The 288,358-nt window shown below is 40.3% G+C and overlaps 2 protein-coding genes and 1 pseudogene across 8 annotated transcripts; 2 read left to right on the top strand and 1 right to left on the bottom strand.

Annotated features, from left to right (window-relative positions):
• The first annotated feature begins 11,246 nt into the window (after positions 1-11,246).
• On the top strand, positions 11,247-14,187 carry LOC148773460 (uncharacterized protein CXorf66 homolog). Its single transcript, XM_088834133.1, has 3 exons — positions 11,247-11,361; positions 12,044-12,200; positions 13,335-14,187. Exons 1-3 carry the CDS (start codon positions 11,247-11,249, stop codon positions 14,185-14,187), a joined length of 1,125 nt encoding a protein of 374 aa, XP_088690259.1.
• Positions 14,188-104,348: 90,161 nt separating this feature from the next.
• On the top strand, positions 104,349-285,201 carry ATP11C (ATPase phospholipid transporting 11C (ATP11C blood group)). 7 transcript variants are annotated; one of them, XM_055438206.2, is made up of 30 exons: positions 104,350-105,230; positions 184,788-184,907; positions 191,309-191,398; positions 193,612-193,692; positions 195,487-195,594; positions 210,860-210,988; positions 212,803-212,906; positions 215,254-215,304; positions 216,280-216,344; positions 216,692-216,773; positions 217,672-217,822; positions 218,366-218,563; positions 226,248-226,409; positions 227,083-227,234; positions 228,228-228,299; positions 230,667-230,740; positions 232,555-232,658; positions 233,114-233,295; positions 234,660-234,923; positions 238,699-238,873; positions 243,342-243,444; positions 245,059-245,204; positions 249,601-249,660; positions 259,784-259,911; positions 265,205-265,340; positions 267,753-267,818; positions 270,340-270,443; positions 273,842-273,995; positions 280,543-280,647; positions 283,616-285,201. In XM_055438206.2, the coding sequence occupies exons 1-29, from the start codon at positions 105,204-105,206 to the stop codon at positions 280,642-280,644; spliced, it is 3,390 nt and encodes a 1,129-aa protein (XP_055294181.1). In that variant the 5' UTR covers positions 104,350-105,203; the 3' UTR covers positions 280,645-280,647; positions 283,616-285,201. The 7 variants fall into 7 exon arrangements, with proteins under 7 accessions (XP_055294187.1, XP_088689669.1, XP_055294181.1 ...); XM_055438211.2 differs by lacking the exon at positions 280,543-280,647 and adding an exon at positions 274,115-274,181 and having other exon boundaries at positions 227,080-227,234; XM_055438212.2 differs by lacking the exon at positions 195,487-195,594 and having other exon boundaries at positions 104,349-105,230; positions 227,080-227,234.
• LOC129535350 (U6atac minor spliceosomal RNA) lies at positions 149,361-149,472 on the bottom strand (annotated as a pseudogene).
• Positions 285,202-288,358: the final 3,157 nt, after the last annotated feature.

Below are 288,358 nucleotides of genomic sequence, written 5' to 3'. Positions count from 1 at the left end.
CTTTTGGTTCTTGTGAATGATGCTGCTACGAACAGATGTGTACATGTAGTTGTGTAATTTTCTAAAACTCTGAAAAACTATACTCACGGAATAGTCCCACTTATATTCATTATGTGGCTGTGTTTATCATATACTTGGTAGGCAGGTAATGTGTAGAAAAAGATTTGAGAGATACCCATGAAATGTTTGTGTCATCACCTCCAGAATGGGAAAAGAATGGGGTCATCAAGAAAAAGACTGTGACTTTTTTTTCAGGAGTTAGCATGTTACTTTGCACAGGACAAGTGCTCAATAAGCAGTTATTGGATCATGATAAGGAACTTTCCTTCTTTTGAGGTTTTCCAAGTCTCAAACCAAAGTACTATAAAGAGCCATAGCAGAACTATGGTGAAATATGTTAAAAGAACAAATATCTTGAAATCATTCTGATCTTAAAAGTGAATTTCATTTGATAGTTCTATCAACTGTTAAGTCTGAAATGAGCCATGTATTCGTAGGTCTAGACTTGAGCCAACACCAGCAAATGCAGTTTAAGGATAGCTTTCCAAAACGATAATGTTGTGAGGACATAGGGAAAGAAGTGAATCTAGGGTCTGGAGTGGAAGCCCTCTTAAGATATCAGATGCAGTAGCAGACATGGCCCTCAACAGAAATGTAAAAATGTACCTGACTGAAAATATACACTCTTCACTTTCTAGATATTTCGGTTTTCTAGACCACTGTCTGTTTAGAGAATCCTCAAGCAATTCCTACTTCTTAACAAAGTCTTCACAAGGAGTAGAAAGTCATCTATTCACGGCAAAAAGTTGCTGTTACCAAGGGAGTAGAGTGTCTGAAAGCGTGCAAATCTCATAATCTCGTAGAGAATGTATACCCCTCCAGAGGCTTTCATTTTCGGATGGAAAAACAAACCCGGTGTCACCTCCACATTGGGGCCACTCAGACCTCGCCAGCATTACAAAACCAAAGTGCCAAGGGTGCAGAATGTGAAGCCAGAAGCACTACCAGGCCAGGATCGAGCTCCAGGAGGAAAAAAAAGAGAGAGAGAGAGAGCATACAGCGCGAGGCCCTAGGCTGCCTCTGGCCTCACCACACACGCTAGCCCCTTTTGGTCAGAGTCCAGTCCCAGGGAGGTCTGGGGACGGGCCGGGCTTCCACCCGAGCCTGCGGATTCACGGCCTACTCTTCCAGGTGACTTCACTGCAATTCTGCCACCGGCTGACTGGGCCCCTTTGGTGCAGAGGCCCTTCCCCCACCGTCCAAGACTGTAGCTTTTTATTCTGTATAGTTCTTTAAGAATTTTTGATGTGGACTTTGTTAAAGTCTTTATTGAATTGATTACATACACACTGCTTCTGTTTTATGATGTGTGAGCTTCTGCTAGTTGCTAACCATGTCTTCCTGAGATTTGGAAGATTCACATGTACCAGGAGTGTCAAGCCTTAGATAGCTCCCCATAGGAGATACACAGGACACCTGCGACTGTGCCCTCATGGTGCACCCGGGATACCCAACAGCCAGGACCAGGTAAGTGCATAAGACACATGGGCTACTTGGGACAGTGCGCTCGCCAAGCACCCTGTTGGCTAAGTGGCTTGCACCTGGGAAGGGCATAAAACACACAGCTCATCTGAGTCTGTGCCCTTGCAGATTGCCTGAAATCCTGAGTGGCTTAGACCTGGGAATTGCATGAAAATAGGGCCCACTTGGGACAGTACCCTTGCAGACCACCCTGGAGCCTGAGGACTGTGCACACAGGAAGTACTTGCTCCCGTGGGCTGTGGCAAACCCAGTGTGATCCATTCACTGTGAGCACCCCCACACACATGCAAGTGGTATTTGTTTGCAGTGTCCCTCCCTTTCCACAGCACAACTGAATAAGTGAACCTACATAAGTGGCCACCTTCATCCCCTCGTTGTTCTGGTGGAAATAAGACACTGAAGAGTCTTGCAAACAGACTTGCCAAAATAAACAAAGGAGGGGGAAACACCCTGAAAGTCACAGGTGCAACCAATTAAAACCCTGCAGTTAATGCTGAAACCTTGCATTTGAGGGGGAACTATAGACCTTGAGAAAAAGTACAAGCCAGAAAAACGGACTACCTGACATTGAACTGACCCCACACTGCCCACAACAGCTCCAGAGAAATTCCTAGATATATTTTTACTATTATCACTTTTTAATTTTTAAAGAAACATACAGTTCTTTATTACTCCTTTAACTTTCATTTTTATAGCCTACTATTCCTGCAGTCCATGAGGTCACAATGAGTCAGACACGACTGAATGGCTGAACTGAATTGATTATTTTTTCCAAAAAAACCTATTTAAAAAATTCAATGAATATTTTTTAGAGTCTAACATCTGTTCTAGGTTTTTAATCTTTGCTTTTTGATATTTGTTATCAATTTTGTACCTTTAAGAATCTAACCTTCAGTATCCATTTTCATTTCAGGATTTGATTACTGGCTTCATTGCTCTATCCCCTTTTGACTCTCCTTTTTCTCCTCTGGGTCACCTCTATCTCCTTCTTCCCTCTTCTCTATTCTATATAACTCTATAAATCTCTTTGGGTGTTCTGGGCTGTGGAGAGCACTTAGGGATTGAATGAGTGGCTTGATTACTCTGAATAATGTTGAGCTGGCTTCAAACTCAACATTCAAAAAACTAAGATCATGACATCTGGTCCCATCACTTCATGGCAAATAGACGGAGAAACAATGGAGACAGTGACAGACTTTATCTTTTGTGCTCCAAAATCACTGCAGATGGTGATTTCAGCCATGAAATTAAAGGACACTTGCTTCTTGGAAGAAAAGCTCTGACCAATCTAGACAGCATATTAAAAAACAGAGACATTACTTGGCCAACAAAAGTTCATCTACTCAAAGCTATGGTTTTTCCAGTAGTCATGTATGGGTGAAAGAGTTGGACTATAAAGAAAGCTGAGTGCTGAAGAATCGATGCTTTTGAAAACCTTTGGATTTGGAGAAGACTCTTGAGAGTCCCTTGGACTGCAAGGAGACCCAACCAGTCAATCCTAAGGGAAATCAGCCCTGAATATTCATTGGAAGGACTGAAAACTCTAATACTTTGGCCACCTGAGGCGAAGCACTGACTCACTGGAAAAGGCCCTGCTGCAGGGAAAAATTGAAGGCAGGAGGAGAAGGGGACGACAGAGGATGAGATGTTTGGATCGCATCACCAACTTGATGGACATGAGATTGAGCAAGCTCCAGAAGTTGGTGATGGACAGGGGAGCCTGGTGTGCTGCAGTCCATGGCATCACAAGGAGTCAGACACGGATGAGTGACTGCACTGAACTGAACTGAACTTGATTGTTCTCTTTCCCTTTTGACTCTTCCTTTTCTTCTCTGGGTCACCTCTATCTGTTTCATCCCTGTTTTCTTCTTTATATAACTCTGAATCTCTTTGGGCGTTCCTGGATGTGGAGAGTTGTTTCTTCATTAACCTAGGGATTTTCTCTTCTGTGCAGTATAGATGGAGAAGTCTTGAGGCTACTGTAAGAGGAGGACCAAAACCCAGAGGCAGGAGGCTTAACTCCAGAATTTTAGAACATCAGAGTACTCCTGACTCCAGGGAACATTAATAGAGAAGAGCCCACCCAAAAGCTTCCATCAGTTCAGTTCAGTTCAGTTCAGTCACTTAGTCATGTCCGACTCTTTGCGACCCCATGAACCACAGCACGCCAGGCCTCCCTGTACATCACCAACTCCCGGAGTTCACTCAAACCCATGTCCATCGAGTTGGTGATGCCATCCAGCCATCTCATTCTCTGCCGCCCCCGTCTCCTCCTACCCCCAATCCCTCCCAAGCATCAGACTCTTTTCTAGTGAGTCAACTCGTCGCATGAGGTGGCCAAAGTATTGGAGTTTCAGCTTTAGCATAAGTCCTTCCAATGAACACCCAGGATTGATCTCTTTTAGAATGGACTGGTTGGATTTCCTTGCAGTCCAAGGGACTCTCAAGAGTCTTCTCCAGCACCACAGTTCAAAAGCATCAATTCTTCGGTGATCAGCTTTCTTCACAGTCCAACTCTCACATCCATACATGACCATGGGAAAAACCATAGCCTTGATTAGACAGACCTTGGTTGGCAAAGTAATGTCTCTGCTTTTTAATATGCTATCTAGGCTGGTCATAACTTTCCTTCCAAGGAGCAAGCGTCTTTTAATTTCATGGCTGCAATCAGCATCCGCAGTGATTTTGGAGCCCAAAAAAAATAAGGTCTGACACTGTTTCCACTGTTTCCCCATCTATTTCCCAAGAAGTGATGGGACCAGATGCCATGATCTTCGTTTTCTGAATGTTGAGCTTCAAGCCAACCTTTTCACTCTCCTCTTTCACTTTCATCAAAAGGCCTTTGAGTTCCTCTTCACTTTCTGCCATAAGGGTGGTGTCATCTGCATATCTGAGGTTATTGATATTTCTCCATACCTACTCTGAAATAATCTCCACCCGAGAGCCAACAAGTACCAGTGAAAGACACACCATGCTAATTCTCCAGCAAAACAGGAACACACCACTGAACATTAAAAGACAGGATGTCCAAAGCCATGCCAAACTCACAGACAACCCAAAATTCACTACTGGACACTTCAATGTACTCCAGAGGAAAGAGATCCAGCTCCATCCACTAGAACACAGACACAAAGCTCCCCCAACCAGGAAACCTTGACAAACCACTGGTCCAACCCTACCCACAGGAATCAGACTCCACAACTAAAAGGAATCATGAACTTCCAGTCTGCAGAGAGGGCACCCCAAATACAGCAAGCTAAACAAAATGAAAAGCCAGACAAACATTCAGCAGGGGAAGGAACATGATAAAAACCCATCAAGCCAAATAAAAGAGGAGAAGATATGAAGTCTACTTGTAAAAGAATTCAGAATGATGACAGTAAAGATGATCCAAAATCTTGAAAACAAAACTGAGTTACAGATAAATAGGCTAGAGACAAGGACTGAGAGATACAAGAAATGTTCAAAAAGGGCCTAGAAGAAATGAAGGATCAATCAGTAATGAACAATGCAATAACTGAGATTAAAAGCACTCTGGAGGGAAGCAACACTAGAATAACTAAGGTAGAAGAGAGGGTAAGTGAGGTGGAAGATAGAATGGTGGAAATAAATGAAGCAGAGAAGGAAAAAGAAAAGAAATGAGGACAAACTGAAAAACCTCTGGGACAACGTTAATTGCCCCAACATTTGAAGCATAGGTGTCCAAAAAGAAGAAGACAGAAAGAGAAGGCATGAGATATTAGTCAAAAACTTCCTTAAAATGGGGAAGGAAATAGTCACCCAAGTCCAAGAAACCCAGAGAGTCCCAAACAGGATAGTTCAGTTCGGTTGCTCAGTTGTGTCCAACTCTTTGCAACCCCATGAACTGCAGCACGCCAGGCCTCCCTGTCCATCACCAACTCCAGGAGTTCACCCAAACCCATGTCCATTGAGTCGGTGATGCCATCCAACCATCTCATCCTCTGTCATCCCCTTCTCCTGCCCTCAATCTTTCCCAGCATCGGGGTCTTTTCAAATGAGTCAGCTCTTCGCATGATGTGGCCAAAATATTGTCCTTTCAGTTTCAATATCAGTCCTTCCAATGAACACCCAGGACTGATATCCTTTAGAATAGACTAGTTGGATCTCCTAGCAATCCAAGGCACTCTCAAGAGTCTTCTCCAACACCACAGTTCAAAAGCATCAATTCTTCAGTACTCAGCTTTCTTTACAGTCCAACTCTCACATCCATACATGACCACTGGAAAAATCATAGCCTTGACTAGATGGACCTTTGTTGACAAAGTAAAGTCTCTGCTTTTTAATATGTTGTCTAGGTTGGTCATAACTTTCCTTCCAACAAGTAAGTGTCTTTTAATTTCATGGCTGCAGTCACCATCTGCAGTGATTTTGGAGCTCAGACAAATAAAACCAGCCATTGTTTCCACTGTTTCCCCTAATCTGCATATCTGAAGTTATTGATATTTCTCCGGGCAATCTTGATTCCAGCTTGTGCTTCCTCCAGCCCAGTATTTCTCATGATGTACTCTGCATATGCCCAGGGCAAAACACCACAAGACACATATCAGTCAAAGTAAAAAAAAAAAAAAAAGAAACACAAAGAGCAAATATTAAAAGCAGCAAGGGAAAAGCAACAAACAGCACACAAGGGGATCCCCATAATGATAACACCTGATCTTTCATTAGAAACTCTTCAGGCCAAAAGAGAATGGCAGGACATACTTAAAGTGATGAAAGAGAAAAATGTACAACTAATATTACTCTACCCAGCAAGGATCTCATTCAGATATGAAGGAGAAATCAAAAGCTTGACAGACCAGCAAAAACAGAGAATTCAGCACCACCAAACCAGCTCTTCAACAAGTGCTAAAAGATCTTCTTTAGACAGGAAACACAGAAAAGGTTTATAAAATCAAACCCCAAACAACAATGTAAATGGTAATGGGATCATATTTATCAATAATTACCTTAAATATAAATGGGTTAAATGCTCCAACCAAAAGATAAAGACTGGCCAAATGGATAAAAAAAAAACAAGACCCCTATATATGCTGTCTACAAGAGACCCACCTCAAACCTAGGGACACATACAGACTGAAAGTGAAGAGCTGGAAAATATATTTCATGCAAATGGACACCAAAAGAAAGCAGGAGTAGCAATACTCATATCAGATAAAATAGACTTTGAAATAAAGACTGTGATAAGAGACAAAGAAGGACACTACATAATGATCAAAGGATCAATCCAAGAAGATATTACAATTATAAATATATATACACTCAACATAGGAGTACCTTAATATGTAAGGCTAATGCTAACAAAACTGAAACTCCAATACTTTGGCCACCTCATGCGATGAGTTGACTCTCTGGAAAAGACTCTCATGCTGGGAGGGATTGGGGGCAGAAGGAGAAGGGGACGACAGAGAATGAGATGGCTGGATGGCATCACCAACTCGATGGACATGAGTTTGAGTGAACTCCGGGAGTTGGTGTTGGACAGGGAGGCCTAGCGTGCTGTGATTCATGGGGTCGCAAAGAGTTGGACACGACTGAGCAACTGAACTGAATGCTAACAACTATGAAAGGGGAAATTAACAGTAACACAATAATAGTGGGAGACTTTAATAACCCACACACCTATGGATGCATCAAGCAAACAGAAAATTACCAAGAAAACACAAGCTTTAAATGATACAATGGACCAGGTAGACAATCAATATCTACAGGGCATTTCACCCAAAAACAACGGATTTCACCTTTTTCTCAAGTGCACAGGATAGACCACAATACCAGGATAGATCACATCCTCAACCATAAATCTAGCCTTGGTAAATTTTTAAAAATTGAGCATCTTTTCCGATCACAATGTGGTAAGATTAGATGTCAGCTACGGGAGGGGGGGGGGAATCTATAAAAAAACACAAACATGGAGGCTAAATAACACACTACTGAATAAACAACAGATCACAAAAAAAAAATTTTAAATGCATAGAAACAAATGATAATGAAAACACAACAACCCACAACCTATGGGATTAGGTAAAAGAAGTGCTAAGAGGGAGGTTCATAGCCGTACAAGCCTACTTCAAGAAACAAGAGAAATATCAAATAAACAACCTAACTTTACACCTAGAGCAACTAGAAAAAGAAGAACAGAAGAACCCCAAAGTTAGTAAAAGGAAAGAAATCATAAAAATCAGAGCAGAAGTGAAAAAGAAACGAAGGAGACTATAACAAAGATGAACAAAACTAAAAGCTGGTTTTCTGAGAAAATAGATAAAATAGACAAACCATTAGCCAGACTTATCAAGAAAAAAAGGGAGAAGAACTGAGTCAATAAAACTTAGAAATGAAAATGGACAAATCACAGCAGACAACACAGAAATGCAAAAGATCACAAGAGACTGCTATGAGCAATTATATGCCAATAAAATGGACAACTTGGAAGAAATGGACGAATTCTTAAAGAAGTATAACCTTCCAAAACTGAACCAGGAAGAAATAGAAGATCTTAACAGATCCATCACAAGCGCGGAAATCAAAGCTGTAATCAAAAATCTTCCAACAAACAAAAGCCCGGGACCAGATGGCTTCACAGGTGAATTCCACCAAAAATTTAGAGAAGAGCTAACACCCATCCTACTCAAATTCTTCCCGAATATTGAAGAGAAAGGTAAACTCCCAAACTCATTCTATGAGGCCACCATCACCCTAATACCAAAACCTGACAAAGATGCCACAAAAAAAGAGAATGACAGGCCACTATCACTGATGAACATAGATGCAAAAATCCTCAACAATATGCTATCAAACACAATCCAACAATATATTAAAAAGATCATACATCATGACCAAGTGGGCTTTATCCCAGAGATGCAAGGATTCTTCAATATTCACAAATCAATCAATGTGATACACCATATCAACAAATCGAAAGATTAAAAACCATATGATTATCTCAATAGATGCAGAGAAAACCTTTGAGAAAATTCAACAATCATTTAGGATAAAAACTCTCCAGAAAGCAGGTACAGAAGGAACATAACTCAACATAATAAAAGCCATATATGGCAAACCCACAGCAAACATTATCCTCAATGGTGAAAAATTGAAATCATTTCCTCTAATATTAGGAACAAGCCAAGTTGTCCACTCCTGCATCTACTATTCAACATAGTTTTGGAAGTCCTAGCCACAGTCATCAGAGAAGAAAAAATAAATAAATAAAAGGAATCCAGATTGGAAAAGAAGAAGTAAAACACTCACTGTTTGCAGATGACATGATCCTCTACATAAAGAACCCTAAAGACACCAGCAGAAAATTTCTAGAACTAATCAATGATTAGCCGATTCATGTCGATGTGTGGCAAAAACCATCACAATATTGCAAAGTAAATGTCCTCCAAATAAAATAATTTTTTTAAAAAACAAATGAAAATAAACACTTGACACACACACACACACCAACTTCAGATCAAGGGTAATCTTCTCCAGGAGTCACCGCTTTGAAGAGACAGTCTTTTTCCATGTTCTTGTGGCACTGTATCCTGCAAAATCATAGCCTGCATATGACATTACACACCCTGCATACATGCATACTAAGTACTTCAGTCATGTCCGACTCTGTGCAACCTTACACAAAGAAAATAATAAAAGTACACACAAACACACACACACACACAAAACCCCATGTCAGATCAAGGGTAATCTCCTCCAGGAGTCCCCACTTTGAAGTTCAGTTCAGTTCAATCACACAGTTGTGTCCAACTCTTCGCGACCCTGTGGACTGCAGCACACCAGGCTTCCCTGTCCGTCACCAATTACCAGAGTTTACTCAAATTTATGTCCATTCAGTCAGTGATGCCATCCAACCATATCATCCTCTGTCGTCCCCTTCTCCTCCCACCTTCAATCTTTCCCAGCATCAGGGTCTTTTCCAATGAGTCAGTTCTTTGTATCAGGTGGCCTAAGTATTGGAGTTTCATGTTCAGCATCAGTCCTTCTAATGAATATTCAGGACTGATTTCCTTTAGGATGGACTGGTTGGATCTCCTTGCAGTCCAAGGGACTCTCAAGAGTCTTCTCCAACACCACAGTTCAAAAGCATCAATTCTTCAGCACTCAGCTTTCTTTATAGTCCAACTCTCACATCCATACATGATTGCCACTTTGAAGAGACAGTCCTTTTGCATGCTCTTGTGGCACTGTATCCTGCGACATCACAGTCTGCATATGACATTACACATCCAGGGTACATGCATGCTAAGTCACTTCAGTCGTGTCCAACTCTGTGTGACCTTATAGACTGTACCCTGCCAGGCTCATCTGTCCATGGGTTACTCCAGACAGGAATACTGGGGTGGGTTTCTGTGCCCCCCTCCAGGAGTCTTCCCAACCTAGGGATTGAACCCACATCTCTTACATTGGCAGGCGGGTTCTTTACCACTAGCAACACTTGGGAAGCCCATTATACACCTTTTGCTGTGCTGTGTTTTGTTAGCTGCTCAGTCATGTCTGACTCTTTACGACCCTATGGACTGCAGCCCGCCAGGTTCCTCTATCCATGAGGATTATCCAGGCAAGTATACTGGAGTGGGTTGCCATGTCCTCCTCCAGGGGATCTTCCCAACCCAAGGACTGAACCCATGTCTCCCACATTACAGGCACATTCTTTACCATCTGAGCCACCAGGGAAGTCCAAGAATACTGGAGTGGGTAGCCTATCCCTCCTCCAGGCAATCTTCCTGACCAGGGAATCAAACCTTGGTATCCTGCATTACAGGCAGATTCTTCACCAGCTGAGCTACCAGGGAAGCCCCATTACGTAACTTAATGATTGATTATTTATGTGACTGTCTCTCCCTTTAGATTCCCAAGTCTTAAAGGCAGGAGCTGTGATTGTTTGAATCCTCCTTCTTAACACATGTCTTCCTGTCTCATAGATATCCAACACGATTTTGTTGAAGCAATGAATCATCCTTGCTACCTCTCTCTCCTTCATGCCCCATGGCCTGCCCTTCCTCAAGTCATAACCACATCAAAACTCCTCAAAAGCATTGATTACTCTCCATGTTTACCACTCTGCTTCAAGCCACCATCCTCTATCAGCTGGACGTAACAGCCTTCTAATTGTCTAAATAACTTCAACCCCAGGATTCTGGTACCCATACAACAGCCAGCGAGGTTTTTCTAAAATGGAGATCTCATCACGTCACTCACTAATCAGAAAGTCTTTAGCTCAATAAAAAGAGCTAAAGTCTTTAGCTCTTTAGCTCTAAAGAGATAGAGTCTTTAGCTCAATAAAAGCCCAATAAAAAGCTTGAGGGATATTCAGAATCCTAATTTAAGTAAGAAAAAGTCCTACAACTTATACCCTAGAATGATTTAACCTCTATAACACACAAGAACTACTATAGGGCTGTAAGGTACCTCCTTAACATTTAATAAAAGCAGTTCTTCAGTATCTAGAGCTAACCCATTTTCTCTGCTTTCTGTGCATAATAATGTCTCAAACTTTTTGATAGAATATTTGATGTAATGGAGAAGTAAGTGATTAAAAGTCTTTTCATAATATTCGTACACAGGAGCTCATGCCTCTCCATGGTGAGATTATGCTGTCAGGATATGACATAGAATGACTATGAAGTCATAGCCCCCTAAAACAAGCTAAGCCATGTTAAATTCAGCAGTTTCCTTAGCAAATGAAACCTATCAACAAGGTCCTGGACATGAATCTCTTCATTTATGTCCTTCTTTTATCAATTTGGACAAATAGTTGTTTAGATAGAAACAAAAGTAATGGATCTGCTACTGCAGGTATGTCCCTAACCTTAAAAGCTAGAAATTATGATCTATTATTTTAAATACATTCAACTACTTAATTAGACAAACGAGCTGTGTTTTAAAAATCTGCTGTTTCTTCTAGGTTACTATGAGTAGGTCTTCGAGAATTTCTAAGACATCTGAAAGTTTTACTTTCGTGTAAAAATTCCAAGCAACATAGAAACATAAAGAGTACAGTCATATTGTCCCCTTTCATTCCCCTTCCCCACCTAATCCACCAATCCCTGCCCCGACTCCCACAAGCCAGACTAGAAAATTCTATGTGAATGAATCTAGCATGGTACCTAACACATACTACGTTTCAAGAACGTTTTTTTTTCTTGTACTATCTTCTTTCCCCACATACACATTCACACACACATCAACACTCAAGTGCATTCAAACACTCAAAAACCTAGGTCATGAGTTGAACAAGCCGCAATGCGGGGTAACCTAGGTAATTATACTGATTAGCCAGAGATAGCTCCAAAGCTTGGCTTCTAGACTGTGGCTGCCTGGGGACGTGACAGAGGGAGGAAAATGACAGTGGACATTTATCTTGCTTAAAGAAATAATTGATGAGATTTGACTTTGACCTGTAATAACAAAACTCCATCAAAATGGAAGCAAACTTGGTTACGTAGCACATGTTTTGATGATATGTTTTCTTTCACAGTATCTACACATGCTGAATCCAAACAAGGCAGAATACAGGGAATAAGGCGACATCTACTCATTGTCCTAACTGTTATCCTCATCATCGGCTTTATTATCAGATGCTATTTCTTTATTCAGTATATCTGTGTGGGCGAGGAATCCCATAGAGCAACAATGTAAGTCTTACACCTCTGAATTTAAAAGAAAAGGGGTGGGGCGAGGGGTGCATACTCAGTTATTCACTATAACTCCCAAAGCAGCAATGTAAGTCTTACACTTATGAATTAAAAATACAAGGGACAGGGATTGAGGGGGGTATGCGTGCATGAACGCCTGTGCCTGCACACATGCATGCGCATACACGTAGACTGGCTCAACGTTGTTATGGTTACTTAACATTAACTTTAGACTTCAAAAGAGCTACCAACGTCTTGTGGGTTGGATATGTTCACTTAAATGGAGCTCTTAAATGATCTCAAGTCCATTATCAACTTTAGCCAAAACTATCTCCTATTCATGGTTCAGTTGAATCCCAGACTGATAAATTCATTCTAAATTGAGTCTAGTAAAAGAGGGAATGACTATCTAAATAAGACAGAATTAAATTCTTCTCAGGAGAGAGAGAAGGAGTTGGGTCTCTGCATTCCAAAGATAGTAACGCATTTTCAATAATCTATCATTTTAAGATGTAATAACATGAAAAATTATTAATGGTGTTCAGTGACACTAGTCCCTGCCTTTCATGTAGGAGGATCAGGCTGGCTCTGACATACTGGGTCCCTAAAAATTTCCCAATCCAAAGACTGGTGACCAAATATACCACTGTTCTATTCCTTTGGTTTTAGAGTAATCTTGTGAGGATAAATATGCATGGTTACAAAATTTCATGGTGCAAATATGATAGGAAAACAATCAATTTGGTCTAAAGACTTTTTTATGTGACAAGTTGTGACATTTGTGCCTCAATTGCATATCAACTTGTGACTTTTGTATAAAAAGTTTAATTTCTGGAATAGATAAAATTCTCTCTCCCTCTCAACAGTAGATTTGAAACAAGTTTGTGTCATTCCATACATGACTAACTATTGTGGTTGAAACAGTAAAATTAAGAAAAAGAAAACGCATCCAACAAGAGTTCAAATCTGTAACCTGAGTCATGGTTTAACCACACTCCAGTTCTTACTGTGTTCAAATTTCCTGCTAGAGCAAAAACAGAAATCTAAACTGACACAATAGTACATGTTTTCCAGTGATAGCAGGAGTACTCTCCTAATTTAAATTGTCATACTCCAAATCTTTTGTATTTTCAGGGTCAAGAAAGAAGACATCACCAAGGCATCATCCACATCATCTAAAATATCATTCACTGACTCCAAGTCACTGACTGCTGATCTGGGCAATCCAGAAAAACAATCCTTGCTATCTAGCATAGATAAATCATCTGGGCCCTCAAGTCTACAAAAAGCCTCTGTACATTCAAGTGCAAAAAAGTTAGTCAGGCCCTCTAGTCAAAAAAACCCATCCAAGTCATCAACTCCCAAAAGAGAGTTAGAATCACTCCCCCAGAAAAAATTGCATAGAACATGCAGTCGAAAAAAAGGACATAGGCGGGCTCATGCCCATAAGCATATCAGGTCAAGTCAGGTCAATCCATCCTATACAAAGAAGGCCATCAGGCCAAATTGGCCATCAAGTCTACAATGTATGGTCAAGCCAACCAAAACTTCTCCACCCTATCCAAAGAGTCAAAGCGTCCCTGAGCAATCAAGTGTAGCAAAACTGACCAAACTTCAGAGACATCATAAACTAAAAAGCCCGGCTAGTGAAAGTAGTGTAGAAATATTATCTAGGCCTCAACCAGTGAATTTCTGTCAATGCTACATGGAAAAATGCCTTGTTTGCAGTGCTTCTTCTGAGCCATTCATCACTCATATTTCAGGAGGGAATATGAAGCATGTTCCAGTTCCAGATTTTTCATGTGAACTGAAGCACTTTTACAAGTCATTTCACAAGACAGAGCCCAAAGATAATGCACTATATGGCAACATGAATGATAGCCATTTCACAACATGTAACAGTGATGGTGAGAGTGACAAAGAGGCGACTATTATGTGCAATATAAAATGCAAGGAAGCCATATATAAAACCTCCCAAAATAATTAAGGCCTCAAGGGGAAAAAAAGGACCACCCATGTAGAAGAAGAAAACTTCTACCAACTATTATATTCTCACCATATTTAAGAAGCTGGTAGAGGAAAACTCCACTTGGAGTTTTCACTATTGAGATTAGACCTATATCCATCTCGAGGGAATTTACTTGAAAAATAGTAAATAAATGTGTGACATAACAACTGATTTTTTTGTAATTATTGCATTTTAGAGATATAAATCTCTTTTGGAGGTATCTTAGATCTGCTTGGGAAAACTCCAAGAGATGGTGAGGGACAGGGAAGCCTGGCGTGCTGCAGTCCATGTGGTCGCAAAGAGTTCGACACGAGTTGATGACTGAACAACAACAACAGCATAAATCTGGTCACTTGGATGGGCTTCCCAGCTGGTGCAGAGGTAAAGAATCCGCCTGCCAATGCAGGATACGTGGGTTCAATCCCTGGGTCGGGAAGATCCTTTGGAGGAGGAAATAGTAACTCACTCCAGTATTCTTGTCTGAGAAATTCCATGGACAGAGGAGCCTAAAGTGCTATAGTCCATGGGGTCAAAGAGTTGGACACAGGCACACAGTTGGATAGGAACCATAATCACATACACACAAATATAGAAAGGTATTGCAAGATGGGTACCCTGGGCTCCTCTTTCCCTTGGATTATCCCTCAGTTGAAGTCTCAATCCAACTATTTTTTTTTTTTTTTGACATAGTGTCCTCAGAATTTAAGACTGTCTTTCTGTGGTGCCCAGTGTGTGGCAGAAATGACTCTGTGTGCTTGGTTCTGGCTGGATCGTGGAAATTCCTGATAGTTATTTCCTTTTTTAAAAAATATTTATTTGACCATGCCAGTTCGTATTTACGGCATGCTAAACTGGATCATGGAGAAAGCAAGAGAGTTCCAGAAAAACATCTGTTTCTGCTTCATCAAATATGCCAAAGCCTTTGACTGTGTGGATCACAATAAACTGTGGAACATTCTGAAAGAGATGGGAATACCAGATCACCTGACCTGCCTCTTGAGAAACCTGTATGCAGGTCAGGAAGCAACAGTTAGAACTGGACATGGAACAACAGACTGGTTCCAAATAGGAAAAGGAGTACGTCAAGGTTGTATATTGTCACCCTGCTTTTTTAACTTATATGCAGAGTACATCATGAGGAATGCTGGGCTGGAAGAAGCACAAGCTGGAATTAAGATTGCCAGGAGAAATATCAATAACCTCAGATATGCAGATGACACCACCCTTATGGCAGAAAGTGAAGAGGAACTCAAAAGCCTCTTGATGAAAGTGAAAGAGGAGAGTGAAAAGGTTGGCTTGAAGCTCAACATTCAGAAAACAAAGATCATGGCATCTGGTCCCATCACTTCATGGGAAATAGATGGGGAAACAGTGGAAACAGTGTCAGACTTTATTTTTTTGGGCTCCAAAATCACTGCAGATGCTGATTGTAGCCAGGAAATTAAAAGACGCTACTCCTTGGAAGGAAAGTTATGACCAGCCTAGATAGTATATTAAAAAGCAGAGACATTACTTTGCCAACCAAAGTCCACCTAGTCAAGGCTATGGTTTTTCCCGTGGTCATGTATGAATGTGAGAGTTGGACTGTGAAGAAAGCTGATCGCTGAAGAATTGATGCTTTTGAACTGTGGTGCTGGAGAAGCCTCTTGAGAGTCCCTTGGACTGCACGGAGATCCAACCAGTCCATTCTAAAGGAGATCAGTCCTGGGTGTTCATTGGAAGGACTGATGCTAAAGCTGAAACTCCAATACTTTGGCCACCTCATGCGACGAGTTGACTCACTGGAAAAGACTCTGATGCTGGGAGGGATTGGGGGTGGGAGGAGACGGGGACGACAGAGAATGAGATGGCTGGATGGCATCACTGACTCGATGGACACGAGTTTGAGTGAACTCCGGGAGTTGGTGATGGACAGGGAGGCCTGGCGTGCTGTGATTCATGGGGTTGCGAAGAGTCAGACACGACTAAGCGACTGAACTGAACTGAACTGAAAGACCAGAAGCAGCTTTGTGAATATAGTTGGGGAACTTGCTTTGACTCAGGACAAGAGTGCAATCAAGGAGTTACTTGAAGATTGACAGATATCTAAAAATATTGTCTCAGCTAGAGACAGATGAGTAACCAGATATATGAAAACACTTGAGGGCAATGGCCTAGAACTGAACATGAAGCAGACCCCCAAAATGACAGGCAGTGTCTAGAGACACTGGCAAGGATACAGATCAAAGATTGTTGGAGAGACAGGTCAATAACAGTTATGCAAGTGAATGATGACTCCTCAAACCTGATTGTCATGGATGGGCCATGGTTAGTCAACATTCGTGCAGATGTAAACTGGGATTCAGAGAGATGGCAGGTTGACTAACTTGCAGCCTTCAAGACCATAGTTTGGCTAAGTGCTGATGATCTAACAAAAATAAATTCTTATACTTTCTTTTTGTTAATATCATTTATTCATATAGCTTTAAAGTAATCAGGATATTTATGGCTATTTTGTCTTCATAACAAATCTGAAAGAAGAGACAGGCATCATTTCCCACTGATAAAGGAAATTTGTATATTGGGACTCACAAAATGGAGGCAACCGGAGTGGCCCACAAGCAAATTGAAACCCATGTCAGCCCACACTCACAGGAAACACCTCACTGTCTAGGAAACCTAGCATACATTAATCACAATAATCCAACTCAACTTTTGCTAGCTTATCTTACCCTAGAAAATAGACCTACTAGCCTAATCAGGACGGAGAAGGCAATGGCAAGCCACTCCAGTACTCTTGCCTAGAAAATCCCATGGATGGAGGAGCCTGGTAGGCTGCAGTCCGTGGGGTCGCTAAGGGTCGGACACGACTGAACGACTTCACTTTCACTTTTTATTTTCACACATTGGAGAAGGAAATGGCAACCCACTCCAGTGTTCTTGCCTGGAGAATCCCAGGGACGGGGGAGCCTGGTGGGCTTCCGTCTATGGGGTCACACAGAGTCGGACACGACTGAAGTGACTTAGCACCAGCAGCAGCCTTATCAGGAAATCCTTGACCTCTTAGCCAATCCTGCCCTATTTCTACATTGCCTCTCCTAATGCTCTGTAATACCCATTCTTGCTAAAATCCCTCTGGCACTGTGCACCCCTAACTCATGGGCTGTTTTCCCTCAAATAAAGGACACTGCATTAATTACTAAATTGTACTGTTTTTGTCATTTGACAGATTAACAAACTAAGGTCACAAAATGCTGAAATGACCTACCCACGTTTACAGTTAAGCAGGAATTTGATGTGAGGGCCATCTGACTCCAGAGCCAAGATTTGAATGATGATCAGTGCCATTGCCAAAGCATTTTTTATGTTAATGTTTTAACATTTGAAAATGTAAATGTATTTGTATATTTTATTGTATTTTTTGCTTAAAACATTTTTTAAATTTTATATCTATTTTTTCTTGTGTTTTGTGGGGGGTTTTCATGGCCACACCGCACAACTTGTGGGATCTTAATTCCCCAATCAGGGAGCAAATCCTGTCCCATGGTAGTGAAAAACACTGGATTCTGGACTACCAGGGAATTCCCTATTTTTTTTTTTTTTTATTTTATAGCTTTGGGTCCTGGATGTATATCGGTCAGCATGAAGTCATTTTGTTTACAAAGGTAGATGAACAATTATTTGTTCTAGATTTGTGAAAAATGCCATTGGTACTTTGATAAGGATTGCATTGAATCTGTAGATTGCCCCAGGAAGTGTGGTCATTTTAATGTTAGTAATTCTTTAACTCTTTAACTCCATGAGCACAGTATATCATTCCATCTGTTTGTGTCATCGTCAGTTTCTTCAATCAATGTCCTATAGTTTTCCAAGTTCAGTTCAGTTCAGTCACCTAGTCATGTCCGACTCTTTACGACCCCATGGACTGTGGCACACCAGGCTTCCCTGACCATCACCAAGCCCTGTAGCTTGCTCAAACTCACGTCCATCAGTCAGTGATGCCATGCAGCATTTCATACTCTGTCATCCCCTTCTCCTCCTGCCTTCAGTCTTTCCCCACATCAGGGTCTTTTTCCAATGAGTCAGTTCTTTGCATCAGGTGGCCAAACTACTGGAGCTTCAGCTTCAGTATCAGCCCTTCTAATGAATATTCAGTGTTGATTTCATTTAGGATTGACTGGTTTGATCTCCTTGCAGTCCGAGGAATTCTCAAGAGTCTTCTCCAACACCCACAGATCAAAAGCATCTATTCTTCAGCACTCAGCTTTCTTTATGGTCCAACTCTTACATCCATACATGACTACTGGAGAAACCATAGCTTTGACCAGACGGACCTTTCTTGGCAAATTCTCTTTTAATATGATTTTTAATATGCGGTCTAGGTTAGTCATAGCTTTTCTTCCAAAGAGCGATAGTTTTGAATTTCATGACTGCATTCATGAAATGAATGCCGTGATTTTGGAATGCAAGAAAAAAAAATCTGTCACTGTTTCCATTGTTTCCCCCCTCTATTTGCCATGAAGTGATGGGACTGGAAAAGACCCTGATGCTGGCAAAGACTGAAGGCAGGAGAAGGGAATGACTGAGGATGAGATGGTTGAATGGCATCACTGACTCAATGGACATGAGTTTGAGTAAGCTACGGTAGTTGGTGATGGACAGGGAAGCCTGGCGCACTGCAGTCCATAGGGTTGTATAGAGTCCGATACAACTGAGTGACTGAAATGAACGAACTGATGGGACCAGATGCCATGAACTTCGTTTTTTGAATGTTGAATTTTAAGCCAACTTTTTCACTCTCCTCTTTCACTTTCATCAGGAGGCTGTTAGTTCCTCTTTGCTTCCTGCCATAAGGGTGGTGTCATCTGCATATCTGAGGTGACTGATATTTCTGCAGCAATCTTGATTCGGGCTTTTGCTTCATCCAGCCCAGCATTTCACATGATGTACTTACTCTGCATAGAAGTTAAATAAGCAGGGTGACAATATACAGCCTTGACATACTCCTTTCCCAATTTGGAACCAGTCCATTGTTCAAGGTCTGGTTCTAACTGTTGCATCTTGACCTGCATACAGATTTTTCAGGAGGCAAGTATGGTGGTCTGGTATTTCCATCTCTTGAAGAATTTTCCAGTTTATTGTTATCCACACAGTCGAAGGCTTTGGCATATTCAATGAAGCAGAAATAGATGTTTTTCTGGAATTCTCTTGCTTTTTCTATGATCCAACAGATGTTGACAATTTGAGCTCTGCTTCCTCTGCCTTTTTTAATCTAGCTTGAACATTTGGAAGTTCTTAGTTCATGTACTGTTGAAGCCTAACTTGTATAACTTTTGTTAGGGGAAGAACACTGACGGAAACCACCCACTCTGACCAGGCACCATAGTAATAATTTGCATGAGTTGTTTTATGTCAAGAGGTCCTCATAAGGAACACGGAACTGATAAGCCACATCCAATAGGAAGAGTGCAGGAAAGGTCAAAAGGTGACACCACGTGTCGGACTACCTCCCAGAATCCTCCTTGCTGGCATCCATCTTGGCTGAACTAGGGATGCACCACCAGGAAGGACTCTGAGTCAGAATGATTGGCTAAAGACAACCCGGAAGCTAATCCCATCACCAGAAAACCCTAAACTGTGATCCATATGGCAGAGTAATTTTCCTGGGTTCCCTTACCCTAGTGCTCTTTGCCCAGGCACCCTTTCCCAATAAAATCTCTTGCTTTGTCAGCGCATGTGTCTCCTCGGACAATTTCCGAGTATTAGACAAGAGCCCACTTTCGGACCCTGGAAGGGGTCCTCCTTCCTGCAACAAATGGTGACTCTGGCAGGGACTCTTCTTCACTGCGACTGACATCGTGACCACTGGGGGTATTCAGAGACCAGCTTGCCCGCCAATGGAATAGACCCAGCAGCCACAACTGAGGCCCTTTTGTCCTTGGTCTCCTCCTGACACAGACAACTGGCTAGAGTGCCCCAACCAGGTAAAGAACAAGTGCCTTTATTGACCTCACTCCTCTTCCTCTCTCTTTCCTTTCCTTAAGCCTTCGGCCACCTCATGTGACGAGTTGACTCACTGGAAAAGACTCTGATGCTGGGAGGGATTGTAGTGGGGAGAAGGGGGCGACAGAGAATGAGATGGCTGGATGGCATCACCGACTCAATGGACATGAGTTTGAGTGAACTCCGGGAGTTGGTGATGGACAGGGAGGCCTGGCGTGCTGTGATTCATGGGGTTGCAAAGAGTCAGACACGACTGAGCGACTGAACTGAACTGAACCTATCCTACCCTTCTTTCTAGTCCCTAGTCCTAGACACAGGGATTTGGTTGAAGGGCCCCAACCTGAGCTGAGGATTGGAATCTGATCACCTGCTCTTGGCAGAGAACCCAAATTCTGGTTCTGTTTTGGTCTGATTTCTGGTCGGGCCGAGTTCCAGTCCTCCCTTCTCTGGAGGCCCAGGATAAAGACCCGTAATGCCTGGGTGTCTACAGGTGGCAAGAGACATCTTTAGGTCCACCCCTTTTGCCCTCCTCTCTCGCCTCCTCACCCCTCTACTTTCAACCTGGCTTCCTTTCCTCCCTCTGAAATCTTTGATGATCTGAGATATTTTCATTTATTCTGTTAGTACTTGGATCTGAAGTTCTGTGTTTATAGGAGGTTTTCTGAGAGGTTTTTTGAGAGACAGTAATCTTATATTTAAGGGACTAGCTTATGAGGACTGTCAAGTCTATGTGTGTGTTTTATTTTCCTTGTTCTGTGTTGTGATTTATGATGGCCATTTTGCCTTGTGTGGCTACAATTTGGTTTAGACATGCCGCCATTTTGTTAGAACTTGACTTTCTTTCCCTGTGCCTTGAAACCAGGGCTCTCAGGAACATCTCTAACTCCTGAGACTGAGGAAAAATGGGAAGAAGCTTTTAAATTTTTTATTTATTCCAACTTTTGATTATAAACTAGTGAATCTTATATTGTAGTATCTAATTCATGACTAAGTTTAGAAAATGAAGCTAGAGCTTGCCTTGTGTCTGTCTGAATATGTGTATGTCTCGGTGTGTCTTTGTCTCTAGATAATATTTTTGAGATTAATTTGTAAGTGAGCTCTATTTAATTGGCTTAAAGAAAAGTGAAGTGAGATTTGTTCAGTTGTGTCCTACTCTTTTTGACTCCATGGACTATACAGTCCATGGAATTCTCCAGGCCTTTTTCATACCTTTTTCTGTTGAAAAATGTATGGGTGGGTAGGAGTGGATAGTTATTCCCTTTTCCAGGGAAAAGAAAAGTAAGCACTTACAAATCAAATAATTCTAAATTAAAAAATGAATTCCAGGTTCATGTGAACTTGGAAATATTCAGTATTAAATTAATACCTTGTAACATAGACATGTCTTTAGAACCATCAATAAGTACAATTATATACTTATTGTACACAGATTATATATATTCTATATACAGAAGTATAAAAGTAATTCTGTTGTATCTAGGTTTACTGGAGGTCAAATAAGACTGAATTCTGTTACAAATTTGTCAACAAAACATTTACCTTACCTCATTGTGGAAAATACTTTAGGGAAACTAAGATGTGTTCTCAGTAGATAAAGGTATGACAAAATCACTGAAAAGAGTTATGCATGATCAGGATTTTCTAAAATTGGATTACAGTTAGTTGGATAAATGGATTCGGCTAGGATTGACATAGCCATAGGAAAACTGGTTCAAGCCAACGAGGTCCAACATGGCAGAATTTCACTACACCTTCAGCCTTGGTATATACATATGCCCATTGTGACATATCAGCAAGCTAAATGATACACCCATCAGCATTGACTAAATCTGACTGAATGTTCTAAATTGTGTTCATTTGGTTGGTTAAATTACATGGGAAATATTATCAAATGACTAACAAATCCTCTCACATTATAAAGTATAGTAAATATTACTAATATAGATATCCTATAATATCTCCATAATATATAATAACTCCATAAATTATATGGAGTTCCTAACATTCTAGTATGTCCTGGTATTCTAATGGGAAATCTGATGACTTTACAAAAGTTAAAAAAAAAATGACTGAATGAACCAGCAAATATGCTTATAACTTTTATAGTTTCTATCTGAAAAATTACGGGTTTGAATTCTGGGAGTAGGGAAAACTTTCCTCTCAAACTTATCATGACAGTAATTTGGTGAAACTGTAAGTTATAAAGAAAACATTTATATTTTCTAGCTATCTGACTCCTCCAGAGATCAGAAACACTTAGCTTTCCAGTAACTTTATTAGATGAGTTAGGAAGGTTATCTCACTAACAGGTACAGAAATCTCAAGGAATATTTTAGACCTTGAAAAGGGAGAAATTCACTCTGTTAGGCAAAATCTGTAATAAGCCTCTGGCATGACTTTCCTAGCCCTGGAAGGTTTTATTTTAAAAGTTCAGTCTGAGACTCTGTAAAACTTTCAGCAAAGCAAAAAGTTCTATGATCAATTATTGTTAAATAAATCATCAGGCCAAGTTTTTTGAGACCAGACCTATATCACAAACAAGTCTTAATTTGGTTATATTTGGTAAAAATGACGGTGATTTTAGGGAAATGAAGATGTTTCAATGAATGTGACATCCCAGTTTGTTAATGGAGGTCCGAATCTAGGAAGACTCTTTTCCTGGATAGTTCTTTGCTGTTATGCGATATTAATGTAAAATTGAATTGAATTCTTAGAGAACACCCTAAGTTTGTTTCTGAAGCTTATCTCAGTCATCTATCTTTGTGTAAATATCAGATGCCTCATGAGCTGCAACTAGGACTGGAAAAAGACATAATTTAAGGGACTGTCTCCAACCTGGATTTACGGACCTTTTTATCGGGTACTCCTAACTGGCTCATGCACAGTGAAATTGAAGGGAAACTAACTCTTAGATTAATTCCCACTTCCAAAGGCCCGTACACTCGACTGATCTATAGAGAGGACAGGTGACCTCATCTCACCTTAAAATGATGCTCAAACAGGAAAGACTGCACTACCCCAAGATGAGAAGAAGATGTCATCAGATGATGTCAATAGTAGACAGCTTGCCCACGATGCTGCACCTGATTTCTATGAGCATGTATAATGCTTTCTTGACTTCTTAGACCTTTGCATATAAATCAAATGCTTTTCTATCATAGGCCTGATAACTAGCTTTAGAAATTAATCTAACTTTTGGGTTTGTGGCCAATTACCTGTGTCTAGTTCTGGGTTACCTTGGTGACTTTCTCTACTCCAATGCTCTAACTGGTTGGCTCTGAGAAATTTTACTTCAAAAAAAAAAATTATAGTCCTATGCAAGTCACTATTGATATTACTAGATGGGATCCCCTCACCTGGCCAATTAATAATGCCTGCTCTGACTCTGGCCATAAACTTGCGTTTTCTTCTATTAGTCAAGCTCAATCAGAGAAACAAGCAAAGTTTCAGAAAAGGAAAAAAGTCTCCCACAATTATGGAATGGATTTATATAGATAACACCAGGCTGTGATAATTTTGGTTCAAAGTCTCCTCTATGTTGGAACCAATTAAATCATACTAAGGATAATCCGTCTAACTACCTCACAATTGCGCTCATCTCACATGCTAGTAAAGTCATGCTCAAAATTCTCCAAGTCAGGCTTCAGTAATATGTGAACCGTGAACTTCCAGATGTTCAAGCTGGTTTTCCAAAAGGCAGAAGCACCAGAGATCAAGTTGCCAACATCCTCTGGATCATGGAAAAAGCAAGAGAGTTCCAGAAATACATCTATTTCTGCTTCATTGACTATGCCAAAGCCTTTGACTGTGTGGATCACAATAAACTGTGGAAAATTCTGAAAGAGATGGGAATACCAGACCACCTGACCTGCCTCTTGAGAAACCTGTATGCAGGTCAGGAAGCAACAGTTAGAACTGTACATGGAACAACAGATTGGTTCCAAATAGGAAAAGGAATACATCAAGGCTGTATATTGTCACCCTGCTTATTTAACTTCTATGCAGAGTACATCATGAGGAACGTTGGGCTGGAAGAAGCACAAGCTGGAATCAAGATTGCAGGGAGACATACCAATAACCTCAGATATGCAGATGACACCACCCTTATGGCAGAAAGTGAAGAGGACTGAAAAGCCCCTTGATGAAAGTGAAAGAGGAAAGTGAAAATGTTGGCTTGAAGCTCAACATTCAGAAAACAAAGATCATGGCATCTGATCCCAACACTTCACTGAAAATAAATGGAGAAACAGTGAAAACAGTGTCAGACTTTACTTTGGGGGGCTCCAAAATCACTGTGGATGCTGACTGCAGCCATGAAATTAAAAGACACTTACTCCTTGGAAGGAAAGTTATGACCAACCTAGACAGCATATTGAAAAGCAGAGACATTACTTTGCCAACCAAGGTCCGTCTAGTCAAGGCTATGGTTTTTCCCGTGGTCATGTATGGATGTGAGAGTTGGACTGTGAAGAAAGCTGATCGCCGAAGAATTGATGCTTTTGAACTGTGGTGCTGGAGAAGACTCTTGAGAGTCCCTTGGACTGCAAGGAGATCCAACCAGTCCATTCTAAAGGAGATCCATCGTAGGTGTTCATTGGAAGGACTGAATGTAAAGCTGAAACTCCAATACTTTGGCCACCTGATGAGAAGAGTTGACTCACTGGAAAAGACTCTGATGCTGGGAGGGATTGGGGGCAGGAGGAGAAGGGGATGACGGAGAATGAAGTGGCTGGATGGCATCACCGACTCGATGGATATGAGTTTGAGTGAACTCTTGGAGTTGGTGATTGACAGGGAGGCCTGGCGTCCTGCGATTCATGGGTTCGTAAAGAGTCAGACACGACTGAGCTACTGAACTGTACTGAACATGTAAGTGTAACCATACATTATTTAGTCTTTTGTGACTGGCTTCTTTCCTAGCATAATTATATTCAAGGTCCTTTTATGCTGTAGCATGTCTCAGAATTTAATTCCTTTATAAGGGTGAATAATATTTCACTGTATGCACATATTGCAGTTTGCTAATCTGTTCACCTGTTGATGGGCACGTGAGTTTTTTCCACCATTTGGCTCTTGTGAATGATGCTGCTATGAACAGGAGCGTACATGTAGTTGTGTAATTTTCTAAAACTCTGAAAAACTTTACTCACGGAATGACCCCACTTATGTTCATTATGTGGCTGTGTCTATCAGGTATTTGGTAGACATGTAACGTGTAGAAAATGATTTGAGGAATGTCCGTGAAACGTTTGTGTCATCACCTCTAGAATGGGAAAAGAACGGGGTCATCAAGGAAAAGACTGTGACTTTTTTTTTTCAGGAGCTAGCATGTTACTTTGCATGACAAGTGCTTAATAAGCAGTTATTGGATCATGATAAGGAACTTTCCTTCTTTTGAGGTTTTTCCAAGTCTCAAACCAAAGTACTATAAAGAGCCATAGCAGAACTAAGGTGAAATGTGTCAAAAGAACAAGTATCTTGGAATCATTCTGATAGTAAAAATGAATTTCATTTGATAGTTCTATCAACTGTTAAGTCTGCAATGAGCCATATATTCGTAGGTCTAGACTTGAGCCAACACCAGCAAATGCAGTTTAAGGATAGCTTTTCAAAATGATAGTGTTGTGAGGACATAGGGAAAGAAGTGAATCTAGGTTCTGGAGTGGAAGCCCTCTTAAGATATCAGATGCAGTAGCAGACATGGATCTCAACAGAAATGTAAAAATATACCTGGCTGAAAATATACACTATTCATTTTCTAGATATTTCGGTTTTCTAGACAACTGTCTGTTTAGAGAATCCTCAAGCAATTCCTGCTTCTTAACAAAGTCTTCACAAGGAGTAGAAAGTCATCCATTAACAGCAAAAAATTGCTGTTACCAAGGGAGTAGAGTTGCTGAAAGTGTGCAAATCTCATAATCTGGTAGAGAATGTATACTCCTCCAGAGGCTTTCATTTTCGGATGGAAAAACAAACCCGGTGTCACCTCCACATTGGGGCCACTCAGACCTCACCAGCATTACAAAACCAAAGTGCCAAGGGTGCAGAATGTGAAGCCAGAAGAACTACCAGGCCAGGATCGAGTTCTAGGAGGAAAAAAAGAAAGAGCATACAGCGCGAGGCCCTAGGCTGCCTCTGGCCTCATCACGCACGCTAGCCCGTTTCTGTCAGAGTCCAGTCCCAGGGAGGTCTGGGGACGGGCCGGGCTTCCACCTGAGCCTGCAGATTCACAGCCTACTCTTCCAGGTGCCTTCGCTGCGATTCTGCCACTGGCTGACTGGGCCCCTTTGGTACAGAGGCCCTTCCCCTACCGTCCAAGACTGTAGCTTTTTATTTTGTATAGTTCTTTAAGAATTTTTGATGTGGACCTTTATTAAAGTCTTTATTGAATTGATTACATACATACTGCTTCTGTTTTATGTTGTGGTTTTTGTTTTTTTGTTTTTTTTTGGCCGCACAGCTTGTAGGATCTTAGCTCCCCTGCAGAGATCCAACCCACACCCCTCCATTGGCAGGGGAAGTCTTAACCACCGGACCAGCAGAGAAGTTCCTATTCTGCATATGTCTATATTTTTGAATTTTCGTAATGAGAATAGATTCAAATATTCCTCACAGAATTTCTTAGCAGGCTATGGGTAACAAATATTTAAAGCAATTTTCAAGGGGTCCAAAGAACTGAAGGGATAAAGAAAAGCTGAAATACTTCTGTGTGATTTGAAACTTACAAGGTGCATATGCTATGTTTTTAATTAGAAAAAAAAAATCTAATGGGAAAAATGAACCGAAGGCCTGTGGTGGAACTGCAGTGGTAACTGAGGCCCAGAGGAGGGCAGTAGAAAGCCATGAGGTGGAAACTCAGGAAAGATTCTTCTTCCTCCCTCTCACCTGGAAAAGGATTCTTCTAATTCAGCCAAGAGGGAGCTAGGACAAGCTTGGGTACTATCCAGTGGGGACAGTGCTGGCCAGATTCTGGGAGCAAGACAACTGGAAAAAAGGGGGAAAATCAAAAAATTCTAGAGAGATCTATGGGAAGAGAAAGCAGGAAAAGGCATTCTTCACAGAGGATCGTCAAACACAAGCCGAGGAGCAGAGCCCTGGGGCAGAAGTCTAGAGACATGTCTAGAGCTCTTGGGTTCACAGGCTTGTTTAGAAGCAGTGGCTGAGTCCTGGAACCTGCCTCTCTGCTTTTTAAAGTGGACAAGATAAGGATGGCCCTGCAGACTTAAGAAACAAAGTTGGGATTGGCAGGGGCTAGCACAGGGTCAGATCCTGTCTTTATTTAAAATATTTCATATTTTGTACAACAAGGATTTTTTGTGCATTCATTTTGATTTTTAAAATATCACTTGAAAATATTTATCAGCCCACTCTCTTCCAAACGAGGTAGGACAAAATATAAAAGGGAAAACAGAGACAAAAGATATAGGAACAGAGTCCCATCCTGGAGGAGTCGTGAAGGAAGAGAACTTCCCACACAATAGGAAACCCTCTCACAGACGTATCTGCGGGGAGCTTTGGAAGCTTGCTGCTGCTGCTGCTAAGTCACTTCAGTCATGTCCGATTCTGTGTGACCCCATAGACAGAAGCCCACCAGGCTCCCCCATCCCTGGGATTCTCCAGGCAAGAACACTGGAGTGGAGACGCGAGAGACGCCCGGCTCCGGCGGCGCAGACGCGAGAGACGCCCGGCTCCGGCGGCGCAGACGCGAGAGACGCCCGGCTCCGGCGCAACCGACCACGTGCAGAATCGTGGCTGAGAGGAGCTGCCCCACGCCCAGGGTTAGGACGATGGCCGAGAGGAGCTGTACCACGTCCAGGAGGCGGTGGCTGCTTGGGCACCAGAGGGCCGAGAGGAGCTGGTCAACATTCAAAGCAGGAGGGGAGGCCTTGAGGAGATACCCCTCGTCCAAGGTAAGGTACAGCGGCTGCACCTTGCTGGAGCAGCTGGGAAGAGATACTCCACGACCAAGTGGAATATAAGAATCCAGTGTTCTGGGGAGGAAGGAATAAGATGGCGGAGGGATAAGACGGCGAGACCACTCTCTCCCCCACAAATTAATCAAAGGAACATTTGAACGCGGAGTAAAGTCCACAAAACAACTTCTGAATACTGGCAGAGGACATCAGGCTCCCAGAAAAGCAGCCCATTGTCTTCTAAAGGAGAGAGAAGAAATCCAGCTCCACCCACCAGAACACCGACACATGCTTCCCTAACCAGGGAACCCGGACAAGTCACCCGTCCAACCCCACACACAGCGAAGAAACTACATAATAAAGAGAACTCCACAAACTGCAAGAAGAGGGAAAGGCCACCCCAAGCAAAGCAATATAAGCAAGATGAAGAGGCGGAGAAATACCCAGCAAGTAAAGGAACAAGATAATTGCCCACCAACACAAACGAAAGAAGAAGATATAGGGAATTTACCTGATAAAGAATTTCAAATTTTGATGGTGAAAATGATTCAAAATCTTGAAAGCAAAATGGAGTTACAGATAAATAACCTGGAGAAAAGGATTGAGAAGATGGAAGAAAGATTTAATAAGGACTTAGAAAAAATAAAAAAGAGTCAATATACAATGAATAATGCAATAGATGAGATCAGAAACACTCTGGAGGGAACAAACAGTAGAATAACAGAGGCAGAAGACAGGATAAGCGAACTAGAAGATAGAATTGTAGAAATAAATGAAACAGAGAGGAAAAAAGAAAAACGAATTAAAAGAAATGAGGACAATATTAGAGACCTCTGGGACAATGTTAAACGCTCCAACATTCGAATCATAGGAGTCCCAGAAGAAGAAGACAAAAAGAAAGACCATGAGAGAATACTTGAGGAGATAATAGTTGAAAACTTCCCTAAAATAGGGAAAGAAATAATCACCCAAGTCCAAGAAACCCAGAGAGTCCCCAACAGGATAAACCCAAGGCGAAATACTCCAAGACACATATTAATCAAATTAACAAAGATCAAACACAAAGAACAAATATTAAAAGCAGCAAGGGAAAAGCAGCAAATAACACATAAGGGGATTCCCATAAGGATAACAGCTGATCTTTCAACAGAAACTCTTCAGGCCAGAAAGGAGTGGCAAGACATACTTAAAATGATGAAAGAAAATACCCTACAGCCCAGATTACTATACCCAGCAAGGATCTCATTCAAATATGAAGGAGAAATCAAAAGCTTTACAGACAAGCAAAAGCTGAGGGAATTCAGCATCACCAAACCAGCTCTCCAACAAATGCTAAAGGATCTTCTATAGACAGGAAACACAGAAAGAGTGTATAAACTTGATCCCAAAGCAATAAAGAAAATGGCTACGGGATCGTACTTATCAATAATTACCTTAAACGTAAATGGGTTGAAATTTTCAAAAAGGCTAGGAAACAATTCTCATAGCCATCAATAGTTCAGTGTTGAGTTCATGAATAGTTTTTAAAGTTTGGGACAAACTGTAGTATTTGCTATTTGAAGTACTATTTGTAATTGGCATATTACGATGTAACATTGGCCTTCATTTCCAACTTAAAACGCCTAAAAATGCCTAACAGATTTTTAGATTTGTGAATTTTAGTTGAAATGTATTTTACGATGTTACTAAACCTGCAGAAATATTTAAATATTTCAGAGAACTTATTCACTGTACATTTAATTTATGTTATTTATAAAAGTTATGAACCGTAGAAAGTTTTACTTGTTGGGTCAAATGCTTGTTGGGTCAAATGCTTGTTGAATTTGAAGTGCTAGTTACAAGAAAATCAAACACCTTCAATGTATAAATGCTATTAAGTTTTTAAAGGACTCTGGAGTATAAGAAAGTTTGTTTAAAGAAATTTAGTCTGTTCAACTTGAATCAGCTCTGTCAAACATTAATTAAAAGCCTCATTTAAAAAAATAAATAAATAAATAAAATAAACCAATAAAAGACTGAAATAAAAAAAATAAAATAAAAAAAAAGAACACTGGAGTGGGTTGCCATTTCCTTCTCCAATGTGTGAAAGTGAAAAGTGACAATGAAGTCGCTCAGTAGTGTCCGACCCTTAGCGACCCCACGGACTGCAGCCTACCAGGCTCCTCCATCCATGGGATTTTCTTGGCAAGAGTACTGGAGTGGCTTGCCATTGTAGAGGGCAACAAACCAGGGGGAAAAAACCCATAGAACAGGTGCCTAACTGCAACTACCAGTGGCGAAGTGGCACAGATGCTTGCATCCTTGACCAGTGAGTGTGGGTTGAGCAGAAAGGCACGGGGTGCTTCATCAGTTGGTCCTTAGGGTAAGAACCAGGCTTGAATGCCCTGAGAACAATCTGATGGAACTAATGTGACAGAGCAACCCGAACCCTAGGATCGCCAGAGAGACCAAAAAGGAAGAAAAGGGCCTTTCCCCTCATAAACTAACATTGCATGGTGACCCCTGGTGCAATCACAGAACAATGGATTGTGCCCTAGCAAATACCAAAGGAGAGCAAGCCGGCTGCCAGTTAGGGTCCTTCCTCCTGGGAAGCAGAGAAGCAGGTGTGAAATAGCCAGAGTCAGAAGGAAAGGGATTGCTGCAATCTCGGCTACAGAAACTGCATCATCCATCAAACTGTGAGCAAGCTGCCAGTTGCAAACCACACCTCCCTGAGACCCTGCAAGGTTCACACCTACCAGGAGTGTCACACCCTATAATCAGCTCCCCAGAGGAGACACACAGCACACCTGGGATATGGCATCATGGCACACCCGGGAAACCGAGCAGCCAGGACTGAGGAGGTGCATAAGTTTCATGGCCCACCTGGGACAGTGAGGTTGCCAAGCACATGGTCAGTTGAGCGGCTTGCAACTTGGAAGGGCACAAAACACACAGTCCATCTGAGTCTGTGCCCTTGCAGAGTACCCGAAAACCTGAGTGACTTAGACCTGGGAATTGGACAAAACACAAGGCCCACTTGGGACAGTACACTTACAGAGACCATGAAGCCTGAGCAGTGTAGACCCGGGAAGTACACACCACCTTAGGCTGTGGCAAACCCAGTGTGATCCATCCACTGCGAGAATTGATGCTTTTGAACTGTGGTGTTGGAAAAGACTCTTGAGAGTCCCTTGGACAGCAAGGAGATCCAACCAATCCACCCTAAAGGAAATCAGTCCTGAATAGTCATTGGAAGGACTAATGCTGAAGCTGAATCTCCAATACTTTCACCACTGATGCAAAGAACTGACTCATTTGAAAAGACCCTGATGCTGGGAAAGATTGAAGGTGGGAGGAGAAGGGGACAACAGAGGATGAGTTGGTTGGATGGCATCACCGACTCAATGGACATGAGTTTGAGTAAACTCTGGGAGTTGGTGATGGACAAGGAGGGCTGGCGTGCTGCAGTCCATAGTGTCACAAAGAATCGGACACAACTGAGTGACTGAACTGAACTGAAGTCTCAACCCAACTATTTTTTTAATTTTGACATAGTGTCCTCAGTTTAAGACTGTCTTTCTGTGGTGCCCAGTACATGGTGGAAACGGCTCTGTGTGCTTGGTTTTGGCTGCATCGTGGAAATTCCTTATAGTCATTTCCATTTTTCAAAAATATTTATTTGACCATACCAGTTCTTAGTTGTGGCATGCAAACTCTTAGTTACAGCATGTGGGATCTAGTTCCCTGACCAGGGATAGAACCCAGACCCCTGCATTGGGAGCATGGAGTTTTAGCCGCTGGACCACCAGGGAAGTCCCAATACTCATTTCTAATACCACTGCCTTTGATGACTGCTACCAAAGTAAGGCTTCATCCCCCATTCTCAAGGTTTTTTATTCTTTTTGTTATCCTTCAAAATGATAAAAAGAGTTTGTCCTGTTGTGCATTCTCAGAATGCCCCAGTTAGAGGTCGGATATCTACTCATTTTCTTCAAATGGTACCTTCCCACTTGGAATCAGCAGGGCTGGGAGGCCAGGGGAAAACCTTGGAGTTAGGTTTTCTAACTTCCCCACTGATGAGAGGTGATCCCTGCCCACTTCCAAGAGCATGGTTCAGAAAAACAGACGAAATCCTGGAGTCCCAGCCTATACTCTAGTACAGTGAGGTTAATCCTCTGTCACATCCAGCAGGATCAGTTAAATTCCATAGCTAGCATATATTGAATGTGTTCTACTTGCCAGACATTGTACTAGTCCCTTTATGTCCGGGGTATCTGAAGGCCACCCTCTGCTCAATTTTACTGATTTAGCAAAAGGACTCACAGACTCAAAAGCAGATTATAGTCATGGGTGAGGTTTATTAGAGCAAAAATATACAAACCAAGAGCAACAGGAAAAAGATGTCATTCAGGTGAATCAGAGAGGTTGGACATGCGCTTTTGAGTACTTGCCCCTCTGGGGTCACCTAGGACATGCTCTCTTCTCTAGCAATAAACTAGAGGCATCTGTGCAACATGGCTTTGCCCAGGGAAGCCTCAGCATCCGAGGCTTTTTGAGAATGGGTCATGCTCCATGACCAGCCATGGCAAATGAAACTCAGGATTCCAACAATGACACCAGATGCACATCGTTGTTGATGTTTGTGCAAAGCAATCAGTTGAACAAAACATGATCACGAACCAGTTAACATTAGAACATTCCCCCAGGGTTGGTCAGTAGTCAAATCACGGTTTCCAGTTTCCTTGACATACAAGGACCAAACAACCAGACCTGCTGTGTTAACAATTTCCTCACATTTCACATATTTTATTTAATATCCAACAGTCCCCTATTATATGGAGTATTATATGAGTTAACTGATGCTCTGCAACATATAATAAGATAATATCTAGTAATTGATTGAATCAAGAAATGAATCTATGATGGCTTTAGTTCAATGGCTCAGTCGTGTCCAACTCTTTGCAACACCATGGATTGCAGCACACCAGGCTTCCACGTCCATCACCAACTCCCGGACCTTACTCAAACTCATATCCATTGAGTTGGTTATGCCACCCAAAATCTCATCCTTTGTTGTCCACTTCTTCTCCTGCCTTCCATCTTTCCGAGCATCAGGCTCTTTTCAAATGAGTCAGTTCTTCGCATCAGGTGGCCTAAGTATCGGAGTTTCACTTCAGCATCAGCCCTTCCAATGAATATTCAGGTCTGATTTCCTTTAAGATAGACTGGATGGATATCCTTGCAGTCCAAGGGACTCTCAAGAGTCTTCTCCAACACCACAGTTCAAAAGCATCAATTATTTGGTACTCAGCTTTCTTTAGAGTCCAACTCTGACATCCATACATGACTACTGGAAAAACAATATTTTTGACTAGATGGACCTTTGTTGGCAAAGTAATGTCTCTGCTTTTTAATATGTTCTCTAGATTGATCATAGGTTTTCTTCCAAGGAGCAAGTGTCTTTTAATTTCTTGGCTGGTCACCGTCTGCAGTGATTTTGAAGCCCAAGAAAATAAAGTTTGTCACTGTTTCCATTGGTTCCCCATCTATTTGCCATGAAGTGATGGGACCCGATGCCATGATCTTAGTTTTCTGAATGTTGAGTTTTAAGCCATTTTTTTTACTCTCCTCTTTCACTTTCATCAGGAGGCTCTTCAGTTGTTCTTCACTTTCTGTCATCAGGGTGGTGTTATCTGCATATCTGAGGTTATGGATATTTCTTGCAGCAATCTTGATCCCAGCTTGTGCTTCATCCACGCCAGCATTTTGCATGATGTACTCTGCATAGAAGTTAAATAAGCAGGGTGACAATATACAGCCTTGAATTAATTCTTTCCCAATTTGGAATCAGTCCATTGTTCCATGTCTGGTTCTAAATGTTGCTTTTTGACCTGCATACAGATTTCTCAGGAGGCAGGTAAGGTGGTCTGGTATTCCCAGCTCTTGAAGGATTTTCCACAGTTTGTTATGATCCACACAGTCAAAGGCTTTGGCATAGTCAATAAAGCAGAAATAGGTGTTTTTCTGGAACACTCTTGCTTTTTCAGTGATCCAACAGATGTTAGCAATTTGATCTCTGGTTCCTCTGCCTTTTCTAAATCCAGCATCAACTTCTGGAAGTTCACAGTTCACAAACTGTTGAAGCCTGGCTTGGAGAATTTTGAGCATGACTTTACAAGCGTGTGAGATGAGTTCAATTGTGCGGTAGTTTGAATATTCTTTGGCATTGCCCTTCTGTAGGATTGGAATGAAAACTGACCTTTTCCAGTCCTGTGGCCACTGCTTAGTTTTCCAAACTTGCTGGCATGTTGAGTAAATCACTTTAACAGCATCATCTCATACGATTTGAAATAGCTCAATTGGAATCTGTCACGTCCACTAGCTTTGTTCGTAGTGATACTTCCTAAGGCCCACTTGATTTCACATTCCAGGATGGCTGGCTCTGGACAAGTGATCACACCACACACTATCTGGATTATGAAGATCTTTTTTGTATAGTTCTTCTGTGTATTCCTGCCACATCTTCTTAATATGCTCTGCTTCTTTTAGGTGTATACCATTTCTGTCCTTTCTTCTGCCCAGTATTCTTTCCTCGAGAACCCCACGAATAGTATGGAAAGGCAAAAAGATATGACACTGAAAGATTAATTCCCCAGGTCAGTAGGTGTCCAATATGCTACTGGAGAGCAGTGGAGAAATAACTCCAGAAAGCATGAAGAGTCAGACCCAAAGCAAAAACAACACCCAGTTTTGGATGTGACTGGTGATGGAAGTAAAGTCCGATGCTGTAAAGAATATCGCACAGGTCCATGAATCAAGGTAAATTGCAAGTGGTCAGACACGAGATGGCAGAGTGAACATCGACATTTTAGGAATCAGTGAACTTAAATGGACTGGAATAGGCAAATTTAATTCAGATGACCATTATGTCTACTACTGTGGGCAAGAATCCCATAAAGAAATGGAGTAGGGGCAGTCCTAAGATGGCGGAGGAATAGGACAGGGAGACCACTTTCTCCCCCACAAATTCATCGAAAGAACATTTGAACGCCAAGCAAATTCCACAAAACAACTTCTGAATGCTGGCAGAGGACATCAGGCAACCAGAAAGGCAGCCCATTGTTTCAAAGGGAGGTAGGACAAAATATAAAAGATATAAAGAGAGACAAAAGAAGTAGGGATGGAGATCCGTCCCACAAAAGGAGTCGTAAAAAAGAGAGAAGTTTCCAAACAACAGGAAACACTCTCTCCAGCGGGTCTGTGGTGAGCCTTGGAATCTCAGAGGGCAAAATAACCAGGAGTAAAAACAAATAAATAATTAAAACCCACAGAATACGTGCCTAACAGAAACTCCCAGTGGAGTAGCAGCCCAGACACTCGCATCCCCCACTAGCAAGCGGTGACTGGACAGGGAGGCCCAGGCCTGAATGCCCCAAGGGCAATCTGAGGGAACCAGCTTGAGATAGCAACCCAGACTGTGGGATAGCTATCCCGCAAAAAGCCCTAACCCGACCAAGATAATCACGATGGTGTGATCACTCACCTAGAGGCAGACATCTTGGAATGTGAAGTCAAGTGGGCCTTAGAGAGCATCACTACGAACAAAGTTAGTGGAGGTTATGGAATTCCAGTTGAGCTATTTCAAATCCTGAAAGATGATGCTGTGAAAATGCTGCACTCAATATGCCAGCAAATTTGGAAAACTCAGCAGTGGCCACAGGACTGGAAAAGGTCGGTTTTCATTCCAATCCCAAAGAAAGGCAGTGCCAAAGAATATTCAAACTACCGCACAGTTGCGCTCATCTCACACACTAGTAAAGTCATGCTCAAACGTCTCCAAGCCAGGTTTCAGCAATACATGAACCGTGAACTTCCAGATGTTCAAGCAGGTTTTAGAAAAGGCAGAGGCACCAGAGATCAAATTGCCAACATCCGGTGGATCATGGAAAAAACAAGAGAGTTCCAGAAAAATATCTATTTCTGCTTCGTTGACTATGCCAAAGCCTTTGACTGTGTGGATCACAATAAACTGTGGAAAATTCTGAAAGAGATGGGAAAACCAGACCACCTGACCTGCCTCTTGAGAAACCTGTATGCAGGTCAGGAAGCTACAGTCAGAACTGTACATGGAACAGCAGACTGGTTGCAAATAGGAAAAGGAGTACGTCAAGGCCGTATATTGTCACCCTGCTTATTTAACTTATATGCGGAGTACATCATGAGGAACGCTGGGCTGGAAGAAGCACAAGCTGGAATCAAGATTGCTGGGAGACATATCAATAACCTCAGATATGCAGATGACACTACACTTATGGCAGAAAGTGAAGAGGAACTAAAAAGCCCCTTGATGAAAGTGAAAGAAGAGAGTGAAAAAGTTGGCTTGAAGCTCAACATTCAGAAAACTAAGATCATGGCATCTGGTCCCAACACTTCACTGAAAATAGATGGAGAAACAGTGGAAACAGTGTCAGACTTTATTTTTGGGGGCTCCAAAATCACTGTAGATGCTGACTTCAGCCATGAAATTAAAAGACACTTATTCCTTGGGAGGAAAGTTATGACCAACCTAGATAGCATATTAAAAAGCAGAGACATTACTTTGCCAACTAAGGTCCGTCTAATCAAGGCTATGGTTTTTTCCGTGGTCATGTATGGATGTGAGAGTTGGACTGTGAAGAAAGCTGATCGCTGAAGAATTGATGCTTTTGAACTGTGGTGCTGTAGAAGACTCTTGAGAGTCCCTTGGACTGCAAGGAGATCCAACCAGTCCATTCTAAAGGAGATCAGTCCTGGGTGTTCATTGGAAGGACTGATGCTAAAGCTGAAACTCCAATACTTTGGCTACCTCATGGGAAGAGTTGACTCACTGGAAAAGACTCTGATGCTGGTAGGGATTGGGGGCAGGAAGAGAAGGGGACGACAGAGAATGAGATGGCTGGATGGCATCACCGACTCGATGAACATGAGTTTGAATTAACTCCTGGAGTTGGTGATGGACAAGGAGGCCTGGCGTGCTCTGATTCATGGGGTCGCAAAGAGTCAGACACGACTGAGTGACTGAACTGAACTGGACTGAAGTCACCGCCAGGCCTGCTCACAGAACAAAGGACTGAGCAGAGCTAACTGGCTGAGGACTGGCCCATCCCCCGCCGGAGACAGGCAGGCTAGGGCAGCCAGAGCTGGAAGGGGACAATCGAGGCCCCAGAGAGGCATCCTATACCAATTGCAAGCAGACTTCGTTACTAACCAAGACTTCTTGGGCATCTGGATGGTCGACATCCACCGGGAGGGTCAGAGTCAGAGATCAGCTCTCCAGAAGAGACACATGGCACACCTGAGAAGGCACACCTGTTGTACCCCCAGAAAACCGAGTGGCTTGGGTGGGGAGCAGGATAAGTTGCAGCCTTCAACTGGGGGCGACTGTGCTTGACAAGCACCTGGTCACCTGAGCTGATTGGACCTGGGACAGGCACAGAACACAGGCCCAACCAAGTCTGTGCCTTTGTGAAGTACCCGAGAACCTGAACTTGAGCGGCTTAGACCTGGGGAGTGCATAAAACCCAGGGCCAGCATCAGACAGTTCCCAGCAGAGCAACCTAGAGCCTGAGCAGTGTAGACTGGGAAAGCACACCACAGTGAGTGGGGGCAAACCCAGTGTGGCTGAATCACTGTGAGTACACGCCAGTGATGTTTGTTTGCAGTGTTCCTACTTCCCCACAGCACGACTGAACAAGTGAGCCTAAAAGAAGTGACCACCACCGCCCCGTTTGTGTCAGGGCAGAAATTAGACACTGAAGAGACCAGCAAACAGAAGAAGCTAAAATAAACAGAGGGAACCGCTTTGGAAGTGACAGGTGCAATAGATTAAAACCCTGTAGCTAGCACCAACTACATAGGAAGGGGCCTACAGGCCTAGAGAAGTACAAGCTGGACCAAGGAACTATCTGAAAATGAACTGACCCCACACTGTCTGCAACAACTCCAGAGAAAGTCCTTGACATATTTTTACTATCACCATTTTTTAAATTTAAAATTTTTGTTATTTTTAACTCCCCTATTACTCCTTTAATTTTCATTTTTATAACCTACTATTACCTTGCAAAAAAACACTATTTTTAAAGAAAACTTCATATATACAAATATTATCATTGTTGTGACTTTTTTTTAATATTGTATTTTTAAGAATCTAACCTCTACTCTAGATTTTTAATTTTTACTTTTTGTTATCAACTTTGTACCTTTAAGAACCCAATCTCCAGTACCCATTTTTACTTGGGAGCGAAATCACTGGCTTGATTGCTCTCTCCCCCTTTTGACACTCCTTTCTCTCCACCAGGTCGCCTCTATTTCCAACCCCTCCACCTTTTCTTCTCTACCCAACTCTGTGAATCTCTTTGTGTGTTCTGGGCTCTGGAGAACAGTTAGGGAACTGATTACTGGCTGGATCTGTCTCTCTCCTTTTGATTCCCCCTTTTATCCTCCTGGCCACCTCTGTCTCCTCCCTCCCTCTTCTCTGTGTAACACTGTGAACATCTCTGAGGGATCCAGAATGTAGAGAGCGCATAGGGAAGTGATTATTGGCTAGCTTTCTCTCTTCCCTTTTGATTCCCCCTTTCCTCCTCTTGGTCACTCTATCTCCCTCCTCCCTCTTCTCTTCTCCATGTAACTCTGTGTACCTCTCTGGGTGTCCTTCACTGTGGAGAAACTTTTCATCATTAACCTTGATGTTTTATCATCAGTGCTATATAGATGGAAAAGTCTGAGGCTACTTTAAGAATAAGACTGAAAACCAGAGGCAGGAGACTTAAGTCCAAATCCTGAGAACACCAGAGAAATCCTGAATCCAGGGAACATTAATCGATAGAATCTCAACAAACACCTCCATAGCTACACTGAAACCAAACACCACCCGAGGGCCAACAAGCTCCAGAGTAAAACATGCCACACAAATTCTCCAGCAACACAGGAACATAGCCCTGAGCTTCAATATACAGGCTGCCCAACGTCACACCAAACCCAGTGACATCTCAAAACTCATTACTAGACACTTCGTTGCACTCCAGAGAGAAGACATCCAGCCTCACACACCAAAACACCGGCACAAGCTTCCCTAATCAGGAAACCTTGACGAGCCACCCTTTCAATCCCACCCACAGCGAGGAACCTCCACAATAAAGAGGAACCACCAACTGCCAGAATACAGAAAGGCCACCCCAAACACTGCAATATAAGCAAGATGAAGAGGCAGAGAAATACCCAGCAGGTAAAGGAACAGGATAAATGCCCACCAAACCAAACAAAAGAGGAAGACATAGGGAACCTACCTGGTAAAGAATTCCAAATATTGAGTAAAAATTATCCAAAATCTTTAAAACAAATTGGAGTTACAGATAAATAGCCTGGAGAAAGGGTCAAGAAGATGCAAGAAAGGTTTAACAAGAATCTAGAAGAAATAAAAGAGTCAATATATAATGAATAAGGCAATAAATGAGATCAAAAACACTCTAGGGAACCAACAGTAGAATAATTGAGGCAGAAAGGATAAGTGAGGTAGACGATAGAATGGTAGAAATAAATGAAACAGAGAGGAAAAAAGAAAAACTAATTAAAAGAAATGAGGACAACCTCACAGACCTCTGGGACAACGTTAAACGCCCCAACATTCAAATCATAGGAGTCCCAGAAAAAGAAGACAAAAAGACAGGCCATGAGAAAATACTTGAGAAGATAATAGTTGAAAACTTCCCTAAAATGGGGAAGGAAATAATCACCCAAGTCCAAGAAAACCAGAGAATCCCAAACAGGATAAACCTAAGGCAAAACACCCCAAGACATATATTAATCAAATTAACAAAGATCAAACACAAAGAACAAATATTAAAAGCAGCAAGGGAAAAACAACAAATAAAACACAAGGGGATTCCAATAAGGATAACAGCTGATCTTTCAATAGAAACTCTTCAGGCCAGGAGGGAATGGCAGGACATACTTAAAGTGTTGCAAGAATATAACCTACAGCCCAGATTACTGTACCCAGCAAGGATCTCATCAAATATGAAGGAGAAGTCAAAAGCTTTACAGACAAGCAAAACCTGAGAGAATTCAGCACCACCAAACCAGCTCTCCAACAAATGCTAAAGGATTTCTCTAGACATGAAACAAAGAAAGGGTGTATAAACCCAAAGCAAAACAATAAAGTAAATGGCAACAGGATCATAGGTATCAATAATTACTTTAAATGTAAATGGGTTGAATGACCCAACCAAAAGACAAAGACTGGCTGAATGGATACAAAAAAAAGACCCCTATATATGTTGTCTACAAGAGACCCACCTCAAAACGAGGGACATATATAGACTGAAAGTGAAGGGCTGGAAAAAGATATTCTATGCAAATAGGGACCAAAAGAAAGCAGGAGTAGCAATACTCATATCAGATAAAATAGACTTTAAAACAAAGGCTGTGAAAACAGACAAAGAAGGACACTACATAATGATCAAAGGATCAATCCAAGAAGAAAATATTACAATTATAAATATATATTCACCCAACATAGAAGCACTGCAATATGTAAGACAAATGCTAACATCTATGAAAGGGGAAAGTAACAATAACACAATAATAGTTTGAGAATTTAATACCATACTCACACCTATGGATAGATCAACTAGACAGAAAATTAACAAGGAAACACAAACATTAAATGATACAATAGACCAGTTAGACCTAATTGATGTCTGTAGGACATTTCTCCCCAAAACAATGAATCTCACCTTTTTCTCAAGCACACACGGAACCTTCTCCTGGATAGATCACATCCTGGGCCATAAATCTAACCTTGGCAAATTAAAAAAAAATTGAAATCATTCAAGTATCTTTTCTGACCACAGTGCAGTAAGACTAGATCTCAATTACAGGAGAAAAATTATTAAAAATTCCAACATATGGAGGCTCAACAACACGCGTCTGAATAACCAACAAATCACAGAATAAATCAAAAAAGAAATAAAAATATGCATAGAAACGAATGAAAATGAAAACACAACAACCCAAAACCTATGGGACACTGTAAAAGCAGTACTAAGGGGAAGGTTCATAGCAATACAGGCTCACCTCAAGAAACAAGAAAAACGTCAACTAAAGGACCTAACTCTACACCTAAAGCAACTAGAAAAAGAAAAAATCAAGAAACCCAGGGTTAGTAGAAGGAAAGAAATCTTTAAAAATTAGAGCAGAAACAAATGCAAAAGAAACAAAAGAGACCATAGCAAAAATAAACAAAGCCAAAACCTGGTTCTTTGAGAAGATAAATAAAATTGACCAACCATTAGCCAGACTCATCAGGAAAACAAGGGAGAAAAATCAAATCAACAAAATTAGAAATGAAAATGGAGAGATCACAATAGACAACAGAAATATAATGGATCATAAGAGACTACTACCGGCAAGTATATGCCAATAAAATGGACAACTTGGAAGAAGTGGACAAATTCTTAGAAAAGTACAACTTTCCAAAACTGAACCAGGAAGAAATACAAAATCTTAACAGACCCATCACAAGCACAGACATTGAAACTGTAATCAGAAATCTTCCAGGAAACGAAAGGCCAGAATCAGATGGCTTCACAGCTGAATTCTACCAAAAATTTAGAGAAGAGCTAACACCTATCCTGCTCAAACTCTTCCAGAAGATTGCAGAGGAAGGTAAACTTCCTAACTCATCCTATGAGGCCACCATCACCCTAATACCTAAACCTGACAAAGATGCCACAGAAAAGAAAACTACAGGCCAATATCACTGATGAACATAGATGCAAAAATTCTTAACAAAATCCTAGCAAACAGAATCCAACAACATTTTAAAAAGATCATATATCATGACCAAGTGGGCTTTATCCCAGGGATGCAAAGATTCTTCAATATCTGGAAATCAATCAATGTAATTCACCACATTAACAAATTGAAAGATAAAAACCATATGATTATCTCAATTGATGTAGAGAAAGCCTTTGACAAAATTCAACATCCATTTATGATAAAAAACCCTCCAGAAAGCAGGCATAGAAGCAACACACCTCAACATAATAAAAGCTATGTATGACAAACCCACAGCAAACATTATCCTCAATGGTGAAAAATTGAAAGCAATTCCCCTAAAGTCAGGAACAAGACAAGGGTGCCCACTCTCACCACTAGTATTCAACATAGTTTTGGCAGTTTTGGCCACAGCAATCAGAGCAGAAAAAAACATAAAAGGAATCAAGATTGGAAAAGAAGTAAAACTCTCACTGTTTGCAGATGACATGATCCTCTAAACAGAAAACCCTAAAGACTCTACCAGAAAACTACTAGAGCTAATCAATGAATACAGTAAAGTTGCAGGATATAAAATCAACACACAGAAATCCCTTGCATTCCTATACACTAACAATGAGAAAATAGAAAGAGAAATTCAGGAAACAATTCCATTCACCATTGCAATGAAAAGAAAAAATACTTAGGATTATATCTACTTAAAGAAACAAAAGACTTATATATAGAAAACTATAAAACACTGGTTAAAACGTCAAAGAGGACACAAATAGATGGAGAAATATACCATGTTCATGGATCGGAAGAATCAATATAGTGAAAATGAGTATACTATCCAAAGCAATCTATAGATTCAACGCAATTCCTATCAAGTTACCAACGGTATTTTTCAGAGAACTAGAACAAATAATTTCATAATTTGTATGGAAATACAAAAAACCTAAAATAGCCAAAGCAATCTTGAGAAAGAAGAATGGAACTGGAGGGATCAACCTGCCAGACTTCAGGCTCTACTACAAAGCCACAGTTATCAAGACAGTATGGTACTGGCACAAAGACAGACATATAGATCAATGGAACAAAATAGAAAGCCCAGAGATAAATCCACACACCTATGGACAACTTATCTTTGACAAAGGAGGCAAGAATATACAATGGAGAAAAGACAATCTCTTTAACAAGTGATTCTGGGAAAACTGGTCAACCACTTGTAAAAGAATGAAATTAGATCATTTTCTAACATCATACACAAAAATAACCTCAAAATGGATTAAAGATCTAAATGTAAGACCAGAAACATAAAACCCCTAGAGAAAAACATAGGAAAAACACTCTCCGACATAAACCAAAGCAGTATCCTCTAAGACCCACCTCCCAGAATATTGGAAATAAAATCAAAAATAAGCAAATGAGACCTAATTAAAACTAAAAGCTTCTGCACAACAAAGGAAACTATCAGCAAGATAAAAGACAGTCTTCAGAATGGGAGAAAATAATAACAAATGAAGCAACTGACAAAGAATTAATCTCAAAAATATACAAGCAACTCCTGAAGCTCAATTCCAGAAAAATAAAAGACCCAATCAAAAAGTGGGCCAAAGAACTAAACAGACATTTCTCCAAAGAAGACATACAGATGGCTGCTGCTGCTGCTGCTGCTGCTAAGTCGCTTCAGTCATGTCCAACTCTGTGCGACCCCATGGACGGCAGCCCACCAGGCTCCCCCGTCCCTGGGATTCTCCAGACAAGAACACTGGAGTGGGTTGCCATTTCCTTCTCCAATGCAAGAAAGTGAAAAGTGAAAGTGAAGGCACTCAGTCATGTCCGATGGCTAACAAACATGTGAAAAGATGCTCAACATCACTCATAATCAGAGAAATGCAAATCAAAACCACAGTGAGGTACCATTTCACACCAGTCAGAATGGCTGCTATCCAAATGTCTACAAGCAATACATACTGGAGAGGGTGTGGAGAAAAGGGAACCCTCTTACACTGTTAGTGGGAATGCAAACTAGTACAGCCACTATGGAGAACAGTGTGGAGACTCCTTAAAAAACTGGAAATAGAACTGTCATATGACCCAACAATCCCACTGCTGGACATACACACTGAGGAAACCAGAATTGAAAGAGACATGCGTACCCCAATGTTCATTGCAGCACTGTTTATAATAGCCAGGACATGGAAGCAACCTAGATGTCCATAAGCAGACGAATGGATAAGAAACCTGTGGTACATATACACAATAGAATATTACTCAGCCATTAAAAAGAATGCATTTGAATCAGTTCTGATGAGGTGGATGAAACTGGAGCCTATTATACAGAGTGAAGTAAGCCAGAAAGAAAAACACCAATATAGTATACTAAAGCATATAAACAGAATTTAGAAAGATGGTAACAATAACCCTGTATGCGAGACAGCAAAAGAGACACAGATGTATTGAACAGTCTTTTGGATTCTGTGGGAGAGGGCAAGGGCAGGATGATATGGGAGAGTGGCATTGAAACAAGTAAATTATCACATGTGAAATGAATTGCCAGTCCAGGTTCGATGCATGAGACAGGGTGCTCAGGGCTGGTGCACTGGGATGACCCAGAGGGATGGGATGGGGAGGGAGGTAGGAGGGGGGTTCAGGATGGGGAACACAGGTACACTGATGGTGGATTAATGTCAATGTATTTCTAAATCAATACAATATTGTAAAGTAAAAAAATAAATAAAATAGAGGAAAAAAGAGAAGAAATGGAGTAGACATGATAGTCAACAGTCCAAAATGCAGTACTTGGGTGCAATCTCAAAAACGACAGAATGATCTCTGTTTGTTTCCAAGGCAAACCATTCAATATCACAGTAATCCAAGTCTATGCCCCAACCAGTAATGCTGAAGAAGTTTAATAAGAATGGTTCCATCAAGACCTACAAGACCTTCTAGAACTAACACCCAAAAAAGATGTTCTTTCATTATAGGGGACTGGAATGCAAAAGTAGGAAGTCAAGAGATACCTGGAGTAATAGGTAAGTTCGGTCTTGGAGTACAAAATGAAGGCGTGCAAAGTCTAATAGTGTTTTGCCAAGAGAATGCACTGGTCATAACAAACACCCTGTGCCACATCACAAGAGATGACTCTATATGTGGACATCACCAGATGGTCAATACCGAAATCAGATTGATCATATTCTTTGCAGTCAAAGATGGAGAAGCTCTATATAGTCAGCAAAAACAACACCAGGCGCTGACTGTGGCTCAGATCATGAAGTCCTTATTGCAAAATTGACACTTAAATTGTAGAAAGTAGAGAAAAACACCCAAAACAGTAGAGAAAACCACCGAAAAACAAACCCCCAAAAGATGTCCTTTTCATTATAGGGGACTGGAATGCAAAATCAGGAAGTCTAGAAATACCTGGAGTAACAGGCAAACTTGGCCTTGGAGTACAGAATTGAAGCAGGGCAAATGCTAATAGAGTTTTGCCAAGAGAATGCACTGGTCATAGCAAACACCCTCTTCCAACAACACAAGAGAAGACTCTACACATGGACATCACCAGACGGTCAATATCAAAATCAGACTGATTATATTCTTTGCAGCCAAAGATGGAGAAGCTCTATACAGTCAGCATAAAAAAAGACTGGAAGCTGACTGTGGCTCCGAACATGAATTGCTGGTGCTGCTAAGTCGCTTCAGTCGTGTCCTACTCTGTGCGACCCCATAGATGGCAGCCCACCAGGCTCCCCTGTCCCTGGGATTCTCCAGGCAAGAACACTGGAGTGGGTTGCCATTGCCTTCTCCAGATCATGAACTCCTTATTGCCAAATTCAGACTGAAACTGGAGAAAGTTCGGAAAACCACTAGACCTTTGAGATATGATTTAAATCAAATCCCTTACTATTAGACAGTGGAAGTGACAAACAGATTCGAGGGCTTAGATCTGATAGACAGAGTGTCTGAAAAACTATGGACGGAGGTTCATAACACTGTACAGGAGGCTGTGATCAAAACCATCCCCAAGGATAAGAAATGCAAAAAGGCAAGATGGTTGTCTGAGGAGGTCTTACAAATAGCTGAGAAAAGAAGAGAAGCCAAAGGCAAAGAAGAAAAGAAAAGATATACCCATTTGAATGCAGAGTTCCAAAGAATAGCAAGGAAATATAAGAAAGTCTCCCTCAGTCATCAGTGCAAAGAAATAGAGGAAAACAAAAGAATGGGAAAGACTAGAGATTTCTTCAAGAAAATCAGATATACCAAAGGAACATTTCATGCAAAGATAGGCACGATAAAGGACAGAAATGATTGGCTTACGTTCAAATTTTCATTATGCTGCACTGCCTTCTCACTCTCAGTTTCTAGGGTATCTGTTTATTCACAGATCACCCAGTACACTGGTGTCAGCACAATCCCTACTTGACTTTTAATCAATCTGGACATTCTCTTAACCTACCAAGAGCATATAAAGATGTCTTGTGTTCATTCAAATCTGACTTCCCCACAGCCTCTGTCTCTACTGGTAGTACCCTCGTGGGGTCTGTAAGGTTATCATGAAATTCACAGATGTCATGAAGTAGCTGCTGATGCATAAAAGTTTTAAGAGTGGAAAATGCAATTAAAAAGCATCGTAGGAACTACACACCTGATTTCCTACTGCTATTACACTTTTGAAAAGATACACTGTAATGAGTTAGAACTGTTCTGGGCCAGTCTGGTCTTTTTAAAATTCACAAAGAGAAGCAAAAGCTCTGATCAAATTTTTATGGTTTCATATGAAAAACAGTTCAAACAAAAAAGTAGAAGAAGGAGTATGGACGAATGCCCATATAAACATTGCTCAGATTCAACAGTTTTCACCACATGGCCAATTTTGCTTCATTTAAACTTCCGTCCATTCACCTCCCATTTATATCTCTAAAAGATAATAAATTTTTAAAATATATAAACACAATACTATTATCTCAGATAAAAATTAACAATTTCTTAACAAATTATTGAGTCAGTATGAGGTTGTTTTGTTCAGATGATGGTGACCAGCATTTGACAGCATCTCAGTCTAAACTTTTTAAAATCAAGTTTAAAATTTGATTGGGTAATCTGGCTTCATATTGCAAGATGATTTTGGAGTTTATCTGAGCTATCTGTAGCCTGGAAAATAGCAAACATCAAAATTGTATAGTTTTTCAGTTTAAATTCAACCAAAATCTTGGTAGGCAAAGCCAAACAATCTAAGCTCTCTTCTCTTTATCATTCTTAAGCTAAAGACTTGTAATACTTTAAATGCTGGGAATAATAATATCTAATAAAAATGACTAACTGCCAGTGACAACCAATAATAATGACACCTTAAGAACAAGTTATCAGCATGAGTATGTATGTTCCTTTTAAAATCACACTTAATTATAGAGTAGGAGTTACAGAATATTTGAAGCTCATTCAACGTGAAAAATTCTAGGTGCATTAGTATGGGGCTTCACATATAAAACCAATACAAAATATGTAAAAAATAATGTACCCTGAGTTAGAGAAGAATTTTTGCAAAAAAAAAAAAAAAAAGTTTATCAGTGAAAGCTTATACAAATTAATACCTAAAATAACTCCTATGATTTCAAAGAATAGTCTTTTGGTCTTCTTGGAAATGTCCTGGTTTAAGTAAGAGGGCTCTGAATCTCTATTTCCTAGCCTTCTTGCAGCATTGTTTTATCCGTCATGATACCTTTCTTCTGTCTGACTCCCTTTTAATTTCCCGGTTCAGCAAGTGTCAGGGCTCTATCTCAGCCAGTCCTTGGATTCCTTCGTTTCCGTCCAACAGGGGTCGCTGTGAAGCCAGTTTCAAACGTGATCCTTCCCTCTAAGACCTTCCGCGCTGTTTCCCTTTAATCCCTGAGAGTTGGACTGTGAAGAAAGCTGATCGCTGAAGAATTGATGCTTTTGAACTGTGGTGTTAGAGAAGACTCTTGAGAGTCCTTTGGACTGCAAGGAGATCCAACCAGTTCATTCTAAAGGAGATCAGTCCTGGGTGTTCATTGGAGGGACTGATGCTAAAGATGAAACTCCAATACTTTGGCCACCTCATGCGAAGAGTTGACTCACTGGAAAAGACTCTGATGCTGGGAAAGATTGGGGGCGGGAGGAGAAAGGGATGACAGAGAGTGAGATGGCTGGATGGCATCACCGACTCGATGGACTTGAGTTTGAATGAACTCCGGGAGTTGCTGTTGGACAGGGAGGCCTGGCGTGCTGTGATTCATGGGGTCGCAAAGAGTCAGACACGACTGAGAGACTGAACTGAACTGAACCTTCAACTCCAAAACTCATACCTTGTTCCTGGCTGTGGAACTAAAATTATTAATTGTTCAGTCGTGTCCAACTCTTTGTGACCCTGTTAACTGTAGCCTACCATGCTTCTCTATCCATGGAATTCTCCAGGCAAGAATACTGGAGTGGGTAGTCATTCCTTTCTCTAGGGGATCTTCTAGACCCAGGGATCCAACTCAGGTCTCCTGCATTGCAGGCAGATTCTTTACCATCTGAGCCACCACGGAAGCCCTGGGGTCACAGTCAGGCACAACTGAGTAACAACAATAACAATGGAACTGAAATTAATTATATTTTGCTCCTTTTATTCAGTAAAGTGCTTTCTAAAAATCTATCACTTAAACAAGGTGCTAAAAGATCAGATTTCAAACACTTCTCACATATATTTCTACATGAAATTCAATAAACATGGAAGTTAGCACATTGTAAATCAAATTTACTTCAATAAAATCTTTGAAAATTAAACAATTTTAAAATTTAAAAATATAAGAAAGTATATAAACAATGGAATATTACTCAGCTACAAAAGGAATACATTTCAGTCAGATCTAATGAGGTGGATGAACCTAGAGCTTGTTATACAGAGTGAAGTAAGTCAGAAAGAGAAAGACAAATACTGTATAGTAAGTGAAGAAGAACTAAAAAGCCTCTTGATGGAAGTGAAAGAGGAGAGTGAAAAAGTTGGCTTAAAGCACAACATTCAGAAAACTAAGATCATGGCATATGGTCCCATCACTTCATGGGAAATAGATGGGGAAACAGTGGAAACAGTGGCTGATTATATTTTGGGGGGCTCCAAATTCACTGCAGATGGTGACTGCAGTCATGAAATTAAAAGACTCTTACTCCTTGGAAGGAAAGTTATGACCAACTTAGATAGCATATTTAAAAGCAGAGACATTACTTTGCCAACAAAGGTCCATCTAGTCAAGGCTATGGTTTTTCCAGTAGTCATAGAGTTGAACGGTGAAGAAAGCTGAGCTCCGAAGAATTGATGCTTTTGAACTGTGGTGTTGGAGAAGACTCTTGAGAGTCCCTTGGACTGCAAGAAGATCCAACCAGTACATCCTAAAGGAGATCAGTCCTGGGTGTTCACTGGAAGAACTGATGTTGAAGCTGAAACTCCAATACTTTGGCCACCTCATGCGAAGAGTTGACTCACTGGAAAAGACCCTAATGCTGGGAAGGATTGGGTGCAGGAGGAGAAGGGGACGACAGAGGATGAGATGGCTGGATGGCATCACTGACTCAATGGGCATGGGCTTGGGTAGACTCCGGGAATTGGTGATGGACAGGGAGGCCTGGTGTGCTGCGATTCATGGGGTCGCAAGGAGTCGGACATGACTGAGCAACTGAACTGAACTGAACACATGTATGTGGAATCTAGAAAGGTGGTACCTATGTGCAAGGCAGCAAAGGAGATACAGATGCGAAGAAAAGACTTTTGGACTCAGTGGGAGAAGGAGATGGTGGGATAATTTGAGAGAACAGCATTGAAACATATACATTACCATATGTAAAATAGATAGCCAGTGTGAGTTTGAGGTATGAGGCAGGGCCAGGGCACCCAAAGCAGGTGCTCTGTGACAACCTGGAGGGATGGGGTGGGGTGTGAGCTGGGAAGGGGGCTCAGGAGAGAAGGGACACAAGTATACCTATGGCCAATTCATGTTGATGTATGACAAAAACCATCACAATATTGTAAAGTAATCATTCTCCAATTAAAATAAATACATAAATTAAAAAAAAAGAAATTATATAAACATGTACTTGAAAGGATACTTAGAAATCTTCTCTTCTACCTCCTGTGGGGAGAGGGGTCTGTGAAGAGCTGAAGGAAGGCTCATTCAGCTAGAAGACCACCTTTTACCAGGTTAACAGGGTTGAAGACACTAGCTCCTGGTGGCATGTGCCTGGTTGGCAGATCTTTAAGTGGCCACAAAGAAATGATACACCAGATGAAGGATATTTAAAAGTCTCCAGTTTTATCGACTCTCAAAATGCTCCAGTCCCTGCCACATCATGAAATTCCTAAGAATTAGAAGCAACAAAGGAAGGGAACTAGAAGTAGGAAGAAAGCTTTCTGAGAGGTTCAGTCAAATATCTCCTTAAAAGCAATCTATATACAACCCTCAATTATTCCTCGGCTGTTGCCACCTTATAAAACAAGGGTTAATCATGATTAATTAGTTTTGCAATTATTCATATAATGCATAATAAGGGCTGTCTTTGAAATAAGCAAGGGCTAATAATAGCTTATATCTAAGAAATTGAAGGTAGTGTTACTTGAGAATACTTCTACTTAGAATTACTCCCTGATGTGCCTGAATCAAAATAACACATTGAAAAAACAGATGAAGGAGATGAAGAAATAAATTGCCATAAATCTGTCACATATAAATATTTTACGTTAAAAAATAAGATATACGAACCATATAGTCACTTTTCTCCAGACAGTAGAAATTTGCTGATAATAAAAAGAATCTGTAGATATCCTCCATCATCAAACTATTCCTTTAGTCACCAATTTTCCTAGCAAAATAAACTACTTTTTAGTCCATATTAAAATTACCAAAAGGCTGGGAATGTAAGCTGGTACAGCCACTTTGGAAAACAGTGAGGAGGTTCTTCAGAAAACTAAAAATAGAATTACCATATGAACCAGCAGTCTCACGTTTGGGCATATATCTCTACAAAATTAAAATTCAAAAAGATACATATATTCCTATGTTCACAACAGCATTATTCACAATAGCCAAGACATGGAAATAAATCTAAATGTCCATCAACAGAGGAATGGATAAAGATTGAATAATGATGGAATACTGCTGCTACTGCTGCTAAGTCACTTCAGTCGTGTCCGACTATGTGTGACCCCTAGACGGAAGCCCACCAGGCTCCCCCCGTCCCTGGGATTCTCCAGGCAAGAACACTGGAGTGGGTTGCCATTTCCTTCTCCAATGTGTGAAAGTGAAAAGTGAAAGTGAAGTCGCTCAGTCGTGTCTGACCCTTAGCGACCCCACAGACTGCAGCCTACCAGGCTCCTCCATCCATGGGATTTTCTAGGCAAGAGTACTGGAGTGGCTTGCCATTGCCTTCTCCGATGGAATACTACTCAGTCATAAAAAGAATGAAACAATGTGATTTGCAGCAACATGGATGCAACTAGAGATTATCACACTAAGTGAAATAAGTTAGAAAGAGAAAGGCAAATAATATATGATATCACTTATATGTAGAATCTAAAATATGAAACAAATAAACCTATCTATGAAACAAACTGATGGACATGGAAAGCAGATTTGTGGTTGCCAAGGGAGAGGGGATTGAGGGGTGGGGTTAGCAGAGGCAAGCTTTCATATATAGAATGGATAAACAACAAGGTCTCACTGTATAGCACAGAAAACTATATCCAATTCAGTTTAGGTCAGTTGCTCAGTCATGTCTGACTATTTGCAACCCCATGAACCGCATCACGCCAGGTCTCCCTGTCCATCACCAACTTCTGGAGTCCACCAAAACTCATGTCCATTGAATCGGTGATGCCATCCAACCATCTCATCCCCTGTCGTCCCCTTCTCCTCCTTCCCTCAATCTTACCCAACATCAGGATCTTTTCAAATAAGTCAGCTCTTCGCATCAGGTGACCAAAGTATTGGAGTTTCAGCTTCAAAATCAGTCCTACCAATGAATGCCAAGGACTGATCTCCTTTAGGATATACTGGTTGGATGTCCTTGCAGTTCAAGGGACTCTCAAGAGTCTTCTTCAACACCACAGTTCAAAACCATCAATTCGTCGGCAATCAGCTTTCTGTAGTCCAACTCTCACATCCATACATGATCACTGGAAAAAACACAGCCTTAACTAGACGGGCATTTGCTGACAAAGCAATGTCTCTGCTTTTTAATATGCTGTCTAGGTTGGTCATAAATTTCCTTCCTAGGAGTAAGTGTCTTTTAATTTCTTGGCTGCAGTCACCATCTGCAATGATTTTGGAGCCCAGAAACATAAAGTCTCTGTTTCCACTGTTTCCCCATTTATTTGCCATGAAGTGATGGGACCAGATGCCATGATCTTAGTTTTCTGAATGTTGAGCTTTAAGCCAGCTTTTACACTCTCCTCTTTCACTTTCATCAAGAAGCTTTTTAGTTCCTCTTCACTTTCTGCCATAAGGGTAAAGTCACCTGCTTATCTGAGGTTATTGATATTTCTCCCGGCAATCTTGATTCCAGCTTGTGCTTCTTCCAGCCTAGTGTTCGTTTCTCATGGTGTACTCTGCATATAAGTTAAATAAGCAGGGTGACAATATACAGCCTTGACATATTCCTTTCCTATTTGGAACCAGTCTGTTGTTCCATGTCCAGTTCTAACTGTAGCTTCCTGACTTGCATGCAGGTTTGTCAAGAGGCAGATCAGTGGTCTGGTATTCCCATCTCATTCAGAATTTTCCACAGTTTGTTGTGATCCACACAGTCAAAGGCTTTGGCATAGTCAATGAAGCAGAAATAGATGTCTTTCTGGAACTCTCTTGCTTTTTCCATGATACAGCGGATGTTGGCAATTTGATCTCTGGTTCCTCTGCCTTTTGGAAAACCAGCTTGAACATCTGGAAGCTCACGGTTCAGGTATTGCTGAAGCCTGGCTTAGAGAATTTTGAGCATTCCTTTACTAGTATGTGAGATGAGTGCAATTGTGCGGTAGTCTGAGCATTCTTTGGCATTGCCTTTCTTTGGGATTGGAATGAAGACTGACCTTTTCCAGTCCTGTGGCCACTGCTGAGTTTTCCAAATTTGCTGGCATATTGAGAGCACCACTTTCACACCATCATCTTTCAGGATTTGAAATAGCTCAACTGTAATTCCATCACCTCCACTAGCTTTGTTCATAGTGATGCTTTCTAAGGCCTTCTTGACTTTACATTCCAGGATGTCTGGCTCTAGGTGAGTGATCGCACCATCGTGATTATCTAGGTAATGAAGATCTTTTGTACAGTTCTTCTGTGTATTCTTGCCACCTCTTCTTAATATCTTCTGCTTCTGTTAGGTCCATACCATTTCTGTCCTTTATTGAGCCCATCTTTGCATGAAATGTTCCCTTGGTATCTCTAATGTTCTTGAAGAGATCTCTAGTCTTTCCCATTCTATTGTTTTCCTCTATTTCTTTGCATTGATTGCTGAGGAAGGCTTTCTTATCTCTCCTTGCTATTCTTTGGAACTCTGCATTCAAATGGGTATATACTTCCAACCTATGGCAAACCACAAAGGAAAAGAATATATTAAAAAAGAATGCATATATATATATATATATATATATAACTGAATCACTTTCCTGTACAGCAGTAATTAACATATTGCAAATCAACTATACTACAATTTAAGTTATTTTTTGATTTACCAAAGACAGGTAGTCACAAAGAGGAAAAGAAGAAATAAAGGCTTATGCTAATGAATCGCTTGAATAATTAGGCCTGAAAATACTGAATGGACTGTATCTATCATACCTACACCTTCTCTGCCAGTTTGAAAAATAAGAAAATCAATGTCCCATTTGGGACTACCCTGGTAGTCCAGTGGCTAAGACTCTGCATTCACAATGCAGGGACCCTGGGTTTGATCCCTCATCGGGGAACTAGATCCCACACGTGGCAACTAAGAGTTCACATGCCGCAACTGAAAATCCTGCACATGCAACAAAGATCCCACGTGCCACAACTGAGACCAGGCACAGCCAAATAAAAGAGTAAAAATGTCCAATTGTGTGGCTGCGAATCAGGAAAATAGAACATGACTGAGGAAGATGGCAGAGGAATAGGATGGGGAGACCACTTTCTCCCCCACAAATTCATCAAAAGAACATTTGAACGCTGAATAAATGCCACAAAACAACTTCTGAATGCTGGCAGAGGACATCAGGCACCCAGAAAAGCAGCCCATTGTCTTTGAAAGGAGGTAGGAAATAATATCGGAGAAGGCAATGATAAGCCACTCCAGTACTCTTGTCTAGAAAATCCCATGGATGGAGGAGCCAGATGTCATGATCTTTGTTTTCTGAATGTTGATCTTATGTATTAATAGTTACCTCAAATGTAATTGAGTTGAATGCCTCAACCAAAAGACAAAGACTGGCTGAATAGATACAAAAACATGACCCCTATATATGTCGTCTACAAGACGCCCACCTCAAAACAAGGAACACATACAGACTGAAAATGAAGGGCTGGAAAAAGACATTCCACGCAAATAGAGACCAAAAGAAAGCAGGAGTAGCAATACTCATATCAGATAAAATAGATTTTAAAACAAAGGTTGTGAAAAGAGACAAAGAAGGAAACTATATAATGATCAAAGGCTCAATCCAAGAAGAAGATATAACAATTATAAATATTTATGTTCCCAACATAGGAGCACCACAATATGTAAGACAATTACTAACAAGTATGAAAGGGGAAATTAACAATAACACAATAATAGTGGGAGACTTTAAGACCCCACCTCACACCTATGGGTAGATCAACTAAACAGAAAATTAACAAGGAAACACAAACTTTAAATGATACAATAGACCAGTTAGACCTAAAAGATCTCTATAGGACATTTCACCCCAAAACAATGAATTTCACCTTTTTCTCAAGCACACACGGAACCTTTTCCAGGATAGATCACATCCTGGGCCATAAATCTAGCCTTGGTAAATTCAAAAAAATTGAAATCATTCCAAGAATCTTTTCTGACCACAATGCAGTAAGATTAGAGCTCAATTACAAGAGAAAAACTATTAAAAATGCCAACATATGGAGGCTGAACAACACGCTGCTGAATAATGAACAAATCATAGAAGAAATCAAAAGATGCATAGAAATGAATGAAAATGAAAACACAACAACCCAAAACCTCTGGGACACTGTAAAAGCAGTGCTAAGGGGGAAGTTCATAGCAATACAGGCACACCTCAAGAAACAAGAAAAAAGTCAACTAAATAACCGAACTCTACATCTAAAGAAACTAGAAAAGGGAGAAATGAAGAACCGCAGGGTTAGTAGAAGGAAAGAAATGGTAAAAATTAGGGCAGAAATAAATGCAAAGGAAACAAAAGAGACCACAGCAAAAATCAACAAAGCCAAAAGCTGGTTCTTTGAGAAGGTAAATAAAATGGACAAACCACTAGCCAGACTCATCAAGAAACAAAGAGAGAAGAACCAAATCAATAAATGAGAAATGAAAATGGAGAGATAACAACAAACAACATAGATATACAAAGGATTATTAGATAATACTATCAGCAATTATATGGCAATAAAATGAATAACTTGGAAGAAATGGACAAACTTTTAGAAAAGTACAACCATCCAAAACTGAACCAGGAAGAGATAGAAAATCTGAACAGACCCATCACAAGCATGGAATTAGAGGCTGTAATTAGAAATCTTCCAGCAAACAAAAGCCCAAGTCCAGACGGCTTCACAGCTGAATTCTACCAAAAATTTAGTGAAGAGCTAACACCTATTCTACTCAAACTCTTCCAGAAAATTGCTGAGAAAAGGAAACTTCCAAACTCATTCTATGAGGCCAACATCACCCTAATCCCAAAACCTGATAAAGACCCCACAGAAAAAGAAAACTACAGGCCAATATCACTGATGAACATAGATGCAAAAATCCTTAACAAAATTCTAGCAATCAGAATCCAACAACACATTAAGAAGATCATACATGATGACCAAGTGGGCTTTATCCCAGGAATGCAAGGATTCTTCAATATCCACAAATCAATCAACATAATACACCACATTAACAAACTGACAAATAAATATCATATGATTATTTCGATAGATGCAGAGAAAGTCTTTGACAAAATTCAACATCCATTTATGATAAAAACCCTCCAGAAAGTGGGAATAGAAGGGACATATCTCAACATAATAAAAGCTATATATGACAAACCCACAGCAAACATTATCCTCAATGGTGAAAAACTGAAAGCATTTCCCCTAAAGTCAGGAACAAGACAAGGGTGCCCACTCTCACCACTACTATTCAACATAGTTCTGGAAGTTTTGGCTACATCAATAAGAGCAGAAAACGACATAAAAGGAATACAAATTGGAAAAGAAGAAGTAAAACTTTCACTGTTCGCTGATGACATGATCCTCTACACAGAAAACCCTAAAGACTCTGCCAGAAAACTACTAGAGCTAATCAATGAATACAGTAAAGTTGCAGGATATAAAATCAACACACAGAAATCCCTTGCATTCCTATACACTAATAATGAGAAAATAGAAAGAGAAATTAAGGAAACTATTCCATTCACTGTTGCAACGAAAAGAATTAAATACTTAGGAATATATCTACCTAAGGAAACAAAAAACTTGTACATAGCAAACTATAAAACACTTGTGAAAGTAATCAAAGAGGACATTAATAGATGGAGAAATATACTGTGTATGTGGATTGGAAGAATAAATATTGTAAAAATGAGTATGCTACCCAAAGTAATTTATACATTCAATGCAATCCCTATCAAGCTACCAATGATATTTTTCACAGAACTAGAACAAATAATCTCACAATTTGTATGGAAATACAAAAAAAAACTCAAATAGCCAAAACAATCTTGAGGAAGAAGAATGGAACTGGGGGAATTAACCTGCCAGACTTCAGACTCTACTACAAAGCCACAGTCATCAAGAAAGTACGGTACTGGCGTAAATACAGAAACACAGATCAATGGAACAAAATAGAAAGCCCAGATATAAACCCACACACCTATGGACACCTTATTTTTTATAAAGGAGGCAAGAATATAAAATGGAGAAAAGACAGTCTCTTTAACAAGTGGTGGTGGGAAAACTGGTCAGCCACTTGTAAAAGAATGAAACTAGATCACTTCCTAACACACTACACAAAAATAAACTCAAAATGGATTAAAGATCTAAATGTAAGACCAGAAACTATAAAACTCCTAGAGGAGAACATAGTCAAAACACTCTCCGACATAAATCACAGCAGGATCCTCCATGACCCACCTCCCAGAATATTGGAAATAAAAGCAAAAATAAACAAATGGGACCTAATTGAAATCAAAAGCTTCTGCACAGCAAAGGAAACTATAAGCAAGGTGAAAAGGCAGCCTTCAGAACGGGAGAAATTAATAGCAAATGAAACAACTGACAAAGAATTAATCTCCAAAATATACAAGCCGCTCCTGCAGCTCAATTCCAAAAAAATAAACTACCCAATCAAAAAATGGGCCAAAGAACTGAACAGACATTTCTCCAAAGAAATGATGGAGAACAAAGATGGCTAACAAACACATGAAAAAATTCTCAACATCCCTCATAATCTGAGAAATGCAGATCAAAAACACAATGAGATACCATTTCACACCAGTCAGAATGGCTGCTATCCAAAAGTCTACATGCAATAAATGATGGAGAGGGTGTGGAGAAAAGGGAACCCTCTTACACTGTTGGTGGGAATGCAAACTAGTACAACCACTATGGAGAACAGTGTGGAGATTCCTCAAAAAACTGGAAATAGAACTGCCATATGATCCAGCAATCCCACTCCTGGGCGTACACACTGAGGAAACCAGAATTGAAAGAGACACATGTACTCCAATGTTCATTGCAGCACTGTTTATAATAGCCAGGACATGGAAGCAACCTAGATGTCCATCTTCAGATGAATGGATAAGAAAGCTTTGGTACATATACACAATAAAGTATTTTTCAGCCATCAAAAAGAATGCATTTGCATCAGCTCTAATGAGGTGGATGAAATTAGAGCCTATTATACAGAGTGAAGTAAGCCAGAAAGAAAAACATCAATACAATATGCTGCTGCTACTGCTGCTAAGTCACTTCAGTCGTGTCCAACTCTGTGTGACCCCATAGACGGAAGCTCACCAGGCTCCCCCATCCCTGGGATTCTCCAGGCAAGAACACTGGAGTGGGTTGCCATTTCCTTCTCCAATGTGTGAAAGTGAAAAGGGAAAGTGAAGTCGCTCAGTCGTGTCCGACCCTTAGCGACCCCACGGACTGCAGCCTACCAGGCTCCTCCATCCATGGGATTTTCTAGGCAAGAGTACTGGAGTGGCTTGCCATTGCCTTCTCCGTCAATACAGTATACTAACGCATATATATGGAATTTAGAAAAATGGTAACCTTAACCCTGTATATGAGACAGGAGAAGAGACATAGGTGTATATAACAGTCTTTGGGACTCTGTGGGAGAGGGTGAAGGTGGGATGATTTGGGGGAATGGCATTGTAGCATGTATATTATCATATGTGAAATGAATCACCAGTCCAGGTTCGACGCTTGATACAGGATGCTTGGGGCTGGTGCACGGGGATGACCTGGAGGGAGGATATGGGGAAGAGGGAGGTGGGAGGGGGGTTCAAGAAAGGGAAAACATGTACACCCGGGGCGGATTTGTGTCAATGTATGGCAAAACCAACCAATATATTAATGTAAGGTAATTTGCCTCCAATTAAAAAAAAAAAAAAGAAAGGAAGGAAAAGAGAGAAAGGACAAGAGATGAAGATCTTTCAAAATAGAAAGAAGATGAGGCAACTTGGGCACCAAGCTGCTCATGGTTGTAGAAAATTATTTTTAAAATGCTGATGCCTTCCTTCAGTGATGTAAAAGCTTTATTTTTGTTCTGTGACATAAATACCTCCTTCTTCCCCTATGAACTCTTCAATAAAATTTAAATTGCTCACAAACAAAAAAAAAAAAAGAAGAGAAGCGAAAAGCAAAGGAGAAAAGGAAAGATATAAGCATCTGAATGCAGAGTTCCAAAGAATAGCAAGGACAGATAAGAAAGCATTCCTCAGCAATCAATGCAAATAAATAGAGGAAAATGACAGAATAGAAAAGACAAGAGATCTCTTCAAGAACATTAGATATACCAAAGGAACATTTCATGCAAAGATGGGCTCGATAAAGGACAAAAATGGTATGGACCAAACAGAAGCAGAAGATATTAAGAGGTGGCAAGAATAACAGAAGAACTGTACAAAAAAGATCTTCATGACTAAGATAATCACGATGGTGTGATCACTCACCTAGAGCCAGACATCTTGGAATGTGAAGTGAAGTGGGCCTTAGAAAGCATCATTACGAAGAAAGCTAGTGGAGGTGATGGAATTCCAGTTGAGCTATTTCAAATCCTGAAAGATGATGCTGTGAAAGTGCTGCACTCAATAGGCCAACAAATTTGGAAAACTCAGCAGTGGCCACAGGACTGGAAAAGGTCAGTCTTCATTCCAATTCCAAAAAAGGCAATGCCAAAGAATACTCAAACTACCGAACAACTGCACTCATCTCACACGCTAGTAATACTAGCACTGCTCAAATTCTCCAAGCCAGGCTTCAGCAATACGTGAACCGTGAACTTCCAGATGTTCAAGCTGGTTTTAGAAAAGGCAGAGGAACAAGAGATCAAATTGCCAATATCCACTGGATCATGGAGAAAGAAAGAGAGTTCCAGAAAACATCTATTTCTGCTTTATTGACTATGCCAAAGACTTTGACTGTGTGGATCATAATAAACTGTGGAAAATTCTGAAAGAGATGGGAATACCAGACCACCTGACTTGTCCCTTGAGAAATCTGTATGCAGGGCAGGAAATAACAGTTAGAAATGGACATGGAACAACAACTGGTTTCAAATAGGGAAAGGATTAGTAAAGGCTGTATATTGTAACTTTGCTTATTTAAATTATATGCAGAGTACATCGTGAGGAACGCTGGGCTGGAAGAAGCACAAGCTGGAATCCAGATTGCCAGGAGAAATATCAACAACCTCACATATGCAGATGACACCACCCTTATGGCAGAAAGTGAAGAGGAACTCAAAAGCCTCTTGATGAAAGTGAAAGAGGAGAGTGAAAAGGTTGGCTTGAAGCTCAACATTCAGAAAACTAAGATCATGGCATCTTGTCCCATCACTTCATGGGAAATAGATGGGAAACCAGTGGAAACAGTGTCAGACTTTAATTTTGGGGGCTCCAAAATCACTGCAGAAGCTGATTGCAGCCCTGAAATTAAACGTCGCTTACTCCTTGAAAGGAAAGTTATGACCCACCTAGATAGCATATTAGAAAGCAGAGATATTACTTTGCCAAACAAGGTTCATCTAGTCAAGGCTATGGTTTTTCCAGTGGTCATGTATGGATGTGAGTATTGGACTGTGAAGAAAGCTGATCACCGAAGAATTGATGCTTTGAACTTTGGTGTTGCAGAAGACTCTTGAGAGTCCCTTGGATTGCAAGGAGATCCAACCATTCCATTCTAAATGAGATCAGTCCCGGGTGTTCATTGGAAGGACTGATGCTAAAGCTGAAACTCCAATACTTTGGCCACCTCATGTGAAGTGTCAACTCCCTGGAAAAGACTCTGAAGCTGGGAGGGATTGGGCGCAGGAGGATAAGGGGATGACAGAGAATGAGATGGCTGGATGGCATCACCAACTCGATGGACACAAGTTTGAGTGAACTCCAGGAGTTGGTGATGGACAGGGAGGTCTGGCATGCTGTGATTCATGGGGTCGCAAAGAGTCGGACACAACTGAGTGACTGAACTGAACTGAGAGCTAGCTGGCTATGGACGGCCCATCCCCCATCCCCTCCAGGAGACAGGCAGAGGAGGGCAGGAAGCGGACAATAACGGCCCCAGAGAGACATCGTCTACCAATCTGCAAGCAGACTTCGTTGCTAACCAAGACTTCTTGGGATTCTGGATGGTCGACATCTGCCTGAGAATGTGTGCTGGTTTCACACCCAGAAAACTGAGCAGCAGTGACCAGGGAGGTGATAAGTCGCAGCGACCGTGCTTGCCAAACACCTGGTCACCTGAGCTGCTCATATTGGGGAAGGGCACAAAACGCAGTCCCAACCGAGTCTGCACATTTGTGGAGTACCCGAGAACCTGAACCTGAGTGGCTTAGACCTGGGATGTGCATGCAACCCAGTGCTGGCCTCAGACAGTTCCCGTCAGAGCAACCTTGAGTCTGAGCAGTGTAGACAGGGAAAGCACACACGCTGTGAGCAAGGGCAAACCCTGTGTGGCCGAGACACTGCAAGTACACCCCCACAGATGCCAGTGAAGTTTGTTTGCAGCGTTCCTCCCTCCCCACAGCACGGCTGAACAAATGTGTCCACCACTGCCCCCTTGTGTCAGGGCAGAAATTAGACACTGAAGAGAGCAGCATACAGAAGAAGCTAAAACAGAAGGAGCCACCTTGGAAGTGACAGATGGAGAAGTCTTGAAGCTACTTCAAGAATAAGACTGAAAATCAGACGCAAATGCGTAAGTCCAAATCCTGAGAACACCAGAGAACTCCTGACTCCAGGGAACATCGATAGGAGCTCATCAAACGCCGCCATACCTACACTGAAACAAAGCACCACCCAAGGGTCAACAAGCTCCAGAGCAACACATGCCATGAAAATACTCCAGCAACACAAGAACATAGCCCTGAGCTTCAATATACAGGCTTCCCAAAGTCACTGCAAACCTATTAACATCTCATAACACATTACTGGATACTTCATTGCACTCCAGAGAGAAGAATCCATCTCCACCCACCAAAACATCGAACAAGTTTCCCTAACCAGGAAACCTTGACAAGCCACCCATTCAACCCCACCTACAGTGAAGAAACTCCACAATAAACTGAACTCCACAAACTGCCAGAAGACCGAAAGGCCACCCCAAACACAGCAATATAAACAAGATGAAGAGTCAGAGAAATACCCAGCAAGTAAAGGAACAGGATTAATGCCCATCAACCCAAACAAAAGAGGAAGAGATAGGGAATCTACCTGATAAAGAATTTCGAATAATGATACTGAAAATGATCCAAAATCTTGAAAACAAATTTGAGTTACCGATAAATAACCTGGAGACAAGCATCGAGAAGATGAAAGAGAGGTTTAACAAGGGCCTAGAAGAAATAAAAAAGAGTCAGCATACAATGAATAATGTGATGTGAAAGTGAAGTGAAAGTCACTCAGTCGTGTCCGACACTTCCGACCCCATTGACTGTAGCCCTTAAGGTTCCTCTGTCCATGGGATTCTCCAGGCAAGAATACTGGAGTGGGCTGCCATTTCCTTCTTCAGAATAATGCAATAGATGAGATCAAAAACACTCTGGAGGGAACAAACACTAGAATAACAGAGGCAGAAGATAGGATAACTGAGGTAGAAGAGAGAATGGTAGAAATAAATGAAACAGAGAGGAAAAAAGGAAAACGTATTAAAAGAAATGAGGACAATCTCAGAGACCTCTGGGACAATGTTAAACGCCCCAGCATTCGAATCATGGGAGACCCAGAAGAAGAAGACAAGAAAAAGACCATGAGAAAATACTTGAGGAGATAATAGTTGAAAACTTCCCTAAAATGGGGAAGGAAATAATCACCCAAGGCCAAGAAACCCAGAGAGTCCCAAACAGGATAAACCCAAGGCGAAACACCCCAAGACACATAGTAATCAAATTAACAAAGATCAAACACAAAGAACACATATTAAAAGAAGCCAGGGAAAAACAACAAATAACACACAAGGGGATTCCCGTAAGGATAACAGCTGATCGTTCAATAGAAACTCTTCAGGCCAGGACGGAATGGCAGGGCATACTTAAAGTGTTGCAAGATAGTAACCTACAGCCAAGATTAATGAACCAAGCAAGGATCTCATTCAAATATGAAGGAAAACTCAAAAGCTTCACAGACAAGTGAAACCTGAGAATTTGGCACCACCAAACCAGCACCCCAACAAGTGCTAAAGGACCTTCCCTAGACAGGAAACACAGAAAGAGTGTATAAACTTGACCCCAAAACAATAAAGTAAATGGGATGAATGCCCCAACCAAAAGACAAATCCTGGCTGAATGGATACAAAAACAAGACCTCTATATATGTTGTCTACAAGAGACTCACCTCGAAACAAGGGACACATATAGATTGAAACTGAAGGGTTGGAAAAATGTTATTCCACGCAAATAGAGACCAAAAGAAAGCAGGAGTAGCAATACTCATATCACATAAAAAAGACTTTAAAACAAAGGCTATGAAAAGAGACAAAGAAGGACACTACATAACGATCAAAGGATCGCTATAAAAGGAAGATACTACAATTATAAATATATATTCATCCAACACAGCAGCACCGCACTATGTAAGACAAATGCTAATGAGTATGAAAGGAGAAATTAACAACAACACAACAATAATGGGAGACTTTAATACCCCTCTCACACCTATGGATAGATCAACTAAACAGAAAATTAACAAGGAAACAGAAACGTTAAATGATACAATAGACCAGTTAGACCTAATTGATATCAATAGGACATTTCACCCCAAAACAATGAATTTCACCTTCCTGTCAAGCGCACACGGAACTTTCTCCATGATAGATCACATCCTGGGCCATAAATCAAGCCTTGGCAAATTCAAAAAATTAAAATCATTCAAGCATCTTTTCTGACCACAATGCAGTAAGACTAGATCTCAATTACAGGAGAAAAACTATTAAAAATTCCAACATATGGAGGATGAACAACATGCTGCTGAATAACCAACAAATCATGGAATAAATCAAAAAAGAAATAAAAATATGCATAGAAACGTATGAAAATGAAAACACAACAACCCAGAAACTGTGGGACACTGTAAAACCACTGCTAAGGGGAAGGTTCATAGCAATAAAGGCATACCTCAAGAAACAAGAAAAAAGTCAACTAAATAATCTAAATCTACACCTAAAGCAACTAGAAAAGGGAGAAATGAACAACCCCAGGGTTAGTAAAAGGAAAGAAATATTAATACTTAGGGCAGAAATAAATGGAAAAGAAACAAAAGAGACCATAGCAAAAATCAACAAAGCCAAAAGCTGGTTCTTTGAGAAAGTAAATAAAATTGACAAACTATTTGCCAGACTCATCAAGAAACAAAGGGAGAAAAACCAAATCAATAAAATTAGAAATGAAAATGGAGAGATCACAACAGACAACATGGAAATACAAAGGATCATAAGAGACTACTATCAGCAATTATATGCCAATAAAGTGGACAAATTGGAAGAAATGGAAAAATTCTTAGAAAAGTACAACTTTCCATAACTAAACCAGAAAGAAATAGAAAATCTTAATAGATGCATCACAAGCACAGACATTGAAACTGTAATCAGAAATCTTCCAGCAAACAAAAGCCCGGGTCCAGATGGCTTCACAGCTGAATTCTACCAAAAATTTAGAGAAGAGCTAATACCTATCCTACTCAAACTCTTCCAGAAAATTGCAGAGGAAGGTAATGCCAAACTCATTCTGTGAGGCCACCATCACCCTAATACCAAAACCTGACAAAGATCCCACAATAGAAGAAAACAACAGACCAATATCACTGATGAATATAGATGGAAAAATCTTTAACAAAATTCTAGCAATCAGAATCCAACAACACATTAAAAAGATCATACATCATGACCAAGTTGGCTTTATCCCAGGAATGCAAGGATTCTTCAATTTTTGCAAATCAGCTAATGTAATACACCACATTAACAAAATGAAAAATAAAACCATATATTCATATCTCAATAGAGGCAGAGAAAACCTTTGACAAAATTCAGCATCCATTTATCAAAAAAACCCTCCAGAAGGCGGAAATAAAAGGAACATACCTCAACATAATAATAGATATATATGACAAACCCACAGCAAACATTATCCTCAATGGTGAAAAATTGAAAGCATTTCCCCTAAAGTCAAGAAAAAGACAAGGGTGCCCACTCTCACCACTACTATTCAACATAGTTCTGGAAGTTTTGGCCACAGCAATCAGAGCAGAAAAAGGAAGAAAAGGAATCCAGATTGGAAAAGAAAAAATAAAACTCTCACTGTTTGCAGATGACATGATCCTCTACAAAGAAAACCCGAAAGACTCTACCAGAAAATTACTAGAGTTAGTCAATGAATATAGGAATGTTGCAAGATATAAAATCAACACACAGAAATCCCTTGCACTCCTATATACCAATAATGAGAAAATAGCAAGAGAAATTAAGGAAACAATTCTATTCACCATTGCAATGAGAAGAATAAAATATTTATGAAAATATCTACCTAAAGAAACAAAAGACCTATGTATGGAAAACTATAAAACACTGGTGAAAGAAATCAAAGAGGACACTAATAGATGGAGAAATATACCGTGTTCATGGATTGGAAGAATCAAAATTATGAAAATGAGTATACTACCTAAAGTAATCTATAGATTCAATGAAATACCTATCAAGCTACCAACGGTATTTTTCACAGAGCTAGAACAAATAATCTCACATTTTGTATGGAAATACAAAAAACCTTGAATAGCCAAAGCAATCTTGAGAAAGAAGAATGGAACTGAAGGAATCAACCTGTCGGACTTCAGGCTCTACTACAAAGCCACAGTCATCAAGAAAGTACGGTACTGGCATAAAGACAGAAACACAGATCAATGGAACAAAATAGATAGCCCAGAGATAAATCCATGCACCTATGGACACCTTATCTTTGACAAAGGAGGCAAGAATATTCAATGGAGAAAAGACAATCTCTTTAACAAACGGTGCTGGGGAAACTGGTCAACCACTTGTAAAAGAATGAAACTAGAACACTCCTTAACACCATACACAACAATAAACTCAAAATGGATTAAACATCTAAATATAAGACCAGAAATTATAAAACTCCTAGAGGAGAACATAGGCAAAACACTCTCCGACATAAATCACAGCAGGATCCTCCATGACCGACCTCCCAGAATATTGGAAATAAAAGCAAAAATAAACAAATGGGACCTAGGAAACTTTCAGCAAGGTGAAAAGACAGCCTGCAGAATGGGAGAAAATAATAGCAAATGAAACAACTGAAAAAGAATTAATCTCAAAAATATACAAGCAAACCCTGTAGCTCAATCACAGAAAAATAAAAGACCCAAACAAAAAATAGACCAAAGAACTAAACAGACATTTCTCCAAAGAAGACATATAGACGGCTAACAAACACATGAAAAGATGCTCAACATCACTCATTATCAGAGAAATGCAAATCAAAACCACAATGAGGTATCATTTCACGCCAGTAAGAATGGCTGCTATCCAAAAGTATCAGTTCAATTCAGTTAAGTCACTCAGTCATGTCCGACTCTTTGCGACCCCATGAATCACAGCACGCCAGGCCTCCCTGTCCATCATCAACTCCAAGAGTTCATTCAAACTCATGTCCATCGTGCCAGTCATGCCATTCAGCCATCTCATTCTCTGTCGTCCCTTCTCCTCCTGCCCACAATACCTCCCAAGCATCAGAGTCTTTTCTAGTGAGTCAACTCTTCGCATGAGGTGGCCAAAGTATTGGAGTTTCAGCTTTAGCATCAGTCCTTCCAATGAACACCCAGGATTGATCTCCTTTAGAATGGACTGGTTGGATCTCCTTGAACTCCAAGGGACTCTCAAGAGTCTTCTCTAACACCACAGTTCAAAAATATCAATTCTTCGGTGATCAGCCTTCTTCACAGTCCAACTCTCACATCCATACATGGCCACTGGAAAAACCATAGCCTTGACTAGATGGACCTTGGTTGGCTAAGTAATGTCTCAGGTTTTTAATATGCTATCTAGGTTGGTCATAACTTTCCTTCCAAGGAGTAAGCATCTTTTAATTACATGGCTGCAGTCAGCATCCACAGTGATTTTGGAGCCCCCAAAAGTAAAGTCTGACACTGTTTCCACTGTTTCCCCATCTATCTCCCATGAAGTGATGGGACCACATGCCATGATCTTAGTTTTCTGAATGTTCAGCTTCAAGTCACCTTTTTCACTCTCTTCTTTCAATTTCATCAAGAGGTTTTTTTAGTTCCTCTTCACTTTCTGCCATAAGGGTAGTGTCATTTGCATATCTGAGGTTATTGATATTTCTCCCGGCAATCTTGATTCTAGCTTGTGCTTCTTCCAGCCCAGCGTTCCTCATGATGTACTCTGCATATAAGTTAAATAAGCAGGGTGACAATATACAACCTTGACGTACTCCTTTTCCTATTTGGAACCAGTCTGCTGCTCCATGTTCAGTTCTAACTGTTGCTTCCTGACCTGCATACAGGTTTCTCAAGAGGCAGGTCAAGTGGTCTAGTATTCCCATCTCTTTCAGAATTTTCCTCAGTTTGTTGTGATACACACAGTCAAAGGCTTTGACATAGTCAATAAAGCAGAAATAGATGTCTTTCTGGAACTCTCTTGCTTTCTCCATGATCCAGAGGATGTTAGCAACTTGATCTCTGGTGCTTCTGCCTTTTGGAAAACCAGCTTGAACATCTGGAAGTTCACGGTTCACATATTGCTGAAGCCTGGCTTGGAGAGTTTTGAGCTTTACTTTACAAGCATGTGAGATGAGTGCAATTGTGTGGTAGTCTAAGCATTCTTTGGCATTGCCTTTCTTTGGGATTGGGATGAAGACTGACCTTTTCCAGTCCTGTGGCAACTGCTGAGTTTTCCAAATTTGCTGGCATATTGAGTGCACCATCCTTATGGCAGAGACTGAGGAGAAACTGAAGAGCCTCTTGATTAAAGTGAAAGAGGAGAGTGAAAAAGTTGGCTTAATGCTCAACATTCAGACAACGAAGATCATGGCATCTGGTCCCATCACTTCATGGGAAATAGATGGGGAAACAGTGGAAACAGTGTCAGACTTTATTTTGGGGGGGCTCCAAAATCACTGCAGATGCTGATTGCAGCCATGAAATTAAAAGACGCTTACTCCTTGGAAGGAAAGTTATGACCAACCTAGATAGCATATTGAAAAGCAGAGACATTACTTTGCCAACCAAGGCCCATCTAGTCAAGGCTATGGTTTTTCCAGTGGTCATGTATGGATGTGAGAGTTGGACTGTGAAGAAGGCTGATCACCGAAGAATTGATACTTTTGAACTGTGGTGTTAGAGAATACTCTTGAGAGTCCCTTGGACTTCAAGTAGATCCAACCAGTCCATTCTCAATGAGATCAGTCCTGGGTGTTCATTGGAAGGACTGATGCTAAAGTTGAAACTCCAATACTTTGGCCACCTCATGCGAAGAGTTGGCTCTCTGGAAAAGACTCTGATGCTGAGAGGGATTAGGGGCGGGAGGAGAAGGGGACGACAGAGATTGAGATAGCTAGATGGGATGACCCCCTCGTTGGACATGAGTTTGAGTGAACTCCTGGAGTTGGTGATGGACAGGGAGGCCTGGCGTGCTGTGATTCATGGGGTCGCAGAGAGTCGGACATGATTGAGCGACTGAACTGAACTAAGCTGAATATTTCTATTGAGTACTAAACTACTATTGATATTTCCAACACAAACGGGCTCCAGTACTGGCCTCGTGGTAAGAGTGGTGATTCAAGATCTGTTCTGTTGTTTCTCTACCACAAGTTTGCTGCTGATCTCTGCCAGCCTCTCATTCGTCTTGTCTAGTATATTTGCTGATGACTTTCTAAATTCTAGCTCTACTAGTGGAATGGCTTATATTTTTCCAACTCTCCTGTATTAGAATCTTCTTGAAATGTTTTCACCTTGGAGAGTTCGTATTTCAAGTCTTTAATTCTGAGTTCTATCTGACTTCTTATTGAAGTGTTATTCTTCTCTCATAACTACTTTAAGTTTTCTTTAGATGCTGCTTGTATTTTCATAGATAATATTTCCTGTCGAAGAATTTGATTTTTTGCATTCAGGTGCAGGCATTCTTAAGATTTCCAGCTCTGCTATAAGATCATCAATCTGATTGTGAGTTGACATAACTTCTTTCAGTCCTGTACCTCATCTTCTAAGGTAGCATGATAATGTGACGTGGCCTCCAGTGAAGCCTCCGATGTAGACTGCATTTTTAGGGTATCAGACAGTTCTTATTGAAATTGTCTCACAACTGCTATGGCGATCTGCATCATCAAATTTCTGCAGCTGACGCCACCAGAGGTTCCAGGCCACCCAGGCTCCCAGTCCTGACTTTCTCTGGGCAGTGCGAGCCCCAGCAGAAAAATAAAGTTTTCTATGCTGATCTCTTGAGGTTACTTACAGGAAAAATAAGAACATACTGCAAGTCACTTACAAAATTAAAATGGTGGGGGTAAGCTATTTCAGGAGCCGTATACCAATTGCTAGACTCATGGATTGTCAGAAAACCAGTATTGGCTGCTGCTGCTGCTGCTGCTAAGTCACTTCAGTCGTGTCCGACTCTGTGTGACCCCATAGACGGAAGGCCACCAGGCTCCCCCGTCCCTGGGATTCTCCAGGCAAGAACACCGGAGTGGGTTGCCATTTCCTTCTCCAATGTGTGAAAGTGGAAAGCGAAAAGTGAAAGTGAAGTCATTCAGTCGTGTCCGACCCTTAGCGACCCCACGGACTGCAGCTTACCAGGCTCCTCCATCCATGGGATTTTCTAGGCAATAGTACTTGAGTGGCTTGCCATTGCCTTCTCCCCAGCATTGGCTACTAAAGACTAATTCAAGCTACTTCTCTTTTTAATTACTGTTATATGTAAGAAATCATACAAGAATGATAAAGATTTATGGTGCTCGATAAAGGACAGAAATGGTATGGACCTAACAGAAGCAGAAGATATTAAGAAGAGGTGGCAAGAATACACAGAAGAACTGTACAAAAAAGATCTTCACGACCAAGATAGTCACGATAACGTGATCACTGACCTAGAGCCAGACATCTTGGAACGTGAAGTCAAGTGGGCCTTAGAAAGCATCACTACGAACAAAGCTAGTGGAGGTGATGGAATTCCAGTTGAGCTATTACAAGTCTTGAAAGATGATGCTGTGAAAGTGCTGCACTCAATATGTCAGCAGATTTGGAAAACTCAGCAGTGGCCACAGGACTGGAAGAGGTCAGTCTTCATTCCAATCCCAAAGAAAGGCAATGCCAAAGAATGCTCAAACTACCGGACAATTGCCCTCACCTCACACGCTAGCAAAGTCATGCTCAAAATTCTCCAAGCCAGGCTTCAACAATATGTAAACCGTGAACTCCCAGATGTTCAAGCAGGTTTTAGAAAAGGCAGAGGCACCAGAGATCAAATTGCCAACATCCGCTGGATCATGGAGAAAGCAAGAGAGTTTCAGAAAAACATCTATTTCTGCTTCATTGACTATGCCAAAGCCTTTGACTGTGTGGATCACAATAAACTGTGGAACATTCTGAAAGAGATGGGAATCCCAGACCACCTGACCTGCCTCTTGAGAAACCTGTATGCAGGTCAGGAAGCAACAGTTAGAACTGGACATGGAACAACAGACTGGTTCCAAATAGGAAAAGGAGTGCGTCAAGGTTGTATATTGTCACCTTGCTTATTTAACTTATATGCAGAGTACATCATGAGGAACGCTGGGCTGGAAGAAGCACAAGCTGGAATCAAGATTGCTGGGAGAAATATCAATAACCTCAGATATGCAGATGACACTACCCTTATGGCAGAAAGTGAAGAGGAACTCAAAAGCCTCTTGATGAAAGTGAAAGAGGAGAGTGAAAAGGTTGGTTTGAAGCTCAACATTCAGAAAACAAAGATCATGGCATCTGGTCCCATCACTTCATGGGAAATAGATGGAAAAACAGTGGAAACAGTGTCAGACTTTGTATTTTTGGGCTCCAAAATCACTGCAGATGCTGATTGCAGCCATGAAATTAAAAGACGCTTGCTCCTTGGAAGGAAAGTTATGACCAACCTTGATAGTATATTAAAAAGCAGAGACATTACTTTGCCAACCAAGGTCCGTCTAGTCAAGGCAATGGTTTTTCCCGTGGTCATGTATGGATGTGAGAGTTGGACTGTGAAGAAGGCTGATCGCCGAAGAATCGATGCTTTTGAACTGTGGTGTTGGAGAAGACTCTTGAGAGTCCCTTATACTGCAAGGAGATCCAACCAGTCCATTCTAAAGGAGATCAATCCTGGATGTTCATTGGAGGGACTGATGCTAAAGCTGAAACTGCAATACTTTGGCCACCTCATGCGACGAGTTGACTCACTGGAAAAGACTCTGATGCTGGGAAAGGTTGGGGGCGGGAGGAGAAGGGGACGACGGAGAATGAGATGGCTGGATGGCATCACCGACTCTGTGGACATGAGTTTGAGTGAACTCCGGGAGTTGGTGATGGACAGGGAGGCCTGGCGTGCTGTGATTCATGGGGTCGCGGAGAGTCGGACACGACTGAGCGACTGAACTGAACTGAGAGCTTTCAACCACTTTTATGCTGTAGGCAGCCTCCCAAAGAACCCCTCCCCGATTCATTAACTAGGTACTGGATTTTGTGGAGGAAAAAAAATTTTTTTCATGACCATAACATCCCATGGGTCCTCTATATATGCCAGATTGTGTGGTTTAGTTTCTTTCTCTAAAGCTCATATTTTGTTGTACACTTACGCTGTAGCTAATCGCCGAAGAATTGATGCTTTTGAACTGTGGTGTTGGAGAAGACTCTTGAGAGTCCCTTGGAGTTCAAGGAGATCCAACCAGTCCATTCTAAAGGAGATCAATCCTGGGTGTTCATTGGAAGGACTGATGCTAAAGCTGAAACTCCAATACTTTGGCCACCTCATGCAACGAGTTGACTCACTGGAAAAGACTCTGATGCTAGGAAAGGTTGGGGGCGGGAGGAGAAGGGGACGACAGAGAATGAGATGGCTGGATGGCATCACCGACTCTGTGGACATGAGTTTGAGTGAACTCCGGGAGTTGGTGATGGACAGGGAGGCCTGGCGTGCTGTGATTCATGGGGTCGTGGAGAGTCGGACACTACTGAGTGACTGAACTGAACTGAACTGAAATAATATTGATCAAGTTTTATTCAGGCATATAAGGCCTCAGAATGTCTGCCACACAAACATCCACACTGAAACACTTTTGTAAGAAGTACTCATAATTAGAAGAGAAACAAATTCTGGAGATGCTGTAAAGGATACATGGATTACAAGTAATGGAAATTTTTGGCATTAGGTGTTGAACTGTGCCCCTCCCCCAGATTCCTAAGCCCCAGAATGTGACACTCTGGAAACAGGGTCACTGCAGGTGTCAGATGAGGACCCATCGTACTAGAGTGGGAACCTGATCCAATCTTACTGGTGCTGTTATAAAAAGGGAAAAGTTGGACCCAGGCAAGAAAACAGAGAGAATGCCACGTTAAGATGAGAGCTGTGCTGCCCTGGGCTAGGGAACTACCAGAACTGAGGAGAGAAGGCTGGCAAGGATCCATCCCTGATGCCTTCAGAGGAGGGCATGGCCATACTGACACAGCCATCTCAGACATCTAGCCTCTGGAACTGTGAGAGAATAAATCTCTGATGTCTCAAGGATTTCCCTGATGGACTAGTGGTTCAGATGCAGGTTAGATCCCTGGCTGGGGACCTAAGGTCACACGTGATGCCACCAAAAATTAAAAAAAGAAAACAACTGATGTTTCAGCCAACCAACTTGCAGTACTTTATCATGACAGCCCTCAGAACTAATATACTTGGTGAAGTCTGCTGTCACCTTAAAAATAGCTAAGACCAAATAATGGAAAAATAATAGGGGAGTTTTAGGGAGGAAGTATCCTTTCACACTTCATCCCCACAGGAAAAAGAGTGACTAATCTGATTGTGCAGAGTTAAACTGCATCAGGCCACATATCATGAGTGCGTAAGATCACTATCTTGAAAGGTGATTGTGTTTGCTATTCTCTCTTTGTTTATACTATGCCAGCAAAGGTCTGTCTAGTCAAAGCTATGGTTTATCCAGTAGTCATGTATGGATGTGAGAGTTGGACCATAAAGAAAGCTGAGCGTCAAAGAACTGATGCTTTTGAACTGTGGTGTTGAAGAAGACTCTTAAGAGTCCCTAGGACTGCAAGAAGATCAAACCAGTCAATCCTAAAGGAAATCAACCATGAGTATTCACTGGAAGGGCTGATTCTGGAGCTGCAACTCCAATACTTTGGCCACCTAATGCGAAGAACTGACTCATTTGAAAAGACCCTGATGCTGGGAAAGATTGAAGGCAAGAGGAGAATGGGATGACAGAGGATGAGATGGTTGGATGGCCTCACTGACTCGATGGACATGAGTTTGAACAAGCTCCAAGAGATGGTGAAGGACAGGGAAGACAGGCGTGCTGCAGTCCAAGGGTTTGCAAAGAGTTGGACATGACTGAGCAATTGAACAAGAACAATGCTCTCTTTACCACCTTGGCATGTGATGCAGTCCTGGGGTTCACATCCATTTTCCTGATTGGGTAAGTGTACTGGATCTTGATTTAAAACTCTAGTCATCTCTCTCTCTTTCCCTCTCCTCTCTTGTCTTTCTCTCTGCACATGAATATGCAGGTTGTTCTCAGGATTACAATTTGAGTGGAAAGTCAGAAGCCCCCTTCTTAAGTCACAAGTCTAAGCTGCATCCACAATCTACCTCTTAACAGCACTGTATGTTGGGTTATTTGGTCTTGGCCAACAATTCATGAATAAATCTGTCCTTTGTAATTAGTACTTTGGTTTTTATTTGATTATTGAAGAGGAATGGGTAGTCTCCCAAGTCCTAAATAAATCCGACTCAAGAAAGTAGAGATGATAGTCTCTTCAACTTCTTTTGAAGAAACTCTTCCAGGAAAGGTATTTTTTTAATTTGAGGGCATTTGTGATATACTCACAGTGCTCCAAACATTTCACTGAGTGACATCAAATTACCATGAGTCAGACTCTGCCCCTCAACAGCTTCTATTCTTTGGAAGAGACAATCCACCCACTCCACCAAAAAATCTGTCTTAAATTCAATCTAGAAGGAAAAACCAAGTCTTCAAAAATAGAGTCAATAATAGTAAACCATGCAATATTCTAAATGTGGACTACTGCTATGGCCATACTGAATCTCTGCTAATCAAGAGTATATTTCAGTTTTGGGATTTTTACTCACCCTCTACGAAAAACACCTAATGATTTATTAGAAAACATTTCACTGCATCAGCCCAAGGGGTGAGTCCAAGAGAGGACTTAGGGACAAGGTTGATAAATTTAACAATTAAAACACAAGATGCCCATTTGCATTTGAATTTCTCATAAACAAGGAATAATTTGGGGGGCATACATATGTCAAGATGTCTAGCTCTAGATGAGTGATCACATCATCATGATTATCTTGGTCGTGAAGATCTTTTTTGTACAGTTCCTCTGTGTATTCTTGCCACATCAAGTGGGCCTTAGAAAGCATCACTACGAACAAAGCTAGTGGAGGTGATGGAATTACAGTTGAGCTATTTCAAATCCTGAAAGATGATGCTCTGAAAGTGCTGCACTCAATATGCCAGCAAATTTGGAAAACTCAGCAGTGGCCACAGGACTGGAAAAGGTCAGTCTTCATTTCAATCCCAAAGAAAGGCAATGCCAAAGAATGCTCAGACTACCGCACAATTGCACTCATCTTACACGCTAGTAAAGACATGCTCAAAATTCTCCAAGCCATGCTTCAGCAATACGTGAACCGAGAACTTCCAGATGTTCAAGCTGGTTTTACAAAAGGCAGAGGCACCAGAGATCAAATTGCCAACATCCGCTGGATCATGGAAAAAACAAGAGAGTTCCAGAAAAACATCTATTTCTGCTTCATTGACTATGCCAAAGTCTTTGACTGTGTGGATCACAACAAACTGGGGAAAATTCTGAAAGAGATGGGAATACTAGACCACCTGACCTGCCTCTTGAGAAACCTGTATGTAGGTCAGGAAGCAACAGTTAGAATTGGACATGGAACAACAGACTGGTTCCAAATAGGAAAAGGAGTACATCAAGGTTGTATTATTGTCACCCTGCTTGTTTAACTTATATGCAGAGTACATCATGAGGAACGTTGGGCTGGAAGAAGCACAAGCTGGAATCAAGATTGCTGGGAGAAACATCAATAACCTCAGATATGCAGATGACACCACCCTTATGGCAGAAAGTGAAGAGGAACTCAAAAGCCTCTTGATGAAAGTGAAAGAGGAGAGTGAAAAGGTTGGCTTGAAGCTCAACATTCAGAAAACAAAGATCATGGCATCTGGACTCATCACTTCATGGGAAATAGATGGGGAAACAGTGGAAACAGAGTCAGAATTTATTTTTGGGGGGCTCCAAAATCACTGTGGATACTGATTGCAGCCATGAAATTAAAAGACGCTTACTCCTTGGAAGGAAAGTTATGACCAACCTAGATAGCATATTAAAAAGCAGAGACATTACTTTGCCAACCAAGTTCCGTCTAGTCAAGGCTATGGGTTTCCCAGTGGTCATGTATGGATTTGAGTGTTGGACTGTGAAGAAGTCTGATCGCCAAAGAATTGATGCTTTTGAACTGTGGTGTTAGAGAAGACTCTTGTGAATTCCTTGGACTGTAAGGAGATCCAACCAGTCCATTCTAAAGGAGATCAATGCTGAGTGTTCATTGGAAGGACTTGTGCTAAAGCTGAAACTCCAATACTTTGGCCACCTCATGCAACAAGTTGACTCACTGGAAAAGACTCTGATGCTGGGAGGGATTGTGGGCAGGAGGAGAAGGTGATGACAGAGAATGAGATGGCTGGCTGGCATCACCGATTCGATGGAGGTGAGTTTGAGTGAACTCTGGGAGTTGGTGATGGACAGGGAGGCCTGGCGTGCTGTAACTGAGCGACTGAACTGAAGTGAACTGAACTGAACTGACATATGTCAAATAATATTCACAGTTGATCTGAAATTCAACTGTAATTGAGCCTCCTGTATTTTGCTTCCCCGATGACTCAGGGGGTAAAGAATCCACCTGCCAAGACAGGTTCAGTCTCTGGGTCAGGAAGATTCCCTGGATAAGGAAATCGCAACTCACTCCAGTATTTTTGCATGGAAAATCCCATGGACAGAGGAGCCTAGCCAGCTACAATCCATAAGGTGGTAAGAGTTGGACACGACTGAGCGACTGAATACACACCACTCCTGTATTTCATCTGGCAGCTGCACTCAAGGAAGACAAAAAGGAGAATACAGTAAACAGATTATTAGATAGTCAATTTGCCCACCAAGACCCAACTTTCACGTGGCATGTTCATAGCTCTGGGAGGGACAGTTCTTCACACAATGAGAGTCCTCTCTCTTAAACATGACTGAACCAAAAGTAGACAACTGACATCCTAGAAACACAAATTAATTGGCTATCAGAATTTGTCTTCTGAATATTTTTAGTAAAAGACACAGAGACTCTAGTGAGAGAACTATGTAGATGCTTGAATTAAATAACAGGAAGAAGGACTTTCCTGGTGGTCCAGTGGCTAAGACTTCACAATGGCAATGCAGGGGACTCAGGTTCGATCCCTGGTCAGGGAGCTAGATCCCACATGCTGCAACTAAGACCTGACACAGCGAAATAAATAAGTTTTTTCAAAAGTTTAAAGAATATAACAGGAAGAGTCAGACTGGGAAGGCAGTTAGGTTGAAAGTTGAAATGAGAGTCAAAAGAAAGAAAACAGAGAGAAGCATAGAAGAGAGACACTATGTGATCACTGAGAGAAAGAAAGGCAACCTCAGTTTCTTCTTGCCAATTCCAAATTCAATCACTGTATATCATAGACCAGATTGCTGGAATATTGGTTGTCATAGTCTTATAATAAATTTCCCCTTCTAGAGCTAGCATGAATGAGTTTCTACTCATTGACACCGCGGATCCTTGACTAAGAAACAATATGACCTCTCAAGGAGAGAAAAAGAAAGACAAATGGCTTTCATCTCAGGTGACCCATGTCATCTATTTACACAGCTGTGTACAGAGCTGGACTGCAAAAGGTTATGCAATTACTCCAAATTCAGTGACAAAGATGCCAAGATGGACTAGCACTGCCTGCTGTGAAAGTGGGAGTGGGTAGTGGCAATATATATGTCATATGTTTGCCATGCCAATAGTTGAGGAAGAAATTGAGATAAGCGTAGGTCTTCTTCTAAAAGATAGCAAAGATCATTGTGGAACTACATTATGGAAATATGAGGTAGACAAAATATATACAGTTTGATCACCTCTCATCACAGCAGTCTGCTAAACTTTTGGCTTTTCCTATTTCTTCTTTATATTTCAGTCAGTACAGTCACTCAGTCCTGCCCAACTCTTGGTGAACCCATGGACTGCAGCACACTAGGCCTCCCTGTCCATCATCAACTCCTGAAGTCTCTTCAAACTCAACCCATCGAGTCAGTGATGTCATTCAACCATCTCATCCTCAGTCGTCCCCTTCTCCTCCCACCTTCAATCTTTCCCAGCATCAGAGTCTTTTCCAATGAGTCAGTTCTTCACATCACATAGCCAAAGTATTGGAGCTTCAGTTTCAGCATCAGTCCTTCCACTGAATATTCAGGGTTGATTTCCTTTACGATAGACTGGTTTGATCTGCTTGCACTCCAATGGACTCTCAAGAGTCTTCTCCAACACCACAGTTCAAAAGCATTCATTCTCCATCGCTCAGCCTTCTTTATGGTCCAACTCTCACATCCATACATGATGATTGGAAAACCCGTAGCTTTGACTAGATGGACCTTTGTCGGCAAAGTAACGTCTCTGCTTTTTAATATGCTGTCTAGGTTGGTCATAGGTTTTCTTCCAATGAGCAAGCATCTTTTAACTTCATGGCTGAGTCACCATCTGCAGTGGTTTGGGAGTCCAAGAAAATAAAGTCTGTAACTGTTTCTACTGTTTCCCAACCTATTTGCCATGAAGTGCTAGGACCTGATTCCATGATCTTAGTTTTCTGAATGTTGAGTCTTAAGCTAGCTTTTACACTCTTCTCTTTCACTTTCGTCAAGAGGCTCTTTAGTTCTTTGCTTTCTGCCACAAGGGTGGTGTCATTTGCGTATCAGAGATTATTGGTATTTCTCCAAGCAATTTAAATTCCGGCTTGTGCTTCATCCAGCCCAGCATTTCACATGATGTACAATTCATAGCAGTTAAATAAGCATGGTGACAATATAGAGCCTTGACATACCAGTCTGTTATTCCATGTCTGGTTCTAACTGTTACTTCTTGACCTGCATACAGATTTTTCAGGAGGCAGGTAAGGTGATCTGGTATTCCCATCTCTTTCAGAATTTTACACAGTTTGTTGTGATCCACACAGTTAAGACTTTGGCATAGTCAATGAAGCAGAAGTAGATGTTTTTCAGGAACTCTCTTGCTTTTTCAATGATCCAATGGATGTTGGCAATTTGGTCTCTGGTTCCTCTGCCTTTTATAAATTCAGCTTGAACATCTGGAAGTTCTCAGTTCATGTACTGTTGACACCTCACTTGGAGAATTTTGATCATTACTTTGCTAGGATGTGATATGAGTGCAATTGTGTGGTAGTTTGAGCATTCTTTGGCATTGCCTTTCTTTAGGATTGGAATGAAGACTGACCTTTTCCAGTCCTGTGGCCACTGCTGAGTTTTCCAAATTTGCTGGCATATTGAGTGCAGCACTTTCACAGCATCATCTTTCAGGATTTGAAATAGCTCAACTGGAATTGCATCACCTCCACTAGCTTCATTCATAGTGATGCTTTCTAAGGCCCACTTGACTTCGTACTTCAGGATGTCTGGCTCTAGGTGAGTGATCACACCATCATGGTTATCTGGGTCGTGAAGATCTTTTTTCTATAGTTCTTCTGTATTCTTGTTCCCTCTTCTTAATGTCTTCTGCTTCTGTTAGGTCTCTAACATTTAAGTCCTTTATTGTGACTATCCTTGAATGAAAAGTTCCCTTGGTAGCTCTAATTTTCTTGAAGAGATCTCTAGTCTTTCCCATTCTATTGTTTTCCTCTCTTTCTTTGCATTGATCACTGAGGAAGGCTTTCTTATCTCTCCTTTCTATTCTTTGGACCTGTGCATTCAAATGGGTGTATCTTTCCTTTTCTCCTTTGCATTTCGCTTCTTTTCTTTTCACAGCTATTTCTAAGCCCTCCTCAGACAACCATTTTGTCTTTTTGCATTTCTTTTTCTTGGGGATGGTTTTGATCACAGCTTCCTGTACAATGTTATGAACCTCCATCCATAGTTCTTCAGGCACTCTGTCTATCAGATCTAATCCCTTGAATCTATTTCTCACTTCCACTGTATAATCAAAAGGGATTTGATTTAGGTCATACCTGAATGGTCTAGTGGTTTTCCCTACTTTCTTAAATATAAGTCTGAATTTGGCAATAAGGTGTTCATGATCTGAGCCACACTCAGCTCCCAGTCTTGTTTGTGCTGATTGTATAGAACTTCTCCATCTTTGGCTACAAAGAATATAATCAATCTGATTTCGGTATTGACCATCTGGGATGTCCATGCAAAGAGTCATCTCTTGTCATGTGGAAGAGTATATTTGCTATGACCAGTGCATTCTCTTGGCAAAACTCTATTAGCCTTTGCCCTGCTTCATTCTGTACTCCAAGGCCAAATTTGCCTGTTACTCCAGGTGTCTCTTGACTTCCTACTTTTTCATTCCAGTCCCCTATGATGAAAAGAATATCTTTTTTGGGTGTTAGTTCTAGAAGGTTTTGTAGGTTTTCATATAACTGTTCAACTTAAGCTTCTTTGGCATTACTGGTTGGGGCATAGACTTGGATTACTGTGATATTGAATGGTTTGCCTTGGAAACAATCAGAGATCATTTCTGTCATTTTTGAGATTGCACCCAAGTACTACATTTCAGACTCTTTTGTTGACTATGATGTCTACTCCATTTCTTCTAAGGGATTCTTGCCCACAGTAGTAGATATAATGATCATCTGAATTAAATGTGCCTATTCTGGCCCATTTTAGTTCACTGATTCCTAAAATGTTGATGTTCACTCTGCCATCTCCTGTTTGATCACTTCCAATTTACCTTGATTCATGGACCTAACATTCCAAGTTCCTATGCAATATTGTTCTTTACAGCATGGGACTTTACTTTCACCACCAGACACATCCACAACTGAGCATTGTTTCTCTTTTGGCCCCATGTCTTCATTTCTTCTGGAGCAATTTCTCTGCTTTTCTCCAGTAGCATATTGGACATCTACTGACCTGGGGAGTTCATTTTTCAGTGTCATATATTTTTGCCTTTTCATACTGTTCATGGGATTCTCAAGGCAACAATACTGAAGTGGTTTGCCATTCCCTTCTCCAGTAGACCACATTTTGTCAGAACTCTCCACCATGACCCATCTTTCTTGGGTGGCCCTACGTGGCATGTCTCATAGTTTCATTGAGTTAGAGAAGACTGTGCTCTATGTCATCAATTTAGTTAGTTTTCTGTGATTATAGTTTTCAGTCTGTCTTCCCTCTGATGGATAAAGATAAGAGGCTTGTGGAAGCTTCTTGATGGGAGGAACTGGCTGTGGGGAATCTGGGTCTTGGTCTGATGGGTGGGGCCATGCTCAGTTCAGTTCGGTTCAGTCGCTCAGTCGTGTCCGACTCTTTGCGACCCCATGAATCACAGCACGCCAGGCCTCCCTGTCCATCACCAACTCCCGGAGTTCACTCAAACTCACGTCCATCGAGTCGGTGATGCCATCCAGCCATCTCATTCTCTGTCTTCCCCATCTCCTCCCACCCCCAATCCCTCCCAACATCAGACTCTTTTCTAGTGAGTCAACTCATCGCATGAGGTGGCCAAAGTATTGGAGTTTCAGCTTTAGCATCAGTCCTTCCAATGAACACCCAGGATCGATCTCCTTTAGAATGGACTGGTTGGATCTCCTTGCAGTCCAAGGGACTCTCAAGAGTCTTCTCCAACACCACAGTTCAAAAGCATCAATTCTTTGGTGATCAGTCTTCTTCACAGTCCAACTCTCACATCCATACATGACCACGGGAAAAACCATAGCCTTGACTATATGGACCTTGGTTGGCAAAGTAATGTCTCTGCTTTTTAATATGCTATCTAGGTTGGTCATAACTTTCCTTCCAAGGAGTAGCGTCTTTTAATTTCATGGCTGCAATCAGCATCTGCAGTGATTTTGGAGCCCAAAAAAATAAAATCTGACACTGTTTCCACTGTTTTCCCATCTATTTCCCATGAAGTGATGGGACCAGATGCCATGATCTTAGTTTTCTGAATGTTGAGCTTCAAGCCAACCTTTTCACTCTCCTCTTTCACTTTCATCAAGAGGCTTTTGAGTTCCTCTTCACTTTCTGCCATAAGGGTAGTGTCATCTGCATATCTGAGGTTATTGATATTTCTCCCAGCAATCTTGATTCCAGCTTGTGCTTCTTCCAGCCCAGCGTTCCTCATGATGTATTCTGCATGTAAGTTAAATAAGCAGGGTGACAATATACAACCTTGACGTACTCCTTTTCCCATTTGGAACCAGTCTGTTGTTCCATGACCAGTTCTAACTGTTGCTTCCTGACCTACATACAGGTTTCTCAAGAGGCAGGTCAGGTGGTCTGGTATTCCCATCTCTTTCAGAATGTTCCACAGTCTACTGTGATCCACATAGTCAAAGGCTTTGGCATAGTCAATGAACTGGGCCATGCTCAGTAAATCTTTAACCCAATTTTCTGTTGATGGGTGGGGCTGTGTTCCTTCCCTGTGGTTTGGCCTGAGGCCAAACTATGGTAAGGGTAATGGCAGTAATGGCAACCTCCTTCAAAAGGACTTATGGCACATGGCTCCCAGGACTGTTTTATTCAGTTCCCCTGACCCCACAGCAGGCCCTGCTGGAGACTCCTAGACACTCACAGGCAAGTATGGCTCAGTCTCTTGTGGGGTCATTCCTACTTTCTCCTGGGTCCTGGTGAACACAAAGTTTTGCTTGTGCCCTCCAAGAGTGTTTCTCCAGTCCTACAGAAGTTCTGTAATCAAATCCCACTGGCCTTCAAAGTCAAATTCCTTGGGGTTCTCAGTCTCTTTGCCAGATCCCTAGGTTGGGAATCTGTTTTGTGGCCCTAGAACTTTTGCAACAGTGTGAGAACTTCTTCGATATAATTGTTCTCCCGTGTGTAGTTCGTCTGCTTGGTGCCTCTATGCTGGGGCTAATGGTGACCTCCTCCAAGAGGTTTTATGCCACACACCATGCCTCCCAGGTCTCCTGCAGCCAGAGGCCCTGTCCCCACAGCAGGCCACTGCTGACCCATGCCTCCACAGGAGATACTCAAACACTCAAAAGCAGGTCTGACTCAGTCTCTTGTGGGGTCTCTGGGTTCTGGTGCACACAAGGTATTGTTTGTTCCCTCTTTACACTTAAATGATCCTTAATTTCTTTCTATGGAAGGTCACCAATAGACATAAACATGAATCAGTTATTTTCCTGGCCAGGTACATTGGACTCTGTTGGTATTTAAACAGTTCATGGAAAAATATGTCAAGGCTATAAATAAGTTCTCTGTACACTTGAGATTGTGAATATTGTTTATGATCTGGGCCAAGAACAAAAACTGATTAGGAAAATTCCCATATATTCCTGAGGCAGCTGTGATTTAAACCAAAGAAGATACTGACTTTTCACATGAAATAATATTAACAACTAATATTATACCGACTGTCAAAAAGTGAAGTGGTCTCACATCCCTTTATTAAATACAAAATTGATGATATCAGGAACTTTATATGTATTACAAATATGTACACCATCCAGGAAGCACCGTTGCTAAAGTGAAGTGAATCCATGCAATGGTAGACCGTTCTGTGCTTCAGGGAATACCAGCTTTCTGGTAAACTTACACATAACTGGGGGAGGCAGCCCAAAGGAGATAAGGCAGGTAACAATCTTGTAAGTATTCAATAAGAAAAACTGTTCCCTGCTGAAGTGTACATAATTGGTTCATAAACTGTACCCTTTTGTGACGTTTCTATCTCTTTAACAGTTTCATTTGGGTGATAACAATGTTGGGATGGGGAGGAGAGTGTGTCTTCTGGAGACCCATAGTGATTAGATCTGGCTAAAAGTTCCTGTGGAAGCCTGAGGGTGGCTGGAAGCTTGTCTGCCCTGTGGTAACATAAAACAGCCATTAGTGATAGGAGATTGCCCAGCAGTCATGGAATGACAGAGAAATAGCCTGATTCTTAATTATGGCCTAGAACTGAGTAGGAGTTGAGACATCACCTCTGGTAGTATTAGTACTGGTCTGCAGGAGAGGAGCCAATTAATTTCTAGTAAGGTATGACAAGATGATTGTTTCTTTAAAGTTCCATTCTATCTGGTTGCCTGGGTGATTCTGGACAATCTGTACACACAGATAGCACAGAGAAGGAAGCAAGCTTCACTCTGAGTGCTAACAAAATAAGTAAGTACAGTATTTATGTGATGGGTTTGGTCTTTTCTTCACTGTTGGGTGTTCTCTGTTACCCAGGAATGATTAGGAAGAGTCTCATAAATCACAGGTGTGGTAAGAGTCTTAGGGAGGGTGGAGGAAGGAGGAGGTGTTGACTATTGAAAGGTAGGCTGATTAGGGCAGAAAGGAAACTTGGCCTTCCCCACAACTGTAAAAGAGAAGGTATGGGACTTCCCTGGTGACTGAGTGGTAAAGAATTCGCCTGCGAATGCAGGGGACATGGTTTTGATCCCTGGTCCAGGAAGGTCCCACGTGCTGTGGGGAAACTAAGCCCACAAGTTCCAACTATGGAGCCCATGCTCCGCAACAAGAGAAGCCATGGCAATGGGAAGGCCACGTACCACAACAAAGAAGTTGGTGGTCACAAGGTGTGATTTGAAGGGCAGGAGGTGAGTGAACCCTCCCTACACACCCAGGTAGTTTCCTTATTGACACTTCAATCCCACCATCAGAGACTCATTACTTTGGCTCAGCGTTGCTCATTCCTTGAGGTTCTTTGTGATTATCTCAACATTTGTTAAAGTCCTCAAATTCTCAAATTGAAGAGATTTATCAGATCTTATTCCTCTACTCATAAAGGGGGACTTCGGAAGAACACTGGGCTCTTGAAGCAGAGGCTAGGAAAAGGTAGTAAGGCAGTGCTGAAAAGAGGGAGGGGGAGGTCTAGTAGACACCTGGTGGGATGTCTGCTTTGCTCACTCAACTGATCTCCTGTTTTGCTGGAAGGTCTTTCGATAATCTCCTGGCTTGCTGATAGTTTCTAGTGGAGACTGAATGGCTTGCCTGGAGAAGGCAATGGCAACCCACTCCAGTACTCTTACCTGGAAAATCCCATGGATGGAGGAGCCTGGTGGGCTGCAGTACATGGGGTCTTGAAGAGTCGGACACGACTGAGTGACTTCACTTTCACTTTTCACTTTCATGCATTGGAGAAGGAACTGGCAACCCACTCCAGTGTTCTTGTCCGGAGAATCCCAGGGACAGGGGAGCCTGGTGGGCTGCCATCTATGGGGTCGCACAGAGTCGGACACGACTGAAGCAACTTAGCAGCAGCAGCAGAATGGCTGGCCAAGTGAGAATAAAGACACAGGCTGCCCATCACAAACACTGTTATCTCATCTCTCTGGCCATAAAGTCTGGGGTGCCCAGAAGTATTCCCTCATCTTGTGGAAGGTGTCCGTGTGGGATGGAGCCTGAGCAGGCTCCGAAGACATGCTGATTTCCTGAGCAGGTGGCCTAGACTCCCTTGTCACCTCTTCCTGCCACACTGTGGCCCCTCCTCAATCCATACTTGTGGCTTCATGGTAAGTTACCTATGACCAAATGATTTAAGATCAAAAAGAGATATATGAGCCTGGTTTACACAGAAGTTTGCATAGATAAGATGGTACCATCTGAAAGTGGAGGACTGCAATGCTACAACCCCACTATTGGATACACTGCAGAGACACTAGGGAAGGGAAATCTTCCCAGTGGACAAAACTTTGAGTAACACATCTGGTTGTCCACTGTGGCCTGAGGTACAGATCTACTCCAATTCACAGGCAGTGACCAATGGGTTGTCCAGAGACTTAGAACAAGTTCCTAACAACAATCTAAATATTGTTACTTGAAAAACCTGATATTTTATCTACTTAAAAACAACATATAAAACTCAGAAGTAATTCAATAGAACATCCAATCCTCTCATTTTCCCTGAGGAGAATAAGGTCCAGAGACTGTACACGATTGGTCCCAAAGGAACTCCAGATAACAGACAGAACTGACCCCTCCTGGATCTCAGTTTAGGGCTCTCTCCACAACAGCACATCCATAATCACTCATTCCTTTGTCAACATTCCTTTCACTTCAACAATGTTTTATGCTCTTCCCCAGAAAACAGGCATAGAGACAAATAAGGCATGGTCCCTGTCCTCAAGAAGCCCTTGTGTTTTCTGTGTTTTGTGCATGTTGGTGTATTATGTGTGGCAACAAGAAAGAAGTGAAACCATAAGGGCAAATACTTTTTCAAGTAGGGCAGACTAAATCCTGGTGGAAGAGGGTCAAATTGAGTTACAAATGCTAGAAAGTGAGCCAGTAATAACTATATGACTTAAAACAGACACCAACAGAGATACTAATTAATTCAAGGTTGGATTAAGTTTACCTCAGTATCACTGCTGGGAAGACAGCCATTTCTAATGGATTTTGATGGCATCATGCCTGAGCCCGAGTACCTGAATGTTGGTCTGGGTGAGATAAAATTTGAATTAGTTGATCAGGAAGACTGAAGGATGGCACAATCTGCTATTATTTTAAATAATAGAAAGTGATTGAAATAGGGCCAGTGAGGATCCAAAGAGTTTGCTAACTTTCAGATCTGAGTTTCAAATTCTAATATTTGAATCCTTAGGAAGCTCCATTCCCTCCCCCAGTTGACTTTTCTCACAATAACTAGACAAGATAGACTACACACTCCTCTCCATCCTCTTCATCTAAAACTGTTCGACTGGCTCTCTCCCCTCTCAGCCTTCTTCCCTGTCTTCGAAGAGACACCTGAGAGACCCCCGTTCTCCAGTCCATATTCTCTTACCCCATGTCATAACCAGCTTCCTCAATCATCTTTTCTTTCTGAAATCTTTAGCTCTTCTTTCTACAGACTCTTTCCCTTCTATGCTTCTATTTCTTTTATTAATTTAAATTTATTTTTTAAAATTTTTTTCTGTATCACTTTGCTATACACCTGAAACAAACACAACACTGTAAATGAAATATAGCACAAAATAAAATAAAAATAAGTAACAGACCTTTGGGGCTTTACACAGAGTTAGAGTTCCTATCAGAGGGATAGCAGCACCACAGCCGTACTGAATCCTCATGAAGGAGGCACACGAATGACTGGATTACAAGAGTTACAGGAATGAGAGCTGCTCACTTCCCAGAAAGTACAGCTCACAGAAAACCAACAAAGGCACGAGATACAGACCATTTACTTATGAATGTGTAAAACTCAAGAAAGTCCACATTATTCCTACAACATGTTGAAAGTGCTTCAGAATTCACACAGTACTAATTTTCTTTTGGTTCTGGTTAAATTATATATACCAGTTTATCACAAATGGTAAAATCTGTAACTCTGTTCAAAGTTTTAAAAGATTACTTAAGAATGGTTTCTTGTATTTCTATGCCACCTTTATAGTTCTGGTTTCTCATTTCTTAATTAGTAAATTCAGCATGCAGGTTCGATCCCAGGCTAATTTATACACTTCCAGAAGGAACGGCCTCTTGAATCCACAGAGGGTTGAGGTGGGGAGCCCCCAACCACGTCAGATTCGTTTCACATATGATAATATACATGTTTCAATGGCATTCTCCCAAATCATCCCACCCTCGCCCTCTCCCACAGAGTCCAAAATACTGCTCCACACATCAGTGTCTCTGCTGTTGTCTTGTATACAGGGTTATCGTTATCCTCTTGCTATATTCCATATATATGTGTTAATATACTGTATTGGTGTTTTTCTTTCTGGCTTACTTCACTCTGTATAATAGGCTCCAGTTTCATCCACCTCATTAGAACTAATTCAAATGTATTCTTTTTAACTGCTGAGTAGTACTCCATTGCGTAAATGTACCACAGCTTTCTTATCCATTCGTTTGCAGATGGACATCTAGGTTGCTTCCATGTCCTGGCTATAATAAACAGTGCTGCAATGAACATTGGAGTACATGTGTCTCTTTCAATTCTGGTTTCCTCGGTGTGTATGCCCAGGAGTGCGATTGCTGGGTCATATGGCAGTTCTATTTCCAGTTTTTTAAGGAATCACCACACTGTTCTCCATAGTGGTTGTACTAGTTTGCATTCCCACCAACAGTGTAAGAGGGTTCCCTTTTCTCCACACCCTCTCCATCATTTATTGCATGTAGACTTTTGGATAGCAGCCATTCTGACTGTCGTGAAATGGTACCTCATTGTAGTTTTGATTAGCATTTCTCTGATTATGAGTGATGCTGAGCAATTTTTCATGTGTTTATTTTCCACTGTGTGTCTTCTGTGGACAAATGTCTAGTTTTTTGGCCCATTTTTTGATTGGGTCGTTTATTTTTCTGGAATTGAGCTGCAGGAGGTGCTTGTATATTTTGGAGATTAATCCTTTATCAGTTGCTTCATTTGCTATTATTTTCTCCCATTCTGAAGGCTGTCTTTTCACCTTGCTTATAGTTTCCTTTGCTGTGCAGAAGCCTTTAATTTTAATAAGGTCCCATTCGTTTATTTTTGCTTTTATTTCCAATATTCTGGGAGGTGGGTCATGGAGGATGCTGCTGTGGTTTATGTTGGAGAGTGTTTTGCCTATGTTCTCCTCTAGGAGTTTTATAGTTTCTGGTCTTACATTTAGATCTTTAATCCATTTTGAGTTTATTTTTGTGTATGGTGTTAGGGAGTGTTCTAGTTTCATTCTTTTACAAGTGGTTGACCAGTTTTCCCAGCACCACTTGTTAAAGAGATTGTCTTTTCTCCATTGCATATTCTTGCCTCCTTTGTCAAAGATAAGGTGTCCATAGGTGTGTGGATTTATCTCTGGGCTTTCTATTTTGTTCCATTGATCTATATTTCTGTCTTTATGCCAGTACCATACTGTCTTGAAGACTGTGGCTTTGTAGTAGAGCCTGAAGTCTGGCAGGTTGATTCCCCCAGTTCCATTCTTCTTCTCAAGATTGCTTTGGCTATTCGAGGTTTTTTGTATTTCCATACAAAATGTGAAATTATTTGTTCTAGCTCTGTGAAAAACACTGTTGGTAGCTTGATAGAGATTGCATTGAACTTATAAATTACTTTGGGTAATATATTCATTTTCACAATATTTATGCTTCCAATCCATGAACACGGTATATTTCTCCATCAGTTAGTGTCCTCTCTGATTTCTTTCACCAATGTTTTATAGTTTTCTATATATATGTCTTTTGTTTCTTTAGGTAGATATATTCCTAAGTATTTTATTCTTTTCGTTGCAGTGGTGAATGGAATGGTTTCCTTAATTTCTCTTTCTATTTTCTCATTAGTAGTGTATAGGAATACAAGGGATTTCTGTGTGTTGATTTTATATCCTGCAACTTTACTATATTCATTGATTAGCTCTAGTAATTTTCTGGTAGAGTCTTTCGGGTTTTCTGTGTAGAGGATCATGTCATCTGCAAACAGTGAGAGTTTTATTTCTTCTTTTCCAATTTGGATTCCTTTTATGTCTTTTCCTGCTCTGATTGCTGTGGCCAATACTTCCAAAACTATGTTGAATAGTAGTGGTGAGAGTGGGCACCCTTGTCTAGTTCCTGACTTTAGGGGAAATGCTTTCAAGTTTTCACCATTGAGGATAATGTTTGCTGTGGGTTTGTCATATATAGCTTTTATTATGTTGAGGAATGTTCCTTCTATTCCCGCCTTCTGGAGGGTTTTGATTATAAATGTATGTTGGATTTTGTCAAAGGCTTTCTCTGCATCTATTGAGATAATCATATGGTCTTTATTTTTCAATTTGTTAACATGGCGTATTACTTTGATTGATTTGCGGATATTGAAGAATACTTGCATCCCTGGGATAAAGCCCACTTGGTCATGATGTATGATCTTTTTAATGTGTTGTTGTATTCTGTTTGCTAGACTTTTGTTAAGGATTTTTGCATCTATGTTCATCAGTGATATTGGCCTGAAGTTCTCTTTTATTGTGGGATCTTTGTCAGGTTTTGGTATAAGGGTGATGGTGGCCTCGTAGAATGAGTTAGGAAGTTTACCTTCCTCTGCAATTTTCTCGAAGAGTTTGAGTAGGATAGGTGTTAGCTCTTCTCTAAATTTTTGGTAGAATTCAGCTGTGAAGCCATCTGGACCTTGGCTTTTGTTTGCTGGAAGATTTCTGATTACAGTGTCAATTTCCATGCTTGTGATGGTCTGTTAAGATTTTCTATTTCTTCCTGGTTCAGTTTTGGAAAAGTGTACTTTTCTAAGAATTTGTCCATTTCTTCCAAGTTGTCCATTTTATTGCCATATAGTTGCTGATAGTAGTCCCTTATGATCCTTTGTATTTCTGTTTTGTCTGTTGTGATCTCTCCCTTTTCATTTCTAATTTTATTGATTTTGTTTTTCTCCCTTTGTTTCTTGATGAGTCTGGCTAGTGGTTTGTCAATTTTATTCACCCTCTCAAAGAAACAGCTTTTGCCTTTGTTGATTTTTGCTATGGTCTCTTTTGTTTCTTTTGCATTTATTTCTGCCCTAATTTTTACGATTTCTTTCCTTCTACTAACCCTAGGGTTCATCATTTCTTCCTTTTCTAGTTGCTTTAGGTGTAGAGTTAGGTTATTTAGTTGGCTTTTTTCTTGTTTCTTGAGGTATGCCTGTATTGCTATGAACCTTCCCCTTAGCATTGGTTTTACAGTGTCCCACAGGTTTTGGGTTGTTGTGTTTTCATTTTCATTCATTTCTATGCATATTTTGATTTCTTAAATGATTTTTTCGTTATTCAGCAGTGTGTTGTTCAGACTCCATGTTGGAGTTTTTAATAGCTTTTCTCCTGTAATTGAGACCTAGCCTTACTGCATTGTGGTCAGAAAAGATGCTTGGAATGATTTCAATTTTTTTGAATTTACCAAGGCTAGATTTATGGCCCAGGATGTGATCTATCCTGGAAAAGGTTCCATGTGCGCTTGAGAAGAAGGTGAAATTCATTGTTTTAGGGTGAAATGTCCTATGGATATCTATTAGGTCTAACTGGTCTATTGTCTATTTTGTGTTTCCTTTTAAATTTTCTGTTTAGTTGATCCCTTTCATACTTGTTAGCATTTGTCTTACATATTGTGGTGCTCCTATGTTGGGTGTATATATATTTATTTTTGTTATATCTTCTTCTTGAATTGAGCCTTTGATCATTATGTAGTGTCCTTCTTTGTCTCTTTTCATAGCCTTTGTCTTAAAGTCTATTTTATCTGATATGAGTATTGCTACTGCCGCTTTCTTTTGGTCTCTATTTGCGTGGAATATCTTTTTCCAGTCCTTCCCTTTTAATCTGTATGTGTCCCTCATTTTTAGGTGGGTCTCTTGTAGACAACATATAGACGGGTCTTATTTTTTTATCCATTCAGCCAGTCTTTGTCTTTTGGTTGGGCATTCAACTCATTTACATTTAAGCTAATTATTGATAGGTATGATCCCATTGCCATTTACTTTATTGTTTTGGGTTCGAGATTATACACTCATTCTTTGTTTCCTGTCTAGAGAAGGTCCTTTAACATTTTTTGGAGAGCTGGTTTGGTGATGCTGAATTCTCTCAGCTTTTGTTTGTCTGTAAAGCTTTTGAATTTTCCTTCATATTTGAATGAGATCCTTGCTGGGTACAGTAATCTGGGCTGTAGGTTATTTTCTTTCATCACTTTAAGTATGCCCTGCCATACCCTCCTGGCCTGAAGAGTTTCTATTGAAAGATCAGCTGTTATCCTTTTGGGGATCCCCTTGTGTGTTATTTGTTGCTTTTCCATCGCTGCTTTCAATATGTGTTCTTTGTGTTTGATCTTTGTTAATTTGATTACTATGTGTCTTGGGGTATTTCGCCTTGGGTTTATCCTGTTTGGGACTCTCTGGGATTCTTGGACTTGGGTGATTATTTCCTTCCATATTTTAGGGAAATTGTCAACTATTATCTCCTCAAGTATTTTCTCATGGTCTTTCTTCTTGTCTTCTTCTTCTTGGACTCCTATGATTCGGATATTAGGGCATTTAAAATTGTCCCAGAGGTCTCTGAGATTGTCCTCATTTCTTTTAATTAATTTTTCTTTTTTCCTCTCTGCTTCATTTATTTCTACCATTCTATATTCTAACTCACTTATTCTATCTTCTGCCTCTGTTATTCTACAATTGGTTCCCTCCAGAGTGTTTTTGATCTCATCTATTTCATTATTCATTGTATATTGACTCTTTTTTATTTCTTCTAGATCCTTGTTAAACCTTTCTTGCATCTTCTCAATCCTCGTCTCCAGATTATTTATCTGTAACTCCAATTTGCTTTCAAGATTTTGGAATTCTTTATCAGGTAGATTCCCTATCTCTTCCTCTTTTTTTTGGGTTGGTGGGCATTTATTTGCTGGGTATTTCTCTGCCTCTTCATCTTGCTTATATTGCTGTGTTTGGGGTGGCCTTTCCATCAGCTGGCAGTTTGTGGAGTTCTCTTTATTGTGGAGTTTCCTCGCTATGGGTGAGGTTGGATGGGTGGCTTGTCAAGGTTCCCTGGTTAGGGAAGCTTGTGTCGGTGTTCTGGTGGGTGGAGCTGGATTTCTTCTGTCTGGAGTGCAATGAAGTGACCAGTAATGAGTTATGAGATGTCAATGACTTTGGACAACCTGTGTATTGAAGCTCAGGGCTATGTTCTTGTGTTGCTGGAGAATTTGCATGGTATGTCTTGCTCTGGAACTTGTTGACCCTTGGGTGGGGCTTGGTTTCAGTGTGGGTATGGAGGCGTTTGATGAGGTCCTATTGATTAATGTTCCCTAAACTCCAATACTTTGGCCACCTCATGCGACGAGTTGACTCACTGGAAAAGACTCTGATGCTGGGAGGGATTGGGGGTGGGAGGAGACGGGGACGATAGAGAATGAGATGGCTGGATGGCATCACCAACTCGATGGACATGAGTTTGAGTGAACTCTGGGAGTTGGTGATGGACAGGGAGGCCTTGCGTGCTGTGATTCATGGGGTCACAAAGAGTCGGACACAACTCAGCGACTGAACTGAACTCAACTGAACTGATAGTCAGAAGTTCTCTGGTGTTCTCACAATTTGAACTTAATTCTCCTGCCTCTGGTTTTCAGCCTTATTCTTACCGTAGACTCTAGACTTCTCTATCTGTCATTTCCAAGGTGGTTCCCTCTGTTTTAGCTTCTGTTTGCTGGTCTCTTCAGTGTCTAATTTCCGCCCTGACACTAGGGAGTGGTGGTGGACACTTTTTAAGGCTCACTTGTTCAGTCCTGTTCTGGTAAGGGAGGAACACTGCAGACAAATATCTCTAGCATCTGTGGGGAGTGCTCGCAGTGTCCCGGCCACAATGGGTTTGCCCCCACTCATGGCATGTGTGCTGTCCCAGTCTACACTGCACAGGCTTTAGGTTGCTCTGCCAATAACTGTCTAAGGCTGGCTCTGGGTTGCATGCACATCCCAGGTCTAAACAACTCAGGTTCAGGTACTCGGGTACTCCACAAAGGCGCAGACTTGGTTGGGTCTGTGTTTTGTGCCTTCCCCGGACCAAGCAGCTCAAGTGACCAGGTGTTTGGCAAGTGCAGTCACTGCGACTTCTCGCCTCCCTGGTCCCTCCCACTCAGTTTTCTGGGTGTACAGCCAGTGCACCTTCTCAGTGGATGTTTACCAGCCAGAAACCCAAAAAGTCTTGGTTAACAATGAAGCCTGCCTGCAGTTTGGTATCAGATACCTCTCTGGGGCCGCGATTGCACCCTTCTGTCTCTGGCTGCCCTCCCCTGCCTGTCTTGGTGGGGGATGGGCCGTCCACAGCCGGCTAGCTCTGCTCCATCCTTTGTTCTGTGAGCGGGGCTGGCGGAGTCTTCGGTTGGAGCTTTTCGCCTTTTCGTGGGGTAGCTACCCCACAGTCTGCTCTGCTTTCTCCAGTCAGCTCCCCCAGACTGCGCTCCTAGATTTATTTTTAATCAGAGGATAATTGCTTTACTTGGATGCAATCTCAAAAATGACAGAATGATCTCTGTTCATTTCCAAGGCAAACCATTCAATATCACAGTAATCCAAGTTTATGCCCTGACAAGTAATGCTGAAGAAGCTGAAGTTGAATGGTTCTACGAAGATCTACAAGACCTTCTAGAACTTACACTCAAAAAAGATGTCCTTTTCATTATAGGGGACTGAATACAAAAGTAGGAAGTCAAGAAATACCTGGAGTAACAAGAAAATTTGGCAATGGAGTACAGAATGAAGCAGGGCAAAGGCTAAGAGCTTTGCCAAGAGAATGCACTGGTCATAGCAAACATACTCTTCCAATAACAGAAGAGAAGACTCTACACGTGGACATCACCAGATGATCAATACTGAAATCAGATTGATTATATTCTTTGCAGCCAAAGATGGAGAAGCTCTATACAGTCAGCAAAAACAAGACCAGGAGCTGACTGTGGCTCAGATCATGAACTCCTTATTGCCAAAATCAGACTTAAATTGAAGAAAGTAGGGAAACCATATACCATTCAGGTTTGACCTAAGTCAAATCCATTTTGATTATACTGTGGAAGTGAGAAATAGATTCAAGGGATTAGATCTGATAGACAGAGTGCCTGAAGAACTATGGACAGAGGTTCATGACATTTTACAGGAAACGGTGATCAAGACCATCCCCAAGAAAAAGAAATGCAAAAAGAGAAAATGTTTGTCTGAGGAGGCCTCAGAAATAGCTGCAAAAAGAAGAGAAGCAAATGGCAAAGGAGAAAAGGAAAGATATACCCATTTCAATGAAGAGTTCCAAAGAATAGCAAGGAGAGATAAGTAAGCCTTTCTCAGTGATCAATGCAAAGAAATAGAGGAAAACAATAGAATGGGAAAGACTAGGGATCTCTTCAAGAAAATTAGAAACACCAAGGTAACTTTTCATGCAAAGAGGAGCACAATAAAGGACAGAAATGGAATGGACCTAACAGAAGCAGAAGACATTAAGAAGAGCTGGCAAGAATACATAGAAGAACTATACAAAAAAGATCTTCATGACCCAGATAATCACGATGGTATGATTACTCACCTAGAGCCAGACATCCTGAAGTGTGAAGTCAAGTGGGCCTTCAGTTCATAATGATGCTCAGTCGCTGAGTCATGTCCGACTCTTTGCGACTCCATGAATCACAGTATGCCAGGCCTCCCTGTCCATCACCAACTCCCGGAGTTCACTCAAACTCATGTCCATCGAGTCGGTGATGCCATCCAGCCATCTCATTCTCTGTCGTCCCCTTCTCCTCCCGCCCCCATTCCTTCCCAGCATCAGAGTCTTTTCCAGTGAGTCATCTTGTCACATGAGGCTCTTAGGGAGCATCATTATGAACAAAGCTAGTGGAGGTGATGCAATTTCAGTTGAGCTTTTTCAAATCTTAAAAGTTGATGCTGTGAAAGTACTGCACTCAATATGGCAGCAAATTTGGAAAACTCAGCAGTGGCCACAGGACTGGAAAAGGTCAGTTTTCATTGCAATCCCAAAGAAAGGCAATGCCAAAGAACGTTGAAACTACCGCACAATTGCACTCATCTCACATGCTAGCAAAGTAATAATCAAAATTCTCCAAGCCAGGCCTCAATAGTACGTGACCTGAGACCTTGCAGATGTTCAAGCTGGTTTTAGTAAAAGCAGAGGAACCAGAGATCAAATTGCCAACATCCATTGGATCATTGAAAAAGCAAGAGAGTTCCAGAAAAAACATCTACTTCTGCTTTATTGACTATGCCAAACCTTTGCCTGTGTGGATCACAACAAACTGGAAAATTCTGAAAGAGGTGGAAATACCAGACCACCTGACTGCCTCCTGAGAAATCTGTATTCAGGTCAAGAAGCAAAAGTTAGAACTGGACATGGAATAACAACAGACTGGTTCCAAATTGGGAAAGGAGTATGTCAAGGCTGTATATTGTCACCCTGCTTATTTAACTTATATGAAGAGTACATTATGAGAAACCCTGGGCTGGATGAAGCACAAGCTGGAATCAAGATTCCTGTGAGAAATATTAGAAATAACCTCAGATATGCAGATGACACCACCCTTATGGCAGAGAGCAAACAAGAACTAAGGATCCTCTTGATAAAAGTGAAAGAGGAGAGTGAAAAAGTTGACTTAAAACTAAACATTCAGAAAACTAAGATCATGGCATCTGGTCCCATCACTTCATGGCAAATAGTTGGGGAAGCAATGGAAACACTGACAGACTTTATTTTGGGGGGCTCCAAAATCACTGCAGATAGTGACTGCAGCCATGAAATTAAAAGACACTTGCTCCTTGGAAGAAAAGCTATGACCAACTTAGAAAGTGAAAGTGAAAGTGAGGTCGCTCAGTCGTATCCGGCTCTTTGCGACCCTGTGGACTGTAGCCCACCAGGCTCCTTTGTCCTTGGGATTTTCCAGGCAAGAATACTAGAGTGGGTTGCCATTTCCTTCTCCAGGGGATCTTCCTGACCCAGGGATCGAATCCAGGTCTCCCGCATTGCAGACGGACACTTTAACCTCTGAGCAACCAGGGAAGACCATGACCAACTTAGCATATTAAAAAGCAGAGACATTACTTTGCCAACAAAGGTCCATCTAGTCAAAGCTATGGTTTTTCCAGTAATCATGTATGGATGTGAGAGTTGGACCATAAAGAAGGCTGAGCGCCAAAGAATTGATGCTTTTGAACTGTGGTGTTGGAGAAGACTCTTGAGAGTCCCTTGGACTGCAAGAAGATACAACCAGTCCATCCTAAGGGAAATCAGTCCTGAATATTCATTGGAAGGACTGATGCTGAAACTGAAACTCTAATACTTTGGCCATCTGATGCAAAGAGCTGACTCACTGGAAAAGACCCTGATGCTGGGAAAGATTGAAGGTGGAAGAGAAGGGAACAATAGAGGATGAGATGGTTGGATGGCATCACTGACTCAATGGACATGAGTTTGAGTGAACTCCGGGAGTTGGTGATGGACAGGGATGCCTGGCATGCTGTAGTCCATGGGGTCACAAAGAGTCGGACACAACTGAGCGACTGAACTGAAGTGAATTGCTTTACAATATTGTTTTGGTTTCTGCCATACATCAACATGAATCAGCCATAGGTGTACGTAGCCCCCTCCCTCTGGAGCCTCCCTTCCACCACCCACCCCATCCTACCTCTCTAGGTTGTCACAGAGCACCAAATTTGAGCTCCTTGCATCATACAGCCATCTAATTTTAAATATAGTAATGTGTATGTTTCAACAATACTCTCTCAGTTCGTCCCACCCACTCCTTCCCATCCTGTGTCCACAAAGTCTGTTCCCCTCTCTGTTTTTAAACATGTTTAGGTCTCCTTTAATTTGGGGGGGAGGCAGAAATGCTTAATCCTGACGGTCCTCCTAGCAATTTTATTCAATACTATCTTTTTTTCCTTCTTCTACCATTGAGCTTTGCAAATGAATGGGTTACATCTATAAACTCCTGCCATCTGGCTTCCAGCCCAACCACCACTGAAACTGCATTCTTAAAGCTCAAGCAGGATTTCTGAAGCATTAAATGAAATAGCTCTCCTCAGTTCTGATTTCCCTTGACCAGGGATAAACTTTTGAGGTTTAAAGCATTGTATACCAAGCTCTAAAACCACATTTTCAATGCATACTAGACATTTGTATTAGAACATTCTATTTGCTGGGAGGGATCGGGGGTGGGAGGAGAAGGGGACGACAGAGAATGAGATGGCTGGATGGCATCACCGACTCGATGGACATGAGTTTGAGTGAACTCTGGGAGTTGGTGATGGACAGGGAGGCCTTGCGTGCTGTGATTCATGGGGTCGCAAAGAGTCGGACACACTGAGCGACTGAACTGAACTGAATTGTTACTTCAACACAGTTAAAATGACTCATAGTTTTCTCTACTGATGTTCCCTCTGAATGATTTTCCAATGTGTGACTGACGATGAGCCAGGGATCTCACCTTTCAGGCACATCACTATAGGTCTTGCACACTGCTTGGATGTAATCAACAGTCAGTAAATATTTGCTGAAATGAACAAATGAATATACATCATTCTTCCACTCACTGGGCCTTAATTCTTTAGAGTCATTTTGGATTCACTTCCCTCCTTTGTTCCATGAATTACATCAGTGATGAAACCTTGTCAATTATGCCTTCAAAATGTAGGGGTTAAGGGTATGGATGTGGAGTCATATAGACCTGTTTGACTCTTTGCTCTGCAGTTGTCAAGCTCTGACTTTGGGCATGTTCCCTAACCTCTCAGTTTTTTAATCTATAAAATGAGGATAGTAACGGTACATTATGGGGTTAATGAAAATAAATGAGGTAATGTGTACAAAGTGCTTTGCACAGTGCCTGGAACACAGCAAGGGTTCAATAAATGATAGTTATTCAATTATCTTTCACTGTTCCCCTCGAGAGGTTTACTTACTGCTTCATATCCTTGCTGTTTCTCTTGGCTTGAATGCTCTCCTTCCTTTCTGCCCATTCAAAATGCTATTTACTCTTCTTGTTAATGTTATTTTTTAAAGTAATACGTATTCACAGTTAAAAACTTGAATAGATTTGTAAGACTTCTAAAGCAAAAGAGCAGACCCCTACTCCATCTTGCCTAACTTCTGATCTGTACTAGGAAAGAAACCACTTTCAATAATCTTAACTGTTTCTTCCAACATTTACTTCCATATTTCTAAATAATGTCCTTATACTGATGGTTCTTGATCTTTCCATTTTTAGATAAATACTTATTGCCTTCTTATTATGGAAGATAAATATTTAGATCTCTTACAACACCATCCTTTCCAATTAGCTTTCCCTTCATCCTACAAAAGAATTTTCTCAGAATCTTGAAGGCCAAACTATATCCCAGTGAATTCACTGTGGCTACTTGTGATTGCCTTTTCCCTTCCACTAAAATAAAATACCCTATCCTTTTATCAGTCGGTTCTAGAACTGTGTGTGCCTTTGATATCATGATTACTAGAATACATCTACTTCCCCTTTCTTAAAAGCAACACAATATTAAATTATCCACAATCCTGTTGGACTTCTGTTCTCCATGATTGCTAACCTCATTTGTCAGTACAGTATCCTCAATGTAACTAATATGGGCTATTTGGAGCACTACAATAGGGAACCCTGATCTCTTCTGACAAAGTGACATGTAAGCTGAGATCTGAAAGACAAATTGCAAAGACTATGAAAGCATTCCTGCAGAGATGGTTGCAAGTGCAAAGGCTCTCAGGGGAAAAGGAACTCTGGGAACTCAAGGAGTAAAAGGCGGCCAGTGGAGTGGATGGAGTTTGGTGCGTCAGGGGGAGAGAATGCTCACCAGGAGCTAGAAAGGAAAACGGGGGTTAGAAAATTCAGTGCCTTGTAGCTGAGGTCCAGGCAAGATCTGGGCCTTATCCTGAAAGCAATGAGAAGCTACTGAAAAGTCATAAGCAGGGGAGTGATTTGATCTGATTTGCCTTCTAAAGATTTCTATGGTTGCAGGGTGGAGAATGAACTGGGGAGGGCCAAGAGTTAGAAAGATACGGGTAAAACTGGTTTCAAGGAAACGTTAAGGGCAGCTTTGTAAGGGAGAAAAAAATTTCAAATGGGCAAAAGGTAGTCTTATGAGGTACTTTCGAAAGCTCAGCAGAGACCTTGGAATTTCTTCAACTTGCTGATAGCAGTGATAGGCATGCTCATATAACAGCTTCAATTTTTTTTCTTTTTTTTTTTTAGTATTAGATGGAGGAGGGGACTCCTCCCGCTCCTCCTCACCCTCCTGCTGAATCCCCGAATTGCTGACCAACCAATTGATCCCAGAAGCAGTTTGCCTCCCTCCTTCCCAAGTCTCGACAGCCTCCGGTCCCCACTGGATGTCCTACCCACTTGCCATGGTGAGATTTCTGAGGGGTAGAGGCGACCAAGGGGCTTGCACAGAAATAGGGCAGCAGAATTGAAACGGTCAAGGAAGAACAGTTTCCCTTCCGTTTCTAAGACAGTACGCATTAGAAACAGACGTTTCTAAGACAGTCGACTTGAGATGGTAAAAAGGACAGGAGACTGCTTCCTCTGAACTCCTGCCTACAAGGAGCCTGGGGCTTTGGCTGCTGTCAGCTGACGCACCATGAGAGTTGGTGTTATATGCCATGGGGTCTGACAGTTCAGACAGCAGGAAGTTAGTTTTTGCAGTTCTGTTTATGGAACTAGCCGAATGAAAATGCTGGCTGGTGGTCTGCTTTTCACAGCCATTGACAACAGCTTCCTACAACACCTGGGTTTACTTTGGAAGCCGTGAAGAGGCACTGAAAAAAACAAAAATAATTTCTTCTTGTCTTAAAAAAAAAAACTCACGAAGTAGTCTGAATGTGTGTGACAGTAACTCTAATTCAGGTTGCATTTGGATATGGAAAGAAACTACCTTGCATAAACTTCAAGTTTTGCTGAGTATATTTTATTTATGTGGGACTGCATTTATTTATAGTCAAGCAAATTAGTCTGGACCCATGAATATAGGTGTTGTGATGCAACAAACTAGGAAGATGAGGGAGAGACGGTGGAATTACAGTAACAAATGAAAATTTGACCAACAGTATTTCTACGTTTTGGGAGATCCTAAAAGCTTTGCTTTTAAGCTGGACAACATGGCAATGATATGTGAGAAAATACACAATGATGTGTGAGAGAACACCGAAAACCAATATCCAGTTCTCTAAATTTTTCTAAGTTGGTCTGTTTTAATTTATAAGCTAAGTACATTTTTTCAATTTATTTAACAAATTGCATATGGAAAGACATTACTTATTATTTACTAGTAAGTACTTGCATATCCAAATGTCTAAATTCATTTTCTATTTCTTATTTTACTGATAACGATGTCTCTTATTGATAAGGATTCTAGACTTGGAGAAGGAAATGGCAGCCCACTCCAGTACTCTTGCCTGGAAAATCCCATGGACGGAGGAGCCTGGTAGGCTGCAGTCCATGGGGTCGCTAGGAGTTGGACACGACTGAGCGACTTCACTTTCACTTTCATGCATTGGAGAAGGAAATGGCAACCCACTCCAGTGTTCTTGCCTGGAGAATCCCAGGGACGGGGAAGCCTGGTGGGCTTCCGTCTATGGGGTCGCACAGAGTCAGACACGACTGAAGTGACTTAGCAGCAGCAGCAGCAGCAGCAGACGTATGCCTAGACAAATTGACAACAACCTCTTCGACCCACAAATTCCAGTCAGTATCTAGAATAGTGCCTGCCACATAGTAGTTATTCAACAAACAATAAGTGAATTAAATTACCTTAGTCGTTCTCCTCAACAAAAGTAGTCAGCAAAACTTTTTCTATTTGAAAATAAATCTTTGAAATATTAGAGAGCAAAATCTTAGAACTATTTTGCCAATATAACAAAATATCCTAATATCCGATTGGGCTTCCCAGGTGGTTCAGCGTTAAAGAATAAGCCTGACAATGCAGGAGTCACAGGGTAGATCCCTGGGTCAGGAAGATCTCCTGGAGAAGGAAATGGCAACCTACTTCAGTATTCTTGTCCAGGAAATCCCGTGGACAGAGGAGCCTGGCGGGGACTGAGGGACTAAACAACAGCAGATTAATAGACATCTAACATAAATCTTAAAATTCATTAGACGCGGCCTCAAGGGTGAGTAAACGCAAGGAACCACAATAGAGAAAGAAGTGGAAACGGACGGTTTTAATTCTAGGCAACCAGGACAGTTTGGGAACCTACCTTATGTGCTCTGCACTTAAGGCAATGAGGACGGGCTACTAGTGGCTCACACTATCAAGTGCAGACTTCCCAGGTATTTCTGAAGATCCTAATGGGTTTTAGAGTTCTTTCCGGGCCATGCCCGCCCAGACATCCTGGGCGTCTGCCCAGAGAGTGTGTTCTTTTTCTTAGATCATCTGGCACGTCCTCGCCGACTCCTCCCTCCACCCTGGACTTTGCCCATGGGGCTCCTTCTAAAGCCTTCTCACAATGCAAGGTCCACTTTAACCTCCAGTGCTTTCGAGAAAGCTTCCCAGACCCCCTTTTGAAGTGCACCGGCGCTCTCAGCACTTGAAGCCTCTCATCTAGCAGCCAGGACTTTCTAACCTGCTGTTTTTGCAGAAGTTCAGACTTAAATTGAAGAAAGTAGGGAAAACCACTAGACCATTCAGATATGACCTCAATCAAATCCCTTATGATTATGCAGTGGAAGTGAGAAATAGATTTAAGGGACTAGATCTGATTGATAGAGTGCCTGATGAACTCTGGACGGAGGTTCGTGACATTGTACAGGAGACAGGGACCAAGACCATCCCCATGGAAAAGAAATGCAAAAGAGCGAAATGGCTGTCTGAGGAGGCCTTACAAATAGCTGTAAAAAGAAGAGAGGCGAAAAGCAAAGGAGAAAAGGAAAGATATAAGCATCTGAATGCAGAGTTCCAAAGAATAGCAAGGAGAGATAAGAAAGCCTTCCTCAGTGATCAATGCAAAGAAATAGAGGAAAACAACAGAATAGGAAAAACAAGAGACCTCTTCAAGAAAATTAGAGATTCCAAGGGAACTTTTCATGCAAAGATGGGCTCGATAAAGGACAGAAATGGTATGGACCTAACAGAAGCAGAAGATATTAAGAAGAGGTGGCAGGAATACACAGAAGAACTGTACAAAAAAGATCTTCCCGACCAAGATAGTCACGATAATGTGATCACTGACCTAGAGCCAGACATCTTGGAATGTGAAGTCAAGTGGGCCTTAGAAAGCATCATTACGAACAAAGCTAGTGGAGGTGATGGAATTCCAGTTGAGCTATTTCAAGTCTTGAAAGATGATGCTGTGAAAGTGCTGCACTCAATATGCCAGCAGATTTGGAAAACTCAGCAGTGGCCACAGGACTGGAAGAGGTCAGTCTTCATTCCAATCCCAAAGAAAGGCAATGCCAAAGAATGCTCAAACTACCGCACAATTGCACTCATCTCACACGCTAGTAAAGTCATGCTCAAAATTCTCCAAGCCAGGCTTCAGCAGTATGTAAACCGTGAACTCCCAGATGTTCAAGCAGGTTTTAGAAAAGGCAGAGGCACCAGAGATCAAATTGCCAACATCCGCTGGATCATGGAGAAAGCAAGAGAGTTCCAGAAAAACATCTATTTCTGCTTCATTGACTATGCCAAAGCCTTTGACTGTGTGGATCACAATAAACTGTGGAACATTCTGAAAGAGATGGGAATCCCAGACCACCTGACCTGCCTCTTGAGAAACCTGTATGCAGGTCAGGAAGCAACAGTTAGAACCGGTCATGGAACAACAGACTGGTTCCAAATAGGAAAAGGTGTACGTCAAGGTTGTATATTGTCACCTTGCTTATTTAACTTATATGCAGAGTACATCATGAGGAACGCTGGGCTGGAAGAAGCACAAGCTGGAATCAAGATTGCTGGGAGAAATATCAATAACCTTAGATATGCAGATGACACTACCCTTATGGCAGAAAGTGAAGAGGAACTCAAAAGCCTCTTGATGAAAGTGAAAGAGGAGAGTGAAAAGGTTGGCTTGAAGCTCAACATTCAGAAAACAAAGATCATGGCATCTGGTCCCATCACTTCATGGGAAATAGATGGAAAAACAATGGAAACAGTGTCAGACTTTGTTTTTTTGGGCTCCAAAATCACTGCAGATGCTGATTGCAGCCATGAAATTAAAAGACGCTTGCTCCTTGGCAGGAAAGTTATGACCAACCTTGATAGTATATTAAAAAGCAGAGACATTACTTTGCCGACCAAGGTCCGTCTAGTCAAGGCAATGGTTTTTCCCGTGGTCATGTATGGATGTGAGAGTTGGACTGTGAAGAAAGCTGATCGCCGAAGAATCGATGCTTTTGAACTGTGGTGTTGGAGAAGACTCTTGAGAGTCCCTTATACTGCAAGGAGATCCAACCAGTCCATTCTAAAGGAGATCAATCCTGGATGTTCATTGGAGGGACTGATGCTAAAGCTGAAACTCCAATACTTTGGCCACCTCATGAGACGAGTTGACTCACTGGAAAAGACTCTGATGCTGGGAAAGGTTGGGGGCGTGAGGAGAAGGGGACGACGGAGAATGAGATGGCTGGATGGCATCACCGACTCTGTGGACATGAGTTTGAGTGTACTCCGGGAGTTGGTGATGGACAGGGAGGCCTGGCGTGCTGTGATTCATGGGGTCGCGGAGAGTCGGACACGACTGAGCGACTGAACTGAACTGAACTGAACTGAGCACCTTACCACAGTGGGCCACCCCTCCCCCCACGCTGGGGAGGTCTTTTGAGAAGTCGCCGTATCCAGCCCCTAACACAGCCGAGTACAAAGAAAATGCCCAGGAAAGATCTGTTGAAATGGAGCTAAACCCCAGAGGGGAAAGGAGAAGTGCCCGTGCTCAGCAGTAAAGGCCCTTCACGACCCCAGGGGAGGCCCGCGGTGCAGCTGGCCCTGTCCCCAGCGCTTCGCTGGGAGGAGACAGTGGCGCGGCAGAGGCTCGTGGAAATGCCTCTGATCTCCTTCGACTAATTTCTTCTTTACTTTTGCAGAGGAATCTACATTCTACTCCAGCAGCCTCGGGGCACTCCGCAAAGGGCGGTGCAAACCGAGCGACTTGGGGGTTGGGATGGCCAATCTCATGGCAATTTTAGCTTCGGCTTTCCTATGTAATGTTTAAAGTTTCGCAAACTCCAATTCTAAACTAGGAGCCGAGGGGGTAGAGGGTTTCCTGGTGCACAATTCTTCACGTCCCAGGGAAGGTTCCGGGCATTCGTGGCTTTGCCTCACAGGTCCTTTTCACATTTCCCATCGCGGGGAATCTAAAGAGCGCTAGTGACCTCCACTTCCAGCCCAAGCCGAGAACCGCGGTTCAGCCCTGAGGTCTCAGCCGCTTCCTCCTTCAACCTTCTGGCCAAACCCAGAGCGGGCGAGTGGGGGAGCTCCCAGCCCGCGGTACTAGGCGGACGCGGGGGCATGGCGGGACTACAGCTCCCAGGCTGCTCTACGAGAAGCGAAGGGGCGGGGGCGAGAGGGAGGGGCTTGGGGTCCAGGCGGGAGGGGGAGTGGGGGTGGCAGGGAAATCCCGCCCCGCTGCGCAGCAGCAGCGACACAAAGCCTGACTTTACAACCTCAGAGAGAAAGTGGAAGTGAGATGGTTTAGGTGGGGAGACAGGACGAGAGAAAAAACCTGAGGAGGGAAAGGCGCGTAGGTGGGAGCTGAGCGAAGCGAGGGTAGTGGGGAGATCCGCGCCTCTGGGGCTCTTAGAACTAGTGCCCTCGCCGGGGTCTCCACAGCGCCCCGCCGGCCCCGGCTCCTCACGCCAAGCCCGGCTCCGCCCCGCGGGAAGCGGGGCGCCCGGTTGCCTGGCGGGTTCGGGGCGGGCCGGCAGGCTGCACCGTGGCTCCCCGGCCCGAGTGCCGGCCGGCCGGCGCGGCTGCCGCGGACCGAGGAGGGGCTGTGAGCGAAGCGAAGCGGCGGACGAATTAGGGCCGGGGCAGGGTAGGCTGCGGCTCCCGCACGAGCCAGGGGAGAAGGGTCGGGCTGAGGCGAGGTGAGGCGCGGGGCGACTCGGGAGGGTCCCCCGTGGCCGCGAGCGGGGCGGGCGCACGCGGGTTGACCGCGGAGAAGCGGGAGGTGGCTCCGAGGCAGGGAAGAGTGCAGACGGCGGGGTGCCGAGCCCGGCGCCGGCGGAGAGCGCTGGGCGGGAGGAGCCGAGCGCGCCTCCGCCACCCCTCCCCCGCGCGTTCGGCTCGCTACCTCCGCGGGCCGCTGCGGGAGGGGCGGGGCGTGAGCTGGGGCGGGGGCCGCGGGGGCGGGGCGAGTTCGGAGAGCCGGCGGTTGGCGCGGCCGCGAGCTTCTCCGACCGTTTCGCGCCGCCGGCCCCCGCCGCAGTGTGTTGTGTGGACGGCAGCTTCTCAGACAGCCCGGTAGAGTCCAGCTCGACGCCCGGCAGCCTTCGACGCGATGTTCCGCCGGAGCTTTAATCGTTTTGTAAGTACACTCGCTGCGGCTCCCCGCGTGTCGGTTCGCTTTCTCGCCAGCCCCTTCGCCCGGTCCCTCAGAACAGTTTCCTGAGGGGAGGACTGCGTCTCGTGGAGACAGCAGCAGTGCCCGCTCCTGCATTTTCACTGAAACGACGCTGCTCCGGGCGGTCGGGGTGGGGAGTCAGGTAGGGCTCTCGGAGCACCCCGTTACCCCACCCGACCCCGGCCCGGAGCTGCCCTGGGCTGTTCCTTACAAACTCTGCCTCGGACGGGGGGTGGCGCCCTCCGAGCTGGATGGTGAGGGAACCCCGGGGGGGACCGGCCCAGGGGTCCCTCGGTGTGTCAGTTACTCGAAGATGGCGTTTTATTATCAGGGAGGTTGCTTTCTTTTGTTTCCTTTGCCACGAGCACATGGAGGTAAACCTAGACCTGTCACCGTGGTCCAAAAAAGCCCTGGGGACTGAGGGGTGGGAGGCTGGGGCCGGGCTCAGCCGGCCTCTCACCCGAGGTCGGGCAAACTTTGGAGACCTATCCTGAGCCTCTCACCCTGAGGGTTAAATAAAAGCGAGGGCGATCGTCGGGGTGGGCTGAGTCGAGGTGGAGACGCGAGGAGGCGGCACCGCCGCTGCCAAGCGAGCGCCCGGGCCGAAGCCTCGCCGAGACCCGAACGCCCCAGACCTTGACCTGGGGGAGGAGGCGAGCTGCAGCTGGACTCCTCCGTCCATGTCGACCCCCCCGCCCCGATCCCCAGAAAAGGGAATTTTACTGTCGAGGGAGTTTGTAATCGGTTTTCCGGGTGCCAGACTTTCTTGAGTAACCTGTTCACTCCTAGAGGGTACGTGAAGAACGGAATGAAACCGGGACCATCTACTTCTATGCTGCTGTTAGTAGCAGCTTCCTTAATTGCAAGATGAGGTGGCGGGAACAGGATTTTATTTCTGCCAGTAATGTGAAAGGAAGGATTCGTCAGTAAATGTGGGTTTTTCTGGCCTTCGGACAAATGGTTGAGTTGCTGTGCGCTCCTACCAACCCCCCTTACAAGGTCTGTTTAAGAACTTGTCGGTTTGGCTGTTTTCCTGCGATTATTCGTAATCGAAGCATTGCTAGCATTTTTCACGCGTCGGATGAATTTGCTCTCATTATTGTTTCTGCATTTGAAACTTTCACAAATGTACCCTGGCTAAACGAAGTAATTGTACGTCCCCTTCTAGGCTATTATCACAAGAGTGCTGTTAATGTTTTTCTAAAGGTTTACCTCACCAGAAGCATGTCTTATGAAATTGGAGCAGGTTTACCTGTGGCACAGCAATAGAGGTTGTGCATATCAGGATTTTGAAATCCGTAGGAATTGGTTTGTACTCTATGTTTTGCTGAAGCAAGTGACTAAAATTGGTTTCTCACATTTAGCCTGAGCATTGTGCTTCATAGTTCTATTTCATGTAGATTCTTGTGATCCTGAGTGTTGTTTGGGGGTGTTAGAAAAGGAAAGGTGACAAAGAGGACTAATTGTAATATTTGGGAAGAGGATAATCTTTTCACATGGCATTCTTATACTGGAAAACAACTGGATTGTGGTTCGTAATATATTCCTTAGCTCAACATTGAGATGATGACATCCTCCCCCCTTTTTTAAGGACTTGAACATTTGAAACCAAACAACCAGTCTAAAAGTATCAGTCTAAAAGCCCCCTTCATCTTTCTTTTGCTCAGAGTGGTCTGCGTTGTTTGAGTCTAGTAAGGGAACAGTGCTGGCCGGAGAAGGCAGGACATGCAGTAGAATTTGCAGCAGTTGTTGAGGTGCCAGCCTGCAGGTTTTGAGGCTAGTACTTTGCATCCCTGTCCAAGATCTCTGCGGAGAATATGCTTACACTGAAAGGAGCTTTGACCTCATTGTTTCGGATGGAATTCCCGACTGCTCACATTTTCCTGCGCAACCATGACTCTGGTTAAGTCTCCAGAATTTCTACCAGTGCAGTGAACTGAAAGCTTCTCAGGAGTTTTATCTGAGCCTTAGGCTTAGGGCAAGGAATTAATCTGCAAACCCTTGGACGGAATGTGAAATATACTATCAAATACTTACTGCTAAAGAATGACTTCAGAAATAATTGTAGGGGGCGGTTTTTAGCTCTCCTAGTCAGTAAGCAAAATGCTGTCCTCATCTTTTCCTTGGTAGAGACTGAGTGGCATTCCCATTTACATCACTAGAAGGATACAACTAAAGATTTAGATTGGTCTTTGCCTTGCACAGCAGTATAGATGTAGTCTAAGTTGTGTGCTTTTATGTTTTGGAGATGGGGCTATCAATTCCTTTCAAAATTAAGTGGTTTTTTTTGTGTGTGTGTGTGTACCAGTGTACATCTGAAATTGACTTTAAATGTGATATAAATTCCAGTGATGTTGATTGTAGTTCTTGGTCACTGAAAAGTAGATACTACATGTTGGGACAAGGCTTTACGTTTTAAGGGCTTCCCTTGTGGCTCAGCTGGTAAAGAACTGGCCTGCAGTGCAGGAGACCTGGGTTCGATCCCTGGGTTGGGAAGATCCTCTGGAGAAGGGAAAGGCTACCCAGTATTCTGGCCTGGAGAATTCCATGAACTGTATAGTCCATGGGGTTGCAAAGAGTCAGACACGACTGAGTGACTTTCACTTAAATTTTAAACCTAACATGGGAAGTAGTATCATCTTTTACAGCTCAGTAGTGTTTGCCGTGGAGAAGGCAATGGCAACCCACTACAGTACTCTTGCCTGGAGAATCCCAGGGACGGGGGAGCCTGGTGGGCTTCCGTCTATGGGATCACACAGAGTCAGACACAACTGAAGTGACTTAGCAGCAGCAGCAGCAGTATTTGCCGTGGAGAAGGCAATGGCAACCCACTCCAGTACTCTTGCCTGGAAAGTCCCATGGATGGAGGAGCCTGGTAGGCTGCAATTCATGGGGCTGTTTCGAGTCAGACACGACTGAGCGACTTCACTTTCACACATTGGAGAGGGAAATGGCAACCCACTCCAGTGTTCTTGCCTGGAGAATTCCAGGGATGGGGAATCCTAGTGGGCTTCCATCTATGGGGTCACACAGAGTCGGACACGACAGAAGTGACTTAGCAGCAGCAGCAGTGTTTGCCGAATCGTTTTTAAAACTCCATTTAATTCTGGTTTCCTCGTTGTGTATGCCTAGGAGTGCGATTGCTGGATCATATGGCAGTTCTATTTCCAGTTTTTTGAAGAATCTCCACACTGTTCTCCATAGTGGCTGTACTAGTTTGCATTCCCACCAACAGTGTAAGAGGGTTCCCTTTTCTCCACACCCTCTCCAGCATTTATTGCATGTAGACTTTGGTACATAAACACAATGGAGTATTACTAAGCCATTAAAAAGAATGCATTTGAACCAGTTCTAATGAGGTGGATGAAACTAGAGCCTATTATACAGAGTGAAGTAAGCCAGAAAGAAAAACACCAATACAGTATACTAATGCATATATATGGAATTTAGAAAGATGCAAATGATAACCCTGTATACGAGACAGCAAAAAAGACACAGATGTATAAAACAGTCTTTGGGACTCTGTGGGAGAGGGTGAGGGTGGGATGGTTTGGGAGAATGGCATTGAAACATGTATATTATCATATGTGAAACGAATCGCCAGTTCAGGGTCGATGCAAGTTACAGGATGCTCGGGGCTGGTATCCGGGGATGACCCAGAGGGAGGATAAGGGGAGGAGGGAGGTGGGAAGGGGGTTCGGGAGGGGGAACTCATGTACACCTGGGGCGGATTCATGTCAATGTATGGCAAAACCAACCAATATAATATTGTAAAATAATTAGCCTCCAATAAAAATTAAAAAAAAATAAAAACGCCATTTATTATTCCAGGCCCAGGTTCTCCAGTTTTGACAGAGAAACTTCTTTAGCTTGAGCTAAAAGAAATAGTGATTCATTGTATTTTTTAAAGACATGGCCTTGATGTCTTTGCCATTAAAAAATTGACTTATTTCCTTTCTGATGAATTATGACTTTCCTTCTGACAGTTTTTTGGTAGAAAGAAATTGGTGGATTTGGTGTAGGATTTTCAGATTTAGGTATATAGGGGATGTCTTAAAAGATTTAGGAGCTGGATATCTGAGAGTATAATAAAAACTATATAGCCTGTTCCCAGTCAATATCTCCAGTCTCCATAAACAAAATAAATAATGGTAGCTTTTTCCGTACAATTTACTTTCCTTTAAAAGAATGTTTAATGGGAAGTCTGGACTAATTGAGGCTTAAGCCTCAGGGACTTTTATCCTATCTTTTACTCTTCATGACTTCATAGTGATTACACTAGCATTTTCACATGAGTTGAAAAGTTTAATGAGAATCTAAACAACAAGAATCCCCCCCCCCCCATTTGGCTTATTCACTTATTTCATGCTAACAATTCAAAACAAGACATTACTTGATAAAGTAATTCAGGGGACTTGGCCAGGTAGATGCTATTTAACTAGCCTGTCAGAGAGTGATATTAAACAGGTGTGAATTTCTAGATCATTGACATATAAAAGCTTAAGTTTCGAGTTGAAATACTGGAAAAAAACCTTCTCTCTCTGATTCTGGTAGCTCTCAAACTGTTTTGGCTCCATAAAGCAAGCAGCATATAGTAATATCATCACAGAGAAAATGTTGTATCTGTCGAAGACACGCAGGACAGGAAAGAAGTTGACTGCATGATGTTTTTTAAGGAAAATTCAAAATAAGATAAAAAAATATTCAAAATAATGAAATAGGTAGCTAATGTATTCCTTTGAGTCTGATCCCTGGTGGCCTTTGCCTGCAGTGGCTTGAAGCAGGATTTCCGTTTTGGGCCAGAGATTGAAGGCAGGTGGCAGCAATGAGAGCACTGAATCCTGGCCACTAGACCACCTGGGCCAGTGGCCTGTGATAAGACCCTGGCCCTTTGGCTTTGTAGAAATGAATTGCCACAGAGAGACGGAAAGTAGTGAAATAGGTGTTTATTAGGAGGAAAAAGTGTACGTGTGGATAGACATACATGGGTGGGCTCAGAGAGAGAGTTGTGCCCTCGTGGTAGTTTAATCACTTACATGGGGTATTTCTTCCGTGTTTCCTTTGCCTCATAATCCTGCTCTGCCTGGCTCTGAGTCTGCAGTTTGGTTTATATCAGGATCTTCCGATGTGTGCACCCACTTCTCTTAGCCAAGATGGAGTCTAGTGAAGAGGTCTCTGGGTAGGTTGACGTTGCCTACTGTGGGGTGCATCCCCTCCCTTTTGACATCCGAGGAGGCTTTCTGCGCCTGTGTAGTCGGGAAGTCCTCGCCTCCTTGACTTCGAGAATGAGGTATGTGTGGTCTCTTTATTTCTTATCTGGGCAGCTCCTCTGCTCTGGCTGTTATCTTTGTCTTGGGGTATCTGTCCACAGGGAACAAACTCCAGCTGCTCAGCTTGGGGCCTATCTGTCTGTTGCCTCAAGTCGAAGGCAAGACCAATTTAGTGAAGCAGTATATGGAGACAATGAATAAAATTCAGGTAACTTGGGGGTCTTTTTGGAGCAAGGTTTTCTGTTTTCTCTTTGAATTAATATTATCAGAGTAATTATACTTTTTTTTTTTCTTGTTTCACTTTACTAAAATCCTCAGCCTGACATTGCTGAGCATGGAAAATATTGATGAGTTCTATTATGTTTAGAAATTTATCTCAGTGTATGTAGTGCAGTATTTTTGCATTTACACCAACATTACTAATGGCCTGTTCATCTTTGCTCCTACCAGGTAGTTCATACATAGCTGGATTTTTAAAAAAATAATTAATTAATTTATTTTGGCTGCACTGGGCATCAGTTGCGGCACGTGGGATCCAGTTCCCAGACTAGGGATCAAACCCGTGTGCCCTGCTTTGGGAGCCTTAAAGTCCCAGCCACAGGACCACCCAGGAAGTCCCCATGGCTGGGTTTAACAGGTGAATTTGTCCCTATTAAAAGCAAACTTTTATTATCGTATTGTAATTTCTTTGGGGGCAGGGGTTCCTTTTCCCGGCATAATGAACTTCCCTCACCAGGGATCAAATCGCACCTCCTACAGTTTAACCGCAGTTTTAACCACCTGACACCAGGGAAGCCCCTGTCATTTCCTTTTAATTTCTGTGACACTTTACATTAGTCTTTCTCCACTGGGAGAGAATCAACTCCTAATGCCCTAGAGAATCCATTTTATGTTATACTTATCTCCTGTGCATGCATCTGTAGATGAGGAATTCCAGTTGAAAAAGGCTGCCCTAGACGTTGAAAGCTGCTGGGGTCAGGGACAGTTGGCACAGTGCCTGGTGCATAGTAGGTGTTTGATAAATATTTGAATGAAAAATGTTTATGTTTCACATAAATAATAGCTTCTGCTTATAGACAGTGATATGTATAGTAAATTCTTATGAAAAATGGTTAAAAATGTGGAGTTCTAGTTAATTGGGTGTGATACTGTGATTTATAATAACAAATATATGTGTATTTGGTCTTTGTCCCTGTTTCTGGCCCAGAGCTCCTAAAACCCTTGGCATTTCCGACTTTGAGAGCAATAAAGGTGTTTTTTATAATGTTAATAAGGTGAATTGGGAAAGCATCTCAGGTTGGCGGCTGGTCACCAGGGGAACCAACCCTTTGATTAGAGGGTTGGAACTTTCAGTTCCACTCCCCTGATTTCTGGGGATTGGAGGGGGCCTGGTGATTGAGTTCAATCACCAGTGACCAGTGGGTTAGTCAATCATGCCTATTAATGAAGCTTGTATAAAACCCCCCAAAAAACAGGGTTTGGAGAGCTTCCAGATTGGAGATTTGCGAAGAGCAGGCCGTGCTCCTAGAGAGAGCACAGAAGCTCCGTGCCCTTTCCCCATTCCTTTCCCTATGCATCTCCTCCATTTGGCTGATCCTTGAATAATAAACCAGTGATCTAGGAAGTAAAATGTTTCTCTGAGTTCTGTAAGCCACTCTAGCAAACTAATGAAACCAAAGACGGAGATTGTGGGAACCTCTGATTTATAGTCAGTCAGTCAGAAGTACTGGTAACAACCTGGACTTGAGGCTGGTGTCTGAAACCCAAGGTGGAGGTTGTTGGGAAGCCCAGTTTGTAGTCACTTGGTCAGAAAGACAGCTGATAACCTGGACCTGCTGCTGATGTATGAAGTGGTCAGCTGGGGGAGTCTTGTGGGACTGAGTGCCTAACCTGGGGTATCTGTTGCTACCTCTAGTCAGAAATAAGTTGAATTATGGGACACTCAGGTGATGTCTGAGAATTGCTTGTTGGTGTGGGGATACCCCTCCGTATTGGAACTATGATCAGAACCTAAACATTGGTGTGTACTGATTACCAATTTTTAAACTATTAGAATACATAAATTTAACGACAAAGCTATACTGACCATAGTATAATCTCTTAGATGATTATAGCATTTTATGATCTTGCAGAGTGTTATTTCATTCAACAAATATTCACTGAATATCTGTTATGTACTGGGCACTATAGTATGCCCTGGGACACATTGGTGAGCAAGACAAACTCCCTGTCTTCATGAGCATTAATGGTCATTACGTGCACGGCTGTAGATTTAGAGGACATGGTGACTGCTCTGTAACACATTTGTGACAAACCATGCAACTTGCTTTTTTCTGAATAAGTTACTATTATATACTTACTTGTTTGTCTTTCTACCAGAAATAGAGTGAACAATTTCGATTATTTTCTGGTTGTTTAGATTTCAGATAAAAAGGAATTTGTTGGATTTGATACCTTCAATATGACCTAGACATGGCAAAGGGATCTTTTGCAAATAGATGATAGTCTGATTCTCTGTAAAGTGGAACACCTATTTAGGAATGAATCACTACTACTTGAAGTGAATATTAGATAACCTGAAAACAAGTTTTGTCCTTTTTTAAAATCCTGATCTGGGTTTTACTGATTCAGCAATGTAAAACTTGGAATGTCTTCTGAACACCTTCTATAAGGGTTTACTGTTTGCTCCTTCTGTTTGTGATTATTGTGCATAATTCAACCCTTTAGTGGGTGATACTGAATGCCTATAAATCAGGTAGTTCCCAGTGCTCTTAATGAGCTTTTAGCGGAAGTGAGATTTGAGCAGGTAAAGCTGGCCAATTTCATATTGATACAACTGTCCAGGTGAGCTTGTTTCCTCATGTAGGCTGCCGGTTGACCAGCGACTGTGCAGTGGGTTCTGAAAGGTAAAGTATAGCCAGTGGCCCTTGTGCTGTGTTTAGTCACTCAGTCACATCCGACTGTTTGTGACCCCATGGACTATAGCCCAGGCTCTTCTTTCCATGGGGATTCTCCAGGCAAGAATACTGGAGTGGGTTGCCATGCCCTCCTCCAGGGGATCTTCCCAACCCAGGAATCCAGCCAGGGTCTCCTGCATTGCAGGCGGATTCTTTACTAGCTGAGCTACCAGTGGCCCTTAGAGAACCATAACTAACATCCCTGCCTCTGGATGATGTGCAGAGAACTAGCCCATGAGTGAATTCAAATACTGGTTTTTTGAGTGATGGGAAAAAATCATTAAAGTTGACTGCTTGTCTAACATGGTTGATAAGTCCTCCCAAAGAGGTGGAAGCATGGGACACAAATGAAAAACACTTTTTTTCCCCCTCAAGGTGGTGGAGTTTCCTGTACATCTGTAGTGCTTTATATGGAATAATCTTTTGCATCTGGAATTCTTCAGATTGGAAGGAATTTTCTAGTTGGGCAGAGTGAGGTTCTAGGCTTCCATAAGTGAAGTAGGTGCTATTTTCAAGTTTGTTTCCATTCACTTAACACTAACCATCCTGGCCTGGGATAAGGGTAGATGAGTGGTGGCTGTAAAATAAACATTAGCACAACTGCAGCATATGTTAACACTACCGCAGTTTAGTGATGAATGAGTACTCAGCACTGCAGATATGGGTGTGGGGTGCCCTGTGCCAGTACATTGGCAGGCAGCCCCACACTTACTGCGGTGTGTGGAGGGATTGCTGGTTTGGCTGACTTACTGATTATTTGAGGTTTATAGATAATATTGGACTGTGGATATCCAGATTCGGGAGGTTAATATATATTTGTGAAATACAGATTGTCATCAATTTTTGGCCCTATATTTATTTAATAGAATATGGGAGGATTGGTGAAGACTATCCTGTTCAAGCAGATACCATGTATTTTTTTAGATTCTTCCATTATATGTTGTCATAAAGTACTGTGGCTATATTTTTCTAGTCTCTTTTTCATGTAGATATTGAAAAAAATCAGCAGTTTTCTTGATAATGACTATGCCTTTAGTGCAGCATCAAGTAAACAGTAGATGCTCAATAAATACTTTCTGAATTGATAGCATAGTCTGAGTCAGTAATAGAAGTTGAAAAATGACCAGCTACTGAGAAGCTTATGTGTTTCAGACTGGGCTACCAATGAGTGCATGGCAGTAAAAATAACATCCTTTCAGTTACAAAATACTACACTATATTTATTCTAAATGAGAAAAAAAATTATACTTTCTTACCCACTTAAAAAGTAAGGAAAAGGTTTAGCATTTACTTGACACTAGTTTCTTGTTCAGTGAAAAAGATTATCTTTAGTGCCTTCCCCTTTGTTGGCCAGTTACAGAAAACTATAACCCATATCCTGTTCTCAACTTCTAAAATTATAAGCAAATTCATATTCTTTTTGTTAAATCTAATGCATAAACTTATATTTTCTGTTGCCACCAGCACATCAAATCTTTTTGAAAACCGAAGCTGCAGAATTCAGTCTCCCAAGAGCATTATTTTTATTCAGGATTCCACTTGGTATTTGGTGCTGGGTGGATACTTAGCAGTGAGAAGGCAGAGCAACCAGAGGAATTGTGGAGTTTGAGGGAAGCAGTTTTGTTGAGAAAAGAGCCTTAACCTTGTTTAAAAGGGTTAATGCAAGTCCTGGTTTTGTCATTTGCATCCTAGCTTGGGAATTGGGCGCTGTAGTTCCTCTACATCAAAGTGTTCCCTGAAGTGTGGTCCTTAGACTACCTGCAGAAGAATCATCTGGGAAACTTATTAGAAATAGAAACTCTTGAGCCTCAAACCTACTGAATCCAAGTCTCAGGTGATAGGTGCCAGGAAACTGCTTTTTTAGCAGGCACTCCAGGTAGTTCCTCAGTTCACAAAAATTGGAGAACATCCATATTCAATAACCTGGAGAAGGGAATGGCTACCCACTCCAGTATTCTGGCCTGGACAATTCCATGGACTGTATAGTCCATGGGGTTGCAAAGAGTCAGACACGACTGAGCGACTTTCACACACATATTCGATAAGCACTGAAATGTTTATTTTCTGTGTACACTCTGTTTCTGTTCTTCTGAACTCTCCTTTCTTTACCTATAGAATGAACATCACACCTACTTGGCATGATTGTTGAAGTTTGGTAGGCTATTCATATTCAGCACATAGCAATTGTGCCAGAGGTCCCCAGAGCCACCACACCCAGGTTCGATGACTTACTGGCCAAACTCAGAAGACTCAGCATATAGTTGTCCTCACAGCTCTGATTTATTACAGAGAAAGGCTCCAAAGCAAAGTCAGCAAAGGGAAAAGGCTCAAGAGGCCATGTCTGCAGGAACCCAGGCACAGGTCCCAGTAGTCCTCTCCCAGTGGAGTCACACAGGTTGTGCTTAATTCCTCCCAGCATTGTGTTGTCTCCAAAGGGAGCTTCTTAGAGACTCAGTGCCCAGGGTTTTTATTGGGAGCTGGTCACATAGACACACACCTTCTGCCTGGTACATGCAGAATTTCAGACTCCCAGAAGGAAAACAGGTATTTAGCGTAAACCATAATGATGTGCCAACAATTGAGGCACAGCGAGCTATTCTTACCACTTGGGATTGTGGGAACCTTCCCCAAGTCCAGTTCCCCAGACACCAGCTGTGTCTATACCAACTTTGTAAGCAGACATTTTTAAGTATACCAGTCCGACCTGCTCTGTTAACTTTTTCAGTGTTAGGAAATCCTGGTATTTTTCAGAGAAGGGAAACGACTGACCCTTGGTCATTAAGCTAATCAAGCAGCAGAACTGAGTCTGTCTGAAACTCCCAGCAATCACCACCTTGTTCTCATTGCTGTACACATCGTGCTTCTGGATGATAGGTCATCGCTTTGCAGACCGTTGAATGCATTCACTGTTGCTTGCAGCAGAAGAGCAGCCTGCTGGTGATAAATTGATGCACCCAGTGGGGGAGCCAGGAAGTATTGATGTTTCTGCCAGTTTAGCGTCAACACTTGCTGGTTTCCTCTCTGGAGCATCACTAAATTCGTGGATTTTCAGTTTTCCTGACTTTTGTCACTGCCCCAACTCCTCCATGTTCCATCCATTTACCCATAGTCCCAGCCAACACTCATTAGCATCATTACTTCATGCCATTCTGTGATGGTTAGCTGTTAGCTTATAGGCAGCCAATTTTAAAAATCCTTTTGGGTAACACAGGTCCAAAGAGCAGGCATAGTGAAGAGTATTTGGTCAAGGATAGTTATATAGGAAAGGCTGACAAAAGAAGACTAAATTCTTGGGCTAATGAATGAATTTTATGGAAATGTTTATAAGTAGTACTTCAGGATTTTTGAGTTCTGTGATCATGGAAAACCTCAGTGATATCTCTGGTTATTCTTAGTTTCAGTCTTTTTTAAATTTAAATCTGTTATCAAAAAAGAATTAATAATTCTGTTATGATTTGGGGCAAAGAATAAATCAGGAAATCATACTGGAAGATGCAGTAATCCTACAGCTCAACAGGGAGCAGAAGCCAGGAGGGAGCTGTCACAAATAAGTAACAGCTGGGTAGAGCAGATTATGTAAGTTACACATGTTGTGAAAGCAGTGGGGATGTTCTCGAAGCTTCACAATTAATGTAGCTTGCAGTAATATAGTGGAGAAGGCAATGGCACCCCACTCCAGTTCTCTTGCCTGGAAAATCCCATGGATGGAGGAGCCTGGTAGTCTGCAGTCCATGGGATCGCTAACAGTCGGACACGACTGAGTAACTTCACTTTCACTTTTCACTTTCATGCATTGGAGAAGGAAATGGCAACCCACTCCAGTGTTCTTGCCTGGAGAATCCCAGGGACGGTGAAGCCTGATGGGCTGCCGTCTTTGGGGTCGCACAGAGTTGGACACGACTGAAGTGACTTAGCAGCAGCAGCAGTAATATAGATAAAGGGATCTATAATGTAGGGCACAATTTACTTTTGACTTGTTTTCTGAAAACATCCATATGAATCAAAAGCTTCCTTTGAACACCCGTGCCTTACTGTAGTGGTATATAAGGCACAGCCTTGCTCTCCAGTAGGTTGCAGTCTATTAGAGACAGAAGACCATGCATAAGAGCAACCTCCCCAGGCAGCAGGTAATCAGTGCTCTCCTCCTAAAGGTACACACAGGAAGTGCCGCTGGCATTCAGACCAGTGTACCAACTCCCTTGGCAGCAGTGTCAGTAGACACTCTTTTCTGAAATCCATTATTCCAAAGATGGTGGTCCTCAATTTTCTTGATACAGGAACTAGGATGGAATAAGCATTTGGGGTAGTATTTCATGACCCTGCTTCATAATAACATTATATGACTGGTTATTTGGTTTTCCTGCTTACATAATAAGTGCACACTTCCAGAAACTTTCACTACATGCGGACAATATGGTAGTTTATTATCTTGAGTACTGTTGGTCATTTTAAAAAGCTGGGGATCCAGCATTTGTCCAGGAGCACCTTACTTATAGAAACACTTCTGTTTCACTGTCATTAAACAGCATAGCTCTTTTTTTTTAAATTTAGCTGCACCGGGCTGTAGTTGCAGCATGTGGGCTGTAGTTCCCTGATCAGGGATGAAACCTGGGCCCCCTGCATTGGGAACTTGGAGCGTCAGCCCCTGGACCACCAGGGAAGTCCCAACATGGTTCTTAATAGACATTTAGATCTGACCTTCATTGTACCTTTGTCGTGGTTTAGTCACTAAGTGTGTGTCCGACTCTTCCATGATTCCATGGACTGTAGCCTGCCTGGTTCCTCTGTCCACGGGATTTCCCAGGCAAGAATACTGGAGTGGGTTGCCATTTCCTTCTCCAGGGCATCTTTCTGACCTTCATTGTACCTTACCAGAACATGAATTGCATCTTATTCCCACATAATTCATCACCACAGGCTGTTGATACTACTTGTGCTTTATCCTCATGACTACTACTCTAGTCCAAGTCATCAGCATCTCTTCTCTTTCACATTGTTCCTCCTCCAGTCTTTCTTCTTTCAACAGATGGCATCATCTTCTACCTAGTAGCTCAAGCTAGAACCCTAGCAGTCATCCTTAATAACACCTTTGCCTTTATCTCCTACATGTGTTCTCAGCAAATCCAGTAGGTTCTAATTCAGAAAGAGTTCTCAACTCCATCCACTTCTCTACTTTGCCATCCCTACCACCATCCAAGTCCAAGCTACCACTATCACTTATCTGGGCCATTGCAATAGATGATCTCATCTACTACTGCACTCTCCAATCCACCTTCCACACAGCATCAAAGGGATCTTTCACAGATGTGTATTTGAAAGCCTTCGGTTACTTTCCAGTACTGGAAAGACCTGACCAGTATCAGTTGATTGATTTATTTCATTTAGCATGTTTTCAAGGTTTATTTGTATTGTAGCATGTATCAGTGGGGTTGCTAGGGGTCGGACACGACTGAGCGACTTCACTTTCCCTTTTCACTTTCACACATTGGAGAAGGAAATGGCAACCCACTCCAGCGTTCTTGCCTGGAGAATCCCAGGGATGGGGGAGCCTGGTGGGCTTCTGTCTATGGGGTCACACAGAGTTGGACACGACTAAAGTGACTTAGCAGCAGCAGCATGTATCAGTAGTTTATTCCTTTTTTGTGACTCAATAATATTCCACTGACTGGATAGACCACATATTGTTTATCCATTTGTCAGCTAACGGGCATTTGGATTGTTTATATTTTTTTGCTAGTATGAATAATAATTCTGCTTTGGATATTTTTGTATATATTTTTGTGTGGACACATTTTCATTTCTGTTAGCTATGTACCTGGATTTGGAATTGCTGGGTTAAATATTTAATTCTGTTTAAAATTTTGAGGAACTGCAAAACGTTTCCACAGCTCTTCTGTATTTATTACTTTAAAAAATTCTGTTAAAAGACATAGATAAAATTTATCCTAAACTTTTTAAAGTATATAGTTCAGTTGGGCTTCCCTTGTGGCTCCTGGTGAGGAGTCTGCCTGCAGTGTGGGAGACCTGGGTTCAGTCCCTGGGTTGGGAAGATCCCCTGGAGAAGGGAAAGGCTACCCACTCCAGTATTTTGGCCTGGAAAATTCCATGAACTCCATGGGGTCGCAAAGAGTCTGACCCGACTGAGTGACTTTCACTTTCCTTTTTTCATAGTTCAGTAGTGTTGAGTCTGTTCACATTGTTGTTCAACAGATATCCAGAACTTTTTCATCTTACACAGCTGAAACTCTCTATCCATTAAACAGCAACACCTCATTTCCCATTCCTTACTCCCTCCAGCCCCTAGTAACCACCACTGTACTTTCTGTTTTTAGGAATTTGACTATTTTAGATATCTCATATAAATGAAGTCCTACCATATTTTTCTTATTGTAACCTCATATAAATGGAGTTCTACATAGTTTTCTTATTTATTTCACTTAGCATAATAGCCCCAAGATTCATCCATGCTGTAGCATGTATGTAGCATGACTTGATTTTCTTCCATTTTAAGGCTGAATGATACTCTGTTTATGTATTGCATTTTGTTTATCCAGCCATCTATTGATGGACATTTGGGTTGCTTCCATTTCTTGACAATTGTGAATATTGCTGCTATTAACAAAAGTGTGCAGATAATTACTTTGAGATCCTGGTTTCAAGATCTCATTCTTTTGGGTGTATATGCAGAAGTAGGATTGTTGAATCTTATGGTGTTTTTGTTTTTTGATTTTTGAGGTGCACCTGTCCTGTTTTCCATAGCAGCTGCACCATTCTACATACCCGTCACCATTGCAGAAGGCTGTCAGTTTCTCCGCATCCTCACCAACACTTTTTTATTTTTTTCCTTTGGAGAGGGTGGTGTTTGGTAGGAGCCATCCTGATGGGTGTTTATATGGTTTAGATTTGCACTTATTTGATGATTAGTGACATTGAGCATATTTTCCTATGCTTTTGGCCATTTGTATATCATCTTTGGAGAAATGTCTATTCATGTGGTTTGCATATTTTTTATCAGGTAATTTTTTGTTGTCCAGTTGTAGGAGTTCTTTATATATCTTAGATCTTAACCCTTTATCAGATATATGCTTTCTGTATATTTTCTTCCACTCAATAGTTTGTTTCCCTTTTTATATTTTTGATTGTTTCCTTTGTAAGGACTTCCTTTTCTTTCAGTTCAGTTCAGTCGCTCAATTGTGTCCGACTCTTTGTGACCCCGTGAATCACAGCACACCAGGCCTCCCTGTCTATCACCAACCCCTGGAGTTCACTCAAACTCATGTCCATCGAGTCGGTGATGCCATCCAGCCATCTCATTCTCTGTCGTCCCCGTCTCCTCCCTCCCCCAATCCCTCCCAGCATCAGAGTCTTTTCCAGTGAGTCAACCCTTCGCATGAGGTGACCAAAGTATTGGAGTTTCAGCTTTAGCATGAGTCCTTCCAATGAACACCCAGGACTGATCTCCTTTAGAATGGACTGGTTGGATCTTCTTGCAGTCCAGGGGACTCTCAAGAGTCTTCTCCAGCACCACAGTTCAAAGGCATCAATTCTTCGGTGCTCAGCTTTCTTCACAGTCCAACTCTCACATGCATACATGACCACTGAAAAAACCATAGCCTTGACTAGACATAGAAGTTTTTTAATTTGATGAAGTCCCATTTGTCTGTTTTTGCATTTGTTGCCTATGCTTTTTTAGTGTCATCGCCAAGAAATCATTGCCAAATCCAATGTCATGAAGCTTCTTTCCTATGTTTTCTTCTACGATTTTTTGTTTTGTTTTGTTTTAGGGCTTACATTTAGATCTTTAATCCATTTTGAATTGACTTTTGTATTTGGTGTAAGATAGAGGTCCAACTTCATTCTTATGCATGTGCATATCCAGTTTTCCCAGTGCCATTTGTTGAAATGGCTATGTGGATTTTAGGATGAATTTTTCTATTATTGCAGAAAGTCATCCTCACTTTTTACCTTCCATCTGTTAAAGGACGTTCGTATATACCATTTCCCTTGTCTGGTAAACTTCTCTCTTTTAGTCAGTTCCTGAACTCTTACTCACCTCTCAGGGCTTCACTGGCGACCCACTCCAGTACTCTTGCCTGGAAAATCCCATGGATGGAGGAGCCTCGTAGGCTGCAGTCCATGGGGTCGCGAAGAGTCAAACACGACTGAGCGACTTCACTTTCACTTTTCACTTCCATGCATTAGAGAAGGAAATGGCAACCCACTCCAGCGTTCTTGCCTGGAGAATCCCAGGGAAGGGGGAGCCGGGTGGGCTGCTGTCTCTGGGGTCGCACAGAGTCGGACATGACTGAAGCAACTTAGCAGCAGCAGGGCTTGTCTTAATCTCACATCCCAGGGAAGCTGTCCCTAATCCTTCCCACAGACTATGGCAGGTTCCCAGGTTCTTATAGCACTATGAACCTTTCTTCTATACTCTTTATCACAGTTGACTTTACATTTGCATATTATATTTGTTTGCTAACCTATATAGTATCAAGCTTCCCTCTGTCTAGTAAATTTCATGAAAGTAAGAATTGTGACCATTTTTGGTGGTGGTGGTGGTTTAGTCGCTAAGTCGTAGCCTGCCCAGTTCCTCTGTCCATAGGATTCTCCAGGCGAGAATACTGGAGTGGGTTGCCATTTCCATCTCCAGTGACCATTTTTGCTTATTGCTATATCGGTAATGTTTCAGTGCCTGCCATGTAATAATATGCTCAATAAAAATGAAATGAATAAATGAAATTTGATTACTATCTGTATTTTTAATCTTATTTCCCATTTATAATCATTGAGTTTGAAAGCTTTTCTGAGAAGTAAAATTGTCCAGTCTTTAGACATCAGTGTTCAGTTAAAAAAGAAACATTACTCGTATTTTAGAAATGAATTCATTTCTTCTAGAATGCTGTGTTTTAAATATATACAATAGAATATCTGTTTTTCACTATAATGTATTTAATGTTCTCTGATGTACTTAATGAAAAACTTTATGAGCATCACTGTTGTATACACATTTTCAACATTCACTTTGTTGAAGTTTGCTTAGTTCAGCTCAGTTGCATCCGACTCTGTGGCCCCGTGAACTACAGCACGCCAGGCTTTCCTGTCCTTCACCAATTCACGGAGCTTGCTCAAACACATCTCTATGAGTTGGTGATGCCATCCAACCATCTCATCCTCTGTCGTCCCCTTCTCCTCCTGCCCTCAATCTTTCCCAGCATCAGGGTCTTTTCAAATACATCAGGTGGCCAAAGTGTTGGAGTTTCAACTTAAGCATCAGACTTTCCAATAAAGATTCAGGACTGATCTCCTTTAGGATAGACTGGTGTGATCTCCTTGCAGTCCAAGGGACTCTCAAGAGTCTTCTCCAACACCACAGTTCAAAAGCATCAATTCTTTGGCACTAAGCTTTCTTTATAGTCCAACTCTCACATCCATACATGATTACTGGAAAAACCATAGCTTTGACTAGATGGACCTTGTTGGCAAAGAATGTCTGTGCTGTTTAATATACTGTCTAGGTTGTTCATAGCTTTCTTCCAAGAAGCAAGTGTCTTTTAATTTCATGGCTTGCAGTTACCATCTGCAGTGATTTTGGAGCCCCCCAAAATAAAGTCTCTTACTGTTTCCACTGTGCCATGAAGTGATGGGTCCGGATGCCATGATCTTAGTTTTCTGAATGTTGAGTTTTGAGCCAACTTAAAGTTCACAAAAATTGAAGTTTGCTAGTATACTTTAGCAGAGAAGGCAATGGCAAGCCACTCCAGTACTCTTGGCTAGAAAATCTCATGTACAGAGTAGCCTGGTGGGCTCTAGGGTCGCTACTAGTCGGATATGACTGAGCGACTTCACTTTCACTTTTCACTTTCACGCATTGGAGAAGGAAATGGCAACCCACTCCAGTGTTCTTGCCTGGAGAATCCCAGGGATGGGGGAGCCTGGTGGGCTTCCGTCTATGGGGTCACACAGAGTCGGACACGACTGAAGTGACTTAGCAGTAGCAGTTAGCAGTATACTTTAAACATACTGACTTCGAGAGTCCCCTTCTGGTTCAATGGTTAGGACTCAGCACTTTCACTGCGAGGGCCTGGATTCAATCCCTGGTCAGGGAACTGAGATCCCACAAGTCCCATGCTACGGTCAAAATAATAATAAATACAAAGAAGTACTCACTTCACTATAAATAAGAAATATCATATTTATTGATTAAAGTATTTCTTTCATTTTGTAAGTTTTTTTGATAGTTTTTTAGTCTAGCTGTTTCACAAATATTTGTTTTTTAAATTTCAAAAATAGTTATATTGAAGAGTAAGTACTTTTAATGTTACTGTCTTTGTGAATTTATTGCAGTTTTGTGAGCACCAGATAGTCAGAAATGATAGTGGTAAGAGTTTCATTTAAGCTTAATACATGAGGGTGGAAATAATCTTTTTTATTTTATATGGATCGGAATTTGAAATGAGTTTTTTTTTCTTTTTGCCTTCAACATAAGCATTTTTGTTCTGTTAGGCTGTGTACAAAAACAACTATTCCAAATTCAGTGCCTTGAATTACTAATCTCTGATCCCACTGATACTCTGCAGGTTTATGGAATTGTATTAGTTCTGAATTGTCTTTGCCTTCTTACCATTATAACAGCTAAAACCAGAGTAGTAAATTCCTGACACTATTTTAAGTGCTTTGCAAACTTTAGGTCATTATACACATTTGCTTATTGTATTAGTAAGGTTTCTCCAGAAAAACAACCAATAAGGGGTGTGTGTGTGTAAATACCTACATATTTACTACTTTAGTATTATTTCTGTGTAACTATGGAGTTGGTGATGGACAGGGAGGCCTGGCGTGCTGTGATTCATGGGGTCGCGGAGAGTCGGACACGACTGAGCGACTGAACTGAACTGAACTGATGTAAGTTTCTTCATGTATATCTTTATACCGACATATATACACATATAAAGAAACTTACAAAGAATTGGCTCCCGTGATTTTGGAGGCTGACAAGTCTTAAGAGCTGGAGTCAGCAAGCTGGAGACCCAGGAGAGCCAATGGTGTAGTTCCAGTCCAAGTCCAAAGGCCTGAAAACCTGGAGATCTGATGGCCTAAGTTTCAGTCCAAAGGCTAGCAGGCTTAATACCCTGGAGAACCAATGCTTCACTTCAAGTCCCAAGGCCAATTAAACCAGTGTCCCAGCTTAAAGGCCGTTAGGCAGTAGGAGCTGCCTCTTACTCAGAGGAGGGTTGGTTGGTCCTTCCGTTTTATTTAGGCCTTCAACTGGTTGAATGAGGTCCACTCATGTTATGGAGGACAATCTGCTTTACTCTCTTTACCAATTCAGATGTTAATCTCATCCAGGAATACCCTCACAGTCAAACCCCCTATAACGTTTGACCAAATATCTGGCAGTATGTGGCGCAGTCAAGTTAAAACATAAAATTAACCATCATAGTTACGTCCTAGGATCATGTGAAGATGAATGAACAAATCTAAAGTGTGTACACCCCAGGAATAGAAGACTTTACTATAATTGCCCATAGTCTGCTAGCCTTACTATCTCATCTATAAAGTGAAGGGCTTGGATTGCTACATGGTCTGTAAGGTTCACTGAAGTCCTAGAACTGGTAAAGGATCTTAGAGACCTTTTAGTTGTCCAGCCTCTTCAGTTTACAGGTGAAATAGAGGCCAAATGGCTTGTCCAAGATTATTCAGTGAATGGGAGTTCACAAAAAGAAATTCCAGGCTCAGCTTTGTAACCTATGTCCTCAGTTTCCTCCTCTGTGAACTGTGAGGGCTCTTGGATCATCAGTATTTCTTGAGCTTATAGAGATAGTATACTGGGTTTTTTTTTTTTTTTTTTTACTCAATATTAAATTGCTAAGATTCTTCATAGGGTTTCATGTAGCTGTAGTTGATTCATTGTCACTGCTGAATAATATTTTACTTTGGGAATCTACTAGAATTTGTCCATTCTTCTGTCAATGAACTTATAGGTTATTTTGCAGTTTTTTTTTCTGTATAACCAGAAAAACCTGTCTTTTAATGTATATTTATAAAAGAGGTTCCTCCCAATGTATGTAGGATACACATGTATAAACACACACTCAGCCACCTGTATAGGAAGACAAATACATGTAATAACTCTAGAAATGTGCAACTTTACAAGAGGAGGTGAAATTGTTCTCCAAAGTAGTTTTACCATATGAATTCCCACTAGCAATGTATGAGTTCTCATTGCTTCATATTTTTGCCTTTGATATTGTTTGATGTCTTACATTTGTCAGTTCTCTGATTACTAATGAGGTTAAGCATCTTTGCATATATTTCTGGGCCCTTTATGTTTCCCCTCTGAAATACTTGTTCATGTCTTTTAACTGTTTTCTATTCAGGTTATTGATCATATACTGATTTATGAGTCCTTTTCATAATCAGAGATTAATCCTTTGTTGATTACATTTTTTGCAAATAGTTTGTGGCTTTATTATATATATATATATATGGCTTTTGATAAAGAAATTCTTAGCTTTAATGTAGTCAGGATTTTGGTTCGTTCTTTGTGGTTACTGCTTTGTGTCTTGTTTAAGCATTCCTTCCCTATTCCAAAGTTGGAAAACTAGTCTCCTTTTTATTCTTTTTAAGTTTTAAAATTTGGCAAATTATTTTTCGAGCCTCATTTTTCAGAACTTTAAAATGCAGGAGTTGATATAGCTGTTTTGTAACAGTCTTTTATTCTTTAACATTGTGACCTGAAGTAGAAAAGATATGTGTGTATATTTTCAGAGATTGCCATGTTCTTTCAGTAATCTCTTCCATTGTGAGGTTTTGTATTCACTCCTACTTCTCTTTTTCTCATTTCCCCAGCCTCTTCCTTCCTGTTTTCTTCAGAAAATAACCAGTTGAATCCTGCAGAATCCTAAAGTTTCTGTGTCGAAGCACCACTTTTTAATTGAAATTTGAGATAATGCAATTGTAAAAAATAATAGAGATCCCATGTACTCTTTACTCCGTTTATCTTCACGGTAACATCTTGCAAAACTGGAGTATAATGTCACAACCAGGATATTGATGTTGGTAACATCCACTGATCTCATTCAGATTTCTCCAGTTGTACTCATTTGTGTGTATTGTGTATTTAGTTCTGTGCAGTTTTATCCCATGTGTATGTTTGTATATCCACCACCACAGAAGGATATGAGAGGAAACAACAGTTTTTAAAATCTGAATTACTGAATACCTCTGGAGTGTTCTGCAGTATCCAATTTGGCTGGTGCCTACACGGTTCTAGAGGGCCACCTCCAGGTTACATAATCCAGGAGCAAATTGATGAACTGAAACCTTGACCTGAGAGATGAAAGAATCTTTGATCTTTGGGTCTGAGGTCCTGGGAGGCCAGTTGGCATGCCCCTAAAACATAATCATCCTTTATTTTGAATTGTATATGCCCATATGAACCTGCATTTGAAACATCCTAGTAAAAGCTGCTTTTGGTCCATCATACCAATAGGAGTCATTCAAATTCCATGTGGTCGTTAGCAACTACAAAGTAGTAGTGTAAAGGAGTAACGCTAATCCTTCTAGGAAAACAATTAAAAGCATTAAAAACCAAATTACATAAAAACAGAAAAAAACAATTAAAAATAAAAGCACCAGAATATACATTAGTTTATATGCCCATAAGTCGAAACTTACATTATTGTCATGCTGGTAATTAAGGGCTTTTGAAGACTGTATTTATGGGAGAGCTGTGTATGCTTTAAACTCCTGTCTACTTAAAAATATTTAAAAATGAACACTCAGCATCTTTAGTGGAGTTCATTCATTCACCCCTTTATTGCCTTGTTATGACCAGCCAGGCACTGTGCTAAGCAAACAGGATTGAGTAGTAAATAAAAATATAAGTGCTTCGTGTCCTTATGGAATTTAGAATCTAATTTTCAATTTAAAAAATAAGGTAACAAATATTCTAATTATTCATTTCATAAGTTATGAATGAAATGAATTAGAAACAGAGATAGCAGAAATAGGATCTGTTTTTGATAGGGTAGCTGGCAAGTTCTGTCAGAGGAAATGGTATGTAAGCAGATAACTGAAGGAATGAGGGTCTACTTCTGCAGTGGGGGTTGTGAGTAGTTACTGAAACCAGTTGTTTAAAGGCCCTGAGTTGGGCAAGAGCCAGACACATTGGGAAACTGCAAAGGAGGCTAAATGGGGCTGAAGGGCATACTCAGTGGAGGAGGGGGACAGAGGCAATGAATGGGCTATAGGAACTTCTTAGGAGCAATTTGGATCTTGTAATCTGAACCTCTTGAAGCCATGAAGGTGGTTTGAAGATGTGGAAGTGATGGTAATTAAGTTGTCTATTTAATCAGTTCACAAATACTAAATACCCTACCGTGTGTCAGGCACTATTCTACTTGCTAGGGATGCAGTGGTGAGCAAACAAAAATTTCAGCACCCATGGATCTTAGATTTTAATGGAGGATGGTATTGTTAGGGTAAAGAGAAAGCTGAGAGTTCCAAAATACAATGGCCAGAAAAAGCTAGATCTTTGTCTCTCTGAAAAGTGTGAAAGTTAAGTTAGTTGCTCAGTCACATCCGATTCTTTTGTGATCCCATGGGCTCTAGCCCACCAGGCTTCTCTGTCCATGGAATTCTCCAGGCAAGAATACTGGAGTGGGTAGCCATTTCTTTCTCCAGGGGATCTTCTGGGACCCAGGGATTGAAACTGGGTCTCCTGCATTGCAGGCAGATACCTTACCATCTGAGCCATCAGGGAAGCCCCTTTGTGTCTCTGGCATACATTAATAATAACCCAGGACAGAGGCAGCTTCTATTGCATGAGCTCATCTGGAGAAGGAAATGGCTACCCACTCCACTATTCTTGCCTAAAAATCCCATGGACAGAGGAACCTGTTGGGCTACAGTCCATGGGGTCGCAAAAGAGTCAGACACAACTGAGCATGTACTCACATCTAGGGCCCCGGGTAGTGGGGCAATTCTGCCTTCCTCAGCATTTGGTTTTCAAGTTCTAGCCAGCTAGAGGGAAAGAGGGGTCCAGGGCAAGCTTCTTTAGGAAAATGACCAGGAAATTGCACACATCACTGTTAAACACATGCCTTTGGGAGATAGGAAAATGTAGTTTATAGCTGGAAAGCCAGGTGCTCAGGAAGAAAGGAAGAGCAGATTTAGGGGGACAACCAGTAGACAGGGAGAGATAAGAAGCAATATAAATATAATATCTTGTATGCTAGAGATGAGTGGTAAAGGGTAGGAAGTATCAGGTGGTAGAGGTTGCAATTTTTTAATAGAGCGACAAAGGAAGCCCTCATTGGGAAGGTGTCATTTGCTTAAAGCTCTGAAGTCTGTGAGCAAGAAATATCATTCTGAGTTGTTCTGAGGTTGCCATATGTAGGGTAGGCTTTTACACGCCTGAATCTTGGACCTTATTTGAAAGTATTTAAGTTAATGGAAAAGGCATCATTATAAATACTACAGTTTCACTGAGAGCAAGCAATAGAAGAAAGCCTTAAACAATGAATTATCACTTAGGACCTGGACAGAGGCATCTGTCTGAGAGATTTTTTTTTCTTAGATCTTTGATGGTAGGCTTAGCTCCCTGAGAAAGAAGGGACCATGAAACCCTCTGTAGTGCTCAGTTCAGAGTGGGGTGAGGGGGCGGTGATTGTTTTTTCCCCCCAAGTGTAGGAATTTTTGATGATTTGAGTCTGCTGTAGAACTCTGGCTAATTTCAGTCAACCCCTGTCAATGCAGTTTTAAGGATGTGGTTAGAAAGAATGGAAGTATCTTCATGTTCATACTTACTCATCCAAAATCTTGCTTAGTTGCCTTTCCAACTAGAGAAATCGATAGTTTCCAATACTTCATTATTTTCTTTAATTATATTTGAGTGCTGCTTTAGGTTATATGTCAATGAAAATACATCATACGCACCTTTTCCTACTTCTACATCATTTTTTTTTTAATGACAACTCATTGGGTTAGTGAGACAAAAAATAATTTTCTGCCTATTTTTCTCTAATGCCCTTTTCACCTCCAGGACTCCCATAGGTTGTCCTGGGCTTATTTCCGTGTTAATAATCATTATCTTTCATTAGAGAATTTACAGTTTAGGAAAGGAGATAAGATACACAGATGCATAATGAACATACAAGGCAGAAAGTGATAAATGCCACAAGAAATGTAAAAATAAAATGCTTTTATAGTTCACAGACCGCAGAATGAGATGGTGACCCTGACAGTCTTTGCTTCCACGGTCATGAAAGGAGACAGTAAGGTTAACTTTGAGCTAAATATGTAATGCTCTCAAAAGGAATTTTCTCTTCTTGGAAAAGAGAAGCATTTGATGTATTCTCCTACTGTTTTAAGTGTTTTTGTGAGTCCAGTCCTTTTCTAGGCACAGATAAAATACATTTTTTTTCTTTGCCTGTCATGCTACACGACAGAGAAAATCTCCAGTAAGACTGGCAAAGCACTGCTAATCACAGCTTTTTATAATCTTGGAAGTTACTCTTGAAACTTTCCTCCTCTCCCTCACTTCAGCTTACCTAGTGCCTCACCAAATCCCCAAGATTATGCCCCCTGAATATTTCGAGGATCCCCTCTTGCCATGCTTAATCCATCTCTGCAGAGCAGCTCAGCTGACTTTTAAAAACATAACATTAGTTTAAGTCAGTTTCATGCTCTGAATCCCTAGTGGCTCCCCTCACAGAGCAAGATTTCAGCTTCTTATTGTGCGCACCAGGCTCTGCCTGCCTGTGCAATAACATCACTGACCGTTGCCCCTCACCTTGTACACTACAGTCACACTGGCCTTCCCTTGGGGCCCTGCCCTCCTCCTGCACACCGCGCCCACAGTGTGGAACCCTCCCTCAAGGGCCCCATTTCTGTTTCTTCATTACTAAACTCAAGGCATCCTTAAGGAAGCCTTCACTGACCCCTGCTGAGTCAGACTACCCATCTCAACAGGGTCTCATAGCACCTTTTACTTCTCTTATTTAGGTCTTCCTGAAATTGTAATTCATTATGAATCTTGGAGCTAGTTGTTAGCTGCCTCCTGGCTTTGTAGTTGTTGTTTAGTCACTCAGTCGTGTCCGAATATTTGCGACCCCTTGGACTGCGGCACGCCAGGCTTCCCAGTCCATCACCATCTCCTGGAACTTACTCAAACTCATGTCCACTGAGTTGGTGATGCCATCCAGCCATCTTATCCTCTGTCCTCCCCTTCTCCTCCTGCCCTCAATGTTTCCCAGCATCAGGGTCTTTCTATTTTTTTTTTTTTTTTAGTTTATTTTATTGGAGGCAAATTACCTTACATTAATATATTGGTTGGTTTTGCCATACATTGACACGAATCCGCCCCGGGTGTACATGTGTTCCCTTTCTTGAACCCCCCTCCCACCTCCCTCTTCCCCATATCCTCCCTCCAGGTCATCCCCGTGCACCAGCCCCAAGCATCCTGTATCATGCGTCGAACCTGGACTGGTGATTCATTTCACATATGATAATATACATGCTACAATACCGTTCTCCCAAATCATCCCACCTTCACCCTCTCCCACAGAGTCCCAAAGACTGTTCTATATACCTGTGTCTCTTTTGCTGTCTCGTATACAGGGTTAAGGTTACCATCTTTCTAAATTCCATATATATGCGTTAGTATACTGTATTGATGTTTTTCTTTCTGGCTTACTTCACTCTGTATAATTGGCTCCAATTTCATCCACCTCATTAAAACTGATTCAAATGCATTCTTTTTGATGGCTGAAAAATACTCCATTGTGTATATGTACCAAAGCTTTCTTATCCATTCATCTGCAGATGGACATCTAGGTTGCTTCCATGTCCTGGCTATTATAAACAGTGCTGCAATGAACATTGGAGTGCATCTGTCTTTTTCAGTTCTGGTTTCCTCAGTGTGTATGCCCAGGAGTGCGATTGCTGGATCATATGGCAGTTCTATTTCCAGTTTTTTGAGGAATCTCCACACTGTTCTTCACAGTGGCTGTACTAGTTTGCATTCCCACCAACAGTGTAAGAGGGTTCCTTTTTCTCCACACCCTCTCCAGCATTTATTGCATGTAGACTTTTGGATAGCAGCCATTCTGACTGATGTGAAATGGTATCTCATTGTGGTTTTGATTTGCATTTCTCGGATTATGAGGGATGTTGAGCATTTTTTCATGTGTTTGTTAGCCATATTTATGTCTTCTTTGGAGAAATGTCTGCTTAGTTCTTTGGCCCATTTTTTTGATTGGGTCACTTATTTTTCTGGAATTGAGCTGCAGGAGCTGCTTGTATATTTTGGAGATTAATCCTTTATCAGTTGCTTCTTTTGTTATTATTTTCTCCCATTCTGAAGGCTGTCTTTTCACCTTGCTTATAGTTTACTTTGCTGTGCAGAAGCTTTTGATTTTAATTAGGTCCCATTTGTTTATTTTTGCTTTTATTTCCAATATTCTGGGAGGTGGGTCATGGAGGATCCTGCTGTGATTTATGTCGGAGAGTGTTTTGCCTACGTTCTCCTCTAGGAGGTTTATAGTTTCTGGTCTTACATTTAGCTCTCTAATCCATTTTGCGTTTATTTTGGTGTATGGTGTTAGGAAGAGTTCTAGTTTCATTCTTTTACAAGTGGCTGACCAGTTTTCCCAGCACCACTTGTTAAAGAGACTGTCTTTTCTCCATTTTATATTCTTGCCTCCTTTGTCAAAGATAAGGTGTCCATAGGTGCGTGGATTTATCTCTGGGCTTTCTATTTTGTTCCATTGATCTATATTTCTGTCTTTATGCCAGTACCATACTGTCTTGATGACTGTGGCTTTGTAGTAGAGCCTGAATTCCAGCAGGTTAATTCCTCCAGGTCCATTCTTCCTCAAGATTGCTTTGGCTATTCGAGGTTTTTTGTATTTCCATAGAAATTGTGAGATTATTTGTTCTAGTTTTGTGAAAAATATCGTTGGTAGCTTGATAGGGATTGCATTGAATGTATAAATTACTTTGGGTAGTATACTCATTTTCACAATATTTATTCTTCCAGTCCACAGACATGGTGCATTTCTCCATCTGTTAGTGTCCTCTTTGATTACTTTCACTAGTGTTTTATAGTTTTCTATGTACAAGTCTTTTCTTTCCTTAGGTAGATATATTCCTAAGTATTTAATTCTTTTCGTTGCAACAGTGAATGGAATAGTTTCCTTAATTTCTCTTTCTATTTTCTCATTATTAGTGTATAGGAATGCAAGGGATTTCTGTGTGTTGATTTTATATCCTGCAACTTTACTGTATTCATTGATTAGCTCTAGTAGTTTTCTGGTCGAGTCTTTAGGGTTTTCTGTGTAGAGGATCATGTCATCAGCGAAGAGTGAAAGTTTTACTTCTTCTTTTCCAATTTGTATTCCTTTTATGTCTTTTGCTGCTCTGATTGCTGTAGCCAAAACTTCCAGAACTATGTTGACTAGTAGTGGTGAGAGTGGGCACCCTTGTCTTATTCCTGACTTTAGGGGAAATGCTTTCAGTTTTTCACCATTGAGGATAATGTTTGCTGTGGGTTTGTCATATATAGCTTTTATTATGCTGAGATATGTCCCTTCTATTCCCACTTTCTGGAGGGTTTTTATCATAAATGGATGTTGTATTTTGTCAAAGGCTTTCTCTGCATCTATTGAGATAATCATATGATTTTTATTTTTCAGTTTGTTAATGTGGTGTATTACGTTGATTGATTTGTGGATATTGAAGAATCCTTGCATCCTGGGATAAAACCCACTTGGTCATGATATATAATTCTGATTTCTAGGATTTTGTTAAGGATTTTTGCATCTGTGTTCATCAGTGATATTGGCCTGTGCTGCTGCTGCTGCTGCTAAGTCACTTCAGTCGTGTCTGACTCTGTGTGACCCCATAGACGGAAGCCCACCAGGCTCCCCCATCCCTGGGATTCTCCATGCAAGAACACTGGAGTGGGTTGCCATTTCCTTCTCCAATGTGTGAAAGTTTTCTTTTTTTGTGGGATCTTTACCAGGTTTTGCGATTAGGGTGATGGTGGCCTCATAGAATGAGTTTGGAAGTTTCCCTTCCTCAGCAATTTTCTGGAAGTGTTTGAGTAGAATAGGTGTTAGCTCTTCTCTAAATTTTTGGTAGAATTCAGCTGTGAAGCCGTCTGGACCTGGGCTTTTGTTTGCTGGAAGATTTCCGATTACTTCCTCTAGTTCCGTGCTTATGATGGGTCTGTTCAGATTTTCTATTTCTTCCTGGTTCAGTTTTGGCAAGGTGTACTTTTCTAGGAATTTGTCCATTTCTTCCAAGTTATTCATTTTATTGCCATATAGTTGCTGATAGTATTCTCTAATAATCCTTGGTATTTCTGTGTTGTCGTTGTGATCTCTCCATTTTCATTTCTAATTTTATTGATTTGGTTCTTCTTCCTGTGTTTCTTGATGAGTCTGGATAGTGGTTTGTCAATTTTATTTACCTTCTCAAAGAATCAGCTTTTGGCTTTGTTGATTTTTGCTATGACTTTTGTTTCTTTTGGATTTATCTTTGCCCTAATTTTTACGATTTCTTTCCTTCTACTAACCCTGGGGTTCTTCATTTCTTCCTTTTCTAGTTGCTTTAGATGTAGAGTTCGGTTATTTAGTTGACTTTTTTCTTGTTTCTTGAGGTGTGCCTGTATTGCTATGAACTTCCCCCTTAGCACTGCTTTTACAGTGTCCCAGAGGTTTTGGGTTGTTGTGTTTTCATTTTCATTCATTTCTATGCATCTTTTGATTTCTTCTATGATTTGTTCATTGTTCAGCAGCGTGTTGTTCAGCCTCCATATGTTGGCATTTTTAATAGTTTTTCTCTTGTAATTGAGCTCTAATCTTACTGCATTGTGGTCAGAAAAGATACTTAGAATGATTTCAATTTTTTTGCATTTACCAAGGCTAGATTTATGGCCCAGGATGTGATCTATCCTGGAAAAGGTTCCGTGTGCGCTTGAGAAAAAGGTGAAATTCATTGTTTTGGGGTGAAATGTCCTATAGAGATCTATTAGGTCTAGCTGGTCTATTGTATCATTTAAAGTTTGTGTTTCCTTGTTAATTTTCTGTTTAGTTGATCTACCCATAGGTGTGAGTGGGGTATTAAAGTCTCCCACTATTATTGTGTTATTGTTAATTTCCCCTTTCATACTTGTTAGTAACTGTCTTACATATTGCGGTGCTCCTATGTTGGGAGCATAAATATTTATAATTGTTATATCTTCTTCTTGGATTGATCCTTTGATCATTATATAGTTTCCTTCTTTGTCTCTTTTCACAGCCTTTGTTTTAAAATCTATTTTATCTGATATGAGTATTGCTACTCCTACTTTCTTTTGGTCTCTATTTGCGTGGAATGTCTTTTTCCAGCCCTTCACTTTCAGTCTGTATGTGTCCCTCTTTTTGAGGTGGGTGACTTGTAGACAACATGTATGGGGGTCTTGTTTTTGTATCCATTCACCCAGCCTTTGTCTTTTGGTTGGGGCATTCAACCCATTTACGTTTAAGGTGATTATTGATAAGTATGATCCCGTCGCCATTTTCTTTATTGTTTTGGGTTCGAGTTTATATACCCTTTCTGTGTTTCCTGTCTAGAGAAGATCCTTTAGCATTTGTTAGAGAGCTGGTTTGGTGATGCTGAATTCTCTCAGCTTTTGCTTGTCTGTAAAGCTTTTGATTTCTCCTTCATATTTGAGTGAGATCCTTGATGGGTATAGTAATCTGGGCTGTAGGTTACTTTCTTTCATCACTTTAAGTATGTCTTGCCATTCCCTCCTGGCCTGAAGAGTTACTGCTGAAAGATCAGCTATTATCCTTATGGGGATCCCCTTGTGTGTTATTTGTTGTTTTTCCCTTGCTGCTTTTAATATTTGTTCTTTGTGTTTGATGTTTGTTAATTTAATTAATATGTGCCTTGGAGTATTTCGCCTTGGGTTTATCCTGTTAGGGACTCTCTGTGTTTCTTGGATGGGTGATTATTTCCTTCCCCATTTTAGGGAAATTTTCAACTATTATCTCCTCAAGTATTCTCTCATGGTCTTTCTTTTTGTCTTGTTCTTCTGGGACTGCTATGATTCGAATGTTGGGGCATTTAATATTGTCCCATATGTCTCTAATATTGTCCTCATTTCTTTTAATTCTTTTTTCTTTTTTCTTCTCTGTTTCATTTATTTCTACAATTCTATCTTCTAGCTCACTTATCCTGTCTTCTGCCTCCGTTATTCTACTGTTTGTTCCCTCGAGAGTGTTTCTGATCTCATCTATTGCATTATTCATTGTATATTGACTCTTTTTTATTTCCTCTAATTCCATATTAAACATTTCTTGCATCTTCTCCATCCTTTTCTCCAGTTTATTTATCTGTAACTCCATTTTGCTTTCCAGATTTTGAATCATTTTCACAATTAAAATTCGAAATTCTTTATCGGGTAGGTTCCCTATATCTTCCTCTTTTGTTTGTGTTGGTGGGCATTTATCCTGTTCCTTTACTTGCTGGGTATTTCTCTGCCTCTTCATCTTGCTTATATTGCTGTGTTCGGGGTGGCCTTTCCGTCTTCTGGCAGTTTGTGGAGTTCTCTTTATTATGTAGTTACCTCGTTGTGTGTGGGGTTGGTTGGGTGACTTGTCAAGGTTCCCTGGTTAGGGAAGCATGTGTCGATGTTCTGGTGGGTGGAGCTGGATTTCTTCTCTCTGGAGTGCAATGAAGTGTCCAGTAATGAGTTTGAGATGTCAGTGGGTTTGGAGTGGCTTTGGGCAGCCTGTATATTGAAGCTCAGTGCTATTCTCCTGTGTTGCTGGATAGTTTGCGTGGTATGTCTTTCATTGAAACTTGTTGACCCTTGGGTGGTGCCTGGTTTCAGTGTATGTATGGAGGCATTTGATGAGTACCTATTAATTAATGTTCTCTGGAACAGGAGGTCTCTGGTGTTCTCAGGATTTCGCCTTAAGCCTCTGCCTCTGGTTTTCAGTCTTATTCTTGCAGTAGGCTCAAGGCTTCTCCTTCTGTTACTTCCAAGGCAGTTCCTTCTGTTGAAAAAGCTCTTCTGTCTTCTGGTCTCCTCAGTGTCTAATTCCCGTCCTGACACCAGGATGCGGTGGTGGACGCTTTTTTTTTTCCTTGGCTCACCTGTTCAGTCCTGCTGTGGGGAGGGAGGAACGCAGCTAACAAATATCCCTGGCGTCTGTGGGGAGTGCTCGCAGTGTCTCGGCTACACTGGGAATGCTCCCGCTCGAGGCGTGTATGCTTTCCCTGTCTATGCTGCTTATGCTCTAGGTTGCCCTGCTGGGAGCTGTCCGCGGCTGGCGCTGGGTTGCATACATTTCCCAGGTCTGAGCGGCTCAGGTTCAGGTCCTCGGGTACTCGAGAAAGGCGCAGACTTGGCTGGGCCTGCGTTTTGTGCCTTCCCAGGTCCGAGCAGCTCAGGTGACCAGGCATTTGGCGAGCGCGGTCGCTGCGACTTATTGCCTTCCCGGTCCCTGCCGCTCAGTTTTCTGGGAGTCCAAACGGCACAGTTTCTCAGGCGGATATCGACCGGCCCGAACCCAAGAAGTCCTGGCCAGCAAGGGAGCCTGCCTGCAGTTTGGCACGGGAAGCCTCTCTGGTGCCGTGGCTGCCCCCACCCAGCGCTGGCTGCCCTCCCTTCCCACGTCGGTGGAGGCTGGGGGCTGGGCCGCCCGCTGCAGGCTCGCTCTGCTCAGCGCCCTGTTCTGTGGGCAGGGCTAGCAGAGTCCTGGGTTGGGGCTTTTCGCAGGCTTTTCCTAGCCTTTTCGCCTTTTAGCTGCAGCTTCTGCTTTGGTATCTTAAGTTCTTGCCCTCAGTTTGCCCTGGGGCGTTCAAGCCGGGTTCTTCCTGTAAGTGCCACTGCCCGCGCCTCCCTGCCCAGCCCCCGCCTGCTAGTTGGGGGCGCCGGCATCTGTGCCGCTTCTCCGCTGAGAGTTTCCTCTGGGCACTTAGTCTGTGAGTTTTAATTATTTATGTCTTTTGTCTCCCAGTTATGCGGCCCTCTGAGGTTCCACTCGCCAGCATTTCCAGGTGTTTGGAAACTTCTCTTTTTTTTTAAGTCTCCCTTCCCAGGTTGGAGCTCCGTCCTTCCCTCTTTTGTCTTTTTATCTTTTATACTATTTCCTACCTCCTTTCGACGACTATGGGCTGCTTTTCTGAGTGCCTGATATCCTCTACCGGTATTCAGAAGTTGTTTTGTGGGATTTATTCAGCGTTTAAATGTTCTTTTGCTGATTTTGTGGGGGAGAAAGTGGTCGCCCCATCCTATTTCTCTGCCATCTTCCCGTGCTCCCCCCAGGGTCTTTTCTAATGAGTCGGCTCTTCACATCAGTTGGCCAAAGTATTGGAGTTTCAACATCAGTCCTTCCAATGAATATTCAGGACTGATTTCCTTTAGGATGGACTGGTTGGATCTCCTTGGAGTCCAAGGGACTCTCAAGAGTCTTCTCCAACACCACAGTTCAAAAGCATCAGTTCTTTGGCACTCAGCTTTCTTTAAAGTCCAACTCTCACATCCATACATGTCAACTGGAAAAACCATAGCTTTGACAAGATGGACCTTGATTGGCAAAGTAATGTCTCTGCTTTTTAATATGCTGTTTAGGTTGGTCATAGCTTTTCTTCCAAGGAGCAAGCGTCTTTGAATTTCATGGCTGCAGTCACCATCTACAGTGATTTTGGAGCCCAAGAAAATAAAGTCTGACACTGTTTCCGTTGTTTCCCCATCTATTTGCCATGAAGTGATAGGACCAGATGCCATGATCTTAATGGCAACCCACTCCAATGTTCTTGCCTGGAGAATCCCAGGGACAGAGGAGCCTGGTGGGCTGCCGTCTATGGGGTCGCACAGAGTCGAACACGGCTGAAGTGACTTAGCAGCAGCTTAGCAGCAGGTGGGACCAGATGCCATGATCTTCGTTTTCTGAATGTTGAGTTTTAAGCCAGCTTTTCACTGTCCACTTTCCCTTTCATCAAGAGGCTCTTTTTTTTGTTCCTCTTCGCTTTCTGCTGTAAGAGTGGTGTCATCTGCATATCTGAGATTTTTTATATTTCTCCCAGCAATCTTGATTGTGCACAAGCACAATCCAGCTTGTGCTTCATCCAGTCTGGGATTTCGCATGATGTACTCTGCATAGAAGTTAAATAAGCAGGATGACAATATACAGCCTTGACATACTCCTTTCCCAATTTTGAACCAGTCCATTGTTCCATGTCCATTTCTGACTGTTGCCTCTTGACAGGTTTCTAAGGAGTCAGGTACGGTGGTCTGGGATTCCCATCTCTTTAAAAATTTTCCACAGAATTTTGAATCTTGTTCCTTCCTAGAACAAGATTTAAACGAGCATGTATGGTTTACTTATTTACTGCTCTGTACCCAGAGCCAGTGTCTGGTATAGTCCTGGGCATGGGAATAAATGCTTAAGAAATATTTCTTGCTAAGGAAAACTGGCAAAAAATTCCCAAATCCTGTAAATTTGTTTTTAGATTTTATTTTGGTGTTTACATTGATCCTATGTGTTTGGGGTTTTTTGTTAATATTCTTTTGGCAGCTTTGGGTCTTAGTTGTGACACACAGGATCTTCGTTGGGTTATGTATTTCTTTTGTTGTGGTCAAAGGGCTCTTTAATTGTGGCACATGGGCTCCAGACGGTGCGGGGTTAGTTGCCCCATGGCATGTGGTATCTTTAGTTCCCCGACCAGGGATGGAACCCTCGTCCCTTCCATTGCAAGGCAGATTCTTAACCACCAGGCCACCCCCAATCCTAGGCTTTTTGAAGTTGTTGGGATGTTTTCCAAAGAGAAGCATCAACACACCTGAAAGCTGTTAGAAATAGGAGGCTCAGACTTCTGATTCAGACCTACTGTATCAGATACTCGGAGGGTGGGGCCTGACGGTCTGGTGTAACATGCCCTCCAGGTGGTGCTGATGCTGAATAAAGTTTGAGAACCAGGGTTCTATAACGATACTGACTGAAGGTTGATTGTGGCTCAGTAAAATATGAAGTGCAACTTAAACCTACTTTTGAAATTAGGTACATTGTTTCTAATCAATAGCTGGTGTTAATAAACCACTTTTCAGCTGCCACCCTACGCCAGCCCCCATTTTATCAATTGATGTCTCAAGACATCAACTGAAATGTAAACAAGGTCTGCCTGATCAATCAGCCCAAACCTGGACTTTAGAAATTGCATAGTATTTTTCAGCCTTCACCAGCCTGAATCTAACTTTTATCTAGTGCCCTGCAATTCCAGGAAATGACTGTAGAACTGATAATGCTCATGATTCTAGTGTTGGAGTGCTTTGCTTTTATTTATTTTGGCCGTATCACACAAGGAATGTGGGATTTTATTTCTCTGACCAGGGATTGAACCTCTGCCCCCTGCATTGGGAGCACAGTCTTAACCACTGAACTACTAGGGAAGTCTCAAGAGCTTGTGTTTTGGAAACAAGTAGCATCTTTGTCACTGAGTGATGCCTTCGCCGTTGTTTTTTTGGTGTCTTGAGTTTTACTTTAATCAGGAGACAGGTATATGTGATTTACATGTTTCAAATGCTTACAATTGTGAGATGTATTTCAGCTGATGAAGGGATTCAAAAGTAAAGTGGCTATTTTAGTGAATATTCATTCTGCGGAAGTTAGGGGAAGTACTCCAGGAGTTGGTGATGGACAGGGAGGCCTGGCGTGCTGTGATTCATGGGGTCGCGGAGAGTCGGGCACGACTGAGCGACTGAACTGAACTGAAGGTGGTTTTGCAGATACTCTTGTGTCAAGCTGTGGCCCACATGTACTCTTACTCCGTAGCCTTCAAGCATCTGTTTGCCTGTAGCTGCTCCTAGAATTTAATTGCCTGCTAGCTAAAACCTCTGTGAAAACATTTGGGTAGATAGAGCGGCCCAGGATTTTCTTTTGCTTGGCAAGAACTCACTTGCTAAAGTGGTTTTTAATATGTTGGTGCCTCTCCACTGTGCTTCTTCTGCCAGAATAGATGCAGCCCAAAAAATTTGCTTGTCTTCCTAACTCCTTTTTTAATATCTCATCGCAGTGACTGAGCCATTGATCTGAAGGGATAATGACAACCCTGCATGTGCTTTTTGCAAATTCTGATATTTTAAGAACTGAGAGCTTTGAAAAAGAGCATTGCTTTACTTCACAAACTCAAGGCTTCTTCAAACCAAATAATATACAGCATATGTCATAAAGAAGGTTCATTCCTAGAAATCACCAGATTTGAAGGGAGTGAAGGATGAGGGAGAAGGAATTAAAGCAAGTGACAGTCCTTGCTCAGAGACTGATGCCCAGGATTAGCTCCATAGGAACATTGTCTCCAGCAGCCCCACTTACTCTTTTCCTCAGTGCATCCCTAATTCACGTCCTTGGCTCCTAAAATACACTTAAAGCACTTCTCAGAAAGATTGTTCCAGAGTGAAAGGCACATAGAAAGTAAATAGTAAACTTTTTGCTGAAATTAGCCTTGAGTATATTATTAGTGGTTTTGGCTTCTAGATTGACTCTTCAGTAGAGAAAATAGCAAGCCACATGCCTCATTATAATTAGATATATTTCAGATAACTAAAGATAATACATCTGTTGCAAGGCAGATGGGAAAAATTGGGGAATTTTTACCTGCGTCCATTTATAAACCCAAGTTTTGACTAATAAGGTCTAAGGGGACTCCATCCACTTGAGAGACATGCCCCCCCCCACCCAAAAGAGTTAAAGAATATTTACGTTTAGACTCTTAATTTGTTAATGTTACTAATATCTCATATATATTTGTATCTGTACACATAAGTATGGAAGAATCCCACTTATTTTTAGAATTTGTTTTAAACGTTTTTTAAGTAAACTTTTCATTTTAGCATAGTTTCAGATTTATAGGAAATTTGCAAAGATGGTACAGAGAGTTCACCCTTATTATTATCTTATATTAGTAATGGTACATTTGTCATAATTAATGAACTGATACTGTTACGTTATTACTAACTGAAGTCCATACTTTATTCACGTGTCTTCGCTTTTTCCCTAATGTTCTTTTTTCTGTTCTAGGACCCCGCCTAGGATACCATACCATAATTAGTCATCCTGTCTCCTTAGACTCCTCTTGGCTGTGACAGTTTCTCACCCTTTTCTTGGTTTTGATGACATTGACTGTCTTGAGGAATACCACCCAGGGATTGTATAGATCCCTCAGATAAGATTTGTTTGATGTTTTTCTCAAGATGGGGTGCATATTATGGCTTTTTTGGAAGAAGACTGGAAAAGTGAAGGGCTGTCCTCATCACATCTTATCTGCCATGCATAGTGTCAACATGATTTTTCACTGATGATGTTAATTGATCACTTGGCTCGGGTAGCATTTGTCAGGTTTCTTCACTGTGAAGTTTTTTTTAAGAGATTTTTACTGGTTTTTCTACCTCTGTGTTTCTGGAGGGGAATATATTTTGTTTCATTTATTCATTCAACAGATGTTGCTGCTGCTGCTGCTAAGTTGCTTCAGTCGTGTCCAACTCTGTGCGACCCCATAGACGGCAGCCCACCAGGCTCCCCTGTCCCTGGGATTCTCCAGGCAAGAACACTGGAGTGGGTTGCCATTGCCTTCTCCGTAACAGATGTTACTTTGAGTTAAAGAAAACATGGTTTTAGGTAAATTTTAGGGTTTTCCCCCCAAGGCCCACTCTGTGGATTGAAGAAATGAACCTTATTTAAGGCATAGCCAGTACTTTGTAGGTAACAAAAGTTGATTAAGGTCAAGTTGTTGGTGTATGGTGTAAATTTGTTTAGCTTTTCTAAATATACTGAGTTTTTCAACAAAATTCTGCTTGATCACTGATGAATATTGTTAAATAATTTAAACCACACTCTTCAAATATTATGACATCTCAATTATTCATGATTTACCAGTTTAAATTAGACTTTCTTACCTTTTCACTCATTTCATATTCAGAAGTAACAGTGGAAATGAGACCGTTTCTATCTATCTTCCCAGCTTTTAAGTACATAGGATTATATAGATATTAGGGATCAAGCAACCTCCTGCTTATTTACATTCCTTAAATGCTAGTCACGGCAATGGATTCTGATCAGAAGTACTAGGAGGAGAAGTCACCAGAGCATCTTGTGTTGAAATTTGTTAGGGAGTTTTGATATCAAGGAGTGAGCATGCAGCAGGTGAGCCTCTAGGATGAATTTGATTAATTCTCCACAGCAGCAAAACCTCAGAATCAGATGGTGTTGCTTTGGAGTTGGATAATCTAAATTGTATGATCTCTAGTGGATTTCCATTCTGTCATGTATCAACCAACGTGTATCTGCGCAAATGGAAAGAGATTTTCTGTCGGGCTGTGTGTGAGCTCAGTTGGAAGGGTTAAAAATTAGGAATGAATGCATTTAACTCAACTTTGCTTCCTAATAACAGACATCTCTACCAGAGTTGATGACACTGCAAACACGAAAGGAGCAGAGGCATCTGGGTGTTATCGCTGGCTCTGCCACTACTTGTGTAGTTTGGGGGGTAATTTTTTTTCTGTGTGTTCCCTTGGTGGCCCTCAAATTTTCATCCACATAGTAGGAGTGGATAGGCCAGAGCATTGCTTATGCCCCCTTATAGGTTTGTTGTTCAGAATGGGAAACAAGAGTAGCAATATGGGCTGTCCACCCAATTCCATGGTATGATATGAGGCAGTGCATTAGGAAAAATAGATTTCTAGGTAATATATATGAGCCATAGAGCTTTTTAAGATATATGTTCTGGACTAGGGAAGTGGTGGTAGGTAGAGAACATGGTAGTAGGTGAACAGAGATCACTATACACTGAATTCCATAGTCCTCTTCCTTGGTCCTTCCCGTGTTACAGACTTGCTGTTTCTCTTTCATTGCCACTCTCCTCTGCTCATGGCCTTGCCTTAGGCTGTCTGTTGTCAGGAGGGCAGTGAGGGCCTCTTGACTTCCCCGTCTTCACTGCTCTCCAGAGGACAGAGTTGGGGCAGTTCAGCCCCGAATGAGGCTTTGGGCCCCAGGCTGTCCTGAGTTGGAGAAAATTTGGAAACCTCAGCAGATCAGCATGTCTGCTAGTGCCATTCTGACTGTGTTGCTTGTGTTTTAGTAAGGCTGCTCTTGCCTAGTTCCTTGTGATTAAGACTGGCTTTGTATTCAATACTTCCATGCAGAACCTGGGCCCCTTGGTGAAGTCCTTGTCTGGGTACAGTGGTTGGTACCTTAGTTTCTCTAAGGGTAGAAACATGCTTTCTTTTAGCCACGCCTCTCAGGGACTTGAACTTTGCCTAGATCCATGCTGATGTTTGGGGCTCTGCTGCCCATTGTTGACGAAGATGCTCACTGACCCAATTGCTTTTTACCAGATTTACCTGTTATCGTATTGTCTGCTTTCTCCTTGCTGAGTACCCTGATGCTCACTCACTGATCACCTACCTACCTATCTGGACCTCTGCTTGGTGCTGCCCACTCTCCTTTTCCAATCACACTCTCTTGCCTGCTTGCATTTCCTCCTCGAGCTTGCTTCTGAGTGCATCTCCAAGCACCTTCCCTCCAGTATGGAGGGATGATGGAGCCTGATCTACCATACTGCCTGCCTTTAGAAGCTTAATTATGACAACAGTGTTTTCCATTCTCTTTGTAAAAATTGATCAGCTTTTAGCTGCCTTGGTTGTTTTTTTCCCTGATATCATAAACCCACCCTTTGCCATTTTTATTGGATTACTTCTTTTGTCTTTCTTTAGAACAAATCTCATGTATCCCCATTTCAGCCACTTGTTACCTTCACAGGAAGTGGCCTCAAATCATAAAATCTTTGTGTTGGAAGAGACTTTCAGAGACACTAGTTCAACTTTCCATGTGATGGTAAAATAACACATCAGTTATCTTTTTGAAAGGTCTCAACTGGTTTCTTGGGCCCAAAACTATCGATTCATTCATTAATTTATTCAGTCAACACAGTTACTGAAGGTCTACTTTAAGCCAGGCATTGCAGGTGTGTGTGTGTCTGTGTTTGTCACCATTCCTGTCCTTAGGGAGCTGCTACTCTAGAGGGAATAGAGAAATAAATAATCATGATTGCTAACTAGAGACTTGTAGTGGGTGTGGGGGAGGGGTCATTTCTCCTGCATGACTGAAGGTTGGTTCTGGAGAGGCTCTTTCTGTTACTCCAGTTAACATCAGCTTTCTGGTCCACCACTTTTTCAGTTGCTCACTGAAGAGAGGAATCTCTTTTCTGCCTCTGTCTATCCTTGACTTGCCCTTGAGATCATCTTTCTAAATGCAAATCTTGGTTTGTTACTTCCTTGTTAATAGGCCCCCCATTGTCTCACCCAGGAACAGACATCTGATTCTTGGGCATAACTTGTAAAGCCTTCTGGTTCATGCCTACCTCTCCAGTCTCATACACACCATTTTTCATCAGGCTCTCAGTGCTCCCAAATTTTGTGCAGTTTCCTGGCTACATCATGCTTGCACTTCTCTCATATATGTTGTTCCTGCTACTTAGAATGACTGCCAGTCTATCTTCACCATAAACTCCAGGGCACTATAAAAGCCTGATTGAAAATGGTACACAGGGAGGAGTAAATCACAACTCCACCCTTTTCAATTAAGTTGTACTTTGACCTTTTGGCTGCTACTACACCTTATGCAATCCACCCCTGCTGCCCAAAGATTGTAAACTACTCTAGACCAAGCAGTTATCTCTGTCTTTAGCCTTAACAGAGACTGACCCAGAATGGGCAGTCAATAAATACTTGTTGGGTGAATGGATAAGTAAAGAAATGAGTACAAGTTTTCTGTGGTGTCTGTTTTCCACTTTAGGTCTCCCTTGGACCCCTGCGAGTGCTGCTTAAAAAGACTCCTAACACAATTTTGACTATAGCTCCCTGCCAACCTATGACCACGCTCACTGGCTTAGCCACAACCAAACACCTGCCTGCAGCTATCACCAAGTGCTTAGTTGCTCAGTTGTGTCCGACTCTTTGTAACCCCATTCTCTGTCCATGGAATTCTGCAGTCAAGAATACCGGAGTGGGTTGCCGTGTCCTCCTCCACAGGGTCTTCCCAGCCCAGGGATCTATCACCAAACAGCCTACCCAACAGGGAGAAAGACCCTTCAGGGGTGGGGGGAATGATGGACAACTCTTCACCTTCTGCCACCTGGCAGCCTCTGCTGCCAAGATAAGCTGTGTCTCTTCAAAACTCTAATCAAGAGAAAGAAATTGTACAAAATGAAAATGGCTTCATTCCTGTTTGATAAATCAGAACTTTGTAAAGTGAGGAGAATTAGTACTTGAGCAAGTTCCTGTCTTGTTAAGCAGTCCTTTGAAGAGTCATCTACAAACTCAAGCAATTGGTGAGGATAGTTAATGGCCATTTATCATTTTAAGTTGATGTGTTTCAAATAAGTAGCAAATGGAGTATTTTGTTCCTAAATTACACATTTAGCACCTTCCTACTGGAGCTCCCTTTGTACATAATTACATCAGTGAGCAGTGAAAGACACACAAAACTGTCATGAACTTTGTCCTCCTTATCTTCCTCTTCTTTAATTGTGGATCTTAAACTTTTAGTAAAAACCCAGCACTTTTAGTTCTATTAGATGTAGATTTCTGCCTGAAATAGTCAGCCATTTCTGAGATAATATTCAGTTCAGTTCAGTTCAGTCGCTCAATCGTGTCCGACTCTTTGCGACCCCATGAATCACAGCACGCCAGGCCTCCCTGTCCATCACCAACTCCCGGAGTTCACTCAAACTCATGTCCATCGAGTTGGTGATGCCATCCAGCCATCTCATTCTCTGTCGTCCCCGTCTCCTCCCACCCCCAATCCCTCCCAGCATCAGACTCTTTTCCAGTGAGTCAACTCGTTGCATGAGGTGGCCAAAGTATTGGATGGAGTTTCAGCTTTAGCATCAGTCCTTCCAATGAACACCCAGGACTGACCTCCTTTAGAATGGACTGGTTGGATCTCCTTGCAGTCCAAAGGACTCTCAAGAGTCTTCTCCAGCACCACAGTTCAAAAGCATCAGTTGTTCAGCAATCAGCTTTCTTCACAGTCCAACTCTCACATCCATACATGATACCTTTTTCTTTTAGTTTTATTGTGATATAACTTACATAAAGTAAGATTCACCCTTTTTAGGCATGTACAGGGCTTCCCTGGTGGCTCAGATGGTAAAGAATCCGCCTGCAATGCAGGAGACCTGGGTTCGATCCCTGGGTTGGGAAGCTCCCCTGGAGAAGAGAACGGCTACCCACTCCAATATTTTCGCCTGGAAAATTCCATGGACAGAGGAGCCTGGCAGGCTATAGTCCATGGGGTTGCAAAGAGTCGGACACAACTGAGCGACTTTCACTTTCAGGCATATACAAGTCTATGAAGTTTGACAAAATTATGTAGCTCATGGCCTCCACTGAAATCAAGATAATAGACTTTTCTGTCACCCAGAGTGTTCCCTCATGCTTCTTTGTAGTCACTCTCTTCTCTATATTGCCAACCTTGGCAACCACTGCTCTGATTTCTGTCACTATAGTTTTGTCATTTCCAGAACCTCATTTAAGTGAAATCAAAGTATGTAGTCTTTCGAGTCTGGTTTATTTTGCTTAGTATAATGCTTTTGAGAGTCATCCATGTCACTGAATTTATCAGTAGTTTTCTGCCTTCTATTACATTCTATATGAATGTACAACAGTCTGTTTATCCATTCCCCAGTTGATGGCCATTTGGATAGTTTGACGTTTGCAATGGTTATGAATAAAGTGGCTGTAAACATTTGTAGTTTAGCTTTTGTATAGACAAATATTTTTATTTCTTTTAGGTAAATACCAAAGAGTGGGATGGCTGGATCTTACGATGTGTGTTTAACTCTGTTTTTCAAAGTGGCTGTGCCATTTTTTTAAAATTCCAGTCTGTGGCTTGTCTTTTTATTTTTATTTCTTTTAAATTTTCTTGCTATTTAAAGAGCAAAATATTTAAGTTTTTATAAACTTCAGTTGATCACTCTTTTATGGTTCATGCTACTTCTGTCCTATATAAGAAATAGTTATCAGACCTAGGATCATGAAGATTTACTTCTATTCTAAACGTTTTGTAGCATTCAGTTTTATGTTTCAGTCTATGATCCATTTCAAGTTGTATGTATAGAGTGAAGTTTGGGTTGAGGTTCTTCTTTAAAAATCTTGATATGTCCCATTGTTCCACCATCATTTGTTGAAGGACAAAAAGCCTATCCTTTGTCTGTTGAATTAAGTTGACATCTTCATCAAAAATCAGTTGACTGTATATAAACATACCTCGTTTTTTTGTACATTGCTTTCTTGCACTTTGCAGATACTGTGTTTTTTACAAATTGAAGTTTTGTGGCAAGCCTGCATCAGGCAAATCTGTCAGCCCCATTTTTTTCCAGCAGCATTTGCTCCCTTCATGTCTCTGTGCCACATTTTGGTAATTTTCATAATATTTCAAACCCTCCACGAGCAAAAAGATTACAACTTGCTGAAGACTAAGTTGATGGTTAGTATTTTTTGCAATAAAAATAAAGTATTTTTATTTTTTTTATTTATTTTTCAAGGTATGTACATTTTTATTTTTTTAGACATAATGATATTGTACACTTAATAGACTACAGTATACTGTAAGTTTAACTCATATATGAACTGGGAAACCAAGAAATTTGTGTGACTCACTTAATTACAATATTTTCTTTTTTGCACTGGTCTGGAACCAAACCCACAGTATTCTCCAGGGTATGCCTATATATATATATGGATCAGTTTCTATTACATTGATCTATGTGTTTATCTTTTTACCAATATCACATTGTCTTGAATAGTGTACCTTTATAGTAAGTCTCAAAATCAGTTGTTTTGAATCCTTCAGCTGTTTCTTTTTCAAAATTGTCTTGGTTATCCTAGATTGTTTTCCATATAAAATTTTTAGAATTATCTTGTAAATTTCTCAAAAAGAAGTTGGCTTAGATTTTATTGAGCATTGACTTGAATGCTGAATTAGGGATGAATGGAATCTGTAAATTGATTTGGAGGAAAATTGCAGTATTGATGATATTGAGTCCTCTAATACATGAACACACTGTGTCTCTCCAGTTACTTATGTCTTTGCTTTCTCTAATCACTTTTTTTTGTCTGTTTTTGGTAATTTTCAACATATAAATCTTATAATACTTTGTTAGATTGGTTCCTGAGTATTGTGTATTTATTGCTTCTGTTGCAAATGGTGCTTATCCAAATTTCAGCCTCCCATTTGTTCATTAATGTATCTAAAATTACAGTTCATGTTTGGGTAGTGTTCTTAACGTTTTTCCATCCTTGGTAAAGTCACTTATTAGATCTACTAATTTTTTATGGATTGTTTTGGGTTTTCTACTTAGATAATTGTGTTTTCTGTGAATAAAGACAGTTTCATTTCTCCTCTCCAATTTTGTGTATCTTTATTTACTGGACCTTACTACATTAGCTAGGACTTCCATCTAGTAGGCTGTTGAATGGAAATGGTAAGAATGGGTTCCTTGCCTTGTTCCTGATCTTAGGGCGAAATCATTCAGTCTTTCACCATTAAGTATGAGCTGTAGGTTTTTTCATAAATGCTCTTTTTCAGACTGAGGAAGTTCCCTTCTATTTCTAGTTAAGTGTGTTTTTCTTTAAATTGTGAATGGCTGTCAAATATCACAGTTTTTTCTGCATCTATATAAATAAACATGGATTTTCTTCCTTAGACTGTTGATATTGTGAATGGCATTAAGTTAAGAATTATGAACCAACCTTGCATGTGTAGAACAAATCCAAAATGACTATAGTATATTATTTTCGTATACTTTATGGATAAAAATCATGGCTAGATGCTGCATAGTTGTTGGCAATTCCTGAACATATGAGTGTTATATAGGTTACTAGGACCACTTCCATCCTTGCTAACCTTACCTATGATACAATGCACGTAGAATGTTGTTTTTCATCTTTATTTGGTCTTTCAGCTATCAGAAGGGAGTGAGGGGAAAGGCAACAAATATAATGAGTGTCAATGTATTAATACTAGGCAATGTGTATGTTAATTTGATCTTAATTGGAAATTGAGATCCATCAAGCAATTCATACCACTGAAGTCTTGGAGCTGGTCGATGGCACACTCAGAACTTAAGTACAGGTTTGTTTGGTAAAAACCCATGATAAGCCCATGACATTTTAATACCTCTTCCTGGAAATGAGTGCCTGCATGTGGCAGGGGACGGTCAGGGCAGGGAACCAGGTACTGGGTGGAAGACTTGCAGGGAGGGTGGTTGAGGAGAGACTGATTGAGATTAGAAAAGGGAGAAATGTTCCACCACCTTTCATTGCCATCTAAAAACTTGGACTTTTTAGATACCTTGGTTTGCATCATATCTCTGTCATTTGTTTGATTTGTGGTACATTTGTATCTCTGAGACTCTTTTTTTTTTAATTATTTGAATTGTAGACTGTTAACCTGGGTTGTTATGAAGAATAAAGTGCCACGCACATAGAATGTGCTCAATATGATGATGTCCATTACTATCCTCATTACTGATTTCCTACCATTAAACACACCATATAACTTGAAATAATTTGGTTTTGGAAAGTGATTTATGTAGTTTAATTCTTTTGCCAGAATAGCCTAGAGTGAATCTTTTTTTTTTTTAAAAGAATATACTTGGTTTCCTCTACTTTTTACCCACACCCTAAGTCAAAACAGTAATCAAACTTTACTAAATCAGTTTGCAAGTTTGATTTAAAACCTCCTGCTGAATGCTCTGGGCTCTGAAAATGATTGCATGCATGTGTGTCTGTACATGTGATCTGGAAGTGGTTGTCTCGGCCCCAAGGACCGGAGAGACCACTATCATTTTACATGAGCAGCCAACCAATGATAACCAGCTTGAGTCACTTCGCTCATGCAGGTCTGACAGTTTCTGAGTCATCAAAACTCTCTTCTCTGACACAGACCACTTCAGGCTGTTTGGAGGTAATGATTCCTTTTTTTTGGTAAGGTTATTTTGGTTATCACAAGTAGAGCCCAAAAGCTTCTTCTGTGTTTCGTCAGTCAGGTTAGGAGGTAGCAGTGAGAAAAAGGCTGACTCTTGAGAAAGGACATCAGGCTGTCATCCAGCCCAGAACCTAAGGAGGGCTTTTGGATCTAGCATCACCAATCCAATAGCCTTTTGGGAATTGATTCTCATTATTCTTTGATTTGCTAGCAGTACAATTCCAACTGAAAATGCTGTTTGACAGACGAAAGGAAAGGAAAATCAATTGTATTTTGAGAATTTGGGGGATAATATCATACCATCCCTTGGTGTTATTGCAAATCAGGATTGGCAGTCAGTAGTCCTCTTTTTTTAAAAAACAACTTTATTGAGGTGTGATTGTCATACAGAGTGCTACTGCCCATATTTAACGTATACAATTTGATGGATTTAAACATATCCATACACCCTTGAAACTATCACCACAATCAGGATAATATACATATCCATCACCTTCAAGAAAGTCTCTTCCTGCCTTATGTTTATTTGTGTGTATGTATTAAGAACTCTTGAGATTTATCCTCTTAACAAATTTTTACGTGAAAATGAAGTGTTTTACATATTACTGTATTGTCATATTACATATTTATATGATGCATAGTATTTTACATTTTACATATTGTCAAAGCACCTGTGCCTTAACCACAACTTCTAATTTAATTTACACCTTAAGTACAGTAGGTCTTATTTCTATTTTATGATGAAAAAGTTGACCTAAGGGATATGTTTTCCCGAAGATCACCTTTGGATATAGCGCCAGTACCCAGAACCCAATTTTGAATTTTGTCCAGTGTTCTTTGCATAAGACCTCTGGGCCTTAAGCCTGATCTGGCTCTCTAAACTTTATTGACTTAGTAAACTGTTTGAAAACTAAATGTTTAATGACTACCTTTGTCCCCACAATTAGGATCAACAAATGTGACTGATGACAGCTTCAGAGAGAGTTCATGAAACAAGTAGTTTCATGGAAATAGTTTGGAGAAGACCTTCTGTGTTTCATATGTGTAACTTTCCCTTTCTAGACTGGTTAGAGACTTCCAGTGTCCAAGGAGGAATGTTCAAATGCTGGTCATTAAACTTTTGGGATGGTTTTAATTAAAATGTTGGGCAGTGAGGTAAGGGGCCTCCCTGGTGGCTCAGACCAAAAAGAATTTGCCTGCAGTGTGGGAAACCTGGGTTTGAACCCTAGGTTGGGAAGATCCCTGGGAGGAGGGCATGACAACCCACTCCAGTATTCTTGCCTGGAGAATCCCATGGACAGAGCAGCCTGGTGGGCTACAGTTCATAGGGTCGCAAAGAGTTGGACACAACTGAGTGACTAAGCTCAGTGAGGTGTGGCACAGCCTGGTAGATTTGGTGCAGCCTCTTGAGTTTGACTTTGTGTTAAATACTTTTCTAATCATTATAGGGACATAAAGATTAAGGTGAAACAAATCAAAGAGTAATATCCTACTCTTTATACCTGACAAGCCAACAAACAAGATGGGAACATAGGCATGATTCCATTTTGCTTCCTCCAATCCATTCGTTCTGCCAGCAGGAGAGTCTTTTGAAAGCACATGTCCTTTCCATGCTTAAAACTTTCTGATGGTTCCCTGTTTCTCAGAGACCCGAGTTCAAGCTTCCTAGCAGGACAGAAAAGGCCTTCTCTTATTTTTCCAGCTTCTCCCTCCATACCCACTCCTCTGGCCAGGATCCCAAATCTCAGTACCCTGGTGACCTAGGTTGGACTATGCATGAGGCAGGTGAGCTTTGTGTCCAGGCCCAGTTCTGTCCTCTGCATTCTCCCTCAGGTCTTGTTTCTCCACAGGTACCACTTAAGGGACACAGGTTTCTTCATTTGTAATAGGGGGATCAATAATCAGCACCTCCATCCTGGGTTTGCTATGAGGATTCAACCAGAATGCATTCTGAGGGCTTAGACTGCCTGGCATAGTGTATTTTATTATTATTATTATACAATAGAAGAAGCAAGGATGTGAGGGTAAAATCTTAATATTTTTAGGTGCTCGGAGCACACCTTGATTTTTCATGCCTCTCGGTGTTTACTCATGCTGAGCCCTCTGTCTAGAATGCTGTGTTAGTCTGAGTCTTCTTAGAAGGAGAAACTTAGGATGAAACAGGCAAGGATTTTATAACCAACCACCTGTGTGAGAGATGTGGCAGGATGAGGGAAGGGTGGGCATGCCCATGATGCCAGTCCATGATGCAAGTCTGACCCCTAGTGAAGAGGAGACAGAGTAGCTTGAGTGGAAGCTCTCTAGACTGCTGTACAGTTGAAGGGATGTTCAGAAAAGCCTTTGGGGAGTCCCAAAGTCCAAATGTCAGTACAGTCCTGCCCCTGTTGTGCTCAGTCATTGGTCAGGTGGCAACCCATTGGAAGTGGGCCTTTGGCACAAACATTAGGATGAATTTCTGAGGTAGCAGCTCAATTGTGCTCCCTGTCATTAGAGGCCTTCCTCTTAGCCTCTGTAAATGCCTTTCCTCTTGGGTTGAATTCCTCATGCCTGTATTTAAAGGACCAACTTTAAATGTTTTCTCTTCTAGGAAACTTTTCCTTGAAAGAAATTCTCAGCATGTCAGATGATGGGCCCACTGTATACAGTGATCATTCCCCAATCTCTGCCTTGTTAATTTCTGGTACACTTACTTGAACCCCTGCCATCTGAAAAACTAGTTGGTGCTCAGGGAATAATCTTTTGAAGCAATGAATGAGTTGGTAGGACTTGGACAAGCAGATTTAAGGAAGAAGATAGTTGAGGCAGTGTGAACTGCTTGAGCCAAGTCAAATAAGTATGTCTTGCCCCAAAACTGTCATTTTAGGGAAAGTATGCTGCTGCTGCTGCTGCTGCTAAGTCGCTTCAGTCATGTCCAACTCTGCGACCCCATAGACGGCAGCCCATCAGGCTCCACCATCCCTGGGATTCTCCAGGCAAGAACACTGGAGTGGGTTGCCATTTCCTTCTCCAATGCATAAAAGTGAAAAATGAAAAGTCGCTCAGTCGTGTCCGACTCTTAGCGACCCCATGGATTGCAGCCCAGCAGGCTCCTCCATCCATGGATTTTCCAGGCAAGAGTACTGGAGTGGGGTATATTACGATGCAAAACAGTGGGGGCAGGGTTTTTTTCCTGGCAGTTGAAAATGATTCATATTTGAGAACTTTGTTAAAAGCAATGTTTTGAGTATTTCCTGAGAGATTTTTTTTTCCTGAGAGGAAACAGAGTTGATGGAAATGGAATTTTATTGCTGCCAGGAAGAGTATGATAAAGATCAAATCTCTTACAACTGCTACCAGAATAGAAATTTCCATAGAGCAAAGAGATTTAAAAGACCCACCTAATGGCTCATAGGTATTTAGTGTTCAGTGCAGCTGAACTATAATTCCATAATGTAATTGGACCAATTTTGACAATCCAGTTTGTAACATATGAATTAGTGGAGACTCATTCATTTTGACATTTGCTGAAGCTGCCAAATGTTGGCCATATTTCTGATGAAAGGAAACAGGGAGCTGGCCAGGATCCCAAATCTCAGTATCACTACCAACCGCCTGCCTCTGCTACATGTTGCCAGAGGAGGTAGACATGCCAAGGATAAGGTCTCAAAAATCACTCTTTATCAGCAACGGGAGGTTTAGCTTCTAATCCCTATGTAAAGTTTTGCCCTGGTGACCTGGGTTGGACTATGCATAAGGCAGGCACTCCTTTGTGCCCAGGCCCAGTTCTGTCCTCTGCATTCTCCCTCATGTCTTGTTTCTCCACAGGTGCCACTTGAAAGGATGCACGTTTCTTTGTAAGAAAAGGATGAATATTGGCACCTACATCCTGGGCTCACTGTGAGGATCCCACCAAGTGGATATGCTGAGGGCTTGGACTGTGCCTGGCATAGAGTATTTGTTCAATAAATGGTAGCTAGGTTTTATTATTATTATAGAGTTAAAGGGTGATTTCCCTGGTGGCTTAGTCAGTAAAGAGTCTGCCTGCAATGTTGGAGACCTGGGTTCGATCCCTGGGTCCGGAAGATCCCCTGGAGAAGGGAATGGCAACCCACTCCAGTATTCTTGTCTGGAGAATCCCAATGGACAGAGGAGCCTGGTGGGCTACAGTATGAGGTCACAAAGAGTCGGGCATCACTTTCACTTTTTCATAGTTAAAGAAGCTAGGGTGTAAGGGTAAAAATCTTAATATTTCTAGGTGCATATTTTAGAAGTTGGTGAGGGCCTATTCTCTAGGGGCGTGGGCTTCTCTGGCCCATTCTGTAATTAATCTCTCACACAGTTGCTGGTATCCAACTCTTCTCAAGTAAGAACAGTTCATTTTGGCTTTTACGTAAGTAAAATCGCTTACTCCTCCACTGTGCTCTGACCTAGTAGGGAATACCTTTCTTCTCTTTCTCATTGGCCCATCTCTGTCACCTTCAAATTTCTATCATAATTCTTCTGTAGGTTACATATACCTAATATGCCCCAGACACGTGAATGTAATGTGGCTGCATGGTACAGTCCCCTCCTTTGACTTTTGTTGATCAGGTTGGGAAGCTCTTTGATCCAACAGCCATTGACTTACAGATCTTTTCTTCCCTTTTAGTAGAATAGTTCACTTGGGATATTAGCTATTTACTTCTGTCTTTCACTGCTCAGTCATTGATTTCACTAAAGAGCTTCTCCTTTATGTATGTTTATACACATCTCTTTTTTTTTTTCTTTTTTTGAATTATGAAAGTGTGATAACACATTTACAGGAAACTTGGAAAATACAGAGCAAAGTTACATATAGTTCCACTACATAGTACAGGTATTTTTTTAAGTAGATAAATTGATTTTTAGTTGGAGTTTCAATATCATCCTCAAAAATTAATAGAACAAATAGAAAGCTGGGCTTCCCAGGTGACGCTCGCTAGTGGTAAAGAAACTGCCTGCCGGTGCAAGAGACACAAAAGACATGGGTTTGATCCCTGGGTCAGGAAGATATCCTGGAGAGGGAAATGGCAACCCACTCTCAGTATTTCTTGCCTGGAAAATCCCATGGACAGAGGAATATGGTAGGTTACAGTCCATGGGGTTGCAGAGAGTCAGACACAACTGAGCACACACACGATACTACAGGGAAAGTATATTTAAAATCTCCATCCAGATAGATCGTAAGCCTTCCCTCCATCCAAAATAACCATTATCGTGACTTTTCAAGTAATTATTTTCTTACAGTTCTTAATCAAGCGGGTGCTTTTTAAAATTATCACTCTTGCCTATCCAGTTACCTCTATGTTGCAGCCTGGGTAAGGGTGCTGAGATTCCTTCACAGGTGTTCTCAGGCCTACCTTTCTAGTCTCCTTTCTCTAACCACTCTTCTTTGCCACAGTACCTGGTTTCTGGCCATACTGGGTTATTCACAGGCTCAGATGCCTCTAGGGTTTGCCAGATACCTCCAGGCATTTGCTCCTGCTTCCCTCTGTCTCTGGAGTTGCCTCTGTTCCCATTCTCTGATGAAGTCCTGCTGATATAGACCTGCTCAAGTGTGGCTTCTTCAGTGAAGCTGTCCTAGAGCTCTCTTCCCTGACAACCTGGGCAGAATGAATCTCTCCAAGCTATGTGCCCATTAGAGATTTTTTTTTTGGTGGGGGGACCTGAGGGGCTTGTGAGATCTTACTTCCCCGACCAGGGATCAAACCCATGCCCTGGGCAGTGAAAGTATGGAGTCCTAACCACTGAACTGCCAGGGAATTCCCTGAAGTATTTTATACATGCTTCCATTACTAATATTTACCATAGTATCTGGTTCCTAATGGATTGCTTAATACATAGTAGGTGCTCAATAAAAGTATGTTGAAAGTGTGAATCTATGCAGTCAATCTTTAAAGTTTTTTCAGGGTGTCACATTTTCTTCAGAATTGACACAAATCATATATTTGATCATATGATCAAGCTTGATGTGGAACCTTTCAGATGTTGTGAACATTAGCTGTGGTTGAAGTAAGTTTTTTGTTTTTTTTTTGCTGTATTAAGATAGCACTCTTGTATTTTAATTGTTTGAGTTGTCTTAAAATACTCAATTTGTGTCAGCCAAACAGGGACTGAAGTGAGCTTTAAAAAACTTAAAATTCAAATCCGTATCTATCTAGTCCTAATATCAATAGGAGTGATTTATTTTAATTCAGATTCTCTCAATTACATTTTATATAACTAGGATAGGACTAAGAAAAATTTGACAGTTATCAAGATTTTTTTTTTAATTGAGAAGTTTTATATTTGACTAAAACTTTTTTTAAGCTACAGAATGTATAAAAAAGTTTATATCCCTGATTCATTTACAGCCCTATTCCCCAGAGGTAACCACTGTTAAATTTCTTCTCTGGGTGTTAAATTGTTTTTGTGTCTATTGAAGCATATATACACTTGTGCACACACACATATGCTCATGCATTTATGCTCATGCACATATATCTTTATATATACAATTGGAATCATACAATATATCGTATTCTTTAAATGTTTTTTTACTTGATGTATGTTAGAGATAATTTCATATTGGTATATACTGAGCTACTCCTATATTTTGACAGTTGCACAATAGTCCATTGTTTGGATATTTCACAATTAATTTAAACAGTCCCTTCCTGATGGATATTTGGATTATTTAATTTTTAAATTTTTTTTACTCTTTTAAACAATGCTGTTAATAAACATCTTTCTATATTTTTATTTTCTCTTGTTTGTAAAACTGTTACGGACCAGAGTTCTTGGCCTTCCCTAATCAATAGAAATTGATCAGAGGCCAGACAAGAAATTCAGGCAAAACTTTATTGGGGCCCTGCTGCAGCAGCAGGGAGCCACAACAAACAACAGGTTCCCTGTTGCTTGCCCTCTCCCTGAGAGAGGGCTAGCTTGTGTCTTTATATGGGGTAAGGGTAGGGGTGTGTCTAGGGGTCAGACCAGAGGGGTGACTTAGGTGGTATTGTGTACAGACAGTGGGCACTCTCAGTACCCTGTTTTTGCTCCAGGCTCTTCAAAAGTGACAGTTGGATTTTTTTTTTTTGTCTCTTTGTATCTTTGGGGTCCAGAATTTGCCACAGGTGTGCATGCATGCAGTTACTTTTAGTCCCATACAGTTTCTGTGTGTTTTGTTGCTTGAGCAGTATGTACAGGTGCAAGTGTTGCAGCACTGCAGCAAAGGGTCCCAGGTCCCAGCCTGTCTCAGATCACACAAGTATTTTTTAAAATAATTTAATTAATTAATTAATTTATATTTGGCTGCACAGGCTTTTTTCTCTAGTTGCGGTAAGCTGGGCCTACTCTCTAGTTGTGGTGTGAGGGCTTCTCATAACAGTGGTTTCTCTTGTTGTGGAGCACAGGCTCTTGGGTGCACAGGCTTTAGTAGTTGTGGCTCCTGGGCTCTAGAGCACAGGCCCAATAGTTGTGGAGCATGGGCTTAGTTGCCCTGAGGCATGTAAGATCCTCCTGGACCAGGGATGGAACCAATGCCTCCTGCATTGGCAGGCAGGTTCTTTACCACTGAGCTACCAGTGAACCCCGGTGGGTGTGGAGGTAATACCTCATTGTAGTTTGATTTACACTCTCCAGTAATTAGGAATATTGAGTATCTTTTCAACATTTTGGGATATTAATAGGCATTTCTCCAAAGAATATATACTTCTGTCCAATAAGCACATGAAAAGGTGCTCAGTGTCTGCATTTCCATAACTTAGTGTGTTGTTGCTTGAAAGAATCAAATCTTTGTGAAATAAATGTGTGAATGGAATTAAAACAGATTTTTCAACAGTATTGTTCTATCCTTATATTAGTGTTTTGGATTTTTAATAAATATTAAATATTTTTTAATAAATATTAAATATTTTTAATAAATATTACAACAGCTTGTTTAAATTAGATATGTGAATATCTAAAGGAAAACCGTAAACATTTTAGACAAAAATGGGAACTTTGGTACTTCAACCTTTATTTGAGCAGTAAACCCATTTCAGTTTTTGAGGAATATTGTTATTATCATAAAATTTAAGGCTGGGCTTGGTCTAGTAGATCTGTCTCTGTTGACATCCTTTTTACCTCCTTGTTTCATTTTCATCAGTTTCAGAGTCTCCATCTTTTGCAGCCAGGAAGGAAATTGGTCTAGGCTTATGAAGACTGACATCTACATAGGGTTGGCATCTTAGTCACTTTCCCAAAATCTGATGCAGAAAGGCAGAAAACCACTCATTTTTGTATCTTGGAAAGTGAAACTGTATGTGTACTAAGCTCCATCTGGCAAAAGTAGTATTTAATATTTGTTCCTTTTCAGAAAATGGAGGCGTGGGTGGTGGTGATGGAAATTAACACTTACTGAGTTCCAACTATGTTAGGCACTATATATATGTTATCTTGTTTAATCCTCATAGGAATATAGTATGGCTCCACTGAGGCACATAGTAGTTTAATTGCCAAATACAACATACCTTGCTAGTAAACAACAGGGCTGGGGTTTTGATACAAGGTCTTCTTGACACCCCCCTGCCGCGCAATCTGTGTCAGTCACACACTTGGATAAGAAATCATACCATTATTGTTCATCTCAAATGTTGATAATTTGTTCTTTAGGGAAATTTTGGCTACTTTTCAAAATTGGCATAGTGTTAGAACAACCTTGGATTTCTTAAAGTTAAAAAACTTGTAGTATGATTCATAGGTAAGAAGTCCTGTATTTGAAGAGCAGATTAAATTTAATAGTTGTGAGACTATAGTTTAATATTTACATTACACATACACTGTGATTCATTTTTATGTATTATGAATTGGAAATTATTTTAGATATCCTTAACATGATTACATATGCTTCAGTTATTCTAAAATACTTTTTTGCTAATATTTTTTCTTAAAAAACACTTTGAGGAATGTTTTTTTCTTAAGGCTTCAGACTTTTTGGAAATGTTGGATTTTCCATTAATAAAATTTTTCTAGTTTCTTTTCTAAATCAGAAGCAGTATTTGTATGTAATGTCAGTTGTTTACATTTAATAGAGCATCTTAGTATTTGAGTGTGACTCAGGCTGCTGTGTGGCTCTGATGAGTGCTATTTTATATGCTTCTCAGGAATGATGCAAACAAATGCATTTTCCTACGTGGTAGACTTAATAGATAAAATCATTTTGGAATTAAAGTCCACAAGTAACAAAATTTCTCCCTGAACAATTCTCTGTGGCACAGTGTGTAATTGTATCAGACCCAACTCTACTACCAACAAAACTGTAATGTCAGTCCTATGTCCTATTTGTCTTCTCCTCCAGGGCGGTTCTGCTCTTATCAAAACAAATCAAAGTGCAGTGCGAATTGCTAGTCCTCAAGAATTATTATTTTCTGTGGTAACTGTTTAATTCAGACACGGATACTGCCAAAGTTGCTCCCCAAAGCATTAATGTGCCTAAGGCATTTTAAGAACTGGAGTATATTTCAGTATGATGCTGCTACTCTGGAAGAAGTGTATACATAGTGGTTTACTTTCCCAGTGTAAAGTTAGATTAGAGCTAACGTTTCTGATCTATAGAGATTTATAGATGATGTGTACTTGTATTCTGGCTCTGCTGCTTAACTGAAGGACTTCAAGTGGTTTAGTTTTGCTCTGTATCCTTCAGTTTCCTCCTCTCTAAAGTGGGGATGATAAAACCTACTTCATATCTCTGCTGTGAGGGTTATTAGCCAGGATTACATAATCTTGAACTTTACATTTATTTAAGATAGTATGGTATTGGGATTAAGGATGCAAGCTTGAAGGTCAGTCAGTACGCAAATCTTTTTAGCCACCTGACCTGGTGAAGTGAAGTGAAAGTCACTCAATCTGTGCTCTTAGATGCTCAGTTGTGTCCAGCTCTTTGCGACCCCATGGACTGTAGCCTGCCAGGTTCCTCTGTCCATGGGATTCTCAGGCAGTAATACTGGAGTGGGTTGCCATTTCCTTCTCCAGAGGATCTTCCTGATCCAGGGATCGAACCCAAGTCTCCTGCATTGCAGGCAGACTCTTTACTGGCTGAGCTACAAGGGAAGCCCGAGTAAAAGTGAAGTCGCTCAGTCATGTCCGACTCTGCAACCCCATGGACTGTAGCCTACCAGGCTCCTCCATCCATGGGATTTTCCAGGCAAGAGTACTGGAGTGGGTTGCCATTTCCTTCTCCAGGACATCTTCCTGACTAAGGGATTGAACCCGGGTCTCCCACATTGTAGGCAGGCGCTTTACCATCTGAGCCCCCAGGAAAGTCCACCTGACCTAGATTAAGTCATATAATCTTGTGGTTCAGTTTCCTCATCTGTAAAATGGGAAAACTAATAACTGCTTACTTCATCAGGTTGTTTTCAGAAGTAAATGACTTAATACATATGAAATGCTTTGAAAGATACCTGGCACGTGGTAAATCCTAAATAGTTTTTAACCATTAACAACAGCAACAATGATCTTGATTCTCATCTCCAGTTGTCAGCATGCAATGTCAGTGTTCATTTACTGTGCTCACTAAATAAACCAAAACCTCTTTTGGAGATTGGGCAGGTTCTTTTTAGCTTCTGAGCCTGACATAGTAGGCTGTTGTTGTTCAGTCGCTCAGTCATGTCCAACTCTTTGCAACCCCATGGACTGCAGCACACCAGGCTTCCCTATCCTTCACTATCTCCTGGAGTTTGTACAAACTCATGTCCATTGAGTCGATGATGCCATCCAACCATTTCATCCTGTTGCCCCCTTCCCCTGCCCTCAATCTTTCCCAGCATCAGCCTTTTCTAGTGAGTCGGCTCCTCACATTAGGTGGCCAAAGTATTGGAGCTTCATCTTTATCATCAGTCCTTGCAAAATATTTGTTGAATGAATAAATTAGTGAGTGAAAGAATACCTTTATGCTTCTCAGACCTACCTTGCCCCCTTCCACTTCCTTTGAAACTGTTCTCTTTCTCCCTGCCATGACCCACATGGTTTTTGCAGCTGAACTCACCATGTTGTTTAGAATAAAAGTTTGGAATACTTGGTCTAAAAACAGAACAATCTGGTTAAATCCGGGCTGTACTACTATCATAGTCTCATATTTTGCCTCCCCCACCCACCCCACCCCCCGCACCTACACTTAACTGTGAAGCAAAGGATTACATCTGCTTGCCAGTACCAAAGATAGAGTCTGGGGCATAGTAGGCGCTTGATTGATGATGTATGAATTGAACAAAGAGTCTTCGCAGCACCAAGAGATGAGTTCATACCTTTATCCCAGATGGAAACAAAGAGTTTTTCACACCAAGGAAAGTTATGACCAACCTAGATAGCATATTAAAAAGACATTACTTTGCCAACCAAGGTCCGTCTAGTCAAGGCTATGGTTTTTCCAGTGGTCATGTATGGATGGACTATAAATAAAGCTGAGCGCCAAAGAATTAATGCTTTTGAACTGTGGTGTTGGAGAAGGCTCTTGAGAGTCCCTTGGACTGCAAGGAGATCCAACCAGTCCATTCTAAAGGAGATCAATCCTGGGTGTTCATTGGAAGGACTGATGTTGAAGCTGAAGCTCCAATACTTTGGCCACCTCATGCGAAGAGTTGACTTATTGGAAAAGACTCTGATGCTGGGAGGGATTGGGGGCAGGAGGAGAAGGGGACGACAGAGAATGAGCTGGCTGGATGGCCTCACCGACTCGATGGACATGAGTTTGAGTGAACTCCGGGAGTTGGTGATGGACAGGGAGGCCTGCGTGCTGTGGCGCATGTGAAGAGTTGGACACGACTGAGCAACTGAACTGAACTGAACTGATGCTTTCAGGGTTATTAGGAGCTATGGGATCTGCCTCTGACATGTTTTGAAGGAACACATTTCGAACCTCAATTTAGGTGCGGTATGTATGAGAGGGAAGAGCTTGTAGCAAGCCATTTGAAAGACTTCTGTTTCTTAAAATTGACTACTGATGCTTTTCTTCACTGGTGATTCTTCCCTCCTATCATGTACAGCATATAAATTGATTTAATTTTTCTTTCCTGGTCTATCCCAAGTCTTCAAATGGCAAATTAGATTGAAAATAATTCAGTAGTGCTTTGCAGTTATTGGACAAGGAAAGCTGGCTTCAGTGTTGCAGTTTAACTCTCACTGTGTCACTCCACCTGGAGCATCATGAAAATACCTTCTCTAATTATAGTCATTAAAAGTCTAATGAACTTTTCTGTTTTAAAAAGCCTTTTACATTTTCTTTTGTTAAGCAGTTTATTTTCATTTGTGCCATAGATGCTGTTGATAATTTCCATTTATATATTCTTCTGGCTTCATACAGTTGGTTTCATTTTTCATGTAATTAGACACATGGTTATTATATGTAAGTTGTGTAGGTAAAAAGAGGTCATTCTTTATACAGTCTCCTAAAGATATTCTCCTTTTTACTGTTCTTCCTGTGAGAATTTACTGTGTCTTCCTTCTGATAACACCGTAAAGATGTAATATTTGTCTGGTTGTAGGAATATTTAGCTCTTTCTTGTCTGAATTTCTTGTACCATATGGGTAAATCCAGTCCTGGTAGAAAACTCCTTTTTTAAATACACAAAAAAGAATCTTTTGTATTGTAAAAAATAATATATGTACACTTAAAGAAACCATTTTGTCTTAACTGACTTCACACATTATAATTGCTTATTTTAAAAATGTACTTGTCAGAAGGTTTCAGTTCCTAAAATCAAAGTTTAAAACTGCTCATATCAATAACTACTAGGGGGTACCACATTTCTTTTTGGGGTGATGAAAATGTTCTAAAACTAGATTGTGGTGTTTGCACAGCACTATGAACATAATAAAAACTATTGTTAAATGAATGAAATCTATGGCATGTAGATTATATAGAAATTAAGCTGTTATTTAAGAGAAAGAAAGGTGCTCATATCACTGTTAAGAAACTCTACCACTTATTAGCTGGCTGTGTGGCCTTAAGTAAGTTGCTCTCCTTTCTGTGCCTCGGCCTCCTCATCTGTGCAAGGCGGTAATAACAGTACCTTTCTAACGAGCTGGTCGTGAGCAGAAAAATGGATAAATATATGTAAAGAACTTAATATTGTTCTTTGGAACCCAAGCCCTCAGTGTTATCATGTGTAGAGTGCAGAAGAGAAGTCTAGTGTCATCATATAGATGGTAATGAAAGCCATGCCATGCGGGGAGAGCATGCCATGAGGAGTGGTGAAGGACAGAGAGCTGAGGGCTGAATATAGGGAAATAGGACGAGCAGATTTGGCAAAGGAAGCTCAAAAGGAGTATCCGGAGACATGAGAGGAGGTGTGATGTCATGGAAGCGGAGAAGATGGTTCTTAGTGTTCGTGCTGAAGAAAGGTTAAGTTAGAAACTGTCTATCTGATTGGCAGGGTAGACCTGTGGAAGTAGGGGCAGGAGCCAGCCTACAGAGCAGGGGCTGGGAGAGTGAAGAGGAGGTGAGGAAGGAGACATTCTGACTGTATTCTTCTGAGGCGGTAACTCATTTTTCAGCAACTAATTACTGAGCTCCTACTGTGTGCCATTCCCTGCTCTAGGCTAGTGGTGTACCAGGGAACAAAACAACAGAGAAAACCCAAATCCTTGCCCTAAAAGAACTTTATTTTATACTGGGGAGGAGAGAGATAAGGCTGGAAGAGGATCCATTGTCAAGAAAAGTATGTGTGTTTAAGAAAATAAGGACTTAAACATTAAAGCTAAAAAACCAGGGGGAGATAGACAGTGGAAATAAAATGGTTCATAGTGGGAGATGGAGTAATTATTGGTGCAGAAAGATGGGCAGATAGAGATCAGGAGCATAGGTGAAAGCTCTTTATCAGTCAGGAACAGGAAAAGAAACCCCTCTTCTGAAACTGGAGGGCAAGACCTGATGCTCACACACAACAGGGAAGTATGAAGAAGTGCCCAGCAGATGCAGGAGCAAGGTCACCCACATAGAGGAGTGTGGTATGGAACTTGAGAGTCATGAAGCTTTCAAATAGGCACTTAGGATAAGTGGAGAGTACAATCAATGAGAACAAGTAGGACGTTCATGGGGTGGCACTGAAGATTTTGTAATGGCATGAACTTCACATTAGTGTGATTTTTAGCAAAACTGTTCTTAGCTTTGTTCATGCAGGAATGAAGACAGCGATATCTGAGACTGGTCCCGGAATTAGGACTTAATGTAGGTGTATTGCGGAAAGCCTAGTTGGGAAGAAGTTGAGGGAGCTGGTGAGAAATAGGTTCCATGAATGAACACTTTATAGAAAAAGGGAAGGTAAGGAATTTGAGAAACTGAAGGTGGGGTCAAGAGACCAGATGTTTTAAAGAGCTATGGTGGGAGTGAAAGAGCTAAAAGACTAAGAGAGAGCATGCTTTTTTCCTTCGAGGTGTCAGAGATGAAGCAGTAGGTGATATTAATAAATCCCAGTCTGTCAGCCTAGAGCAGTTGGCTAAAGTAGAGCAAAGGTGAAGATCCTTAGAGCAAAAGAGTTCTGAGACTTGACAGTGTAGGTAGGTTTCTGGATGAGTTGTCTGTATGGATGATGGTATTTCCAAGTGCAATGGTAAGAGGAAACATAGGGCATAGGACTTAAAGCTAAATTTCAAAGTCTGCTTTGGATGTCAGTAAGTGACCAGAGAGCTATTCGGTAGAGATGATGAAGGTTAGTAATGGTCACTTGAGATAACAATGTCCAAAAATTATGAAACAGGAGTATGGAGTTGGTTGTCACACAGACTAAAATTTCACAGAATGATGGTAGGAGATGAGATGGAAAGGCCTCCAGTGACACAAATGAGTAAGGGGAAATGTCCAGGAGACATGCTGTCCATGAGGAGGAGCGGGTAAAATCTTGTATCTCTAGATCGTATGACTCCAAAAGGAGGACACGCTTTTCAGATTGGATTCATGGACTGCACAAGCAGTGGAGAGGCAAGAAGAGACTGACCCCTCACCTCTCTGGGGAAGAATCATCAGAAGAGAGCTAAGGCTTAGGGCTTCCCTTGTGGTTCAGCTGGTAAAGAATTCACCTGCAATGAGGGAGACCTGGGTTCGATCCCTGGGTTGGGAAGATCCCCTGGAGAAGGGAACAGCTACCCACTCCAGTATTTTGGCCTGGAGAATTCCATGGACTGTATAGTCCGTGGGGTCACAAAGAGTCAGACATGACTGAGCGACTTTCACTTTCAAGGCTTAGGGAAGGCAAGTATTTGTAGGGAACAGTTTTTTGATGTTAAGGATGTAGAGAGTTTGGTTAACAAGGATGGCAGATTCTGCAGGGCAGAGTTTAACCATTGAGTTAGGAGCAAGAGAGGGAAGGGGAACTGGTATCGTAAATGTGGGTTGATGAAAGAAGCACAGAGCGGTATGAGGATCAGGATGAAGTGAGGAAGTTGGATGAGAGTCATGGGTGGAAGTGATTAGATTTGGGGTCCCCTTCCCTTTTTTTTTTGGTAGAAATCTGCTGGAAAAGAGTAGTTCAGGGTGTCACAGATATACCTGAAAATTGCTCCCACTAATTCTTTCCCTCTGCAGATGCTGTCTAGGTCTGAACATGACTAGAGTTCTAGGTTGTGTGCGTCCCATGCCAAACTGCAAAGTTTATTTTAACTAATGTGACTCAACATTGTGCAAAATAGAAGCTATAACAATGAGCATGTTGTTTTAGAAGTGCAGTCTAAATCCTTAGTTATAATATACTTATCTGGGTTTTTTTTTTTTTCTTCTATTTTGGGTCTTTTTCAGCAATATCGAGGTATAATTAGCATACAACATTGTGTAAGTTTAAAGTGTACAACATAATGATTTGACATATGTATGCATTGAGAATGGAGAAGGAGATGGCAACCAGCTCCAGTATTCTTCCCTGGAAAATTCCATGCACAGAAGAGCCTGGCAGGCTACAGTCCATGGGGTCACAAAGAGTCAGACACGACTAAGCGCACACACGTGCATGCATGCATACATTGAGAAATGATTATCACATTAAAGTTCCTTAACACATCAGTCAGCTCACATGGTTACTCTTTAAAAATTTTTAAATGTTTATTCCCAGGAGTGAATGAAGTATTTCTTCATTGTATTTTATGGTCACCATCAGAACCGAATTTCTACTTTCACAATAGTAACTGGGTGGTTGGATTTATTCACCTAAATAAATATATCTAGTTATTTATTTATAATGAAAAAAGGTGGCAAAAAGTAAATCTTAGGAGTGACGTGGTGAATTGCATTATGCCACAGACAGTTGCTCAACCCAACCTTACTTAAACATTTACAAAGCCAGTTTTGATTAGTTCTTTAATCTTGATAATCAGACTCAAGTCTACTAAGCCCAGTCCAGAGGTGATTATTACTGAGATTTATAGCCACTGACACCACAAAATCTTACAATTTAGCTGTTAGGGATTTTTTTTTTTCAGGGGTCTGGAATTGGGTGACTGGATTATTTAAGAAGGAAATCAAGTGTTTACTATATTGGAAGCAAATTTGTTGTTGTTCAGTTTCTCAGTCATGTCTGACTCTTTGTGACCCCATGGACTGTAGGCCACCAGGCTCCTTTGTCCATGGGGATTCTCCAGGCAAGAATACTGGAGTGGGTTGCCATGCCCTCCTTCCAGGGATTGTTCTATGCCTCCTGCATTGGCAGGCAGATTCTTTACCAGCTGAGCTACCAGGGAAGCCCTGATCAGTAGTTAGTAGGAAATCTGGGCAGTAGTTCATTTAAAGAAATGCTTATGATCATTAGGGTTTTGCAGGCATGCTTCCTTTCTCTCTTTTTCAGTTTCACGGAGATTATATCTTTTTGTTTTTATTCTATTCAAGAAAATGTTCACATAGATTTTATTTGTGGCACTGTGTTTCAATAACCCTACAGATGTATTTCAATTATTTGCATTAAGGTTGCATTTTTTTACACATTTTTAAAAAATCCGGGTTGGAAGCAACTAGATAATGGCAGCAAAGAAATTAGCTATTTCACTGTGCTATATAAAAGCAACTGACATTTTTTCAGCACTTACTGTATGAAGGCAGTGTCTCACAACTTTCTTCTAAGTCATCGATATCATCCTCATTTATACAGATAGGGAAACAGATACAGTATTGTTAAGGAAATTGGCCAAGATCTCTTAGGTGTAGTAAGTGGCAGAACCAGGATTTAAACCCAGACATCTGGCTCCAGAACCGATGTATTGAGCTGGTACACTTCTCTTCCTCACCATATCTTGTATGACCCCTTTGAAACAACCTGGTAATTGCCAGGCTCTCTGAAAGAAGGCCATTAGAATAGCAAATGGCAAAATGCCTCTTGATTTTTGAGTATTAAAAATATACCCATTAGAAGATATTTACAAGACAGTTAAACTGTGAGCTACTAGCCTTGATCAAAGTATTCTCATCTCAGGTCATCACTTAACGATCCTTGGTGATCTCAAATGGCTGTAGACAATACTCTGATTTTGGAGCCATGCTGGTTTAATCAAGTGAGTGTGCCATATCTGTTTGTCCAAACACCTTCTGCCACTCCATCCATTCGTCCTTCCATCCATCCATCTACAGAATTCTTCATCTTCTTATGACATACACTTGCATGAGTGTGTGCATGCTCAGTCATATCCAACTCTTTGCGACTCCAGACACACACTTCAGTTCAGTCGCTCAGTCGTGTCCGACTCTTTGCGACCCCATGAATCACAACATGCCAGGCCTCCCTGTCCATCACCAACTCCCGGAGTTCACTCAAACTCATGTCCATCGAGTTGGTGATGCCATCCAGCCATCTCATTCTCTGTCATCCCCTTCTCCTCCCGCCCCCAATCCCTCCCAGCATCAGAGTCTTTTCCAGTGAGTCAACTCATAGGTGTTGCTTATCTTCATCAAGGAAGCAAGTCCCAAATGTATACTAAGTGAATGAGGCACAGAGCTCCAAGAATCACTGGCTAATCACCTTGAGGGGAAAGTAAATTAATTTGTAAAGGTCTGTAAATTTTATGTCTCTAGTACATCATGAGGAACGCTGGGCTGGAAGAAGCACAAGCTGGAATCAAGATTGCTGGGAGAAACATCAATAATCTCAGATATGCAGATGACACCACCCTTATGGCAGAAAGTGAAGAGGAACTCAAAAGCCTCTTGATGAAAGTGAAAGAGGAGAGTGAAAAGGTTGGCTTGAAGCTCAACATTCAGAAAACAAAGATCATGGCATCTGGTCCCATCACTTCATGGGAAATAGATGGGGAAACAGTGGAAACAGTGTCAGACTTTATTTTTTGGGACTCCAAAATCACTGCAGATGGTGATTGCAGCCATGAAATTAAAAGACGCTTACTCCTTGGAAGGAAAGTTATGACCAACCTAGATAGCATATTAAAAATCAGAGACATTACTTTGCCAACCAAGTTCCGTCTAGTCAAGGCTATGGTTTTTCCCGTGGTCATGTATGGATGTGAGAGTTGGACTGTGAAGAAAGCTGATCGCAGAAGAATTGATGCTTTTGAACTGTGGTGTTGGAGAAGACTCTTGAGAGTCCCTTGTACCGCAAGGAGATCCAACCAGTCCATTCTAAGGGAGATCGATCCTGAGTGTTCATTGGAAGGACTGATGCTAAAGCTGAAACTGCAATACTTTGACCACCTCATGCGACGAGTTGACTCACTGGAAAAGACTCTGATGCTGGGAAAGGTTGGGGGCCGGAGGAGAAGAGGACGATCGAGGATGAGATGGCTGGATGGCATCACCGACTCTATGGACATGAGTTTGAGTGAACTCCGGGAGTTGGTGATGGACAGGGAGGCCTGGAGTGCTGTGATTCATGGGGTCGCGGAGAGTTGGACACAACTGAGCGACTGAACTGAACTAAACTGAACAGCTCTTCTTATGTTATAGGATCTTGTAGATCACTAGTTGAACCTTCAGTTAACTTTCAAGGAGATTCATGTAGGTAATTCCAGTCCAGGAGAACAGCAGTTAGAAATAAACTGGGATACTTAGAAAATGAGGAGGGAGACTAGTTTGCCAAGAGCAGAGCCTTCTGGTGGGGGACTGCTAGTGGAAAATGCAGTTAGAATGGGTAGACTAGGTCAGGGTACGATAGAGAAGCCTTGAAATCAAGCACAGCATAAAACTGAAAAGAAAGGATGTTCTCTTGTCATTCTATCCACATTCTAGCTTTGGAGCATGCCACATGTGACATACCCAGTAGATTTTTAAATGATTTGGATCATATTCTGGATTAGAAAGAGGCCAGAATCACCCAATGCTTGGACGTGCGTTAATCTGAAACTCTATCTAGAATAACTGCCCGAGCAACTACATGATCTTAGTAGGGATTAGTCATAAATCTTGAACTGGCATTTTGAACTTTTAAACATTTAGCAGTATGGGTGAAAACTGCTTGGAGTGGAGTATTTCAATTTTGTGTTGATTTCCCAATAGTGCTCTTTAAGACGGAAGTTATGATCCAAGAAACAGTAGTGCTGATTGCATGCTGTTGTTTTACTCATTTGTTAGTAAATGCTTTGTGCAAGCATCATTACTAATTGTTATGTCAAATGTGTGTACAAATAATGTCTGTTAATCATTGAGATGTTATTTTAAAATGCAATTTATTTTCACTTCCAGAAAGCACAGTGATAATGTTATATTGTTTAAATGTCATTTGACAGCTTTAGCAGAGTGTTTGTTGGCTGCACTGCATGGCTTGCGAGATCTTAGTTCCCCAACCAGGGATTGAACCCCAGCCACAGCAGTGAAAGCACTCAGTCCTAACCACTGGACCGCCAGGGAATTCCCTAGCACAGTCTTTTTTGTGTGGAACTTTCTATAGGTCAGTGATATTGCTTCTCTCTGCTTGCAGAGAAATCCGTGCTACAAAAAATACCTTGCCCCAGCTTATGATTGTTAAATGAGATAGACTTAAAAGAGAACAGTGCGTGACTGGATGATTTGAATTGTCTTTGCCCTGCTCCTAGCCTCTTTCCATAGTGCACACTAGCTGGGTGATAGCTTTTCCTGGAAACCTTGTCAACTGGTCCTTGTGCTCTGTGGCAGACTGTGTTCATGGAATCAAAGTAATGTAAATCTAATCTGTTTGTCTTCACAGACACAAAATATTATATTGAGGATTATATTCCTGGACTGATGCTTCACTTTTTTATTTAATAGAAATGACCATAACCACCATTTTTAATCAACTATTTAATCAGCTGGAAATTATTAATCTGAATGCTGCTTAGGATAAAATGGTCTGAAGTAGATGTAAATCAATTAAGAAGGCATCACAATAGCCAGTCGTATTAAATTATGTTTAACGAGTTAAAGTGTCAGTGGACTATACAAAGTTCTTATTGTCACAATAACTGTCTTGTTTTTACTGAAACTAAGCAGAAGGTTAAAAAAATGCACTTTATGCAAAGTCAAGCAATTCATAAAAGATTTCTTTGGGTAACTGTTGACAAGAATGTTTGAGTAGAGTTTGGGGGAGTCTTGCAGTTAATAACTTTTTGAAAAGTTGAATTGAGATTTTCTTCTTGCTTTGCTTATTGTCAATTCCCTGTGGCAGACACAGATTTTGGAGAATGGGTCATTGGTCTCTCTTGATTTGAGTTGCCATCAGGGAAGGCTTTAGTGAGGAAGTGACAGTTGAGAGATCTGAAAGGTGATTACCAGAAGATAAGCTGGAGAGGGAGGAGTATTCTAGTGGAGGGAAGCTATAGAGTAGAAGCCCTGGGGCAAGAAGGTGCCTGGAGCTCACAGGGGATGGGAAGAAGACCAGCGTGAACAGGGAGGAGAGACTTCGGGAGAGACTGGAAAAGTGCGAGGAAGAGACCTGATTCTGTGCAAGACCTTGCAGGTCAGAAGAAGGATTTTAGTTTTCGGTTGTAATGTCAGTGGGAGACATTAAAGCAAGGATTAGAGAAACAATATGATCAGATTTGTGTTGTATGTGGTTGTTGTGTGGTCATGGCTAGGTCAGCTCTCAGAATACTCTGGAGTTGTCATTCTTGGCACTTAGCTGATTTGATAAGTATTTGATCAGTGTCTTGTCTCCTACTATACTCTCAGCTCCACGAAGGCAAGGACTGTTTCTGTTTATTCATCACCGTATCTCCAGTGTCTTGCACACAGTAAGGACTTAATAAATACTAGTTGAATGGATGCATCACCCATATCAAGCCTTGTGACCTGCTTTAAGGCAAGTGTGTTAACTTTTTTTCTTTTTGAGGTAAAGTTTACATAGCATGAAATTAACCATGTTAAAGTGAATCAATCAGTGGGATTTAGTCCATTCACATGTTGTGAAACTATCAACTCCATCGTGGTCCATGACATTTTCATCACTCCAAGGGAAGCTCTATACCCATTAAGTAGTTACTCCCTGTCTCCACTTCCTCCCTAGCTCCTAGGAACCACCGTCTCCTTTCTGTCTTAATATATTTACCTATTCTGAATATTTAATATAAATGAAATTCTACAATATGTGACCTTTTGTATCTAGCTTCTCATTTCACAGAATGTTTTGTTTTAGGTTCACCCATGTTGTAGCCTGTGTTAGTACTTTACTCTTTTTATGGCTGAATAATATTCCACAGTATTCCATTTTGTTTACCTATTTATCTGTTGTTGGACATTATTTGCATTTGGGTTGTTTTCTCCTTTTGGCTATGTAAATAATTCTGCTCTGAATATTAATACACAAGTTTTTGATTGCACCCCGGTTTCCAGTTCTTTTGGATGTATAAGTAGAAATAAAATTGCTGACTCATATGGTAATTACTTGCTTAGTTTTCTGATAAACCACCAAAATGTTTTCCACCAATGCTGAGCTATTTTACATTTCTACCACTATGGAGATTCCATTTTCTTTACATTCTCAACACTTTATTTTCCATATCTGTTTTAAACTGTAGCCACCCAAGAAGGACTTTATCTTTAAAATGCATGAATGAACTGCCCCTCATTTGCAGTGAATATCTCATTCTCTGATACTTCATCACTTTGTTACTCAACACTGTGAAAAATTGTAGTGAGGCTCAAAGAGGTACACTGGACTGAACTGGATTCTAAGTCCATAAAATCTATGTCCAGTGTTACTCTGGTACATTGCCTTCTAAGAAAGGTTTGCAAGTATTAGGAGAATCCCACCTTTTCCTCTTACCTCTGTTTTTAAGATAGAAGATGAAGTCTAAAGGGCTAGTATGACATTTAAACAAATGTCTTCCTTCTAAATATACACGTTGCTTAAAAGCTTTTCTTTGGAGGTGTCTTAAGATCAGGAGTAGTATGGGACCTTCCCAGGTTGACGCAGTGGTAAAGAATCTGCCTGCCAATGCAGGAAGCACATGGGATGCAGATTCGATCCCTGGGTCGGGAAGATCCCCTGGAGAAGGATATGACAACCCATTCCAGTATTTTTGCCTGCAGAATCCCATGGACAGAGGAGCCTGGTGAGCTATAGCCCATGGGGGTCGCAAAGGGTCAGACATAACTGAAGTAACTTTGCACACTGAGAATGATGAGGAAGCCACATGCTGTCTTATAGCAGAATGCTCTCATCACAGCTAATTTTCTTTTGGCCTGACACATTTGTACTTGTCCCCTTTTACTTTTCATTTTCCTTTGTTGCTCATTTTTTTTAAGCTTAGCTCTTCTTCCCAGAGAGTAGATATACCTGCTTGCTTTTGGTCTGGGACAAAACTGTAGCTAATGGCTCAAAACAGAATAGGGATGTAAGCAGAGTATGTTGAAATACCCAGATTATTCCTACCCATTCATAGTCATCAATCCACCATAAATTGAATCTCATTAATAATGCTTAAAAATGCAAATACACTTTAATTGCCAGCCTTTGAGGGCTTCCTCCATTCTTTCAGGTTCTGCCATTTTTCTGCCCTTAACTAATGCTGTGATTATTGTCTGATTGTCAACATTTAGAAAGTTTTATATCATATCTGAGTTCACAGAGTAAGAATGAACTCAAATATATTAACACATTTGCATACACACATGCTTTTAATGAAAATGTGAATTAGAATGAAATTCATCACAATCAGGAGAATGGAGTCTTTGCGAACATTTAATTATCCAGTACTGGTCATGACTAATCTGCTTGTGTTCCACTGACTCAATCGGTTAATGCTGTGACTGCTGTGCTGTTTCATGATTTAGCTCAAAGCATTTTTCCTGTTCAAAATTTGCCAGGTAATTTTAATGTTGGCTGTAAATTCTTATAATTGTTCTAGGTACCCCCTATGTGTGTTTTGGAAATATCCCATTGCTATTTTCAATCATGCATTTGAATAGAATTTCAAACTATTATTTGTCCTATTTGGTAAAAAATCAAGAAAAAAAATTGGTTTAGAAGTGTATGACCTTCGGTGTGAGTAGTGTTTGTTTTTGAGAAGTCATACATTTAGAATGTGTCTGGTTTAATAAAAATTCTTTCAAGTGGTTTTAAATCTGTGCATGTGTTTCATTTTATAGCAAAATCCTTTTGTACAAGTAAAACTTGTAATTCTAAGTGGTTCATTATTTTTTTAATTGCACTTCTCACAGTTAATTCTAACCTGTTTTAATGTGAAGTGGTTTGTAGCTTGGGTGCCAGGACATAAATTTCATTCCATTTTATCAGAGGAAAGTGATTCTCTTGGGTAACAGGTACATTTGAGAAGGCATTCATTTTTTCACATCTAAATGTTACCATTAAATAAATTGGCATTGTGGTGCTTTAAATGGGCACCCTTAGAGCCTCAAAGAGCCAATGTACCGTCTGCTGCTGCTAAGTCACTTCAGTCATATCCGACTCTGTGTGACCCCATAGACGGAAGCCCACCAGGCTCCCCTGTCCCTGGGATTCTCCAGGCAAGAACACTGGAGTGGGTTGCCATTTCCTTCTCCAATGTGTGAAAGTGAAGTCAATGTACCTTCTAGTGTACTGAAATTAGCACCCTGAAGCTTTTCCCTGATGTTTGTAATTTTTCATAATGTTCCTTTTATTTCTCCTTTCTTGTCTACTTTGAAGCCTACAAATAAATTTCATCCTGAATACATTATCTTGGCTTTTATATTTTTATATTTTCTTTATCCTCCAACAGGTCATCTCTTCCCCTGCCTTCAATAGTTGGTTTTTTTGTTTGTTTGTTTTTGGATTTTTGGTCCAGGCTGAAACAAGTGGTGAATAATACAGCAACCAAAACCACATTTCAAATTTTATTGCTAGAAAGGTCTGACTTCCAATTCCCCTGCAGCCTTTCAGATCAGATTATTTAGTCAAGCTCTCCCCGAGTTACCACTAAAGAAACCTATTCCAGGACTTCCCCTGAGACACAAACACATCAGTCTGTAATAAAAGGCAATTGGAACCAAGATCTCCTGGTTTCTTGCTTCTCATAATTAAGCCTTAGAAGCAAAGGCACACACCTGGGATCATGGGCAAAATTGTCACAAATTCAGCAATTATCTTGCCTTATACCTTTGGATACTTTGCCAGTATAGCTGATCTTGATGAGGTAACAAATACACTAGAGTAGCATTGTCCAAGCCATGTTTTACAGAATCCAATGTCATTGGATCTTTCTTGGGGGATGGGGGGAGAGTTCTATGGGAAGTGCTGACTGACACAAAGATAGAGGCTTCTTTATTGTAAGACTTTTTAAAGCGTTTATTGTGTGAATATTTGTTGTGAACAGCCAGGAGGAGGGGTTACGGGAGTAACTTTCCACCTCATTCTTAACTTATTCCATGTAATGCAGTTAGTGAAACATTGAATGGAGTTTTCTAATATTCTTGTTAATCCATCTTTGTGTGTACTTTTTAGTACTTGGCAATACTAAAAGGACAAATATTAAAATTTTGCAAACCAAACCAATGTTATTACATACAATAACTAATAGATATTGTATATGTTCTTCTTTCTGTGCTTCAGTATTCTGAATGTTATACATTATACTTCAAACATATTGCTGATTTTTAATGTCTCTTTTAAGCATGTTTTAAGAATAATTACAAATAGATCACCTGTTATGTTTATAGCAGCACCCAGTGTTTATACTGTACACCAGTTCCTAATCCAAAACCTTGGAAGAGAAGTGAGATTTAGAGACAATGTAAATAATTCCGGTGTGTGTGTTCCATTGTCTGGGTACGTGCATACATGGTGGGGTGCATGCTCAGTTGCATCAGACTCTTTGTGGCCCCATGGACTGTAGCCCACCAGGCTCCTCTGTCCATGGAATTTTCCGGGCAAGAATACTCGAGCGGCTTTGCCATTTCCTTCCAAGGGAATCTTCCCAACCCAAGGGTCGAACCTATATCTCCTGCATTGGCATATGGATTCTTTACCACTGAGCCACCTAGGAAGCCAAGTAATTCTAGTACAGTTCCCAAATGACCATGTGCTTTGGCAACAAACAGAAAAATGAATTCTTAATTGTATTACCACGGTGTCAGATCATCTGTTTCAAAGGACTAATGGTCTGTGTTGTGGACAGCAGCCTCAGGGGACTTTTTGAGTGGCCCTCCCATGCTTCTAGATACAACATTTGTCAGCCTCCCTGGCCAACTCTGGTCCTCTTCATGAATGGTGCTTTGAACACCAAGAGCTTGCTCTCGGTCAGTAGGCCATAACTCAGCCTGCCTCCTTGAATAAGAGTAGCATCAGAATTGGGTATGCCTTTTCTGTAGAGCCAGAAACTTCCTTGCTTTAAATCAAATACATACACTTGAATTATGTGAGGCCGTTGCCTGGTTCTGTGCTAGCAGTTCCTAGAGTTTAATATTCACATAATTGGATAATATCAGCAAGCACCATCCTTTTTTCACCTGGATAGCCTTTCAAGTCCTTTAAAGTGATCTCTGGGTGTTTTGTTAATGCTACTATAGGTAGTCATTTAAGTTTCGTTACCTTTTCTTAACTGTTAAAGAAATTGAGGCTTGGTTTTTCCCAGGTATCACATTGAAGAAAATACAGATATCAATAATATTTCTTGGAGTCATGTCTTTACTGCTTCTCCTGTTCCCTCCTAAAAGCCTTCACCTTTAGGGAGGATGCCTTTTTCAAGAACAGATTTTTCTTTAGGATGTTGTAATTTGAGCCAAGAAGTAGGCCACGATGTCCTTGAGTGGAAGGATAGAAAATGGTCACTGAAGAAGTGGCGACCTTGTGTAAGGCCCCTCCTGCTTTGTTTTCTTTGGTTATTCAACTCGGTGATGCTCCACAATGGAAACTTGTTTTTTACCTACCTCTTTTGTTGGAGATTTTATTTGTTTTAAAGCTAAAGTCTGGATGTGCTGTTTAAACTAATTATAACTTGGACTTTTTTCTAGCTAGTTTGCTTTGTGTGTGATATTTAATAGTGCCCCAGGGTTGGGGAGAGGAATGTACTCGTTGGTTTCAGTGGACATGCTCCAGCATATATTTGAACTGCTAGACCTTTCTAGGAAACTTATTATCACTGTTATAATAACACTCTGTTACTAAAATGGGAGATAAAACTCTGTTCAGGACATCAGACACCTCTTTTACAATATGTTTTTTGTTCTAGCCAAAGTTTATCTCTTCTTACACTGTAATAAGAATTCTTCTCTGGTGACCTAGAAAGATTTTTGACTGAGAATTTGTCTCTTGTATTTTTCACCCTAATAACCAGTGGGTCTTTCCCTTGCCATTGTTACATATTACTGTTTGCTTCTGAGATAAAATTTTCCTATGAGATGTTTAAAAAGTGGAGAAGGGAATTCCCTGGTTGCCCAGTGGTTAAGACTCCATGCTTCCACTGCAGGGGACACAGGTTTCATCCCTGAGTGGAGTGAAGATCCTGCATGCTGCAGGGCCAAAGGGAAAAAAAATTAAATGCAAAGTAGAAAATCTTCCAGCTCTAAGGGATTTTGCCACAAAAACCATCTGTTTGAGTATTATATATATTTTTGGTATGCATTTTTTGATGCTTCAGTGTACACTATCACTATGACCAATACTGTCTTACAGTGGGGGGACTTCTTGTATCACAGTGAATACCTAGGTTATATCTCTTCCTTTTATATTATATACCTGCTTAGAACTAAAAGTTCAGTTGAATTTTCCTCAAAAGTTTGATTTTTAGCCTTACTTCTTACATTGGTCCATTTATTACAGGCATGGGTTAGAAAAGAACTTACAAGATGAGGAGAAAATGCTGTGTAGTGTAAAATACTAATATTTTAAAGTAATGATGCTTTAAAATCAAAAGTTACAAAGGCAAATCAAGACTTCAGAGAAAAGTAACACAAAAGATGTCAGATGACCTGATAATGGAGGCCAGGCCACCAGAGCACCCCTCAAAGTCTCAAAGGAACAAACCAAGCCTTCTAGTACTTCCCTCAGACGTACACAAACTTGCCAGCCCCAGTTGGCCGTCTTCCCAAATTCTGGGAAACTTTACAAGAATCACAGGGCTTGGTACAAGTAGTGTGATAATCTGCAGTGTTCTCTCTGTGACTTAGCTGCCATTGTGTTAGCAAATTTCTGGGTGTCGGTATTCAGAGGGTCCCACCTTCCTCTCCTGCCTCTGAGGTTTGTGATCTGTATTTTATTCTGTTCCCTTTCAGCCTGGTTGGGCTTTGAGGTCCTGGGGCCTTCTTTAGACTTGCTTTCTATTTGTCTGTGTATTTTTGTCCATTTCCTGAGGGTGATGGTAAATGTGTGGCTGGCATGTCCGTCAACCTTACTGTTTCTCCAATCCTTAGAAGTTGTGTACCTCCCTGTTGATTATTAACATCTGGTTAAGTGCTCTGGGAATGCATGGTGGTGTGTAGAAAAGTGGAGTGAAAGTGAAAAGTCACTTCTGAGGCCTTACAAGGCCTCAGTCCAGTTCATCTCAAGTTACGTTTGCCTTAGGAGAGATGCTGTTGCCAAAAAAAGTGGAGTTCCTGAGCCCCAGCTTGAGTTTTGTCTCAGGTTATGTTCTATAAGTGGAAGAATCTCTGAATTATTTAAAAAACATTTCTGTTAGACTCCTGAAGCCTAAAGGCTTATAGCACTTTCGATCTGTTGACTCTAATAGCTACCCTGTGAGAAACTTGCTGCATTTCTTCTTCAGAGCCCTGTTTCTGTAGCCCTGAGGTCCTTGGGGTGAGGACATGGTGGGGGAAAGGATCACAAAAGGAACACTTAGAATCGATTGTTTCTGGTGAAATTAAACTGCTCAGTGGATCACATTTAGATGATGAAAGCTTTACCCTGAGCTTCCAAACATGGCGTTGTTCTTATCCAAGTCCTCATGGTCACTGCTTTTTCCTAAGCTTTGTACTTGCTGATTGCAGTGTTTTTCTGGCGCTTAATATCCTTTTCCTATAGGAGTTATTCAATTAAATGTGCTGCCCTCGGGTAATTCCTGCCTAGAGATTACCTGCATGCCTAGGGATGTACTTTGGATATTCAGTTGTGTTTTGCTCAGGTGTTTGAGAATATTGATTAATATAACCATAATTAAGCTTTAAAGGCAAGAAGAGAAAATGCCTTCGCTCAATCTTGCTTCACTTCCTCTAGCAAAGGAGAGACAGCTTCATCACTTAAGATACAGGAAAAGCAAAATCAAAAAGTGCAATTTTTAAGACTCGTTTTAGAGTTACGACTGTAAATTAGACATGAAGGCTATTCTTGGCTTGTTATAATGAGATGGGCTTAGAAGCCTCAGCAATTTGACCACTGAATTCATTGTAGCAATCTTAACCAGGAAGCTTAATACACTGGCAATGTTGCCTGGCACTGGAGTGCTTCTAACCTTGTATAGAACTTCCACCCTCAGTGGGCTTCCCTCATAGCTCAGTTGGTAAAAAAAAAAATCCGCCTGCAATGCAGGAGACCCCTGTTCAATTCCTGGGTTGGGAAGATCGCCTGGAGAAGGGATAGGCTACCCACTCCAATATTCTTGACTTCCCTTGTGGCTCAGCTGCTAAAGAATCGGTCTGTAATGTGGGAGACTTGGGTTCGACTCCTGGGTTGGGAAGATCCCCTGGAGAAAGGCCTTGAGAATTCCATGGACTGTGCAGTCCACGGGGGTCACAAAGAGTCAGACACTACTGAGCGACTTTCACTTTCACTTTTGCAACTTTAGTATAGAAATGCTGAGATTTTCATGAAATGCTCTGTCTTTCATGAATTTGTTTGACCTTTTAAAGACTGATTATACTGTTCAAAAACACTAGTGCTTCAGAGAAAAAAATAGCTTTGGGGCTGGAATGTGGAGAATAGTTTTAAATCATTGCCAAGTGTTCAGATTATTAATAAGGATTCTTTGTTCAGTTTAGAGTAAATATAGTCATCCTTCAATGTCTGCAGGGGATTGATTTCAGGACCCTCAGATGCTTGAGTCCTGTAAAATGGCATAGTATTTGCATGTAAGCTACATACGTCTCTCATATAATTTAAATCATCTCTAGATTATTTACAATACCTAGTACAATGTAAATGCTATGTAAGTAGTTTTTAGGTGCGTGACAAATTCAAGTTTTGCTTTTTGGAATTTCTGGATCTTCCCCCACCCATGAAATATTTTCAATCTGAAGTTGCTGGAATCCACAGACGTGGAACCCACCGATAAGTAGAGCTGTCCTCTTACTTGCTTTAGTAACTCACAGAGAGCAGTTTGATGATCAATAAAAGTAATGCTGTGATTGTTGGAGATTACATTATTGATTATTTGCTGATAATCTGAGTAGCTTTGCATGTTTTCAGGGCCTGTAATTTTCATTATCAATGATCTGAATGATCAATGGGTAGTAGATACATGCAAAATGAGTATTGACGAATCTCATTTTGTGAACAGCTTAAAATGTTTGGAAGGGTTACTACTTGATGGTTATTTGTATTTTTTGTTCTTTGAAAAGCTAATTATTTAAATTATTTTGATTGCTTTAGAAGTGTAGCATTATGCCTGGTATACTAAAAACTTGTAGGATGTTCATTAAAGTCAATCACTAATTCAAAGAGTGAGGTTCTGTAGCAGTAATTCTCAGTCCTGACTGCAAATTAGAACTGTCACCTGGGGAGCTTCTAGAAAAATTAAATAAAAAGACCCAGCCATTGGTATTATGTTTAAAGCCAATGTGTGGCTGGACTTAAGAACCACTGATCTATGACTAATGGATAAATTCAAGTCTGCCAATATGTGGAATGGATGGAGAGGTGAGCTGTGTTTTAGAAACTGTGCTAGCTTTCATGATGACAGTCTTGTGTTGAGTTCTCTGTTTTCCCTCAGTTCTTATTGAGTCACTGGTCTAGAGACAATCAAGAAACAAATTATACTTCCAGCACCTTTTTTTTGTTTATGACTAGCGTCGGACACGACTGAGCGACTTCACTTTCCCTTTTCACTTTCACACATTGGAGAAGGAAATGGCAACCCACTCCAATGTTCTTGCCTGGAGAATCCCAGGGACGGGGGAGCCTGGTGGGCTTCCGTCTATGGGGTCTCACAGAGTCGGACACGACTGAAGTGACTTAGCAGCAGCAGCAGCAGCAAAGGCATAGGATTTTAAGATGGTACTAGTTGAATAACAGTACCATTTTACTCTCAGTTGTTGTTGTTGTTTAAGATTTATTTATTTTATTTTTTGCTCTGCATGGACTTTTCTCTCATTGTGGTGAGTGGAGGCTCCTCTCTAGTTGCAGTGCATGGGCTTCTCATTGCAGTGGCTTCTCTTGTTGTGGAGCACAGGCTCTAGGGTTAGAGTTAAGTAGTTGAGATGTGTGGGCTCAGTAGTTATGGTGCATGGGCCTGGTTGCTCTGCAGAATGTGGGATCTTCATGGACCAGGGATCAAACCTGTGTGCCCTGCATTGGCAGGCAGTTTCTCAACCACTGGACCATCAGGGAAGCCCTACTCTGATGTTTTTTGAGAGACTATGCCTTGAATAAATTATTGGAGTTTTTTTGTTTGTTTGTTTTTAAAACAGGATTCAGTTTATAATTCAGGAGTACAAAAGGGTGATTTTTATCATGAATAAGAAAATTAAATTGACTTTTGTGCTAATTCATACACTATAAATATACTTTTAAATATTTTCCAACCTTTTAATTGTAGTGTGTATGATATGTCATTAAAATAGAATTGGTGCCAACTCATTTAAATTTTAATAAATGCCATTCCTAAGGACATTTGCATGGGAAGCACTTCAACACAGGATGGACTCCTAATGAATTAAAATTCATTACGGAGTGGTAGGAATCATACATTCCCACTCTAGACTACATTGTGTGCCATCCAAACAGGATTTTTTTTTTTTTGTAATTCCTATTTAGAGTTTCTCTCCCTTGGCAAAGGGACCTACATTATTCAAAATCACAGGAGCTAAAACCACTGTTTTAACACTACATTGGCAGAAGTGGAAAATTACAATGAATTTACACATACAGTCAGCTTTGCCATTTTTATGTGAACCAAGCAACATTACAGAGTTGAAACAAATTCTACCAGAAATTGCAGATTTTTAAGTTGACAGATATGGAAAAGTCATCTATTTCACCCCACCCCAGACCCAGTCCTCAGGCAGTTCCAAACTTCAACACACCTGACCTGAGGAGACTTTGCCCTTTTTTGGAAAAATCCTCAGGAGCATACATTCTACAACTTCTCTCAGGCTCCTATTTCCTCATCTAACAATGATCATTGTCTGGATCTCCCATACCCTCTCTCCCTCCACAAACCTGCACAGCAATTTCAATCCATTTTCTCCTATTTAATGGAGATAGAGGTCACTTGAAAGAAATCAGAGATGAAGTATGGGGAGAGCTCTTAGTAAAACTATAAATGCTATACAAATGCAAAATTCATAAAAATATCACGTGCCTGAAAAATTGCTTTATGCTTGTACCTTCCTTTTGTTCTTTGGAAAGTTATCTGCCACAGAAGAAAGTCGAAGACAATTCAGAATTGGGGTAGTGCTAGTTCAGTTTGGTTTTAAGTTAATCTGTGGCCACTGTTAACTGAGGGAAACAATCTGTAATGGCAGTGCAGGAAACATCCCGCTTCACTGGTCTTCTACCTCTTTCCTCTTCCCCCTTTTCATTTGTTGAATGATCTGAGAACTGGCATGAAAGGTGGTTCTTGCTTATTTACTCTAGCCACTTCTTGGGTGAAAAACTAGATAGCCATGTGACTATCAATTGAAAGAATTTAAATTGTAGTGTGTGTATGAACTTGACAATTTCTGGTCTGTTGCAGAGACTACAGTGGGACTGTAACTTGCAACAGAAAGCTAGGGGAGGGAAACAGAGTAAATTATACTTTTAAGAAGGTGTATTTACTTTTTGCAAAATGGGTATTATGGGATATGTAGTGCTCTTCTGTGTTCAGACCCTGTATATTACAGTTGCAAACAAAGTTAGTCCCTAAATCAAAATTTATATAGTTACCATTCAGGTAAAGGTATTGTTTACTGGTTTCCAGGAACTGTTTGAAACTTTACATGTTAATCACTGACCCTTAGCATGCGAAGGACCTTGTTCAATCAGTTGTTCTAATGCCCTGTCTTGGGGCAGGCGGGTGAATAGCAATTGTCGAGCATTGATGACTTTGTGACTTTTTCCAGATTGCCGTAGATTGAATTCCCACAAGCTCCCTTAGCCCATGCCAGAGTGTATTTCCAGTAGTTATCACTTATATACAGCCTAAATCTCTCCTACTTCAGTTTATCTCAGTTACTTTTCCAGTGATTCCCTATCGATTTTGGAGGCCATACCCCACTAGATAATTACTTAATAAACTTCAAATGAAGATGGTGAAGCAAGAGGTCTTACCATATTTTAAGGTGATTTTTTTTTTCAGTCTGAAAAATTATTTTCCCTCTATCTGTTTTGAGGTACAGAAATTCAGACTGGAATACACCAAAACATAGACATTTGGAGAACTTTGCAACCTCTAAGTAGTCTTGCTTAAAATGATTATTTCAGGGGTAGAGAGTTATATCTTTGACCTTTAAATAGATCATTGAACAGAAATCTTTGTGGCTACATACTTTAAAGCATTTTAGGTTGTGGAATTATGCTCTTTTTTAAAAAATAAGGAAATATATAAGTGGATATTGGTTTCTGTCATACTTTGACTTAAATAAATGGTTGTCTCAAACATGTAAAAACAGTGCCATCAAAAGAGACTATTCCATTTAGAAAGATGGTAATGACGATCCTATATGCAGGGCAGCAAAACAGACACAGATGTAAAGAACAGACTTGCGGACTCCGGGAGAAGGCGAGGGTGGGATGATTTGAGAGAATAGCATTGAAACACGTACGTTACTATATGTAAAATAGATGACCAGTACAAATTCAGTACATGAAGCAGGGCACCCAAACCCAGTACTCTGGGACAATCCAGAGGAATAGGGTGGGGAGGGAGCATGGGGGGCGGTTCAGGATGAGAGGACACATGTGTACCTGTGGCTGATTCATGGCAAAACTCATCATGATATTGTACAGTAGTTATCCTCCGATTAAAAAGATTAACTAAAAAACTTAAGAGACTCTTCTAGATTTATATAAGAAAGTATATTATACTGATTTAAGATGAGAAAACAGAGTGAAGCCTCAGTGATATAAAACTGTGAAGTAAAAATGGACCTGAATCTTGTAGCTTCTAGATTCAACGAATCTACTTTTTAAAAATACAGAATGAGCATTAGAGTTATATTGTGTGAAATGGGACTTTTTGACAATAAGTTCTGAGAGATCACAAAAGAATATCTTTCCTTGAAAAGCCAAAGAATTGCAACTTTTCTTTCTAGAAATAGTTGATCACTCCATTAATAGAGGCAGCCATTCTACATTCCTGTGTATTTATAAGCAATTATTTTCAGTTTATAAGAATTTTGCATTCTGCTTTCTGCTGTCTGATCATGAAATTTACAAGGTTGTCTTCAACACTTCTTGTGTAATAAATATTCCCAATCTGACCTTTTCTAAATTAGTGTGTTGCTGTGACAGTGATGGTTGAGATCCTGTAGATGAAAGAAAATGCTTGGCAGTAAAAATACTGTTTCTCTAGGATACTTCAATTTAAACATTTAGAATTGCAGTGTTGGCCTCAGAGCAGTTGGCCTAAACAAAACTTTTACTAAAAGTGGAGTTTGAATTTCCTAACAAGGTTTCTACTCTCTGCTATTCTCTCTCTAGACAATAGCCAAACATGCTTAGACACTTAGACAAGAATTCTGTGCTCCGTAGAAGCATGGAGAAATGTGATGAAAAACTGATCTGTTTTCCTCTTTCTCTTGGTCAGTGTGCTGGAGAAGAGAAGCGAGTTGGTACACGCACAGTATTTGTTGGCAATCATCCAGTTTCAGAAACTGAAGCATACATTGCACAAAAATTTTGTGATAATAGAATAGTCTCATCTAAGGTAAGTTGTTTTTTTTAACTCAATAGATGTTCATATAGTAAGCCAAATAGTACTTATTTTTATTTATGCTGTAAGCTGAGACATTTATATATGTATTCCTGAATGCGCATTTGTACCAATCATAGACCAACTGTAGTAGTTACTGCACCAAAAGGCAGTTTCTTTAAAAGCATCACTTTGTCTCGTTATAGCTGAAAGAGTGTTTCCTTGCTCTCCATTATGATTCATCATGCTTGTTGATTATATGTATGACTTTAAGCCTTAAAGTGTGCTAAAAGTGGAATTATTTACTTGCCCATAGTTTCCTGCATTGCCCTTGTGTGGATGGACTGGGTTGTAAATAATTTACATTCTTCCAGAGGGTGTTATCTTAGAGTGACATTTGTATCTCTTTCTGTTCCATTGCAGAGCTTCTCAAATACACTCCTAGATCCTAAAGGGTACATTCTGTTCTGTATACTGCTTGAACAGTTAAGGGTTCAATCATGATAGCTGTGTTACCATTTGAATAATCATCTTACTTTATTTCGCATTGTGTGAGATGGCTGGATGGCATCACCAACTCAACGGACATGAGTTTGAGTGAACTCTGGGAGTTGGTGATAGACAGGGAGGCCTGGCGTGCTGTGATTCACGGGGTCGCAAAGAGTCGGACACGACTGAGCAATTGAACTGAACTGAACTGAATGCTAGAAGAAGTGGCCTGAAGACCTGTTTAAATCCTGGTCTGATCATTTACTAGCTGTGTAACTTTGGGCAAACTAATTTCTCAGTCTGAATGTCTTCATTAGTGAAATGGAGCTTATGTCCCATACATGAAAGCATTCTTTATAACTCATAGTACCCAGTAGTCATCAATCTACAAATATTAGTCTGCTAATCTTTCCCCTTGACTGAGGAGGTTAGGTGCTAGGTGCTGGCACCATCTAGAGACTGCTGTGTCTTCTAGTATGGCACAGATCTTGATAATTTTCCTCGCTTCCTCATGCAGCATGATAAGGCAGACCTCAAATGTTGGTGACAATTGGTTCATTGCATGTTGACAGACACCGAGGATCTGAAACACAAAGTTATACCCTTCCTTTGCAAATTTAACATTTTAATTTTCAAACATGTGATTTCTGTTTAGGTAGTGATATAATGCAGACAGATTGTACTTAGCTGGGAGAGTAGCATGTAAAATGTGGACAGAATGATTGAAAACTGTGTTACCTAATGAGCAGATCCATTGGACTATAGAACACTATGAGTTTAAAATGTCTGTTTCCTGTTAATCTTTAACCTTGTGGCAGAAATTTATTGTCAGCTAGAAGTTTCTGTACCTGTGCCTGAGATAGTGAATAGTTCTTTCACTGAAAATTGTGACTCACCCTTAGTATTCAAGAAAACAGTCAATAGTAGTCCTTTGGCTCAAAATCATGAGCTTAATACAGAACTGAAACATCCTAAGAGATCCTCTTGTTCAACTCCCTGACTTTACAGATGGAGAAAGCAAACCCAGAGAACTTAAGTTAGTGCCATGGTCTTGAAGCAGAGTTAGTGATAAAGCCAGGAACAGAACTGCTTTATAAGATATAGTGGCTCTGAATAAAGAGCTGTTTTCATATCATAGTGCTATTCGGGCTCCTCCCTCAGTTTTCTCTCCTTTACTTTTTAGGGAATTATTGTTTCCCATAGTGCTTTATGTGGAAAATGGTAAAGCGACACACTGATAGTCAAGTGACTTTTCACTGAGCTAGTGAAGATCCACTTGTTGTAATATACCATGTATTTTTGCATATTAAAGGAACATATAAAACTCAGTTAATTCTCAACTGTTTTCGTATTTCATATAATATTTTTCATATTTTAACTTTAGTTTTGCCAGTAGTCAAAACAATGCAATAGGATGTTTTTTAAAGAATAAGGAATTCACGGGCAAATACAAACTGGTTCTAAACATATTTGCATATACAGTATATATGTATGTGTTTTAGAAACCACAGTAGTGAATGTGTCTACATTGATAGACTAACACATCTTTTTCTTTGTAGATATTTTATTTTTACCGTTTGTCTAGTTAACTGCTTATTAACTGATCTGTTTTTCATAACAGAGGAACTGACAGTATACTGACTTCACAAAAAGAATGAAATTTTAGTACAATAAATAGTTATAAGGGAACGTATAGTGGTAAAAAGCTTCACCCTTAAAAACAGGAGATCTTTGTTTGAAGTTAAAGTTATATACTTTCCTGTGTCCCTATTTTCTTATCTGTAAAATGAGGCTATTAACTACTTATCTCACAGGATTGTGATGCAGATAAAGTAATTCACAGAAAATATCGAAGCACTGTGCTTGGCATGCAGTAACAACTCAGTAGATGGTAACTGCTATTGTAATTTATGTTTTTGTGATTATTATTATTATTACTACAGTCCTGAGCAGTAGTATTGATTTCCTCAGTCTCCTGTGTTTCAAATATGCAGAGCCATTATTTTAAAAAGAAGCCTACAGGTCCAGTTTGGAGAGAAAAATGTTTCATAATTTGACTTTCTCTTCCTCACATTGCCCTTTGGCTGATGGTATTTGCACCAGAATCTTTTAGCTGAAGAAATGTACAACACTGTGGCAAGTGTTGCTTTCCTTTCTAAACCATTCAATAATAAAAATACCTTTCTCAGTTGGCTGCCTTTTCTTTGTTTACAGATGTCATCAGTAATGTAATATCACTGGGAATAAGTCCTGTTAATACAGGAACACTGAAAATAACACTTTGATAAAAATTTAAGTTTTATTAACTTGCAAAATTAGCATCCTTTTCTTCTTTTGGGATACACAAATACTTTGTTTAGAAAAATTTGTTCTCTTTGGCCTTCCTACTTGAGTGCACTCAGCAGGGACCTTTGGGAATCACTAGAATTTTGTAGCTGGTACAAAACTTGGAAATCCCCTTCTGCAGCAAAAGAGACTAGATCTTTAAGATCTTAGGTTCCATCATTTTTCTCTATTCTACTTTTTTTTTTTCATTTAAAACTTCTGAGCCTCATCTTGGAGGCCCTTCAGTGGGATAAGAATCAGGGAGCTCCTCCTAACTCTTTGAAGCTATGCCCAAGGTTAAACTTAACTTCTCCTATATGAAAGAATGTATTAAAGTTTCAAGACTAAAATTACACTAGCATTTTCTCTCATTTTAAAAATCAAAAGCATCAGTAGAATTTCTTAGACATGTCTTTGCATTTTATCAAACTCCCTGAAGGTGCCTTTTAAGCTAAAGTTATTAAATCCTAATGTAGTACTGTCTTGGTAACTCCTTTTGCTGTTCTGAATTTATGGTAGAAAGAGTGATACTTTGAAAAAGCAAAGGTTCTGCCTGACATTGGTAATGAAAATGAAAGTAGGCTGCTGTGATGCTCAAAATTGGATTTACTGCCTACATCAAGGAGAGTTGATAATCACGTGGATACAGTCATTTAGCAAAGTGAACAATTATTTAACCTAGAGCTTTGCTTATTTATTTACAACTAATCTTCAAGTACAGTTATTTTGTTACATCGCTTTCAGATGCCAGTAGTAAGAAAAGTCAGTGCTCCTTCACAACTGGTTGTTGACTTTGCCACTTTACATAGTTAGCTACTTCATTTTAGCTGCTAACGCTTTCCTCATGATGCACAGAAATATTAGAACAAGTTATTTGGAGCTTTAGCTTTCTCATCAGCATTTTAAAGGCTAAATTAGAAAACTTTTGGACTTTGGGTAAAAACATGTAGTGTTCTAAAGTTTCCTTTTGTTTAAAAATTTTCAATTTAATAGACTCTCAAAACTGAGATTCCATTCATACTCTCTCCTTTAAATTAGGAAAGTTATTTATCAAAATTACAAGGTTTTGATTTCAAATTATATTAGATGATAGATTTGTGAGGGGGGGACCCACAGTTGTTTCAATCAAAGGCCACAGTTGGTGTACCAGTTGTTTAATTCACTATCCGTTCCGTTCTGTCGCTCAGTCGTGTCCGACTCTTTGTGACCCTGTGGACTGTAGCCTACCAGGCTTCTCCGTCCATGGGATTCACTATAGGGAAAATGAAAATGCATTGCACATACTTGGGAAGCTGGCATTTTTCTGAAGAAACTTTTGTAGAAAGTGAAAGTGAAGCCACTCAGTCGTGTCCGACTCTTTGCGACCCCATGGACTGTAGCCTACCAGGCTCCTCCGCCTATGGGATTTTCCAGGCAAGGGCACTGGAGTGGGTTGCCATTTCCTTCTCCAGGGGATCTTCCCGAGCCAAGGATTAAACCCAGGTCTCCCTCATTGCATGCAGACGCTTTACCGTCTGAGCCACCAAGAAACTTTTAAAACATGTTCTAGATGTCAGGGTTGCTTTTTTAGTTTAGGCTTACATGTTAAGATAGTATGGAAGATCCACTTACTGACTTCTCTGAGCAAGAACTGACTTTTGACCAAAATAATGTCCATTTTCAACATCATGTATGAAACAAATGCTCTAAACATTTTCTTCCTGTGAGTTAAAATTATTTTTGGTTTGTAGCAACTGACTTAAGTCTAAGAGTTTACTTTTTAGGTAAACAAGTCAATTTTAATAACTTGGTATATATAGCTTTCATTCCATTTCAGTTTTAATTAGAACACTATTTAAAAGTAGGCTTCTCTTAGTCTGCATTGAAATAATGTATGCTATATTGCATTTGTATTACAACAGAGACAAGAAGCTTAATTTACTTTTTAGTTAGAGCAGTGGAGGAAATGGCCAAAACACAAGTTTCGGTCAACATTTCTTGTATACCTTCTACATGCTGAACACTGTTCATATGTTTATATGTTCTCTGACCTCTTAGTAGTTTATGATCTGATATAGGAAAGAAGAGGGAATATAGTAATTGTTGCCTATCAAGAGACTGACCAGAGTTCCTCAAGGAAGCAGTTCATTTAGGAAGTTAAAACAGAGGAAAACAGTGGGGGCCTAGAAACAACAACAAAAATGTTCCATTCGACATGTTCACACCCCACAGAGGACTCTCACAGTCCCAATGTTTGTTTGTTTAATTTAAAACCCTTTACTTAAGGAACAGAAGGTCAACAAGCCAGAAGCTCAGCTGTTAGCCTTTTGGAGTTTAGTTTGTTGTTTTAGAAAACTGACCTTCAGTCATCGGGACAGTTATGTGCTTCAAAGTGACTGGACCTGTGGTTTTGATACCTTTTCTTTTTGGTCACACACTGCCTTGGGGATCTGAAAACTGTGGACTCTCTTCTCCCAAGTGATACATATCCACACACAAGTATGCACTTTGTGTTGAATAGGCTTCCCTGAGGCACTTCTATGAACCCTGGGAGAAGAACCTTCTAGGTTGGCTGTTGGTTGTAATGCAGCTGCTTCACTGAATATATTTGCCTCCATTCATCTTTCTATTCTTGGGATTCCCTGAACCTTGGGCCTATACACCTTTTAAAGGGAGGTTAGTAGTGAAGCCCCATCTATTGTATCATGCTCTGCAACTTTGGCTTTTTCAGTCACCTTACCTAATATAATGAATATTTTCTCACAAATGGAGACTGTGCAAGTATAAACTTAGATCTTTAGGTTAAGAAACATTTCTTTCTTTCTGGTTTCTGGTCTTTATTAAGACATCTAGAAAATGCAGATTTGGGTGATTTTAAAATGCCCAGGTCCTTGAGCTTAAGGTACCAGTGAGAAAGTCTTTGTGATTTGACAGCTGGCACAAGAGTTTTCTCCTCCTACGCGTGTACAATTTAGCATTGAAACCTTTACCCACTCACTGCCTGTTAATCAAAGTACAAGGTTGGTATGTTGTTGATTAAAATGTAAGCTGTCTATGACCTAAAGTTATGTGTACACCAAGGATGTCATGGAGGTGGGAAGCAGTGATAGGGACAGAATTTTATCTGTGATGATGATCAAGATTCCAAAGCTTAGCACAGCCAGAAAAATTAGTTTAATTAGTTCATTCATTCAACTAATTTATTGAGTGTCTTCTTTATGTCAGGCACTGTGCTAGGAGTTGGAGAAAAGTAATAAAAAGACTAGATGAATAGTCGGCCCTCTTAGATCTCAGTGCCTCTCGAGGGAGAAATTTTAATTAAAATATGCACACATAATTATTCACTGAAACGCGTGATCCCAGGGAAGTATAGGGTGATATGAAAGCAGATAACAGGGAACCTAATTTAGATTGGGCCAGGGAAAGCAAAGCTAAAGTACAGATGGCCCAGTCAGAATGCTTCAAGTGAAAACTTCACTCCTGCAGAGTGTTTATATGCTATACCTCTAAGCACACACTTATTCATCTGTGAGGTTTGGGTTTTAATATGTTTTAAAATTGTGATAATCTAGAATCTTTTCCAAGTTTCCTTTCTAATAATCTTTTTTTCCCCTCCCATATAGTATACACTTTGGAATTTCCTCCCAAAGAATCTGTTTGAACAGTTTAGAAGAATTGCAAATTTTTATTTTCTTATCATTTTTCTTGTACAGGTAAGAGCTCTATTAGAAACTTCATTTCTTCAAGCAGATTTTCAATCCGTTTCTAACCTTTAAATGCCCTGTGATTAAAAAGTTGTTTCATGGCTTATTATAATAACACTTTTTAAAGTACTAATATATTTTAAGCTGTACTCAATTTTATATATTTCTAAAGTAGCTCTTTCACTAGAAAACTTATTGAGACTTTGTTACTTTTTTTAAACTTTCATGGATTTCATATCTTTATTCATCTTAGAGGGACATGCATTGTGTACTTTTATATACAATGGTATATGTGAAAATTGAAAGTAGTTCAAATTAATAGTTTCACTTTGTTAAGCACCAGTTTCAGTTTAATTGAAAATTTATCACTTATCTTCTTGATCACCAGTTTTGCTTTTCCTCATTTATTTACTTTAAGGATGAAATCCTTGTACATTGGTTTGCTTCTCAGTGTTCCTACTAATGTTTTGTGTTTTAAATTTTAGACATTTTAAATTGCATCTTCCATCTTTCAGTCTATAAGCTATTAAAATCTTTCCCTTGCCAAAATTACCCTTTGAAAATTTTACTATATTAAAGGTTTTTCTTTTTCCTCGTTTCATTGTTTTAAGTGAAGCAAAAACATCCCAATAAAATGCATTGCTGATCTTAAGTGCTTCTGTTTATCCACTTTGAGTAAATAGTACTATAATTCAATTTAGCCCTGCAAGTTAAAACCAGTCTGGGTTGTGATATGAGGAAGAACCAATTTCAGTCTTGAATGACCGGGCATTTGAGGTGGAGCTCCTCTAGATCAATGGTGAGATGTCTTACAGAACAGCATAGAATAAATAAACTGTGTAGAAGATTATGCACACAATCATTCCACTTGGCATGTAGCACATTTCAGTTCAGTTCAGCAAGCACCTGTGTGCCAGGCAGTGGTCCAGATAACAAAGATTTTAGCAGGTACAGTAAAGATCAAGATTGCCTTTTCCACCCAGAAGGAATTTACTTTATAGCCAAAAAAGACAGTCATGTATTCACTCAATTTAATGTCGTAAATGTCGTAAAACTAGTATGAGCAAAATGCTATGCAGACACAGTGGAAGTTATGATTTTTCTTCCTACCCAAGAGAAGCTTGAGAAAACTTCAAGGAATAGGTGACTTTAAGACTTGAAAGATTAGAGAGCTTACGTGGTGAGGAATCCAGACTGATATCTCAGTGTGTGGAAGAAGGCACAGAGCTATGTTAAAGGAGAGTGACCCTGTGATCCTCTTTCCCTCAAATCTAGTTCTCTTTCAGGATTTCCTGTTTCAATGAATGACAACATCCACCTAGCCATGTTAATCAGATACTTGGGAGACACTTTTAACCACCACTTACAAGAAATTCCTTACCAGTGTTGCTTCCTAAATGTCTGTGGAACTTCTGCTATCACCCTCGTCCAAGCCATCATCTCTTACCTGGATGAGTGTACTAGCCTCCTCGATGGACTCCCTCCCTCCACTTTTGTTCCCTTCCATTCCATTTTCCACAAAGCAATGAGAATGGCCTTTATGGAATGTCGTTCTGTTCACGTGACCTCTCCCTGCCTAAAAGCTTCAGTTATTTCCCACTGTTTGTGAGATAAAGAATGAACTTTCGTCTGGAGATCCCTGCTAGGTCTGGCCCCTGTCTCCCCTCCAGCCTCTTCTCACACCACATGCTTTTTTGCCGCTGGCTTCATTTTCTCACAGGTGCCACATGCCCTCCTCCCATAGAGACTTTGTATATGCGCCTCACTGCGCCTAGGAAGCCCTCCCTTCCATCTAGTTAACTTCTATATACTCTTCAAATTTGACTTGTTTTAATGTCTGGTTTTCACTGTAAGTTGCCAGCTCTTATGAGGACAGGTACTTTTCTCCATCTTGTTTAAAATAAAGCAGCATCTCTAGAGCCTGGCTGATAATAGCACAAAGGCTGACAGAATGGTGCTCAACAGACAGATGGTAAATGAATGGACATATTTCAGTCTAGGGGTTAGTCCAAGCTGGCATGAAAACTAAGCCTAAATTTAGAACTATTTTCTTAAATTAACGGCTATGTGGATTGCTTTTGTTTTAAGGAAGGTTAACATTCACGCTGCTACCGGGGTATGTTTTGTTTACATTTTTGTCTGAAATGTTTGTAGCATGTAAGAGCTACATATAAGTTAATGGCTTCTTTTCATTTTACTCTCAATTTACTTTCTTTACCTAGGTCACAGTAGACACACCAACTAGCCCAATTACCAGTGGACTTCCACTTTTCTTTGTTATAACTGTTACAGCCATCAAGCAGGTAAATTTCTAATTTATAATTATGCTTGCATTTCAGTCCTGTCTGACATGAGAATTTATATTTTGTTCTTATTGAAAACCCATTAAAATGGTTATAAGACACATCTTTAATTTCTTTGCTCCTTTCTTCCTATTTTTTTGGAGGGAGGAATATAACCCTAAAAGGAGAGTAGGTAGAAGGTACACCTCTCTCAGGGAGTGGGAAGTAAATTTGTGATGTGCATTGCATTTTTCAATGTGCTGTATCTGTCTGAAAAATTCCCATTCTTGTGGACTTTTTAAATTGCCACCTATAGCAGAGAACTCAAGAGTGCGTGTGTGTGTGTGCTAAGTCACTTCAGTCACGTCCAACTCTTTGTGACCCCATGGACTGTAATCCTCTGTCCATGGGATTCTCCAGGCAAGAGTACTGGAGTGGGTTGCCATTTCCTTCTCTGAACTCAAGAGTATAAATACTTTAATTTTGTTGTCTTTTCTGATGCTACTGAAGGAGTGCTTTTGACAAATTCCCAATGAAGTTGAAAATGGAAACAGGAAACGTGGTTAAGGAGTAGTTAACAATGTCTTTCCTGTACCAGAAGCTGACAGGTTACAAGGAGACTTTTAGACAGTACTTATCAAAGTCCTTTAGAAAGCGTCCCAAAGAATGTCCAAAAAGAACATGGTTACCTTTCTTTTTGGGGTTATCTGGTCTTCTATCTTGCCTACCCAGAACTGAAAGGATATTTTATCAAGTGTTTGGTTGCTAAATAAAGACTTTGGGAATGTTATTTCCCTGAGGCTGTTAAGATTATTTTCTTTAACATCATAGAATTGCTGGTTCCAAGAATAGCCTGTTTGGTTTTCAAAAAGCTCTTACTGATTCATTTTACTCCCAATACTAGTTCATGTTGGGGCCTTTGTTTCCTCACTGACATCACTGAAAGTGCCCATATGAAGTGATAGCCTAAGCTTTGCCCTAAAGAAGGACAGGATAGGAATCAATATATAGCACCTGAGAGAAAAAGGGGAAGGCGATCAAGAGACTTTTCAAACAGTTATATTTGAAAAGGTACAGACCCTATTATAAGGAAAAAAAGCAAAGTAATGTAAAAAAGGAGATGGTGCTCAAGCAAATGGAGTTCCTCCATTCTTACTTCTTTTGGCTTAAATTACTCTAGACCAAAGAAAGCCCAAAGGAAAATGAACTCATTACTTTTAACTCTAAAAAACGAACATCAGTTTATATTTTCTTTGTCACCAAGTCAGTGGAGAAATTTAACTGTTGATCTCTAAAACTTATCATAGATACTGTTTCAAAATAATCCTACTTGCTCTTTCTATTCTCTGTCTCTGAGAAGGAGTTATATTTCCATGAGATGATCACTCCCAACAGTCTAATATGGAAGAAAGTGTTTAAGTGATTTGGTCTGTAAGAAAATAAAACCTGGAAAAAATTTCTTTCAAATTAAAAAGTAGAGAACATTAACATTAACTTGACTAAGAACAGAATTAGAAAAATAAATCAGTCCTTCACAACTGAAGAATATTAAGTCTCTATTACCTGTATTTTTATTAATACTTATCTCTAGAATGGAGGAACCTTTTAATGCAATAAAGCTTTTTACCTAAGGGATATTTTGAAAGCATATTTTCATTTTTGCTGCAAAAATTTACAGTGTTGTCTCTTTATTCTGCATTGAGAGTAATATTATAACTACAAGTATCTGCTGTGACTCAGAGAAGGGGTTGTAGAAATTTATTAACAACTTTACTTCATTATGTGAGTTTGACTATGTCCTTATTTTTATTCTAGGGATATGAGGATTGGCTGAGGCACAGGGCTGACAATGAAGTCAATAAGAGCACTGTTTACATTATCGAAAATGCAAAGCGAGTGAAAAAAGAGAGTGAAAAAATCAAGGTATTAAGTTTTGTAGTACATTCTCTTTTTTAAAAAAATTATAGTGAGAACACATCATTTTAAAATGTACACTTCAGTGGCATTTCATACGTTCTCAGTGCTGTGCAACCATCACCACTGTCTAGTTCCAGAACATTCTCACTGCCCCAAAAGGTAAACCCCCATAGCCATTAAGTAGTCATCCTGCATTCCTCCCTCACCCAGGCCCTGGCAACCACTAATCTTCTTTCTGTCTCAGTGGGTTTACCTGTTGTAGGTATTTCACATAAATGGAATCATATACTATGTGGCCTTTATGTCTGCATTCTCTTGCTTGTTGCTATCTTCTTGAGGTTCATTCATGTTGTGGCATGTATCATTACTTCATTCCTTTTGATTGAATAATACTCCGTAATATAGCCATACCACATTTTGTTTATCCACTCATCAGTTGATGGACATTTGTTTTCTTTCTACCTTTGAGCTATTAGGGTGCTTCCCAGGTGGCTCAGATGGTAACGTGTCTGCCTGCAATGCAGGAGACCCAGGTTCGATTCCTGGGTAGGGAAGATCCCCTGGAGGAGGAAATGGCAACCCACACCAGGATTCTTGCCTGGAAAATTCCATGGACGGAGGAGCCTGGTGGGCTACAGTCCATGGGGTCGCGAAGAGTTGGACACAACTGGGTGATTTCGCTTGAGCTATTAGGATTGTTGGTGATATGAATATTCATGTACAAGTTTTTGTTTCAAACAGCTCTTTCCCATTCTTTTCAGTATGTAACTAGGAGTGGAATTGCTAGGTCATGTGTTGATTCTAGTTTTTATGAATCACCAAACTGTTTTCCACAGCAGCCATATGCCATTTTATATTCCACCTCCATATATGATAGTTGTAAGATATTGTTTTTTTTAATATCTCAGTTTAATTTTTATTCAAATTAGCCATTGACTATTATTATACAATAATATTCCTGTTGATAAAATTTTTGACTTGTCCAAATCAAATAATAGTTTTTATACCGAGCAAATTTTATTTTAATTAATGTAAACTTTAGTCTTTAGAGCCGCAAAACTGAACAGAAATTATGGAGTTCATATACAGTCCTTTTCCCTATACAGGTACAGCCTTCCTCACAATCAGTACCCCCCACCAGAGTGGCATATTTGTTACAATCAGTGAACTTCCAATGACGTATCATTATCACCCACAGTGATAGTCCACAGTTTAGGTTAGTTAGTTTTCACTCTCGATCATGTATGTTCAGTGAGTCTGAACAAATATATAAGGACATGTCTCAACCATTACAGTATTATACAGAATCATTTTACTGCCCTAAATATCCACTGTGCTTAGCCTATTCATCCCTCCCTCCATCCCCTGGTCACCACTCTTCCTTTTACTGTCTCCATAGTTTTTCATTTTTCTTAGTGTCATGTGGTTAAAATCATACAGTATATAGCTTTTTCAAGTTGGCTTTTTTCACTTAGTGACATGCATTTGAGTTTTCTCCATCTTTTCATGGTTTGATAGCTCATTTCTTTTTAGCACTAAATAATATTTCATTGTCTAAATATACCAGTTTATTTCTTTTTTTTTCATCTTTTCATCTTTTTCTTTTTTAATTTTTTTAATTTATTTTTATTGGAGGCTAATTATTTTACAATATTATATTGGTTGGTTTTGCCATACATTGACATGAATCCGCCCCGGGTGTACATGAGTTCCCCCCTCCCACCAGTTTATTTCATAGTCACTTGCTTACTGAAGGACATCGTGGTTGCTTCCATGTTTTGGCCATTACAAATAAAACTATTATAAACATCTATATGCAGGTCTTTGTGTGAATATAAGATTTCAATTCATTTTGGTAAAAACCAAAGAGTGTGATCTGGATCATATGGTAAGAATATGTTTAGTTTTGTAAGAATTCCAGACTATCTCCAACATAGCTACCCATTTTGCATTTCCCATAAGCAGTAAATGAGAGTTCTGTTGCTCCACATCCTGGCCAGCATTTGTTAGTATTCTAGATTTTGCCCATGCTAAAGACTGTATTGGAGAAGGAAATGGCAACCCACTCCAGTGTTCTTGCCTGGAGAATCCCAGGGACGGAGGAGCCTGGTGGGCTTCCGTCTATGGGGTCACACAGTCACACACGACTGAAGTGACTTAGCAGTAGCAGTAGCAAAGACTGTATAGTGATATCTCATTTTGGTCTTAATTTGCAATTCCCTAATGATATATGGTGTTGAACATAATTCCATATGCTTACTTGCATTTGAATATCTTCTTTGGTGAGGTGTCTATTAGGTCTTTTCCCCAATTTTTAAATCAGATTACTCATTTTCATATTGTGAAAATTGATATCATTTCTTTGGTATATTTTGGATAACAATCCTTTATCAGATATGTCTTTTACAAATATTGTATCCTAGTCTTAAGGTATTACTTATTTTTACTTTATTGTGTTATTGGGATAAAAAATAAGAACAGAATTAGAAAAATAAATGATAGTCCTTCACAAAGAATATTAAGGCTCTAATGCCTGTGTTTTTATTAATACTTATCTATGTTGTTCATTCACTAAGTTGTGCCCAACTCTTTGTGACCCCTTGAACTGCAGCACACTAGGCTTCCCTGTCCTTCACTATCTCCTGGAGTTTGCTCAGACTAATGTCCATTGAGTTGGTGATTCCATCCAACCATCTCATCCTCTGTCACCCCCTTCTCCTCCTGCCCTCAATCTGTCCCAGCATCTGGGTCTTTTCCAATGAGTCAGCCCTTCACATCAAGTGGCCAAAGTATTGGAGCTTCAGCTTTAGCATCAGTCCTTCCAATGAATATTAAGGACTGATTTCCTTTAGGATTGACTGGTTTGATCTTCTTGCTGTCCAAGGGACTAAACAGTCTTCTCCAGCACCACAGTTTGAAAGCATCAAACTTCGACACTCAACCTTCTTGATGGTCCAGCTCTCATATCCATACATGACTACTGGAAAAACCTTAGCTTTGACTCTGCAGGCCTTTGTCAGCAAAGTGATGTCTCTGCTTTTTAATATGTTGTCTAGGTTGGTCATAGCTTTTCTTCCAAGGAGCAAGCATCTTTTAATTTTGTGGCTGCAGTCACCATCCTCACTGATTTTGGAGCCCAAGAAAATAAAGTCTGCCACTGTTTCCCCCTCTATTTGCCATGAAGTGATGGGACTGGATGTCATGATCTTCGTTTTTTGAATGTTGAGTTTTAGACCAGCTTTTTCTCTCTCCTCTTTCACCTTCATCAAAAGGCTCTTCAGTTCTCTTCAGTTTCTGCCATTAGAGTGTTATCATCTGCATAGCTGAGGTTGTTGATATTTCTCCAGGCAGTGTTGATTCCAGCTTGTGCTTCAACCAGCTCAGCATTTCACATGATGTACTCTGCAAATAAGTTAACTAAGCAGAGTGACAATATACAGCCTTGATGTACTCCTTTTCCAATTTTGAACCAGTCCATTGTTCCATCATGTCTGGTTCTAACTGTTGCTTCTTGACCTGCATACAGGTTTCTCAAGAGACAGGTAAGGTGGTCTGGTATTCCCATCTCTTGAAGAATTTTCCACAGTTTGTTGTGATCCACAAAATCAAAGCCTTCAGCATAGTCAATGAAGCAGAAGTAGATGTTTTTCTGGAATTCCCTTGCTTTTTCTATGATCCAACAGATGTTGGCAATGTGACCTCTGGTTCCTCTGCCTTTTCTAAATCTCGCTTGTACTGGAAGTTCTCAGTTCATGTAGTGCTAAAGCTTAGCATGAAGGTTTTTGAACATTACCTTGCTAGCATGTGAAATGAGTGCAATCTGCTTATCTATAGAATGGTGGAACCTTAACACTAAATTTACCATCTTAACTATGTTTTAAGTGTACAGTTCAGTAGTGTTAAGTATTCACATTGTTGTACAATGGATCTCTACAACCCTTTCATTTTATAACACTGAAACTCTGTATCCACTAAACACTTATTCACCCTGCCTCTAGCCCTTGGTAAACATTTTTCTATTTTCTGTTGCTGTTACTTGGACTACCTTAGAGAGATACTTCTTGTGATAGGAAATGCATAGTATCTGTCCTTTTGTGACTGGTTTATTTCACTTAGTATAATGTCTTCATATGACAGGATTTCCCATTTTTTAAAACTACACAACCTTGATAATATATTAAAAAGCAGAGACATTACTTTGCCAACAAAGGTCCGTCTAGTCAAGGCAATGGTTTTTCCCGTGGTCATGTATGGATGTGAGAGTTGGACTGTGAAGAAAGCTGATCGCCGAAGAATTGGTGCTTTTGAACTGTGGTGTTGGAGAAGACTCTTGAGAGTCCCTTGGACTGCAAGGAGATCCAACCAGTCCATTCTAAGGGAGATCGATCCTGGGTGTTCATTGGAAGGACTGATGCTAAAGCTGAAACTGCAATACTTTGGCCACCTCATGCGAAGAGTTGACTCACTGGAAAAGACTCTGATGCTGGGAAAGGTTGGGGGCGGGAGGAGAAGGGGACGACAGAGAATGAGATGGCTGGATGGCATTACCGACTCTGTGGACATGAGTTTGAGTGAACTCCGGGAGTTGGTGATGGACAGGGAGGCCTGGCGTGCTGTGATTCATGGGGTCGCGGAGAGTCGGACACGACTGAGCGACTGAACTGAACTGAACTGAATACTCCATTGTATGTATATACCACACTTTATTAATTCATCAGTTGATAGATGTTTGGTTTGCTTCCACCTTTTGGCTATATGAATAATGCTGCAGTGAACACAGGTATGCAAACAGCTCAAGTTCTTGCTTTGAATTATGTTAGATATATACCCAGAAGTAGAATTTCTAGATTGTAATTCTGTCTTTAATTTGTGGAGGAACCTCCACACTATTTTCTATAATGGATGTACCATTTTACCTTAGTGCCTAGAATACACAAGGCTTTCAACTTCTCCTGGTCCTCTTGAGGACTTGTTAGTTTCTGTTCTTTTGATAGTGGGCATCCTGATTGATACAAAGTGATATCTCATTGTGGTTTGCATTTGCATTTTCCTAATGACTGGTGATGTTGAACATCATTTCATATGCCTATTGACTGTTGTGTATCTTCTTTGGAGAAATGTCTGCCCAAGTCCTTGTGTTAAGTGTTAATTGCTCAGTCATGTCTGACTCTTTGTGTCCCCCTGGGCTATAGCCCACCAGACTCCCCTGTCCATAGAATTTTCCAGGCAAATACTGGAGTGGTTTACCATTTGCCCTACCCAGGGATCAAACCCAGGTCTCCTTCATTGTGGGCAGACCCTTCACCGTCTGAGCCACCAGGGAAGCAACTCCTTGACCCAATTTTTAATTGGGGTATTTGTTTGTTATTGAGTCATGGTAGCTCCTTATATATTCTGGATATTAACTCCTTGTCAGCTATATGATTGGTAAATATTTTCTCTTATTCTATAGGTTGCCTTTTCACTATTGATTGTTTTCTTTGATCATGTATTCTCATTTTCTAATTTTGGTTTTTATCCTGTGCTTTTGGTGTCATATCCAAGAAGTCATTGCCAAGTTCGATGTCCTGAAGCTTTTTCTCCATGTTCTTTTAGGAGTCTGGTAGGATCAAGTCTGACATTTAGATCTTTCATTCTTTTCGTGTTAATTTTTGTATGATCTAAGGTGAGAATCCAACTCTATTAATACTTTTGTAAGTAGATACCCAGTTTTCCCAAAACTGTTTGTTGAAGAAACTCTCATTCCCTATTGAATAGTCTTGGTACCCTTGTTGAAAGTCATTTGACCTTATGTGCAAGAGTTTATTTCTAGGCTTTCAATTCATTGTCTTATGTATCTGCCTTTATGCCAGTCTTAATTACTGTTGCTTTGTAGTATGTTTGGAGAAATTTGGGAATTCAAGACCTCCATGTTCATTCCTCCTTTTCAAGATCGTTTTTGGAGATCTTTCCAAGATCTCATGGTCCCTTAAGATTTCATATGAATGTCAGGGTTGTTTTCTTTTTTTTCCTATTTCTGAAACAAATGCCATTGGTATTTTGATAGGAAGTTCACTGAGTCTGTAGATCTCTTTGGATAGTATACACATTTTAACAGTATTAAGTGTTTCAATCTATGAACTTGAAATGTGTTTCCATTTATTTTGTATTCTTTGATTTTATTTAGCAGTGTTTTTATAACTGTCAGTGTACAACTCTTTAACTTCTTTAAATTTGTTCCTAAGTGTTTTATCATTTTTGATGCTATTGTAAATGACAGTGTTTTCTTGATTTCCTTTTTGGACTGGTCATTGTTAATGTATAGGCATGCATCAGATATTTGAGTGTTGATTTTAGTTCTTGAAACTTTGCTGAATTAATTTGTTCTAACATTTTTGGTGGAATTTTTAGAGTCTTTTTACATATAATATCATGTCATCTGCAAATTAGGATAATTTTACTTCTTTCCCAATTTGTATAACTTTTTTGTTTCTTGTCTAATTGTTCTATCCAGAACTTCTATTACAATAATTGATAATAGTTTTGGAGTTTACATCCTTGCTTTGTTTCTGATCTTAGAGATAAAGGTTTTAGTCTTTGCCTATTTAGTGTGATATTAGCTGTGGACTTCTATTAGGTTGTGATCATTTACTTCTCTTCCTATTTTATTAAATATTTTTATCATGAAAGACTGTTGAATTATGCTAAATGTCTTTTCTGCATTAACTGAGATGATCATGCAACACATTGTTTATATGCTGCATTATATTGATTGATTTTCATATATATTCTTGGATCCCAATAATAAATTTCATGTCATGGAGCATGATCATTTTAATGTTACTGATTTTTGATTTGTTAGTATTTTAAGGTTTTTTTTGGTATCATTTATTGAGGAAATTGGTATGTAGTTTTCTTGCAATGTCTTTTTCTGGTGGTAATATCAGGGTAATGCTGGGTTCGGAATAAGTTTGGAGGTGTTCCTACCTCTTTGATTCTTTAGAAGTATTAGGAAGGATTGTTATTTCTTCTTCAAATGCTGGGTAGCATTCTCCAGTGAAGTCATCTAATCCTGGGCTTATCTTTTGGGTGAGATTTTTGATTCCTACTTCAGTCTTCTCACTAGTTTGGGATCTGCTCAGATTTTTTTATTTCTCAGTGATCCAGCTTGGGTATGTTGTATGTTTCTAGGTACTTATCGATTGACGTGTAATTGTAGCAATCTCGTATAATCATATAATTTTAATTTCTCTGGTGTCAGTTGTGATTTCCTCTTTTTTTAGATGTTTGAGTCTTTTTTTTTTTTGGTTGTAGCTAAGGGTTTGTCAATTATGTTAATCTTCCAAAATTGTTTGTCAATTTTGTGTTATTGTTAAAAGAATGTTTCTATATGAATATGAATTAAAATATGAAAGTTAATGGAAACCAAATTCTTCAGAGCAAGGAAGAAGATGTGTGGAACAGAATTGTTCAGGGCTGTGGTATGAGTTCATACAAAATGATACTCTCCTCTCTGTTGTTTTATCAGTTATTATCACTGCTGAATTATTTACTTAATACCCAGGATTTCAAGCTTAAGTTCTCCATATCTCCAGCAATAAGTAAACCATCTTACACCTTCTTACAGTAATGATGGGAGGAAGGCCACAGACTGGGAGGGTTACCCAAGTTTGACATAAACTGTGTTTCTCCCACTCTTTTTTCTATTTTCCGCATCCCAGAAGGGAGGGCCTTGTGATGAACTGGAGTGGTTAGGATCTGAAGTTTCCAAACCATTAGTAGAAACTCAGATTTTGTTCACATAAGAACCAAAGGCAGCATAAATGATTCATAGTATTAAATCTGTTGCTCCCAGTTATGAAGTGAAATTGCAAAGCAAATAAAGTCTCCCACTTTTCTCTCATTTCCTCTTTCTGTTTTTGCTGTCACCCCCACCGCCTTAGAAGGACCTCCATCTTCCACCTTTTCTCACTAGGCTACTTATCTTTGGCTGACATCAGTTCAGTCACTCAGTCGTGTCGGACTCTTTGCGACCCCATGAATCACAGCACGCCAGGCCTCCCTGTCCGTCACCAACTCCCAGAGTTCACTCAAACTCATGTCCATCAAGTCAGTGATGCCATCCAGCCATCTCATTCTCTGTCATCCCCGTCTCCTCCGGCCCCCAATCCCTCCCAGCATCAGAGTCTTTTCCAGTGAGTCAACTCTTCGCATGAGGTGGCCAAAGTATTGGAGTTTCAGCTTTAGCATCAGTCCCTCCAATGAACACCCAGGATTGATCTCCTTTAGAATGGACTGGTTGGATCTCCTTGCAGTCCAAGGGACTCTCAAAGAGTCTTCTCCAGCACCACAGTTCAAAAGCATCAATTCTTCGGCGATCAGCTTTCTTCACAGTCCAACTCTCACATCCATACATGACCACGGGAAAAACCATTGACTTGACTAGACGGACCTTGGTTAGCAAAGTAATGTCTCTGGATTTTAATATGCTGTCTGGGTTGGTCATAACTTTCCTTCCAAAGAGTAAGCGTCTTTTAATTTCATGGCTGCAATCAGCATCTGCAGTGATTTTGGAGCCCCCCAAAATAAAGTCTGACACGGTTTCCACTGTTTCCCCATCTATTTCCCATGAAGTGATGGGACCAGATGCCATGATCTTTGTTTTCTGAATGTTGAGCTTCAAGCCAACCTTTTCACTTTCACCAAGAGGCTTTTGAGTTCCTCTTCACTTTCTGCCATAAGGGTAGTGTCATCTGCATATCTGAGGTTATTGATATTTCTCTCGGCAATCTTGATTCCAGCTTGTGCTTCTTCCAGCCCAGCGTTCCTCATGATGTACTCTGCATATAAGTTAAATAAGCAGGCTGATAATATACAACCTTGACGTACTCCTTTTCCTATTTGGAACCAGTCTGTTGTTCTATGTCCAGTTCTAACTATTGCTTCCTGACCTGCATACAGGTTTCTCAAGAGGCAGGTCAGGTGATCTGGTAGTCCCATCTCTTTCAGAATTCTCCACAGTTTATTGTGATCCACACAGTCAAAGACTTTGGCATAGTCAATGAAGCAGAAATAGATGTTTTTCTGGAACTCTCTTGCTTTCTCCATGATCCAGCAGATGTTGGCATTTGATTTCTGGTGCCTCTGCCTTTTCTAAAACCTGCTTGAACATCTGGAAGTTCACGGTTTACATATTGCTGAAGCCTGGCTTGGAGAATTTTGAGCATGACTTTACTAGCGTGTGAGATGAGTGCAATTGTGCGGTATTTTGAGCATTCTTTGGCATTGCCTTTCTTTGGGATTGGAATGAAGACTGACCTTTTCCAGTCCTGTGCCCACTGCTGGGTTTTCCAAATTTTCTGGCATATTGAGTGCAGCACTTTCACAGCATCATCTTTCAGGATTTGAAATAGCTCAACTGTAATTCCATCACCTCCACTAGCTTTGTTCGTAGTGATGCTTTCTAAGGCCCACTTGACTTCACATTCCAAGAGGTCTGGCTCGAGGTGAGTGATCACGCCATCGTGATTATCTTGGTGGTGAAGATCTTTTTTGTACAGTTTTCTGTGTAGTCTTGCCACCTCTTCTTAATATCTTCTGCTTCTGTTCGGTCCATACCATTTCTGTCCTTTATCGAGCCCATCTTTGCATGAAATGTTCCCTTCATATCTCTAATTTTCTTGAAGAGATCTCTTGTTTTTCCCATTCTGTTGTTTTCCTCTATTTCTTTGCATTGTTCACTGAGGAAGGCTTTCTTATCTCTCCTTGCTATGTTTTGGAACTCTGCATTCAGATGCTTATATGTTTCATTTTCTCCTTTGCTTTTCACTTTTCTTTTCACAGCTATTTGTAAGGCTTCCTCAGACAGCCATTTTGCTTTTTTGCATTTCTTTTCCATGGGGATGGTCTTGGTCCCTGTCTCCTGTACAATGTCACGAACCTCCATCCGTAGTTCATGGCTGACCTCAGCTGGGTATAATCTCAATTACATTAGTTGATGCTGTTATGTGAAATGGTGTTTGATTGAGCCCTTTCTGGAGTATTTGTGTTAGAAAGAGATGCCTATAAACTAAAAGTATCCAAGTGATTGCTTGGCTGGGGAGTGTAGGGACTCTTGTTGAACAGGAGAGTGACTTGTTCTGTAGCCTCAGTACACTGGGTATTTTTTAAAGGGTTTCAAAGCTAGGGAGTGACTTGATCTTACTCTTTTGTAAAAGGCAACTTTGAAGATTGAGCAAAGTAGTTAGTGTGTGCCCAGTCACTAAGTTGTGTCCTACTGTTTTGAAACCCTAAAAACTGTAGCCATCCATGCTCCTCTGTCCACGGAATTCTCCAGGCGTGAATACTTTAGTGGGTTGCCATGTCCTCTTCCAGGGGATCTTCCTGATCCAGGGATCAAACCCGTGTCTCTTTCATTGGTGGGCTAATTCTTTACCATAGTGCCACCTGGAAAGCCCAAGCAAAGTAGAGGCATGAGCAAAAGTAGAATGAGGGAAACCTGTTAGGTGGTTACTGCTGTAGTATAAGCAAAATGTAAGTTTATATATGGTGATAGTAGAAGAGATAATAACAATAAAAATAGAAGTATTTGTTAACATTTATATATTACATAAATATGCCAGGCATTCCCTTCTACATTCTGTTAATTCATTAATCCTTACTTTACACCAGTCCTGTGAAATAGGTACTTTTGTTATCCCCTCTTTACTGATGATGAAACTGAGGCATAGGGTGGTTAAGAAATGTGTCCATCACTTATAAGTGGGAAGCTGGAATTTGAATTGAAGAAAGTCTGGGTGTGGCATACATGCTCATAAGCACAACTTTGTCCCTCCTGTTGCATGATCAAGATAAATGGATCTATTCAGGATATTTATTGTAGATAAAATCTGGACTTAGTGATGTATTCCATGGAGAGAGTGAGAAAAAGAGCAAAAAAGAATAAAGATAGCCTCCTTGATTTTGCCCTGAGCAACTAATTGTATAAAGTAGTGGTATTAAACAAAATGCTGGTGCTGTTAAATAAGTTGGAAAGGACTGGGAGAAGAATAGGTTTGGGCCATGTTCATTTTGAGATTCCTATAAGATAGCCAGATGGAATTGTCATGCCTGGAGCTCAGAGGAGATGTTTTAGGTGGAAATAGAAATTTGGATCGAATCATGTAAAACATGATGAAGCACAAGCTGGAATCAAGATTGCCAGGAAAAATATCAATAACCTCAGATATGCAGATGACACCACCCTTATGGCAGAAAGCAAACAAGAACTAAAGAACCCCTTGATAAAAGTGAAAGAGGAGAGTGAGAAAGTTGGCTTAAAACTCAACATTAAGAAAACTAAGATCATGACACCTGGTCCCATCACTTCATGGCAGATAGATGGGGAAACAGTGAAAACAGTGACAGACTTTATTTTGAGGGGCTCCAAAATCGCTGCAGATGGTGACTGTGGCCATGAAATTAAAAGACGCTTGCTCCTTGGAAGGAAAGTTATGACCAACCTAGACAGCATATTAAAAAGCAGAGACATTACTTTGCCAACAAAGGTCCATCTAGTCAAAGCCATGGTTTTTCCAGTAGTCATGTATGGATGTGAGAGTTGGACTATAAAGAAAGCTGAACACCAAAGAATTGATGCTTTTGAACTGTGGTGTTGGAGAAGACTCTTGAGAGTCCTTTGGACTGCAAGGAGATCCAACCAGTCCATCCTAAAGGAAATCAGTCCTGAATGTTCATTGGAGGGACTGACGTTGAAGCTGAAGCTCCAATACTTTGGCCACCTGATGCGACGAACTGACTCATTTGAAAAGACCCTGATGCTGGGAAAGATTGAAGGCGGGAGGAGAGGGGATGACAGAGGATGAAATGGTTGGATGACATGACTGACTCGATGGACATGAGTTTGAGTAGACTCCGGGAGTTGGTGATGGATAGGGAGGCCTAGTGTGCTGCGATTCATGGGGTCAGAGAGTCAGACACAAATGAGCAACTGAACTGAACTGATATAAAACAGAGAAGAGCAACAGGCCTTGAGGAATTCCAGTGGAAAAGCATAGTTATTTGTGAGGGAAAGAGTATGGCTTTTGGCATTAGAAATATTGGAAGAGTTTCTTCAGTTTTACTGATGATTTCTTTTGTCGTTTCCAGTCTGCTGATAAGCCCATTGAAGGAAATCTTTATCTCTCATGCCATGCTTTTCATTTCTCACTTTTCTATTTGCTTTTTTTTTAAGTTCCCATCTTGATGCACAAATTCTTCTTCTGCACATGTGTGTTATCTGTGTTTTCCATTAAATACTTACTTTTTTTTTTGATCGAGGCATAAGGGATCTCAGTACCTCAACCAGTGGTCGAACCCATGCCCCCTGCATTGGGAATGCACAGTCTTAACCACTGGACCACCAGAAAGTCCCTCCAGTAAATATATCGGTATTTTACTCATAGCTAATTTTCTATCCCTGTTTCTTAATTCTAAAATCATTTTTCTCTTGGTTTTGTGCATCTCATGTTTTTAATTGAATTCTGGACAGTGCATGGAAAAGAATGCTAGAGATCGAGGCAGGTAACCTGTATTTCTGGTCTGCAGTGGTCATACCTCTTCTGTCAGCCAGTCCATCAGTGTTGGGTCAGTCTGGTCAGGAGTTGGCTGGCTTTGGATTTTGCTGTAGATGTTGATGCTTTCAGTACATCCCTGGACTCTAAATTCCTGCACGGCTGGGCTGCCACAGGGATTTCCTCAGTGTCCCTGTTCCACTATCTGCTTTCAGCAGCAGGTCCTACATTCCTGAGACACAGCAGATGCCTCTCTGTATACCTTTTCTCCTCCCCTAGTGGTAAATTATGCTTTCTTGTTGTTATTCTTTGCAGGGTTCCTGATGGGATCAGAGTGGTTTCTTGATTCTCCTACTCTGTCTCATTTATTAGGCAGGCTTTATGCACCTTTGCCTTAGGGTAGAACTTTCAGCACGCTTCTCTGGTCTCCACCCCAACTTCCCATGGTAGCTGAACTTTGCCTTTTATTAGTACCACGTCCTCAATATGAAGGTGTTTCCTGTCCATCCCCAGCAGAAGATGGCTTTGTTCTACCTCTCCACTAGCAGTAGTTACATGTCCCTGAGACCCTGCCAGGGATGGTTTCTTGCCTTGCTCTTAGACACAGTTGGCTTTTGCACCCTATGAGACAAGGGTCCACAGTTGCAGCATATTTTGCCTGTTCCTCCACAGCACTCAGTCAAACCTGTATGCCTGTACCTTTCTCTTGAGCACCCAGTGGATGCCCAGAGAGAACTGATGTGTGTTTATGGTCTCGTCTTTTCTCTGAGGTGTGCAGAGATTTGAAACTGTCACATTGGCCCCTCCCAAGCCTTTTACAGTTGGTTGAAAATCTAGTTATTTTCTTCCTGTGCACTTTTATGGCAGCCATCTCTTCCTCCTGTGCTTTGTTAATTGTGAAAGAGTCAGTTTCTCCTGCCTCTCCTCAGAGGGACTTTTCACCCTTTGAAATTTAGTTAACTTGGTTGCCCTGCAACCTCAACTCTCTGATGAATCCAAAAAACTTACAGTTCTCTTGATTATCTGACTTTTTCTAATGTTTATCATAATGGATGGTGAGGTTCTCTTGTTGACTTTGTACGATTTAAGTGGAAACAACCCTAGAGTTGATTGTCTAACTGAATCATGTTGTTCCCTTTCTTTAAAAGTCCTGTCTCAGTCCCCCCTTGGCTTAAGGGTGAGGCCTCAACACCTGAACCTGACCTGTCCGACCTTTTGTGGTCTGGCCCCAGTCCATCTTACCAGCCTTAACTTGCACTCCAGGTGCAGAGACCTTTTCATATCTGAGCTGATTGTCAGTGTTGTAGAAGAAATTGTGGTTTATATTTATCAGTGCCTGGGAATCATCTTCCATCCATTAAATGAGTGTTTCCTTCTTCTGAGATGGTTTAGTATTTTGTTATTTTGCTTCTGTGTATTTTAAGCATAGATTGTGGTTTTGTGTAAGCAACGTAAGTATTTACAGATGTGAAGAAGGAAAGATCCAAGAGATTAAAATATTATTTACAAATTAGTTTCATTATTGATGCTGTTGTTCATGTCTACTGATTAAAACTGGCAAAGAAAATCGTTTCTGAATAGATCTTGAAATTCCCATCTTTATCTGCCAAATTATGTAGCAATTGGAAGGCAGGTGCGTCATTTATTAGTTCCATGTTTTATAACCAGTGTGTTCAAGCTGATAAGCTAGATATTGACTCCCTAAAGTGGGTTGTTTTCTTTAACTAGCAGCCTCCTCCCTTTATCTGGGAGTGCTGTGAAAAAAGTGTTAATTTACCATTTTCTGTGTGTGCCATGGCATGGAAAATGTTGGAATGGACTGGGCTGGATAATTTCTTACATCCTTCTAAAAAACTTTATGACTATTCATAAGTTCTAAGTAAAGTAGTTGCAGGATATTAGTAATAATTTAATAAACAACTATCAGATGGTAAATTTGTGCCAGGTACTTTGCGAACCACTTTACTTGTATCCTTATTTCATACTCAAAACCAATCCTATGAGGTTGTTGTAATTATCAAAGACACTTAACCCAAGGTCATATAGTTAAGTGGCAGAGCTGGGACATAAAATCAAGTTGTAAAGATCTGTGTTTTAATCATTATGATTGATTTCGTACATTATTAAATTATGCACTAGAAACCGTTCATGGTTTCTTCTCTCAGGTTTTTTCTCTACTTGAGCTTTGGGCACTAACTGATAGCAGATGAATTATTGGAAAATTACCTAATGCCTCTCTAATTAAGTGAGATTTTCTGAGCACTGAAGAGAGAACTGTCACCCGACACTAATAGCTATTAGCGCATGGAAGGCAAAGCATTTAGAAATATTTGTCCTGATGCAGAGTGGGAGTGCAGCTGCCCAGTGTTCTTGAAGTACTCAAATGAAAGTGTGTAGATTTTCTTGATTCAGTCATGAAATGATAATGGTCATTCTCTTGTCAAACACCAATGCCGAAAACATCAAAGAGCAAAAGAGTCCCTGGGTAATGAAGTCACATATCAGAGATTGAAGTTCAATACTAAGGTAATCTGAAAGCATCATAAGTCCTTGTGACCTTAAAGAGGATTCTGAATGTTGAGTAATATTCTTTGTCACCTTTCACATGGTATAGGATGCTGAGACATTTTAAGCCTTAGATGGGAGAGGTCTTTTGCTACTATTTTGACTTTAGTTGGAGGTATAATAAATGCTTTGTTTGGAATTAAGAACATTGATACCTATTTTTCTCTCTGTACTAGGTCGGTGATATAGTAGAAGTACAGGCAGATGAAACCTTTCCCTGTGATCTTATTCTTCTGTCATCCTGCACAGTAGATGGAACCTGTTATGTTACCACAGCCAGTCTTGATGGGGAATCCAATTGCAAGGTAATGGGGACTAAACCTTTCCTAAACATTCTCAGCTAAGGATAGGTAATCATGCAATATTCCGTCCCACTGCCTCTAATCTTTTGCCTTATTTTTTCCTATTTGTGGAAATTTTGTATTTGAAGACAGTGTTTATATAACTGTCTTTGAAACTTCTAAGCAGATACTCAGCTTTGGGGGAAAGGGTGGTGTTGGGTGAGGAAATCCACACCCCAGTTAAAAGCCACCACATTTTTATAGCACTGTTTACATTTCATATTGACATTAACCCATTCCACATTGTATTTAGGCTTTTAAAATGAAAGTACTCTTAGGCTGAAACTATATAGCTATGAAAATAACTTTATCCGAAGGTACTCTCACCTTCATCTAAGGTACTCTCACCTTCATCTAAAGTACTCTAAGTTTGATCTATTTTTGTTTTTAAAATGATGAATATCCTCTTTTAAAAAATGTTTATTCCTGGCATTTTGAAAATCCAAGCTATTGGCTTGATTACTTTAAAAAACTACCTTAGGGTATAGTTTGGCAAATATTTACTTTATTGCAACTAGGAAGAATTAAAAATGTGTGAGAGTATATTTGTTCAAACGAGGATAACTGACTTCCAGGTACTTTCTGGCATGGTCAGTTCTTGTCTATCCAGAGTTCCACAGGGCATGAAGATTTATCCTCTTTGTGATGCTGCCTTTAAGGAAGAGCACTCATGTGCTCACCTCCATGTATCTTCTTGAGGGCTTTCCTCTTCTTGTTTATGCATTCTGAACTTGAGGACCAGGATTCAGTGTGTGGTAAAGGAACTTAAATGCCTGTTAGATAACTAATTTTGTTACCACTTCAGGGGCATGGTGATGAACTAGTCCCATTTCAACTATTCAAAAACAAGGTTATATTTAAGGGAATGTCAAAGTGAAATTTGAGAAGTCTACCTCAAGATTTCCTAATAAGGGACAAAAGTTGTTTAGAAGAAGAAAACTTAACTTTCAAGTGGTTTAATTTTCCACTTAAGTTAATCCGATCAAATCAGCTAAAAGTACATAGGTTTTCAACGTCAGGAGATAGTTTTAAATATAGCTCAGGCAGTTCCATAATATTCTCGAGATCATGCAACAGCTTTCCTTCAGCATAAGTAGTGTAGTCTTTGAGTCTGTGTCAGCCCTTCTTTGATGATTTATAAAAGGATTCATTGGAACCTGCCTTGAGTTCTGGGTCAATCAAGTAAGTACATATTATACCCTAGTAGAATATTCTAACTGTCTGACTAAAGCAAGATACATCATCTCTCTGCTCGTCACATGAATTGTAGCTACTTGAAGCATTTTCAAGATCATTAATTTTATTGTTTGTGTAATGGGAACTATTGATGATTTTTTTCTTTCTGTTAGCAGAATGTTAGCATTCTTATGACCAAAAGGGTGATTCAATTCTTACTTGTATGTTAACTTCAGTAAATAATAGGTCTCATTTCTATAAATAGGAGGGGAAAAAAAGTGCTTTAAATTTTTCATGGGGTTTTCAGTTAATTATATGCATGGTGCAAATGGAATTTTCTCTGCTGTCAGTATCAAGAAAAGCTTTTAGTTTTCTCATTATCTTTGAAATCGCTTCACAGCAGAGTTCACTTTCTAATTATTGTAATATATTTTAAGAATAATACCATAAAGTTTATCTAGTTGGAGATGTACATCAGTATTTGTATTATTCTGCCAAAGCCTCTTACTAAAAATATAGTGTTCCTGAAATCAGGTGGGTATATGATTATAATTTTTTTCTTTTTTTGGGGGGCTGTTTTTTTTTCTTCTGCTTTCATCTAGACACATTATGCGGTACGTGATACCATTGAACTGCGTACAGTCGAATCCATTGATAACCTCAGAGCAGCAATTGAATGTGAACAGCCTCAACCTGACCTCTACAAGTAAGAATTACCTGGTTTCATTTTACTGCTGTCTGATGGCTTTGCTTCTCTTTGCCATCAGTATTGAAATACCCACCACTTACCAGCCTCCTTTCATCTGTGTTTTTATGAGCTGTTCCTTCCTTCTGGCAGGCAAATGAATCAAATCAGCCTTATTCACTACCAGCCTAAGATAAATTATTGTGGGCTTACGCATCTCACTTGTGGTTTTTCTTTTATTATTGTTATTTGTAGACATGGCTGTCCATCACATTTTAAGATTATAATCCCGTAAACCTGAGCTATCAAACTTGTGCACTAGACAGAGTTAATTAAAACAAAAATAAAACACTTTATGTGTCATCCAACAGTAGAGAGAGAAGGAAATGTGGGACCATGCAATTAGTAGGCACTATATCCTTTTTTATGAGGATCATGATGAACGAAGTATTGTATATAGGCTGTTTCTTGTCCAAAGTAAACGGCTAAGTTGAGGGAGCAGTGAAATGCTGTAATTTCCTCTGTTTTGCTACACCTAGACTTTCTGGAGTAGAATTCCTGATTAACAGTCATTGTGGGTTGTCAAAAATTTAGCATTTGATTTTTTTTTTTTTTACTATTTATTTATTTGGCTAAAGAGTTGGACACGACTGAGTGACTAGCATAGCACAGCATAGAGCATTTGGCTGTGCCAGGTCTTATTTGTGGCATGCGGGATCTAGTTCTTTGACCCAGGATTGAACCCAGGTCCCCTGCATTGGGAGCATAGAGTTTTAGTCACTGGACCACCAAGGAAGCCTCTGGCATTTGATTTTTAAGACTACTGATTAGTTTGATTGATTAGAGCATGGTATTAATGAGGGTAGAATAATGGGTTTATGGCCAAATGAGCCAATTAATTATTTTCTCTTCTGCCATTACAGAAGGCATCCATCACCCATGGTACTCATCTTGTTAATGAACACTGTTGATCGTAAAAGGGGACCAAATAGTGGGATGTGCCCAGTAGTAGAAAAAGAAAGTTCTCATACTTCTATAAGAAGTATACCCTCCCTCCTTCCTGTCATTCCTTCTTTATTTTTTCCCTTCTTCTATATCCACTTTGATAGTTTGAACTTAGGATCACAGAGAAAAATAGCTGTTCGTTGCCTTCAGGAAGCATGGAATCACAGAAAGGAGAGTGACTAATTTTGTGAGTTAGAGAATAATATAGATCCTTACATATTTATAGGGTAACTCCTAAATTTTTCAGTTACCTTAAATATGAAGGAGATTTTTAGTGAGGGAAGGTTATTCCTAATGTCTCTAATAGATTGAGTACCCTTGGTATGTGACTTCAGAATACCTTCTATTGGATTGGCCAAAAAGTTCGTTGGGAGTTTTTCTGCAACATCTTACAGAAAAACCCAAACAAATTTTTTGGCCAGCCTAATACCTCCACCACCCTAGTAATCATCACTTACATGGTAATTGCCTGATTATGTTATTTGGTGCAAGGAACACATTTTTCTTGCTTATTAGGAAACATAGTAATTGTGCAGTTAATACATGACAAATGAATGCAGACGTTCATATTTTGTGTATTTCATAATAATAGTTCAGTTTTTCTGAAAAAATCATAATGTACATTATAAAATACTCATAACATTCTTACTAAGGATTTAGAGCTTTTTTTACCATATTTTTCAGAAATGTAGATTACCATGTGCATAGCCATATATCTGATCACTTGATCAGATCAAGCTCAGTATTCAGATCAGCTGCAAGACACAGCTTGGAAATTTCCAAGATGGTAATCAATCAAGTGTTCCCTAATAGCTGTTTCTCAAAGGATGATCTCAGGCCAACAGCATCCACATCACCAGAAACTTGTGGGAAATGCAGATTCAAATTCTTACCTAAACCAAAAGCCTGGGGATGGGGCCTAGAAATCTGTGGTTTAAGAAGCCCTTCAGTAATTCTGATGCATGCTCAAATGAAAGAATTACTGACCTCATGGTTTTGAAAGATGGTTTAGCACCAGAAACCTTTCTTCACATGAATGTAAAATAGAAGCTAATTATTTATATGAAGTATATAGATGAGAGGGGTATTGTATGCATGCGTGGTGCCAAGTAGATCTTGAAAATCAACTTAGAATCTTTGTTTACGTTCTTATAATCCATAATATTTTAAAAATGAAATGAAAATGTTACATACTGTATTGGTTCAACTTAGCTTTTTCTTTTAAAATTAAGACAATAGGCTTTCATAGTTTATTGTATTATCTCTTTTTGCATTATTTGTATTTTGATTCATTCCCATATTTGGGGTAAATAGATTTTATCTAGATATAGAAGACACATGTGCTATTATATTCTTTTTGCAGGTTTGTTGGCCGAATCAGCATCTATAGTAATAGTCTTGAAGCTGTTGCCAGGTTAGTTTATAATTCCTTTAATCTGTCCTTTTAGGGGAGGGATGTTTCTCTTTTAAGCCTATTAAAATAGCTAAATACTTTCTTTTATAGAAAGGGATGGGGAAAAGTGAATAAATCTGGAGTAACTAGCCACTGATGGGTCTAGCTCACCTTGTGATTGGTAGGGTTGTAGTGGCAGCGGCTCAGAGTGTGTGTGTCCTGGGAGAGGGTGGTGTTGGAAGTGATGATGAGGGTTTCTAAAATTGTAGAACTCCAGACTCCTTTGACCACTATTGCCAAATATGTTCTATACACTCTATTGATTGTCCTTGGTTGTGAAATGCCTGACCATATTGGAAGTATATCTGGAAAGCAGTGTTTTAAGGGAGAGTAATTTAGGGACTAGATAGTAGACAAAATGCTGGGAGAATTAGCTGGACTTATGTAAAATGAAAGGCTTAATAGTTGATAATGAAACAATTCATATAAAAAGGGGTGTTTTTTCCCCTCTTCGATCACCCAGTCAGTTATTTTAACATTTCCACTTTGGCTTTTATAGCCAGGGCTCAGAAGGAAGTTAAACACCAGGAGCTCAGTGATTCCCCCCTCAAAGGCGGGTTTGCACTCTATAAATACAGCACCGTGTCTCCTTCCTTTACATTTGCTTTGCCAGTCTTTTCCAGTCACTTTTTCTTTCTGTTTCCTGCTGTCTGCTGTTATCTTGCTTTCCATGACTCAGAGTCCTTTCGCCTCTGTGCATGTCTTTGCCTCTGTGTGTTGCTGGCGTCTCCTGTACTTTGTGCTTCTGTCTGTGCTGTACCCTAAGTAACTTCAGAGGGGAGGATTTTTCAACTCGTCCTGTGTTAGTAAGCATATAAGTAGACAGATGCATCCTGAATCTTTTCAAAATAGACGTGTGCAAGAGCAAACTATGTCTCCAAAGTTGATGGTGTTATTAGTTGAACTCTGAGTAACTTGTGTTCATTTTTTGTTTAGGTCTTTGGGACCTGAAAATCTCTTGTTGAAAGGAGCTACACTAAAAAATACCAAGAAGATATATGGTGAACGTTTTTTAAAGATATAGTTACTAGAAATAGGCCTTTTAAAACCTAAATGTTTATAAATAGTGCAGTAAAAAATTGAACATGGCATTTAATTCCATTTAGTCTAAGTGTCTTTTTAAGTGTTGGAAATTTATAAGATGGTAAACTAACTTGAAATATGACAAACTGTGTTGATTAAAATTATACTATAAAAATATACTGTAAATGATTATTAACTGGTAAATAGAAGAGAGTTTATAATTCCTATTTTTATAGATTGAAAAATTTGGTAGATCCAACTGGGTGGGGAGTTGGGTTGGCAGTCTCATTTGTAACCTAATTTTCATCATATGGTTATTCCTTAGGAGTTGCTGTTTACACTGGAATGGAAACCAAAATGGCATTGAACTACCAAGGGAAATCTCAGAAACGTTCTGCTGTTGAAAAGTTAGTGTGCCTCACAATTTCTTTACTTATTATTGAACTGAAATTGTTACTTCTCAGTATTTACAAATATAAACAGTATGAAAAAACAACATAAATTGTAATAGCATTACCATTTTAAGCACTTCTTTTGTTCCAGAAACTGTGCTTATTGTTTCGTATGTCTGATTTGGTTTAATCCTCTAAGAAACTTGGAGTAATTCCTGTTAGTCTGACCACTTTACAGATAGAGAAATAGTCTTAGAGATGATAAGTGATTTACCTAAGCTCACTTAGCTATTCACGGGCAGAGTTTAGATAAAATTTATTCTCTTTTGCTGATGGTTAATGGTTTGGGGTCCTCTAGTTGCTATACGTAAGGAGTTGGTGCAACACAGATAACAGTCTCCTTGCAAATAATTGTGTGGTACTTGACACACCTTCAAAGCCATTTACACTGGCACAGATCTCGCTCTCCTGTTGCCATGGACATGCAGTATATCAGCAACACCCTCTTCATAGCTCTAGTTTTAGATTAAAAGAATCCACACTAAGCTTGACTATTTCACGTTTGCTCCTCTACCCTCTATTCCAAACCTTTAGGATTCAGGTTTGGAAACAATCTACTCCTTTTATAAGGGTTGAGTAGGTAATGGTGTGTGTGTTCTGTCACTTTATAGGATCCTTACTAAAGGTGTGTTGAGCTAATTGCACTTGGATTATGGTTAGGACAGGCTTTTCCATTTTACCAGTGAAGAGTAATGCTTTAGCAGTGATAACTGAGGTTCACCGATACAGGCCTGTGCTATGGTTACACGTTGTACACAGGAGAAGCTTTAGAAAACTGAACAATTTAGTTTATACCTGGTTGATATCTTCAGTATTTCAATGGTTTTTAAATTCATAATATCTTATTTTTCAGATCCATTAACGCTTTCCTGATTGTGTATTTATTTATCTTACTGACCAAAGCTGCAATATGCACTACTCTAAAGTATGTTTGGCAAAGTAACCCATATAATGATGAACCTTGGTATAACCAAAAGACCCAGAAAGAACGGGAAACTTGGAAGGTAAATTTTTTTATGCTGAAAATTGTAACCCTAGTACATTGTGACAGAGGCACCCTTTACTGAAATACTGCTCAGATAATAATACCTTGGTATTAGGGATTTCTCTTGGTTGTATGGTAGCCCCAAGTCGTTAACTTTGAGACATTCTAGGATTTTTTTCTTAACCCTAGGCGAATATCCTTGTTTTTAACTCTTAGGTTAAGAGTTTAGGCAACTGGGCCAAAATGTCTGGCATGTTAATGCCTACATGAAAACTTTGATCCTACATTCATATCTGAGGGTGGGAGAAGCAGAGACCTTAAGGAAGTAAGAAGTCTTAAGGCAAGGTACATTCATTGAACAAAAGTGACAAAATTCAGGGTGTTTTACATGTTTTCACATGCTATGATAATAATGTTGACCAATGATACAGTGTCATTGGGAAGTTTCTTTTTTATAGGAAGAGCAGTGCTTTCAGCATTGAAATTAAAAGATAGAAAGTTTATATTACACTTGCTTGATGGAACTGTGTTTAATTATCATCAACTATTCCCTTTTTTTTAGGTTTTGAAAATGTTCACCGACTTCCTGTCATTTATGGTTCTATTCAACTTTATCATTCCTGTCTCCATGTATGTCACAGTAGAAATGCAAAAATTCTTGGGCTCCTTCTTCATTTCATGGGATAACGACTTCTATGATGAAGAAATTAATGAAGGAGCCCTGGTTAACACATCAGACCTTAATGAAGAACTTGGTCAGGTAAGAACTTATTTTTACTTAAAATAAGGTTCAGTTCAGTTCAGTCACTCAGTCATGTCCGACTCTTTGCGATCCCATGAACGATAGCACGCCAGACCTCCCTGTCCATCACCACCTCCCGGAGTTCACTCAAACTCATGTCCATCGACTCGGTGATGCCATCCAGCCATCTCATTCTCTGTCGTCCCCTTCTCCTCCCGCCCCCAATCCCTCCCAGCATCAGAGTCTTTTCCAGTGAGTCAACTCTTCACATGAGGTGGCCAAAGTATTGGAGTTTCAGCTTTAGCATCAGTCCTTCCAATGAACACCCAGGACTGATCTCCTTTAGAATGGACTGGTTGGATCACCTTGCAGTCCAGGTGACTCTCAAGAGTCTTCTCCAGCACCACAGTTCAAAATCATCAATTCTTCGGCGATCAGCTTTCTTCACAGTCCAACTCTCACATCCATACATGACCACGGGAAAAACCATAGCCTTGACTAGCCGGACCTTTGTTGGCAAAGTAATGTCTCTGCTTTTTAATATGCTGTCTAGGTTGGTCATAACTTTCCTTCCAAGGAGTAAGTGTCTTTTAATTTCATGGCTGCAATCAGCATCCGCAGTGATTTTGCAGCCCAGAAAAATGAAGTCTGACACTGTTTCCCCATCTATTTCCCATGAAGTGATGAGACCAGATGCCATGATCTTTGTTTTCTGAAAGTTGAGCTTCAAGCCAACCTTTTCACTCTCCTCTTTCACTTTCATCAAGAGGCTTTTGAGTTCCTCTTCACTTTCTGCCATAAGGGTAGTGTCATCTGCATACCTGAGGTTATTGATATTTCTCCTGGCAATCTTGATTCCAGCTTGTGCTTCTTCCAGCCCAGCGTTCCTCATGATGTACTCTGCATATAAGTTAAATAACCTGGGTGACAATACACAGCAGCCTTGATGTACTCCTTTTCCTATTTGGAACCAGTCTGTTGTTCCATGTCCAGTTCTAACTGTTGCTTCCTGACCTGCATACAGGTTTCTGAAGAGGCAGATCAGGTGGTCTGGTATTCCCATCTCTTTCAGAATTTTCCAGTTTATTGTGATCCACACAGTCAAAGACTTTGGCATAGTCAATGAAGCAGAAATAGATGTTTTTCTGGAACTCTCTTGCTTTCTCCATGATCCAGCGGATGTTGGCAATTTGATCTCTGGTTCCTCTGCCTTTTCTAAAACCAGCTTGAACATCTGGAAGTTCACGGCTCACGTATTGCTGAAGCCTGGATTGGAGAATTTTGAGCATTACTTTACTAACGTGTGAGATGAGTGCAATTGTGCGGTAGTTTGAGCATTCTTTGGCATTGCCTTTCTTTGGGATTGGAATGAAAACTGACCTTTTCCAGTCCTGTGGCCACTGCTGAGTTTTCCAAATTTTCTGGCATATTGAGTGCAGCACTTTCACAGCATCCTCTTTCAGGATTTGAAATAGCTAAACTGGAATTCCATCACCTCCACTAGCTTTGTTCATAGTGATGCTTTCTAAGGCCCACTTGATTTCACATTCCAAGATGTCTGGCTCTAGGTGAGTGATCACACGATCGTGATTATCTTGGTGGTGAAGATCTTTTTTGTACAGTTCTTCTGTGTATTCTTGCCACCTCTTCTTAATATCTTCTGCTTCTGTTCGGTCCATACCATTTCTGTCCTTTATCGAGCCCATCTTTGCATGAAATGTTCCCTTGGTATCTCGAATTTTCTTGAAGAGATCTCAAGTCTTTCCCATTCTGTTGTTTTCCTCTATTTCTTTGCACTGAGGAAGGCTTTCTTATCTCTCCTTGCTATTCTTTGGAACTCTGCATTCAGATGCTTATATCTTTCCTTTTCTCCTTTGCTTTTCACTTCTCTTCTTTTCACAGCTATTTGTAAGGCCTCCTCAGGCAGCCATTTTGCTTTTTTGCCTTTCTTTTCCATGGGGTTGGTCTTGATCCCTGTCTCCTGTACAATGTCACGAACCTCCGTCCATAGTTCATCAGGCACTCTGTCTATCAGACCTAGTCCCTTAAAATCTATTTCTCACTTCCACTGTATAATCATAAGGGATATGATTTAGGTCATACCTGAATCGTCTAGTGGTTTTCCCTACTTTCTTCAATTTCAGTCTGAATTTGGCAATAAGGAGTTCATGATCTGAGCCACAGTCAGCTCCCAAACTTGTTTTTTCTAACTGTATAGAGCTTCTCCATCTTTGGCTACAAAGAATATAATCAGTCTAATTTCAGTGTTGACCATCTGGTGATGTCCATGTGTTGAGCTTCTCTTGTGTTGTTGGAAGAGGGTGTTTGCTATATGACCAGTGCTTTCTCTTGGCAAAACTCTAATAGCCTTTGCCCTGCTACATTCCGTGCTCCAAGGCCAAATTTGCCTGTTACTCCAGGTGTTTCTTGACTTCCTACTTTTGCATTCCAGTCCCCTATAATGAAAAGGACATCTCTTTTGGGTGTTAGTTCTAAAAGGTCTTGTAGGTCTTCATAGAACAGTTCAGCTTCTTCAGCGTTACTGGTTGGTGCGTAGGCTTGGATTACCGTGATATTGAATGGTTTGCCTTGGAAATGAACAGAGATCATTCTGTCGTTTTTGAGATTGCATCCACCAGGTACTGCATTTCGGACTCTTTTGTTGACCATGATGGCTACTCCATTTCTTCTAAGGGATTCATGCCCACAGTAGTAGATTTAATGGTCATTTGAGTGAAATTCATCCATTCCAGTCCATTTTAGTTCGCTGATGCCTAGAATGTCGACGTTCACTCTTGCCATCTCCTGTTTGACCACTTCCAATTTGCCTTGATTCAAGGACCTAACATTCCAGGTTCCTATGCAATATTGCTCTTTACAGCATTGGACCTTGCTTCTATCACCAGTCACATCCACAACTGGGTATTGTTTTTGTTTTGGCTCCATCCCTTGAAAATTGCTTTTATTGTAGTCTGAATCAGCAGTGTTTGCGACCATTTCACATTTGGAAATGTAACTCAATAAAAATTTCTTTATGCAGGCATATAATGAAGGCAAGCAATATTATCCTAACTATAGCGTCAGTTTTTGCTGGCGTTTTTGAGAAAGACCCGATTTATGTATTAAATTTGAATGTTACAGAAATTCTCTTTAAAACTCAACCTGTTGGTGGTGTTGATTATAGCTTATTGCTTTGGAACAGGAAACAAGTAGGCTTCATCACCATCTATAATCATTTAGGGATAAAATGTGGGATAGTTGGAATGAAGCTATTTTATAAATGCATTTTGTTCCATAAACCAAATTGACCAGAGTTGTCCCATGGACACTTTCTTGGTACATTTTCTTGGACATTTCAGATCAGATGGAATATAGACCTAAAAATAGAGTTGTTTATTCTGTGCAAGAATTTAAATGAAGGGAAGATGTGAGGGCATGCACTCCACTAAATGCTTTTTGCTTCATGTACCAGTGTAGTCCAGGCTTTGACCTTCTTGCTAACCCAAGTTGTTTTCAAATGCTAGGCTGCAGCCTAGCTGTAATTCTTCAAGTGGTGACTTCTTGAGTTCTTTTCTGAGTAGTATTGAGAAAGTTTTTGCCTTTATCTGAATTTACTGTGTCATGTAATGATTTTCACAAGCCGAGGGTAGTGTTTTGGCTTGCATTTACTTCTCTTTATATTTAGAATGTCAAGGCTGTTGAAATGTCATTTCTGGGACTAGGAGATGCAGAATCAGTTAATGGAACTGTGTGGCTGGAACAGGGCCTCACAGTTGTTTTAAATGGTACCGATTTGCACCTATACCTCAAAACTCTGCTCCTGAATTCAGTCTCCCACTACCCCTACTCTCTATTTCCGTTCTTTACGCAACCTTTGCCTAAACTAGAGTATCCTCTTGACAACTAGTCACAAGGGTGAAAGGATTCTCCAGATACCATTATGTTGAGACCTGACTCTAGGACTCCAGGATCCCAGAGGGTGGCGTCTGCCACCCACAGAGACACTGAGTCACAGGGGATAGAATAAGCCATGAACAGGCAAATGCCTTTCCCTTATATATTGTTCCCAGAAGTTTCTTTTATAGGTCACTTCAGTGACCACAGCTGACCTTAGCCTTTGTAAACCAGAACTTTTCATCCAGGGACTGAGCCTGGTAGAACTGCTCTAGTCTCAGAGAAAGGCGTCAATCTGCAACTCTTTTGCATGGGACAAAAAAATGAGTTAAGCCACCTCTGGTGAACTTTTCCCTGACAGCTGATCTGCCTCTTCTGGATTCAGTGCCTAACTGCGTGGATTAACATACCCAAGGGTGAACATGGCTAGTCCCCAACTGCTGCAAATAGAACAGCCATCTTTCCACATGTGGTACCTAATTCTCATGAGAGATAGGCAGGATATCCAGGCCAGATCTCCACCTCATCAGATTAGATCTTATCTATGAAGATGTGGTTTTGTTCCTATCATCTAGACTTATTCATACTTCAGAAAGTAAAATAGAGCTTTGGATAATAATCTATTAATAATGAATCTGATCAGTGAAAACAAACCAGTTTTCATTTTAGTTTTCATTTTACCACTTCTTTCCCCCACTGAAACCTGCTTTTTTGGTTATGATAGTCATTTAACCAACTAACTAAGGTAATAACCAGACCACCACTTACATTTGTACAGTATAAAAACAACTTAACATCATACCAGCTTACATCAGTTTGTATGTGTAGAAACAACTTAAATGAAAATGCAAGGAAATCTTAAAATGATTTTGTTTTGCATTTAGTGGGCCAATACACACAAAATCAAGTGTAACCAGTTTCCTCCTTGATGAGTCATAGTTTGAAATCTATAGGACTTTTATTTTACTTAAGAGCAGTGTCAATTTCCATCAGTACCATTGCAAACACTTGCTTAACGTCTTTCAAAGTGACCCACATTGGTATTAAAAGAAAAATAGGAAGATATGTTTAGAACACTGTTCGTCTTTGACTTGAAAAGCAAAAAGAAGTAGACTGCTCAGTTCAATTGGAAAAGAATGGGGTCTTTTATGATTAGACATCTGTCCTTTAGACAACCAAATGGTTTCAAGCTTGGAAAAATCATGGGGATAGCCTGTCCTTCATATCCCCTCTCAGTCTCTCAGCTATGCCCAACAGTATGCCAGAGTATATACTCTGATTCCAGTAAGAGTATATACTCTGATTCAATCTAGTGGTTGTGCACTGAAGTTCTGTGTTATCTAAGATACATTCTTGGTACTAGGGGTTACTGTTACAAAGTAAACAAGAAAACCTTGAGTTATTCACCATATAGTTGAAGAAATAGACTTATCGTACCCTAACTGTAGCAATGTGATGATAATCAGAAAAATTATAGGGACTATGAAATGATGGAAAGAGTCCAGTACTGTGATTTTGATCAGGTCAGCAGCAATGACAGTCAACATCTGAGTAACACCTTAAGAGCTTTCAAGCATATTTAGTAATCTTTACAGCCTTGTGCAGCAGCTTTGATTATTTAAGGCTAATGTTTAATGTTCAGAGAGATGGGAGTTTTTCCAAGGTCACAAAGTTACTGGGTGGTGGAGCCATGACTCTAGTAGAAGGGTTTCACTAAGTTAAACGATAAAAAAATATTTTGACCAATTTTGACCTATAAACTAGATGATTTAATGTGTTCAGCCTTTATCTTAGGGGCTTTCTCTATTCTTGAACAGCTATCTCACTTTAGGCTTTCTGTCCATAAATTGATGACTTTGAGCTTGCTGATACAGAGGGTCTGCAACCGGCTCAAACCTACCACTAAAGAGGAAGAGACTGATGAGAATCAGAGGCAGGCAGTAGCCTCTCACTCGTCAGCCCTATCTCTCCTATAAGTATGAGGATACTCTTTAATAATAGCCGATCTTCTCCTCCTCTTGTACTTAGTATAGTGCATATATTAGATCATTGGTTCTCAGAGCATGAGCTCAGGAACAGCAGCATCAGCATCACCTGGGAACTGATTAGAAGTGTACATTATCTAGCCCCATCCCAAGAGCTAGTGAGTCAGGAACTCTGGGGATAGAGCCCAGCGATCTGAGTTAACAAGCAACCTCCAACTGAGTGTGCTGCAGACCACAGTTTGATAGTCCCTCTTTCATGGTATACTTTGTTGGCCTATATCCTTGAGATTAATTGTAGATAGATCCATACTGTACAAACTGTTATATATAGACAAATAATTACATTTTATGTTTTTAAAGTTATTACCTTTGTCATTCATAAAAGATTTCAAAATGGGTTAATGCTCACTCAGCAGTAGGAGCTGCACCAACCCAGGAGGACCTTTTGGGAGAAAATGAAGGTTAATAATTTTGATCACACAAAAAGCCCCAAAGAATTTCATTTTAGCTAGAAAAATCTAGATGATTCAAGAATAATAGCACTTGGATTAATTTAAAGGGAGAATTCAAACTTGGCTGGCTAACAGAAAAAAGAGAAGATTGGAATGCTATATTTGTGCCAGTGCTGCTACCGTGAAAAGCTTTGAAAAATAATTAGAAAGCACTTACTGCCGCAGTTCATCTCTTTCTCCCTTACATAATAAAAACCTTAATCTTGTACTTATGCTTGTTCCTGTCAGCCTGTAATTTTAACTATTTAAGCATGAATTGCCAACAAGGAGGATAAAATTGTGGGTTTCCAAAAGCCAGATGTTATAAATAGAAGAGATAAAAACTGAGATAAAATGGAAATGCTCAAAAAGGCTTATTTTGTATGGAAAATTTATTTCATAGCCTATTTTTTCCATTATTTATGAAAGTATGCTTATACTTTAATCTATCATTATAAACTCTGCTCCTTTTTTTTTTTTAATCTGGAAACTTTTTTGAGGAGTATCTGAAAATATACATAGTATTGGGGAAGAAATTTCATTTGTTTTTGATCATGTATTGACTTACTCTGTCTCCTAATTAAGTAACTGTTAATATTATTTCCCCTCTCTGTCTATATTCTGTAACTGTTACATACGTATATTATAAAACACAATGCATTTCACTTCAATTCAGTATATTTATAGAAAATTTTACTTTTCAAGGAAACTTTTGTTACATCCCAATTAATTTGCTTGTGTGCATGCTCAGTTGCTAAGTCGTGTCCCACTCTTTGCGATCCCATGGACTATATAGCCCACCAGGCTCCTCTTTCTTTGGGATTTTCCAGACAAGAATACTGGAGTGGGTTGCCATTTCCTTCTTCAGAGCCGAATTAATTTAGTTCCTATCAAATATATTTTCTGTGTGTGTCAGAGAAATAGAGAAATAAGTGGTTCATAAAATGTTTCCGGCTTGGAAAATTGACTTTTGTTATGTTAACTTCTTTATATCAAAACAAGTAGGTGTTAAATCGAAGGAGTCTTAGTTTGGACAAAGTAGCCACATTTTTCCTTCCTACTAATCTCCTGTATTTGAGTAGGTCTACCAAAGAGTCAGGCATAACTTAGCGAATGAACAACAAGAACCTTAGACATGTGATACTATTTCAAAATCTTTTTAAAAATACATTTCATTTCTCATTCGTTAGATAATACTGCTTCTGTCGTTGTCTGACATTTGACAGGTCTTTAGAAAAGGTGATTTCTGTGGATATGAAAATAGCCATGCTAACTAAAAGTTAATCACATTGAAGAAAGTAAGAATGCATATGTTTGTATTCTTGTTTTTAGGTGGATTATGTATTTACTGATAAGACGGGAACACTCACTGAAAACAGCATGGAATTCATTGAATGCTGCATAGATGGGCATAAGTATAAAGGTGTAGCTCAGGAGACCGATGGACTCTCTCAAACTGATGGACCCTTACCATATTTGGACAGAGCAGATAAGGTGGCATTTTTTGCGTTACCATTTTGCCTTGAGAAATCAATTTAAATAGGCATATGTTAACATAGTAGAAATGAAGGATTTTGGCACGTGACATAGACTTTTGAATAGCCATTTGTTCATTGTTGCAACTTCACCTTTATATGGACACCTCTGGAATTTGTAAATAAGTAGAATTTATAAAAAAAAGAACATTGTGAGAAATGGCATTTGGGTAAATCTTTCACTTTCACTGTGTGATCATATTTGGTGCTTTATCTTTAAAAATATGAGCTGCTCCAAGAATGATGTCTGCTGAAATCATTCAAGCCCCAGGAGTGTCTAGGCATTAAATGAACCAGAGTCTCCATGCACCTGAGCTATTGCCAGATTGTGAATTAGAGCTAAATGCACTTTTTTAGGCCATGGAGATGTCACTGCTTTGGGATTAGGTGGCACTGCAGTAAAAATGAGTTAATAGAGCCCCTAAGGTATGTTAGCTGGGGACCAGGCATGTTGGGAGGGATTAGGAGAATATATAGCTCATTTGAGTATTAGGAATTCATAAATTTCTGCTATTCAATTTGCTGGTGGTTATAACATGCTCTCACATTAATAACTTTTCTCTGTTCATTGACTACTTACCAAATGATCACAGTAAAAATAATATAGTCATTTTTCTGTCACTGTTCAGCAGAATCGAGAAGAGCTCTTTCTGCGTGCCTTGTGTTTATGTCACACTGTAGAAGTTAAAACAAATGATACTGTTGATGGAGTTACAGAGTCAGCTGAATTAACCTATATGTCATCTTCACCAGATGAAATAGCTTTGGTCAAAGGAGCTAAAAAGTAAGCACATATGTTATGCTGGATGAATAATTTCAGTATAATAATAACATTCTGCCTGTAGTTAACAATATGGTATTCTCACTTCAAAGTTTGTTAAAAGAGTAGATCTCATATGTTAAATGTTCTTATTACCCCAAACAATAAAAAAGCAAAAAGACACAGAGAAACTGAGGAATGTCAGGATATCTCTTCCCTTGATTGTGATGATGATGTCACAGACATATGCATGTTTCCAAAGTCATCCAGTTGCACATATTAAATATTTGCAGTTCTCCATTAGTTATACCTCAGTAAGAAATGCTGTTTTAAAACCCAAAAATAAGTTGTAGAAAAATACATTAGCATTTTTGAAGAGTAAAAAAAAATCAAACATTTCTTGTATTTCTCCTAAGAAAGTGAAATCACAGGAGGACAGGCATTATTTTGTTTTTTATCTTATTTGCTTCAATAACCTTATCTTATAGGTATCCTTATTCTGTAATATGGAGCCAAACTACTTTATCAGAAAATGGAAAAAATTCCCAAACCTAACCAGTTAAGAAAATAGCAATGCTTAGTTGTAACTTTCATCACTATTTATGCATTCCAGCCAGAAGTCCAGATGTTCACATTATATTTTGGAAATCATCTAACAATGGTCACTTTTCATATAACACATGTTATTTCTGAAGTACTTCCAGCAATTTTGATATCATTTGGTTATTGAAAGTCCTGCTTTATCCGTGAGTCCCAAGATGATTAAATGGATAAAAGGTCACCCCATGTGTTAGCTACAGAATTGAAATTACAAATTGCCTCTTTTTTTGGTTATGATTTGTGATTGGGCATTGACTTGGTCTGTGTTTTATCTCAGTAAGTAAAAGGAAGTACAGCTATAGATCGGGGTTTTATGAAAGAGAAGAAAACAATAAACAAGTGTGAATAACCCCAGTGCAAAGGGAAATTCATCGTTCTTTAAAAATACACAACGGTCTTTTTTGTTTTGTTTCACAGGTATGGGTTCACATTTGTAGGAGTTCAGAATGGCTGTATGAGAGTAGAGAACCAAAGAAAAGAAATAGAAGAGTAAGTAGTGCTTACGTTTGATGATTGTCACTTCTTAACTCCACAGTCAGCTTTAGATGGATTTAGGAAGGGCAGCAAAGGGAAGTGATTGCATCTATAAATGCATCTCTTACCTGCTCTCCCAAGTAAGAGTTTTATATAAATGTAGCTGGAGTAGAAGACATTTTTCATAGAGTGGCAGAAATTAGCGTTTGAGGTGTAAATTATTCCAGTTTTGTTCACACATCGATCCAGTAGCCTGAATGAGCATCTGCCTGGACTTTTCTGAATTTTAGACGCCATTTCAGGTCTCCAGCACATGCTGCAAGAAAAATCAGTGAACATATATGAAACCTTCTGCTGTCTAGAACCTAATTAATCATTCTGGGATTACACGCCCTGCCAGTCATAACAGCTTTGGTGTCAGAAACTTTCTCTTGTTCTAGATACTTGAGTGTGAGCCCCAGGGCAAGTACTCTGATGCAGTAGTAAGCGCCACATTTCCTTTTTTTTTTTTTTTTTTTGCTACAGAGATCCCAACAAACAAATATACCTTGCCTTAATAACAGGTTTTAATTAGGCCCTCTGATTAATTTTATATCCTTTATGTGAACTTGAAATCTGACTTTCATTCTGACTCCTAGCATCTCCTGAGACCCATCTCAGAAACCTGTAACATATGTAGATTTGCTAGGGAATATGCCTCTTTGGAAAGGAATGTTCAAGAGCCAGAAGACCCAGAGGAAGACTCTTTGGCCTGACTGCCAGGAAGGAGCCGAGTTATTGTCAAAGTCTAGATTCTAGCCAGTTCACAACAGTGCCCCCATCTGGCCAATAGCAAATAAGACATTATGCTACAAGTATTTATCTTACACACATATCCTATATCCCCAAATCGGTGACCTGCTCACTCCCATCAAAGACAAGCTTGGTAGTAAATACTTTTAAATCAGATACTTGTATATGTTATTTATTTTCAAGAAACTGTTTCCTCACATTTTCTCAAATAACTCTTATTTCATCTACTGTATAGCTTAGCCAGTGCAACACAGAGATGATCATGTCATTCCACTGTTTATACCCTTCAATAGATTACTGTTGTCCTTAGGATGAAATACCAAGTATCTGAAATGGCCCACAGTGTTGACAGGTCCTAACCCCTGCCTGCCTCTCTTGCTGCTCCCCTATCAACTAGATCTCAGCCTTATGTGGACTGCTGTCAGTCCTGCCACGGGCCATGTGCTCTCATGTTGCTGTGCCTTTGCGCATGCTCTTCTGTATACTCAGAGTGCCATGATATCCTTTCTCCATCATGTCACTGCTGAGAGAGACAGCTCAGGCAAAACCTCCCCCAGGAAGCCTTCCTTCTGTGCTCCTACATCTCCTCTTTGTGTTCCTTTACTTCAGTGTTTGGAAGACTAGGAGGCAGTCATTTCATTAACCTCTGCCACCCTTATCATGGGCTTTCCTGGCAGTTCAGATGGTGAAGAGTCTGCCTGCAATGCAGGAGACCTGGGTCTGATCCCTGGGTCAGGAAGATCCCCTAGCGGAGGGCATGGCAACTCACTCCAGTATTCGTGCCTGGAGAATTCACGGACACAGGAGCCTGGTGGGCTGCAGTCCATAAGGTCGCAAGGAGTCGACCTAGTGTGAGCAACTAACTCACACACACATCCTTATCATATGATAAGCCCCTTAAGAGAAGATTCATGTCTCTTCTCCAGCATCTGTCACTGTGCCCGACACATAGTAGGCATTCCGTAGATGATTAAACCTAGTGGCAGGATTGGACTATTTCTAGATAGCTTCTAGATATGGCTTGGTGGGACAGCTCTTTGTGCCTCATTCCTATGCAGTCACTCTCCCCTTACTATTTTAAGTCATATAATGAGAAGGTATGCTAAGTCACTTCAGTCGTGTCCGACTCTGTGCGACCCCATAGACGGAAGCCCACCAGGCTCCCCCACCCCTGGGATTCTCCAGGCAAGAACACTGGAGTGGGTTGCCATTTCCTTCTCCAATGTGTGAAAGTGAAAAGTGAAAGTGAAATCGCTCAGTCGTGTCCGACCCTTAGCGACCCCACGTACTGCAGCCTATCAGGCTCCTCCATCCATGGGATTTTCTAGGCAATAGTACTGGAGTGGCTTGCCATTGCCTTCTCCGATGAGAAGGTATAGATACCCCTTAACCACTGCTGGTATCCTCTGACAGCATGTTCCAAGTGCAGAGAAATTCCAAAGACACAATGGAAAGTACCCGTTGTGCACACAAGCAGCAACCCTTAATCCAAGAAGAAAGCTCTGCTAATGTAAGATGTTTCTGTTGTGTTTTATTTTTCCCATTGTGGTCTTGGTATTTCACTTTTCTCACTTTTTTTTTCTATTAAAGGTATGAACTTCTTCACACCTTAAACTTTGATTCTGTCCGCCGTCGTATGAGTGTAATTGTAAAGACTCAATCAGGTATGCATATTTAAGACTTGACTTTTTCTTTCTTTCCATTTGTAGATTTGTTGATCAACTACTTCAAGAGAGAAAAACATTTCATGTAGTAGTGTTTGATTACTTAAAGTCGTGCAGAGCTCTTGTGTATCCCTCAATGTATTTACATACGCACCTGTTCAGCTTGTCAAATTATCAGTGGCAGAACCCCTAGTATGACAATATATGAATTTTCTTGGAAAATGAGCTCCACTTCTCGGTCTTGGATATCCAAACAGGAACAGAAAGGGTGACTTTTTTTACAGTTCAGGGTACTGACCAATCACCACCAGTGTCTACCTGTGGCAGCCCACTATAACCGCATGGTTTGAGATTACTAGCAGTAGTTTTTGAGTGTAGGGAGTTGCTGGTTCTCCCTCCCTGACCATCCTAACTCCCCACTGCTGGGAAAGGGCACGTGATTTACTCTAGCACCCTGGGCTCTTTGTTTCACACAATAAAGAAGCTTGCCCTTTGCAGGGGAACCAGTGCCATCCTTTCAGGGTTCACCCATGTTCTTAGGAGAAGCTGTGGTGGCTGTGATGCCTTCTGCTCAGATTCAGCAATACCCATGGGGTAGCATTGCTGCTTCATTTGTGGGCTCAGATTCCTCTGTGTAAGTGTGTGTCTGTGTGTGTCTCTGTATGTATTTATCTGGGTGGTTTTTCAAAATATCCTTGATTTATTTCCTATTAATTAACTTTTTAGGATTAAATCTGTTGAAAATTTCTTAATATGAGAATGGGAAGATATAGACAGACCCTTGAGGGAATATGTCCATCCTTATTCATACTTTGGTGTGACTGCAAAGTTACAATGTTGATTTCATTATATGTGAATGTGGAATTTGTTCTATGACTTTTAAACACACCATGGATATGCGAGAGAAGTTTCTTCTAATATTTATTTATTTATTTGGCTGCATCAGGTCTTAGTTGCAGCACGCAGGCTCTTCGTTGTGGCGTGTGGGCTTAGTTGCTCCACGGCATGTGGGATCTTACATGGGACCAGGAATTGAACCTGCATCCCTTGCATTGAAAGGCAGATTCTAAACCACTTGATCACCAGGGAGATCCCTGTGAGAGAATTTTTCTTCTTAAAAGACACCTAACGTGTTTAATTCTTCTGTTCTTACCTGTACCCGTGCATGTCTGCATTCTGTTGCAGATGGTGAGATGTCTGAGGAAGTGGTCTCCCAAGGGCCTTGACCTCAGAGCTACCGTTTTTTAACTTCTTGAACTTAGCACTTTTCCTTATAAGGTTGGAATCTCTTTCTTAAACGTCAACTGTCTATGCTCCTTGGTACACAGACTGGTATAAAACTGCATTTATAATAGCATTCTACAGAGCAATTCTCCAGTTTCCAGTGAAAACCGGCAAGCTACTGCTAAAAGCTAACATGTATAGGCTTTGAAAATGATTTTTTCTTGTTTGAGCTTGAGTTTGCTCCTTGACATCTGTAGATGCTACATGTGACTTTTAGACCACGGTTGACAGCATCCTCATAGTGAATTCAGTCAGATGCAGCTCCTTGACACAAGTGATTCACTTTCAGGGTATATCTTTTAACAGAGGTGCCTACTGTAAACCCTGGGGTATTTGTTGTGTCCTTGTTGGTCCTCAGAGGTGGTGGATGTTGTCCTGACAGAGTGAAGGTCAAGATGTCTGCTTCCAAGGCAGTCTCAGGATACACAGCTGTTGGGAGGGAGAAGCCACCGTAATAGTTACCTGTTATGAAAATTCCAATACCAGTCTAACTCTAAGTTAAAGTCAAGTACTCTGATTCTATATTTTAGGAGACATACTTCTCTTTTGTAAAGGAGCCGACTCAGCAGTTTTCCCCAGGGTGCAAAATCACGAAATCGAATTAATTAAAGTCCATGTGGAACGTAATGCGATGGTGAGCCTGCACCCCTCCCCTCAATAGAGAGAAGGAGAAATGCTAGAGATGACTATGTCTGTGGATTGCTATATAAAGGACAGTTTAAATGAATTTTAGCTTATCTTTATGGTCTGTTTTTGTATTGGGGAATTTCGTAATTTTATTTTCCTTATTTTAATATAAAACATCCTGGAGCAAGTTTCTGTTCAGAATTTGCAGCCTTTGAAGACTTTTCAAGAATATTTATTTTATGTTCTGCTTTTGTGTTTTTTTAAACCCAAAGGTATTATTTTGTTATTCTGAACCCAATTGAATGTTAACCTAATGCAATCTGTTTTTTCTCCCTTTTTTAACTGAAAAGGAAATTAGTCAGAATTTTTGTTTGTATGATAAAGCAAGAGTATTTAAAGAGTGTATTTTGTTTGTTTTTATTTGTTATTTGGATAACTAGAGATCTCCTACTTTGCTTCTAGGAGGGGTATCGGACACTTTGTGTAGCCTTCAAAGAAATTGCTCCAGATGATTATGAAAGAGTTAACAGACAGCTCATAGAGGCAAAAATGGCCTTACAAGACAGAGAAGAAAAAATGGAAAAGGTTTTCGATGAGATTGAGACAGACATGCATTTAATTGGAGCCACTGCAGTGGAAGACAAGTAACTAGAAAATGATACTCTTGTTATTTTAATGACCAATCATTTAGAGTAGTATCTGTCCAGACTGGTTATTTATTCTCAAGCTTTGAAATATTTGATTTAGCTTTGTCTGTACACCAGGTTTTGAACTGTTTGTGGAAATAATTTTTGAGTTAAGTATTTGTGACTTAGAAGAATTTGAATCTATCATCTCTAAGGTCTTTTGAGTACTTCCTAAGCCATCTCTTCATTTATACAGATATTTATGAAGTAGTCTTACTATTTGTAGGAAGTTTTGTGCTAGACGTATCATTCAGTTGGTGTTTGGTAGAATGGGTATGATTTTGACAGACATATGAGCAGAAGGGAAATTCAAGGTAGAGCAAGCAACATGAGAACTCATTGTAACCTGGTTTAACAGACTAGAGCACATTTTTAAAATAATTGGCTCTCCTGGACATGATTATAGGGCTCCAGAATTGATCTTCTTGAAAAAATATGTTTTAGATTCTATTTTGGGAGTTTTCTAGAAGTAATGAATGTGAATTATCAGGCTTAACCCAAACACGAAGTTATAAACATAGATTCAGCTATGTTGGAAGGTTCTAATAGAATCCATACAGTCTAATTTCACTGTTGGGCTTCCCTGGTGGCTCAGTGGTAAAGAATCGGCCTGCCAATGCAGGAGATGCAGGTTCAATCCCTGGGTCAGGAAGATCCCCTGGAGGAGGAAATGGCAACCCGCTCCAGTATTCTTGCCTGGGAAATCCCATGGACAGAGAGGAACCTGGTTGGCTACAGTCCATGGGATCACAAAGAGTTGGACCAACTTGCCAACTAAACAATTTCATTGTATTCTCTAGCCAGAAGGAATATGAAGTATCCTTCTTCTGTCCTTCCCTTTTAGAATTATGCTTAAATTGTCTTTCAGAATGTTTGGCTTTCAAGGTCCTCAGGGATGGGAATTTGCTGACTTCTCTCAGTATCTCATTAGGATGTGTCTGGCCCTTTCAGTTTTGAACCACATTAAGTATTTGTAGACAACATAATGAAATATACTAAAGTGACAATGAGTAAGACCATTTGGTGAGATTCTGAACATTTTAGCTAAGAGGGATGATTCTTATTTCTGTCATTAGATACCAGTTACCTTAAGAGAGGTCATGAACTTTCAAAACCTCATTGTCTGAAATGTACTTTAATAAGTAAAATTATGCCAACAAGAATATGCTTAGAAAGGGTAGAGGATATATAAGAAAAGTAACTATTAAAACATGTCATTCCAAAATTGCTATGAATTATAAGAGTATTCTCTTTAACAAGCCTTCTTGCAGAATCTGTGTCAGGAATTTTCAAAGATAACAAGGTTTCCTTTGTGTTCCCAGGCTACAAGATCAAGCTGCTGAGACCATTGAAGCCCTGCATGCCGCAGGTCTGAAAGTCTGGGTGCTTACTGGCGACAAGATGGAGACTGCAAAATCCACCTGCTATGCCTGTCGCCTTTTCCAAACCAACACCGAGCTCTTGGAACTGACCACCAAGACTATTGAAGAAAGCGAAAGGAAAGAGGATCGATTACATGAATTGTTGACTGAATATCGTAAGAAGCTGCTGCGTGAATTTCCTAAAAGTACTAGAAGCCTTAAAAAGTAAGAAAGTGCATCAACTGGTCATATTTAGACCTTGGTACAGTTGTAAACCACAGATACTTATGCAGAAGGCTCTGTTTTCTCTAATTTATTATTGGTTGGTTGTAGGTAGTTTATCCCTATGAGTTAGAACCTTCCCTGAGGACTTGGCTAATGGCCTATTTGAGATTATTTGGCACTTTCCACCTCATGTTTCTTTTTTTTTAAAAACCTACACTTCTTGAGCTTTAGAAAAGTGGTTCATTTGCTAAATATTTAGGGTCTGGGTATTTAGCATTAATATCCTGGCCTGGTCCATGTTAAGAAAAAATATCCCTTTTCTGGTCTCTTGAATGTAATAAAGTCAGTCTCTGTAACAGTTTCTGTGCAGGTTAAGATCCGGGAGCCATTTTCTTTGTGAATTTTTATGCTTCAGAGGAGACCAAACACTGGATAGCATAGCCTCTCAATGGCTTTCAACAAGCTGCTTAGGAAGAATTTGTAGAAGGAAGTGGCGACCCACTCCAGTGTTCTTGCCTGGAGAATCCCAGGGACGGGGGAGCCTGGTGGGCTTCCGTCTATGGGGTCACACAGAGTCGGACACAACTGAAGTGACTTAGCAGCAGCAGCAGGGTTCTCAGAGGCACTGATCCACAGTAATTCAATACCCAGAGATACATTCACCACGGCTTAGGTTTGTCTAAACCAATTATTGGAATTTACCTTGATAAGCAAATTGATTTCCTCTTCTAAATCCAAAAACCCCTAGGTAATACTATTTCACATTTCTTAAGCACACTCTTTGTTCCAGTAACAGCATTAAGCACTTTAAATTATTCTCAGTTAATCTTCACAGCAACCCAGTAACAACTAATTTTCTTCATGTTAAAAATAGGGAAACTAAGGCTCAGAGAGATGAAGTGACTTATTCGAGATAACACAGCTAATAAGATGTAGAAAAGGTCTATCCAATTCCAGAGCCTATGCTTTTTAACAACTCTGCTGTATCTGTGTCCTCATCTCTAGGGTTTAAACAGGCTTTAAAAATGAACAACCCACATTCATGAGGTGATGGCCAATTTTAAAACAGCTATTGTTCTTCTGTTACTTGGACATGAGTGAGAGTAAACAGGTTTTTATTGTCTGTGATAAATGTTTCCTTCCTTTAGCCAAAAGGTACTTGTAAAGATAGTCCAGATTACATGTGTTTTACTTGTACATTTATCTTAATCTGCTCGGGGCATCCTAACAAAAGACCACAGAGCGGGTGGCTTAAACAATAGAAACTTATTTCTTGCATTTCTGAAGGCCAGAAGTCTGGGATCAGGGTGCCAACATGGCTGAATTCTGGTGAGGTTCTCCCTGCCTGGCTTGCAGAAAGTGGGCTATATCCTTTCTTGGCTGAGGGAAAGGAAGTTCTGATGTCTGTTCCCCTTCTTCTAAGGATATTGATCCCATCATGAGGGCCCCACCCTCACGACTTCATCTAGACCTATCTATCTCACAAAGGCCTCATTTCCAAATACCCTCACCCTGAGGGTTAGGGATTCAACATGGGACTTCATGGGAGACACAGTTAAATCTACAGCACCATTCAGCAGCTCTTGGGCACTTGTGTAAAAGCCAGGGCTTATGGAAAATTGAACTCACCATCTCAAAACATTTCCTCTTCCTCATTCATCTGCAGTTGGGTGAAGTCTTTCCCCAAATTACACAAGCATGAGACACAGAATCCCTTTGGCCAACTTCTGCTCCTTTGTCTCTTCCATTGCAAATCCGCCCCCAAGCCCTACTCATGTTGCCACTCTCTCCACTGGGCCTCCTTTATCAGATTCCTAGTAATTTGTGCCTCAAAGCACTTAAGCCCCTCTGCCCAATGACTGGTTCTCAGGTGTAAAGCACTGCCCATATCATAACTCTGCTCAGAAACCTTTAGTGAGTCTCCATTACCCACAGAATTAGGTCATGCCAAAGACCCCAGGTGACCTTTTCAACTTATTTTCCTAGTGTACCACACATCCTGGAGAAATGGCAACCCACTCCAGTATTCTTGCCTTGGGAAATCCCACGGACAGAGGAGCCTGGAGGGCTACAGTCCATGGGGTCACAAAGAGTCAGACACGACTAAAGCAACTTAACACACACACCACACATACCTTCTTTCTTTCTTCACCTCTTCCTGTCCTTTCAAGTTCCATTTCAGATGTCATACCTCATAAAGAACCCACTGTTCTTTCCTGGTGTGTATTTATTCTCCCAATCACTGGATATTAACCTTTTTAAAAATTATTTTATTTTATATTGGAGTTCAGTTGATTAACAATATTGTGTTAGTTTCAGGTGTATAGCAAAGTGATTCAGTTATATATGTATCTATTCTTTTCAGATGTTAACGATTTATCATGTTTAGTGGGGCATCTTCTCTCATGTGTGCCTCTTTCACCCCAAGGAGATTTTCTAGTCTCCAGAAAAAGCTTAGTTAATAATTCTTTCCATTCTTCTATATGGCTTAGTTAGAGTTGATGTTTACAGATATTGCTTGATTGATTATTGAGCCACTGTTTTCTGCACATTGTCAGCTCTATGAGTAGGGGAGCAAAGGAATGCATGATTGATATCTCTTTAATTAGTGAATAAAACATGCTCATAATAGTATGAAGCAAAATATGGAAGGAAGGAATGATGAGGCATATTAGGCTCTCACTGCTCATGGTCTGTAAAACAGCAGCTCTTTAAACAGTAAATTTTGAGAAGCATAACATTAGACGAATGAATCTGTAATGATGAGACTCTGCTGTGTTTAACACTTCTGCAGTGATTCTCAAACGGCACCCAAGATTGCCTGAGCAGAAATTGATTAATTGCTGGTTTTTTCATAATTGCAAAAAAATGAAATGTTAATTGGTAGCATTTTTTCAGTTGTAAGTTTTCCCTCCATATGGTTTTCTTAAATAGTTGGCACCCATTATATTTGTCTTTCCTGGCAACTAATACTGCTCAGTCCTGGCTATGCATGCAAATAACCTATGGAGCCTTTTAAAACACGCCTATATATTGGGTTGGCCAAAATGTCCGTTCGGGTTTTTCCATGTTATGAATGAACCTATTCTGGAAAAACCCAGGTGAACTTTTTGGCCAACCCAGTCTAACCAAGCTCTGTCCAGGATACTCAGATTTAATTTGTCTATGGGTAAACCTAAGACATGGGCTTTTTTAAAAGCTGCCCAAGTGACTCTAATGGGAAAGCTATGGTTGAAAATCACTAATCTAGTATAAAATGATACTTATTTAAAGAACATACATCATTGTATGGAATTCTTTAATGAACACTTTGTCTTTTTGGTAGTCTGTCATATTTGAGAAATCAGATCTATCGATAGGTTTTGTCAGTCAGGCAAAAATGTTAAGAATATCTTCTGTGATTCATATACCCCAAAGCTATTTTGTCTTTTCCCTGAATCATTCAGTTTTCAGATTGACTAATGATTTGTCTTCACATCAGAGTTTTACTGATTGAACTGTAATTTCCAAAATTCATCTTGAATTTCTTATATGGAGACTGGCTGCTAGATTTTCATTACTTTTATATTTAGAACTTAGTGACATCTGGGCAACTTGAGCCTCAAAGATGTGATAGAAAGTCTCTATTGTGCCATTAATAGAAATGGTTGCTTCTTCAGAATCCGCAGGTACAGGAACCAGATTGATGATAAGTCTGCTTTTTGTGGTTTTTTCAAGTTCCTAAAAAGCAATGTAGAGTATATTCAAATATATTTGCATTATTTTTCTTTTTCAGAGCATGGACAGAACATCAGGAATATGGATTAATCATTGATGGCTCCACTCTGTCTCTCATATTAAACTCTAGTCAAGACTCCGGTTCTAACAATTACAAAAGCATTTTCCTGCAGATCTGCATGAAGTGCACAGCAGTGCTCTGCTGTCGGATGGCCCCATTACAGAAAGCCCAGGTAACTGGATATTAGTTGATGTTCCATTCTGGGTACTTCTGTACACATACATACAAATGATCACTTTTAATTCTCTTCAAAGGGCCCTGAGTACCTTATTATATCTTCCCTGGCCTCTTCCTCTGTGTGATCCAACTCAGGAGCCTTCCCACCAATTTGAATTCAGCCTGTGCTTCACCTTGTGGTCCCCTCAAGCTGGCTGTCCAGTTGCTCACTTTCCAAAATTCTCTAATGAGTGCTTGGTACCTGCTGCCTTTATCCCAGTACTCCTGGCTCCACTGTTCCATTAGCTCCGTGCATACTTTCTTCCTATCTTACTCTGTAGGATCTCTTGGAGGAGAGCAGCAAACTCCTTGCTGAATCCGTTGCACTGTCTTCCATTTTCTCCTCCTTTCTCCACTGCAGTTGACACTGCAACTATGTCCCTTTTTAAACTTTCCTCCCTTGGTTTCTGTGATAGTCTAAGGTCCCCTTTTTTTCCCATCTTGGCAACCTAGTGTTTTTTTGTTTCATCCTCAGTCTTCTCCCTGATTATCAGGTTTTTCTGGGGCTGTGCCTTCCATCTGCTTTTCACTTACATCCTATCTTTGGATAAGCACATCCTTTTCTATGACTCCGACTGACTTGTCATTTTTGTTAAGTCACATGTTTCTAGCTGCCTGCTAGACGGCTCTATGTGGACTCCCTCTGTAACATTAAATTCTAGTATCCAAGACAGATATTATAATTTTCTCCTTTAGGCCAGTTTGGGATATCCTTTTTCTTTATTATTCCTGTCACCAGTGACATTTTTCTTTTGCTCCCCAAGTCTCCAAACTGCCTTTGACCCTTTTCCTCTCACTCACTCCATATAATCACCATGTCCTATTGTTCCTACCTTTTGTCATAGCTCTCATTTTGGTGCCATCTTCTTAAACCTTTTATCTCCATCCTAGTGCAAGCAAGCCTTAGGACTTTATACATAGTGTTTGATTTAATCTTTCTAACCCCCTTGCTTTCGCCCTTCCCCCTTCCATCTCTTTCCTCATAATCCCAAATTAATCTTGTTAAAACTGTACTTCTCCCATCATATATTCTCGCTCAGAACCTTTCAGTAGTTTCCTAGTCCCTTAGTACGAAGGGCAGATGAGTCAGTATGGCAGTCAGGGCCACCACCCCTGTCGACCCTTTCCATGTGTCTGTACACACTTTGAGTCCACCATCACTCCCACATCCAGCGTGAATCCTCCACTCCTATTGGTTGTTCCCCTTTTGTGTCCCTTCCCATGTGCCATGCTCACGCCAACTTCCAGGACTTCCCTCATATCATTTCCTCATCTGGAATGGTCTCTGAATTCCTCTTGACCTAACAAAAATTATATTCCTAACAAAACCCAGTGCAGAGGCCACCCCCCACCCCCGTATGCTGTCTTTTCCAGCTCCTCCAGCTTGCATTGATCTGCTTCACCTTGCCTCCTTGTACTCACTGCATCTCTGAAACCTTAGAGTGTCAGGTACACAACTTTTCACTTCTGTGTACACCGTATTCTTTTATATGCACTGGTCTTGCTTCTTCCCATCCCTCAGCTGCTCGCTCTAGACCCAGGGGCTGGCACTGTATCTTTGGCTTCTCCTTCACAGACTCTGCCCCCTACCTTGCATAGGCATGTGCATGCACCCAGCCCATCCTAATTTAGGGAATCGTCTCTCCCTACCTTCTCACTTTCAGTTGCTAGTGCAATCATATGCTTTTCTCTTCTTCAAGCTTCAGAGCCTCTGTTAGCCCCAGCTGGGGAAGCAGATTCTATCGGAACAATATCCATAGAAATCTGTCCCTCTAATCAAAGGCAATACCTCTTTCCTTTTTATTTTCCCCCTACACTCATTGTCTACTGCTCAGATTGGTCATCTGGGTTCTGACTGCTCCACTACCCGGGCCAGTATCTGAATTCCTAACACCATGCTACTTCTCCCACCCAGAACATGGAGCTGCCCCCACCCCACCCCTGGGATTCAGTCCTTAGTCTCTTTTATTTCTCTCACTATCATCATCTCTTCCAGAGTATCACCTACCATCTACTATCACCTGCTCATAGGTGTTTTTCAAATCACTTCTCCAATCCCAGTCTTTGGAGTTCCACTTGATTTCTCCAGTTGCTTACTGAATACGTTTTCTTGGGTGTGTCATTATCACCTCAATTCAACGTTCTCTAGAGTCCACTTGTCATTTTCGTTGTCTTTTTTTACAAGTGTTACTGAGCTCACTGTACTTCTAGATCTGTATGTTGACGTCCCCTCTGCTTTACCCTCCATGTGCCCTCAGTCACCAAATTCTGCCCATTTCTTAGTACATTGTCTTTTCCATCTCTTTCCATTACCTTCCAGGTCCAGGACTTTAACAGCTCATTGAACTCCATGTCAACTAACGTCTCTCTTAGCCTGCAGTCTAGCCTTTTCTTCTCATTTCTCCTTTCTCCTGCACCCTGTTACCGCTTTTATAATATGGCCCCATATTATATTATCTACCTGTCCATGTCCCCTTTATGAAAACTCAATTGGTCTGGTCAAATCAGACTCATTTTCTGAGCATTTATTGGACTTAACTGTCAGTATGCCTTAGATTGTGCTCTTCCCTTTCCCTGGAATACTCCTCCAAGCCCTTTTCCCCATCCATGCACATCTTACCAGTCCTTTATGGTTTAGATCAACCCACGCTTCCTTCTGTAAAATTGTTTCTCATCACTCTGGCTTGTAGTGTCCTCTCCCTTCTCTGACATCATAAGCCTTCTTATGTGAACAACTTAGATGACAGTGTTATATATTCTCTTGCATAAATATTGAGTATTATTATCTTTTATTGTTAATCTGGTTCTCTGATGTTATTGTATCCATTCCCCATTATATGCTTCCTGAGGTGTGTGACCAAGCCACATATCCTTTTTGGGTCTTTGCACTTCATTTTTGCACATTGTGTTGCATGTAGTTATAGTAGATCGATAAATACTTTTTGGTAAATTGATTTCTTTTTTGTGAGGCTATCTAGAGATTGAAGAGTTCTTAATCTCGGTGACCTGGAACTTCTGAAAAAAACCTTGATGTTTATCTATCTAGATCTTTCATGGTTTTATGGTCCATAGCAATATATCCTTTTATCTTTCCGCAGTGACTGGCTTTCATCTTTTTAATCTATATTTGCATGCAGAAGCTGTCACCCTTGATAATTTTATCACCTTCCCTAGACCTTTCCTGACTGCATTTTTCTTCTTTTAGGTCATTACTGCATACAGTATAATAGGTGCAATTAGTTAAACCAGTAATGTAACAGCCCATTAAAAACAAGTTTACTTTTGTCTTTGACTCACTGATTATTTCTGACTCTCATAAAGTTTTTAAAAAGAACCAAGTTGAGGTGAAGGATTGGGGAAAACCTGGCATTTCCTAGTAACATCATTTTTGTGTCAAATGAATTGGACGTCAGGTTTTTTTGGTATGCAATTTAATATAACTAAAACCTGACTGAATTTTGTTTAAAGAAAAGACTGCAGGGTGGTTTTGCCTCATATAAATTATTTTTAATCATTTCAGTTATGTGAGAATGGATTTTATTTATGTTACCTGGTGAAAGCCTTTGAGAGTACAAAATTTTTGCAAGACATTATTTAACTGATTTACATAAGCTGTTTAAAAGCTGCTAGATTCCAAGGGGTTTTGAGGGTTGACACATAAAGCAGTCGTTGGTAGGAGGACAGCCACTTACCCAATATTCTTCCCACAGTAACTCTGCCAGGAGAAGGTTTCTTTTATTCAGTACCTACTGTGAACACAGCGTTGAGCTGCACTGTGCCATCAACATATCTTTAAGAGACACTCAGGGAATGATGATGCTTTATACACATCTCAGACATCTTCCTGCAAAGGTCATCACCTTTAGGGTGCCCCGTTTTAAAATGAAGCTACTTGTATGAGAGATCAAATCATATTGAGCACTCAAAGATTTGGTAAAGTTTAGTCGGCAGCTAGATGGAAATAAGGGTTGGGGTGCACCCAGGGGTGGTTGGAGTGTCAGCAGCGAGGAGAGAGGCAGAGATGACCAAAACCATTATCCTCTCATTTCCCGCTTTTGTCCTGGTTGCCCCATGCATATTACCCCAAATCAGCTCTCTGGTCGCCACTTTCTCTCCTTCACTACCTGATCTGAAAGGACATGTGAAGCAGTGACAAGAGGGGATGCGTGCTGCTCTCTAATGTGGGTAGAAGGCATGGATTAGACAGTTCATCTATTAGCATAACCAGAAACAAGTGGGCACTGGTGTTATATTTTGAAAAGCTGTGTTGTTCTCTCCTGAGAATTCGACACTATTATATGCTCAGACCACCTTTGTTTGCAAGGACTCCATTTACAAGTGTGAATGAGGCAAATACCCCCATGGAGTACAAGCTCACATTCTGCTTTGACCTTTTCTATACCTCTCTTGTATTTAACGTTTAGATTGTAAGAATGGTGAAGAATTTAAAAGGCAGCCCAATCACACTGTCGATAGGTGATGGTGCCAATGATGTTAGCATGATCTTGGAATCCCATGTGGGCATAGGTAAGAAACATCTAACGGGATGCAGCTGTAAGGTATCAGTATTGCTTTTAGGTAGAGTGGTCTTATTATTCTACAGATTGTTTTGGTTGCTCATCTTGAATTTGAATTCGGGAATGATCATTGTTAATCAAATAAAGGTTCTCATCTGATCATGGAATATGCCCGTGCATAAGTCCTACCCCTGGTAGGAATGTAGCAATACCAGGCTGGAGGATATTATTTTATTAGCCAAGTAAACCAAATATCTGAAACCTCCTGGCCATGTGATTGATCATTTAGCTGTCGTTTTTGCCAGCGTGCAGGAAATTTTACTGATTTTTCACCACTGGCCAGATCACCTGCTTATGTGCTGCACTGCATCTTTTGAGGTCCTTAACTGCTTGGAACTCAGAAATGATAACTGGCTGGCTGATTTTCCTCATGCCTATATTTATGCATGGTCATTTGGGCTGTAGTGGTGAATTTACATGTTGGCATGCAACAGCAGCTTCTCTACGACTTCACCATTTTCCCCCGTTAGGTTGCTGGGAGGCAACACCTAACACCCCAGCATTTTTTGGAGGAGGAGAAATAATAACATTATTAGTATTTTGGAGATTATTGTAATGCAGTTTGGATTCCCAAATTCTTTCCATTTGGAAGTAACCCTATTTACTGTGGAACTCTAGTTTGACTCATGGGCTATTGATCAGAAATGGCCTGAAGCCACTTGAGCTCATGGGCTCAAGCTTGAGCTTGGGCTGCTACTCAGCCTTGCAGGACATTTGATCTTGTCTAAAATGTCCATAGTGTGTTTTGTCCACGCCAAAAGGTCCTCGAAATTCTGTTGTTTAGTTGCTAAGTCGTGTCTGACTCTTTTGTGACCCTGTGGACCGTAGCCTGCCAGGCTCCTCTGTCCATGGGATTCTCCAGTCAAGAATACTGGAGTGGGTTGCCATGCCCTCCTCCAGGGGATCTCCCCTTCCCTCCAGGGACTGAACCCACATCTCCTGTAGATTCTTTACCACAGAGCCGCCTGAGAAGCCCCCCTGAAATTTGGTGCTGTTCAGAACTATTTGGTGTGGACCAAGTATGCTCATGGGCATTTTGAACAAGAGCAAATTTCAAGGATCTTTGGTGTGAACCAGCTGCTTTATGGACATTTTGGACAGGACTAAGTGTTAGCTAACCACTGCTCAGAGTATCATTCGGTATGAGGACTTAACCATCTCATTACAACTCTTCAGTTTTGAGCTCTTAAACCATAAACCCCAGGTCTCTGAGTTGCTTTAATATAGCATCTAGTCTGGTGCCGGGTATAATTAATCACTTACCAAGTACCTTCAAGATATTTTTCAGATTAAATTTTTTCCTCAGTATAATTTTTGCCTTATCATGATTAAAATAATGATTTCATTAATTGTTTTATGTTTTGTTATAAATAGGTAATTGCCAACTAAATAATTTTACTTTTTATTGATAAATCTTACCGATAAAAGCACTTTTTGCTTAAGAAAACAAAGCTAAACTATTCAATTGAACTGTACTTGTGAGCAAGAAAAACATGGAAGTAACAAATGAGGTCGTTACTTACTCTATAAAAATACTCACCATATAGAGATTGTCTTTTTTTAGGTATTAAAGGCAAAGAAGGTCGCCAAGCATCCAGGAATAGCGATTATTCGGTCCCAAAGTTTAAACATTTAAAGAAACTGTTGTTGGTTCATGGACATCTATATTATGTGAGAATAGCACACCTTGTGCAGTATTTCTTCTATAAGGTATGTGATAAAATATTTGTAATTTATGAGAGTTTAACACAGTGTTGGCTTGGTTGTAGGGGTTTTTTTTTGTTCTTTTTTCATATTTCTTTTAGCGTCTTAGCCTTGAAATTTGTGGTCAGTAAAACAGAGGCGGTCTATTTAATGAATCAGAAACCAGAAATTCCTTTTAATGAAAGAGATTTGAGATGAAAAATTTTAAGTGAACTTTCTTAAAGTATAGTTTAAATATAGTACAGTGTACCCTTTAAATGTTTATAGCTTGATTTTGACAAATGTTTGCATCCATTTAACTACCACCAGAATCAAATATTGACCATCTCTATCACCCCAGAAAGTTCCCTTGTGCTTGTCCAATCTTCTCCACCCCTGCACCAAACAATGACTTAACCCTATTGACATTACTATATGATATATAGTAATATAAATGGTATATAATATATACATTTAGATATAATTTATGCAACATATACATTAGGTTTACCTATTTTAACCGTGTACCAGAACTTGATCTCCTATCCTATATTCTGTTCTGTTTATTTTTTTGAAGTTTTTTCAGTTTTCATTTTGAGATAATTTCATACTTTTTTAAAAGTTGCAAAATTTGTGAAATCTCATATACTCTCTGCTCAGTTTTGCCAACTGTTAGCACCTTAGATAACACACAGCATAGTTACCTAGATCAATAAATTGGTATCAATTAGCACATTATTAACTAGTCTATATACTGTATTGGAATTTTGCTAATGGTCCCACAGATATTTTGTGGTCCATTTCAGGCTCATGCCTGCATTTAAGGATTCTGATCTCCTTAGTCTTCTTTAACCTGGGATAGTTCCTGTCTTTTTTGTCTTTATGATCTTAACATGTTTGAAGAATGCTGGCCATTTAGTTAGTTGAATGTCCCTCAATTTGGGTTTGTCTAATATTTGCCTGTTATTAGATTCAAGTTTGGGCACAATTACCACAGAAGCGCTATTGCAACCTGCTGAGGGCATCATATCAGGACGATGTGTTGTCAGTATGTCCCATTCATGATAATGTCAACTTTGATACATTGATTCAGATGGTGTTTTGAGGATCTCAGGATACCTCAGTTTTGCTTGTGTAATTTTGTTTGAAAAGAGCATTCTCCCACTAAACCAGAAGTTTTATTCTGTGTTGAAATTCATTACCATCATTCATTGTTACTCAGATTGTCACAGACTTGGCGCCCGTGTCCTTTCACCATGTTCCCATCATTAACTTTTTATTTTATTGTGATGACATATAACAAGAGCTCTATCTCCTTAACAGATTATTAAGTGGAAGAATACGGTCCTGTTAAGTATAGCAGATCTCTAGAACTTACTAAAACTTTATACCCATTGCGTATACCCATCCCTGACCATCACCTTTTTTAAGTCTTGTTTGTTTTCTGGTACCACATGATGTTCTAGGCTCCTCTTGTATTTTTTCCTTCCCCAGTCCTGGATTCAGACTTTTCTCCAAGGATCTCTGGTCTTTTTTTTTTTCTTAACAAATGGTATTTAGAAATCTAGATCTGGTGCTCATTGTGCTCAGTGTCATTGGTATCAATATAAACTCAGTATACTTGAACTCAGTTTGTATGGATACCTTTGATTAAAGCCAACACCACAAGGTTCATTCTATCTAACCTTTCCCTTTTCCATATTAGTAACTCCTTTCTTCAGCAGTGAGAAACCTGGTTCTCATTTGCATTATTTATTTATTTGCTAAATCCTCAAGTTTATACTTAAAGTAGTTCCAGAATTGCTAACTCATGTATTCCTGTGGAAACAAGCCTAACTTGAGAAATATGTGTGTGCGCACTTCTGTCTTTAGCTCTTTAGCCTTAGAGTATGTAGTCAAAATACTGTTTCCAAAGTTACCTTTTTTTTTTTCCTTTTCCACCATTTCGGTGTGGTTATGTTATTTATATAGAGTCTATGGGGCCTTGGACTCAGTAACTTAACAGCCTCACGTGGGGATGGATGGTTATTCTCTCTTACCTCCCCCTTGAAGGGGAGCCCATGAAGATTTGGCCATACGTATCTGCCTAGCGTTCTGACCCTGTTCCAGAAGCTTGTTTGCCTCTTTAAGAGTTTGGCCTGCAATTCAAGCAACTGCCACCAGATGGAAGGAACACTCTGTTAAGAAAAACAAAACAAGTATTAAGATGGCTAATGTTTACCAGTGATCAGTAAGTTACATATCCCTGTTCTCAATTTAGCGGATTATTTATGCAGAAACCCTCTGTCTTCATTAGAATCTCTGTGCCCATTGTCACCTTAGTTACTGACTTAGCATGATTCCTTTCTTATGCTGCCTTTCATCCCAAGATGATCTCTAATATGCTTGCCCACTCTGGCTGAGCTAAGATGCCTTCCTTTCTCTTATCTTGCCTTTGCATCTTCCAGTTGTTATTGCTCTGCAGTGACCGGTCTTCCTGCTTTCTGTTTCTCCACTCGGTTACATAATTCAGCCAGGTTAATGTTTAGAAAATGCTACTTTTCAGCTTGTCCTCCAGAAACTTCACTGTCCTTTGTCTAAGAATTAGTCTGGCTTTTAAGGCACCCCACCCCACCCTGTCCTACGTGATATGTTGAAAATACATGTGGTCTTGCCTTGGTTCCTACTATCACCATATCGTATTCATTTTTAACACCTAGTTCAAAGTCTAGCTTCTTTTTTCATTCAATCAACAAATATGCTTGAATGTGTTACCATGTGCCAAGCATTATTTCAGGCCCTTGAGAATTCATAATAGAATAAGACAGGCAAAGTCCTTGTCTTCACGGAACTGTTACTCTAATGGGAGAGTCAGACCTCCCCTTCCCACAAAGCACCCCCATAATCCACACCTAGCACTGTCTCTTCCTCAGAGCACTTCTTTTATATTCATAAAGTACTGTAGAAAGGCGACTGACAGTATTGTGCATTTTGCCAGAATTGATCCATACAAATGAGTGTTGCCCTTCCAGATGATGACCTTGGAGCTCTGACATTCTGGTGCTGTAGGACTTATTCAAAACATGTGTAGCAGTTTTCTTTAGAAATGTCCTCCACAGCTTGCAGTGTATTTACCTAAATATTCTCAGCTGCGGCAAAGGATCCACTGGCTTTTTAAAAACAGCCTCAAGTCTCCCAGAATGGGAAATTAGCTAAGTGAGAATGTGTGACAGAAGGAAAGAGATGGTTTTTTGACATGGCTCAAAAATGGACTATTGAAGGGGCTGCCCAAAGAGAAATCCAGAGACATGTGAGCAAGTGACAGCAGTGCTCAAATACAGTCAAAGCCTATATTGAAGGACAGCACTCATTTGAAAACATTAGTGCTGGTAGTTTTGCCTGAAGACGTTAATTTAATTTTAGTATTTATCCTCTCACCTGGTGGCTTTTACTGCCTTATACATTCTCAGTTTGTATTTTTTTAATGTTTTTCATATTCTCCCAGTTAAGTGATAACTCGCTTAGAAATGAGATGTTTTGTTTTTTTTTGTATCACCCAGTGTCATCTTTAGGCTTCCCTGGTGGCTCAGAGGATAAAGCGTCTGCCTGCAGTGCAGGAGACCTGGATTTGATCCCTGGGTTGGGAAGATCCCCTGGAGAAGGAAATGGCAACCCACTCCAGTATTCTTACCTGGAGAATCCCATGGACAGAAAAGCCTGGCTGGCTACAGTCCACGGGGTCGCAAAGACTTGGACACGACTGAGTGACTTCACTTTCACTTTCAGTGTCATCTTTACTTGTAATAGATGATCAATAATAATAATTGGTTGTTTAATGAGGCAGTAACAAAGGCAATAAACCATTAGTTGATACTTGTTTGTGTCAATATATACTATGATAATTTCCTGACTATTTATTGGCATTAACAGACTTTAAAATGTACACTTAGAGCTTTATGTCAGTCTAGTTTTTGATGATTTTACAAACCCACTTGGCATTTAAGGTGCAGTACCATTAGGTGTTCATATTATATGGAGCTCATTTCTTCTCTAGAACAGCAAGAGGATCTCATAAAGTAAGTGAGGTTATCTTCTGCCTGGGAAGAACAGAAGTTGGTATCAATATGAATGTAATCTATTGTTTTGAATTGTTTCCTTACAACTCGGGAGTAGAAGTTTGTTGCATTGTGACATTAGAAGCATTTAGGACTGCCTATACTATTGAGTACATTGGAGAAGGAAATGGCAACCCACTCCAGTTTTCTTGCCTGGAGAATCCCAGGAATGGGGGAGCCTGGTGGGCTGCTGTCTGTGGGGTCGTACAGTCGAACATGACTGAAGTGACTTAGCAGCAGCAGCATACTGTTAAGTATAGTTTCCTGTTTTAGTTTAGAAAAGTTGATGGAGTGAAACATATTAACCCGTTTCTTCATTTTTTTTCCAGAACCTTTGTTTCATTTTGCCACAATTTTTGTACCAGTTCTTCTGTGGATTCTCACAGCAGGTTGGTTTCCCTAGGTATTTGTTGTAATGTAGTTTATACTTGCTGTTAATAAATTACCTTTTGTGTATTGGGTTGTAGAGATTTAAAGAGGGTATATCCAAAATAAAAGGATTTTTTTCCCCCCTTGGTTCAGCATTTGATCTTCTTGGCCTGGTTTTTGACCAATAGCAAAATTTTATGTCTTTGCTTCAGTAATGGTCTTATTGTTATTTTCTTTTTGAAAGTTATTTGGTACATCCTATTGGAATTGAGATCCTTTAAAAAAAATTTTTTGTCAGTGTATATAATGTTTTCCAATAACTTTAAAATGTTATATTTATATTTCATCAAATAAAATTTTTTATCTTTGCATTTTCTCAAGTTGATTTTCTAGAAGAAAAATATTGATGTTTAAGCTAGCCAAGAAGCAGTAATTCCTGGATAAAGCCTTGGATTAGTTAAAGAATTCTACACTTGTAGCCCTCTGTAGTTTTCTGAACATTTTTCGCATACAGAATGTGCTATATGTTGACTTGATATGTAAGTGGTTGGATGAGCAGGAATGTTTGTAAGTTTCTCTTAACAGCTGAAATACATTTTGCATTGCTTCTAGTGGAAGTATAGCTAACTAAGGAAGCTATAATGCTCAATGACTCAGAAATTTTGTAGTTTATCTATGAGCAATTCAGTGATTTTTACCAAGTTGAGCTGCTGGTAACATCATCACAGGTATTAGAAACTGAGTTTCTATATTTCAAGGCCTGCTGCATTCCTCATGATAAGAAGTGATTTTTTTTCTAATTTCTTGGCAGTATTTTTAGAGAATGTATTCTTTCCAATGGGAAGTGACTGCTATTTTTCTCTTAAACTTGCCTCTTTGCTATATGGTATGCTGTCTCTTATATCAGTTCCATGTCATCAGCCCCATGATGCCTGCTAAGCTGATCACTTTATGAAATAGTCATCTATTTGCTATAGGAAGTGCCATCAGGCTTCTTGTATTAGAAAGTAACAGCATTGGTAACAGTTTTTTAAATTCTGATAGTTATAATTTTCTTGAACATTCACATTGCTGTTGATCAAAATATTTATAATTCCTCACTTCCATGGATGATGAATGCAAGTTTTTAAAAGACATTTTGAATTTTTATAGCAAACTGATAAAAGGAAGCTGGCTTTTAAAACAATGTTGACCAAGCAAAAATTGTATGAAGAAAGAAAAGAATCCTTGAGTTCTGAAACCCTGGGCTATTGGGGGTCTGCTTAGGTTCTCATAGGAGTTGATGTTTGCCTTCCTCAGTTGCTCAACTAGTACGTGAATTCGTTTAACAAACACTTATTGAGTGCCTACTGTGTGCCCTGTTAAGTATTGGGAATGTAACAGTGATCAAAGCTCTTACCCCATGGAGCTTGCAGTACAGTGAGTGATAGGCAGAGAGACAGACAGCAGTCAAACATATTATGCTGGGTACTGATACATCCTCTGAAGAAAAAACAAAACAATAAGTGAATAGGGGATTTATTGACTGGGAAATATAGCTGCTTTTTAGACAACCTGATCTGGGAAGTTTTCTCTGATGAGGTGACATTTGGGCAGAGATTTGGAGGAAATGAGGGAAGAACCTAGGCACACATCTTAGAAAAAGTGTACCAGATAAAAGGAAGGTCTCTTGGTGTCTCAGACGGTAAAGGATCCACCTGCAATGCAGGAGATTCGGGTTCAACCCCCGGGTTAGGAAGATCCCCTGGAGAAGGGAATGGCAACCCACTCCAGTGTCCTTGTCTGGAAAATCCCATGGACAGAGGAGCCTGGTGGGCTACAGTCCATGGGGTTGCAAAGAGTCAGACATGACTGAGTGACTAACATATCTGAGGTAGTGATGTTCGTAGCTTTCATTTTCACTTTGGCCTTGTGCTGCTGGTGAATGCATAGACTGTTATTGCAGATACATGGCTCAGACGGTAAAGTGTGTGCCTGCAATGCGGGACACCTGGGTTCGATCCCTAGGTTGGGAATATCTTCCTGGAGAAGGAAATGGCAACCCACTCCAGTACTCTTGCCTGGAAAATTCCATGGATGGAGGAGGAGCCTGGTAGGCTACAGCCCATGGGGTCGCAAAGAGTCAGACACGACAGCAACTTCACTGGTGGAATACATACAGGTTAATCAGCCTATTTCAGTTTAGGTCTACTTCAGGTGTTCTCTGCAACCTAGGAACTTAGATATGTAGATATGAACTATGGAGAAGGTAGAAATGGCACCAGGATACAGATTTTTTAAACAAAAATCAACTCTTTCTTTAGTAAAGCTGGAATAGACTGGTCTTTTTTCTTCATGAAAAGATACCATTCATAACAGGTTTCACAACAACAGTATTATCAACTAAACCTGTTGTTTGTTTTGAGGACTATTCTGTCTCCTCTGATTATGCATCTAAAAATTATAATTATGTCTGATATACACTCAAAGTACCATAGTGGAACAAAAGTAGATTGATGCTCCTTTTGTTTGAAAAAAATTCAAGACTAAATTACACACCAGTCAATCTGTTTTTTTGGTTTTTTGTTCTTTCAATTTCTAATTAGCAAAAATGGAATGGGTGGTTTTCAATGAGAGTGTAGTGCAGTGTGCCAACAGACTAGATCTCTCCGTTGAGAATTAAAAGAAATCTAACACCTTTTGGGGGGTACTTTTTAGTTCAGTAACATATTTTCTAAACTTAAATCTTTGTATGTGCAAAGTATCTCCATCTTCTTTGTTCAGTTCAGTTCAGTTTAGTCGTTCAGTCATGTCCGACTCTTTGCAACCCCATGGACTGCAGCGCACCAGGCCTCCCTGTCCATCACCAACTCCCGGAGTTTACCCAAACTCATGTCCATTGAGTTGGTGATGCCATCCAACCATCTCATCCTCCGTTGTCCCCTTCAATGCCTGCCCTCAATCTTTCCCAGCATGAGGGTCTTTTCAAATGAGTCAGTTCGTCGCATCAGGTGGCCAAAGTATTGGAGTTTCAGCTTCAACATCAGTCCTTCAATGAACACCCAGGACTGATCTCCTTTAGGATGGACTGGTTGGATCTCCTTGCAGTACAAGGAACTCTCAAGAGTCTTCTCTAACACAACAGTTCAAAAGCATCAATTTTTCGGTGCTCAGCTTTCTTTATAGTCCAGCTCTCACATCCATACATGACTACTGGGAAAACCGTAGCCTTGACTAGACGGACCTTTGTTGGCAAAGTAATGTATCTGCTTTTCAATATGCTGTCTAGGTTGGTAATAACTTTCCTTCCAAGGAGTAAGCGTCTTTTAATTTCATGACTGCAGTCACCAACTGCAGTGATTTTGGAGCCCCCAAAATTAAAGTCTGCCACTGTTTCCCCATCTATTTGCCATGAAGTGATGGGACCAGATGCCATGATCTTAGTTTTCTGAATGTTGAGCTTTAAGCCAACTTTTTCACTCTCCTCTTTCACTTTCAAGAGGCTCTTTAGTTCCTCTTCACTTTCTGCCATAAGGGTGGTGTCATCTGCATATCTGAGGTTATTGATATTTCTCCCAGCAATCTTGACTCCAGCTTGTGCTTCCTCCAGCCTAGCATTTCTCATGATATACTCTGCATATAAGTTAAAAAAGCAGGATGACAATATACAGCCTTGACATATGCCTTTTCTGGAACCAGTCTGTTGTTCCATGTCCAGTTCTAATTGTTGCTTCCTGACCTCCATATAGATTTCTCAAGAGGCAAGTCAGGAGGTCTGGTATTCCCATCTCTTTCAGAATTTTCCATAGTTTGTTGTGATCCACACAGTCAAAGGCTTTGGCATAGTCAATAAAGCAGAAATAGATGTTTTTCTGGAACTTTCTTGCTTTTTCAGTGATCCAGCAGATATTGGCAATTTGATCCCTGGTTCCTCTGCCTTTTCTAAAACCAGCTTGAACATCTGGAAGTTCACGGTTCATGTATTGCTGAAGCCTGGCTTGGAGAATTTTGAGCATGGATTTACTAGCATGTGAGATGAGTGCAGTTGTGCGGTAGTTTGAGCATTCTTTGGTATTGCCTTTCTTTGTGATTGCACTGAAAACTGACGTTTTCCAGACCTATGGCCACTGCTGAGTTTTCCAAATTTGCTGGCATATTGAGTGCAGCACTTTCACAGCATCATCTTTTAGGATTTGAAAAAAATCAACTGGAATTCCATCACCTCCACTACCTTTGTTTGTAGTGATGCTTCCTAAGGCCCACTTAACTTCAGATTCCAGGATGTCTGGCTCTAGGTGAATGATCACACCATTGTGATTATCTGAGTCATGAAGATCTTTGTACAGTTCTTCTGTGTATTCTTGCCACCTCTTCTTAATATCTTCTGCTTCTGTTAAGTCCATACCATTTCTGTCCTTTATTGAGCCCATCTTTGTATGAAATGTTCTCTTGGTATCGCTAGTTTTCTTGAAGAGATCTCTAGTCTTTCCCATTCTATTGTTTTCCTCTATTTCTTTGCACTGATCACTAAGGAAGGCTTTCTTATCTCTCCTTGCTATTCTTTGGAACTCTGCATTCAAATGGGTATATCTTTCCTTTTCTCATTTGCTTTTCGCTTTTCTTCTTTTCACAGCTATTTGTAAGGCCTCCCCAGACAGCCATTTTGCTTTTTTGCATTTCTTTTTCTTGAAAATGGTCTTCCTCCCTGTCTCCTCTACAGTGTCACGTACCTCCGTCCATAGTTCATCAGGCATTCGGTCTATCAGATCTAGTCCCTTAAATATATTTCTCACTTCCACTGTATAATCATAAGGGATTTGACTTAGGTCACACCTGAATAGTTGAGTGGTTTTCCCCCACTTTCTTCAGTTTAAGTGTGAATTAGGCAATAAAGAGTTTATAATCTCAGCCACAGTCAGCTCCCGGTCTTATTTTTGCTGACTGTATAGAGCTTCTCCATCTTTGGCTGCAAAGAATATAATCAGTCTGATTTCGGTGTTGGCCATCTGGTGATGTCCATATGTAGAGTCTTCTCTTGTGTTGTTGGAAGAGCGTGTTTACTGTGACCAGTGCATTCTCTTGGCAAAACTCTATTAGCCTTCGCCCTGCTTCATTCTGTACTCCAAGGCCAAATTTGCCTGTTACTCCAGGTGTTTTTTGACTTCCTACTTTTGCATTGCAATCCCCTATAATGAAAAGGACATCTTTTTTGGGTGTTAGTTCTAAAAGGTCTTGTAGGTCTTCATAGAACGGTTCAACTTCAGCTTCTTCAGTATTACTGGTTGGGACATAGACTTTGATTACTGTGATATTGAATGGTTTGCCTGGAAACAAACAGAGATTATTCTGTTGTTTTTGAGATTGCATCCAAGTACTGCATTTTGGACTCTTTTGTTGACTATAATGGCTACTCCATTTCTTCTAAGGGATTCCTGCCCACAGTAGTAGATATAATGGTCATCCGAGTTAAATTCACCCATTCCAGTTCATTTTAGTTCACTGATTCCTAAAATGTCAACGTTCACTCTTGCCATCTCCTATTTGACCACTTCCATAGGATCATGGATAAAGCAAGAGAGTTCCAGAAAAACACCTATTTCTGCTTCATTGACTGTGCCAAAGCCTTTGACGGTGTGGATCACAATAAACTGTGGAAAATTCTGAAAGAGACGGGAATACCAGACCACCTGACTTTCCTTTTGAGAAACCTGTATGCAGGTCAGGAAGCAACAGTCAGAACTGTACATGGAACAACAGACTGGTTCCAAATAGGAAAGGAGTACGTCAAGGCTGTATATTGTCACCCTGCTTATTTAACTTATATGCAGAGTACATCATGAGGAACACTGGGCTGGAAGAAGCACAAGCTGGAATCTAGATTGCCGGGAGAAATATCAATAACCTCAGATATGCAGATGACACCACCCTTATGGCAGAAAGTGAAGAGGAACTCAAAAGCCTCTTGATGAAAATGAAAGAGGAGAGTGAAAAGGTTGGCTTGAAGCTCAACATTCAGAAAACAAAGATCATGGCATCTGGTCCCATCACTTCATGGGAAATGGATGGGAAACAGTGGAAACAGTGTCAGAGTTTATTTTTGGGGGCTCCAAAATCACGGCAGATGCTGATTGCAGCCATGAAATTAAAAGATGCTTACTCCTTGGAAGGAAAGTTATGACCAACCTAGATAGTATATTAAAAAGCAGAGACATTACTTTGCCAACCAAGGTCCGTCTAGTCAAGGCTATGGTTTTTCCAGTGGTCATGTATGGATGTGAGAGTTGGACTGTGAAGAAAGCTGATCGCCGAAGAATTGATGCTTTTGAACTGTTGTGTTGGAGAAGACTCTTGAGAGTTCCTTGTACTGCAAGTAGATCCAACCAGTCCATTCTAAAGGAGATCAATCCTGGGTGTTCATTGGAAGGACTGATGCTAAAGCTGAAACTCCAATACTTTGGCCACCTCATGCGACAAGTTGACTCACTGGAAAAGAGTCTGATGCTAGGAAAGGTTGGGGGCTAGAGAAGAAGGGGATGACAGAGAATGAGATGGCTGGATGGCATCACCGACTCTGTGGACATGAGTTTGAGTGAACTCCGGGAGTTGGTGATGGACAGGGAGGCATGGCGTGCAGTGATTCATGGGGTCGCGGAAGTCGGACATGACTGAGCGACTGAACTGAACTGAATTTGCCTTGATTCATGGACCTAACATTCCGTGCCCCTATGCAATATTGCTCTTACAGCATTGGACCTTGCTTCTATCACCAGTCACATCCACAACTGGCCGTTGTTTTTGCTTTGGCTCCGTCCCTTCATTCTTTCTGGAGTTATTTCTCCACTAATCTCCAGTAGCATATTGGGCACCTACCAACCTGGGGAGTTCCTCTTTTAGTGTCCCATCTTTTTGCCTTTTCATATTGTTCATGGGGTTCTCAAGGCAAGAATACTGAAGTGGTTCGCCATTCCCTTCTCCAGTGGATCAAATTTTGTCTCCGTCTTCCATGTAGAATGTATTTTTAAGTTCATTGGAAAATTTGCATGCATTATCTCTTGCTTTGTGTCTGCTTCAGGCGAGAAGTGTGGTCCCCTCCTCTAGGCTCTCCCAGCTCCCTATACAGTCACCACACTGTCTCCCCCTCTACCTTTGATCTTAGCCAAAAGGTCAAGAAGCAATTGCTTCCCTCTCTAGAATTCGAACTCTTTGCAGACAGGGCATGGTATCTTCTCTGTTCTCAGTATTTCACACTTGGTAAACGCTCAGTAAATTTTTTTTCCCCAGCAAATGTTTTTGATGTCAATTAATGAATGAACTGATGCTCTAGTCAAGTCATTACCAGTCTTTTAGAATCAACATCCACTATGATAGTAATTGTATCTTATTAGACATTGATTAAAAAATGTATATTTCAGTTAATTTGTGTCACATTTAAATTTAAATGCATTTTATTAATCAGAAACATTTTGTATGTGTAAAAGATATATGTGAATATGGGATATTGTCTATTCAGGTCATAGGTAATAGTTATATTAAAACATGTAGTACTGTGTAGAAATTACTGAACTCAGTAAATATTTTCATCAAAACAAGGTTTATTATAAACACCTTAATATTTTTTCAGTAAAGGAATATATATAATGTCAGATCAGTCCTATACAAATACGTTATAACTTCCAATCTCTAGTCATTCATTCATCCAGTTTTGTTGAATGCTTCCTGCAAGCCAAGTTCTGTTCTAGGAATTCAAGATTTTCAAAGCCAGGAGAACACTTGCAGTTCATCAAACTAGGTTTATTAGACAATACAACAGAAAGAATGTACACATGAGGAACAATGGAGCCTCTTAGAGTGTTAGAAAAGTCTTGTAAGATTTGGGCTTGAGTTAGGTGATTTGGAGAAGGGTTTAGGCAAGCCACTCCAGTACTCTTGCCTAGAAAATTCCATGGATGGAGGAGCCTGGTATAGGCTGCAGTCCATGGGGTCACTAAGGGTCGGACACGACTGAGCGACTTCACTTTCACTTTTCACTTTCACACATTGGAGAAGGAAATGGCAACCCACTCCAATGTTCTTGCCTGGAGAATCCCAGGGATGGGGGAGCCTGGTGGGCTTCTGTCTATGGGGTCACACAGAGTCGGACACGACTGAAGTGACTTAGCAGCAGGGCCTTGCTGGCTGCTGTTAGCAAATAAGATTAATTTTATGACTGGGCATGTTAGTAAATCTTGTCCAGGAAGCTAACATGTCATTGGTCAAGAAGTAGTAGTCATCCAGATTAGCCAGAACATAGATGTTGGTCATTATTGTGATCTGGACAATGTTTATATTGTGTCTATGTTCAGAAGTGGTTATGGAGTGATCATGTTTTTGTCTCCATCCATCACAGTCACAGTGGCCTTGTTTGATCTTGCTGTTTTGTGAAATTGTTTGTGTTCTACAGAGCACCAGTGCCTAGCTGTGAGTGCCAGGCCAACTCTTGGATGTCCGGGGCTTCTTTGCTTTTCTTAAGCTACAGCTGTCAATAAGTAAAAATCCCTGCCCACACAGAGCTTAAATTCTAGTGTGAAGAGAGATACAGTAAATATAATAAATTTATCGTGTAAATTAAAAGGTGATTAGTACTATAAGAGGGGAAAAACAGGGTGGAGGAAATGTGTTCGAGAGAGAGGACATGGCAAGTTAAATCAAGATTGGTCTGACTGAGAAGGTGACAGACAGGTAAAGAGAAGCCAGATTAAGGGGGACTTTACAGCCCCACCATTGTAGAAACTTCTTTACTTTTAGAGAGAAAGGAATCCACTGGAGAGTTTGAACAGAACAATGATTTGACTTCACTTATTTTCTAGGAGAGCTGCTCGGGTAGTTGTGTTGAGAATAGGCTACAGGTCAAAGGGAGAAGAAGCAGGGAGATCCAACTAAAGGCTTGCATTATGTTCAGAGTGGAGGGGCTAAGAAGTAATGTGGTTCTGAATGTATTTAAAAGTGGAACCAGTAAACACTTCTTCATAGATTGGATAGGGATTATGAAAAAGAGAAGAGTCAAGGATAGATCGAAGATTTCAGTTGTGGTTGATCAAAAAAATTTAGTTGCCCTTTCCAGAGATGAGGAAGACTTCAAGAGAAGCAGATTTCAGGTGAGACAAGTCAGGATTTCAGTCCTGGACATAAGTTTGAAAGATACTGGACACTCAGGAGGAGGTATTGAGTGGGCTTTGGTCATATGGAACAGGTCTTGGCTACATAGAGGAATTTTCAATGAATGGGTTGTATTAAAACCACAGGACTGTATGAGGTCAGCTAGAGAGCGAGTATAAAGTTCCAGACATGGAGTGCTGGAACATGCCAACACAGAGGGCTCAGGAAGAAGAGGAGCCTGAGAAGGAATGGCTAATGATGTAGAAAGAGAATCACTCAATTCAAAAAAATGTCTTGAGCAAGTAAGCAGTACCAGGCACCAAGGTAGATACTAGGGTTGCAAACATTGTGGGGCCACTTACTGAAGTAGGGAACATGGGAGAAAGCGGATTTAAAGGGAATGAGTGCGTTTGCTTTTAGACATTGTGAATTGCAGGTTGTCCTATGGGACAACAGCAGGAAGTTTGGTCTGGAGCCTACGGAATTCAGGGCAAGAAAGAGTCATGACCATGTGAATATATTTAGCTTTGATTTTTGTGACTATATTTATTTAATCCTTAGTAAATGGCCACATTCAATATCATAAATACAGTCTATAGAGGGTCATAGTGGTATTTAAAAGCATGTAAAATATTAACCAAAAAAACTGTGACACAGGCTGGCTGCTGCTTATATTTAGTTTACCTAAGGAGTTCCTCTCTTATACTTAATTGGTCTTCATTCACTGAAAATTTTTTTAAAAGTTCTTGGTTAGTATCTGTTAGAAATAGAGTTTATAGCATGTAAACATTCTGATTAAGATCCTATTTTTAAAAGGAGGGTATATTAATATGCTGCATTACAATATGTTAGTTTCTTTTCTGTACTCATCAGAGTGACCTTATTTACAAAACCTTTTTTTTTGCTGTCACACACAGTGTGAAAGGAAACTGTTTTGTTTTAGCTTGTGATTTTTCTAGACATTTAAATATCCTCTGGCAGATGATTGTTCCAGTACATTTATTTCTCTTTTGTGGTTTGTCATTACAGCCACTGTATGATGCTGCTTACCTTACAATGTACAACATCTGCTTCACATCCTTGCCCATCCTGGCCTACAGTCTACTGGAACAGCACATCAATATTGACACATTGACCTCAGATCCCCGATTATACATGTAAGTTGAACATATGTAAGGTAAAATCCCCTCAGACATTCAAAATTGTGGGTTTCATTTTATCTGCAGGTCAGGACACAGAACTTCCCTCCTGGTTTGATTACATGGTTCTGTTCTGAATTTTTAGCTGGAAAATGACTTGTCCTAGGTATATGTCTTATACTTGGATGGGTGCAAATTATTTAGTTCAGAATCAGTAGTTCCTACCTTAAACTTTGCCTACATTGTCATAGAGTTCTAGAGTCTTAGATGAAGACAGACTAGTTTTAACTACCTGCCACCCCCTCACCTGCCACATGATGTGAAGAGCTGACTCACTGGAAAAGACCCTGATGCTGGGAAAAGATTGAAGACAGGAAGAGAAGGGGACAACAGAGGAGGAGATGGTTGGATGGCATCACCGACTCAATGGACATAAGTTTGGGCAAACTCCGGGAGATAGTGAAGGACAGGGAAATGTGCTGCAGTCCATGGAGTCGCAAAGAGTTAGACATGACTTAGCAACAGAACAACCCCCTCACCCAAAGATATAATAGATTGAACTGACAATGTTATGTTAGACTTTCTTTTGTAAACTGCACCTGAAACATAGCCTCCCTGCCTTGTTAGCTCCCATTCTAAAATGACATTGTTGCAGAAAACAATTCATCAAGCCTTTATATTCATGTTGTGTTGGTTGAAAATAGTTGTTTTTCTCTTGGATGGGTACTTGGCACTAGCCCCAGTTGCTTAACCTTTGATTAAATTGGATTTTTGTAAGTGAAGCCTACAGCTAAGGATAAAGATGTTAATTTACTGCAGATTGTAAGCATTATTGAATAGTGGGTAGCAAGTGCAATAGAGAGAGTTGAGTAAGGTTAATTTGTGCAAAGTGAGGGTGTATGACTCATAAAACTCACAATTAGGAATTGTTAGACTTAACCAGAGTTATAAAATTTGTTCTCATTTTAAAGATATTTATTATGAAAAATTTAAAACATGCACAGAAGTAGCAACAATATTATTTATATAGTGAACTTCCCTGTCCTCTCCACTCAGCTTGAATATCAACTCATGACCAATCCTACTTCATTAATAACCTTGTCTTTTCTATCAAGGACTTATTTTAAAGCAAATATCGATCATTATACAAAATAGTTATTTCAGTACACTACCATACCTAAAAATTTAACAAGTCCACTATATTGTCAAATATCCAATCAACGCTCAGGTTTTTCCAGTTGACTCATGTCTTCTTGCTGCTGCTGCTGCTGCTGCTGCTGCTAAGTCACTTCAGTCGTGTCCAACTCTGTGCGACCCCATTGACGGCAGCCCACCAGGCTCCGCCGTCCCTGGGTTATAACATGCTTATTTGAAACTGTATATAAGGCCCATATACTGCAGTTGGTTAATAGGCTTCTGAGACTCTCTTAATCTGTAGGTTATTTTGACAATTTATTTGTTAACGAAACCTGATCACTTACCTTGTAGAGTTTCCCTCAGTCTGGTATTTGCTGATTGTTTCCTCATGGAGTTAATGTGTTCTGCTCTAGTATTTCTTGCAAAGGGTATAGTTTGATCAACAGAAGAATCATAGCACCCTTGGTAGAAATCTTCCATAGCATGAGCTCTCATACCCTCTTGTTTAAATAAATGAAGACTCAAGGCCCAGAAATGACTTGCCTAATGATAGAGGGTATAATGAGAGGCCAGGGCAGGATCCGATTTCCCTCCTCCTGATGACCAGGCCTGTGCTCCTTTCCACAGGCTGGTGGTTTTCAAATCTTGAGCAACAGTGTTCTGTCTTCAGACAACAACTAAAGTGAAGTCCAGTAGTGCAGTGACTCTGGTGGAAGACTGATTTGGGTGGCAAGGAGCAGAATGCCTCTTGTTAAGTGCCACCAAAAGCTGTAGATCAGCTTTGCCCTGATCTCAGCTCTGCCCTTGCCAAAGTCACTTGACTGAGATGGACCTCAGTTTCCTCTTAAGTAACAACAGATCTAATCACAGTGTTTGGGGGAGGATTAAATGAGTGACTACATGGAAAAACTTACAGTGGTGCCTGTATGCGTGCTCAGTCTCTCAGTCGTGTCCGACTCTTTGTGACCCAATGGGCTCTAATTCACCAGGCACCTGTGTCCATGGGATTTTCCAGGCAAGAATACTGGAGTGAATTGCCATGCCCTCGTCCAGGGGATCGTCCTGACCCGGAGATCAAACCCAAGTCTACTGCATTGCAAGCAGATTCATTACCACTGAGCCACCGGGGAAGCCCACAGTGGTGCACATAGTAAATTTTCAGTGTGCTTAGTCACTCAGTCCAGTCCTACTTTTTGCGACCCCATGGACTGTAGCCCACCAGGCTCCCATATCCCTGAGTATTCTTCAGGCAAGAATACTGGAGTGGGTTGCCATGCCAAAATTTTCAATAGATGGGAGCTGTATAATCTTACTGTTATATTAATAACACCCTTCTCCACATAACTTCAGGGCTATGCTGAGCAATTTTGCACATTAAGAATGTTGAAAACTTGAAGCAAGCTATTGAGTACAAATTCTTGTAAGGGTTTCTATGAGATTTTAGTTACAACACACGGGTGTAACATGATTTTTTTATTATTATTTATGGCTGTGCTGGGTGTTCATTGATGCATGCGGGACTTTCAGTAGTTATGGCAAGCAGGGGCTACTCTCTAGTTGTGGAATGCATGGGCTTCTCATTGAGGTGGCTTCTCTTAGGGAGCACACGCTCAATAGTTGTGGCTCATGGGCTTAGTTGCTCCTGAATCTTCCTGGATCATGGATTGAACCCATGTCTCCTGCATTGGCAGGTGGATTCTTTACCACTGAGCCACCAGGGAAACCTCGTCATGAATTTTAAACAGTTTTGCATAGAGGGTATAGTTGCCACATCTGATGGAGAAATAAAAGCCAGGGCATACCTATCATATAGCCCAAAAGGCGGCTTCCTGCCTGCCTGCCCTGATGAGACACTGCTCTCAGCCTGTCATTGTGTTGGAGATTGCTCCATTGCTCTGAGCATTCCTTTGTAAACAGGAAGCTCCAGTCTTCATATGTGACTGTCTCCACATTTGTACAACTTAATGTGACATCTGGCCTTATGTAACATATTATAGATGTCACCTTCACAGACTTAGTGATGCAGGCGTTTACCAAAAGTTTTGATGTGAAATGTGGCATAACTGGATCTTTTCATACTTTTTGAGAGAAATTTGAAAAGTAAACTGTAGTACTTGTCTCTCTTCTACCACTTTAAAAGGCAAAAGAAAGGTCTCGGTACACCTGCTGCCTCCGATTTATGGAAATGCTCAGGCCTGTGCTCCTGGCCAGCTGCCCCTCATCTTCATTCCTTCCTGTTCCCCTCACATTAGCTACCACATTCTAAGTTACAGCAGGTCCGTCATTCACCTGAGTTCAGCTCAGAAACCTCAGCTATAACCCAACACACCATGACACTGCTTCCTTTCTTCGCACATTGCGTGATGTAAATCCAGTGACTGGCTGGAAAGACAGGAACCACTTCCTGCCTGAACCCCACTCAGTGACTCTCAAAACTCTCATTGGCTGGCATTTGCTGGGCCCTCCTTTCAAGGCTCTTTAAGAGATTTGCCTTCCCAGTGGCTCCTAGTTGCGGAATGTGACTTATTGGCTGTGGCTAGAGCTCATTTCTGGAAAGCAGTTCCCTCTTTCCCTCTGCAGTTATTCTAGGGCAAACAGCAGCGTATATCTTTATGCATCCCCCACCATTGCTGTAGAGAAGGAAATGGCTACCCACTCCAGTATTCTTGCCTGGAGAATCCCATGGACAGAGGAGCCTGGTGGGCTGCTGTCCATAGGGTTGCACAGAGTCGGACATGACTGAAGCGACTTAGTAGCAGCAGCAGCTCCATTGCTGATTTCTGTGTGCACTTGGACATCTTAGTAGGTAAAAGTTGATTAATGGCTGTTTTTCAGGAAAGCCCACAGCACTCCATACCAACAGAACAGGGATCAGTTGCACTTACATTACAAAGGTCTTTCTTATTCATTACAGCTCAATGGCAGTCTTCATAATATTGGCAACATTTGCTCTATTTGAGTGATTACATACTTTTTGATAAATGTTAAGAGGAATTTGAAATAGAAGCTAAAGAATTCCATGCACAGACCCATCTTCTTTATGTAGCTCTGTCCCATTAGAATCGGTAGCCTTATTCGACATCCTGACTTGTACCCAGAACACTCCTATTTTTGATGGATGTTAAACTTTGGATCTGTCCACCCGCCATTTATCAAAGCCTGGCTGTACAGCTTCAGGCATGTTATTTGACTCATTTTAAAAATATAAAGGGCATCACAAGACCTAAGAAAGGTTAAATTCCCAGGAAGGAATCTTGATTAAAAGAAGTATTTTTATAATTATAGTTACAAAGTCATGGTAGCTTGTTTGGTTGAGAGCATGTGATTTAAAGTCAGCTCTGGCATACAGCTGTACTAGTGGTTCCCAAACTTTACTGCACATTAGAATTACCTGGGGAGTTGTACTTTTTTTTTAATTTGACTGTGCTCAGTCTTAGTTGTGGCATATGGGATTGAAGATCTATGTTGCGGCAAGAGAACTCTTGAGTTACAGTGTGTAGTATATTTAGTTGCAGCATGTGGAATCTAGTTTCCTGCCCAGGGATGGAACCTGGGTCGGCTGCATTGGGAGTGCAGAGTTTTAGCCACTGGACCACCAGGGAACTCCTACCTGGGAAGTTTTAAAATTGTCCTGGTTAGCCAGGTTATACCTCATGCCAATTAAATCAGAATGAGAGTGGGAGCCAGACATCAATGTCTTTAAAGATCCCCTTGTGATTCCAGTGTGGATCAGAGCTTGAAAACCATTATGATACACCTTTTTGAGGCTCATTATTTGAAAATGGTAGTGATAAGAATACCTATCTCATGGTTTTTGTGTGTACACAAATGGACTATATAAAACTCTTAACCCATTTTTATAAGCGTATAATAATTACTCAATAAATGAGCTGATTATTATTATTGATGATATTAATATTGTCAGTGACCAGAATTGTAACTTAGAAGCACTTTGACAACTTACTTCAACACCTCAGACAGGAGGTGATTACACAAAGACAAACCTGTGTCTCCATCTGATCTTTTAATGAAAGCCTACCAATCCCTCAGGAGGAACTCCTTTCATTCTATAAACAGGGTCAAACCCCATGTGCACCTTCAGTGTTTCACTGTATCCTTAAATAAACAGCTTACAGAGATTCATTAACTTGTGCTTTTTCCCATTTCTCAATAGGAAAATATCTGGAAACGCCATGCTACAGTTGGGCCCATTCCTATACTGGACATTTCTGGCTGCATTTGAAGGAACAGTGTTTTTCTTTGGGACATACTTTCTTTTTCAGACTACATCCTTAGACGAAAATGGAAAGGTAAAAAGAAAATTACGTCTTTTGCTGTTATAAGCATGGCTTAATCTTTTTCCATAGGCATTGGATCTATTATACACATACTATAGCTGTAATCATTTTGCAAATTATTTCTTAAAGGTATGGTATTTAGTTCTCGTAGCATCCTTAGAACAATTGAAATGTCAAAGTAAAAAATCACTTCCTGCATGCACACCTAACTAGAGAGCTTATGTACAAACCTCTGGAAGCTTAACTTGGCTGTAATTTTTACTAGATGAACAGAATTCTTGGGACTTTAGACTTTGAACCTGTACACTTTGATGTGAGCCAGGCTTTTGCTGTTTTAAAAGCAAAGTCTGTCCCCACTCAGTTCTTAGTCTGTGCTTAGAGTGCAAGGAGGTAGCTACCGTATGTTTGTAGTATTTGCCCAATAATTAGGGAATTCCCTTCTCTTCCTCCTTCCTTTCCACATGGGTGCATAGTGTTTTCCAGAAAGGCTACACTGATCCTGCCAGTGTCTTCCCAGCAAGCGACTCCATAGGTCAGCACCTGCATTGGGGTGACTTTGCCCTGGCTGTGCTCTAGGAGAGAATTGCTGATGGGGTGAGGTCTTTGGCAGCCACACAGTGGAAAATCGAACCCACCTTGCATGCTGCTTCCACTAGGTTCTTTGCTATTCCTCAGCTTCCTCTTTTATGGTCATTCATAGTTTATAATCATGTGAAGCAAAGCTAAGTTTCAAAAAGACTTTACTGAGTACAATGACTATGTCTAGAACCACACAATCACCATCTACTACAGAAGTGATAGGCTCAGTGAATTTGAATGATATACTGAAATTAGGTACTACAGTTAAAACCTCTCTAATTTAGACTAACAGAAATAAGTTTAATCACTGACTGTTGATGAAATACAAATTTAGTACTTTAGTGTAGGCACATATAGCATTTGCCAGGGAGAGTTCCCTAGTGAATCTGTGTGCATCCTCAGACCAGTCACTTCAGTTTTCCAAGTCACCTTTGCCCAGTGGTAAGCAGGAGAAATTAGATTGTATGATTTCTCAGATCCCTTCAGCTTTATGACTTGATTCTGTAACTTCACCTTTTTATTTTATGTTTATTTGGCATATAAATTATAGACAGCTGACTATACCACAATTCTGTTGATATGGTTCATTTGCTCAGCAAAGTCTACTGGTGCATGGGGAGCCTCAACCCACCCTGTGTTCAATTCATCACCCATTTTGAGTTCATGAAGTCTAAATGAATTAGACGTTATTGTATGTTTGCTAAAATTGTAATAAGAACTACTATCAGCAGTTAAACATAACTCCATGTATGATTTGATCAAATCCTTTTTTTTTGCTATTAACCTTAATTTTTTGTTTTTATTTTTTAAAAACCTTTTACATTTCATTTTCTGTTTTAATGTTATGCATTCAGATCTTGACAGCATTTGGTAAGCATATGTGCCATTCATTGCCATCGTTCGGATTTATACATGGTATCTGCTTTTCTTTGATGTGCACATGCTGACAACTGTAATATTTATAGCCACAAAATTATTATTTTTTATTAAGATATAAGTGACATGTAACATTATATGTCTCAGTTGTATAATATAATGATTTTATATTTGTATGTACTGATTGATCACCACAATAAGTCTAGTTACCCTGTCACCATATCACCATATACTCCATTTTTAAAATGTGAGTTCAATTGTCTGCAAATTAGTCCTTCTTTGAGATCTTTAGAGCTATATTGGGCTTCCCTGATAGCTCAGTTGGTAAAGAATCTGCTTGCAATCCAGGAGACCCTGGTTCGATTCCTGGGTCAGGAAGATCCGCTGGAGAAGAGATAGGCTACCCACTCCAGCATTTTTGGGCTTTCCTGGTGGCTCAGCTGGTAAAGAATCCACATGCAATGCCAGAGACCTGGGTTCGAGAAGATCCCCTGGAGAAGGGAGAGGCTACCCACTCCAGTATTGTGGCCTATAGAATTCCATGGACTATATCGTCCATGGGGTCACAAAGAGTCAGACATGACTTAGTGACTTTCACTTTCAGAGCAATATGACCGGAAAAGCCCATATCAAACTCTGTAGAGACAGGACACATCCAAATGAGTTGTCTTATGAATGTTACTGGTAGTGGAATAGAATTTTTCCTGCCTTATCGTGCTAGTCTGTTCTTTGTTTTATGCTGCATGGAATCATGAAATAAACTCTACCAGCCACATACGTGGTGTACCTCTTCAAGAAAATTTAGGCTCACAGTAAAAGCCAACATATTCGTCTGATCTTTTGAGCAGGTATTTCCATAAACAATTTGTACAAAAATCCTTGTCAGATACACACAAGATTAAACTGGCTGTTTATTGTTTTAAGCAGGCTGTGTATTCATGGTACATGTAATTGTTGAATGTTTTTCAGGTATATGGAAACTGGACTTTTGGAACCGTTATTTTTACAGTTTTAGTATTCACCGTAACTCTGAAGGTTAGATTTTTATTATTCAAATATATTTAACACCATTTTTTTTAATACTTTCTGGTCTTATACTAATATATCTTTTTTGTCTTCTAATCTTAATTTTTACTATGAGCTGTTATTCAAGTCTGAGTGCTTATTAAAATTATGTGTGGTATTAGAGATTTGGACAAAACTGAATACTATTTGTGATCCATTTTTTTCCAGTATATTGTCTATCCTCTTTTTTTTTTAATACGCGATACTTATATTGGAAATCTCTTCCTTTGTTCCTGCTGTTTTTGAGATGTTATGAGAAGTATATAAATGGACTGTGAGTGTGTGTATGTGTGTTTCCATGTTAAATACTTGAATATTTTTTAAAGTTATATATCTGTTTAAGAAGGCCAGTCCTTAAAGGAATTTGGATGCTTAAGGCAATTGAATATAGGTGTCCATGAGCAAAATATGTCTGCCAAAGAGCTTGGTAGTAATGATATTTCATATAATGTGTTAATCACTGAAATTTACTCATATTAGTGATGAAATGCATAAGAATATATGGCAGGTAACATACAAGGAAAGCAGTTTTGGCAAAATCGTTGTCATTAACATGCAGCCATGTAATAATGCTGTATGCTGAATACTGCCCTTAAGACTTATGAGTTGGGCCACCATTACGGTTGAAGGTATAATCAAATTATTTTGATCATTCCAATAATAAACACCTCATATGGAGTCCAAGAATGAGTACCTTTAAATGAATTTCATTCTGTCCATTGATCAGAACTAGATTCAGAAGTATAATTGACAAAGGACCTCTAACCATTTCCCCTCTGCATTTTTATACATGGTCCATTTGTCATACTGAGTAGAACTAACATGTTCGCGTTCCTCATGTACTATTTCAGTGATATTTTAGGCTTGCAAAAGAAAATGTTACAATTCGATTCAGTTTAGCCACTTACTAGCTGGGTGTCCTTGGGCAAGTGACCTTGTTTCTCAGCACTTCTATTTCCTCTTCTATAAAATAGAAATAAAAGGACCACCTACCTCCCCTGGAATTTTTTTATGAGAAGTCAATTAGTGAATATGTATAAAGCAGTTAAAGTAGTGTCTGGCACATAGAATGAGATTGGTACAATAGATGCTAATTATTATTATTTACTGTTATATTTCATAGGATCATGACTTAAAAGGGGATTCTCTCCACCCTTTTTTTGCCCCTAGCCTTGTATATCAGAGAAGGCAATGGCAAGCCACTCTAGTGCTCTTGCCTAGAAAATCCCATGGATGGAGGAGCCTGGTAGGCTGCAGTCCGTGGGGTCGCTAAGGGTCGGACACAACTGAGCGACTTTACTTTCACTTTTCACTTTCACACATTGGAGAAGGAAATGGCAACCCACTCCAGTGTTCTTGCCTGGAGAATCCCAGGGAAGGGGGAGCCTGGTGGGCTTCCGCCTATGGGGTCACACAGAGTCGGACACGACTGAAGTGACTTAGCAGCAGCAGCAGCCTTGTATGTGGCCCCAGGGCCTTCAAGCACCCTTCATAGTTAAAGTTGGCCTTACTGCAACATTTTTCACCTGTCTCTGAAAAGCCATCTAGTCCATCTTCTTTGCATGAGTATTACTGTGACAGGTTTCCTAGCAGCTTGGTGGGGGGTGGGGTGGAGGGGATTCAAGGCTGGGCTGCATTCACAGTGTTATCAATATCCTATTTATGAATGAGTGACTATTAACAGAGAGCTGAGGAGCAGGGTGTCAGAACAGCAAGTAACAAAACAGACACCACCTCCTCTTCAAGAATGAAATGCCCTGGATAGTAAGTATTGTGGCCCAGAAATTTTAAGAAAGCAGAGTGGACCATACTTTCTATTTTTAGATTGCGTGTGAAAATCCCAGGTGCCACAGTCAAAAGAAACAATCAGTCCTGGAGGAAACATGAAAGGATTAAAATCTCAAGCAGCTGAAAAGGTTGTTGATTTAATAGAGTAGCTGTGGGGTTTGCAATTGAAAGGCATGTTACATAGACCCGCAATCTGTGGTTCCATGATGCCTGATATGTAGAGCTAGTTGCCTTTGCTTTTAGTAACCCCCCATATGTTGTGTTTGAGGTCTCCTTTGTGTAGTTGGTCTTTTCTTCCTAGCTACTCTTTCCCTCTTCTCCTGATCCTCGGTATACCTGCCTCCACCAGCTAGGCCTTCTTTTTTTGCCATCAGCTTCCTGACCACCACCACTTAAGGACATGTGGGCTCCAGTGTCCGGGATCTTACCATGACTTCATTCTTTGTCCTTCCTTCAGTAGTGAGGCATCGGCAGTGGGTACTTGCTTGTCCACACCTCCATGCCTGTACTCTGGAGTCTAAATATCTTGGGGCAGAGCTATTTGGGAATTCTGGGTTCTGTTTTTCTAGTGCTGTTTGGCTTTGGTTGCCTGGCCCAAGCTGGATCCTCCCACAGGTATCATGTATGAGTTATTGAATGCCACTGGACACTACCTGGTGTGGTGTGTACACATCATGAAATTTCTTGTGTTGTATCTTTTCAGCTCGCCTTGGATACTCGTTTCTGGACATGGATCAACCACTTTGTGATTTGGGGTTCTTTAGCATTTTATGTATTTTTCTCATTCTTCTGGGGAGGAATTATATGGTAAGCAATTAAACATGTGAGAGTGATATGTAAATATTAAGAATATGTTATTGTATATGCCAACATTAATTATACTTTTAAAGTTTTGATTATATAAGACGGCAAGTCTTCAATATTAATGAACTGGAAGTTACTTCTAGCCAGTAATGCTGCTAATTTCAGGTGAGATTTTAAATGTAAGTTTATAGACTGCACAAATTACTCAAAAGACTTTTTGACCTTCCTTCTGGTAGCCCTTGTGCAAATCTTTCAGCTTGAAGATATATAAACATCTCTCTGTGAAGTGAAACTAATTTCTAGCATAGCCTCTCCCATATGATTTCCAGTGGAAATACTCATCCTGTGAAATTTCTACACAGTGTAGTGGCCAATAGATACAGCCTTATCCATGTGGACCCTGTTCTGTCTTTATGGTATATCACTCTCATTATTGCTACTACAGATGTGCTCATGGTACAGGGTGGTTATATCTTGAAATCACCATCCGATTGTTTTGGGGAAGGTAAAGGTGGACTCTGCTGCTTGGATTTAAAGTTCATTCCATTCATCTTGGTTCAGTAGATGTTTATTCAGAATTCATTTTGCATGAGGCTCTCTATGGGATACAGCAATGAATAGACTGTACCCCTGCCTCAAGAAGACGAGAGTCCAGTGAGTGCACATAAGCTGTGATTGGGAGAGTCATTAGAAATTAAAATCAGAGTTTCATCTCCTTTCCTTACTGCCAGAGGCCTATATTTTATTTTTAAATATCACAGTTGTTTTCATTCATTGGTGATTTCCCCTGACAAGGAAACAAGCAGCAGAGAACAGGGCTAAAGCAAGCCATTGCTTGAAATTCCAGGCATACATATTTTCACTAGTTTGAGCAAAATCGTACATACAAAACATTCCACATTATCACAGAGGACCATGTTTATGTCCCTTGAGACTTAATTAGAAGAAATTCATACTGTTTTGGAAAGCTTTTTAAAATAAAAGCCTCAAGTAATAAAAATATTGAAAACCGAATCACTTACGAAAGTAGCAACTCCAGAAAGTATACTTACAGCATTTATTTGACACCTTTATTTGAAGCAGTGACACTGAAGGAAGTCTCTATTTTATTTAATAATATACAAATGCATCAAAGTTGATTAACCAAATGTGATATACAATAGTAAGATCTGCCCTCAGGACCATAATTCTGTCTAGGAATCTGTATAGTCAGCATCTGAACTAATTGTGCAAAATTTCCTCAAGAATGAAATGTTTCTAGCAAACTGAACCAGTTTCTCACTCTCTCCAGACTGTTCCTTATTGATTAAAATGAATCCTTGACATGATTTAAAATATTGTCATACCTGTTTGTATTGATTAGAGATGCTTACTAAAAATGAAATGTGAATAAATCTTTGTTTTACATTCTTGCCTCTAGTGCTGTCCTTAAGTAGACCTGTTTGAGTTGAGCTACTCCATGAATATAAAATTTATATTAATCATAAGTCAACCAGCAAAATGTGACTAGAAATTGTAAAACTTCAGCTGAATGCTGATTGCAACTAGTCTCGGACATGCTCAACCCTGAGGCATCAGGACTCACCTCTCTTCAGGGACAGGCAGTGAGAATGATTTCTGAGCTCCAAACCCCTTCTAAAAGTAATATCTTTTGTTTTTTACTGCTTCCTTGCAAGACTCCATAGATGCCATCAAAATCAGAAAGAAAACTGTGGAGCTTTTAGAAATAGAGTATTATGGGTACTATGCAAAGGAATACCCAGCAACTAGCAGTCAGAATTGTCTGCTGGACCCTTACTGTGTCTTAGCTGCCTGTAACATTTGTCAGGGTGCTCTTCTGCATTAGAGTGGGACTTGAGCTCTGTGGAAATCTTTTCTCTATGGTAGGAGCCCTTGAAAACTCTTAAGTTTCTCCACCTTACTATTCTCACAATCTAGTGCCCTGTGAAAGTCACTCAGTCATGTCCAACTGTTTGTGACCCCATGGACTATACTGTCCATGGAATTCTCCAGGCTAGAATACTGGAGTGGGTAGCCGTTCCCTTCTCCAGGGGATCTTCCCAACCCAGGAATCCAACCCAGGTCTCTGACATTGCAGGCGGATTCTTTACCAGCTGAGCCACCAGGGAAGCCCAAGAATACTGGAGTGGGTAACCTATCCCTTCTCCAGCAGATCTTCCTGACCCAGGAATCGAACTGGGGTCTCCTGGATTGCAGGCGGATTCTTTACCAACTGAGCAACTAGGAAGCCCCACAATCTAGTGGGTAGTGGGTCCACATATATTCCATAGTCTAGTCCTCATCTGTGTAGAGCCTTGAGCTTGATGTGATCATGTTATGTTGCATGACAGTGCACAAACATAATTGTTTAAATGAGAAACCAGTGTATCTTATTATTTTTATTAATGTGCATAATGAGGATTTCTTTTAAATGCAACAGGCAGCTTCAGTAACACTTCTGTTTCATATAACAGGAACTGATTTGCTTTTCCATTATCTTCAGTGAGCACTGTTTGTCATCTACTAAATGGGACCAACCACTTACATACCTAAGGCTCCTAATCCAAGGATAGTTTGGTACATGCCCTGAGTTTGAGCAGCTGCTTTGCACTTCCTCCCCCTCAGCTTCAGACGACATTTATGCTAACATAGTGAGTCTCTCGGTGGTTCAGCTCAGACAGGGAAGGGTAACTGGCTCGACTTCTCAGTGGCCGCCTAACGGTTCAGTGGATGACTAAACCCAGCAGAATGTAGCATCCTCCTGGATTTCTGGACCCCAAGGCTTAATGTGTGATTAGCAATATTCTTCTGGCGACCTACTTTGCACACTCTGGTACCCAGTATATATTTGTAGATGAGAATGGTGGATTCCTCACATTTGAGAGAGAAAAACTACAGTCCTTATTATGCTTACATAGGGGTTTTGCCAAGGTGGGGCAGCAGTAATAAAAATGTCTTTTAAATTTCCAGATGTAGAGCACAAATCCTTTCTTACATTAATAAAACAGTCAAGGAAGTAAAATGTTTGTTAACATAAAAGTTAATCTTCATTTCTCTTGAATATGTCAGAAGTGCCAGCATTTTCTAATGCAAATAAATACTCTCTAGTTGGCAACCTTAAAATAGATCGCTTAGTTGTTTTCTAGTCAAGTGCATTTTATTATCCCTTTGATTACTTTCAAGTCAAGTGCATGTTCCCCTTTCATTATCATCCCTTTTCTTTCCAAACATTTAGTAAATGAAATCTGTTTACTACTTTTGGTCGTTCTAAAGAAGATTATTTTTATTAATGTATATAATGAGGGTTCCTTTTAAATGCAACAGACAGTTTCAGTAACATTTCTGTTTAATATAACAGGAACTGATTTGCTTTTCCATTATGTATTCTCTTTCCATTCTAGGCCATTCTTGAAACAACAGAGAATGTATTTCATATTTGCTCAAATGCTGTCATCTGTATCAATATGGTTGGCCATAATTCTTCTAATATTTATCAGCCTTTCCCCTGAGATTCTCCTGATAGTATTAAAGAGTGTAAGAAGAAGAAGTGCCAGGGTAAGAACTAACTTTATATTATAACCTGATTTTTGTAAGGGGCTTCAATATCTGCCGTGAACTAAAAACTTTATTTAGAGAATTGCCTTAGTTACAGAATGTTAAACCCCTCCTTACAGGTTCATCACTTAATTTCCTCTTCTGCATAAAAAGTATAATAAAAAACTTCGTTATCCAATGCAGGTGGTAAGTAGATTCCTTAATAGTGTTCTATGTGACCTTTAGTGATCCATATGGAGTATCTCATATGCTCCATATGGAACTTTAAACAGAAAAAATGATTTTTTTTTTAATTTAGCCTAGAATTTTCACACCGGGAATTTCCACACCAACGTTTCAGCTTTTTTTTTTTTTTTTTTTTAACAAAGCATTCCAACTTTAACCTTAGAAATTTCCCTCTGGGTTGTTTGCAGTTTATTTTTTTTCCAGTTGGTAATCCCAATTTGCCTCTTTCAAACCTTTCCCCTTCCTTTAATTATAGTGCTGCTTAATCTCTGTGTTGCTTCTAGCCCTGTCTGTCCAGCAGTATATTTAAACCAAAGAGAATTCCCTGGATGTACTTTCTACATCCTTCCACTCTCAAACACACTTGTAAAAATTTAAGATGGTTCTATCAGTGTGTTTTTATTTTTGCTGCTTATATGGTAAATTTTTTGCAGCAATGAGAAGTTATTACCCTCTGTCAGCCTAATCGCTTGGGCCTGCATTGTCTGATATCTGTTGAACCTTTCTTAAAAAGCCTTTAAACTGAAAAAGGTAGATTAGCCTAGAAAAATAAAACTTCTGGCAAATTTTGACCTACAGGTTAAGTTAATAAGTCATATTCCTGCCAACACTAGCTAATTTTGCCCAACAAAACCCTATTTCAGTCATACTGACACCAATTAGATCTTATAGCCCCTCCAAGGCAGTATTTTCAAGAAGTAGTCTAAGGTATATCTACCTAATCTGCTTGATTAAATTTGCCAGTTTAGCCAGAAAACTGGTTCGTCTTGAGTTTTATTTTTTTTTATTTTTTTCCTATTGGTAGATTCCAGTGGTTGGGATCATGCAGAATAGGGAACTGCAATGGCTATAGTGGGAAAATCTTCAGTGATTGGGTGTATAAGAGAGAAGCTGCATGATCCAAGTCAGTATCAACCTCAATGAAAAACAACAGATTATCAGTGGCACAAGCCACATTCGTGGTATAAACTGGCCAATCACTATATGGTTAGGTGGTCAGAACTGGCCTTAATTCTGTGCTTCTGCATGCCTTATAGATGAAAGTGGACACAATAACATTCATTAATCTAGCTAAAACCACCTTAATCTCTCTCTAATCCCTCCAGTAGACCCGCTACTGACTCCCTCCAGCCTGGTATTTAGTCTTAGAATGGGAAAGTGGCATTTATTTTTCTGATTATACCTTAAATACCAGTTGGACAGGGGTATAACAGGTTACTTTCTCTAATGGCTCAAGTGGCAATTTGTATGAAACCAAATTTTTAAAATGTCACAGTTAGAAATATTTTGGTGCCTTGTCATAATAGAGATTTGTCTACAAAGGATCTCTTTATTTGAAAATACACTCTGAGAAGCTCCTTGATGTTGTTCTTATTTGGGGTAATGGAGCTCATGCTAAACAATGGGTCACAGCCAGCTTATAAATTGACAAAGCTTCATCCTCTAAAGATGAGACAAAAAATCTCAGAAATCAAAACGTTCAAACATAATATTTTATCCTCTTCTGTAGGCCCTTTAAAAAAAATTACACTGGCTGGACGTGACTTACATAAATTAAATGGCCATTAAATGGAGGGATGCTGCAAGGCAGTCACAGATAAAGACTTAGAACATTTTCTTTCCATGCAAACAGCAAATTCCAGATTTCTGTTGAAAGAAAGCATGGAGTTCTGGGCCTGCAGCCCTTTTTACTTAGCAGTGTAGAGTATTTCCAGGGTTCAGGATGAACTTTGTTTGCCATGAATTATGTCTGTTATAGGAATTCTAGTGTCTGTGCTGTAGCTTGGCATGCTGATGTGCTAGAACAACCAGGAAAATTTCCATAATCACCTTCATTCATTCATTCATTTATTCCTGTCGTCATTGAACCAGTGAACATGTGTTGAACCACCTACTGATGAACATCTCTCTTTAACATCCAAAGTCTGAAAGGCTAAATGGTTTTTCAGACTCTATGGGATTTTGAAACTTGCAGATGAGACAGAACATTGTGGGCACTCATCAGCACTGACTTTTTCCCCCCTTGTGAGAAAATGCAAGAGCAAAGTAGTGTATATCAATGCATAAAGGGCAACTGAAACATGGCAGCCATGACTACTCTGATAAGTCATATCTATTTACACAAGGCTCTAGTTGGCCACATCAAAGATGCAGAAGCCACTTCAAAGATCTTTCTTCAAAGAAAGAGTATCTTAAAGGCTTCTCTGGTGGCTCAGATGGTAAAGAATCTGCCTGCTCTGTGGAAGACCCAGGTTCAATCTTTGGATCGGTAAGATACCCTGGAGAAGGAAATGGCTACCCATGCCAGTATTCTTGCCTGGAGAATTCCATGGACAGAGAACCCTGGTGGGCTACAGTCCATGGGGTTGCAAAGAGCTGGACACGACTGAGCAACTCACACTTCAGTGAGCAACAATCTGGCATTCTGGGTGACTTCCTACTTATTCAGTATCCCTTGCTAAGACATTGGCCTCATTTAAAGAACAGCAAAAGATTCTTTTCCACTGGGTCCACCTCATTCCTGAGAGGCTCCCTAATGGGGTAGAGTGTGTGTCCCTAGCTAGAAGTAGATCCCCCTGACTTCAACCAGTAAGGGTCAGATCCTTTGCAGGGAGAGCCAGAAATGCCTGTGGCAAGTAGACTGCCTGTGCTATCTGCCGGTGAGTCTTGGCAGCTGCTTTAAGAAGGGATAGAGAAAATGTCTCCATGGCTTTTGAGAAGGAAGCTAAGCCATTTACATTTAACTGTTGCAGTAGCAGCCTTCTATTGAATTCCATTCAATTCAGAACACTTTGCCCGAGGGTCCAGGGTCAGCTAGCTGCTGTGCTAGGTTGATCATTCCATCTCACAGGGAGCTCTCACTCTAGTTGAGTTATAAAGGGATTTATTTGGAACACTTCTGGGAGCAGGTATAAACAGAATAGTAGAGTCAATAATATGGCTTGTAACACAGCTGAGCCATCTCAGTGTCCAAGTCATTACCTCCGGAAGCCTCTAGTAAAAAGGCCAGTCTGGCAGCCCCCACCACAGCTGAGTTCTGTCTTGATACTAGCAGTATAAAAGAACTCTGCTATCTTCGAAAATAGATTCCCTCAGTCATTTAACTCGGGGTAAATACATTTTCACACCCTTATTTTCAGCAGTATAGTTAATTTTTGAGCTAAAATCCCATCATTAAGGATCATAGGGCTTTTCTTTAGCTTCTACGCTGCCAGCAAGTGTATGATGAAATTATCATTGAGCACTGAACAGTGGGTGCAGCACATAACACTTCAAAGGAAATGTAAAGTTTAGGATTTGGGGTACTTCGAAAAGCTGTGTTCCCTCTCAGCACTTTTGTTGGGCTGGCTCTTAATCAATGAAATACACCTGACAAGGATCATAGGGCTTTTCTTTAGCTTCTACGCTGCCAGCAAGTGTATGATGAAATTATCATTGAGCACTGAACAGTGGGTGCAGCACATAACACTTCAAAGGAAATGTAAAGTTAAGGATTTGGGGTACTTCAAAAAGCTGTGTCCCCTTAGCACTTGTGTTGGGCTAGCTCTTAATCAATGAAATACACCTGACCCTCTAGCCAACTAGTGAATACCAGTTACCATTTCTGGCGGAGGAATTTTCCACGTATCTTTATGTTAAGTTTTCCCATGGAAACTACCATGATCAAAAGGAGGCTTGATTTTGCCTAGTAGACACGGAAACACCATAATGTAATAAGAATGGATGCATCAACATAGCTATACCTTGCAGATGATGTCTGCACAAACAAAAGCAAACATTCAGTTTCATAGGGAGCTCTTTTAGAGCGGCAGCCAGGAGAAGGAAGAATGTCAGGTATCTGAGCAAAATTCCCAGAGAAAGCACTTTAGAGAATACAGTTTCTCCTTTAGTAACAATGGTGACTGATGATGACTGTTGAAATCTTTACAGTGTCTCATACAACCATGAGCTCTAAGGGTAACAGCCCTGTGATCTAGATTAGACAAAAATAAAATTGAATCTTAACATCGTGGCTGTGGAGGTGGACCTTTATGCATTGGCCTCTTTGACAGACTGCTAATTGAGCCAGTGTCAAAGCTCCGTAGATGACTGCAAAGGAATGTGGAAATTTCATACTGTTTTGTTTGTCATCTCTCACGCCACCCGCCCCCAACCAGTTGCTAGCTGTATCAATTTTTTATTGCTTTACTCTTTTCATGCTCTTTATTGCCTTCTGTACTCTCATATTTCTGTTTTCCTTTATAAAGTAGCCTATAAATCCCTAAAATTTCTACTTCATAGAAAAACTTTTATCTCTGACAGTTGGATACAAGGTTCTGAGCACACCAAAATGTGTTTCGAGTTAAATAGATGGGCTTGTATTTTAAACACAGGGTGGGGGGGGGGGGTGGTATCCTGTTAATCTTGTTCCATCCAAGGTTTTTGCCTACAAAAGAGAAGGTGAACAATTAAAATTTTTTTTCTCAGAAACTAAATATTAATCTCTCTAGCTTTTATCAATTGGTAATTTGCATGTTACCAACATCACCAATTTTATTAAGGTAAAATATGAACAGGAGAAATGTAGTTATGTTAAAGCATATATGAATAAACAAAAATTTTCCTTTGGAAGTATAAATGTTTATTAGACTCTGCTAGATATATGTGTTACTCTAGCTGGTTTCTTTTTGTTAAGCCTATTTCTATTAGTTGCTTAGTAGATAATATGGGTAATCTTGATTAGCAAAATCGTTAAGCTCATTCCTGTAGTTCACCACACATCTGTTTTGCTAGAGCAGTACCATACCAAGTCTATAAATTAGCCTACAGCTTCAGGCACAGAATAAGGGGAAAAAAACTAACCTCTTAGATTTTCTAACTAAACTTTAAGTCATTGATTTTCACTTTTTCTTAGTGTTTTAAAGGAAAATTTCATAGCTTTTCAGGCAACGCTTTTAAAGAGTCTCTACAGGAAAAAAGGGGGGAAACCAATCAAATTATGTTAGAATAAAGGAAGTTAAACTTTGGTTCAGAGGTAAATGGTACTAAAGTGTGGTTTCACCAACAGGTTTTTCATTATTTAGTTTTGATTAGGAGGTTTTTAACATGAAAATGCCCAAGGACAGTCAGTCCATATTACATGTGTGCAATTGGACAAGGTGAGATAGTTACTTGAAGATAGGTTGGTGATGGATCCTGAGCATAGCTGTCTGATCATTGAATTTTAAACAATGTAAATTAGTGAATTAATGATTAGAGATGAGCTTTATTTCAGTGAGAACATACTTTTAAATTATTTTATTCAAAATAGTCAATATTCCCATGAACCAAAAGTTTTTAATTTATATACAGAGAAATAGCAGTTTGCTCATACAATAAACTATTCCTAACTAACTCTTTTACTTCAGAAAATAACGTCTTTAAAACTAACGTCATTTCGACTTCTAATTCTCAAGGTTTCTTTTTAAATGTCTTACATTTCAGAGAATATTTACTTTTTCTTTTTGGTTTCTGCATTTCTCTTTTTTCTACTGCAATTTTCCACCTTTTGTGCAATTGTGAACAAGGTAACGAAACGCCTCCCTTCCTCAGGAACATCTACTATCTTCATGCTTTCTCAAACTTCCAGCAATCACAGTTTCTCTTGGAGTGAATAAGGTGATTTCCTTTCTTAATGTACCGACTTGCTTGCATTCTCATTTGCTTGACACCATTTTCCGATTCTTTATGAAAAATTCTCATGACTCATCTTTATATCTTCTATTTGATACTTAAGAATATTTTGCCATTTTCCTTTAATCATTTGTTCACCTTCTCAAATTGTCACACTGGAGAATCAAAAACCTGGACTGTAGGTCTGTAGTCCCACTGGTTCCTGGTACACAGTAGAAGCCACAGCGTGTTAGAGCTAGTCTTTTCACTAAGATAGGAATGTTTTGCACAAATTTCTCTTTGTAAAATATACTCAGAGTACCGGAACAACTCTCAGAGGTGTTCACCAAAAGGATGGTAAGGTTTACTAATCAAACCATATTGCCTTCATCTACCACATAACTTACCAGTGTCATTTCAAAAACTCAAGTTTGCCACGTACTACTACTGTCTGTATTCTACCATGAAAACAATTCAGTGTGAGGTGAAAACAATTCAGTGCGAGGTGGAGACTTTCTTAGGTCTTTAAGTGTATTCATTTAAGTGTTATGCATTTGCTATAGTATAATCATGTGTACTTTTGGCCAGAAGAGTAGTCTTATAGGAAATGCTTTTTTTTCTTCCTACACTTTATCACCAGGTAGGTTACCAATTTTTAAATGCTTTAAGTATCTTTACCTCACTATTACAGAGCAATCTAAGCTGTAAAAAGGCATCTGACTCATTATCCACCAGACCTTCAGTCAGACCTCTTCTTTTGCGAACATTCTCAGATGAATCTAATATATTTTAACAGGTACCTAGTGTTAAAACAAGTGGGCTGGCTTTAAAGAAACAGATTAACAGCATTATAAAGAAAAAATGAAAATATCACTCTAAATTTTCTCTGCTGTTGGTGTGGTGAACTTTATACTATTCTTTGAAAAAATATAAAGATGCATTTCTTGGAATATGGAGAAATACATATTTTAAATTTACTAAGCCCCAAAATAAAATTTTATACATTTTCCAGAGCTGAAGATTAATATAACATATTTAATTTGTAAGGGGCATGTTTTCATGGCATCACATGAAAATGCTTTTTACCACTGATCAGGAAATATAATTGGATTTTAAAAGATCATTTGGGAAATTAAAAATAAATATTCCAAAATTGCATCTGTATGATATCAAGTCAGTTTTAGTATTGCATGTTCTTTTGGGAATTACGTGGAAATAATTCAGTATGTCTGCACCTCCATGTGCTATGTCTGTGTTTGCAGGTATATATTTATGTCCTTGTAAATGTCCGAGCCCCAAGTGTATGGTAATGAACCAATCTACTCTAATCACTATTTGTAGTGTCAAGTTTTATTCAAGCTAAGTATTTCAACTTTCAGAGGTGAAAGCTTTCCTAGCCATTCAGGGGGATGCTAGCCTAATCATTTAGAATTTGTCATAATTATTTTTTCCAAAACTGAGTAAATTCATCGTATAACATGTTATTTCATTTACCTCCCCCCCAAAAAAAATATTTGGAAGGAATTGATATGCCATGGGGGGAATCTTTGAAGTCAGAATGACTCATCTATGTGTATTCTGTTTCCCAGTGCAGGGTCCTCTGTCACCCCAGGCCTTTCAAGGTGTTTTATCCATCCATGGGCATTTAAAGTCCTTCATGAATGAGGTTTACAAATTTGTCACCTTAGAAACAATTCCACACAGCTTAGGGCAGGGCATCTTTCATGCACACATAAAAATTAATGATCATCATGAATGACATTGCACTTCAGTTCACTTTGATGCTAACAATTGTGAGGCCAATTCATAGGCCCATTTTTTCATCAGCTATCAACTTCCCTACCCTTCAGCAAAGAATAAAAATTGAGCTAAAAGATTGAATCCATTGGTTCTTCTATCTCCTACAGTTCATCACAGTCTGTATCTGCAGTGTTATTTTGGGAGGGGACTCATTTTGTCTCAGTCTACCTCCTTTTACCTACCTAGTTGGAGTGACTCAATTCAGTCACTCAATCGTGTTTAACTCTTTGTGACCCCATGGACTGCAGCATGCCAGGCCTCCCTGTCCATCACCAACTCCCGGAGTTTACTCAAACTCATGTCCATTGAGTCGGTGATGCCATCCAAAATATTTTCCCTCAGTAATGAACCTGCTTTCCAGTAGCCTTCAAAGTCTTTGACCATCTTGTCCCAGATAGCCATGTCCTAAGTTGTGTGGTGTATTTTAGTGAATTTTGTATCCCCCTGGATTGCTTTACTTAGCTTGGTCTGTGGTTTGGGAGACTAGGCTGGGTAGCAGACATTGCTACTGCTTTTGGTCTCTCCAGGGCCTTAACTCCTACAGTGTTAAAACTAAGTAAGTTTTTGTTTTGTTTGTTTTTTTCAAAAACGATTGTTTTATTTTTAAAGTAATTATTTCTTCTAGGAATGTATTTTCATATGACATTATTTCTTCTCCAAGGAAAAGAAATCTGGCAATTAGTTTAGCCACCGAGTTTATCCCTTGTTTGTTAAGGAAACTGCCTGACTCCTTATATAAATTCTCATGTGAACGTCAGCCTTATTTTGCTTAGTGTCAACTTGCCCCTGCTACCTGAAGAACTAATATGAGAATGTGTATGTGTGCCACGTTGCTTCAGTCATGTCTGACTCTTTGTGACCCTATGGACTATAACCCACCAGACTCCTCTGTCCATGGAATTCTCCAAGCAACAATACTGGAGTGGGTTGCCATGCGCTTCTCCAGGGGATCTTCCCAGCCCAGGGATCGAACCTGCGTCTCTTACATCTCCTGTATTGGCAAATGGGTTCTTTACCACTAGCGCTACCTGGGAAGCCCCCAGTATAAGAAAATGAAACATCAAACAAAATGGAAGGTATTCTACAGGACTTCTAGTCCAAGCATGGCAAGGAAGGTGCACCAAAAGGGGAAGAAAATAGTACACCCCTTAAAGGCCCTCCACTACTCAAGTTTTTAAAATTTGAATTTTTGAGTGTTGAATCAAGGTTAGGTTCACCTCCTTGACAATAGGACTTGTCCTTCTCCACATACCTGATTTACAGGCACCAATTCTCATGCTGAATCCTAATGATAGTGTGTGATAGTGTTTAGAGGATGAAGAATATAGATTTCTTAGGGTGGTTTCTTTTCTAAAAAGATAATGAATAAGGAAAACAGAAGAGTCAATTGACTCATAGATACACGATCTATCAGAAAAAAATTAACTTAGGTATTATAGAGAGGAAACATGTTTCTTTAAGTAAAAGTGCTTTCTTAACAATCTTTCAAAACTGAATATTAAAGGTCGTCATAATTAACACAACCAAAAACCAGTCATCAGTTCATTCATTCATCATGTCATGAGTACCTGCTATGTGCCAGACACTGGACTGGGTGCTAGAGACAGAAAGTTAAATAAAACATCCCTGTTTTCATGGGGTGGGGCTCACAGCTAGAAGGGATCCTAGTCAGCTTAGCCTCTGCTGTCCTAGTGGTAACAGTTCTTAGGAGAACCCTGGAGCAATCCAAAAGCAAAAAGCAAGTCTGAATCTATTCAGCTGACAGATGAAGAAAAGATTAAAAACTGGTTATTGTGTCACTTTTTTCCCCAAGCATGTGAATAAAACTTGGCAGCTTTTTTAAAACAATTGGTTTACTCTGATAACAAAATTTACTACATGATTTATTTTTTAAGTGCTAAACAGATGGTTTCACATTATTATTAAAATTAATGTTTTAACTCCATATATTTTACATCTTTCAGAATCCGAATCTTGAACTGCCTATGTTATTGTCCTACAAGCATATTGACAGTGGTTACAGATAAAAGAGAAAGCACGAAGAAACAACTTCAAAAAGTTATCATCTCAGGATACTTGATATGCAACAAACTAAACCACTGTCTTATGTCTGAGGTTCAGAATAAATGTCCAGTAAAATACCAAATGACTCTCTTAAGCTTTTATAGTTATTATAAGTAGCCATTATGGCCAAAGCTCTAAGTTATGAATTATATGAAAGTTGAAAGCAAAAATATATAGAATTTCTGGCTTTAGATAGAATAACTACCAAATGGGTGCTCTTTTAACCCATGAACTCTGTGAATGGATTTAAATCTGATAGAATAAAGTAGAAGTCATGCAATGGGAATGAATAGATTTTGCTAATCGTACTTTTTTGCCTGGCAAAAGAAATAGTCTGTTTGGATCACATTTCTTGTTCCTACTGAATGATGATCTTAAATTTTTTCAACATATGAAAGGAATACTTGAAAATATAAAAGAACTAAATCAATGCATCAGATAGTAGTTAATCCTTTCTGTTCACCCACATGCTGATTATCCTTGCCATAAAGTGCATTGAAAGGTGGAAAGAATGTTAAGCATGGGTATTTTTGCAAAAAAAAAAAAAATTATTTATTTTTGTTCTTCTGAATTACACTTAATGGGTGGAAGACTACTAGATTTGAAATGAAATCATTTCCAATCACTTCAGTGACCCTCAGAATAGTTAAGATATAACAGATTTTTCCAATATTAGTTTTACTGGGATCAGAGGTAAAATGGGCAAAACCACAGTTACATTAAAATGCCATTCTGAACATCAGCCTTTTATAATTATTTTGTGGAGAGGAAGGAAGAATAGCTTATTTGAAACTGTTAACAGTTTCTATTTGAAAGAGGTTTCATCTATGCGCATATGTAGCACTTTTTTTTTTAACTTGGCAATTTGGGAAGGAGGAAGGGTCCATAACATGACTCTGAACATGAATGTTGTCTCTCTTAAAAAACATGGCTAGGGTAATGGTCTAACTCTAAACCACGAGATTTACCTTGGTGAAGTCCTCCACTTACTAGACTAGAGGGAGGTTATAGCCTCCTAAGGAGCTCACTTAAAACATAAAAATAAATGTGACACGTCTTTATTAAATGTTAAAATAAACATACACTTTTTTTGGATATAAGTGATTACATTTGACTCCTAGATTGAAATGGTCTTTTAAAAGGTATTTTTGTTTCAGTTTCCATTTTTGGTTGTCTTTCTGGCATGCCTGTACTATTATTAGTGTTTATATTGTAACTTGATTTAGAGAAGTATTAGATTCAGTCTATACCAATGTATTTATAAAGTCCGTATGACATATTTGATTCTACCACTTACATTTTGTGTTAATATTTAGGTGTAATTTTTCTTAAATTCTCGAAAGGACATAATTTCAGTTATCAGAAGCCATTCCATCATTACTGACCCTTTTTCATTATTTCATTTGTTACCATCTATCAGTATTATTTTTGAGTATTTGTTAGGTGTCGTCTCGCCTTCCTAAGTGTGCTGTGTTCTAGTAGCCTAGTATTTGAAGTAGTTTGCTGAAAACTAAGTCAGTTTATTCTCTACCTGTTCCAAAGAGCTAAAAGTCAGAGCCAGGAAAGCTTTTGATGTTTTGTTGTTGTTCTTGTGTTTATAATTATTGCTGTATTATTATTGTCGTTTTGCATAAGAATTATAGAGACTGTGAATACGAGGAGCCCACCTTAACTAGAGAGCCTTGTTTAATGCAGACCATTGGAGGTTTGACATAATCAAAATATCTAGGGTAGTAGAAATGTAACTGGTGGCATGTAAAATTCCTTGCAATCTGGAAGAAAGATAAGTAAGGGGGATGTAGTCGTGTCTTATAAGGTATACATTACACTGCAGCTCAGATTCACCATGACAATGATGTGTGATATGGCCTAGATTCTTGAAAGGGACCTGACTTGACTTATTTAAAGATAGATATTTTATTAATGAGCTAAAAAAATGGTTGGCGTGAGGTTAGCAGAAGTAAGCCATCCAGTACATATCACTACAATCTAACCACCTTATTTTGTGCCAGAGAAACTGACAAAATGTAATAATAGGATCATATACCCATCATTTGAATAATTTTCAACTACAAACTGTCCTTATAGTTTTCATAACTGTTGTCCATTGTTTGAGGATGTAACTACTAAACTGAAAACAAATTCCATATCTACCACATTTCCACCAGCAACAGCATAAAATGTAAGCCTAAATTTGCAAAATTCATAATAATTTAGTGATGGGATTTTTTAATAACATGCAGTATATAAATGCAGATTTTATGCAAGTGTTGTCAAAATCATTTTTCAGCTTACAAAATGGGACTGCAATATTACATTTTTCACTTCAGCAATTTTTTACATCATTGCTTTCTATAATGAATGTGAATGCCATCTTTTATGAATGCAACTTGCCTTTTTCATTACAGAAATTTTGTTCAATGTAATCAATAAACTTTGGTATGATATAATTGACATTTTCAGTCTCTTTTTTGTAAAGGTCCGTTAGACATAAAAATAATATGGAAGCCATTTGGTGATAGGAAATAAGTTTCTAATTTCTGCTTTGCCTGTACAGCTCACAAAAGATTGACCATTTCTGCATACAAACTGGCATTTGAGGGCACTATCTAATTTGGGGACGTTCCAATATTTGGGAGTTCTGAATAAGGCTGGATCTTGTTGCTATATACGGAAAAGTCCACCTAAATCAGCAAATATGTATTGCTAGGTTGCTGTGTGCTAGGCAGTGCCCACTTGTTGGACGTTGTGTGATATATGGTCCACATCTGCATCCCATTGAAATCATTTTTTTAATATTGATTTATTTATTTGGCTGTGCTGGGTCTTAATTGCAACACATTGGATCTTTAGTTGTGGCATGCAGGGTCTGACTCCCCGACCCAGGATGGAACCCGGACACCAGCATTGAGAGTGTGGAGTCTTAGCCCTGGACCACCAGAGAAGTTCCTGAAATCATTTGATTCTTAAGTAGCCATTTGTAGACTTCTGTCTCTGTATTTTTATCATCTTTTAATCCTGTTAGTCTTTGACCTACATTGAGAAAATACATTTCCTCTTTTTTTGTTGTTAAGTGGGAAATGTGCTCTATGGGGAGGTGAGACATGAGTTCAAGTTTCAGCTTTGCCACTAAGAGCCATTTCCCTCTCAATCCTCTTTTCTCTTACCTGTAAAGTGGTGTCTTGGGGGTGAGGGGAGAGCAAATGAGGTAAAAGATCAGCAAATGAGGTAGAAGATCATAATTGCTTTGTAAAATGGCATTTACTAACCAGACAAATGCATTGGTATCTTTATATTAAGGGGTTTTGTTGATGCTTTGACACTTGTAATCAATAGTTGTCATTTACCAAATTTTCATACATGTGCCTTATATTCTTTCTACCTTCTTGGAGTTAGTCCATTTAGGTTTCCTTCCCTTCCCCCATCCAGCCTGGTAAGGCACTGCCTCACTGTGGAGTCTGCCCAGGATTGGCCAATGAAGTAAGTATTGTGAGGGACTGAGTGGTTTGGCCCCTTCAGTAAGAAGCAATGCAGAGATTAGGGGCTGAGGTTATCACTATGGTTATTCAGTGAATGTGTCCATGACTGAAGCGCAGGGTGCATACTAACGAAGCTTGAAAGCCTGAGTTCTGGGAATAATTGTCAGGAAAATGAGGGGCTTAATTATTTCACAGCACTTTTTATTTAATTTGACACATTTTTCCAGCAACTGATGGGTAAGAAAATGTGGCTTCAGTTCCTAGTAATGTGGACCTACTGTGAAAAAGCACTGCTGTGTAGAGCAAACAAGTCCTCATCCTATGGGCAGGCCACTGGCTGAACAGTGCCCCTCTTGGAGCAGAGTTCCTGCTAGCCATGGGTCTTTGGCCTTGGCTCTTTGGGTAGGGAGAGGCAACATATGTTCATAGTTAAAATGCCTGCTGCTGCTTTGATCTCTTCATCAATTTGTTAAGACAGATTTCCTACCAGTAAAGTCACTAGAATCTCAGCTCATCATATAAGCTAACGCTTAAGTAGCATTTACTATGTGTCAGGCACTGTTCCACTGACTTTACATATATTCACTCCTTTAGTAATCCCCACAACCCTATGAAATAGGTATTAACACTTTTTTGATATCAGCTATGAGACAGTATCAGACAGACCCAAACTGAGGGCTATTCTACACTTTAATTGGCTTGTAATCATCAACATTATTAACATGATTATAAAGACCAAGACCCAGGGATGCCCAGATAAAGGAAAGGAAGATGACGACAAGTGCAGCATGTGATGCTGGGATCCTGGAACAGAAATTGGGACATTAGTGGGGTAATTGGTGAAGTTTGTGGTATATAGGTTATATCAATATTAATTTCCTGATTTTTAAAATTTTGCTGTGATTATATATATTGGGGGATCTGAGTGGAAAGTATATGAGAATTCTTCGCACTGTTTTTGCAGATTATTTCAAAATCATAGTTTGAAAAATAAAGCTAGAACATAACGAAGCATACAGATAACGGGAGAAGGCATTGAGCTGATTCTAGAAGACTAAAATATAATTTATTAACAAATATCTGCATGGCACTTTACAGAATGTTTTAACATACGTCATTTAATCTTCACAGCAGCTCTGTGTAGAGATTAATTGTGAGACTCTG

This window comes from Moschus berezovskii, chromosome X (genome assembly GCF_049115385.1).
Source record: "Moschus berezovskii isolate FMDL1 chromosome X, NW_MosBer_1.0, whole genome shotgun sequence".
NCBI classification, from domain to species: Eukaryota; Metazoa; Chordata; class Mammalia; order Artiodactyla; family Moschidae; genus Moschus; species Moschus berezovskii.
This window is presented reverse-complemented; position numbering and strand designations above follow the sequence as displayed.

Excerpts from the sequence above, each read along its gene's own strand:
- LOC148773460 (XM_088834133.1), top strand. The coding sequence starts at position 11,247 with ATGAAACCTATCAACAAGGTCCTGGACATGAATCTCTTCATTTATGTC. Across the intron at positions 11,362-12,043 it reads TAATGGATCTGCTACTGCAG|TATCTACACATGCTGAATCC; the intron begins GTATGTCCCTAA and ends TTTCTTTCACAG. Across the intron at positions 12,201-13,334 it reads GAATCCCATAGAGCAACAAT|GGTCAAGAAAGAAGACATCA; the intron begins GTAAGTCTTACA and ends TTGTATTTTCAG.
- ATP11C (XM_055438206.2), top strand. The coding sequence starts at position 105,204 with ATGTTCCGCCGGAGCTTTAATCGTTTT. Across the intron at positions 210,989-212,802 it reads ATGGGGAATCCAATTGCAAG|ACACATTATGCGGTACGTGA; the intron begins GTAATGGGGACT and ends GCTTTCATCTAG. Across the intron at positions 245,205-249,600 it reads TGCAGTATTTCTTCTATAAG|AACCTTTGTTTCATTTTGCC; the intron begins GTATGTGATAAA and ends TTTTTTTTCCAG.